Here is a 284,111-nt window from a genome sequence, read left to right on the forward strand (position 1 = left end):
TGGAAACAGAGGCTAAGGGCACCTTTCCTGCCCGGCCGGGCTAATAGTCCTTGGTCGACCTAACCTCCATAGATGTATCTAGCTCTGTTTTGAGCTCTGTTCTAATCTTGGCCTTCAACATCCCCTGGCAAGGAGTTCCATGGGTTGATATTGCATTTGGGACAATATGGTGCCCTAAATTTTGTAGTGCCCTTTGCAGTTGCGTACTTTGCCTGTTGGTAGGGATGGCCCTGGCTGGCTGTAGGTGCTTTGGACTGCCCTAGCTCAAAGACACAAACCAAAGTCCAGAGCACAGGAGGCGTGTAGCCTTTTGCAGACAAGGAAGGGCTGAGCAGTAAACACACTGCAATGCATCTTGATTTAAATTCTCGGCTCACTCTCACCTTTGTGTGTCCAGTCAAGCCAGTAGGGGCCAGCAGGATCCTGCAGGCTATGTTTGGAGAAGTGTCAGTGTATCCAGTACAGGTCACATGGCACAATTATTGTGCAAGCCCTAACTAGGTTAGTAATTACATAGGCTACTTGATTAATGCCCCAGAGCTACTGCCTTGTATGCTCCCAGCACTTGTCATTACACTCGGCCGACGGCACCCGTGCCTGAATGCAGGTATCACAAACGATCGCACATTTGCTGCATAACCAAGACGCTCTCCCAGTAAATCCACAGCACGTGCTGCCAAGCCCCTTGCGGCGCAGTTACCCTGCCAGCCTGAGCCACTTGCTCTGTGATTAAGTGGCCATCCCCTGGCACTTGCCTTACAAACACCCTGCCGCTCTTGTCCTGATAGAGTAGTTACTCCGCGGGTGCGGATGATTGACAGGTTGTTTGCCCTGAGGGTGGACCCTTCTCGTGAGGAGGGACAGTTCAGGACAGTCCCTACCTACAGCTTTCTGAAAGCTGCCAGTGCACAGTCAAAGCAACAGTGTTTCTGCCATGGAAACATTGGTGGAAAATGCGAATGAAGTTTATAGCATGGGCCAGGTCTGGCTCCCATTGGGATCAGTGGCAGACTCCCATTGACTTAGCTGGGGACAAGGCTGGGGACTGAATGATTGAGTGAGAAGGACGTGCAGTAAGGAGCAGAGAGAGCAGCTGGGAGAGGAGGGACCAGCAAGAGGGCCTCCGCAGAGGAAGATTTACTCGTGTAGGGAGCTGCACACGGCCTGTGACCTCTTGCAGCTCGGTCCCACAGGAGCGCTCTTCTCGCAACTGTGGGACTGAAGTGGCGCCTAGTGTGTGTCTCCTGCCCAATGAATTAAATGTGGACAAGTTTTGTCCCTCTGTGCAACACGGGGGCAAATGTGCGCTGCGTATCTGCAGGCCGGGGTGGCGTGCTTGCGGGAGGTGTACCGTGAAGGCATGCCGTCTGGTCCGTGTGGAGTCTGGCTGTAGCATGCTGAGGTTTTGCCTTTCCTTAATACCCCTTAGGCTGCGTCTAGACTGGCAAGTTTTTCCGCAAAAGCATCTGCCTCCCTGCTAGTTTCCTGCTGTGATGCTCTCACAGTCCTGAGGTTTAAAATTAACTTTACAGAATGATACACCCTGCAAGCTGGTGTTCTTGGTATACTCACACCCACCTCATCTCAGCCCAGCCCCAGTAGCAACGGGGCAGGACACAGGGAATATGGCGGAGGAACCCTCTTGGCCTCCTCTGCTCTAGTAACTTGCTGGACCAGTGGAGAGCAGAGCTCCCCATCACTGCCTTCCCTTGGCCAGCCACTGCTCCCAGACCTCGGGGTACATCTGGGCTTTGCAAGCTCCCCAAACCCTGTTTCCCCCTTCCTCGCACATGCTGCAAGGCTGCATGTGCGGCGCTTCGGGCCTGCTGTGAGAATGCCAAGCCCTAGTTCAGTGCGTCCCAACTCCATTCAGTTTGTGCCATGGCTGCCTGCTGCACATTCTGCATTGGCGGCTCATGCGGAGCCAACCTGGGTGAGAGCAGAACAGTGCGGTGGGTGGCAGGGAGCTGAGAGGACTATTCTGGCCCAAGCTGGTAATGAGGCAAATACCTCACTGCCCCCCCAAAGTGTGGGAAACAGCCTGCTTTGCAGCCCCCCCCCTGCAATTGTAGAGCCACTGAACATGGGCCTTGCCACGTGGGGCACAGAGCAGCAGGGTATTAAAAAATTGCTTCCTGCCTTGGGTGCGTGATTTCCCCAGGACAAGGGAGAACCTTTTGAAACAGGCCAGTTTTAAGCAACGTTTGTTTGCCTGACCTGCCTTTCCCTGACGTGGCAAAGGAATAATCGTGACTGCTTAGTCACCATTAACCACGTCCGCCACAGTGGCTTTATTTACTGAAATGGCATCGTATGGGTTTGAACGAGCCCCTGCCGCAACTCGGGATTCTTTTATTGCCTTTGAAGCAAAGGGGGGAGGAGGGGGAGGCGTGTTCTAATCACTGTGATCCGCACGCCCCCGTCAGCTCACGCGCTCACATCCCACATAGAATCAGAGAGCTGGAAGAGACCTCAGAAGGGCATCAAGGCCAGCCCCCTGCTCTAGGCAGGACCAATCCCAACTAAATCAACCCGGCCAGGGCTTTGTCAAGCCGAGACCTCTAGGGATGGAGACTCCACTACTTCCCTAGGTAACCCATTCACACTGCAGCCCTGCCGCCGCGCTCCCGTCCGCAAGGGAACCCACGCACGCCGGCCGGCTTCACCCTCCGTCTCCCCGATGCCTGGGTGCGGCCAGTGATGGGCTGCAGTGTCTTCGCCAGCATGAGAGCGTGTGGGGCTTGTCGGCACCAAGCACAGGCTGTAAACCAGCAGTTCTCAAACTGCGGGGTGGGAGGGACCCCAACGTGGGTTACGGCTCCATTTGAATGGGGTCGTCAGGGCTGGTGTTAGACTTGCTGGGGCCCGGCGCCGCTGCTGAAGCCTGAACCCCGCTGCATGGGACTGAAGCCCTTGCGGTTCTGCTTTGGCCCCTCACCGGGGCCGTGGGTCTCAGACAGGTTCAGGCTTCGGTTCCCCACCTTGGGATCATGTGGCAATTGCTGGTGTTAGGCCGGGGTTGAGGTGCGGTGAAGTGTGAGCAGGGCTGGGGTGGACGCTTGCTCCAGCAGCTGACGGGTTTTTTCCAGCTGTAGTTAATCCACCTTCCCCACCAGGCAGTAGCTAGGTCGATGTGACCCAGCAGTGGCTACGGTCCACTTACTGCATCTCTCAGGCCCCTGAACAATGGAGCTAGGCTGACCTAAGTGTTGAGCGTAAATCAGGCCACTGTCAGTCTCTGGGTCTTGCAAGCGGACATGGACAATTAGTTACTCATCCAGATCTCTGTAGCCAGAGCTACACGTGCCAGAATGTTGGTCCCATGGAGATCAAGACGAATTTGGCATCGACTGCTCTGGGCTGAGGCTGGGGCTACGGTCTCTGTTTACCTCACTGTTCCAATTCCACGAAGCTCGTCAGTTGCGAGCACACGAGGGCCTGGCTCCGGAGGCGTGACTACAGTCAAAGGCGTGAACGTTTTGCAGACTTGTCTCATCAGCCTGGCCTGACCCGTTGCCCTGCGTATTAAGCTGCAGGCACTACAATCTAGGTGTTCTGCCCACAAATACCCCAACAATAAAGCAACTACTGGGATCGTGAATGTCGGGCAGCAGGGCCTCAGCCTGTCTCCCAGCTCTGCACACACCCCCTTTGTGCATAGCGCTTCTGCCGCCAAGTGGTGGAATGTTCATGCAGTTTCACTTTCCGTGTATTCGTTGGGGTGTGAACGGTCAGGTTGCGATTGGTGCAATGTGTGGCACGGGGGCTGGTGCACAGGGAACTACACAAAGGGGGCTTGGTTAAGGGTTTTGCTCTTTTGTGTTTCAATTTTGCCAGACCTGATTGAGGTGGATAATTCCCTGCTGAAATGACTCTTACTAAGACCAGGTGTGATTTTACCCAGCTCTTGGCCAACTGACTCAGCCCTGTATCTCAAAGGCCCCATTCTGGGCCTGGTAGAGCTGGTCTCTATGGGTGAGCCATGAAGTGCCGCTGTCTGGAACAACTCCAGAGCACTAGCCATGAAGCCGGGCAAAAGTGGCGAATGAAACCTAAAAACAGGTGTCACTTGCCAGGTTTCTTATTTCATTAGAGGCAAAATGAGGACCTGCAGGTACCCGCAGAGCTTCACTGGTGTGTCTTAAGCTGCGTGACACGGGCGGAGTGCTCCGTGAGTCCAGTCGTGCTAGTCTTGCTGCTGGGGCAGATCTTGACTGCGGGGCGGTGACACCAGCTTGGAATAACCGCCTGCCTCTCAGCTCTGTGCACTGTGCACAGTGGTAACGCTCCTCCAGGGAGCCAGGCTGCAGCATGCACATCCCAGCAGGAGGAGCTAAAACAGCAGGAGGCCCACCAGCCAACTGGCCATGATGATAAAATGGGTGAAGGAGAGAGTGAGGGAGGGGGTCTGATTGGGAAGTAGGGTGCAGGAGTGAGGGGGCTGTCTGGTTGGGAGGGTGCAGGAGCAGGGGGGAGGGTGTGGGTGGAAGAGAGGGTGCACGAGCAGGGTGGGGGTGTGGGGTCTGGGTAGAAGGAGGATGCAGGAGTGGGCTGAGTGCAGGGTCTCAGCGTGAGGGGCATGTGGGTGTGGGGTCTGGGCATGAGAAGGAATGGGGGATGCTTACCTGGCTCTGAGCCTCCTGCCGCTCCCAGGCACTGCAATTCCAGCTGGGGGAAAGGGGGAGCAGCAGTGCACAGAGCGGCTTCCTTCCCTCACAAGCTGGATCTGGCCTGTGAGACTCCCCCACCCCACCCTTCCCGACCCCCAGCCCCAGCAGGAAGCCAGCACTGGTGGTCCAACCAGGCGGGGCGGGGGTTAGGCGAGCCTGGAGACTGCAGCCCACCTGTCAGATTGTCGTGGACCACTCACGGTCCACAGCCCACACTTTGAGAACCACTGCTCTAGAACAAAGCTGGTTTCACTGTTTCAGCCCGAATCCAGGCAAAAGATGCAGGTGGGTTGTTGGCGTGGGTGAGGAGAGGATCTGTTTCACAGGAACTGTAAACTCGGGGTAGCTCTGCCTGAGAAGGTGACGAGAGAGCGGTGAGTTGTCCTGCAGTTCATCACTCATTCCACAGGCTGGGGCAATTCTGATCTGTCAACTCTTTCCGCTGAGTGTTCGCCTCTTACAAAATCCCCCAGCCATGCTCTCCCCCACCCCCGGCTTGGAGCAGAAGGTGGGGTTTCTCTTCCTTTGTTCCTGACCAAGGCTCCTGGCTTGTGGCAGCCAGCGCAAGAGTAACTAACAGCCCAAAGAGTCAGCAGCCTTGTTGCAACATGGCTTCCTGTCTGCGGAGAAAGACACCAACCCCTGCTCTGTGCCGGGGTGGGTGTGCGATTGTAGTTGTAGCTTCTCTTGCCGTTGTTCTCACTTTGCATAGCCTACCCTGATTGCAACACCCGCTGGAAACACCGTGTTCCCTTTGGAGAGGCAGCCCAGCTGGGCCCTCCAACCCAGCTTGGCCGCTCTGGGACCCACACATCTTTCCCCTAAGAAGGGGGGATAACCCCAGTCTCCTGGTCAAACACCAATGGGGGCGATTACATTATCTCACCTTTAATTCCGAACAGAAATAGGGTTGTTGGTTCTTTTTGCTCCAAAACACCATGAACCTGCAGCTGCTTTCCACCCCAGAGGTGGCTGCATTGTGGTGGTGGGCTGTTATTCCTATGTAGAAATGCACACACTACAAGGAGCCTAATGTAAAGTTCACATCCAAATGGAGTGCCAACCTCCTCCTCCAACTGGACTTATGAAGAGAGGTTGAGGGATTTGGGCTTCTTAGACTGCAGAAGAGGAGAGTGAGGGGGGATTTGATAGCAGCCTTCAACTTCCTGAAGGGAGGTTCCAAAGAGGCTGGAGAAACGCTGTTCTCAGTAGTGACAGATGGCAGAACAAGGAGCAATGGTCCCAAGTTGCAGCAGGGGAGGTCTAGGTTGGATATTAGGAAAAACTATTTCCCTAGGAGGGTGGTGAAGCACTGGAATGGGTTACCTAGGGAGGGGGTGGAATCTCCATTCCTAGAGGTGTTTAAGTCTCAGCTTGACAAAGCCCTGGCTGGGATGATTGAGTCGGGGTTGGCCCTGTTTGGGCAGGGGGCTGGACTCGATGACTCCTGAGGTCTCTTCCAATCCTATGATTCTCTGATAATAGCAGTGGGGCAAGAGGCTCAGGAGCTCCACGCCCTCTGCATCTCCCTCCTTCAGCTCATTGTGAGCTCTGTGGGCAGGGCCTGCCTGCTACTGGGATCTCCAGCCCGCCCTGATCCTGGGCTCCTTCAGAAATCCACTAAGGCTGGGCCAGTCCCATTGTTCCACCCTCTGTGTCTCCATGTGATTGACAGCCCGAGTAGAGATTGGAGAAAAACCGGCTCAGAGTAACCAGAACAAACGGGTGGGCCCCACCCCGTCTGGCTCCCTGCTACCCTGCCCAGCCCAGAGGATTCCTAAGGCTGGGCATGAAGTGCGCTGCAGGGCTGCGTAGGAAGGGCTCCTCACTCACGGCTGCTGCAGAGCCACATTTGACAGTCTGTTCCCAGCCCCAGAGTATGGCTGGCAGTGGCTGCAAGGCCTCGCTGCTCTGTGTCTACGGGAACAATTCGTTGACAGGCTGTGGGGCTCCTTGGCCTCCCCAGCAGAGCTTCCAGCCACATGCTCGGCACTGGAGGGGTGCGTGGGATGGGGAGGGCGGGGGTTGTGCTAGTGCGATAGATGGGGGAGATTCAGGGGCCTGGGGTTTGTCTGGATGGTCTGGTGCCAAGTATGGTGAGTGTGAATGAGCACAGGTGAGTAGGGCATAGACAACTGGGCAGGCAGGCGGCTTCCAGGCCACTCAGCTCTTGGCCTCTCTTTGGAGCCCCCCATGGCTCCCTTATCTCTATGGCATCCAGGGGTGAAAGTAACTTACATTTCTTACAGGTATTGTCTTGGGGTGGGGCCCTCAGAACAGGGATGGTGCAATACAACTGTAGCCGTAAGAAATTCTAAGTATGGGGTGGAGTGTGGAAGGCTCAGAGCTGAGGGTAGAGGTGGGGGGGTGGGGGGCAGGGTTAGGGTTGGGGTGTATGAGGGGCTCAAGGCAGGAGATTGGGGTGAAGGGTGCAGGAGTCAGGGCAGCGGGCTGGGGATGTGGGGGGTGCAGGAGTCAGGGTTGGAGTGTATGGGGGGCTCAGGGCGGGGGTTAGGGTGGAGGGTGCAGGAGGCAGGGCAGGGGGCTGGGAGGGAGAGAGGTGGGGGGGTCTGGGGTTGGGTTAATTTCCCTGGCTAGGACCAGGGGGATTTCTGTTAGGAAAATGGTCCTGGCCGTCCTGTTGGAAATGATTTTGTTCCAATTTCTGTTGAAAGGTTTTGTAGCAGACTCTCCGATGCGGCTCTCCTAGCGCTAGGCTGCCTGGTGCTGGACACGCTTGGGAATCAGTCGTGCGCCTGAAGCTCCTTGCACAGGGGACTTACCTGTGAGAAGCCCAGAGCCAACAGCCCACTCTTTGGCTCACCGGGGGCGTAGAACTGTGGCAAGGAGGCCTGGGGACTTTGTGAGCCCCAGGACTGTCAGCTCTGGGGAGAGTTGGTTGCACAGAACCCAGAGAGGGGGGTGCCAGTAAGATGCAGGGAGGCCTCCCCTTTCCCGCGAGCCATTGAGAAGCTCCTGAAAGCTCCCTCCCGCCTCGACTAGCGTTGCCAAAGCTCTCGTTAAGGAACCGGAAGGAAGCTGCCAGATTTCCAAGTGCGCAAACCCGGCAGATCAGAAAAGTGAACGGCGCTGGGGCCTGCGCTGCTGAAAACCAGGCTTCTTAGCTAATTGCTGATTCTATTTCCTGGAAGGAAGGAAAAGCCGGGGCAGCTGTGGTTGCAGTAACACCCCCACTCCTGCCCCTCCCATAAACCGCCCAGCAAAACTTCCACAGGCTTCAGGCAGGGCTCCAGGAAGGGACTGAAGAGGCTGCCAGGGCAGTGGGGCGGAGGGCTCGTTCCCAGAGGAGTCCCAAAGCAGCAGGTGCTAAGTGAGTACAGGGGAGTAGGTGGGGAAAGCCCCATCCCGCCAGGGTATCCCCCTGAGCTCCAGCTGCACCTGCCTGTCATCACTGCAGTCCCCGGGGAGTGCTGGTTCTTCTGCGAAAGGCAAAGCACCTGCTGGCTTCGCTTTCCCCGCCCCCGCCCCGCAAGTGCTAAAAGGTCAAAGGCGTCTCAGCTTCCTCTTTCTCCGAAATCCACTGTTGTCACCGCGTGCGGAGCAGCAACAACTGAGTGTGACGCTGCAGCAGGCTCAGTTGGACAGAACGTGGCTCACCGTGCGCCCGCTGAATCACAGCGTAAACAATCACAGCCACAGCCGCACACGCCAGGCCCAGGCCCGGCCGGTGAGCAAACACATGGACACATGGGGATGGGTTTTGACCCCTGGAGCTTGGGGGCAGGTCCAGAGGATGCTGACGAATTGTTCTCAGAGCCACACAACCAGGAATTAGGGCTTGTCTACATGGAACAGTTGCACCAGCGTCACGTACCCTGATTTGTAACGTGCCATTGGTGAACTGGTGCCAAGGGCATTGTGGGTTCGGTCTGGAGAGGCTGATTTCAGTTTAGCTCAATGGCTCGGGAGCAGGTTAAACTGAACTAGTCCACACCCCTGTGGGTGTTCACTGGAGTGCCGTGTGAATTCCTACCCCCAGAGACATCAGTGCGGCTTTCCAAGGAAACAGGCCGAGTCAAACGCGCACACTCCTACTCCCAGCCACCTGCGCGTGCTCTCCTGCGCGCACACACTCCCACAGCCACAACGCGCACCCAACGTGGTCCACGTGCCCCCGGGCCCACTGACCACCACCCTTCAAAACACAACCAGCTTCCAGCTTACACTGAGCTGCCCCCACGCCGGCTCCTAAGTGGCCCCTTGACTCGGCTACTCCCATGTTCCCCCTCAGAGCCCCACTCCTGAAAACACCTCGCACCAATGCTCACTAATGCTCTGCCCTGCGCACACAGTAAATGCAGATCCCCGGCACAGGAGCTGCTCACCGCCAAGTATTCACCCAACCTCACGCCTGCCTCCCCCAAGCCTCGCGGGTGGCTACCCTCCTTCTGCCTCCGCAAGCGCCTCTCAGCCCCTCAGGGCTGCTCCGTGATGGGCCTGCTGGAGGGTGGCTGGGAAGCCATTCCCGGCGAGGGCTGGTGAGGCACGTCTGTGACGAGGGGATGGACTGGAGGGGAGGAGGGTCTTTTAGCAGCTGGGAAGCAAGCAGCTGTGGGGCCATGGCCCTGTGGCCGGAAGCCCCAGTTGAATGACGCTGGTGGGGCTCAGGTTTCTGTGCTGAGGCTGGGAGGGACCAACCCAGGCCGGTTTCATTTTCGTGTCTCTGGAGGCGGCTGGCACCATGCAGGGCAGTGACTTGGCAGGAGCCCCGAGCATGCGGAGGAGCAGCACTTCCTGCTGAGGCTCGGTCGCAGAACCTAGCGCAAGGGGGCTGGGTTTTCAATGTGTGGCCCAGGGGCAGCTCCTGCACCTGCCAGGAGACGCTGACAGGCCCTTCCTGGGGCCTCCCAGCTCTGCCGAAATGCAGGCGCCTCAAAGGTGGGGGGCAAAGGGCCACAGGAGCCAGTCTCAAGAGCCCCTCATGCAGAGAGCTCGGGAGGCTGGGGCAAGCCTGCGGCGGGGAGAGGTCACTTTCCAAGCTGAGGCTTGGCAGTGCCCATGGCGCCTGCTGCAGCCCTGGATTGCAAGGCCGCCAGGTTATTAGCAAACAGCGTGTTAAACCTCGCAGCCCCCCAGTGAGCCGGGTTCATAGCTGGGTTCCCCTCCCCCACAGCTAGCACTACGGAGCCTGCCAGAGTCATAGCAACACTCGTGGGCACAGAACCCGGGGCCCCGGCCCCCCCCGTCATGCTCTCATTCCCTGCTCAGGGACAATCTAAGGGAGTGTAGCCTGGCATTAGTCCCACTGCCTGGCTAGTATTCACACCCAGGTTTTCTCTTTCATACCCTTGCTCTGGCCTCCCCTAGCCTCTCTCCCCACCTCTTTCCTGCCTCTGCACCCTCCCCTGCTTTTGTAGTTCCCTGTCATCGGAAGGGCTGGTCCTATTGGCCTGTGGGATTGTGGGATGCTTTTGGCAGACTCCCAGAGCACGAGTCTACATGGAGAAGCAGCAGGACTTGACCCCTGGATCCCACCTTGACTCAGGCTCAGACCTGCCACCCCATGAGGTCGCGGGTCCTGAGTTAGCACAGTCTGTGTGGCGACAGCAGGGGGATTAGGCTTGAGCCTGAGTGCAAGGCCTAGATTTACACAGCAGTGTAGACACCCTGCTAACCTCAGCCCCTACTGCTGTACAAATAAATAATCCCATTTATCGCCCCTCCTTTTAAGGACCCCAGGCCAGGAGCTGTTCCCAGGATGGGAGTTCTTACGGGGGAGTGGGGCTGAGCGCTCTCTGAGGGCCCTGTATTGCCCGGCGGTGGGTCGGCGAGCCAGGCTCTCCTCCACCCTACAATAGGAACAGGACTGGCGAGGTCAGAGGAGCTCTGTGCACGGAGGGACAGGACGTCCGTACTCGGTCACAGAAGGGGTTTCTGACTCTCTTACTGGAGTGCCTGGGGTCAGCCACATCCTCGGGATTGAGTAAGAGGCTGCCAAAGCTGCAGGAAGCCAGGATGGGGGAACCAGCCTTGGGGAAGGGATGCTGAGCCATGTGACCAGGGCAGGAGCTAAAACCAGCATGGCCTCTCAGAACAGCCCAAGCTGCACCAAACTGATCGAGCAAGAGACGTGCCTCAGTACTCATTTCGAAATGCAGCCCTTCTGCCAGGAGGAGCCAGCAGCAGTCAGGGCTGGATTCAGTATCTAGGGGTTCCTCTCCATCCATCCAACACAGAACCGGCTCGAGCTCCCATCCCGTAATCTAGGAAATTCAGGCACCACCCCGGGCACCTCTGTGCCTGTGAGTGGGGAAGTATTGCCTTTCAGCGTCTGAGTGTCGAGAAGAAACTTTTAATGAAAAGGAGGAAGGAAGTTGGCATTCATTTGGGAAAACACCACAAACAGGTTTCATAACCCTAAACCCTGTGCCCAACCCTTCTCTGCATCCTGCTCACAGTCACTGACCTTGGTCAGGACAGATCAGAGTTCACAGGTGCCTCTGCAGAGTTCACCTCCCATCCTGAAGGGCGGGGAGAGGTAAAATAGCATCTTACTCTGCTGGTCACTCATCACTCGCCTGGTCACTGCTCTCCGCCACCGCCCTGTTGGCCATTCGTCTCACCTCTCCGCCACCGCCCTGCTGGCCATTCGTCTCACCTCTCCGCCGCCGCCCTGCTGGCCATTCGTCTCACCTCTCCGCCACTGCCCTGCTGGCCATTCGTCTCACCTCTCCGCCACCGCCCTGCTGGCTATTCATTGCACCTCTCCGCTGCCACCCTGCTGGCCATTCCTCTCACCTCTCCGCCACCGCCCTGCTGGCCATTCGTCTCACCTCTCCGCCGCCGCCCTGCTGGCCATTCGTCTCACCTCTCCGCCACCGCCCTGCTGGCCATTCCTCTCACCTCTCCACCGCCGCCCTGCTGGCCATTCGTCTCACCTCTCCACCACCGCCCTGCTGGCCATTCCTCTCACCTCTCCACCGCCGCCCTGCTGGCTGTCAGTCACAATCTGTTGCATCCACCTCTTGGCTGTGTCATCGGCCCATCCTTCTTAAATGATTTCAGCTCCTGGTGATTTCACTCTTTGCAGCCAGGGTAGTGGCAACACAACTTCAACACAATTATAAGAAGTGAGGCTCTTAATTATGCCTCTTTAGCTCAGTTCTTTGAACAGTGCGGGGGGAGGGGGGGGAGAAGCCAGGTGAGGCAAGGGAAGGTGTGCAGCTTCCTGACCCAAGAGCTCTGAAAGTCAAGTGAGCCTCTGCTTAGCAAAGCTCTTTCTGCTAACTGTGAGCCTTTCCCAGTAGCACAGAGTCCTACGTTCTCTAATCCAGTGGTCTCCAACTTTTTTAAGCACAAGATCATTTTTGAATCCAAGATCTATGTCAAACCCAAATACCCTTGTCCCACCTCCTTTGCACCACTTTCCCCAGGCTGGGGCAGCAGGTTGGGGTGCAGGCTCTAGTCTTGGATTAAGGGCTTTGGCATGTGAAAGGGGCTCTTAGCTGATCTTGGAGCAGGCAGTTGGGCTGCCTGAGGGCAGGGCCAGTCTGAGCCCTTTTGGCGCCCTGGGCATGGGCGTGTGGCGCCGCCCCCCGGGCGCAGGGCGCATGCGCTGCCCAGCTTGGCCCGTGCAGGGTCCCGCAGCCGTGGGGGCAAGGGCGCTGCTGTCCGGTGCTGCAGGGCCAGCGCTGCTGGAGCCGGGCGCGCGGCTCCTGATGGCAGCTGTAACGGTCACCGTGCGCCCCTTACAGCTGCTATCAGGCGTCCCCCATGGGTTGGCACCCTGGGCAACTGCCCAGTTCACCCATGCCTCCGTCCGGCCCTACCTGAGGGGATTCTGGGTGCAGGTTCTGGGAGGGCGTTTGGATGCAGGGGTGCTCGGGGCTAGGACAGGGGCTTGGAGTGCAGGAGGGGGTTAATGGCTGGGGTAGGGGTTCAGGATGTGGGCTCCAGCTGGGCCCTGCTTACCTCAGGTGGCTCCTGGGTGGTGGTGCAGTGGGGCTAAGGCAGGCTCAGCCCTGCCATGGCCTTGCATCACGCCATAAAGCAGCCAGAAAACTCCCTCCCAAGTTCTATTGTGCTCCTTCTCTGCTCTGGAGATAGGCTACAGGGTGGGAGAGGGGCACCTTAACATCAGCCCCCGCCTCTCCCTCCCCTGCACAGCACGCAGGAGGCTCCTGAGGGGACCACTCCAAGGCAAAGGGCAGGAGATGAGCAGCAGTCGGGGAAGGGGCAGTGAGGAGCTGGCACTTGATAGCCTCTTGGCCAAACCAGTCAGGATCACCTGCCAGAGGCTCCAAGATCTACCTGTAGATCCCGATCGACTGGTTGGTGCCCACTGCTCTAATCCCACAAAATGACAAACTTTGGCAGCCATATTTCAGCTCTCCCTGCAATGAATACAAACAGCTAGTGTTGGGTCACAAATTAAGTTGATTACACTGAGCAAAATACCACTCCATCTGCTGAATATCCAACACATCTAAGCAAAGCAGGAGCAAACTGTATTTACATACTCACGCCCCAGGGTCTCTTCCCCCTGCCAGCCAGCTGTAAGGGAAGCATTCCTACAGATCCTGCTTGCATAAGCGTGGGGGATGATTTTCAGCTTAGAGCCAACCCACTTGTGTCTTGGACCCAGGAATGCTTCTCCTGACATCAGTGGAGGCAGCCTGTTGGGTTCAATGGGAACGGGACCCTGTGCAGAGCCTAGCGCTCTATGGAGACACTCTCCTAAGGAATACCCATACTGGCCTCGCTTGCTGAGCATTTGTGGCACTTTCTATCGCCAGTTCTCCACATGCGTCACCTTTGACAGCCCGTCCTCGGCTCTGCGACCATGCAGGATCTCAGCATCCAGGCACAAACATCTTCACTGCTATTTTCAGCCCTGCAGCTCCAGCCGTGGGAGCCTGAGTCACCTGACCTGGGCTCAGACTCAGTGCTGCGGGTTTTTAACCACAGCATAGATGTAGCCTCAGTCTCCTGATCCTGATTCCTGCCGATTAGCCATCTTGGGTGTGTGGTCCCTGGACTCTCTGGAACCACAAGCTCAAATCCTCCCAGAACTTGATGCTGTTTACTTCAGCATCAAGTAAACAGAGCGGCAGTACAGGTTGAACCTTGCTAGTCCAGCATGCTCAGGACTTGACTGGTGCCAAAACAGAGAATTTGCTGAACCCCTGGAGGTCAATATTGACCAGCAACGTTACCAACACTTCCACTGCTTGCTGGGCTCTGAGAATATGTTCAGGGGTAAATTAGAGCTAAATAACAGCATAGAACACTGAGAGCCAGGACTGGTGGCTGTAAACAAACTTTCTGGGACAGCAGGCGACTTGGTCACACCCATGATAAGAGGCCACCTGGCCTAACTAAACTCATGCTGGACCACGGATGTTGCTGGACCAGAGGATGCCAGACTAGAGAGGTTCATAGCGTGTGATACCAGGCAGCTCACTGTTTGGGAGGGCGCTAAGCCGTAAGTGAAGGCAGACGTGATTAGCGGAGCCCGTCTGAATTCTGCCCAGTAGGGGCACAATGGAAACAGAGCACTTTGCAAAGCCCAGCCCTTAGTGAAGTGCCGGAACAAGAGCCTTTGAGAAAGCTAGCCCCACCTATGGGCATTTGAAAAGCTAACCCCAGAAATTGTCATCGTCCTCACTGCCCACTCTGAGCCAGCACAGGATTCCCTGCCACTAGCTATAATTTTCAAGGAGCCGTTCCCAATATGCTTGTCCTGGCGCCTGGCCCTTTAAAGGCACCTGAACCAGCTGCCGCCCCATGGAAGCCCTTCGGCTTCTGAGTGCTCCAGTTGGGACTCCAGCCTGTCTCGCTGGTGATTCAAGTTCTCTTGCCTACCCCCTTTATCTGGAAAGGCCTACAACAGCCAGCTGGGGAGTCTTTCAGCTGACACCGGTTCCCTTGTTGTCTCTGTGGGGCTCTTAAAGACCCCTTCTGTGTAAGCCAGAGGGCTGCAGCGATCTGCTCTTACTCATAGACTCATAGACTTTGTCAGAAGGGACCATTATGATCATCTAGTCTGACCCCCTGCACAGTGCAGGCCACAGAATCCCACCCACCCCTCCTAGAATAATCCTCTTACCTATATCTCAGATATTGAAGCCTTCAAATACTTTGAAGACCCCAAGATGCAGAGAATCCTCCAGCTGTGATCTGTGCCCCATGCTACAGAGGAAGGCGAAAAACCTCTGCCTCTGCCAATCTACCCTGGAGGAAAATTCCTTCCCGACCCCAAATATGGCGATCAGCTAAACCCTGAGCATGTGGGCAAGACTCATCAGCCAGACACCCAGAAAGTTCTCTATAGTAACTCCTATCATCCCTCCATTGACCTATTTCCCACTGATAATGAATGGTCAATTAGTTACCAAGATCATGTTATCTCATCAAACCATCCCCTTCATAAACCCATCTAGTTTAATCTTGAAACCAGATAGATCTTTTGCCCCCACTACTTCCCTTGGAAGGCCGTTCCAGAACCTCACTCCTCTAATGGTTAGAAACCTTCGTCTAATCTCAAGTCTAAACTTCCTACTAGCCATCTTATATAGTTCATAGTTTCTCTCTGACTTTGGATCCCCTTTTGGTTCCCGCTGGGCAATCTAGTTTCTGTTCCTGTTGGTATTTTAAGCAGCTCTTTGTGTTGCACCATTTTCCACATGTGGACTCGTGGATCGCTGTGTTTCTAATCCCAGCAATTAGCGATAAAGACGGACCTCCTGGGTCACTCAGCCTCGCTACCTCCCAGCGCAGGCTTGTCCCCACGTTCACCTCCTAGTGCTAGAGTCAACTACTTCTGAGGCCCGTCTACACTAGTACAGGCCACCAACTGGCGACTCCCAGAGACTGGCGCCCAGCTGTGGCGAGAGGTCTCCCTGCAGCCTGGATTTAGGCACCTAACCTCGTATCCATTTCGTTGGCTGGCTGAGATGGTTCCTGCTTGGCATGCTGGCGTGTGAGGGCTGCATTCTTAGGCCTCTCTCCCTCCCCTGGGCAGTGTAGAGGGAGCCCAAGCACCTAGCCCAGCTCTGCAAATCTCACTGTTGTGCTGTGGCTTATCGGGGCACCTAACCATTAGGTACTGCAGCACTCGGTGTTACAATACCCCAGCCTCGTTCTGGAGCTGGGCTCCTCACCCTCCACATTCTCGGGGTGCCAGCAGAAGGCCACCTTAGGTCACAGGCAAGACAGATGGTCAGACGCTGCCTTGGGTTGGAGCATGCTCAGTGCAGACAGAATCTTCCTTGGTCTGGGCTGCAAAGCTCTAGAAAGCGCATGTGTGATCTGTGGTCTCCAGAGCTGGCCAAATGGAGATGGATTTTCACAGTGATAGCAAAAGCCATATCCCCAACACAAAGCCCCCACCTCCTTCTCTAAGGGTGTGTCTAAACTACATGGCTCCGTCAATAGAGCCATGTAGATTAGGCTGATCGGCAGAGGGAAATGAAGCCGCGATTTAAATAATAGCAGTTTCATTTAAATTTAAATGGCTGCCGTGCTGAGCCGACAAACAGCTGATTAGCTGTTTGTCGGCTCAGCGCACTAGTCTGGATGCTCTGGCACCGACCTGAAAGCCCTTTATAGACCTCCCCGTTATGCCTCGTAGGATGAGGTTTACCGGGGAGGTCGATAAAGGGCTTTCATGTCGACAAGGGAGCGTCCAGACGGCCCCGATCTGCCGACAAACAGCTGATCGGCAGAGCAGGGCAGCCATTTAAATTTAAATGAAGCCACGATTATTTAAATCGCGGCTTCATTTCCCTTTGCCGAACAAACAAATCTACATGGCTCCCTCGACGGAGCCATGTAGTTTAGACGTACCCTAAGTGCTCCCAGCTGGGAATGGGGGTGCTGGAGCGTCTGAAAGAAAAGATCCCCAGATCTTTGGTTCCCTCTTTGCTGGTCCTTGGAAAGGACTGAGCCGTTTTGACCGAAGTTTTCCAGAAATTCTCAGCCTGAGGCAGAGGCCAAGAGTGGAACGGTCACAGTCTGGCAAAGTGACAAGCAACTGAAACCAAAGCCTTACAATGGGAAGAGCTGGACGCCCCTCGCGGGCCGCATGGCAGCCGTGGACTGGCGCTCTCGGAAGAGCCGAGCGAGGGGACGTGCAATGGTTAACGTGCTGTCCGGGCTCCCAGGCTTGTGAATGAACAGAGGAGCTCGATTTTCAGTGCCGCCGGCCCCTCCCACTGCCTGAACAGAGGCTGCATTGACAGGGCCTCAGTGTGCAGTGCAAACGCAGCTCTTGGAGCAGCCACGCACCACGCCGCCTTCCCGGGCTGAGTGCTGCTGGAGGGAAGCAGGGGAAATGGACCCCGCAGCCCTGCCAGAGAACTCTCCCCCAGCACCGTCAGGCTTCCTGCAGTGAGGCCAGCAAAACGTTCCCTACAGAGCCCTCTCCGCCGCCCCGCCTTAGCTCTGCCCAGCTCCATTTCCAGCTCCCAGGCTGAGGTGGGGAACAGGGAACCCGCCCCACCAAAAACTCCAGTGTATCCAGGGGAGCCGCAGCCTTGCCGGGCACCTGGGCAGGGTGGGAACACTGGCTTTGCGCTCCTGGAAGGGGCAGAGCCTTGGGCAAGAGGGGTGGGGCCAAGGCAGCTGGCCCTCTGTGCTGCTTGGAGCAAGGCACCCCCCCAGCCCTGGCAGCCCAACACATGGTGCTCCAGCAGCGATTTCAAGGGCCCAGGCCCAGGCTCAGGCACCACCACTACTGCAGTAGCAGCGTCTGGGAGCCCTGGGTCCTTTTGAATCGCAGGGCCCTGGGGCTATTGCCCCCCTCCCCCATCAGAGGGCCTGAGTGTATCTCCCGCACCATGAACAGTCTCACCACATCTTGCCACCCAGAGCCCTCTCCTGAGGGAGCCCTTCGTTCACTGGGTTCCAGTTCTGTCCCTGGCTCTACCAAAAAGCAAGGCGGCCTGGGGCACCTTCGGGGCTAACAGATTTAGTTGAGCAGGCGCTTCAGGGGGACCCCCCCTTTGTCAAACATCTGCCCTAATGAATCGGTGAGTCTGCAAGGTGCCGCCCGACTCCGCGTCGTTTGTGCAGATACAGACTAACCCGGCGGCCCGCTGAGACTGGCACGGCTGGCCTGGGTGTTAGCTTGTTGGGGTCAGGGCACAAGCTTTACTGTTTCCAGCGCGTTCTTTGTACCTCAGTAGCACTGGGTGACCCCAACCAAGAGCAAGGCCCCTTTGCGCTAGGTGCTGTACAAACCAACCGAGAGGCGCCACCCTGACGCACTGGTGATGTAACGAGGCGCGCTAAGCAAAGGGAGCGAGAGACCTTACAAGCAGAGTGAGACGTGCAGTCCCATTGTCCTTGGGCTAGGCTCACAGTGACACCTGCCGGGCTCCATTGCCATCAATGGCCTTGCACAGCTGTAACTGATTGACATGGAATACATCTCTGTGGCTGATGCCCCCCCAAGGAAGGGACCCCGTCTTGCATTCTCAGCTGGCTCCATACCCCAGCAGCAGCAGAAAGTAGCGAAAAAACCTCACCGTACGGGAGCCACCTGAGTCAGTGGCTGGGGCTCTGCTACACCCAGGGGGGATCTTTTCAGCTAAGGTGACTCTTCTTCGTGTTGTGTTACGATTTCACTTGTCAGAGCAACGCCACTTGTTGAAATGTGTCATTATCTCCACAGCAGCGAGGAGTCAGCCTGAAATTACACATCGAGCCCTTTATTTCTGTGAAAATCGTGCTGCTAGCAGTTACACAATTATTCCATCATCTCCATGGGCGGGGCTGGTAGCCAGTGCACTCCTGGCCCCAGACCCGGGGAGCCCCCAGCCACCTGGCGCTGCTGCCTCTGTATCAGTGCAGAGTGGCAGGCAGGAGCCAGTTCCTGTCTGCCGCCTCTGATACCGAGTGAGTAGTACGGGGCGGCGGCAGCCTTTGTCCATGGGGTGGCCGAGCTCCTAGCGGACAGAGGCTGCTCTAGCATCGCACGGAGCAGCCTCTGTCCACAGCGAGCCTGGGCCCACTGCAGCCTCCCCTGCCCTCCCCCCTTGCTGCTACTGATAGAGGCAGCAGCTCGGGGGGACAGGCGGCTCCATGGAGCTGGTGTCATAGGGAGCCAGCTCCCGCCAAGCATTGGCTCTTCCCCCCACTGCCTCAGTGGGAATCAGCAAAGGGAAGGGGAGGCAGCTCTGCGGAGCCAGCACACATGGAGAGCCAGCTTAAAAACTGGCTTCCCATGTGTACTGGCTCCCACCTGCCCCCCTCACCCTCTGCGCTGCTTCCTCTCCATCAGAGGCAGCAGCATGAGGATGAGGGAGCAGGTGGCTCCATGTAATCCAGTGCTCCCCATGGCCACTGGCTCCTGCCTCCCCCTCCCCCAGCTGTCTCTGATTCAGAGGCAGCAAGGGGGGATGTGTGTAGGCAATAGGATTAATAGATAAGCCCAGACTTATTGTGTAGTCAACTACACATTGACATCATAAGAACATAAGAACATAAGAAGGGCCGTACTGGGTCAGACCAAAGGTCCATCTAGCCCAGTAGCCTGTCTACTGACAGTGGCCAGCACCAGGTGCCTCAGAGAGGGTGGACCGAAGACAACAATCAAGCAATTTGTCTCCTGCCATCCCTCTCCAGCCTCTGACAGACAGAGGCCAAGGACACCATTTTATCCCCTGGCTAATAGCCTTTTATGGACCTAACCTCCATGAAATTATCCAGCTTCTCTTTAAACTCTATTATAGTCCTAGCCTTCACAGCCTCCTCTGGCAAGGAGTTCCACAGGTTGACTACACACTGTGGCTACGTCTACACTGGCCCCTTTTCCGGAAGGGGCATGTAAATTTCACTAGTCGTCGTAGGGAAATCCGCGGGGGATTTAAATATCCCCCGCGGCATTTAAATAAAAATGTCCGCCGCTTTTTTCCGGCTTTTAAAAAAGCCGGAAAAGAGCGTCTACACTGGCCCCGATCCTCCGGAAAAAGCGCCCTTTTCCGGAGGCTCTTATTCCTACTTTGAAGTAGGAATAAGAGCCTCCGGAAAAGGGTGCTTTTTCCGGAGGATCGGGGCCAGTGTAGACGCTCTTTTCCGGCTTTTTTAAAAGCCGGAAAAAAGCGGCGGACATTTTTATTTAAATGCCGCGGGGGATATTTAAATCCCCCGCGGATTTCCCTACGACGACTCGTGAAATTTACATGCCCCTTCCGGAAAAGGGGCCAGTGTAGACATAGCCTGTGTGAAGAACTTTCTTTTATTAGTTTTAAACCTGCTCCCCATTAATTTCATTTGGTGTCCTCTAGTTCTTCTATTTAGGGAACTAATAAATAACTTTTCTTTATTGGCCCTCTCCACACCACTCATGATTTTATATACCTCTATCATATCCCCCCCTCAGTCTCCTCTTTTCTAAACATCCCTACTCCAGAGGTGATCCTGACAATTACAGCCCAGTAAGCCTAATTTCAACAAGCATGTGGAAAGGGGGGATCCAGGGGATATAGTGTCCTTAGATTTCCAGAAAGCCTCTGTCAAAGTCGCTCACCCAAAGCTTCTAAGCAAAGGAGGGAAGTCCTCTCATGGATCAGTAACTGTTAAAAGGCAGGAAACAAAGGGCAGGAATAAATGGTCAGTTTGCTCAGTGAAGAGAAGTGATTAGCAATGATCTGTCCTGGGCCTGGGGTTGGTCAGCATATTCATAAATGATCTGGAAAAAGGGATGAATGGTGAGGTGACAAAATTTGCAGATGATACGGAATTGCTCAAGACAGTTGGAGTCAGAGCTGACAGTGAAGCGTTAATGGAATCTTTCAAAACTGGATGACTGGACAACAAAATGGCAGTTGAAATTCAGCGTGGGTGAGTGCAAAACAATGCCCGTTGGAACATATAACCCCAGCTACTTATGCAAAACGATGGGGTTTCACGTAGCCAGTACCATTCACTATAGATCTTGGAGTCATTGCAGAGTCCTTTGAAAACATCTGCTCAGTGCAGTCAGAAATACCTACCAGACTGGTAGGAAGAAACAGGAAAGGGACAATCAGGCTGATAGGGGGAGAGGGCTCGTTTGAGGGGGACCAACGCAATCCACGTGATGCTGAGGGCTGGCTGCCCTGGCTCCGCCCCTTCTGCCTGAGGCCCTGCCCCTTCCAGGAGCACAGAGCTAGCCCCTCCCGCACCCCCTTGCCCAGGGGCTCAGCAATTCTGTCAGCCCCACTGTAGCTAATAAAACAGAAAACATCATAAAGCTACTATCTAAACCCACTATCTAAATAATGTGTAGCTGCCCCATCTCAAAAAGAGCTATTCCATTGGAAAAGGAGCAGAGTAAGGCCACAGGATGAGTAGGCGTTTGGAACAACTTCCATACAGGGAGATATTACAAAGAGGCTGTGTCTAGACTGGCCAGTTTTTCCGGAAAAGCAGTTGCTTTTCCAGAAAAACTTGCCAGCTGTCTACACTGGCCGCTTGAATTTCCGCAAAAGCACTGACTTCCTACTGTAAGAAATCAGTGCTTCTTGCGGAAATACTATTCTGCTCCCATTCAGGCAAAAGGCCAGTGTAGACAGCTCAGATTTGTTTTCCGCAAAAAAGCCCCGATCGCGAAAATGGAGATCAGGGCTTTTTTGCGGAAAAGTGCATCTAGATTGGCACGGACGCTTTGCTGCAAAAAGTGATTTTTGCAGAAAAGCGTCCGTGCCAATCTAGATGCTCTGTTCCAAAAATGCTTTTAACAGAAAACTTTTCCGTTAAAAGCATTTCCGGAAAAATCATGCCAATCTAGACGCAGCCAGACTGTTAATCTTAGAACCCTTAAAGAGTGAGATGATCGAGATCTAGAAACCATGAATGGTGTGGCAAAAGTGAACAGAAGTATTTACCCTTCACACAACATAAGATCTGGGCATCATCCAATGAAATTAGGAGGCAACAGGTTTAAAACAAACATAAACAAACACACAACCAACCTGTGGAACTCATTGCCAGGGGATATTGTGAAGCCCAAAAGTATAACTAGGTTCAAAAAAGAATTAGGTCCATTTATGGGTGATAGATCCATCAATAGCCTTTAGCCAATGTGATTAGGGATGCACTCGCATGCTCTGGCTGTCCCTAAACCTCCTACTGTCGGCTGCTGGGACAGAACAACAGGGATAGCTGACCCAAACTTGCTGGTTGTGTCTAGACTGGCCAGTTTTTCTGGAAAATCAGCCGCTTTTCCGGAAAAACTTGCCAGCTGTCTACACTGGCCGCTTGAATTTCTGCAAAAGCACTGACTTCCTACTGTAAGAAATCAGTGCTTCTTGTGGAAATACTATGCTGCTCCCGTTCGGGCAAAACTTTCTTTTGCGCAAAACTTTTGTGCAAAAGGGCCAGTGTAGACAGCTCTGATTTGTTTTCTGCAAAAAAGCCCCGATCGTGAAAATGGCGATCGGGGCTTTTTTGCGCAAAAGCTCTTCTAGATTGGCCACGGACGCTTTTCCGCAAAAAGTGCTTTTGCGGAAAAGCATCCGTGCCAATCTAGACGCTCTGTGCCAATCTAGGCGCTCTGTAGACACCCAACAACCCTCTCCACCCTACAGGCGCCCATTGGAGGTCAGGGCATGTCGGGACAGCACTCTAGGGAGGGACCTGTAACTATGTTAGTGCTGGACTAGTCAGAGGGCTCAGCGCCCAGCACTGGAACCAGGTTTTCAAAGGCGCTCAGCACCCTGGGTGCAGGGCTCTCCGGAAAGCTTTGTTACTGCATGGCTCCAGGAATTCACCTCCCCAGGCTGTCACGCCAGCACCCCCACCGCCACCCAACTACGCACGTGCAAGTCAGTCTTGGGCTTCATGCCAGCAGGACCAGCTCCTAGGACACGTTCTTCTCTGGGGCGGGGGAGCTGACAGCTCTGGAGAGTTTGGAAATGGTCACGAGCAGGTGCAAAGACAGTTTGACAGCTCCCCCCCCACAGGGCACACATCAGCCATGGGTGAGCCAGGGTAGCAGGGCTGAACTAGCAGGCAGCAGGCCGAGCCACCACAATCCAAGCTGCTGAGCCCTTGCGGTGGACAGTGTCTTTAGCAATAGCAAGGAAGGGGTCGTGATCGGGCCTTCACCTCTCACCCCGCCAGGGCACCAGCTGCCTCACCCTCCACTACGTGCTGGCTGACATGCTGGAGGGCGAGCTCCAGCCTCCTTCCTTCCCCAAACGGATCTGCCATCTGCCTCCTCCTTCCCCTCACCAACGCCCTCAAAGACACTGCACCCCCAGCCATGGCTCTACCCATGTGGCCTGTCCCTGCTGACGGGTGACGATGCACATGGAGTTTTATCACAGTGCCAATGTGCCCCCAGGGTGTTGCGGTTGCACCGTGTCACGCTGGGGATTCAGAGGGGGACAGAGATCCAGGGACATGCAGAGCATCTAGGGACAGAGGGCAGGGAACATGATCTGGTGCAAGCACGTTCTAGGGCTGAGATGGCAGGTGCTCGCAATACGGAGGCAACAGACAGGACGTAGAGGATGTTCAGCGAGTCTGTGCTGCAGCGCACGGGGTGGGGGGGTTTGTGGCGAGCAATGTCTCGGGGTGCCAGGTTATGGGGAAGTGGGAATGGACCCTCAGCAAAGGGAACAGCGTTGTGTCAGTCGGGTAACTTGTAACATTGACCTTTTGCATGGATTTTAATAGTCTCAGGGCAGAAGGCTCTCCCGACTGTGACGGGGCAGGCTGGAGGACTACAGCTAAGAGGGAGAAAGGCAGCTCTAAGGCAGCAAGAGCCCTGGTCAATCAGGAGCAAAGGAGATAGGACGGCTGTTAATTAATCAGGGCCAGCTGATCTCACCTGAGACTGCCATGGAGCCGTTAAAAGGAAGCCCTCTTTGCAGGGAGGGGGGAGACCTGAGCAGACTGAGAAAGGGAACAGCAACATGGCCAGGGAGAGCACAGTGGGCGTAAGGCACTCCAAACAGAGAGTTTAGGCCTAGCTTCCCCGCGCAGCCTGAGACCCCAGCTGAGAGCTGGAAAGGGCTGTTTCGGCAGCCCAGGCTGGCTCCGGGGCACTGGCCCCAATGCCCTTGGTGGCTGAGGGACCAGAGCTTAGACCCTGCCAAGGGCTGGTAACGCAGTGCAGACCCTGCCCAACGAAGGACGGAGCAGGGTCCTGGGACCCAGGAGCGGGGTCACCCCTCCACACTACACACACGTAGGATGCCCAGCACAGTGGGGCGCCAGCCTGGGTGCGCCTGGACAACACAGGACGTTCGATGTGGGCAGGCCACAGGCCTTTGGGCTGGCGCTCTGCCCGGAGGCGGTGAGAATCCCCCTGGCACCCTTTCCCACTTGCTGGTGGAAGGGGCTTGCTGCGGGGAAAGCACAAGTCTCCGCATTCAGAGCGTACCAGTGGAGGAAAGAAGGGACTCGCTTCTCAGAGCCAGGGTCTGTCCTGGGAGCTTGCAGCCCCTCTACCCCCTGATGGAGCTCCCTTACCCCCAGCTTGCTGGCTGCTAAAGGCCTCAGCGAAAAGGCTTTTAGGATTTTGCCTACTGAAATAGCAGGGGCCGGGATTCAGGCGCCAAACTCCTGCAACACAAGAGCTGGCGCAGTCCCTTCCAGGGAGGGATTTCCCGGCAGCTTTCAGGAAATGTGAGTCTGTGATGTGGTTCCAGCAGTTGCTGCAGCTGGCTCTGGGCGCTCCACACTTCAGCTCAGGCGCCTGCTGGCCAGGGCAAGAGGCAGTAGCACTAATGGCCAGGCCCAGTGTCCTCACTTTGCCCCAGGCCTTGAAGAACCCCCTTGGCTAGGCTAGGCTCCCGGAAGGGCATAGAAGCCCTGAACTCAAGTCAGCTGCTGTAGGCCTGCTTGCAAAGAACCTTCCCCCAGTGAAACTGACCTAGTGGCAGCTTCCTGAGGCTGCTGGCAGCTTGCGTGCTGCTGCTCTAGCTAGAGGCGCGGAAGCTTCCCTGCGGCAAAGGGACAAGAACCTGGACTGGTGCTGGGACACCCAGGGAGAGGTGGAGTGGAGAACCCCTCCCCTTCACAGCAGCCAGGCACTGGGACAGAGGGAGAAGAGGGGTGGGGGAGAGTTGCTCTGCCAGCCCAAGGGGGAGATTTAACCTCTCTCCACTCTCCCACATGCCAAGGACAAACCCAAAAGCTGGATCCTCCGTAGGGCTGAGTTGGCCCCCGGGCGAGGCGCCTGGGCCCATCCCTGTTCCCAGCAGTGCATTATGCCAGGGTGTTGCCTTTCGTACCTGCCTCTGGCAAGCAGGCAGCTGGCAAGCTGTTCAAGCCCCGCCCGGAAGAGGCTCAGGACAATCCGTCACGGCCGGCAGCTACCGGGTAGCGGTTTTGTAGGCAGGCTCGCCCCCCTGCACTTGTCAGCCAGGGCGGGGAGGGAAGGGGGTTCACAGCCTCACCCATGGAAAGGCTGACAGCACTGCATCGGCCAGAGCCCCTCCCCCACTGACAAGCCTGCTACCCCTGGCTGGGGACAGTTGTGTCAGCCGGGGAGTGCTTGCCTGCTGACACAGCCACATGGGCAACTTCTGGCAGCCCGGCTGTGCCGCTGTAGGGATCAGTGTAGGCAGTGCCTGTGGTAAGGGAGGAGGAGAGGACGCGAGTGGGGCCGGATTCTCAGCCACCCTGTTCTTGTAGCTTTCTCCGTGGGTTAGAAACCCGCCTTGGGATGTGTCCCAAGCCCTGCTGGGCACGTGCTGCTGGCAGGAGGCACTGCTAGGCTGGCACAGCTCATTCCTGTCAACTAAAGGGACTCGGTGGGCCCACCCTCGGCCTTGCAGCTGTTTAACTATTTCAGCAGCAAAGGCAAAACCCTGCTCTGAGGAGACCCCGGGGGCACCTGGCACCAGCCAGCACACAGGGACCAGCTGGCCCTTTGTCGGACCCACTATGGCCACTCTGATGTTCTTGTTGGGTTGGCACAAAACTGCCTAGGCCAGTGGCCCCCAACATGGTGCCATTTGTGTGCGCTCGCCAAGTGCTCGGGGCTGGTGTGGCCCTGGGCACTTGGTGCATGCATGGTGCCGGAGCCGGCCCCGGGCGCATGGTGAGCGCCAGCCCCGGGAGCGCCGCGAATTGGCCGCTCGTGCTCTGGGCTTGCAGCGCTTGGGGTGGGGTGGGGGGCGCACTGGCTCTGGGCGCGTGGCATTTGGAGGGGGCGCTGGCCCCAAGCACGCAGCTATGGGGGGAAGCACGCAGCTATGGGGGGGCCGCCCCCAGGCGTGCATGTGTCCCCGCTCTCTGGTGCCCGGCCACGCCCCCTGGCACCCGGCAGCCTCTAATGGTTGGGGACCACTGGCCTAGGCCCAGCTGAACATGCCTTGGCCACACGGTGCAAAGGGGCATTAACTCAGCCAGCCACGCCACTGCCCCACTGGTGAGAGAGACTCCAGGCCTGAGTGCACAGGAAAGGAGGGGCTGTGGCTGCAGTCACTCTACACTGGGTGCTTGTGCGGCCGCTCAGAGTCGAGTGCAGCCCAGGGGATTAGCTGAGCGCTCACAGCTGGTTTTGTTTCTACGTGTGGTGCACATTCACCCCTGCTTTGGGGCGCATAAAAGTTATTCTGCACCTGGACAGAGAAGATTAAAGGGACCACTGGTGTGTGGGGAAGCACCCCTTGTTCTGCCTCCCTGCCCCCCCAGCGTGGAGTTCACCATTAGCGGGGCACCAGCACCGCAGAGAAAAGGCAGGGAGCCAGTAGGTTAAAAAAGTGATTTTTTTTTTTAAATTTTTAAATTAATAAAAAACCTTCAGCCTGTGTAAGCGAGATTCTGATTTGGAACCAAACCCCCAACGCCACCACTCGGCCCTGTTGCCCTGGCTGAAAGCAGGCCCCCGGCCCTGCTGCAGAGCCCGGCGGGGGTAGGGAGAAGAATGGTCCTTTCCATTTTGCACAACTGCCCTTCCAGCTTGGCCTCCCCCCAGGCGCACTGTCTGCTGCGGGAGCAGGGCCAGCGTCGGAGGATGGAGGAGATCAGCCTCTCCCCTGGACAAGGGGGGGCACGGGGAGATTCAACGCGCACGAATCCCAGCATGACGTGTTCTGCGGGGCACGTGCCCCAGACATGGATGATCTTCAGCAAAGCTGGAAGGGGGGCTCAGCCATGAGGTCCGGAAACTCAGATCCCCACCCCATCACTGACCCACCGGGGACTGGCCTCAGCCTCACCCTGCCGTTCGGGAGCTTCTCCAGCTGCTGGGGCAGGACGCCCATTCCCTAGGCCTGCCAAAATGCAGCCAACCGTGGAGACGTGTCGGCCACGGCCCCAGCTGCCCGGGCAGGGAAGATGAACGTGCGTCCATGCAGCTCCTTCCCCAAGCGCGATGCGCAGCACGGGAGCGCCGGGTTCCGGCGGCACGTTACAGCCCCACGCAGGACGCTTTCCGAAGCAGCCACAGTTCAGCGGAGGCCTCTCCCCCTCCTCCCTGATTCTGGAAGGGCAGGTTTCAAGCAAGCCCCGAGTCAGAGTCATGCAGCTGTGCGGGGAGCAGCCCGAGAACAAGGAAGGGGGGACGTGAACTCAAGAGCAGCAGCTCCTGACCCCTCCCACCCTCTGCCCGCAGGAAGATCCCGGTGTCCAGCAACGTCCTCTTCACCCAAGCGTTGGCGTCGCCAGCCTGTGATCGCCCACCTGGCTGCCAGGAGGGGAGGAGCAGCATGGCCCCATCTCTTTCCATTGCTCTCGTTCTCTCTGGATTTATATACATTAGATATTTATATATTATATAGTTATATATTAAAAAAAAAAAAAAAAAGAGAGAAGACCAGTTACTGACTCTCCTGAAGGGAAAACCCCCTGGGCTGAAGCCATTCCAGCAGAGTTGCAAAAAGAATTATAAAATATTCCAGTGCGATCTTCGGGAACCCCCTCCCCCACCGCCCGATCCCCTGCGCCTCTTCTCTGTTCTCCCCCCCCGCCCTTCCCCCCTCTTCAATGTTAACGAGTCTTATCTCTGCCCATCCATTGCAGCCATAGCTTTCTGCGGGGCGCCTCCTTGCTGAGACACGGGTGGCCACATGGGCTGCTGGTGGTGGAGATGATGGTGGAGGTTGTGGCTGGTTGGAGAGGAGGGTGGGATCCAGGCGGGCTGGTGGTTGGGAGGGGAGGAGGCCCAAAAAGGGCTGAAGTTACCCGGTGGGGAGCAGGCCATGGCTGTGATGGGGCTGTTGCTGCTCTGGAGGGTCTCTGAAGTCCGCAGCTTAGAAAACATCGCGAGCGCGTCCGGGAAGTTGGGAGGCGTGGCTGGAGTATTGCTGGGCGTGCACATCTGCAGGGAGGGAAAGGACAGAGCATCAGACACCAGCAGGCACCACAGCCCATGTCAGAGCTGGAAAGGCAGAACCTGTCTGCCTGCTAGGAACTGCCGGGACGGGGGCGTTTGCTTCCCCCGGAAGGACCGGACAACGCCTCGCAGCTTCGGCAGAGGCTGCTCGCCTGTGGTGAAGGTTGGAAGGCCACCAGAGAGCCACCTGACCACCCGAGCGTGGACCTGGCTCTGCTTAGCCCCGAGCAGAGCCGGTTCAATAGATGTGGTGGCCACAACAGTGGCTGGTGTAATCTAGGGCTCCCAAAGATGCCAGCACAGGTGGAGCTGATGTTAGCAACTAGCTGTGGAGACAGAGCAACAGACACTAGTTCCTGGCCCAAGGTCACCACCAATGCTAAGCATGACTCCTGCTCCATTGCCTGTCCCCTGGCAATACTGCCACAGTTTGATGGGAAGCCTGGGACCCAGGAACTCCTGGGCTCCAGTTCTACTGGTGACACCAACTGGATTTGGCCTTGGAAAAGTTACTTTACTCCTCTGCACCTCTACCGAGGATGCTGCTTCCTAACCAGGGAGGCGTAGTTTCAAGGCACTCGGAAGATAGCAAGTGCCAGGCTTTTTTTCCCTGGTGAATTGCTGCATCCTGTCACAGGTATCTTGCAAAAGCATCTGAAGAATAATAGTACCACGGCCGGCATCAGCACCACAAGCCTCCTCTTGGCTCCATAGAGGCCCCCCCCACCACCACCACTACAGAGGGAGTGCAAAGCCACTGACACCAGAGCTAGAGGAAAGCCACGTGGGCCATCCCACCCGAAGTGTGGCCTCTGCCCTATTCCAGTAGTAAAGGAACCCAGCCCTTGGATTCCCCAGCTGCTCCTCCACCTGCTACTCGTCCCCAGCTCCTGCTGGCCTTGGGCACCTGATGAACCTGACATTGGCACAGGGATCCCTTCAACGGCTGGTAGTCTGCGAGACGCTGCCCCCAGACAATGCCACCTCTGACCGCAAGGCACGGCGCATCCAGCCAAAGAACAGCAGAACGGTGGGCGTTGGAAGGAAAGCCCCATCTGATGAACGTTACCAGGTAAGCCCCACTTTTCTGTGGCTGAGCGACCTCCCTCAGCGCACCGGCGGAACCCACGTCTCTTCCACCTGCCTCCCAGACACACATCTGAACCTTCCCAGTATCTTCCTCTCCTGGTGCCGCTTCTCTGGCATGCAGCGCCCAGAGGACTCTCACCAAGCCAGCCCGGGGAGGAGGCCCAGCCTTTAAAAGGCTCAAGGCGACTGTGCAAGACTCTCCCCCATCACCTGCCTGGAGGTGAAATTCACCAGCACTGCCCTGGGCTCAGCCTCCTCTGCTAGCGTTTTCCTGCTCTTTGGATGCAGAACTTCAGTTCCTGATTCGACTGCTGTTTTGCCCGAAGATTTTAAAGGGGAGCCAGCAGGTTAAAACATTAAAGCTATTTTAAAGGGATGCATCGGAAAAGAAACTGAGTCAGTAATGGAGATTAGTAGCTAGGGATGTCAAGCCCAGGCTTATCAGTTAAACATCTAGTCAACTACTTGCATTTCCCCCTCCACTATCCACAGCCCTATGCATTTCCACTACTATCCACAGCTATTTTGGCTCTTAGTCTAACTGGCTGGCCACTGCTGGACTATAGAACAGTCCAGTGGTTCCCAACCATCGGTCCGCGGAGCCCTGCCAGCCGGGCCGCAGCACATTGATTGGCCACATCCCCAGCTCTTAGTTAGCCCCAGCTGCTGGGGTTCCCCATAAGAGAATTCCCTTCCCGCCCACCTTCTCATGCAGCAGCAGGGGGAGCGGGGCAGCTGGGTATGCTGTGGGCTGTCCCTAAGGGGGCAGCCTTATCATGGCCCCGGCTCCAGCTCAATCAGCTGCTACACAGCCCGGCTGTGTGAAGCGTGGCTGTGGCACGGGGACGGGTGACTGAGGCTGCGTGGCGGGGGAACCAGGGCCTGCTCCAGAGGCTGAAGCCAAGGCCACTCAGTGGGCAGCTACTCTGGAGGCCAGGGCTCAATAAAATAATTGGGAGGGGGGACACACACAGGGCTCAGGGCTGGAGTGTATGAGGGGGCTGGGGAACATATTTTGGCAAACTGGTAACATTTTATTTGCATATTTATTATTTGCGTAACAAATATGCAAATAAAATGTTTCCTGTCCACCAAAAGTTTCTGAAGGAGTTTGCTGGCCCCCAATATAAAAAAGGTTGGGAACCACTGGAATAATCTAACCATTAAGAATGCATGTGGCTAGTCAACTATTTTATTACCTGCTAGCTAGCATCCCTATTGGTAGCAGTATGATAGTACGTGGGAACCCCCATGTCAGGGCTCTGCTGCACTGGATATTGAGAGTTAGGAGTAGTTTTGGGTGCTCCAGTGGTCCCTGAAACCTCACCCCAGCCACCAATCTCTCTGGTCAGACAAGTCACTTTTTCCTATTTAAAACCTCTCCTACAACAGCAAAGGACAGACTCAGGCAAAGAGGGGAAACTGACTAACTGACTTCACAGGAAGTGCTGCCAAATGAGCAAACCAGCCCCAAAAGGAATGTTTCAAATAACTGTTCAGCTCTAGTATCCTCAGAGTTACTGTAATAGTAGGTGTAAAAAAAATGAAAAGTCCCCAGACAAATCTGATTTGCAGGTTGGGGTCCTATTAGCCAGCTACTACCAGCACTTTAAACTCTTGAAACCCAGTGTTTGGAAATCTAGTTCATTCTTCCCTGGGGGGGGAGGGAGGGGGAGGAAGGGCGGGAGGATTTATTCTTTTAAATGTGTGTTGTGACAGTAAAAATAAACTAGCCATTTCACTCCCTTTACACGCTCTAGCATACCTGCTTTAATTGCAAACCCTGCGGGGGAATTTTTGCTATAAAAGTTCAACCCTATGCAACAGAAGTTTGAAAGGCCACAGAAACATTTCCCCCTCCCCAGAATCAACCCTAAAGACTAGAAGACCGCCCCGAAAAAGATGACAAGCCAGTTCCTGGTACTCTTTGAAAGACGGTCTCAGTATTCCGATAAGGTACTTCCTAGTCTACCTTTGTGATCTGTTCTTCACAAGGCAGGTTATTTTCAAAAGTCACAACAATATATGACAAGAACGAGAATGGAAAACCCACAGATTGCCACACCCAGAGTTTTATAATAAATCCATCCTTGTGGCCAGCAGAGTTTACAAAGCGATCATAACCAAAATAGCTCTATGGTTAACAGCCTCATTTTCCGCCTCCTTTCTTCCCAAGGCAATTGGGCCTATGTTATGTCTTCCTCTGCTCCATGACCACTTTTTTTGCAAGGCATTACTAGTGCGACAGAAGCTGGATCTACCTGAGCTTTCAGCCTCTACTCCACAAATCACAGGCTCCCCTTGGGTAAGTCTGATAATGTAAGCTGCAGCTATCAGACCACTGCTATGTCTGCCTAAAGCCGGGGGCGGGGGGTGAAAAAAAAAAAAAAAGGTGAAAGTAAAATTTCAGCTCTGGCCGGAACAAAGGGTCTTGCAAACCACAGCCTCCTCCACCCAACTCTCCAAACAGTTTCTATCAAAAGCATGGAGTTCAAGGGCTCATTAGTTAACCAGTTAAATGTTATGTTTACTAGTTAAAAGACTGAACAGGTGTGGGAACCCGGGGGGCTGCTGGCTGGTCGGAGCAGCTCCATGGTTACTAGTTACCCATTCACATCCCTACTTCTAACCTGGCTGGACTAGGGCTCAGAAGCAAGCTAGTGCCATTCACTAGGAGTTAGAGCTTCCAGTGAAAGAGAGTGATTCAGAGACTATTTAGCAGACCCTAAACACATGGCAGTGCCTGGCTGCCTGATCAGCAGTCTCTGCAGGGAGCAAGATGCGAGTATCCGCAGTGCTGCTCCCGCTGCAGAACAAGTGTCCGGATTGTGGGTCCCCTCTCTGGAATCACCAGGGCCTCATGTTAACAATGTCCCAGTGACCCAGGGTAGCAACTAAGCCAGGAGCGTTACCACAACAAACAGAGGTAGCCCGATGAGCGGCTGCCCCTGCTGTCTTGTCTCGCCGAGGACTTTGCTCTGCTCAGGTTACAGCAACTCTGCTCCTCAGTCCCCAGGCTCGGCCCCCGCCCCGCTGCAACGAGGACCCTGGGAAGCGGCGAATGCCCCAGTGCAGCCTGTCTCATCTCAGTAATCCCTGAACCTTTCAAGGGGGGTTTAAGAGGTGGAGCAGAGGGGGTGGGTTGGGTTTAACAGCAAATGCAAAGAGGCCCCCCAAACCCATGTCTGACATTTCTACCCACTAGAGACAGACAGGGAGAAAAGTGTTCAAAAGGTCAGAACAAGCCATAGGTTTGGGAGGGCGAAGGGGAAGAAGCTGGACTAGAAGAAGCAGAAGGGCCCTCTAGGACTGGCAAGCCCCAGGCACAACTGAGAGCGAAAACAAAGGAGAAGTCAGATCGTGACCCACGCAGGCTGGCTGTGCAACACTTTGCACAGGTGAAGCAATCTTTGGACACCTAGGCCAGTGGCATCTTTCTGAGTTACATACTGAGGTGCTACTGGAGCAGGTGACACCAGAGAGACTGACGCGAGAGGTCTTTGCACCATTTGACACTATCTAAATTCTTTCAGGTCATTCTTGCAAAATTCTACCAGTCCCCAGGGAATAATGCTGGGCAGAGTAGATCTCCCTTGAGACCTCCCCCCTCCCCCCGGTGCTATTGTAAAACAAACTACATCCCCCCATTATAACCCAGGTGAAGGGCGGGTAAGTGAATTTTGTGCCAAGGTTCATAAGGGCTAGCATGCTCCCAACCCCGGCCAGAAATCACAATTTACTCAGCTCGAAGGGAGTGGGAAAGAAGGGGATTTAGATACACGAAAACACACACACACACACAACAGCCACTGTTAAAAACAACTTATCAGCTTTCTTTCGCTTCCTGGTAAGCCGGGACAGTTCTGTGCATTCATTCTAATTTTAGTCTCAAGTGCCCTCCCCACTCCTTTCTAGGCCTTCCCTTGGCTCGGGAGCAGTCTTGTGATTGGTCTGTTTAGTCTCGTAATCAGCATCACACCCTCTGTGGGCATCAGTGGTGAGAGAGAAATCCAATCCTTGGAGCCCAGCCCACAAGAGACAGAGCACGCTTGCTCAAGCTAGTGCACAGAGGGAGGGTGGGAGACAGACGCGCAACACCCTGTGGCGCAGCAGAATGGAAGTGAAAAGCGGAACCAGCAGCGGCAGAAAACAGCCTGCATTGGGAACAGGCAGCACCTTATGCCCAAGTAAATCAGTTGGTCTTTAAGGTGCCACCGGACTCCTAGTCCCCTGCCTGAGACTATTTAGACTTGGGCCTTGATTCAGCAAAACTCTCAGGCGCATGCTTAACTTGAAGCACCCCTGAGCAATTTACTGAATGGGGCCTGGAGCAGCATGTGAACTGTGTTAACAGAAGGTGGTTCCCCCTGGTGGCCTGGCTCCATAGAGAATAGCACACTGGTGCCTAGGTAGCCGCCCACACAGGTCACACCCTTACGTTTCAAAGCAAAAGCTCAGGAAATCACGAGTGGAGTCCATCCCTCCAGCTCCAAGGCAAAACACCCAGAGGGGGGAGACTGTCCCAGCTGCTCCCCTCTAGCGGCCCAGACCAGAACAGCAAGCACCAAACTTCCAAAATACCAACACTGGCCAAAACAACAAATGGGGGAGAATGCAGCCTAAGGGACTGCAACATATACCCCCTTTCTAATCTGCCCCATTCAATAAACAAGCAAAAGCAGCAGAATTAATATTGGAGCTCAGCAACCAGAGACAGAGTTGCTAGTTTTGTCTTGGGCATAGTCTGCAGGATCATTACACAGTGTGAGAATCCATTACTGATCTCTGGGAAAAATCCTTCTTTATAAACGCCCTTGTAGAACAAGCTCCTAGAGTCCACTTCACAGCTGTCTGGAAAGCATGTTTTTAAAAGGGGAGGGGTTTTAAAAAGGAAGATTCACACAGATCTTGTCCTAGCAAAGAAGAGCACTGCACCAAAACCTTGTCCACAATGGCAGTTGCACCATTTTAAAAATGGATTCAGTTCCTCTAGTACTGAGTGTGTGGACACAACTCACTTTATATCTACCAGCTGTAAGCTCAAGAGGTAAAAATCGGGATTAAACCAAACTAGGTGTACACACTGGGATCTGCATCGGCTTACAGAAATGAGATCACTTACTGTGCTACACATTGTGAGTAGATCAGACTTAAGTTAACTTCTAGAATTTGTTTATTCTCCAGGTACGTGCCAGAGAAGCAGAAATGCCACAATCCTCCACCAGGTCACTGGGGCTTGCGTATAGCTCAGTCCTTCAAAACCAACCCTAATTAAACCCACCTTATGTGAAATATTATATGCCAAGTTTCTAAGGAGCCTCTTTGTACCTTCAAAATTTGTGCTAGCAAACAGGCTCTTTCATACTGCGACTGTGTGTGTTGGGGGAATGGAGAGACGGGATTTTGTAACTGGCACCAAGTCTATGGCAGTGAGATTACATTACATTGGATCCATTCCCCCACCATACACAGTTGCCCAACTCAATCTGAGAAGAGTAAATGTGTTCAAGATCCTGAGATCCATGTCTAAAGTTTTTTGTTTTGCTTTTTAAGTGTTTGCCACACAACCTAACAGGCAAAATAACTGATTTCACATTATTTAGACTATGGAACTCATTGCCACAGGATGTCAGTGGTACTAAAAACTTACTCATCCGGTGTCCAATCTGACTCTTGACAATAATATCCAGGGTTGTTATAGGTAATGATAATTAATTTTAGAAGAGACTAAACGCAATCTCTCACAGTTGGAATACTGAAATAGATGGATTTTAGGAATAGCCAAACTGGATCATACTATGTAGTGAATACCAGGGGCGTAAGTGACTAATCGGGTCCCTCTGAATCAGAGGCAGCAAGGATGTGAGGGGGAGAGGGGAAAGAGAGCCAGCTCCCCCCAGCACCATCTCCAGAGGGGGTGGAGGGCAGAGGCGCAGTGGGGGACCCAGCGCAAGCCAGGACTCAGCAGTCCTAGCTCACACCATCCCCAGGAGCTAACCCCCTTATTGACTAATCAAGTAATTGATAGAAATTCCATTGACTACTCGATTAGCTTATTAACCACTACTTAACATCCCTAGTGAATACACAGAGTGTTCCAGGATTTACTGTCTCACATTAACCTTTACATCCCCTCTTGGTAATTTTTGGTGAGAGTTGGGATTATGCAAACTGCTCCAATAATGTTGCATCCCTAAATGCTGCAGCCACAAGGAATCCAAGTGGATTGTCCTCATCTCACCTTAATGGAAAGACAGTGGACCCGATTCTGCCACGTTACTAACACTGAGTGGTTCCTATGAAATGAATGAGGCTATTTGTGGAGAAAGGAGCTAGTCAATACAGAATGAGATCCTGGATTAGGGCAGTAAAATTACAGAACACAAACCAGGTCCTGTGCAAAGTGGCCCAAGTGCCTACATTTTCTGTCAAAGAGCAAGGCTGAGGAAACGATTGTTTTGGGGAAGCGACAGATAGCAGAAAGTGATTTGCAATACATAGCTACACACCAGACACTTAGTCAGGAGCAAAAGGAGAGCAATATTACAATTCGCAGGCACGGAAGTTTGTAAATGTCAAGAGATGGCATAAGGGGCTAGATTCCGATATTAGCTACAGTTAGGGAAGCAGGATCAGTCCGTCAGTTTCAGTGGCGTTATTCCAGGTATACAGCAGTGCAACATGGCTCTGCCTGAAAAGTGTAGGAAAAGAGGTGGGTTTTGAACATCGTCAATAACAAGAATGGCCTTTCATTCTCTGGCACTCCACTGACTGCAGGACAGGTCCACTTGATACATTGGAGATGAACTTTCCCTCTAGGGGCGGAGGAGACTTTTTTTTTTTTTAAACAAAGTGATCAGAACAAAAAAAGCAACACCAACAAACGGGCTCCTCTTTTCTGGCCAGTTTGCTTTATGGGACCCAAACCTCACAGGATATCAGCTCCTTGCCACAAGGGCACTTGCTGCTTAAAAGATGGACTTTTGTACTGCAAAGCATGTCAAATCTGACTCATGTGGAGCCTAATTAGAACAGCCCATGCTTGAGAAAACAGCCAGGAAACTAATATTTTACCTACATTCTGCAGGAGGATTTGTACTTCCACAATTTTTCCCAATGTGCCATAGGGTAGGTAGAGGAACAGAAACCAGACAGCAGCAACAGGTAGGAGAAGTCAAATAAGTATGATCACAGAGCATCTGTATGCAGATGAAAGGCCAGGAGTTTTATCAGGACACTGACACATCCCACACAGTTTATGTCAATATCAACATTCCCTACATTTTACTGCACCAAATCCAATCCAGCAGAGAAAGTAGGTTCCACTGGCAGATGATCCATCCCTGGATTTTTTTTTAAATCAATTCAACATCTTAGAGCCACTTTAGAATCTGGATACACACACTTCAGAGTTCCTCTATCCTTCAACGAGGGATGTTAAAATGCATTTATTCAAGTAAACGTGTAACCACTGACAATTTTAGTGGTTACACACGCAGGTGGGAAGGGGGGGGCTCCCCACACATACCGGCTCCTGCAGCACAGGGGTGGGAGGGCTGCATGTAACTATGTATACAGCTACACATTCACATCTCTACCTTAAACCAGTGAAATCTGCCCATTAGAAGTGTGTTTTGGAAAGGATTTGGAACCTTACATCACGAGGTAAAAGGTCCCAATCTAGCATGAATTTCAGGTAGCCACACACCAACTAAGCTCCGCTGGGTAGATGCCCATGCAGAGCAGTCGCCAGGACTGGACACTAGAAAACTTCCATTTATTTTCTCATATTTACAAAGAATACCCTGTGGTGTCCAAAGTTCTTTATTTAGAAGGTTCACATCCCGTTTCAGATTGGTGCATGGACATGATGGAAATAGCATAACACGAGCTCCTTATTTCTAAGGCTATTGGTGTAAGAAACCAGGATATGGGGAGCATCTCTTAGCTAAATAGAAACATCTCTGAGAGGTCCATGAGATAGAGAGGAGCTGCTGACTTTTGTTGTGGCTCCCTCATAGCTTTACTTGTACAACCGTGTTAAAGTTTCTAGACTTGTTCCAAAACACCTCTGGTTTTAATCTCCATTTTTTTTTTTTTTTTTTTTGGTAATCAGAAATGTTAGGGCATTTAACTTTCAGAAGCAAACGACACCGTCACTGGACCCAACAATATAAGCCACAACATCAGGGGCTCATACAGCTGCACATCCTCGAATGCAGGGGTGGAGAACCTTTTTTGGGTCGGGGGCCACTGACCCACAGAAAAATCAGTCGGGGGCCACACACAAGTGAGAAGCAAAAAAAAAAAACAAAAAAAAAAAAAAAAAAAAAAGAAAAAACCCAAACAAACCACCGCCACCCTCACCAACTGAGAATACTCCTCACATTCCCCATGCACACCAGAAGAGCCTAAGTAGACTTTGTGTCCTCTAGCTCTATGGTGGGGCAGCAGAGGGGCTGGAGTGCCAGTGCAGGCTCCCTAATGCAGGAGGCATCCTGAGCCACAGGGGCTGGATCCAAGCAAGCCAAGTGCTGCAAGCCCCCGGGCCTGAGGTTCCCCACCCGTACTCTGATGTGATATGTGTCATCAAGTGCCAGCAATGCCCCTCTGCCATGCACACTGGCCATACCAGACAGTTTCTGCGACAAAGGATAAACGAACACAAATCAGACATCAGAAATGAAACACATACAATGTAGCGGAACATTTTAACCTGCCTGGGCACTCAATCCCTGGATTTAAAAGTAGCCATTCTTCTACAAAGGAATGTCATTAGAGAGAGACTGGAGAACTGGAATTCATCTGTAAGTTTGACACTGTTACCCTGGGCTGAAATAGAGACATTAACTGGTTGGCACATTACAAAGCCAATTTCCCCTGCCCTTAACACCCGCATTTTCACATCAAAAGTTATGAATGGGACACATCCAGCACACTTAATTAACCTCATTATCACAGGTCCTACAATTGACAGGTATTTCTTTTGAAATAGACAGACAGATATCTTGGTTTCTGTTATTTCCACTCCAACTCATATGATGAAGTGGGTTTTACCCATGAAAAGTCTTGATTCTATATATTTTAGTTAGTCTCTAAGGTGCCACAGGAATACTCATTGTTTCTCAAAATTAGGGGCAGGGAAAAGACACACAATAGAAATGCCAAAAATGTAACACAAAAGTCAGATTGGTACCTGGGAAAGAGATGAATAACATTGGGGTGGGTGGGGGCACGGAGGGTCACATTGCAGATCATGACACGCACACCAGTTTCCATGATTAATGTGTAAACTGGTTTTAAAAAAGGGAGGGTGAAACTAGCCTACCAAGCAGTCAAGAATTCCTTTGTTTGGAAATACTATTCAAATGCTTTTAGAGAACCTGGAATTTGTAGGCTTGTAATGAAGAGGATGAACATTTGGCAGCACAGAGAGGCTATAAAGCATTCAGGAATAGGCTTCAGATGAAATAACCTCAGATGAAGATCTGTTCAGGTGTCAGAAATCATTTTATGAGTAATGGGGCAAGCACACTAATGTCACTGCTCTTGCATTAGAGTATCAGGGTTTGAACATTTTCAGAACACCAGAAATGAGTGTTCAGTGCTGAATTTTTCAAGTAATATGGCTATCAGCTAAAATTTTGGCCTCCCTCATTAAAAAAAAAACAAAAAACAAAAAAAACAACCAGCTGATAATCCAGTTTTTTTTTTGGGGGGGGGGGTGTGTGTTAAACTCTTGGGTAAACCAGCCTGATTAAAACATTGTAATCTTCCTATAGTAACCACGCAGAATGATTTAACTTCGTATGGAATCACTCCTGCTGTGTGGTAAGCATTTCAAACAGCTTGAATCATGTCTGCATCTTCAGAGTTTGATCAAGGTTTGTAAACGAATAACTGCACCCTCTAGCTTTAGTCAAAGCTTGTCCTCAATCAAGCCATCCAAGGATAGTGCCTCTGAATTTCCAAGCTCATTTACAAATACAAGATAGATGTAGCACTAGATTGATCCTAGGAGTAAAGGGACAATATAAATCTAGTTCCTTTGCAGAGGCTTTCCTAGTGTTCTAGGGAGAAAGGCACTGAACTGAGTCTCGAGATATCTGAATTCTATGTCCATCTCTCTGCCTGCTGCGAGACTGTGGGTAAAGTAAATTAATCCATGCCTCAGTTTCCCCTCTCCCATTCATTCTTGAGTATTTAGACTGGAAGCTCTTTAGGGCAAGGCTGTTTGTACAGTACCTAGCTCAATGGGGAGCGGTTTCTGCCAGAGCTTGTAAGTGCTGCCATGCTACTCTAATGCTGGGACAAAACTTTTGTGCCAGGAAGCAGGGGGGAAAGTATACAATAAGGAAATAAGAGCATTAATACAAAAGTTCCTGAGAGCCATTTTTCTAAAATATTTGGAATAAAACAGAACTGGCCACAGGCTTTAACAATGGAAAGTACAGGAAAAGAAAAATCTATGGCTTAGCCTACATCTGCTATTATCCTCACACACAGCACTGGTTTAGTTTCCAAAAAAAACTTCCCCTGTTTCGCTAAAGAGACTTGCCCTCAGCCAAGGTCAAGTAAAGTTTTGCTGGAAGTTCAGAGGAAACATACAAGAGAAAGGGCCTGCCCCCTTCCCCATCTCAATTCACTTGGCTCTTTTACTTGTTATAACTATCTAGATCTATGTGAAGACAAACTATTTCCTGGCAGACATTTTGGCTCTTGTTTACATTTGCAGTCTGTGTATTTCTCTTGTTGCAGAGCAATATGGCTGTCACAAGAGCCGACAGTTTTGAATGCACAACCACTTCTGCCTGCAGCCATGTGCGAAACAGGGAATCCCGCCCCTTAGTTGTTTTTTACATGGCTTTTCATAAGAAAAACTTTAACAACTGGTGTGGGGGGGAAGGGGGGGTTAAGAGTGGCCTCAGATGAAGCCTTTGTAGCTTCTTTCGTGAGGTTCTCCGAGATAAGAAATAACCCTTTCAGATTTCATTTTTTCATGAGATGAAGGACTCTGTAGGATGGGGAGGACATTCCTGTACATTTCTTGCCCACAGGAAGTGAAGATACTACAGGGGAACAGCACCGTGTCTGAAGTTTGGGTCACTTACCATCTGATGGTGGTGGTGATTGTTTGGAATGTTAGTTTCTTGAAAAAATGCACTCAAAGCAGTCTGCAAAAAAAACCAACAAATTAGTTAATTCCAGCAGCCAGCCAGAGGAAAAGCCAACACACAGGACTGGGGCAAGCAAAGACACTGGAAATGTTTTGTTTTGTGAAAAACTGTTTGGATCTCTTGCTCCCTTAAGTACATTTCAATTGTAAACAAATAATGTAAGACAACAAACAGGCTGTTGGCATTTCTCAACACTGGCTTTACTTTGAAATGCTAATTTTCTCTCCCCCTGCAAAAAGAGGAATGAAGCTACTAAGGAATCCAAAACAAGATCACAAGCAGGAGACCTTCCCCCACCTGGACTGAATTGATCCCCCACCCTATCTAACCCAGAAACACAAAACAGAATCCAGCTGAAGTACCATCAAAGCACTTGAGTAAAAACGGCCAAGGGACCCATGTTGGTTTCGTTACCATGAGTGGCATTAATCATGGAAGGAAAAGGGGCCAGTAGGGTAAAGTCTCTCCAGAAACATGCCAAAGAAAAAGCAAGCCTTCACCAGCAGGCCTGCAGGAAACTGACAAAGCCCCGTGTGTAATGATTTCCTTTTATGTGAACAGTGTATATTTTTTAAAACTCCATTTGTCATCTGCTTCCTCCCCATGGTCTTTATCCACGTGAAGGGAGTTAAAGCCCTTCTCATCTTACATAACATTCCCCCCCCTTTTTTCCCCCACTCACAAAAAAGACCCAAACCGACCACACCACATTTTACCACCCTGCCTCTCTCCATATGGGGCTGGGAAGGAGTTCACTCCCTAGACAATATTTCCCCCAGCTCTGGAGCAGCTTCCCCTATGAATCCACTCTCCCACCAGGTAAATCGGGGCAGAAAGAGACCAGACCACGTTTCTATGCCTCATTCCAGGGCCCTGGAGCTCAGAGGAGGCTACAGATTTGGTTACAGCGCAATATATAAATAGGAACCAGGAGAGCTGCAAGCCGGTTTCTCTTCCCCCTCCTCCCGGTAAGTTACATGAATAAAATTTATTCTCCCCTCCCATCCATAACAGCAGCAACAGACATTACGTGCGAGGCCTCGTGCATTGCTGGCCCCCGAAGGCACTTGCTGCAATAGGTAGTCGTAATGAAGTCCTAGTAATGATTGTTTATATGCAGCTCCCTAGCTTGCCATTCAGCGGCAGCGCCAGGGCCCCATGTTGCAGGGCCGGCCGTGTCCCCGCTCTGTTGTTATTTAAAGCCGCGTACACACACATTCCACCCCCACAACTGTTTCCAAGGCCAACTGTTTCAGCGAGAAAGGGAGAGCGATTAGGCGGAGGACGGGGTGGAAGTAGAAAAGGCAGGGGCTCCTGCGCGCGAGGCTCCCACGCTCCCCTGGGGGGTCCCCCCCCCAAGTCCGCCACGCACCTCGAACTGCCAATGCGCCGCCTGCAGCAGTTGCTTCGCCTGATCTGCCGCACAGCCCGCGGCCAGCACGAACTGGTTGATCATGACCTGGTGCCTCAGCTCCTCCATATTCACCGACATGGCGAGAGAAACGAAACCACAACAACGAGGGGAGCGGGGCAAAAGACACGCACGGTGCCCCTGCGGCGTATGGGGGTGAATCCACGAAGGCCCTTCCCTCCTTCTCCACCCCACACTCGGCTCCCCCTGGCCCTTCGGCTTGGCCAAGCCAACCCTGCTTCCTCCCAGCCTGTTTCAGGCGGCACCGAGCCGATTATGTTGTGCTCCCCCCGGCCCCAGTCCCAGTCCTTCCAGCTCTTCGGCTGCTTGAGCACCACAAACAACAGCACAGCAGCCAGGGGAGGAGCATGTGGGGAAAACTAGGGGGAGGGAGGCTGGAGGTGTCTCAACGTTCCGTTCCCGGCGTTCCGAGCCCGCTGATTGGCCACCGCCGTGCTCTTCACATGTATGAACGTTCGATTCGAATCTTCCAGCTTCCCTGGCTGTGGCTGTTTCTCTGGCTCCCTTCCCCCCAGCTCATGCTTCATTGGGGGAGAATGAGCCATCGGGCTCTTTCCCCATTGGATAGCTGCTGTGTTTTGGATCGGGGGAGGGCCACCATTGGCCTCTGTTTTTCCAGGGGCGGGGTGAGACTGTGCTGTTCTGCGAAATGAGCTGGAAAGCCCGGCCGGCTTGTTCATTGGCTGTTACCTCTTTCTGTTTTTCTCTTGTTGAAAAAAAATGTTTGTAAAGCCAAGTTCATTCAAGAGCTTCATTGAAACCAACATGCTCAGCTGGAAAAGCAGGACTCGACTGAGCAGCAGCAAAAATGGCTCTGACTCATTTCCTGTGAAAGAACTAGTGATCCTGAGAACCAAACTTATCACAATAGAGAGCACATTTGCAACTTCCGATTCTTACAGTTTATTTAATACTGGGAGTTGAGGGTTGCTATTTCTTTTCATCTATTTTTTATCAGTTTTGAGACATGGCAAACAACAGAAAAGTACACTGGTAAAAATCTGCAATTACACAATTCTGTACTTCTATGGTACCTCAATTCTAAGGGTACGTCTACACTGCAACACTATTTCAACATAACTAGCACTATTCTGAAATAACCTAATCCGCGTCTACACAGCAGGCAGTTATTTTGAAATAGTGTCAAAATACTGTCAAGCTAGAGGACTGCTTACTCCGACTCCCGTGAACCTCATTGTATGAGGAATAAGGGAAGTCAGAACAAGAGTGCTCTATTTCGAAATAAGTGTAGTGTGAATGCTTCCTATTTCAAAATAAGCTATTATGAAATAAGATGTGCAATTGACATAGCTAAATTTGCGTAGCTTATTTTGAGTTAAGCCCTGCAGTATAGCTATGCTCTAAGTGACTTTTGAGAATCAACCCCTTGGATGGATGTGTGTGAGAATCCCACTTCTAGTACAAAGTTAAATCTGGGGTGCAGGGACTTTCTATTGAGTCTTGCTATTCTGCCAGTTGAATTTTTGGAATTCCCACAGTCTCAACCCATAACTGCTAAGACTGTCAAGCCTAAGGTCTCTGTGGCTTCAAAGCTGTGTTCCTGCCTCAGCTACAGGCTCAAGATGGGATCTTGAGCAAGTAATGTTGCCACCCTGTGACTCCATTTACCTATCTGCAAAATGTAGCTAATGATACTTCCTTACCTTGTAGACTTTAAGTTTGTGAAGAGTGCAGATAGTGTGGTGCTGAGTGCCGTAGAAATAACAAACCAAATGCCGACTGAGGAACGTAAGGAGACATAAATGAATGAAGCTTCACATCATCCATGTGGACAGGTAAATGTCATACTTGTTTTACAGATGGGGAACTGAGTATAGAGAGATTAAGTAATTTGAGACCACACACAATGTATTGTGAGTGCTAATATTAGGGCTTAGGAGATCCTGACTCCCAGCCATTTGCTCAGACCACTCCACGCTGTTGGCTCTTTTGCTGAATTTGTGTGAGGATCAATTCATTTTTCTTTAATGAGTTTCCCACCAGGGCCATCCTTAAGGACGGGCAGGCACCCTACACACCAACATCTGGGGGGGGGGGCACTCGGATGTTCTGCTCGCATCCTCCTTTTTTCCCCCCTCTCCTGCTCAGAGGGCACCAGAAACATTCTCTGCCATGAGTGGCAGATTGGCTTGTGGGCCTTGCTTGTCACAGTCAGGTGAAGGTGACCTGCAGAGGCTTTTTGCCTGCCAAGATCTGAATTTAGGGCTCTCAATAAATGGTGTTTTCCCCAGAACTGACAATGTCAGGCACTTTTTAAACAGTTTATGAGAGCTGCTAACAGGGACAAATGCTGCTTCCAGCTGCACAGGAGTGGAGCCGAGAATATCTGCTTAGCCAGGAGTCTTTGTGGCTCTTTGCACACTGGTGGGATTTGGGGAAAGGGTAAGACATGGGAGGTCTCAGGGTAGACCTAGCAGTTCTATGACTGTGCAGATTCACCATGCTCCCCATAATGGCTACTGCATCTGTGACCAGCTCCATGGTCCTATCATGAGACTTTCTTCTACTCTCACAGAGATTCCCAGGATATAGTCTAATTACCCAGATTTTGTAGTCAGTGACAGGCTTTGCTTCCTCCTACATGACATTAGATCAGGGTGGGCAATAAAACGGTGGTGGTTCACCAGGATTAGCCCCGGTATTTATGCACAGCTCTGCAGGTATGGACAATTGCAGCTCCCATTGGCCCAGAATGGCGTTGCACAGACAACCGGAGCTGTGATCCCCTGTACCTGCAGAGGTGCAGGTAAACATGGTGGTGTGGAAGCCCACCAGTGCTAACCCTGACAGACTGGATCCAGTCCATGGTCTGGTATTTGTCCACCCCCACATTAAGTGTTAGTGAGGTGACTGACTTTTGAAGAAGAAACAGTCACCTCACCGGTTTCCCTCTTCTCATACTTTTAGGTGCCACAAAAGCTTATGCTCCTACACTTCAGTTAGTCTATAAGGTGCCACAGGACTCCTCGCCGCTTTTGCAGATTCAGACTAACACGGCTACCCCTCTGATACTTGATCTCATTTGCATATTTTCTGCCAATCCGTTTTTGCGCTAGGGTTTTTGTGCAAAAACAAGCAGTGTGGATGTTTTCTTTTTGCTCAAAAACCCATTTTTCTGCAAGATCAGTAAACCTCCTTTTTGGGGCATAAGGATCTTGTAGGAAAAGGGGGTTTTGCACAAAAAGAAAACATCCACACTGCTTGTTTTTGCACAAAAACCCTAGCGCAAAAACGGATTGGCAGAAAATATGCAAATGAGATCACGACTCATGCAAATTAGTCCCTCATTAGCATATCTTTTGCCCAGAAAACTCGTAGTGTAGACATAGCCTATGAGTACCCTTTCCTGCTGCTATTTTTAAAAATTGCTCCAAAGCATATAGCTAAACGGAGACACAAGTGTTGTCCGAAGCAGGGACTTTGCAAGAAGACAATTGATTTAATCAACTGATATCAGATTAAAAGAGCCTGAAGAGACTGAGATATTGTGGTTGATGACATTTGTAATAATTGTGGAAAGCAATATAAATACACAAATAGTTAGGAATGGATTTTATCATGATGTCACTACCAACAGGTAAATTCCATTGGAATTTCAGGTCTTTTTCAGGCTGTGGGAGATGTTATTCTTTGGAGAAACATTTTGATCCAAGTATTTCTAAATTGCACTTGTGTTACTTTTACTTTCTGTTATTTGGTAACCCCAGAAGTATGAAAATCCAAACTGAAGGACCTTGATGGCACTGAAAAATATTGTTTCTGTACAATCTGGAGTTTCCTGCTTTGCTAAAGTTTGCTGTGGTTTGAAATGTGACCATTTCTTCTACATCTTAAAGGTCAGACTCCTGTGAACAAATAGGCATAATTATTCTCTTTGGACTCTGATTCATCCCCTCCCCCGCCTCCTCCTATTCAGAGCAGAAACAGGCCTCGTACTTTCAGTCCCTGAGGCTCTAGTCTTCTGTCCAGCACATAACTCCTATTCATGTTGGAGCTGACAAGAAAAAACTCACATTCCAGATCAATAAAGGCCCTCCCCAAGCCTTTACACCACTGAGGTAACAGGCGTGGGTAAGGCATAGGACATGAACTGACCCTCTGAAGAGACGTGATCTCTATGGTTGGTTACATTAGTCATCCAATCTGGGAAAAGAAACCAGACCACATGGCTGATGAAACTAACCAACACAGTACAACTGATGAGTGTACACAATGAATTGTTAATGAAAAGTTTTTTTATTGAAGAAATGCAAATAACGAACAAGACAGAGAATTGTCTAATGTGTTCAAACTCACTAAAGAAAGGGAGGGGGGAGAGGGAATTTTAAAATAATGGTTGCTTCAGAGTCCAGGTAGCTAAATAAGGGTATGTCTAGACTGCACTCTAAATTTTGATTTTATTTTGAAAGAGACTATTTTGAAATTTGGCACATCTACATGGCACCAAATTTCGCAATAAAGTACTAGTTGGAGACATCCCATGTTCCTCATGGAAGGAGGTTTACAGGGATGCTGAAATAGCATGTCTGTTATTTTGAAAAAGGCTCCTTAGATGTAGAGTAGCTATTTCAGGATACTTTTGGTATCCTGAAAGAGCCTTGCAGTCTAGATGGGGCCTAACCAGTTGTTTGTGGGATGAGACTGGTTATGGAGCTATACCCATCTCCTAGGGCTAGACAGGACCTTGAGAGGTCATCAAGTCCAGTCTGCTGCCCTCACCACAAGACCAAGTACCATCCCTGACAGATTTGCCCTAGCTCCCTAAATGGCCCCCTCAAGGATTGCGCTCACAACCCTGGGTAGTGCAGGCTAATGCTCAAATCACTGAGCTATCCCTCAATCTGGGTAGATTATGCCCATCAGGCTGCATTTGATTAACAAAACCATGAAGCATGATGATAAAAGTTTATTAGCATGCTACTGTTTGCATTGCAGGAGCACCTAGAGGTAAGAGCTTTATTGAGCTGGGTGTTGTATGTATACAAAATAAAAGACAGTTCCTGCCTTGAGGAGCTCACACCCTAAATGTGGAAAACATACTAAATGTGGGAGTATTACTTCAATTTTAGCAATGGAGGTCTACAAGCACAGTGAGATTATATGGCTTGCCCAAACTCACACATTAAGTTTGTAGCAAAGCCAGGAATTGAACCCCATCCTCCTGAGCTACTCTCTGATACCTTAGTGAGAGAACCAGTGTGGCTGTCTGGGATCAGGGAGTCCTTCCCCCTGAGGGTAACAAGCTGTAGACAAAACTGGATTTTCCCCCCCTAGGAAGGTGGGGAAGCACTGGAATGAGTGACCTAGGAAAGTGGTGGAATCTCCATCCCTGGTGATTTTTAAGCCCTTGACTGGCTGGGATAGGGTTGCCAGATGGTTTCAACAAAAATACTGGACACCCTTGACATTACATCCCCATTTACATTACACATCCTATTTAGAAAATACCGGACATTTCTATTTTCTCGTTTATATTTTTGCCATTTGTTTCCCGAACAGAAAGCTTAAATACTGGACTGTCCGGTTCAAAACTGGATACTTGGCAACCCTAGGCTGGGATGCCCTTCTGAGGTCTCTCCAATCCCATGATTCTAGGTTTCCTCTACCAAAACCATACTTTGTTTTCCCAAATCTTCCTGTAAATTCTGGATTGCAACCTGATTTCCCCTGATAACAGTTAGAAGGCAAAGCAAAGAAGGGTGTTGTTGAGAAATATTAGGCCAGCTTCTGACCTCAGTTGCACCAGTAAGAATCCAGAATAACCACATGGTAGTCAGAGGGTTCTAGGTTTCCACCAGTGTGACTGAGATCAGAATCTGATCCCTGATCGCTAGGCTCCCCAGTGCTGCAAGGTGATTGTTGTGGATAGTCCTCTGCCCCAGGGACACCATTTTGAGAGGGTAGGGGAGACAGCAGCTATGCACTCCACAATGCGACTTGCTTTTCTTCCTGTTCCCCAGACTATCAGGAAGCGAGGGAAAAGTACTTGCATTCTGTGCATGCCTCTCACACCTGGCTGGTGAGCTCCTTTCTCCAGTCAGGCAAGAGAGCCATTCATAGAATACAGGCAGTCCCCGGGTTACGTACAAGATAGGGACTGTAGGTTTGTTCTTAAGTTGAATCTGTATGTAAGTCGGAACTGGCGTCCAGATTCAGCCGCTGCTGAAACTGACCGCCAGTTCTGACTTACATACAGAATCAACTTAAGAACCCCAGGCGTCCCCAAGTCAGCTGCTGCTGAAACTGATCAGCAGCTGATTCCAGGAAGCCCGGGACAGAGCAACTCTGCCTCGGGCTTCCTGTAGTCAGCGCTGCTCAGTTTCAGCAGAAGCTGGCTTGGGGATGCCTGGGGCAGAGCAGCTGGGGTGCTGCTGGGTTGCTCCAGTAGCGCCGCTCCTCGGTGCTACTGGACCAACCCAGCAGCACCCCATCTGCTCTGCCCCAGGCGTCCTGATTCAGCCGCTGCTGGTCAGTTTCAGCAGCGGCTGAATCAGGACCTGGGGCAGAGCAGCTGGGGTGCTGCCGGGTTGGTCCAGTAGTGCCCAGAGCGGCGCTGCAGGACCAATCGGCAGCGCCCCAGCTGCTCTGCCCCAGGGTCCAAAACAAAAGCCTGGTCTGCTGGGGGGGGGGGGGGGGGGGCACACTAGCTGCGCCCCCCCCCCCCCAGCAGACCAGGGCCACGGGGAGCAGAGCCGCAGTGGCAGCGGTCTCCAGCAGACCAGGGGCACCGGAGCAGCTTACGAACGGGGCTTTCTCACCCCGGAGCTCGCAGGTAGCAATCTGCCACCTCGACCTCCAGGGCGAGAAAGCCCCGTTCGTAAGTGCGGATCCGACATAAGTCGGGGACTGCCTGTACAAGTACTTTCCTCTCGCTCCCTGATAGTCCGGGGAACTGTCTGAAAAGCAAGCCGTGTCCCAGAGCACACGGCTGCAGCCCCCCACCCTCTGAAATGGCGCCCTTGCTATGCCCCTGTGCAAAAATCTCTCAGAAGTTTTTGCATGCCTATGTGAGCTGCTTGCGGGACTAGGATCTGGTATGGTGGCCCAACACCTATAAAAGTGGGTCAGAGCAAATGTTTAGTCCCGGACAAGTTTGTAACAAACTCCATCATCATCTGTTCCCATAATGGTAAAAGAATCACTTGCATTAGCCCAATGGGCAACTGAGAAGTAAGTTTTGTACACTGACACCATCAGGAACCCACCTATCTCTGAGCTCGCTTGCTTAGCAAACCCATTGGCTCAGCGGGATGCAGGAAACCCTTGGTATGGCCACGTCCACACTAAAAAGTGAGGTTGATGCAGCTATGCCTCCCAACCAGGTCTCTGGTTCCACACTCTGGTCCTGCTCTGACCACTAGGTCACAGTGCCTGCATCTTACTATGGCACAGATACATTTCACAGCCTTCCTTCCAACTACCCTTCTTCCACATATTGGGCCAGTAAAACAAAAACAAGAAGTTATTGCTGGTTATATCAATTTCCCTAAATTAAAACAAAATGTTGTACTGCCAGGCCATTGTGTTGATCTAGAAGGTCTGAGGCATATGGAATATACAGGCTCTGCCATGTTGGGATAGATATTGAATAACCTATCTTTTTTTCCTAGTAATTACCATTGGTCAGATTCTCCACTCACTCACACCAGTATAAATCAGAAGTAACTCTGCTGCGGTCAGTGATCTAATACTGTGCCAACCTGGTGTAAGAGGGAGGATAATTAGTTCTCTTGTCTTTTTATTGTTAACACCAGCTTTGATATTGCCCAAAACTGTTATTAAAACAAGAATGTGTAAAATAAGTATCTCAAGGCAACAGGACGAATGTCTGGTCATGTTGCACATCAATAAGTATATTGATTTCTGGCTGCCTAGTCAAGACTTTGGCTGCTGTGTCAGCCTTCCTGGGATAAAACGGTATCTCAAAGTCATACATATCTGCAGCAGTTCCATCCAGGCAGCCTGTCTCTGGGACAGATTTATCCGAGTTTCTAAACAATATAGGGAGGTGTGATCCATTTTGGCTATAGAATGCTTCACTTAAGACTTTTTGGCTTCCTTACATGCGTTACAGATGACTGCACAAGGGTCAATCATTCCTTTTCAGAAATTGCATAAATGTGTTCAGTCAGTGTAAGCTGTCCAAACTCCGAAACCAATGGCTGTTCTACCACAGCTGGACTTGATTCAGATCAGCTCTCTATGCCTTAGCAGACTCACCTGTCATAGCCACATAAGGCAAAGGTGGGGCATCATAAAGAAAAGTTTATTTTGGTCCATAGCAAAGCATTTGCTTTTTACCTGCTATACAAATATGCATTTATCTTTCCCTAGAGATGCAGGTCCAGATCTGTACCAGAACTTTCCTCAAGTTCAGTGGGGGTCAGCCCTTTGAGGTTCCATTTATAGAGATTGATTTAATCCATTCAGTCTGGATCTGACTGTCCTTAAAGTTTGAGGAGGTTTGTGTGGTGTATTGAGGAGGACTGCATGGGAAATACAAGCTCGCAATTTGGGAGTGGAGGGGTGGGGAGAGGTCCTGCTTGGCCAGATGGCTCTGTAGGGAAGTATGTGACCTAGGAGGTGCAGCAGTCTGTCTACTTTGCAGCCAGCCAGCCCGGAGGAAGGAGGGGTGAGTTGTGCCTCCCTCTTGGAGAGGGCAGCCTGCTTTGTCTGTCTCTTTGGTTTTCATTCTTGTGTGTTATTGTTCTGAATTCTAAGAAAGAATGCAGTGTAACACTGCACCTTTCCTTCTCACCTATCTGCTGTGTGTGTGTGTCATCTGAGAGGTTGGGTCAGGTGCACTGCTGCTTTCAAATACTTTCAGTAAGACAAAGGCAATTTAGGCAAAGTCTTGCAACACATTTCCTGTAGTAACTTGCAAGTGGAAATAAAGTTCTCACACCTACAACACAAGTTAAGTGTGGTCAATTCAAGGTGGATGTGACTTTGTTGGCTCCATACACCTCTACTAGACACAATAAACCTTAGGAATGGTACCAGGTTTTCTGCTGGCTGAAAATCTGTTTTGCTGTACTGATTGATCTCTAGAGAATATACAAGGCTGTCTTTAACTATTGATTATGAGCTGCCTATTTCTTACCTATAAACTGACTTTAAATGCTATTTTTAAGATGTTGTTTATGATCTGCCTGTGGATTACTAGCATTCCAACAGGTGAACTAAGTAGACAATATATTACCTGAGGGCCTCTTGAAGTAACCCATTCACTGCCTTAAGAAAAGCAGCTAGTGTCTGTTCAAAACAAAACACATGCACATAACCTAGATCTGGACTGAAAATCTCTTTTGACCGGAGTTCAGCACACAACACAACAACTTTGGAAAACATTTTAGCCCCGTGCAGCCAAACAATTCACACATCAGCGTGGGGCAGGGAATATTTGTCTTGAACAGCTCTGTAGGTCATACGTATTCAGAATGGCCCAACCTCCTCATTAATAGCAGACAAGAGTTGTGCAGCAAAATGGTGACCTTTTTCTAGAGAGGCCACTTAGCTGGCTTTTTAATTCATCTTATTCATGAACATTTTGTCAATAGAGTGTTGGTGATGCTGAGGGGCCTCAGCTGAGATTGGGATCTCCCCTGCCCAGGCGCTGTACAAACATGTAGTAAGAGACAGCCCTGACCTGAAGAGCTCACAGTCTAACTCAATGGGCAGGAGGAGATGAAACAGAGCAGATGTGATTTGTCCAACATCACAGTGCACCAGCTGAGGTAGGACTAGCTCTCAGCACCACAAGCTGAGTGCCACCTGCTAGATTAAACGGATAAACAGGATTAGTTTTGATGCGAGTTCTAGTTCAGACTATTGGTGACGGGTGGGGGAGTCTGCAGAGAGACATTTATGTTCAAACAGAATCTCACCAAACTGAGGTTTTGAGCCTTCACCACGTTCCCTGTGCCATGGAGCAGAGACAGTAGCACACTGATGAGCTGTTTGTAGCTTTTCCTTGCATAGTCAAAACTGTCTCTGGCTTGTTGGATGAGGGCACAGGTCATTGGTGTAACTAGTCTGAGGGGGGCACCTGGACAGCATTGGCCTGCTAGCCTGTGTTTGCTTGACATTGTATGAGCCAGAACTGATTAAGGGCTCCAGCATGGGCCAGTCTTTCTCCCATTAAAACAGTGGCAGAAGTCCCACTAGTCTCGCTGGATTTAGCATCAGACTCCATACATCCTCACCCAGCTCCACTACACTGCTTAGCCTGGATGAGTGCTGCTTTTACATGCCACAATAGGCTCCTTAGTCAATGTGGCTTGTTTACTTGTATTCACCATCTCCATTGTTAGATAAGGGAAGCCAGAAAAATCATCAGACATTAAGTGTTTTGTAGCTCCACTGTCCAAAAGAATCTGAGTTTCTCAGTCAGATTATTGACCTGTTTATCGATCCCTTAAAATCTCAGCTCTTCAGAGGCATGAGCGATATTACCGCACTCAGCAGTGAGTACAGTTTCCATCCGCAATTTTGACGGAGTGCATAGACTCTACACTTGGCCTGAGCAGGAAGAGATTGATTAGCAAATTTGTCCTGAATCCAAGGAATTTATTAAGACAACCATGCAACACCTGCCTCAGTGGTGGAAGAAGGACCTTCCACCTGTAATCCATAACCAGCAGACTGGTAATTAAAAGGGAGAGGTATGCATAACTATGGGCAGTTTCAGGCAGAGAGGAGACTGCCAAGCTCCAGCAGGGAGGATGGGGGGAGAGACTAAGCTGGGTTTACAAACTCGTTGTATGTCTTGGCTGAGTCTAGACTGGCCAGTTTTTCTCAGTCAATCTTACATGAGATCGTCAGTGTTCTTGCAGAAATTCAAGTGGCCAGTGTAGACAGCTGGCAAGTTTTTCCGCAAAAGCAGATGCTTTTGCGGAAAAACTTGCCAGCTGTCTATACTGGCCACTTGAATTTCTGCAAGAACACTGATGATCTCATGTTAGAGTGTCAGAGTTCTTGCGGAAATGCTATGCTGCTCCCATTTGGGCAAAAGCCCTCTTGCGCAAAAGCTTTTGCGCAAGAGGGCCAGTGTAGACAACGCGGTATTGTTTTGCACTAAAAAGCCCCGATCGCAAAAATGGCGATTGGGGCTTTCTTGCGCAAAACTGCGTCTAGATTGGCACGGACGCTTTTCCACAAAAAGTGCTTTTGCGGAAAAGCGTCCGTGCCAATCTAGACGCTCATTTCCATTAAAAGCATTTGCGGAAAATCATGCCAGTCTAGATGTAGCCATAGTGTGTGTTTCACGAATCACAACCTGGGTAATAGCATGAGAGGGCTCAATGCCTGTCTAGCTAAGCTGGCTGTTTATTAAGAGAACTCTTTACAGCAGCGCTGTAACTGTAGTGAATGCTCTAGCCACGTGCAGGCAGACTGAGTCCTGTGCCTTCTGGTGCCACCCCCCATGTTCCATGCAGATTGTTAGTGGGGACAAGGAAGGAACTGACTATTCAGGGACCTCTGGCTGCTCAGCACAAGGACTCTGCCGTTTTTTTGACTGTTGGCTGCTTGGTGAAAAGCTTTGATGAGACTAGATTGACCCCTTCCTGTTCCTCAGGTCTCACGCCTGTTGAGCTCTAGTGGTGGCTGGAATCTGGACTAGTTCCCTTTCTTCAGTGGGAGGTGAGCTGTAGTTATGAGTAGAGGCCTGGGTGGATACAAAACTTGTCAGCATCTGCAAAAATGAGCCAAATTTGCAAGGTTCTAGATACAAAATTTGTATCTGTATCCATGGCTGCAAATAGCCACATCCTTGGATGTGGATATAAAGCAGGGATCTGTAGATTTGCAGGGCTCTAGCTATGAGCAAAGCCCTAGATGTGATTCTTAATGGCTTCCACTCCCAGGGAAGAGAGCAGTGGCTGGGGAAGGGACGGGGAAGCAGTCAGAGAAGCAGATCAAGGGAGCTGCTAAACATGCTGCAGATCAGTGATCGCCAAACTTTTTGGCCACAGGATCTCTTTTTCAACCTGTTTCAATGTAAGATCTACCTCAAACCCAAGCCCCCTTGCCCCACCAAGCCCCCTTGCCCCACTTTCTTCCTGCCCCTTCTTTGGCTCCACCCCTTCTCCAAGGCCTCACTTGCTCACTCCATCCCCTTTCTTCTCCCATCCTCACTCCCACTTTCAGGGACCCCCTTCCAATGGTGCCAGTTCCATCCCTCAGGAAGCTGGTGACTGCCCAGGGTAGGCAGGACTAAGGCCCTCAGCCATCACCAGCTCCCCTGGCCTCAACCCCATTGTGCTACTGGAGGACCCACCCCACCTCCCGGCTTTCAGGGGCTCTGTTATCCTTTCTACATTCCAATGGTACCCGCTCCACCCCTCAGCCCCCTTATCCTTTCTACTGTCCAATGGTGCCAGCTCTGGTCCTTGAGAAGGGGGAGGTGACTGCTCCATGGGCAGGCAAAGCTGCAACCCTCAACCCCAGGCTCAAGAGGCAGATGCCTTGTCCATTGCACCACTGGAGGACCCACCCTACCTTGGCCCCCCCCTTATCTTGCAGATCTTCCGCTCCATCCCTCTGGAAGCTTGTGATGGCTGCTCCCACGACAGGTGAGTCTCCAGCCCTCAACCCCAGTCTCAGGAGTCCCAGGCCTTCTACATTAAGCCACTGGAGGAACCACCCACCCCTGTCTCCCTTATCCTCCCAGCCTTGGGCTGGTGCCAGCTCCAGACCTGGAGAATCTGGTGGCAGAACCTAGCTGCCCCCAGGAAGGGCAGGACTCAAACCCTCAACCTTTACTCAGGGGTGCAATGCCTTCTCCATTACAATCCTGGACACACCCCACCTCCCTAACTTCCCTAACTTCAGGGGCCCCTTATTCTTCTGGCCTTCCAATGATGCAAGCTGCATCTCTCTGGAAGGCAGTGGGTCCCTGCCAGGGTGGGCAGGTCTCAAACCCTAAACCCTGGGCTGTGGACACCTTACCCATTACACTGCTGGAGGACCCACCCCACTTTCAGAGGCCCCCTTATCCTTCTGACCTTCCAGTGTTGCCAACTTTGTCCCTTGTGAAGCTGGTGGTGGCTGCCTGCAGGGGGGCAGGACTCAAACCCTCAGCCACCACCAGCATCCCCCTTAATCACCACCAGCTTCTGAAGCCCTCAACCCCAGCCTTGCAGGGTGTGATGCCTTAGCCATTACGCCACCGGAGGACCTACATAGCTACCTTCAGGAGCTTCCTTATCCTCCCTATCTTCCAATAGTGTCAGTTACATCCTCTGGGCACACAGGACCCCAACCCTCAACCCTCCCCCCCTCCATTCCAATGGTGCCAGTTTCAGCACTCAGGAATCTGGTGTTGGACTCCATCCCTCAGCCACCACCAGCTTCCTGCTCAGCCACCACCAGCATCTGGAGCCTTCAACCCCGGGCTTTGAGTCAGGTGCCTTATCCATTGCACCACTGGACAAGCCACTCCACCTTCCTGTGCCCCCTTATCCTTCCCGCCTTCCAATGGTGTCAGCTCCATCCCCAAAGGAGCTCCTGGTGGCTGCCCCCACGATGGGTCGGACATGAACCCTCAACCCAGGGCTCTGGAGGCAGGTGCCTTCTCCCAGTGTTTCTCGAGTGGTACGAGAACCCGTAGGGGTACTCGAGAGAAGTCTGGAGGATACATCAACACAACTGAAATTTGGAGAAAATGCAACTTTGTTTTATAGTGCTTTATTATTTTTCCACTTTTTACACCCAACATTTCATTGCCTGCCTGGCTATGATTAAGTTGTTTAAACAAATGTGTTACAATGGTAGAAAAAACATTGTGGCTGTGTCTAGACTGGCCAGTTTTTCCGGAAAATCAGCCACTTTTCCGGAAAAACTTGCCAGCTGTCTACACTGGCCGCTTGAATTTCTGCAAAAGCACTGACGATCTCATGTAAGAGTGTTAGTGTTCTTGCGCAAATGCTATGCTGTTCCCGTTCAGGCAAAAGTCCTTTTGCGCGCAAAAGAGCCAGCGTAGACAGCTCAGATTTGTTTTCCGCAAAAAAGCCCCGATCGCGAAAATGGCGATCAGGGCTTTTTTGCGGAAAAGCGCGTCTAGATTGGCCACGGACGCTTTTCCGCAAAAAGTGCTTTTCCGGAAAAGCGTCCGTGCCAATCTAGATGCTCTGTTCTGAAAATGCTTTTAATGGGAAACTTTTCCGTTAAAAGCATTTCTGGAAAATCATGCCAGTCTAGACGTAGCCTGTGTGTCTGAAAACTGTAGGTACTGGGGGTACTTTATGAAAAGAGGTTGAGGAAGCACTGCCTAATCCATTATGCTACTGGAGGAGCTGCCCCAGCTCCCTAGCTTCCAGAGTGAAGGACAGTGCGTGTTTGTGAGAATAACCGACACACACACTGTGAGAGAGTGACAGAGATTTGCATTGCCAAGCTCCCTCCATCCCCTTCTCTCTGTGTGGAGACAGGGTACAGAAATGGGGGGAAGAGGGACACCCTGACATCATCCCTCTTCTCCCTCCCACATCCTGCATGGCAAGCAGGGGGCTGCAAGGGGGCGGCTGCAAGGCAGAGGGCAGGAGCAGCATGACGGTAAGGGGAGGGGCAACAGAAGTGCCAGTGTTTGATAGCTTCCCAGCCAAGCCAGTCAGGATCAGCTGTCAGAGCAGGGGCAGGCAATAATTTTTGGCCAGGGGCCACGTCAACATTTTTTGGCCAGGCCAGAAGGGGCGGGGCCTAATCTGGAAGCGGTGGGGCCAGAATGCTTCTGGGCTTCCCCACTCCCAGACCATGATTGGTCTGGGGGTGGGGAAGCCCCTTTGTCACCCCTTCCCACTAGGCACCCATGTGGGAAGAGGCTTCACACACTCCCCCACCCCCAGGCTCTGATTGGCCTGGGGGTGCAGGGAGTGCGCAAAGCCTCCTCCTGCCCTACCCCTGCCCTGTGAGGAGCCTTCAAAGTGCCACGTGCTGCTCGCAGGGTAGGAGGAGATGTCATGCGCTCCCTCGCCTGATTGGCCTGGGGGCAGGGGAGCAGCAGGGCCTCCGCAGGCTGGATCAACCCACTTGGCGGCCTGGGTCCGGCCCGCGGAGGCCCTTTTGCCCACCCCTGTGTCAGAGGCTCCAAGATCTCCTGGTAGACCCCGATCTACTGGTTGGTGACCACTGCTGTAGATGAAAGCAGGAAAGGTGAGAAGCTGGGGGCTTACAAGGAAGGTGGTTTGGTTGCTGCAGGTTAAAGGAACCCTGGTTCTTTCAGAGCGTGGAGAGGGAGGGGCAGGTTTTAGGAGTGTTATCAGACAGAATTTGGCAAGATCCTGGCTCAGGAGAAGGAAAGGAGAAGTCAAAAGATAAGCCTCAGTCTGAGTGACGGGGAGCAGACTGGAGCTGGCTCTGGTGAGAGGGGAGAGTAAAAGAGTAAAAACTTTGCTAAATCCCAGGACCCATTGAAAGCTGTGGTGTGATGTCCCCAAGAAGTTACCTTGAAAAGGCAGGAAGAGAAACTGAGCTGGGGTGGAGAGTGATACCAAGAGTCATTGACATGGAGATGATGAGAGAGATCCTGGGAGCACATGAGGTCCTGAGGAGAGAGGTGGGATAGGGCAGGAGAGGTCCAAGGACAGCTGCGGGGAGGAAAAATCAACACAGAAGTGGGCGGGGGGTGGGGGAAAAGTACGAGGATTTGCTGAAAGAGCAGTCAGGGTGGCAGGCAGAGGCCCAGGAAAGGACAGAGTCCTAGGAACCCAATGACAATTTCAATCAGCACAAGATAACAAGGAAGGTCATGGGACAAGCTCACAGTAGATAGAGATGGGAAAGAGCTACTGAACTAGATAGCTACGCCCATCCCCCTTGCGCAGCAGCAGACAGGCTCCTGGCAGAGGACATGTCAGAAGTGCTGCTGATAGGCAGACTGATCTTAGCCAAAAGGCCATCTGGAAAGCTTTATCTCCTATAGGAGAGAGCTCAGGCCAGAGACACTGAAGGGAAGGGTGCTCTGGATGCTGCCCGTGAAGGCAGTGTATGCCAATCACCATTAAAGGGGTAGTAGAGGAAACTGACCATCTATTAGATGTATGGAAACAGGGCCAAATTCTGACCATCTTACCCCTAGGAGTAATCCTGTTGATTTGCAGCAGGGTGTACTAGACTTGGGAGAGATTAATGGCTCCTTAGTTCTGCCACTGAACTGTTATGTGGTCTTGGGCAACTCACTGTCTCTGTGCCTCAGTTTCCCCATCAGTAAAATGACAGTAATGATATTTACCTTCCTGTGTGAAGTGGTTTGAGATCTTTGCATGAACATAACTAAGCATTAATCCACAAAGGAGAATTGCTTCATTGTCCAGCACTTCTCTCAAGCATTGGCATCAATGTTCCCTCTAATATTTTCCATCCATGTGTGGAATAAAATTTTATGTGCACTGAGGCACTAGTAGAAACAAAAACCTAGCTGTGGGCACTCTGCTAATCAGCTGGGCTGCATCTGAATCTCTCCTGAATGGCCGCACGAGTGTCCAGCATACTGCTTGAGCCTTGATGCAACGGGGGAATTTTATGTGGCTGAGGATGCAGGACTGGGTCTTAACAGAACATTCTGCACCGTCCCTTGAAACTCCATCCTTAGCAATTGTGAAATAATTACAGCCACACACTCACTAAAAAGAGTATTTTATTATGCAGCTAAGGACCTGTCATGTCATTAATAGAACTCGCTACTCACTCCAGTGACAGGTGCTGTTTGATACTGACAGCAGTTCCTTACAGCGTTCATCTATGGCTCTTGGCAGGCCAGATGCTGGGCTGTTTAGCCCTTTCGTGAATGCACTTCATGAACACAGAGCAGCCGCTGTAGCATGATTAAGCTGGGTGATGTCAGCACCTAATACTTTGTACTTACTGTTGCTTTTCTGCAATGAGTGCAGCTGAGTGAGGGTCAGATCAGATTTTAGAGCAGGAACTCCAGCAAGGGGGATGGATGCAAACAGTGCCAACAGGCTAGCAGGATTACAGTTCTTGGCAGTCTGTAGTAACAGCCTTTTTTCTCTTCCCTCTCGCCCCCTTTAATGAATACTCCAGCTTCCTAAGCTACTAGATGAATAGGCTTAATGCTTCAGCCCCCAGGTCTTGCACAACAGATGCAGAGTTAGTCTAAACACAGCCTGTCTCTCTTCCATTCTTTCCCCTCCCCCCAAGCTGGAGATGTTGGCCCAGTTCTATCTGCCTTGACTTTGTTTTGGCTGGCAGTATTTGGCCCAACGAGATACAGTAATTCAATTCTGCAAGCAACACTTTGAAGGGCGCGGGGGGGGGGGGGGGGGGGGGCAGACCTACAGATCCTCCTGTAGCAATATTGTTTAACCACAGTCCTCCACTGCAGCACTGCACCAGAAAATAATACGCTGCAGTATGACACTGTAAAATACCAACACTGAGCATAATGACTGGTGTTTTATGGCTCTTTGCTGGTGTAACTTTGACTGATTATCTGCTGTAAAATCCTGCCGTCTGTTTAATGGGATTCAGTCTAATGAAATTTGCTGGCTCTTTCTCCCTTCTGTCCATTTTTGTACTTCCCTTGGGTTTTCTCTATACAGAGGTGGAGATGGAAGCCAAACCTTGAATTTCAGACCCACTTTTGGGATTTGTACCTGCCAAAGTTGAGAGCTATGCAATTCCAGCATGCTTGGTTCACCCAGCTGTAAAATTTGTTTTCAGGTCTGAATTCTGACCTCCTCCCCAAAATTCAGGTAAGTCTGGATACAGCATTGTGGATCAGGCCATTTTTAGCCGCATGGGCCTGATGTTACAAGCTTCTCCTACCACTTGTGGAGATTGGGAGAGATCCTGGATGATTGGAATAAAGCAAATGTAGTGCCCATCTTTAAAAAAGTTTTCCAATCCAGCCACAGAACTGTCTAGTGTTTCTAAACTGAATGATGTTTACAAAGAGGAACAAAAGCAAAGTTCCGGTTAGACGGTGCAGTTTGTGTGTATCTCTGGCTCCAACAGCTTAACTTCACAGAATGTCAAGGGCCTTTGCTAGTAGTCTGTTATCTGCAGACCGTGTGGTACACAGAAAAGATAACCAACCATTTATTTTGGTGATGATGTCAATTGCCAATGTCGCAGTGGCTGTCAACCTTGGTTTTCTTTTATTCCCTAAAATCTATGAAGTTTTATTTTAGAAAAAAAAGACACATCATCTGTCTTAAGTTTAACATTTGCCTTTACTATGGAATTTATAGAATCATAGGGATAGAAGAGATCATCAAGTCCAGCCCCCTGCCCAAAGCAGGACCAACCCCAACTAAATCATCCCACCCAAGGCTTTGTCAAGCTGAGAACCTGAATTTCCATAGAAAAGGCAAATGTTAAACTTAAGACAGATGATGTGTCTTTTTTTTCTAAAATAAAATTTCATAGATTTCTAACCGGAACTTTGCTTTTGTTCCTCTTTGTAAACATCATTCAGTTTAGAAACACACTAGACAGTTCTGTGGCTGGGTTGGAAAACATAACAGAAGTTAAAGTCTCTTAACATAGGGCCCAATCCTGTAAACCACTAGTGAACAAAATAGGAGTTCAACACAATTTGTTCCACATCAGCAGATCCCTGTCTTTTAAGCTCCATTGAAGCCAATGAAGTCCAGCTATACAGAGCAAGTTGCAGGATCAGAATAATAGAATCCTAGAGCTGGAAGAGACCTCAGGAGGTCATCAAGTCCAGCCTCATGCCCAAGGCAGGACCAATCCTGACAAAATCATCCCAGCCAGGGCTTTCTCAAGCCGAGACTTAAAAACCTCTAGGGATGGAGACTCCACTACTTCCCTAGGTAACCCATTCCAGTGCTTCACCACCCTCCTAGTGAAATAGTTTTTCCTAATATCCAACCTAGACCTCTCCCACTGTAACTTGAGACCATTGTTCCTTGTTCTGCCATCCCTCACTACTGTGACCAGCCTTTCTCCATCCTCTTTGGAACCTCCCTTCAGGAAGTAGAAGGCTACTATCAAATCCCCCTTCCTCCCCCCGCTTCTCTTCTGCAGACTGAATAAGGCCAGATCCCTCAGCCTATCCTCATAGGTCATGTGCTCCAGCCCCATAATCATTTTGGTTGCCCTCCACTGAACCCTCTCCAATGTGTCCATATCCTTTCTAAAGTAGGGGGCCGAGAACTGGACACAGTACTCCAGATGTGGGTTCACCAGAGCTGAATAAAGGGGAATAATCACTTCTCTGGATCTGCTGGCAATGCTCCTCCTAATGCACCCTAACATGCCATTAGCCTTCTTGGCTACAAGGGCACACTGTTGACTCATATCCAGCTTCTCATCCACTGTAACCCCCAGGTCCTTTTCTGCAGAACTGCTACCTAACCAGTCGGTCCCCAGCCTGTAACTGTGCTTTGGAGTCTTCCATCTCATGTGCAGGACTCCACACTTGTCCTTGCTGAATCTCATCAGATTTCTTTTGTACCAATCATCTAATCTGTCCAGGTCACTCTGGACCCTATCCCTGCCCTCCCACATATCTACCTCTCCTCAAGCTTAGTGTCATTCGCAAACTTGCAATCCAACCCCTCATTTGGGTCATTAATTAAGATGTTGAATAAAACCGGGCCTAGAACCGATCTTTGGGGCACTCCACTTGAAATTGACCGCCAACCAGACATTGAGCCATTGATCACTACCTGTTGGACCTGACAAGCTAGCCAACTTTCTATCTACCTTACAGTCCATTTATCCAATTCATATTTCCTTAACTTGCTGGTAAGAATATTGTGGGAGACCGTATCAAAAGCTTTGCTAAAGACAAGGTATTTCACATCCACTGACTTCCCAATGTCTACAGAGCCAGTTACCTCATCATAGAAGCTAATCAGATTGGTCAGGCACAACTTGCCCTTAGTGAATCCATTTTGACTATTCCTGATCACTTTCCCCTCTTCCAAGTGCTTCAAAATGAATTCCTTGAGGATCTCCTTCCAGGTACTGAGGTAAGGCTGACTGGTCTGTAGTCCCCTGGATTGTCCTTCTTTCCTTTTTTAAAGATGGGCACTACATTTGTCGTTTTCCAGTCATCCAGGATCTCTCCCAATCTCCACAAGTTTTCAAAGATAATGGCCAAAAGCTCTGCAATGACATTTGCCAACTCCCTCAGCACCCTCAGATGCATTTAATCCAGACCCAATTTGCTCAACCCTAAAGTGGGCTGCCAGTTGTGTGCTCAGCATCAGGACCAGAGCTGAATGAATTGCTGCAAAGAATTTGAACATGCATGGGAAATCTGACTTGTGATCTGATCCATCCATGCTGTCTCCTTTTCTGCAGACTTTCACAGGACAGTCTTCTGTTTGCACTGATGTTGAAGGATGAGCTTATATGTATGCAGATATGAGCATTTGTGCCAGAAATTCTTGTCAATCATTCTCTATGTAAATGCAATTACTTGGTGTTCCAAGAGAATACATGTAATACAAAGATCAGTGGTAGTGTTTAGCCATCAGAAACACAAAAAAAAACATGTAACCCCATGTAACTGAGTGTATGCTCAGTGGCCTTGATCTTTTAGTTTTTATAGGGGAATCAAAAGAGAGGGTAGTTACCCTGTGAAATAATACTGGAGCTCAACAGATATGAAAAGAAGGAAGCATAGGGTTTCTGGAAAGGAAAATATAAGCTCTCATTTTTTCTGTTAGCTCTGTGGGCAGATTTCCACACTGATATCTCTGGGACTATATACGAGCACAGGAGGTCTGCTCATCCAGATCTCCTGCAGGATCAGGGCCTAAGGCTCTGTTTGACAAACTGAGATGCCACAGAGTGTCAACATGGGGAAAAGGGGGGGGGAGGGAGGAGAAACATGCAAGCTGCAGGGGAAAAAGAAAATGAATTAAAATTTAAAAAGTGCCCAAGAGGCCAGTCCTATAATCTGCATGGATGGCGGGGGGGGGGGGGGGGGGACACCTCTTGTGGCAGTTTCTGATCCCCACATATATCTTGTCTCTGCATGAACTCCAGCATTAGGCATTAAATCAGTGTTGGCAGCTCTTGGATGGGATTGCTAGTAAGGATGTAATAGTGTAGTCAATTAACCAATAAGCAAAAGCTTATGAGGAGAAGGGATCGCTCATTAGTTTGACCATTGGTGTCCCCCCTCCCGTCCCCCCCCCCCCAGGATTGTGAGTTCAATCCTTGAAGAGGCCATTTAGGGATATGGGGCAAATCTGTCAGGGATAATACTTGGTCCTGCTGTGAAGGCAGGGGACTGAACTAGATGATCTTTCAAGGTCCCTTCCAGCTCTATGAGATAGGTATATCTCCGTATTACAGAGACTACATGCATTTCTCCTTCCTCCCACCACTAAATTTTTTAGCAGCCTGGCTCAGTCCTGGCTTGCAATAGGTCCAGAACCTACCCCTGCTGCAACTCTGTGTTTAAAGTGTATTAAGAGCCAGGCAGTCAGGCAGCCTAGTTCAGTCCTGGCTCAGGCCAGGTCCAGGAGCTCAGACCTTCCTTGGACAGGGGCTGCTGCCATACTGTATCAGAGGCAGCAGTGCAGAGCGAAAAGCAGCTGGTTCATGAAGAGAGCTGGTTTTTAAACTGGTTCCCCTCATGGACCAGCTCCCACCAGGCACACCACGCTGCTGCCTCTGATACAGAGGAAGCAGTGCTAAGTGGCAGGGGGCTTCTCGGGAGTGAGGCTGGAGCACACTGGCTGCCGGTCCCACCCCCGGGTACTATAGAATAGTCGAGTAACCAATAAGAATTCATGAGGTTAATCGACTATTAAATTAACCGATATTTAACATCCCTAATTGCTAGTCTCATTTTTGGGGGTTTTCTTAACACCCCTGTTCCTGGAGTCCTGTGAATATGTGAGACTCTCTCAGGTTCCATTAAAAAAAAAGAGAAAATGGTAAGTTTCTAACTCCCAAAGCTTCAGAAAAAAATCTTGAAAATGAGACAAATGTATCCCAAAGTTTTAAAAAACAGAAGGCAAGTAAAAGGAACCTCAAAGTTCTTGCAAAATATCATTATCTGTGAAGGGCTGACTCATGATATTGCAGTTTTCCATGCTGCTTGTATTCTTTAAAAGCAACTGTTTGAAGTGAAACACACCCAACATTTAGCATATTTAGGCCATTGGATGTTTGCTCTAATTTCTTGATTTTTCAGAGAAATGGGAAGTTAAATGAAAGTAATGTGGAACTCGTGGAGCAGAGAAAAGCCACCAGTAGTTTCATTCATCACAGAATATACAACTTAGGGCAATGTGGCCATTTGTCTGATTTCACATATGCCTCTCTGCTTTAATCTGTGCAGCAACTCTGATATCAACTTAAACAAATTCATTCCTCCATTAATTTGCATTGCAAGATTAATTTATTGCTAGCATTTGTAAATAAGTTTCTGCTTTCCAACCTTTATATATGAAAATAGATCAAAACAAGTATATTTAAAATGTGGTATCATATCCCTAAGGAATCTTATTCTGGAGCAGATACTCAAGGGGCTCGTCTACACTGGCCCCTTTTCCGGAAGGGGCATGCAAATTTCACCAGTCGTCGTAGGGAAATCCGCGGGGGATTTAAATATCCCCCGCGGCATTTAAATAAAAATGTCCGCCGCTTTTTTCCGGCTTTTAAAAAAGCCGGAAAAGAGCGTCTACACTGGCCCCGATCCTCCGGAAAAGGGCACTTTTTTAAAAGCCGGAAAAAAGCGGCGGACATTTTTATTTAAATGCCGCGGGGGATATTTAAATCCCCCGCGGATTTCCCTACGACGACTGGTGAAATTTGCATGCCCCTTCCGGAAAAGGGGCCAGTGTAGACGAGCCCAAGTTGTTTAGAGAGTAGTGTGTAAACTGAATGAGAACTCCATGAAGCCGTAAGTGGGTATCTCAGGATAAATAATAATCTCACATTAGGGATGTAAAATCCCATTTAATTTTACGGTTTAAAGTTAACTTTATGTTTAACCAGTTAACTGATTAAATGGAACCGGCAGTGGGGGCTGCTCTCACCCAGGCAGGCTGGAGTGGAGCTGCTCTGACTAGGCTGGAGCACCTCCGCCTGCGGCAGACCCCGTGGGACATTGCAAAACTAAGGCTATGTCTACACTGGCGCGATCTTGCGCCAGAAAAATGCAAGTGAGGCTAAGTGTGGAATATCGCTGAGCCTCATTTGCATATCTAATGAGCTGCCATTTTTGCGGAAGAGGCTCTTGCACCAGAAGGAGCATCTACACTGCCCCTTCTTGCGCAAGAAAAACCCTCTTGCGCAATGCCGTTATTCCTGAAAATAATCAGCATAGCGGCATTGCGCAAGAGGGTTTTTCTTGCACAAGAAGGGGCAGTGTAGACAGCTCCTTCTGGCGCAAGAGCCTCTTCCACAAAAATAGCGGCTCATTAGATATGCAAATGAGAATCAGTGATATTCCACGCTTAGTCTCATTTGCATTTCTCTGGCACAAGATCGAGCCAGTGTAGACATAGCCTAAGGCTGTGTCTAGACTGGCAAGTTTTTCCGCAAAATCATCTGCCTTTGCGGAAAAACTTGCCGTCTACACTGGCCGCTTGAATTTCTGCAAGAACACTGACGATCTCATGTAAGATTGTCAGTGTCCTTGCGGAAATACTGTGCTGCTCCCGTTTGGGCAAAAGCCCTCTTGCGCAAATCATTTGCGCAAGAGGGCCAGTGTAGACAGTACAGTACTGTTTTGCGCAAAAGCGTGTCTAAATTGGCACGGACGCTTTTCCACAAAAAGTGCTTTTGCGGAAAAGCATCCATGCCAATCTAGATGCTCTTTTCCGAAAATGCTTTTAACGGAAAATCTTTCCGTTAAAAGCATTTCCGGAAAATCGTGCCAGTGTAGACGTAGCCTAAGGGTGTGTCTAAACTGCAGGGCTTAGCTCAATTTGCATAGCTTATTTCAAGTTATGTCAATTGTGTATCTTATTTCAAAATAGCTTATTTCAAAATTGGAGTGTCTACACAGCACTTATTTGAAACAGAGCACTCTTCCTCCAACCTCCCTTACTCCTCATACAATGAGCATTACAGGAGTTGGAGTAAGAAGTTCTCCAGCTTGACAGTATTTCGACATTATTTCAAAATAACTGCCTGCTGTGTAGACGCGGATTAAATTATATAATGTGGCTGTGTAGATGTACACAAAGCCTCATGGTGCCTAACTTTTAGACACAGGAACACACCGGGATCCCCTAAGTGGAATTAGGTGTCTAGCTCCTTACACAAGAAATGGGAAGAGAAAAGTGCCTGATAATGGGATGCACAAAAGTCAGCAGCTAAGTGAGGAGCCGCCCAAGTTCCCAATGGGCGATGCCAATGAGAATGGTACACACCAAGCCTGGCCACACTCTTGGATTTAGGTGCCCAAGTCTGGGCTGCAAGGAGATGCCTACTCTTGCTAGCAATCCACAAATGTCAAATCAAGTGTAAAAATGTAATAAGAAAAACAAAAAAAGATTTTGAGGAACAGCTAGCCAAAAACTCAAAAAGAAATAACAAAATGTTTTTTAAGTACATTAGAAGCAGGAAGCCTGCTAAAAAACCTGTGGGTCCCCTAGATGATCGAGCTATAAAAGGAGCAATCAAGGATGATAAAGCCATTGCAGAGAAACTAAATGATTTCTTTGCTTCAGTCTTCACAGCTGAGGACGTTGGGGAGATTCCCGAATCTACACCGTCCTTTAAGGGTGATGAATCTGAGGAACTGTCCCGGATTGAAGTGTCATTAGACGAGGTTTTGGAACAAATAGAAAAACTTAATGTTAACAAATCTCCGGGACCGGATGGCATTCATCCAAGGGTTCTAAAAGAACTCAAATGGGAAATTGCTGAGCTATTATCTGTGGTTTGTAACCTATTTAAATCGGCTTCCGTACCTAATGACTGGAAGGTAGCCAACGTGACACCGATATTTAAAAAGGGCTCTAGAGGCGATCCTGGCAATTACATACCGGTAAGTCTAACTTCAGTACCAGGAAAATTAGTTGAAACAATAGTAAAGAATAAAATTGTGAAGCATGTAGAAGAATATAATTTGTTGGACAAAAGTCAACATGGATTCTGTAAAGGGAAATCCTTACTAATCTATTAGTGTCTTACTAATCTATTAGAGTTCTTTGAAGGGGTTAACAAACATGCGGATAAGTATACTTGGATTTTCAGAAAGCCTTTGACAAGGTCCCTCACCAAAGACTCTTGTGTAAATTACATGGCCATGGGATAAGAGGGAAGGTCCTTTCTTGGACTGAGAACTGGTTAAAAGACAGGAAACAAAGGGTAGGAATAAATGATAAATTTTCAGATTGGAGAGGGGTAACTAGTGGTGTCCCCCAATGGTCAGTCCTGGGACCAATCCTCTTCAACTTAATTATAAATGATCTGGAGAAAGGGGTAAGCAGTGAGGTAGTAAAGTTTGCAGATGATACCAAACTGTTTAGGATAATCAAGACAGAAGCAGACTGTGAGGGACTCCAAGAAGATCTCACCAAACTGAGTGATTGGGCAACAAAATGGCAAATGAAATTTAATGTGGATAAGTGTAAAGTAATGCACATTGGGAAAAATAACCCCAACTATACGTACAGTATGATGGAGGCTAATTTTGCTACGACAAATCAGGAAAGAGATCTTGGAGTTATTGTGGACAGTTCTCTGAGAACTTCCCCGCAGTGTGCAGCGGCGGTCAAAAAGGCAAATAAGATGGTAGGAATTATTAGGAAAGGGATAGAAAATAAGACCCAGAATATCTTACTGCCCCTGTATAAAACTATGGTATGCCCACATCTTGAATACTGTGTACAGATGTGGTCTCCTCACCTCAAAAAAGATATTTTGGCCTTGGAAAGGGTTCAGGAAAGGGCAACTAAAATGATTAGGGGTTTGGAATGGGTCCCATATGAGGAGAGGTTAAAGCGACTGGGACTTTTCAGTTTAGAAAAGAGGCGACTGAGGGGGGATATGATAGAGGTCTATAAAATCATGAGTGGTGTGGAGAGGGCCGATAAAGAAAAGTTATTTATTAGTTCCCTAAATAGAAGAACTAAAGGACACCAAATGAAATTAATGGGTAGCAGGTTTAAAACTAATAAAAGAAAGTTCTTCTTCACACAGCGTGTAGTCAACCTGTGGAACTCCTTGCCAGAGGAGGCTGTGAAGGCTAGGACTATAATAGAGTTTAAAGAGAAGCTAGGTAATTTCATAGAGGTTAGGTCCATAAAAGGCTATTAGCTAGGGGATAAAATGGTGTCCTTGGCCTCTGTTTGTCAGAGGCTGGAGAGAGATGGCAGGAGACAAATCGCTTGATCATTGTCTTCGGTCCACCCTCTCTGGGGCACCTGGTGCTGGCCACTGTCGGCAGACAGGATACTGGGCTAGAAGGACCTTTGGTCTGACCCAGTACAGCCGTTCTTATGTTAAATGGGAATCAGCCACCTGGAATCAGGCAGCTTAGGGGCCTAAGCAAACAGAGGAGGCACTGCTGCTGCTGCTGCCAGCCTTATAAGCAGTGGCTAGGGCACCCACTCGGAAGATGGGAGAGCCTGGCTCCAGGTTCCCTGCTTTATTGCGGAACAGCCTAAAGAGCCAGGCGCTCGCTATCAGAATTTCCCATTGTTAGGTGGATGGAGCACTCTCCTGGGAGGTGGGAGACCACTGTTCAAATCCTGTCTTTCCCCCTCTGCCAAGGAGGCCTGCTCTAGCCACTGGACTGAAAGTTATAGGGTTGTAGCAGCAGCTTCTCCTCTAGCAGGATTCTGAATAGGCCCTGATCCCCATAGGCAGCCCCTGCTCACGTTGATCAGATTCCTGGACCCTGCATGTAATTTAGGCATGTGTCCGCCTATCTCCCCCTGGGGTTTGACTGGCTCTGGGCATAGAGGGGGACAGGAGCCTGGAGAGTGGCAGTGCACAGGCCCTGAGGAACTTTTGCCCTGATCACCTAGGAGCTGAGCATGTTTAGGTTTGGTGGGGGTTGTGTGGCTGGCAGTGGAGCCAAAACGGGGGCTCAGGCACCTAAACCCTAGAGGTAAGAGCCAAAGGCCTAGGTTTTAGAGTAAGGTCCTGGGGCTCCCCGGGGCTCTGCGGGGGGGGGGGGGGTTCCCCTGTGCAGTCCGTGAACACAGGGTCTGGTTTTGCCTGTGAAAAAAGCCCCGTGTGGCCCATTTAAAGGGAGTTCTCAGACCCGTCTAGACTCAGCGGAAAGAGCCCTCCGCCCGCTGTCTGGTAGTGAGCTCCCCCAGCCAGGCCGGAAGGCTGTAAGCCATGGGGTGGGGGAGCCGGGGGCTTAAGGGACAGGGGCCAGAGCCGGTGAAGAGACCCGGGCTGCCTGGCGCAGAGAGGGGGGAGCCGGGGTCCCTCTCGGCTTCTCATTGCACAAAAGGCACCTTCTGGGTCCAGCCCGCTGCTGCCTGTGAGAGGACCGTGGCGGCGGCTGCACCCAGGCCCCCGCCCCGGGCGCTGCCACTGCCAGGTGAGCCCGAGCCGCGGCCCGCGGGCGGCTCCAGCTGCCTCCTCCCCGCCCCCATTGGCTGCCGAGCCGCTGCCAACGTCAAGGCGGCGCCCGGCCCCCGTGCCAAGGCTCCGCGGCTGCCGGCGCTGGGGGGAGGATGCTGCTGCGGGCAGGGGCTGCCTCCCGGCCCCTCGGCAGCGGCGGCCGCAGCATCCTCCGCCCTGGCGGCGCAGGCCCCCTCCCCCGCTGAGCCGCAGTGCCCTAGGAGGGGCCCCCCTTGAGCTCCAGCCCAGCCCGGGCGCTCAGCTCCGGCGAGGAGGGGATGGGAGGGCGGGCAGCCGGCCCCGTGCCCCGCTCCGCGGCAGCGGGCGAGCCAATGCGGCAGCCTCCCCACTGACTGTGCGGTTGGCTGAGGACACTGCGAGGCTGCCCCCTCCTCTCTCGCGTGCAGCGCCTGCTCCTGCATCCCTCCCGCTAGGCACCCCCGGCCGGGATCCCTCGGCGCGGCGCGGCCATGGGGGCGCTGGCCAGCAGGCAGAACGCAGGGGTGGAAGAGGTGGACATCCCTTCTAATTCCGCCTACCGATATCCTCCTAAATCCGGTAAGGCTTCCGGAGCGGGGCCGGCACCGTGACTGCTGCCTGCCCCAGCCCCCGCCGGGCGATTCCGGGTGGCGAGGGACAGGGCTCGTCGGGTCCTTTTGCTGGGTGGGAGGCGAGGCTGTAGTTGCGGAAGTTGAGGAGTGTTCGTGGAGTTTGCTCCAGGAAGAATGAGCTTCCCAGCAAAGGTTCTCGCAGGTCTGGAGTCTGCCCTAAATCCTCTTGTCTCGCACTTGCCTGCTGCTACTTTGTCAGGCGGCAATATTTTTACCCGGCTCCTGAATTGCATTGAGGACATTCATAGCACTGTAAAGAAATGACCTTTCTAGCCTATTGGTTTTCTTACTTGTATTTACTGTGGACATAGCTATAGGGCTACATCCTGGGTTTTGATCATATCTTGTTTAGGCAAAATGCCCTTTGAAGTCACTAGTATAAACTGAATTGCAACCACAGCATCCCACAATGAATGGCTACATACCAGTCTTGGTGTGTGTGCACCTAATAATACACATTAACTATAGATGTGGTGTCCTGTGTATCTTCACACAGGTTGGAATATTTGGCTCATTGTTACTTGCCTTTGCAAAAATGAAATGCATAATAGCTGGGTAAAATTCTGGTTTATAACACAAAGCTGTGTTGTCAGTCGTTCTTGTTAGTGTGATGCATTCTTTGTGTGGCATGGAAAGGAATGGGTTACAAATATTGTAATGGCAAGAAAAGATCTTTGGGTTCTGATAAGGTTTGAGTCTGCCAGCTTAATGGTTCTCTTTTAAATAGCATATTGCATTGATAAGTTTTTGTTAAAAGGTGCAAACAATTGTCTGGCTTTAAAAAAATAAAACAGCATCATCTGAAGTGGACTTCATCCACAAAAGCTCATCATATAATATATTGGTTAGTCTCTAAGGTGCCACAGGATAGCTCATTGCTTTTAACTATATCATGTTCCACTTCATTTTCTCTTTTTTAATCATGTATTTTGAAGAGTAATTCCCAGGGTGACAATACCAGGGATTTGTACTCTTACAGATATTCACTGGTGTAGCATCTTATTTTTGAAACCATTGTTAAACTCCTGTCAGGTTCCCCATTGATCAGTCTGAGACCAACCCCTCTCCTGAGAATTTTGTAGTGCGGTTTCTTTGAAATTCTCGAAGCTGCCGAACCTGTGCTTGTGACATGATCATGCAGAGAGGATGCATGGGCTAGTTGTAACAACACAGCATTGAGAGAGCAGTTCTGGTCTTGGCTCTTCATGCAAGAGTGAGTGACCTTCAGGAATCATTGACCTCCGATATCCATAGAATCATAGAAGTTTAGGGTTGGAAGAGACCCCAGGAGGTCATTTAGTCCAGCCCCCTGCTCAAAGCAGGATCAACCCCAACTAAATCAACTGTCTTAGCTTAATTCAGTAATAATTATGAAGTGTTTTGTGATCCTGGGATGAAAGGTGTTACTGATATGCAAAGTGTTACATTATGGGGTGAATATTTTGAAAATGTCTTGATCCACTATGGAATTGTACTTGATATGCAAAATGAGTCTTGAGGCACTGAATGTTAATAAGTATTTTATTAATTAATAGGGTAAGGTAAAAGCTAAGGATCATTAATGCTTTAAGAAACCACTTGCTAATTACTAGCAAGGACCTTTTCAGAAAGAATTACTGACAACATAAACTGTGTTTCTGTACTGAAAATATGAGCTTGCTTTTGTAGCAGCCAGCACAGCTGGAATTGGTCTGCTGAAACATCTGTCTGGTTATTGGCATTTAATAACTTATTTTCCATCAATCACAATACAAGGTATGTTCTGGTGGCTCCATAATTTTAAACAGGTGTTGCCTGCTGGTTTTAATCCTATCTTGATGCACACATGGGCATCACACATTTTACAGCAAGGAGAGTTATGCAGCGTTCCTGAGTACTGCAATAGATACTGGGCACTTGGCATACACTGGGACTGCTGGAGATGCTTTTCTTTCCACTTTCCCCCTTTAAATGCTGTCATTGTGACATCCTTTTATTTTGCCTTACTGAGCTTTGCATTGTGAGCTGATGAAAAACCTGGGAGGGTGGGGGAAGAAGTAACATTCATAGCGGCTGTGTCTAGACTGGCAAGTTTTTCCGCAAAATCATCTGCTTTTGCAGAAAAACTTGCCAGCTGTCTACACTGGCCGCTTGAATTTCTGCAAAAGCACTGACGATCTCGTGTAATATTGTCAGTGCTTTTGCAGAAATACTATGCTGCTCCCATTCGGGCAAAAGTCTTTTTCCGAAAAACTTTTGCGCAAAGGGGCCAGCGTAGACAGCAGAGAGTTGTTTTCCGCAAAAAAGCCCTGATCGCGAAAATGGTGATTGGGGCTTTTTTTGCGGAAAAGCGTGTCTAGATTGGCCACGGACGCTTTTCCGTAAAAAGTGCTTTTGCGGAAAAGCGTCCTGCCAATCTAGACGCTCTTTTCCGAAAATGCTTTTAACGGAAAACTTTTCCGTTAAAAGCATTTCTGGAAAATCATGCCAGTGTAGACGTAACCAGCAGGTATCTGAAGCTCAAAAGGAAGGCTATGAAAAGGAGAAATGATAACTTGGCAGTTAAAGCATTGGACAAGTGCTTGGGAGATGTGAACTGCCACAGACTCCCTGAATCCGTGTGACCTTGGGAAAGTCACTTAGTCTCTGCCTCGGATCCCCATTAGGAACAGTGTAAGTTTCCTAAAAGTGTGGAGGAGCCCCACCAGCACCCTCATTGTGGCCCACCACGTGCCCCACCCCTTTCCCTGAGGCACCCAAGACTCTGCGCCCCCCACGTGCTCATGCCTGCCCCTCCCCCATCACTTACCATTACAACTGGCAAAAGTGGTGGGTTCATGGCAGTCCCTATTCCTGTACCTCAAACCCCATCTAGAACAAGGGAGAGTATGGTGTTAACAGCACCTTCCCACCTCTCAAGGGTGCAGCTCTGAGAATACATCCAGGAATGTTTGTGAGATGTTCAGACACTGTGGTAATGAGAGTGCCGTAGAAGACAAATGTCTTTATTTATGTGTGGGGAATAGCCAGGTTGGTGAAGTAATATTATTTATTGGCCTAGCTTGTTCTCTTGGGTCTAAAATACAGGACTGGGGATTGAGTTCAGGATTCTATTCCTGACTCTGCCACCCCAGGCAAATTACTTAAACATTCTGAGCCTCAGTTTCCCTACCTGTGAGATGGGGGTGACAGTATTTCCCCTTCTTACTTCACTGCAACTTGAGCGGCATAATTTAATGTCTATAAACTGCCTTACTTTGCTGAGGAAGGGAAATGGGTTATGTTAGAATTAGCATGATTTGAGGTACTTGGGTAACTCTGGCACTGCAGCCTCCAGTCTACTGTCTTTATCCTGCTCCTGATTAGAGAGCCCTTGGCAAGCATGAGAATGACTTTCTCACCTTCAGTTCAGTTGCTTGGGAACAAAGAGTTTTCCTGGTTGAGCACCCACAAAGCTCAGTTCAGCTGCTAGGCATTTTAGATTATTACTTTCATCCAAGTTAGCAGTGGAGCAGTCAGGACCTAGAGACGCTAACACACGTTCTGTCAAGTCGGTATTGGATCAGGCCAACTTCAGTGTTGTGCAATAGGGCGGGTCCCAGCACTGTCTGGGTTTCCCCGTGTGATTTCTCAGTGTGTTTCAGGTCCAAAGTTGGGAGACTGCACAGGGAAGTGAAGTAATAATCCACCACCTCAGTTATTTACCAGAAATTCTACTAGGAGCGGATACAACCATCTGCAGCTAAGATGAGCATGGACCCGGAGAGATTACAGTTGTCTTACTTGTGATTTAAATGGGATTTCCTTCCAGTTTTGTGGGACAATGATGCATTTAACATTTTCTAAAGGGCAAATGTTGTGAATGTAAAGCTACAAAGGGGTGTCTTATTAAAAGTAGGCTTCTTCAGAGGTAGGTGAACACACTGTCTATAGCAAGAGGGAGCAATGGGGCTCAGAGGAAGTTTTGCAGCTCCCATTGCTTTCTCTTATAGTTTTGGGGGTTCCAGGCCTAACTGACCAGTCTGTAGCATGGTGCTAGTCAGTTGCACTTGCCCTCACTACATAAATGCCTTATCCTCACCCATCATAGCCATTTCCTTGTTGAAAATCTAAGATGATGCTTTGGCCAAAGCCATGGTTCTGCTGACTCGGATGCTTTACTCCTGTGTGCAAGTCGTCTGACGTATGCAGCCGTATGAATGAAATATGGCCATGTCTTCTCGCTGCTTGTTAAGCTGGGCTGGGGCGGTTATGGGAAGCGCTGAAATGAACTATTATTCATTGTGTGGCAAAAGGGGACTCCTTTCTCTGTCCCATTTGCAGCTGGTCTCCTTTCTGCTGGCTGGAAGATGCAAATAAGTCAGTTTGCACACCAGCTTTCAGGGTGAAATGCACTTCAGCTTTCTAATTATGCTGGTGAAGCCTGCAAGAGGCTCGGATGGGGAGCCAGGGCTAGACTGCAGTTCAGCAACGCCTTCCCCTTGCTCTATGGGCTGGAAAAGTGGCTGTAGCTCCTCTTGCATCACTCATGTGAGTGAGCCACTGAATCTGTGGATACTGTGCTTGTCTCCTCTAATTCACTTCTGCCACTTAGACCAACACATTGCAAGAGCCTCGCCATGGGACATCAGTGGTGTGGAAACCAAGCTGAAGGCTGTCGGTCCTGGAGTAAGTGTATCCAGAACCTAAGTTTACCCAACTGGAAATAAGGTGCAGGCCATGAGGGTTACTTATTGCCAGAACAGATCACCAAGGGATGTTGCACATTCCCCATCACTTGGTGTCTTTACATGGAGTCTGGATGCCTTTGTAATGGATGTGTATCTCAGCCTCTGTGTGTCTACACTGCCCATGAAGACCGGTAGCTGGCTTAAGTCCACTGTTGTGGGCCAGCCATGGCCTTTTATTGCAGCATTGCTGTACTCCAGAGGCAGGAATCGTGTGGTGAGGTTCTCTGGCCTGTGTTATGTAAATCAGATCAGTGGTTCTCAGACTGTGGGTCAGGGTCCCCAAAGTGGGTCATGACCCTATTTTAAGGGCTGGCTTAGACAAGCTGAAGCCAGAGCCCCACTGCTTGGGGCCAAAGCCCGAGGGCTTCATCTGTGGGCAGTGGGGCTCAGGTTATAGGGCTGAAGCCCCTTGGCTTTGGGGCCCCCAGCCGAGGGTGGCAGGGCTAGGGCGGGCTAAGGCTTCAGGGATTGTGCAGTAATTTTTCTTGTTGGAAGGGGGATGTGGTGCAGCAAAGTCTGAGAACCCCTGGCCTAGATGATCCTAATGAAATGGAGGATCCATCCTTGAAATGGAGGAAAGCTGCCCCAAGCCATGCAGAGATCTGAGTTTGCATCAGAGCTGGTATTTGGTTGTTCCCCGTGGCACTGGGCCTTACCCACTATGGAATCTGTTTCAGAAACTATTTGTCTGTCAGGGAGGCTTGTTTTTCTTTCCAAGTGGATTTCCTCCCCGGGGGTCCAGCCTACAGTGGTGTACAGAGGTGGTTTCTATTGGAATGCAGGACTGAGTCCTAGAGGCTCTGAGCAGATGGGTGGCTCTTACCTGACAAGCAGTGAGGGACCTAATCTACCAGTGACATGCAGACAAAATACCAGGGCCTGATGCCTCGGGGAAGGTGCTGATGTGCTGAGCTCGCACTCTGGCCAAATTCAGCTGCAAGTCGAAAGAAGAAGTGTCATGGTATGGTCCAGAGGAGAGGGGATTGGAGCTGGGGTGCTGGGCTCTACTCCTGCCTTTACTCTTCTGTGTGACGTGGCCTTGGCCAATACATGTAACTTCTCTGTGCCTTTGCTTTGCCTTCCCCCACCCCATTGGCTACTGTCTCTGGGGCAGTAACTGTGTCTCGTGCACTTGTACAGCAGCTAGTCCAATGAAGCCCTGTACTTGGTCAGAGTCCAGGGGTGCTATTGGAATGCAAATAATATGAACAGATTCCACTGTTTGTATCAAAGGCCACCATAGGGACTCAGGCATCCCACTTGTTTGCATGTGGCTGCCTATTTATTTATTTATTTAGAAGAGGACAGGTCACACACAGTTCTGCTGTTTCAGCTTTATCTTCATTATGCTTCCTCCTGAGGGCTTCTGTCTGACGTACAGCACTTGTCTAAATAAGCAACTGGGGTGGCTTTGAACCACTTCAAGTAGGCAATGCAGAAGCGCACCAGGTCCAAGGCAGCTCTTAGGATAGGGATGATGCCTCTAACATCACCTGCCTCCACTTCTGCACCTTACAGTGGGGTGTATCAGGTGCTTAAGTTTCTGCGCAGAACAAAAGTGGGGGTGAAAAGATCCTAGTTCCTGAATTCTTCCCTCCTCCTTCCTCTGCTCTCCCACCATCTCTTCCTTGCATGCCTGCAAACGGTTGGGCATGATCTTTCCCTAAGTTTGCAGTTAAAACACTGCTGACATTCTTCTCTACAGGAAAACCCGCAGTCGTTGCTGGAGGGTGATTACACACAATGTATGCAGGGGTGTGTGTGTGTACCTGGAGTTGAGGGAGCAGAGGACTTGCAGGTGGCAGCTGGAGGTTCCCTGCTACACCCTAAGTTACTCTGGCTGGGAAATCTTACAGGGTCTGGGATTTTGCCAATGGTTAACACAAGTATGAAGAGCAGGTGGTCATAGGCAAAGGCTTCACTGTACATTTGGAGAAGAATCCCTTATGTGTGTCTCTAATAACATCTTAGATAATCCAATCTGCATTAAAAAGATCAAATTGACTTGTCGTCACTTATGCTATTTTCCCCACTTGGCTCAGTTTGGGCAGTAGCAGTGGCCTGGTCAGTTTCACATCTTTTTTTTTTTTTTTCAATCGGTTTCCCCTTAGGGCTGTAATGCACTTGCACAGCCCAGTTGTGATAAGTGCTTCCAGACAAAGTATGAGCCTGCCCACCAACACATTCTCCCATTTCATTGCTCTTTTCATATCAAACCCTCTTGTAAAAATTGTCACCCTCTCATACATCCTGTAACTCTGCCTTGTGGTGTACTTGTCAACTGTAAAGTGGTTTCAGCCTTTTGTTTCTAAGGTATGGGATGTAAAAAAAAAAAAAAAAAAAAAAGTGTAATCCAGAGTATGAAGTATAATGACTGGTGTGTCTTGCAAGGAATGTGGCACAGCAGATTTGGACCTGAAATTACACACAAAGCTACAGTCTCCAATGATTGCTAGCCATAGATTCTAGAAAACCTGCAAGACTGGCTCAAATTGCTTTACGTGCAGGGAAGTTTTCAAGATGTAACATTCCATTGTGCCTGTCTGCCCACTTGAGGAGGGAGCTGTGCAGGGTGTCAGGACCCTTATTTAAACTGCAGTGTTTTCCATAGAGCTGGATGGGGCATTATCTTCCTCTCCTTCCTTCCCCGCAAGCAAATTCTTCATGATCAGCAAAATGGAAACAGACTCACAGCACTGGCCACTTTCAAGAGAGCTTTATTTGTGCACTTAAGTTGATTAGCCCAGCTGCCATTAGCACATTAGCCTTGCCTCGCACTGTGATGTACAGTAACTGGAAAAAGCTGCCTGCTGCTTGCCAGCTTCTTAGCCTTGCACTTGTCTCTGTTCCACGGCAGAGTTCTTTGTCTCTGAGTATAGAATATTGCAGGTGGAGCCTTAATTAGATTTATTCCCAGAATAGGGCAAACCAAAGATTCCTTCCCTATAACAATTCGCCTGCTGGGTGCTTGGCACACACGTGAAAAGGAGACCAATAGCATCATTTGGATTAAATGATGCATTCTGGGCATCTGTGGCTTCTCTTTTATGAATACATTGGTGGGGGGGGGGGTGATGCTAATACATGAGGCTTGTCTTAATTTTCAGATGCCATCATGATGTCTTGTTCAAACTTCTGCTGATTTTTAAAAATAGCACAGTTCACTTATACTGTTTTCTTAATTTGTTCCTTGGGATCTTCTTTTAGATCTCATTAGAGCCTGGCTTTCCCTTAGTAATTTAACTGACCTTGACAGGGCTTTAATCCTCTTGAGGCAGGTGTGGTTTAAAGAATTATAATTAGCCAATAATAGGAAGCTTGTTGCTTGACAGAGGGCACTCCTCGCCCCCACCCTACCCAGCCATGTTCAGGCAGCTAAAGTGTTTGGCCCAAGGTCTGAGCTCTGAGAGACTGTTCAAAGCATGCTCTTCACCAGAGGGGGGAAGAGGGCAAGGTAGCCTGGCTTGCAAGTTTCCCTGCTCCTAAGCACCAGTGTAGCAAGAATCTCTAGTCTTGTTGCTGGTGATGGAGGCTGCAGCATGAGAGACAGTGTTTTGGGAGTCAGGTATCAGCTGATGTGCAACAGCAACCTAGTGCTAAGCTCCTACCCTGATGAAGCCATTCATTTTGCACTCACTACCGGCTGGTAGAGACAGTAAACTCCACACAACAATGGGTTTATTCTCTTCCTCCTCCCCCTTGGGCACCGAATTGGGAGGGGAGCATTGGACCAGCACAACCCATTTGCTTCCTCCCTCTCCTCTTTCATGTAGAGGAGAGAAAATTGTCAGTTCTCTCTTTAATCTCCTCTGCCGTGACTGACAGCTGTTCTGCTGGGCCTGGGGACAGTGTACAGGGCTTTCCTCTCAATTACTGCTTGAAAAGCAAAGGAATGCGCAGGTGGGCAGTAGCAGAGTTTTGGTATGAAAAAGGGGGTTCAAGCAGAGCTAGGAGCCTGGACGTCTTGCTGTCAGCCAGGTAAACAGGAGGAAAATCCAAAGGCGTGTGCTGAGCGAGAGCTTTAGTTGCTTGTGTCCAAATGATTTCATGGTAACTAGAGTGGAAGATACTCAGATTGACATTTTCCCCTTTAGTAAGGAGCTGCTTGTGGGTCTTTTTCCTGATAACAAAAGCGATCCCAGGGCTTGTTTGTTGCTTTTTATTTTTTTCCTTGTAATGCTTTTTCTTGTTCCAGTTGCCATCTTACCTTCCAAATCATGAGTTCTTGTGCAGCAGTCAGTGATCCTGTGTTAGTGATTGTAAATGGAGGGGTATTTTCACTCCGTTGTGAGCATAACAAAAACTACCCCCCACTACAGGTGGTATTTATCCTAACAGCATCCATGTGGGGTGGGTCCATGCCATCTCTCTCTCTCTGGCTCCTGGGCCAGGTTCAGCCCTGCTGCTGTAACTACACCATATTCCAGAGCGGGGCAATAACAATGGCAGCAGAGAGCCTGTTTCCCTCCAACCCTGGCAAAGCCATTAGCTTCAACGGTTTCATCTGGCCAATGGCTGTTATCCTCATTTTATAATTGGGAAACTGAGGCACAGAGAAACTAAGTGCACAAGGAAATTTGCAGCAGAGATGGGAATTGAACCTGCCTCTCCTAAGGCCTAGGCTAGCACCATTACCATTAGGCAACTCTTCCCCTTAATTTCTCTTAAACCGTTGCAATGGGGCAAGAGGCTGGGCACACACCCTGCAGCTCACATGACTGAGTTGGAATTGCAGTAGCGCCTAGATGCCCCAGCCTTGCTGTACTAGGTGCTATATAGATGCCCAGAGGAGTGTACAGTCTCACTAGATCAGAGAGACAAATCGTGTGTAACCCCTCTGCCAGGAGGTGTCAGCAGCAAGGACCTGGATCAATATTTAGGGGGGTTCTGCAAACTATAAGTCAAAAGAAGCTCAAACCCCCACCCAGAAACCTGGGAAATCTAAATTCCTTCCTTGGGCACCAGGAATGGGCAACATTTCCCCCCTCACAAGCAACTGAGTCTGTCTGAAAGGACACTGGTGTTTATGATGGGGGAGAGGGAACTGTGTGGATTTGACCAAGGTGCGAGTGAGAAGCCACGCCCCTACCCTCACACACCATATCCCCCTTTCACAGACAAGGAACTGAGGCCTAGGGAGATGGTTTGGTTTGCACCAGGTCCTGTGGGACATCTGGCAGATCTGGAAACAACCCAGAGCTGCTGAGTTCCAGTCGCCACAAGACAACCCTTTGCATGTTTGTGGCTCAGGAAAGCAAGAGGCTGCAGGGCCCTGTCTAGAAGCAGGCACTGAGGAGGCAGGTACAGAGCATCAAGTGCCACGCACAGGTGAGACTCGCCTCCTTTCTGATTGGCAGAGAGACCCCCTTCGCCTCTGTGCAGGGGGTGCTCACCGAGAAGTAACTGCAGGCCAGTGTTCTCCCTATGTGCCACTCCAGAGGTGGCCTTTCCAGAGTGCGATGGGGAGTAGATCTCGTGCTAGAGCAGGATTTGAACTAGAGATGTAAAATCTCATTTAATTGGTTAGCAGATTAAAGGGGGAGCAGGTGGGAGGGCCACTCCAGCCCAACCTGTCCTGCTTGCGTGCTCCTCTGCCCCCCTTCACAGATAGGGACTCTGGCCAGGCTGGAATGCCCCTGCCTGCGGTGGGTGAAGAGATGTTCCAGCCCCACTGGTTAACTGGAACTGGTCGGCTCATGGTTCACTGGTTAACCTTGAACCCAGAGCTTCAGGATTGTAGAACAGATACAATAAATGGTGCTTCTACTTACTGCAGGCTGCCCTCTTTTAAACTTTGTTAGGGGCCTAGGAAATTCCCTGAGAAGGTTTAATGTGCCCTTCTGTGTTTTACTCTTCTCACAACTTTCTTTTGTTGTTCTTATTTATACACATACACATCCCTGCCTCTGTAATTTCCACTCCAATTCATCTGATGATGTGGGTTTTACCCACGAAAGCCCTAATAAATCTCTTAGTCTCTAAAGTGCCACAGGACTCTTCCTTGATTCTGCCCAACTCACTTAATCTGCCCAAGTGAAACCAGGCGATGTATGTTCCCACCGCTCACCCCACCCTACCCACAGAGACACGTGCCCATATTGGTTTTAGTAGAGGTTGAGGGCAGCTCACAGTGAGGAATGTTCAGATGTCTGCTTTCTCTCTGTGAAACTATCTTACCTATAAATTATGCACGTGGAAAATGGGGCCAGAAAGCAGCAGGCATCAATAATTGATAGTTGAGCCTTCCTAAACTGTGAGCTGTGTCTTTGTATCCATTTAGGTCTGGTGGTTTTCTTCTTTTAAATTGCACAGTGTAACTTTTAGCTTCTGCTTGAAGCTGTCAGACATCACCTCCACCTTCATCCAGCATGTAACTCCATGTGTAACTCTGCATGGAGTCCATAGAAGCCAGAGGCTGCAAAACACTGAAATGTCAGAACATGAAAATTAAGGTTAATTAAACAATTGTATTATTATTTGAGATATGGTAGTGTCCTGAGAGGCCAGTTTCAGCTATGGCCCCATTGCATCAACAGTAAGAACTTGTCCTTGCACACACATGTGTATAAGCCTATAGACAAGGCAGATAAAGGGAAGCACAGGGGTGAAGTGACTTGCCTATTGTGTCACTGCAGGGCAGTGGCGGAGCTGGGCATAGAATGTTGGTCTGCTGGGTCCTAGGTCACTGACCGACACACTACATCATACAGTTATGCCTCATTGCACTTACGCTTCTGCTGTAGACTTTAATGATGTGTCCACATAGTATCTCTTAAAATGAGCTACTATTTGACAGCCCTAAGTATATTTGCATCTATGTAACCTCTGATCAAGACTGCAATGTCTACAAGAAAGAGCTTAAGAACAGACTTAAGGTTGCACATTCATCTTTACTGACTCTTTGCAGCTTAACTTTGCCCCCTGAGCATGGCATTACTCTCATCATTGACAGTTAATTTCCTAGATTTTGATTTGAGGTAAAAAAGAAAAGTCCAGTTAATAGTCCCAGCAAGTACCTGTTTGTGATGCTAGTAAACTTGTTTGCAGGCATAGGGAAGTAATTTCAAAGAACGTTCGGTGCCCAACTCTCATTGAAAGTTTCCCATTTGTATTCCTGAATGGGTGCTTCCCATTTGTATTCCTGAAAAATGTCTCCGTTCATCAAAATATTGATCATGTCCACCTATTACAGGGCAAGTGCTTATTCCTATGTCTGTGCCTCTGTTGGGGTGGGCAAATACCAGCCCATGGGCCAGATTCAGATCCCTAAGGCTAACCCCTGGTAGGCTGTCACTTTGTATTTACTGGTGCATCCACAGATACAGGCGATTGCAGCTCCTGTTGGCTGCAGATCACTGTTCCCAGCCAATGGGAGCTGCAGGAAGTGGTGTTCTGGTTCATGCCACTTCCCACAGCTCCCATTGGCTGGGAATGGCAATCTGCAGCCAATAGGAGCTGCAGTTGCCCATATTTGCATAGCACAGGTAAATGTAGCAACAGCAACTGCTGGGGCTAACCCTGGTAAATTGCTGCCATTTTGCTGCCCACGCCTGCTCTCTATTCTAAACAAGTAAGTGTAAGTTAAGGTGATTTCAGGGTTACTGAATTTTGGTGTTCAGAACTTTAAAACTACTGAACTGATGTTCTTCAAACTTGACTTGATTTGTAGGCCTCAGATCTACAAAACAAGCCACGTTGGGTGGAGGGAACAGTACAGCCATTCTAAATTTCTGATTGCTTAACGGTAGAAAATCAGCCTTGAAATGTGTGCATGTTTCTGACAGCCCATGTATACACACTGTAGTTATGTGTGTCTTCATGCTTAGGGGGAAAGTACAGTCTGTGCTCAAACCCATAGTCTTCAAGCACAAGCACAAGCACAAATCTGGTGAATTTATAAACATATTATTAAAGTAAAAGCATTAGTCCTTACTGAGAGTTCTTCCAGGGCAGGTGCCGGTATTGTCTTAGACTGCTGCATTCCCGCAACTTGTTCAGCACACATACACCCTCACGCCACTGTGTTGCTGAATCAGCCCTAGGGTTTGCCTGTCTGGAACTGGTTTCAGGATGGGTGCTGTAGATGCCTGGAAGAACACCTGTTGAGATCAATGAAAGTCAAACATTTGGATGAATAATATCACATTTAGCCATTCGTCTCTATCTACACTTGAACTTTACATACAGAATATAGCTGTCTGAGAACAGGCAAAACTCAGTTCAGGTGGATGCCCCCTGGCATATCATGTGTAAAGCTGGGAGTTGCAGGCAGTCAGGCTACGTCTAGACTGGCATGATTTTCCGCAAATGCTTTTAACGGAAAAGTTTTCTGTTAAAAGCATTTGCGGAAAAGAGCGTCTAGATTGGCACGGATGCTTTTCCGCAAAAGCACTTTTTGCAGAAAAGCGTCCGTGCCAATCTAGACGCGCTTTTGCGCAAAAAAGCCTCGATCGCCATTTTCGCAATTGGGGCTATTTTGCACAAAACAAATCTGAGCTGTCTACACTGGCCCTTTTGCGCAAAAGCTTTGCGCAAAAGGACTTTTGCCCGAACGGGAGCAGCATAGTATTTCCGCAAGAAGCACTGATTTCAGACAGTAGGAAGTCAGTGTTCTTGTGGAAATTCAAGCAGCCAGTGTAGACAGCTGGCAAGTTTTTCTGCAAAAGCACTTGCTTTTGCGGAAAAACTTACCAGTCTAGACACAGCCTCACTGTTTTAATGGAACAGATGTATTGAGACATACAGGGTCTGAGTCTGATCCCACACCAATTTGTAATTCCACACTGGCTACTCCAGAATTGTTCCTGATCTACCCTGAGTCAGTGAGACCAGAAATGGGCTGAGTGTCTTCTGGTGTGTTTCAGTATTTCAGAGGAAGACGGACTCAGCTTCTAACCTTAAGCTGCTCCCTTCCTCCAGTTTCTGAGGCTTTCGGAGACATGCCTTAATTCTGGCAGGACAGTACTGGGAGAGGAGGGGATGGGGAAGCAGGGCTGCTGCTGCAGTCTTCTCTAGCAACCCTAGAAATTAAATCAAGTCTACTACAAGGATTAGCACTTCTGTTTCTAATCCCCAGCTTTTATCTGGTTTCTCTCCATTTGTGACACTGAAGAATTGTTAGAGAACAATCTTCCTTCTTTTATCTCTTGCAAGTCAGAGGCTATCCATTCCCGCTGGCGTGGCTGGGATTAAGGCTCACTTGTTAAAAGTTGGTTAGACCTTTTACTGTGAAATCTGTGAGTTGTTTAGAGGGTGAAGGGGCAGGTGTCTGAGGTCTGGGAAATGTATGTGATGCATTAACTCATGTCCGGGATCTGCTCTGCCTAGAGGCAAGCAAAATAGCATGTGCTGAAGGAGAATGTGCTCAAGACCTGAGTGGTAATGAGGTAAACCTTAATTGTACTTTTCATTAAGGTACCTGAACAGGTGGTGCCAATGAAAACTGACCTCAAGACTTGGCCAACATGCTACATCCTTATGCAAGCAAATTTCCACTGTCTCCATGAGAAATTTGCCTGAGAAATAACTTGGGCTCTTCAAAAACTCCAAAGCGACTGAAAATGTTACCTCCGAAAATCGGCATAAGGATCTCAAGGTCTGGCCTGTGGAGAGGCTTTTCCGAATTAAAGAGCTACTGGGGTCACCCTAAGCAGTTGCAAAGAGAAGCAGCTCACTAGACAGAGAGGCACTTAAAAAATCAGGGGAATGATTGGACTGGAAGCTGCCAGAATGCTGCTCTGAGGAAGTAAATGGGACCAAAGGGATCAGCTTGGCCATGAGAGAGCCTCAACCATGGAGTTGCTAGGGTTGCCAGATGGTCTCCCAAAAAATACTGGACACCCAGTATTTTTTTGGTCGAGCAAAAAAAAAAGAACACGGGATAAGCAACGATCGCACCCCACCTCCCAGGCTGGGAGGCGGGGCCACGATCGGCACTGGCAGCCTGTGATTGTGCAGAAGCCTTGCAGGGGCGGACTCTCAGCCACTTCTCCCGCCCCCACCAGGCTTCTGCGCAATCACAGGCCCCCAGTGCTGATCGTGGCCCCGCCTCCCAGCCTGGGAGTCCCAGCTAGGCTTCTGAAGCACCCAGAGCAGCAATCCTGGCCCCACCTCCCAGCTAGGACTCCCAGGCTGGGAGCCTGTGATTGCGCAGAAGCCTGGCAGGGGCGGGGGGTGTCCCAGCCACTCCCTCCGCCCCCGCCAGGCTTCTGCGCAATCGCAGGCTCCTAGCGCCGGTCATGACCCCGCCTTCCAGCCGCTCCCCACGCACCCGCCAGGCTTCTGTCCGGTGCGCAGCCAGAAGAATCAGAGAATATCGGACATTGCACTTGTCCAGTATTCTCTGATTTTTTTTTACCGGACAAAGAGCGCAAATACCGGACTGTCCGGTAGAATACCGGACACCTGGTAACCCAACTGGCTCCATTTGTTTTTCTTTCATTTGAATCATTGCTGTGGGGTGGGGGTGGTAGTGAGGGGTTCAGTATGCAGGCCGCCTTGTGGGGACAGAGGACAACCCCAGACCTTTTATACTGCAGGGCTGTGTCTACACTGGCATGAATTTCCGGAACTGCTTAAAACGGAATACTATTCCGTTTTCAGTTTTTCCGGAAAAGGAGCATCTACATTGGCAGGCTGCTTTTCCGGAAAAGCATCTGTGGCCAATGTAGATGCGCTTTTCCGGAAAAGAGCCCCGATCATCATTTTCACGATCGGGGCTTTTTTCCAGAAAAGACTACTGGGCTGTCTACACTGGCCCTTTTCCGGAACAGTGTTCCAGAATAAGGACTTATGCCCGAGCGGGAGCAGAATAGTTTTTCTGGAATAGTGGCTGATTTTGTACAGTAGAGCATCGTTGCTTTTCCGGAAATTCAAGGGCCAGTGTAGACAGCTCACAGCTTATTCCGGAAAAGTGGCTGATTTTCCGGAATAAGTGGCCCAGTGTAGACACAGCCCAATAGTTTGGAGCCACGTGAGAAGTGTCTCGCCATGGCCAATGCAGCTCCAGCAGGCACAGCTGGGGGCGTGGTGCATGTCCCTCAGCTGGGGCAGGTCCAGGTTCATCTGCTGCCTGTGCTCCCCAGCCCGAGTGAGGAATGGAGCAAACTCTGCACTTTCCCCTTGCTTCCTGAGGGGCGGGAAGTGATAGAAGTGACTTTGTGGTCTCTTGGAGGCAGAGCTGAAGCAACACCCAGCAGGTGAAAGGAGCTGTCTGGGGCTGCTCACCTCCATCCAGGATTGCACCAGCCCCAAGCTTCCCATCCCCCACCCCAGCTGCAGCCCCTCTACCCTCCCTAAATGGCAGCTGGGGTGGGGGATGGGAAGCTTGGGGCTGGTGCAATCCTGGATGGAGGTGAGCAGCCCCAGACAGCTCCTTTCACCTGCTGGATGTTGCTACAGCTCTGCCTCCAAGAGACCACAAAGTCAATTCTATCACTTAACCCGCCCCCTTACATGATGGTGAGCCGGCTGGGGAATGTCCTGATGGAAAGACTCCCTAGGAACAGCTGTGCCTGGGGAAGACTTAGGCTGGGGTTTTGCACAGAATTATTTTGGAAGTGTCATTAACAAACTAGACTCCAGGATGGAGCGGCCTGTGACTCTGTGGGTTCCTGGTCTGAGTAGGCCGGGAGTACTACTCACTGACAGGTCTCTTTTGGGGAAGTACCATTAAAGTGGGCCCCCCTCTGAGCTAGGTAAGAGGCGATGCTGACATCAGGACGGGTCTCTCTTAAAAGCTGCCTTGAATTCTCCTGTCTTCTGTGAGTCTATCTAATCACCAAAATACAGGAATAGAACAATTCCCTGGAGTTTCCCTTTAAAAATAGGCCATCCCTGTTGACAGCGGTGCTAACCCCAAGCGGAAGGACTGGTGGGATGAGTGGGAGGTGTAGGAGACAGGGCATGTGGGGAGGCCTGGGGCCAGATTACTTGACCTGGTCAGGGCTGCTTGCTGCACCTGGGCAGTAGTGGCAGGACGAGGGGCCAGGCCAGGAACACTGCAGCCTCCCCTCCTATCCATGCCCTTCCTGTGGCCATATGTGTGCCAGACTGGGGCATGCCCCAGGATCGGGGTTGTGGACAGAATGCTGTGGGCAGATGGGGGCTGGGCCCCGATTGGGGCCTTGTTGGCCAGACTGCCACAGCCAGAGCCCAAGCTTGGCCACCGCAGCTGGGCTGTTGCAGTAGTCATGGGGCTGTTGGGGCTAGACCATGGGGTCTGCCCCAGGAGCATAGCGGCTGGGAACAGACCGCGGCAGTCAGATAGGGCCTGGGGCTGGGAGGCCACGACCAGTTGGAGGCATCTGCCACCACCAGCCCCTCTCACTATCCCGGCTGGGAGCGTGTACACGTCCCCTACAGCACATCCCCTCTTGCCACAGCGCAGCCGGTTCTTACTGGGGTGCACTGCCTTCCTTTCACCTCTGGGTAGAGATCAACTAGACAAAAAAGACCCTCTTGGCAGGGGTAATTACACAGTTTTTAAAAATTTGAATTAATTTGTCATTCCCAAAATACAGGCAACTTTTTAACTTAATGAAAAAAGAGTCATATTTGGTTCCATACTGAGCCATATTTGACTTGAGAGCCATAGGTTGCTGACCTCTGCCTTAGCTCAGTGGTGTGCAACCTTTTTCCTGATGCGACCCCGGGAAAATTTTAATTACGCCACAAAAAAGAAAGTGCGGCCCCTTTAAATGTCGCTTTGCTCATCTGCCACTCATGCATGCTGAGACAGGAAAAAAATGGCAGCCAGCCTGGTGCTGCGATTCCCCCCCTCCCCCCCGGAAGAAAGTCTTGACCCACAGGTTGCGCACCACTGCCTTAGATCCCCCCCCCCCCTCCGCCACCAGACACAATGTTACGTTTTTAACCTGTCTCTTGTCAGTGATGGCTCTTTCTGGTGGCTTTAGCCTGCGCGATTTATGTGAAGCATTTTCACAGACAAAGCAAAGTCTGAGTATGTAGACTAAATGTGTTTAATTTCAGTGGCTGCTGTGCTGCCCTTCTACCCACAGAATTGCCCCTCCTCCCCATGGCAGCAGGCATCTGAGTTGGAAATTACTGAAACCGTTTCATTGCTTGGCAGTTTATCACGTTCACTTTCCAGCACCATTCAGTGTTTCTAACAGCTTCTGTTTTTTTCTGCCCCTTTTTAGGGAGCTACTTTGCCAGCCATTTCATCATGGGAGGTGAGAAGTTCGACTCCACGCACCCAGAGGGATACCTCTTTGGAGAGAACAGCGACTTGAACTTCCTGGGAAACAGACCTGTGGTGGTAGAGTGGAATTAACTCAGCTGGGTTTGCAGTTGGGGTGGTGGAATCTGATACTGTGAGACATGGAGCGAGAATTGCCATTTGGACAGAAAAATCTGTGATGGGTGGGTTCTTCTCTCTCACCTGCCTGAGCTTCAAAACTCAGATCCCTGCATACAAGCAGGGATCCCTAAAATCGGTGGGAGTGGTTGGATCAGCCCATTGCAGAGATCTGCATTTTACATGCAGATCTGAACTTTCCCCCAGTTGGGTAGTTTCAGGCACATCCCTACAATTAGACAATGTCGAACTGATGCTCTGTTTTCTGACTGAGACCCCACTAACTTCAACAGGGCCTAGGATTTTGCCTTCTACATTTGCAGGTGACCCTAGAACTCTTGATATGGAGATGCCGACAGCACTGGTGCAGGCAGGTACTCATCAAGCATCTCAAGGCAGCTGTTCCAGTGCAGCTCAAAGCTGATATGCAATATCCCTACCATTACTGGTTCTCTGGAGAACACGCACTGCTGGTGGTGCTGAGCTGTGATGCACACAAATGAGACCCTTAACTGACTCCCAGAGCCCTTTGTGACATGAGCTTATGCCTGAGCCCAGCATCAAAGACAGGAGAGGCTGGTGCATGTCCCTGCTCCACTTACCACAACTTCTATTGCCTCACCTTTAACTCCTCTCCTGGCACATGTGATGAGGCCCAGAGGCATTCTTTGGTTTGTGCAAGGGGAGAGCTGACGGGCACAGACTAGATACCCCAGTCTGTGTTCTGTGCATGCGAGGTCCATTTCCAAACACATTTCCTAGCTAGGCCATTGAGGTTACACATCTCTGTACTCGAGATGGGTCACTGCCTGGAACCCTGCATTTCTCATGATTGTATGTCCTGGAAATGCCCATGCAGATGCAGGAGTTTTGATGTCCTCTCTGGCCCCCCGTATTCATAAACCGGACTCCTAGTGCATTGGGTGCAGGATATAAAGCAGACACCCTTTCCTGATGGCAAGAGTCTAATTGTTATCCGCCAGCATCTTTTGCTGATAACACCATTCATTCTTCAGTGGCAGCAAAGATGCTGATTTTTACAGTTTAATCACTTCTATTTATCTAAGTCAAATGTTTTAACTTGGGGTTTATGACTACCCTGCTCTTCCTGTACTGTTCAGAGAGAGGGAGTCTTGGCAAAGTGGTGGCAGCATGGGAAAAGTAGAGAACCACTCACACAGGTGTTGAATAGAAGTGCTGACATTAAAGACCATACCCAGAAGCCAGCTGCTGCTGTTTACACTGGAGTCGCACATGGTAATTGACCTTACCCATGAATTTTATCATTTGCATGGACACTTAGAAAATGTAGCCCATGAAAATCTGATTGCAGACTGACTGGCAAACTGCTGCCTTTCTGTGTTCCCTTTGTATTCTTCCTGGAGATGTACCAAAGTACTGGGGGGCACAAGGTACATAAAGGTACATAAAGGACCCACATGTTTGCATTAGGGTTGGAAAGGGTAGAGGAAAAGGATTAGTTTATATGATAACGTTGCTGTTATTTTTGAAAAGCAAATACTGTCTCATAACTTGTGAACTTCTGAAATTGACTTGGAAAAGAGAGAGAAAAATGTATTCCCAGTATATGTGGCTGAAGAAGAAGAATCTTAACCACATTCCACCATATTGGCTCTTATTGTAGGGACGTGTTAATTTCAGGCTGTAATATTAGTGAGTCACCCCTGCTGTCTTATTGCTTTAACAATTGGGGTGGAGAGTTCTGCAATCAGAGATTCCATCATCTCCTTTCTTGCTTTGTAAATTACCTTCACTTGCTGCCCACTTTTGACATGTGATGAGTTTCTGCATGTTGTGTAAATTCTGCCACCATAAGCTGCCATCTCTGTAATCCTAAAAACAGGAGCTTTTTTTCCCTAAATCCATGGTTCCGATTTTTTTCTTGCTCATTGTAACTCCTTTGGCTTCAGTGGCTTTGCTCTTGATTTCTATCCCATATCTACATAGTAACTTTATAAATTTGCTTGTATTCTCCAGAAATGCTACATTTAAGTTAGTTCCTGTCTTTTTCTGATTTCTCTCAGAGACTTGCAGGGAAAATCAGGATTTTATTAAGGCAATAGAGGTCTGAGCCCTCGACGTATGAACCAGATATGCTATAGACAAGTTCAAGCAGGAATCACACCAGGGAAGTCCTAAGGCCTCTGTTAAACCAGAAACAGTTTAACAGATGATCATGGTGGTTTCTTCCTGTCCTGGAACCAATGAAGTCTCTCTTCATTTGCATCCCAAAACACATACATCTGAGTCATCACATCCTGGCAAATCTCTTTGCCACCTTACTTATGTTTACTAAGAAGGGCAAGTTGTCACAATATAGCAATGACATCAGGCAGCTCAGGATAAAATCAGAAGTTTTTTCTTTTCCCTCCGTGCCCAAAACTTGAGATATTTCAGTCTGTCATTGTTCATTGTTCCTTATATTGAGTCCACACACCTGCCCTAGGGGGAGGGTGTAATTCAGCTGGTGTAGACTAAGGCTGCTCTGTGTGATTTCCGCTGCTTGCGTACAGGTATTTGTACTAGCACTCCTTGGGCAGAAACAGCAGGGTAGCTGCGGTAGTACGGGTAGCGGCAGCGAGCACCTCTACCCACTGCTTTCAGACAGGGTTGGCCCTCAGCACAGCTCGACTGTGCATCCGCTGCTACTGGGGCGCCCCTGTTCGTGCTAGCTCGACAGGAGTTAGTGTGAGCACATGCATGTGAGCAAGGGTATTGCACCCCTTGCTGTAGTGTGGACATAGCCTGAGCCATGTGGTTTACATAGACTATGGCTGGGAACCTGAAACAACTTTTTATTTGGGCTTCCTCTCCCTAAAGCTGCACTCCAGGCTGTCGGGCCCTTTGCAGCTCAGTTAATAATGAAGCCCCTAGGCCAGGGGCTCATGAAAGCTGATGGGGGAGAGGGGGAAAGGAGCGGGAGTCCTCACAATTCCATGTCAGAGGGGCTCTCTGAGGTAGGAATGGTTGAAGGGAGGCTGCAACCCCACAACAAGGCCCAGGAGAGAGAGGGCAGTTCTTTCTAAATGGCTTAGCTACGGCAGCAAGTGGGATGGGGAGGAGGTGGTGGCATTAGGAGTGAGCGGATAGGGCAAAGAGAAGGGACCTTGCATTAGGTGACCGTTTGCCTCAGGCAGATTTCCCTGGAGGCCCATGTTACCTGCTGCATGGAGCTGTTAGTCCACATGGAGCACGGCCACGTCCCCCGCCACCACCCAGCAGTGGAGCATAAACGTCACATGTCACATTTCAGCCTGCCCCTGCTGGAGTCCCCACTGCACCCGCAGGTGAGCTATGTGATCTGCCAGGCCCAGCATGCAGAATGCACCCGAGCAAGCTGGGCTGAAATGGACACTTGGTTTGCCCCTCTCATGCCAGATCTGTACACAGGAGGGCGGCTGGCTTTGTGAGAGAGAACAAGTCTGGTGGGCCGGAGATTTGGATGCTGCTATCAGCATTGCTATTGACTCAAGAGCCTGAGTCCTCTGCCCTGATCCAGCAGGGTTCTTTAGCACATGCCTCGTGTCAAACACAGGGGTGCTTAAAGTTCCAGTGTGTGCTGTGGGGCCTTGCAGAATGGACATGGACTGCAGTACATTAAGAACATAAGAACGGCCATACTTGGTCAGAACAATGGTCCCTCTAGCCAGTATCCTGTCTGCCGACAGTGGCCAATACCAAATGCCCCAGAGGGAGGGAACACAACAGGTAATCCTCACATAATCCCTCCCCTATCACCCATTTCCAGACAAACAGAGGTGAGGGGCACCATTCCTACCCATCCTGGCTAACAGCCACTGATGGACCTAACCTCCATGAATCTATTTAGTTCTTTTTTGAACCCTGTTGAAGTCCTATCCTTCACCACATCCTCTGGCAAGGAGTTCCACAAGTTGACTGTGCGCCTAGTGAAGAATAAATCCTTTTGTTTGTTTTAAACCTGCTGCCTAGTAATTTCATTTGGTGACCCCTAGTTTTTATATTGTAGGAATAAGTAAATAACTTTTTCTTTTTCACATTTTCCACACCAGTCATGATTGTATAGACCTCTATCATAACCCCCCTTAGTCTCCTCTTTTCTAAGCTGAAAAGTCCAAGTCTTTTTAATCTCTCTTCATATGGGACCCGTTCCAAACCCCTAATCATTTTTGTTGTCCTTTTCTGAACCTTTTCCAATGCCAATATATCTTTTTTGAGATGAGGCGACCACATCTGTACACAGTATTCAAGATGTGAGTGTACCATGTGTGACGGACTGGGCCGGGTCTGGGCACCGCTGAAAGCGTCCGCTCAGGATGAATTGCTCAAAATCAGGGCTCCTTACAGCCACAAACCAGTCATACTGAGCACTTCAGCTGCCAATCTGGCCAGCAGGAAACTTCATGAGCAAAAATCTGGCCAGCAGGAAACTTCAGACACCCCAGCTCTCCCTGTGCCACAATCAGCCCCAGGCCTAACACACAGGTGAGGGGTTATAGAATCCAATCTGACTTACCCCGAAAGGGGTTCTCCTGGCCCCAAAAGACCAGCCACAGTTCCCAGTCAATTTACACTTTGGATCTTACCCACAAGATCACGCTGGGCCAATCCTATAGAAACTAAAATCTAAACGTTTATTAATAAAAGAAAGAAAAGGCGGAGAGTAAGGTTGTTAAAGAAAATACATTACATGCACCAATCACCAAGTTCTTGATGCAGGCTCTTAGCAGAGATGTTACAAACTGCTATCTTAAAAGTCTCTGGTATACGTCCTATGTCAGGATGGGTCGACAGTCCTCCCTGGCTCGCTGGCCTTCACAAGGCTGCATCTGGGATTAGTGGCAGAATTGAAGGCAAGATGGAGACCGCCTCATGGCATTTTTATATCCATTCCTGGTCTCCCAAGTCAGAGCGATTCACGTGGTCAAGTCACCTGTTTGTGTTTCACATGCTGGCAGCCATTATGCCCTGGATGGTTTGCATGTTCCCAGATGCATTCCTCAGGTGTGTATTGGGCACCTTGAGAGTCATTGTCCTTAGGGCTGTGCTAATTAGCATAGTCATTTATTCTACAATCCTCCTTTACAACAGGCAGTGCAGGCCAGTATCAGCACAGAGTCCATATTCATAACTCCACATACAGACATCATACAAGAACATGAGTAGCATACACAGAATCAGTAGAACATAAGCTTTCATTTGACACCTCACATGGCCCCCTTTGTATAGACTTTGGGGCAACCCCTCCCCCTCATGGGTACAGCAGTGATCTGGCTGGTCCCCTTAAAAACCAGTTACGTGACACCATGGTTTTATATAGAGTCAATAAGATATTTTCTGTCTTATTCTCTATCCCTTCTTTAATGATTCCTACCATTCTTTTTGCTTTTTTGACTGCCGCTGCACACTGAGTGGATGTTTTCAGAGAACTATTCACATGACTCCAAGATCTCTTTCTTGAGTAGCTGTAGCCAAATTAGTCCCCATCATATTGTATGCATAGTCGGGATTATTTTTTCCACCGTGCATTACTTTACATTTATCAACATTAAATTTCATTTGCCATTTTGTTGCTCAATCACTTAGTTTGTTGAGATCTTTTTGAAACTCTTCAAAGTCTGCTTTGGTCTTAACTATCTTGAGCAGTTTCATATCATCTGCAGATTTTGCCACCTCTCTGTTTACCCCTTTCTCTTGATCATTTATAAATAAGTTGAATAGGTTTGGTCCCAGGACAGACCCTTGGGGGACCCCACTAGTTACCTCTCTCTAGTCGGAAAACTTACCATTTATTCCTACCCTTTGTATCTTGTCTTTTAACCAATTATCAATCCATTAAAGGGCCTTCCCTCTTACCCCATGACAACTTACTTTATTTACCAGCCTGTGGTGAAGAACCATATCAAAGGCTTTCTGGAAATCTAAGTATACTATATCCACAGGCTCTCCCTTGTCCACATGTTTGTTGACCCCCCTCAAAGAACTCTAGCAGATTAGTAAGGCATGATTTCCTTTTACAGAAACCATGTTGATTTTTTCTCCAACAAATTATGTTTATCTATGTGTCTGACAATTTTATTCTTTACTACAGTTTCAACTAATCTGCCCGGTACTGACGTTAGACTTACTGGTCTGTAATTGCCAGGATCACCTCTAAAGCCCTTTTTAAATATTGGCGTTACATTAGCTATCTTCCAGTCATTGGGTACAGAAGCTGATTTAAAGGATAGGTTACAAACCACAGTTAATAGTTCCACAATTTCACATTTGAGTTTTTTAAGAACTCTTGGGTGAATGCCAACAAGTCCTGGTGACTGGTTAGTTTTAAGTTTATCAATTTGTTCCAAAACCTCCTCTAATGACACCTCACATTCTTAAGTCTTTGCTGAATTGGGGCCTAAATGGTGTTGTAGTTACTACATGGTCAATGTACTGTAAAGCGGGGCAGGATGAAGAGACTGTAACTGCTGCTTGTCTGCATGGGAAAGCCAGACCATCTGATGATGTTGCCTTGTGAGTTTTATGAGCTAAACAGTTAAGTTTATCCATTATTTAATCAACAAAAAACAAATAAACTTGCCGTTTATCATGCTCAGAAATGGCAGCTATAGTCAGATTTATATCCTAACACCAGGCTGTCAAGATGTTACCTTCTTATACAATTATTTGTGTTCATTCTATTTAAGGCCATTGAAAGTGATGTTTAATATTATCACTACTCTTACTACAATAACAGCTGAGATCAGGGCCCCATTGTGCTGCTGGGCATATGAGAAGATAGTCCCTGCCTCCAAAGAATTTGCAATGGGAGACCTGAACATCACCCCACATTTACAGGCACAGTGTAGGGCAAGTGACTTGCCCAAGGTCTTATGGTCTGTGGCAGGGCAGGGAATTGAACCTGGATCTCTTGGGGCCTTAGCCAGAAACCACCCTTCCCATGATTAGTGTGTCTTATCTAGTAAACTCTGCTTCCCCTTTAAAATATTACATTTGTAATCCTTAGTGAATCTTAGTTAATCCTCAGTTGAGCAGCTTCTGGTGGCAGGATATGTATTTTTAATAAAAAGGAGAGCACACATTTTGGTGGGGCTCATGTACAGCTGTGTGCAGGATTCTTCCATGCCAGAAATTATTCTTCATGACAAAGTTGCTGGAGGGCTGTTGGCCTTCTGCTCACAAGACTCTCAGCGTGCCGTGCGCACAATCTGCTCTGTACAAGTGGATGCTCTGTGCTAAGATACTCTCTTAAAATATACTCAGAATTTATAGAGCTCAAAGTTTCCTCTTTGTAACTGTTTTGAATGCACAGAAATGAAATGTGGATCTGAGCCCTGAGATGTTTGGTGTTTTGTTCCATCATTTGCATGTTCTGTAAGTGAAAGAGAAACTCATCAATGACGGTCTGCTGCTGATGGGCTGTGGTGGGGCTTATTTGTGAATGCTGGGTATTTATTCCTTGTTTTTTATTACACTTGAAGCTTTTGATTTATAAGGATAAATATGCATTTAAGAGCTACAGGGCTCTAACAATTGGAATTCAAAAGGTTTGTCAAATAGTTTCTTTGCATTGGCTGACATTGTTGCAGAAAAAGCAAATGCCACTCTGGGATGTGTAAGCAAGACAGGAGAAGTCATTCTTCTGCTCTACTCCACACTGATTAGGCCTCAGCTGGTGTATTGTGACCAGTTCTGGGCACCACGTTTCAAGAAAGAGGTAGACAAATTGGAGCAGGTTCAGAGAAGAGTAATAAAAATTATTTAAGTTCTAGAAAACATGACCTATGAGGGAAGTCTGAAAGAATTAGGTTTGTTTAGTCTGGAAAAGAGAAAACTGAGGGGGGACATAACAGCTTTTAAGTATCTAAAAGGCTGTTACAAGCAGGAGGGAGAGAAATTATTCTCCTTAACCTCTGATAGGACAAGAAGCAATGGACTTAAACAGCAGTAAGGCAGGTGTAGGTTGGACATTGGAAAAACTTCCTAATTATCAGGGTGTGGTTAAGCACTGGAATAAATTGCCCGGGGAGGCTGTGGAATTTCCGTTATTGGAAAATTTTTAAAAGTAGGTTAGACAAACACCTGTTAGGGATAATCTAGATCAGGGGTGGTCAACCCATTAAACGAAGAGAGCCGAAACAGCGGTGGAAAAAATGCAAAGAGCCACACCAGAATTCTCTCCCCATCCACCACCCCGAGTTGTTGAGGGTGGGGGGGGGGGGAAGGAAGAGCTCCCCACCTGCCCCCCAGAGTTGTTGAGCATTTTGAATTGCCGCACTGGTTGGCTCCCCTACCCCGATGAGCACAGTGAACCGGGGACCATTTCTAGGGGCTCAGGGGCGGCTTCGCAAGCCGTAGTTTAAGGGGGGGAAGAACCACGTGAGGCTCGTGAGCTGCGGGTTGGCCACCCCTGGTCTGGATGGTGCTTGGTCCTGCTACGAGTGCAGGGGACTGGACTTGATGACCTCTTGAGGTCCCTTCCAGTTCTATGATTCTTACTGTACCATTATTATTTGCATTATCCATCGTCCAGGTGCCCACTGTCTAGGTACTGTTACGAACAGGGACAGCCCCTTCCCCCACAGTACTGTCTGTTTTCACACAAGCACTTAAATAGCTATGAATCAGGAAGACTTTGCTTGCCTTGTTGCTGAATGAATGTGTCAGGTAAGGGAGAGCACCCTATTGCTGCACCACATCACATTGAGCTTTCAGGACAGCAGTGCAATGCAGTGGTGAGGGAGGGAAGGGTTGCACAAGGGTTTAGCTGTGTCTTACAATCAGAGGGAGTCCCACAGCGAGCTCCCTCCCCCATTAGAATGGAAATTCAGCCTTAATCCCAATGCATTTTTTCTCTCCAGCAGGGATTGAAAGAAATCCCCCTGATTACAGTAAAAGCCTATAAACTGCCCACCGTGCATGGTTCCTTGAGGGAGGCACCCAGACGTCAGATGCAGGAGAGACTAAACAAAGGGCTTGGAAAGAATGAACGCCGCCTTTCCAACTCCAGAAATTACTTTGTGTGCTCTTCATTAACGATGGGCCTGAGTTGCAGAGCGTTGCTTTCGCGCCGTGTTTCCCAGGTTCAGGTGATGGGGGCTGGGGTTCTGGTTTGGCCCGTTCTACAAGCTAGTCACAAAGTCTGACTTCAGGAGTGAGGTTGTTTGGTTCTCTCCCTTCTCTGCTCCTAGGCTCAGGCAGTTGTTTTGTAGAACTGTCTCCGCTGGCAGAGTATTGTCTCCCCAAACTCTCTATTCACTCTTTGTCAGGGTTAGCCTCTGGCAGGCAGGCAGGAGCTCTATTTACCTGAGTGTCCGCAGGCACAGCTCTTGTTGGCGGCGGTTTGTCCATTGGCTGGGAACAGCAAACCAAGCGCAACAGGAGCTGCAAGTGGCCATGCCTGCAGACTCTTGGGTAAATAAAGCTCCTGCCAGCCTGCCAGGAGCTAACCCTTGCAAACCACGTCCAGCCCACAGGCTGCTTGTTGTGCACCTCTGAGTTACAGCCTGTGAGTGGGAGCAGAAGGAAAAGAGAGGCTCTGAAGTGGGGTTCTGAAATTGGATGGATGGCACTTCCTCATGGCAGGAGATTCAGAGAAGGCTCCTGCAGCGAGGGTCTGCCCACCTAGCAAAGGCAGTGCAAGTGCTGTGTGAGCTTGAGTCCAGCAAGTGTAGGAGAGTTGCCAGATATCTGGTTTTTGCCCCAACAGTCTGGTATTTGTGGCCCCTGTCTATTTTTCTCAGTTGGAAGGCCGACAAGGACAATCTTCCCTTGCCATATCTGGTGGGGACAAGGAGATTTAAAGGTGCAGTGTCTTTTTTTTTTTTTTTTTTTTTCTTTTCCTCCTCGACCGATTCTGAAGTACAGGCTTCAGAATAGGCTGGCAAGCCAAGTACATACCCAAGGCTTGTACTGCCCAGGCTGAGCTGTCTTTGTTGTTATTCTTACCCACACTAGCTGGATGCTAGCTCTGGTAGACTAGCCCATGGGTGCAGGCAGACCTATCGCCTGGCAAGACTGGGTGGTGGGAGAGAAGCAAGGCGTGTGAGAGGCAGGCCTCGTGTGTGGATCTTGGAACTGGGACTTTGGACACGTGGTTTTGATTCTGTGTCTTAACCACAAATTTCCAGTGTGATCTTGGGCAAGCCATTTAATCTGCCTGGTGCCCTAGTTCCCCACCTGCACCAGTGGGTCAATAATATTTTCCTGCTTCACAGCGCATCAGTAATTGGGAAGCACATGGAGGTTACAGCAATGATGCTCCTTAGACAGGTAGGATTAAACAAATTGCATGATGCATTTTAAAAGCAGGGAGGGTGGCTTTGAAATGGATCCTGAAATGACTAGGAGGCGGCAGTGCAGGGTTCCTCCATACACAAAACTCACTGTCCATCCGCTGACCCCAAGATCTGTTGCTTGTTCAGTTTGCGACAATGGCGCGTACACCCAATGATACTGCCGACTGTCACTGAACTTACTCCATGCCATCCAAGAAAGCCGGGCATGGGGTGCATTCCTTCAGTGTTCCCCTTATCACTTCCAAATGCTTTCCCTGAACCCTTGACTGGCTTATAATACAAGTCCTTATGCATCACGTCCCCACCCGTGCCCTGGCAGCACTGGGCTGTGGCTGACACCTAAAGCACAACCTATAGACTGAGGAGGCAGGTTTGTGCCAGCAGAAGCGAAGGTGTTCTGCAGTATTTACTGGATGCTCATGAACACTGATAGGATAAATATTCATCCTTAACATGGAAGCGGAAGGAGGCTCACAAAGAAGCCTGACAATTTGATGCAGATTAGTCTAGACAAGCTTTGGCTCTCCCCCTGCCGCCTCCTTCCCTTTGGTTCTGTGTGTCTGGATTGATTTATTTAAAGAACAGCCGTGCAGTGTCTCTGATCCTCTCCGAAGGCTCTCGGAAGCCGGAGTTTGCCGTGTTGCCAGAGAGCTCAGCAGAGCGTTAAATGTCAGAGACTGTTGGGAGCCTGCCGGACTTGCCAGACATTTGTGGCCAGTGCTGTTATTGGGGGGAGGAAGGGGGTGTTGTTCCTGGGTGGAGAATGTTGTGTGCTTTATGGATGGAGTAAACCAAAGGGGAATTGTAACGCTGGCCTACAGTGGGAGGAGCAGAAAGCACGGAAGAACCTTGAGATGGGATTTTAGTGGAGGCAAATCAATGTCAGGGCAGGAAATTGCTCTTTAAATGCTGCATGAATGCATGCAGAGTTCTTAGGGACATAACCAGGGCCATATCAAATGCCTACCTTGTGCATTGAGGCGGGGCATCTGGTGACTGTGGTCAATGTACCCTCTCATTTTTCTATCCATGGACACGGTAAATGTTATATGCCCTGAGGCACATGCAGAGGTGCACCACCAGTAGACACATGTTGCCAGCTGTGGGCACTCTTCTAATCAGTTGGACAGCATGTGAATTTCTCCTGGGTGGCCCCCCAAGTGCTTAACTGACAAGGAACACCGACTGTGGCCCTGTAGATTTACTGTAGGTCATAGGGAGGGGAGACCCTGGTGGTGAGAGAGGCCATGTGTGGATATGAACACGAATCACCAAGCCACCCACCGTGCCATTGACCAGATGAAACCATTGACACTAAAGGCTTTGCCAAGATTCATGTTGGCGAAAGGGATTGGAGGGAAAGGGGTTTTCTGCTGCCATTGTTATTGCCCCTCTCTAGAGTACAGTGTAGTTTCAGCCCTGCTGTTGTACCTGGCCCATGAGCCAGAGAGAGAGAGATTGATAGGGAAGAAGGCACCTTATCAGCAGCCTGCTCAGATTCATGGACTTGAAGCTCAGAAGGGATCATCTAGTCCTGTGGTTCTCTGACAATGGGCCACTTACAGTCCAATCAGCACATAGTTGTGGCCAATGTGACACTCTCAGGTAGTGCATATTTATATTGTGTGGATGTGGCCCACACAACACACAGAGAGCTGCATGTGTGGCTGACAATGGCAAATAGTTTGAGAACCACTGATCTAATCTGTCCCATGCACATCGCAGGCCACAGAACCTCAACACCCCCTTACTCATAGCTCCAGGACATCTGGCTGAGTCACTGAAGTCCTCAAATCTTGATTTGATTTAAAGATTCAAGTTACAGATAATCCACCATTTACTCTAGTTTAAACCTGAAGGTGACCATGCCCTCATGCTGCAGAAGTAGTTGAAAAAACCCCAGGGTCTCTGCCAACCTGACCTGGGGAAAAATTCCTTCCTTGCCCATGTAGCTGGTGCTTTGCTAGTGTTGTCATGAGTCATAGGATGATAAGGCATTCAGAGTCAATGGACACAGTCTTATCGTGATTAACTATTTTCTATGAAAGAGCTGAACTGGAAACCTAAGGAGGCAGATTAGGAAGTGTATTGTTAATGGAGATGTACAACATTTTTGCGGGAAAAATAAGAACGATCAGAATGTATGTTTCTCTGTGTTTCACTGTAAAATAAGAAACTGGTCTGTGTTTGCACACACAAAACATTTATTGAAGGCTTTGTATGCTTTTGTCTTTGACAGTTTGCATGTTTCAGGAAGCTATTTCTGGGACTGAAAAATAAAATAATGTATAAATAGGCAAATTTTTGAGTGAAGCTGTGGTCTTGTTAGAAGAAGTGACTTTAAAAAAAACCTGTGAAAAGCCCCCTTTTTGACATGCAAATGTAGAGTGTAAAATTTCATGAAAAGTCCAGTTATTGTGGGTGTGAAACTGTGAACACTTTCACAAAGCAACTCACCCAAAAAGCTTCCTCATTTCATTCACTCCTAAGCACTAGCATTTTCCTGTTATGAAGAGTGCCTCTGAAGCTCACAATTGCTGCACAAATCCCTGTCCAATTCTTGTTAGCATTAGTCCTTCCACTGGGAGAATAGTGGCTTGGTCTCATGATACATAGGAGAGAACAATCTCACAGAGATGGGCCTAAACCAAAGCCCAATCCAGATCTGAATTTTGCTGGCACCTGTCTCCTAAAGGCCCTGAAGTCGCAGAGATTACACACCTAATGCTGACTTTTGTGGCTCAGATCCAGCTCTGTTGAGATGGGACTTATCACAGCTCTCTATTCTGTGTATTCTCATGATGCATCACCAAGGGTTTGTGTCTATACTATAATCGGAAGTGTGACTGCAGCACTTGTAAACACACTGGATCTAGCTTCCATCTAGTTGGCTTGAATGATGACAGCAGTGAAAGGCAGCAGAGGGTAACTACTCAAATACATTCCCAGGGTTCTTTGTATAGTCCATAGTAGGGCAGCTCACTGCTGCTGTGATTTGAGCTGACTAATCAAAGCTAGCTTGGGTATGCCTACACAGGCTGCAGTTGCATCTTGGATGGCAGCAGAAACATGCTGATGCTGGAAAACAGCATTACAATACCTTTTTCTTGCTCCAGTTCTACACAGGACATTGGCTCCCATCTCCTCCTTTGTGATATTGATCATGATTGGCTGCACTGATCCATTTCATGTGATGACTCCTTGACCAGAGACAGAAGCTAATAGAGACTGAAAATATTCCACCCAGCATGGAGAATGTAGCTCTCTCTTTCTCTACGGACATTGACAAACCCTCCCTCCCCCCAGGATCTCTTTATCTCTTGCTAATAAGGAAGTTCATGCCAGCAGGAAATTTGGGCCCCATAATTGCTCACTCGCCTACACTTTTAAGCTCACTTAGTGTCATTTGTCTGCCCCTTGCTGGTTGCAGTGTTTTATCTTGGCATTGCCCGAGAGTTTCAGACGCTTGACTTTCTCTTCTCTGGCTCTGCATGGGCTGCATCAGCAGTGCTAACCATCCTCGCTTTGTCCTTCGAGCTGTACATGGGAGAGCCCACTTGGCATGGCAAGGTGTCACCTGTCCCAGCCCAGGATTTGTCAGTACTATGTATGTGTAACCCACACACCTATTGGGTGTGGTTCACTGTCCCAGGTAGTGGTACTTACACCACTTACAGAGAGAGAGAATGAGTTTGCTCACAGCCTTAGCTGAGAGCCAGCTGGCTTTTTGCTCAAGCAGTAGAGGCTCATACACTAAGCTCCAGCAGGCCCAGGTTCGATTCCACCTATTAGTGTTACAAACGTAGCATGGATCTTACTCTGTTTGGATCTGGTTCTGGTTTCTTAGATTTGTACTGCTCAGATGCAGTACAAACAGGACACATATCAGGGAGTGGATTTCAGTAGGTTGTCTCATTCCAGCAATGGAATATACAGCAGCCTCCTTTATAAAGTCTCAGAAAGATAAGGGTGGGTGACGACAGAAAACCCTGGCTTCAAATTCCTGCAAGTGCTGTGGACCTTTTCCAGAATCAAACCCTGACGTAAATGTTCTCAGTCCCCTCTTTCTACAATGGTAGCCTGGTTGGGCCCATCTCTGATGACTGCTAACTCAGTGTCTGTGATTGAATGTGACCGTGTCTGCCAGAGCTGGCGTGTTCACAGCATATCTCAGCAAGCCATGCTGAGCCTGTTTCAGTTTTGAGTCAATGAAGCGAGGGGTTTAAACCAGTTCTGTGGCTTGGAATCCTCCAACATGGGGCAGTTTTTCTGCTGTCCAATTGCAGGAGATGTTCTACGGACCATGTCCTGAATGGTGCTGAGCATGCTTGACTCCCACTGGAAGAAAAAAGTCACTGTAGAAGGAAGGGGATGGGGTGGTTGGTAAAGCTTTTAAATTGTTTCCATGTTAAACATCTCAGAAATAGATTGGGAACCTGTGTGATTGTCTCCAAAGACCAGATTCATCTTCTGTGAAGATGTTTCAACAGCCCTTTAAATACAATGGCTCCTGCAAGTCCATTTTTCCTACAGGAAGCTCCTGTGGATTTCCATGGGTACAAAGCCCCTTCAGTCAAAAGCTCCCGGCCAACTAAGCTAATGACTAATGAGTCTGAGAGGCAAAGAAACTGTGACAAAGGTCCTGTTGACACCAGCTAGTGGATCCAGAAGTGCATTCTGGGGCCTGAGCCCAACTCTACGGCTAGTAGGCCTTGGTGTTATTTCAGTAACTGTATCAGGCTGATGTAGCAGCTCCGATTGGTTTAGAAAGCTGTCTTTATGGGGTTCGAAATGCAACCGGCTGTCTTGGCTGTTGGTGAATCAGTAGTAACAAAAGACATGCTGTACAATGCAGGGATTGCAGTCCATGCAAAGCAATTGAAGTTGCTTGAGGATTTTCTCTATGGGCCATGCTAAAGTACCTGTCCTGAAACAAGGCTAGAGAGGAGTTTCCCCAGGACTGTTCATGAAGGCATTGAAACCAAGTATACAACCCCAGTCACATGCTTGTTTCCTGTCCCAAATCCCATGTGCTTGTTACAAGAAGGCTGTAATTAAACTGGGCCCTCAGAGTAAAACTGACAACTTCTTCCAGACTCTGAAAGTTCACATAGATGTGACAGACTTTGATATTTGACTTTAAGGTTATAGCTGTATTATTTCAATGTGCTGCCTCTTTATTATACCACATGGTATAATTTATTTCACTAGGAGGGTGGTGAATCACTGGAATGGGTTACCTAGGGAGGTGGTGGAATCTCCATCGCTAGAGGTTTTCAAGTCCCAGCTTGACAAAGCCCTGGCTGGGATGATTTAGTTGGGATTGGTCCTGCTTTTAGTAGGGGGTTGGACTCGATGCCTTCTGAGGTCTCTTCAACCCTAGGATTTTACGCAAGCAAACTAATTAAATAACCAAAGCTGCCTTTTCTTAGGACATGAGCCTCAGTGGATTTATGAGCACAGAGGAAATGTTCTTTATCGGAAAGGAGTGAGTCTAAGGTCTCCCCTCTCATTTGAAAAAAGGAATTGCTTTGTGTGACACATCCTGGGTCACTCAGATTTTCTCTGTTGTGCTGCACGTTGTAGCCACTTGGAACTTCATAGTGATGCAAGGGGTAGAACTGCAGGGTCACTCCCAGAGGACAGGCCCCTCCCACTTGAGCTAAAGGAGATCCTTCCCTAGCTGTTAGAAGTACGGGGCCTGTGAAACACAGTCAAGTGGCTCTGATAAAGGCTCGTCACAAACCTTCCTTGAAATTGGGTTTTTTTAATGGAAACTTGTGTTTTCAACTGAACGCATTTTTCTACATAACAATTGGGGCTTCTCATTGGTTTTTGATATTTCTCTGGAAAATCTAGGAATCTGGGGGCGGGGAGGAAAGGGCAGTTGACAAACTTGAAAAAAATGATCAAAATCTTCTGGAGGAAACCTCACAACTTTCCAACCAACTCTAGTTTCAGTTCAATTCGCCATGATAAACTGTCACAGCAAGTCATTCAGTGTTGTTTACAATGCGTGTGGCCTTTTTAAAAAACCTTTTTATAAACTTGGTTATAAGTAGAGCTGGTCAAAAAAAGTGGGACAGAACAGTTTTCTCTCAGAAAATGAGATGTTATCAAAATCAAAATGTTAGGAACCATGCTGGTAATTGTGGGCTAGCTACCCAGAGGTCCGTGTGGCTGTTGTACATAGTGTATGAGCATAGCTGTAGGTTACAAACTGCATTTGAAATAACATGCCAGTTCAGCCATATTGGGCTGACGTACACCAGTCCTATCCCACTGGTTCACTTGTCTAGTTTAGATACAGTTAATCTCTTGCTTCCTGGACCTGTGCTTTAACCACGCTAAGCAATACTGCTTCTAACGTGGGTTCTAACGCTCACTGCTGCTTCGAGAGATCACAGAGCATGTGCTTCAAGTGCAGTGTGGCTTTGGCACAGCTCTTGGGGTTTCCTTGAAGCTGAGCCGTGAGAGAATGGAGCAGCTGTCCAACAGCGCTGTTAAATTAGCTGCAGTGCCATTTCCATCCCGGGTGCCCAGAGACGTTTATATTAATAGCCGGGAAGACAGGGGCAGCAATCATGCGGCACAAATTTCTCTCTTCTCTGCCATTTGGTTCCAGATGAAATTAGCAATACTGCAGGGTTTCCATTTAGTTCTCATGACTCATTAAAAAGCTCATTAGCTTGAAGTTAATGACTCAGCAACCTTTTGCCTCCTTCAGGCTGTGGCGGAGGGGGTGGTGGAATGTAAAGATGTCTGAGAGCCAAAGGGGAAAACAAGTTTATGGGCATTGTCATTGGCTGGGAGCCTTGAGAGCTGATTGGCTCACGGGCTGTCTGCCCTAATGAGTTCTGATATTTTATCACCTCAGACTGGATCTGAAGTCTCCACTTCCCTGTGATCAGCAAAATGGAACAAGCTTCCAGTAGCAAATCACTTACTGGCCTACCAGGAAAAAATGTTCTTTAATACAATCACCTCAAGCTCTAGACATAGCTGTGTTAGCACAGAGCTGATTTAACGCAACAGAATAAAGGATTAGAGTCTGCTTGCTACAATGGGGAAAACCAGGAGCCACTCCAAGGAGATCAGCAGTGTTACAGTGGTGGGAATCTTCCGGAAGTGTGGCCAGAATCAGTCCAAAGTGTCGATGAGACTGTGGAATGATGCAAGCTGGGGAACTGTAGAACTTACTCTTGTGTAACCTTTCTGCTAGGTGGAGCCAGCAGCAGCCGGCCGGGTTCAAGATCTAAGGCAGGGCTGGGGAACCTTTTTTGGGTCAGGGGCTGCTGACCCATAGAAAATCAGTCAGGATCTGCACACAAGTGAGAAGCTAAAAAAACAAACAACCCTGAGAAGGAGAAAGATGCTCTCAATGTTCTCCACACACACCAGAGCCTAGAGGGGCCCAGGCTAGTAGAAATGTGTGCTCCAGCCCTGCAGTGGGAGGGGAGAAGGAGCACCAGTGGAGGCTCCTTAATGCTGGGGGAGGGCCTTGAGTCTTGGGGGACAGATTCAGACAAACTGGAGGGACCTCATCCAGCCCTTGGGCCTAAGGTTCCCCACCCCTGATCTAAGGGCTCCTTTCCATCCATCCAACACAGAATTGACTCAAGACCCCACCCAGTACTCTGAGAAATTCACACCCCACCCCTGGGTGCCTCGGAGAGGCAGTGCTTCCCTACTTGCAAGTGTAACCCACACACCTAGGCTATGTCTACACTGGCATGATTTTCCGCAAATGCTTTTAACGGAAAATGTTTCCGTTAAAAGCATTTGCGGAAAAGAGCGTCTAGATTGGCACGGATGCTTTTCCGCAAAATCACTTTTGTGCAAAAGCATCCATGGCCAATCTAGATGCGCTTTTGCGCAAAAAAGCCCCAATCGCCATTTTCGCAATCGGGGCTTTTTTGCACAAAACAAATCTGAGCTGTCTACACTGGCCCTTTTGTGCAAAAGCTTTGCGCAAAAGGACTTTTGCCCGAACGGGAGCAGCACAGTATTTCCACAAGCACTGATTTCAGACAGTAGGAAGTCAGTGTTCTTGCGGAAATTCAAGGGCCAGTGTAGACAGCTGGCAAGTTTTTCCGCAAAAGCAGCTGCCTTTGCAGAAAACTTGCCAGTCTAGACACAGCCCTAGTGTGGTTACTGAGCAATGCAAGTGGTACCTAGACCACAGCAACAGTTAAGACCAAGAGACCTCTACAGCACAGGCTGGGAGCCAGCTGGCTTTTAGCTCAGAGGGTAGAGGCTCCTATACCCCACTTCAGAGATCCCAGGTTTAAATCTGCCTGGTGGCAGTTACACAAGCAGAGAGTCTGAGTGTAGAAAAGAAGCATAGTAAAAGAGAGGGAAGAAAGTTGTCATTAATTTGGGAAAACACCACAAACATGGTTCATAAACCTAAAGCAGGAGCAAAAATCCCACCCAGCGAGGTTGGACAGTGTTCTTTCCTCTCGGGTTCTTAAGTCCAGCAATGTAAATGTCCCCTTCATGTGCCCAGCCCTTCTCTGCATCCCGCTCACAGTCACTGCCCTTGGTCAGGGCAGACCAGAGTTCAGCAGTGCCTCTTCAGAGTTCACCTCCCATCCTGGGGAGGGAGGAAGGTAAAGTGGCATCTTACTCAGCTGGTCACTCAACATCTGCCTGCTCACTGCTCTCCATGGCTGCCATGCTGGCCATTTGTCTCACCTCTCCGCTGCCGCCCTGCTGGCCATTCATTGCACCTCTCCGCTGCCACCCTGCTGGCCATTCCTCTCACCACTCCGCTGCCGCCCTGCTGGCCATGCTGCTGGCTACTTGTCGCATTGCTACAGTGCCCCCTGCTGGCTGTCAATCACAGTCTGCTGTCATCCATCTCTTGGCTGTGACTTCATTTCAGCCCATCCGCCTTCTGTGATTTCAACTCCCAGTGATTTCACTCTTTGCAGGAAGAGTAGCAGAAATACAACTCCCAACACAATTATCATAAGAAGAGACAATCTTCATGATAGCTATTTAGCTGTGTTCTTTGAACAGGGGTGAGAAACAGGGCAAACGAGTGTAGACAAAGGAGAGTATGCAGCCTCATAACCAGAAAGACCTTCCCCAAACTCTTATAGAGCTTTGAAAGTCAATCCCCTGCTTAGCAAAGCTCTTTCTGCTGAGTCCTTTCCTTTGGAATAATGTAGCATAGTCCTACTTTTCTCTGATCCCACAAAATTACAAACTTTGGTAGCCGTATTTCAGCTCTTCCTGCAATTAATACAAAGAGAGCTGGTGTTGGGTCACAAATTGAGTTGATTACACTGAGCAAAATACCTCTCTGTCTGCTGAATATCCAACAGATCTATGCAGAGCAGGAGCAAATTGTATTTACATATGCACACCCCAGGGTCTCTTCTCCTGCTAACTAGCTGTAAGGAAAGCATTCCTTCAGACCCTGCTTACATCTGTTTATTGCACCTTTAGATTTCCATGTCAGCCATCCTGTTCTGGAGTCCCTGTAGCCTACTAGAGGAGATGTGCATGTTATGCTTTCTCTCATGCGAGCTCTCTTGCCGTTCTTCGTTGATGCAGGTGCAATTGAAGAACTAACCTAGATGCAGTGTTGAATTTGTGCCAGGGCCAAGCCCAGCACCTCTAGGCTTGGCAATTTATAACTCCAGCACCTCTCGACTTGCAGTTACAAAAGTAAAACTATTGTTTCAGTGTCAGCATCTGATTGCTTAAGCCCCTGGCACTTCTTTCATTGCCAATTCAGCACTACCTAGATTAGTTGATTCTCTGCACAGATCTACCAGTGTATGAATCCAGCTTTGCAGAAGACAGTGGAATTGGAAAGTGTGAAACTGATGCCAGGCTGAGAGTCAAAGCAGGTGGGGAAAAAGCATGAGCTAAATAGGGATGCCTCATGGGCAAGTGGTGACCTGGCCACCAGAAGGCTTGGCCCCTGGCCCTCTCCTTGAGTCCAAAAGCCCTTCCACTCCTTTTCTGTCCCCCTCAGGAGCCCACAGCAGTTCTAGTGCTGCACTACCAGCCCTAGTGCTCCAGGCAGCCAGTCTCAGACAGTGCAGTGTGAGCACCTAGAGGGCAGTGCAGCCCCAGCACCAGCTGCCTACATTTCCCCTAAACTGCATGACCATGTGGTTTCCCATTAAGTCCCTCACAGAGGCAATTAAGCCCTGGCAGGGAGATGCCCAGATAGACCAGGCCCCAACACTCTGCCTCACCTTGAACCCTTCCCCAGTCATGAGCACCCTCCTGCACCCTCCAAAGCCCACACCTCCAACCTCAAGCCTGTAGTCCTTCCTGCACATTAGCCCTGAGCTCCATCACAAATCTGGAGCTGCCCCTTGCACACCCATCTCATCAGCCCCACCCCAGAGCATGCAACCCCCATTAGAGATTTTTGCACACCAACCCCCTGTTCCAGCCCTGAGTCCCTCAATACCAGCCCTTTGATAGGGTGTGATCACAGAAGACCTCTTGGGATTGTTCTTCGCAGCACCCAGGAGATCAAACCCCCGAATAAATCCATCTTTGTGTAAACATTTTACACAAGGAAAGTTCATAAGGATGTTTGCCCAATAGAAAATGAAAGTGTTTTTATAAGTGCAAGCAGCAGGATTTAAGTGATTGCAAGGGAAAACAGACAGATCAAAGTAAGTTTCTTAGTGAAAATGAAAAGAAAATGCATAGCTAGTGCTGTTTCACTAAAAAGCTTATTCCAAGCAAATTCTTACCCTAAAAGAACTGTTTTTGTTCTAGGCCAGTGGTTCTCAAACCTTTTGGCCTGTGGACCACCTAGCTAAATGCAAACATTTCTGTGGACCTCCAGTTGCTAATGGAAATTCACTGTTAATTACATAATTATTCCTGAGCCATTTTGCTAGTGCTGCAGCTAGAGTGAATGGTTAGATTAAGCATTTTAGCTTTCTCATGTTAGTTTATTAAACTTCATTGTAAATAAAGTAAAAAGTACAATATTAATTTATGTCCATCAAAAAAGGTTACAATGTTTTCTTTGTTTATGGCAGAGATGGGGAACCTTTTTTGGGTTGGAGGCCACTGACCCACAGAAAAATCAGTTGGGGACCACACTAGTGAGAAGCAAAAAAACTCCAAACACCCCCAACCCTCTCTGATATGGCCCTCAGCTGAGACACCTCACTTCACTGTGGTGCTCCAGCCCCACAGGATGAGGGGAAGGGACAGGGAGGACTGAAGCTCAGGGCTTCCCATAGGAGCTGCCCCCCTCCCCCAGCTGGCCAGAGGCACAGAACCATGGCAGCCTGGCCCTAAGGGTCCCAATGAGGGTAGGAGGAACCCCCATGGAAACATGCCGCTCCCTGGGGCCCAGAGCAACTGGACCCGGATGATATAGGGGAGAAGCAGGGAGCCAAGGCCTGTGCTCTGAGTTGCTGTGGGCCATGGAAGAGTCCCAGCCTGGAGCAATGAAGAAATAGTTCATTCCACGCCTCCCTCACCTCCCACTCTGGTGTTCACAATGCCTGCCTGTGGGCCCGGCTGCCACCGCGATGCACTTCCTGAGTCCGCTGTCATCCTCGGCATCACTTCCGCCTCCTCCACCCCCCACCCATCCCAGTCTTGTGAGGTCTCAAAGGGCCAGATGGGTGTGGGGTTCTATGCTGTGGTGTGAGCTGTAGCAGGTAACGAGGCATTGTTGGCAGGGGTGGGCTGCTATTGGGGGACACTGCATGTGCCCTGGGCTGACAGAGAGAGCAAGCAGCCAGACCTCGGGCCACAGAGCGGTGGTTAGAGAGATGCCATTTTGGGGTGCCCTTCAGGGCCAGCACACAACATTTTGGCACCTGAGGTGGGGAGCTCAAATGACGCCCCCATACCTCCTTGGTTGGGCTAAAACTTTGAAAGGTCTCAATTCTCTGGGTTCTAGTTGCGCCCCCGCACAGTCTGGCACCTGAGGTGGCCGCCTCAGTTTGCATCGTAGTAAGACCAGCCCTGGTGCCCTTCCTGCAGACCACCTGTAAGATGGCTGCGAACTACTAGTGGTCTGCAGACTGCACTTAGAGAACCACTGTTGTAGGCGTAATCTTCAGGTCAGAGACTTTTTTGCCCTGACCTGGGTCTCTAGCCCTTTGTATCTTTTCCAGGTTTTCCAGCCAAAGACGAGGGCTGATGGCTTCCCATTGCTTAAATAGTCTTTCCCCCAGGAACCTTTACACACACACGCTCCCTCCCTCCCTCCCTCTGTGGTACCAGGTGGAATGGACACACACACATGCGCGCGCACGCACGCACACACACACACACACACTCTCTACCTCCCTCCTTCCCTCCCTGCATGGTACCAGGTGGTATGATCACATGTCTTACTAGTCCAATCACCTTTGGACTTACAGGACAAACAAGGCTGTTTACCAGTCGCTAAGCTGATTGTCCAATCATTAAGGCTTGGGGGGTGTGAACCAGTAATGGTTCTCATTAGCACATTGAAAAGTATAAATAGTCTCATACTTCATATTTTTAACTTCTCAGACAGAAATGCTACATACACCAAAATGGGATATACAGATCCAACTGATTGTAACATCAAAATTGATAGGTTACATGAGGCATTTTATTTAAAGCATCACTGATTTATGCATATTAATATTCATAAACCAATTTTCATAAAAAATGGGGGGACCATCACAAGCCTCACCCTAAAGACCTTTCACCTTTCACCCTAACCTTCTGCCCCAGCCCTGAACCCTCTCTCACTCAGAACCCCTGGGCCCAACTCCCACATGTTGCACATCACTTCTACAGTGGTCCACATTAGAAAATTCATTCTGCTCAGGAGTGGGAAAAATTAGCAGGAACAGCATCAGCTGCCCTGAGACCCCCGTGGGCTGGCCAGTTCTGGGAACAGCTGGAGGGGGCTTGGCCAGGGGATGGAGTGTGGGTGGAACCACATTAGAGTGTTTGGGGAGGCACAGCCTCCCTCTCCACAAGAGACCCACGCATGATGGCGGGTTTCCGAGTGAGCCCATTGTTTCAGCAGTGAAGGAGGTAACTGGAGCAAAGCCATTTTAGATTTGATTCTCACCAAAAGGGAGGAATTGGTAATGAATAAAAAAGAGAAAGGCAATGTGGATGAAAGTGATTGGAAAATGATAGATTTCACGATTCTAAGGGGGAAAAAAGGAGAGCGTGGAGCAGAATAAGGAAAATAGACTTCAAAAAAAGCATAAGAACAGCCATGTTGGGTCTGAACATGGTCCATCTAGCCCAGTCCTGTCTTCCAACAGAGGCCAATGCCAGGTGCTTCAAAGTGCATAAACAGAACAGGTCAGTTATCAAATCCAGTTCCCTGTTGTCCACCCCAGCTTCTGGCATCCCTGCCCATTCTGCTTAATAGTCATTGATGGACCTATCCTCTAGGATCTTATCTAGTTCTTTTTTGAAGCCTGTTAGGCTATATCTACACCGCAGGCTTCTTGCGCAAGAACTGTTTTGCACAAGAGTTCTTGTGTAAAAGGTCTTGCACAAGAGTGCATCCACACTGCCATGTGCTTTTGTGGAAGAGATGTGCTTTTGCACAAGAGTGTCCATGGCAGTGTGGATGCTTTCTTGCGCAAGAAAGCTCTCATAGCCATTTTAGCCATAGGGCTTTCTTGCACAAGTCCACACTGCCTTCTTGTGGAAGAACTCTTGCGCAAGAAGGCTTATTCCTCGTGGGGAAAGGAATAACTCTTGCTCAAGAAGCCCTATTTTCCGACAATTTACTTTAAATTTACTTGTGCAAGAACACGTGTGCAGTGTAGACCCTCTGCAAGTTTTTGTGCAAAAACCCTGCAGTGTAGACGTAGCCTTATGGTTTTAGCCTTCACAACATCCACTGGCAAAGAGTTCCACAGGTTGACAGTGCGCTGTGTAAAGAAGTGCCTCCTTTTGTTTGTTTTAAACCTGCTGCCTATTATTTTTTCTTTTTTTGTGACTCTGGTTCTTGTGTTATGTGAAGGGGTAACTAACACTTCCTTATTCACTTTCTCTGCACTAGTTACGATTTTATAGATGTCTATCATATCCCCTCTGAGTCATCTCTTCTAACCTGAATATTCTCATTCTTTTTATACTCTCCTCATATGGAAACAGATCAATACTCCTAATAATTTTTGCTGTCCTGCTTTGCACTTTTTGAAATTGTAATGTATCTTTTAAAAACAGACTTTAACAAAGACAGAGAATTGGTAGGTAGGGTCCAATGGCAATAAAAACTAAGGGAAAAGGAATTGGCAGTTTCTTGAGGCGACCCCATTAAACTACAAATTTTTGTGATGTGAAAGAAAGATAAGAAGACATAACATGATTCAATAAGGAGATATATAATGACCTAAACATCAAAAAGGAATTCTACAAAAAGTAGAAACAAATTACTATGGAGAGGGCAAAAGAATACCTCAGGTGGGTAGGGACAAATTTAGAAAGGCTAAGGCACAAAATGAGTTGCACATAGCAAGGGACAGACAAAGCAATAAGATTATCTTTAAATATTTTAGGAATAAGAGAGAGAGGAAAGTGTAGGTCCACTATTTGGTGTTGAAGTAATGTAATGTACTAATAATTAATGTAAAGTAAATTAATATCTTTTACTTCTGTCTCCACTAAAAAGGTTAATGTTGACCAAATACTCTGTGTAATTAATATTAACAACAATGGAGAAGGAATGCAAGCCAAAACAGGGAAAGAGCAGGCTAAGGACCATTTAGATAAGTCTGATGTATTTAAGTGAGCAGGGCCTGATGATCTTAGGGATGCTTAAGGAACAAGCCAGCGCAGTTATCTGTGAGAAGTCCTGGAGAATGTGTGAGGTCCCAGAGGACCAGTGAAGGGCAAGCATAGGACCTCTCTTTCAAAAGGAGACCACAGAGGACCAGGGGAATTAGAGACTAGTCAGCTTCGCTTTGATACCTGGAAAGATAGTGGAACAAATTATTAACCAGTCAGTTTGTAAGGAGTTAAAGGGCATAATTTGTTTCAAGGGAGGTTTAGGTTTGATATTAGGAAAAATGTTCTAATCTGAAAGGAAATTAGGCTCTGGAACAGGCTCTCGAAGAGGGCTTTCAAATCCCCTGCTTTTAAGAACAGGTGGGATATGATGACAAGGAGGGGACTGGATATGATGACTTCCCAAAGTCCATTCCACTCGTCTACTTCCCTGATTTCATGAAACAAGAGGTGAAAGGAGCAGGACCCGAGTCCGCCATGTAAGACACTTTCCTTGCATTGGATTACAGCTATGGAGGATTCAAGGGCATGATGGTTTCTTTGGTAGCAGGAAACGGTTTTAAATAGGAAAGCATTTTGTGGGGAGAAGGTTTGTTTCAGTTCTGATTTGCCATCTCCCAGCTTTGAAAATGTTCCATGAACTGAAATGAGAGCAGAGTCTTTGGCCAGGCCTGACTCCTCATTAATGGGTCACAGCAGCCTGCTTATCCCATCTGGGTTTGCCAAACAGGTCTAATGTCCCTTCTAATCCATCCCCCTGGCTTCAGGCAAATTCTGCACGAAAAAACTTCTTGCAAGTGGAGAGTCAGAGACTTTAGCTAGTGAAACAGAGTGGAAGAAGGTGGAACTCCACTGCCTGGAGTTATGCCTGTTTCCAGTACGGCTGGCTCTGTTCAGTTGCCAGCCTGGTTAGGAGAGCCGTGCCTAATTGTGGTGGTTTAAGGTAACAATGCAATTTCTCCACTCGGTGGCGCCAAAACATTTCAAATAAAGAGGCTGTTGGCACAGATCTGCTGACCAGGGCCTGTGTGCACCTTGCTCTCTCCCCACTTAGGAGCATCATTAAGGGGTCCAGGTGTGGCTTGAGGAGCATGCCCTGCCCTGCCCTGCTGATTCCACTCATAACTTTAAACATTCCCAGAGGAGAGCGAGTCTGTGCAGAGGAAGGTATTTTGTGGCTCACAAGCTTGGGGTCCCACAGCTCTCTGGGAGCTTTGCCCGATTCCCACTGACTTACATTGAGGGTCGGGTGCCAGATTTATCGTGGGAAAAGTCTCCCTGGAGTTGGCAGTCTGGCACTCTCTGTTTGGAACTGGCAGCTGAATTAAACAAATGCAACTGTAAGTTCTCTGGGGCGGGGACTCTCTGTGGTGCGTGCAGTGCCTTGCACCGTGTATCTCTCCTCCCTCTGTGCTCTACCACAATGGAGCAGCAAAGGAGAAAGACAGCTCTGTTCCAGTGTGTTCACTCCTGTTTTCCCAAGTGTGTGTGCACCCTGCATATAGTACCTCCACGGCAGTGCAGGCAGCATCAAGCCCAGCTGGCGTGACAGCAGCCTCATCCGTGCATGTCTGAGGCATGTACCAGCCTGCTGCTGAGCGGTGCAGTCGCTGATGGAATCTGAAAGGTGAATGTGGAGCACGGGTCCCCAGTTTCCTTTTGAACAGCCTCACAGCCGGAACAAACAAAGCCTTGTAAAAGCCACTTGCAGTATGTGAGCTGGCATTGTCTGTCTTCTCGAACAAAGGAGGGACAGAAAGAGAGCAGCTAACAGAGCTAGTCTTTGAACTCTTCGGGGGCAGAGTTCTCTCTCCCTTACCCGAGTCTCACACAGGAACTACTCCTGATTTATACCAGCAACTGTGATCAGAATGGGCTCCATTTTTTCCAAGATTTTTTTAATCCATACATTTAAATAAACACAGAACAATTGGCCGCGATGGTATCAAAACCACCAAGAGCATCCCCGAGTCCAACTGTTCCCTGTGTGACTCCTGCCAGCATTTGTCTGCAGTGTTTTGATGCATGTCTGAGTCTACTCTACAGCCTTCGGTTGGTCTTCGCTGGAGAGAACAGGATACAATGGAAACTTGAAAAGAGCAAACACAAGCTGTTAGCCCCCAGGAAATGAGGCTGGAATGTGAAAGCTGCATGGCAACTGGCCTCGCACTGGGCAGGGCCTGGCTTTGCTCCCCTACAAGATATTAAATGGTGTAACTTACACTCCAGTTGCCCCCACTGTGTGCCATGTTGGTGCAGTTACACTGCTGTGCCCCCTTGCTCTGTTTTCTGGTTGCACCTCCTTGCTGACTTGGTCAGGGGAAGCTGTGGAAGGGATTGTGAGTCTTCTCCAGAGCTGCTGGGCTGTGCCAAGGCCACTTTGGATCCAGCCAGCCTTGCAGAGGGGCTGGACCATGGCCCTGTGGAACCTTGGCACCTTTAGAGGCTCATGCCCCCGGGTGGGCGAGAAGGAGCAGACCTCGAAGGGGAGTGTGTGGCGAAGTGATGCAATCGGCTGCCGAGACATGCGTCTCTGAGCCCGTCAGCATCCACCATCTTTTCCACCCCTGTGGCCACTCCCTGGTGATCTCAGACCTAGGGGAGCTGCTCTGACCCACTGTCGCCCCTGTGAGCAGCAGCCAGCCTGAGCATGCAGCTCTGGTGCTCAAGGTCACCTATGTGCGCGGTTGCAGAGTCTGCCATCCCCCAGGCATTAATTCTGTGTGGATCCAGGATGCCTTGGCCCCTCCCTTCCTGAGTCTGATGCCCTCCTGAGTGGGATTGCTCTTCATCGGCACCTCTCAGTGCGGCTAATGGGGATGCCATTTCTTCCCAGATGTCTTGGGGGAGCAGCTGGTTAAATGGGCAAATTGGTATTCATTCCATAGCAGCCAGGCAGAGAATATGCTCTGTCCCCTGATCCTCATCGGAGAGTGTGTTCTGCAGTATCAGCAGTCTAAAAATACCCACCATTAGCATGCTGGACACATTAGACTCCAGCAAAGGGTTGGTGGGGAAGAGAGCGGTGCGGGGGGGGGGGGGAAGGAGTGGGAATGGATCAGAATCTCAAAGATGCTTTATCTCCCTATGCAAAGGAGTGGGAAATCAAAGGCAGAAACCAACCCACTTCCCTAGAACTTTACAACCACACCTGCTCGCTGGTTTGCATGGAAAACCTGGCCCATGTGCAGGACAGCTGCTGGCACTTGCCATTGTGGTGGCTTGTGGCACTTGTGTGGTACTGTTCTTATAGCCCCGGGCTCTGGAACCAGGGAATTTGGTGAATCTGGGTTTCTGGGTAAAAGTGACAAAGTGGGTCTCTGGACCTTGTGGCTTGAGTGAAAACTGGAATATGTGACCATGGAAGTCTCAGCAAACAGGAAGACCCAATATGTGTTACCGTTCTTGTAAAAATCTCCTGGCTCCTAAGCCGACCTCATGACTTTCAGGGGGCCAGAATCCTGATTTTTTTTAAGCTGGGGCTGGTGGTACGGGGAAGGGGCTTTGTCCTGTTGCAGAGATAAGGTCTGTAGCCCCGGCATGGCAAGCGCTGGCAGCCAGGCCTGCTGCAGAATGAGTGATCTTGACTTAGGTGACCCGGTGCTACAAAAATCAACTTCTTTCAATTTTCTCTTTTCACCCTAGTTTCCTTATGCTGCCCCACCCCCCCAGGAGCCAGTGAAGACACTCAGGAGTTTAATCAACATCCGAAAGGACACTCTGCGCCTAGTCAAGTGAGTCCCAATTTGTGGAGGTGAGGGATTATATGGTTTGGCTGGGAATCCTGCTCCAACTTGCAGCCTCCCAGTGGCTTAACCAGTTACATGCCAGCATCAGCTGAACAGTGGCAAATCCACCCATGTGGTAGTGCCCCGAAACACCTCCAGAGGGAGCTCTGCGCCTGCCCATGTATCTGAGGTAAAGCAAGGCTTGTGGCACTGGGCTGGGAGGGGATTTAGGAAGGGATCTAGCAGGACTGGGCCTTGACCTACGTTTCCTGTAAGCTATGCAGCTGCCTAGTTAGCTGGAGGAGGCTGCCCCAACCTCAACCTAGTCCAGCCTCTGGCCTGCCATAGGGGGAGGGAACAGCCTGAACCCGTGCCTCTCAAGGTGCTGCTGCAAGGAAAAAGAGATGGGGGGAGTCTTCTCTCCTTGCAGAAGCCCCAGAGCACCCTCCTTTACCCCAAACCTCTTAACCCAGCCCCGCCCTAGAGTCTGCATCCCCAGCCAGAGGTCTTGCACCCCAACCCACTGTTCCAGCCCTGAGCCCCTTATCGCTGGCCCCAACCCAGAGCCCGCATCCCCAGACAGAACCCTCACACTTCTGCACCCCAACCTACTACTGCAGCCCTGGGCCCCCTCCCACACTCAGAACCCCTCAGCCCCATCCCTGCCACATGAACTTTATGTGCACCAATAAGAAGGTGATGTGTTGCCCAGCCCCTCCGTGTCACATCACCTCCACGCTGGTGCACAGAACATTCATTCCACTCAGGAGTGGCTCTGACTAGAAGGAATAAGGGCTGAATCCCCTTTACACTTGGTTGGTGAAGGGAAGCTCATGAGTGGAGGAGTCAGCTCCCCTCTGGCACAGAATCATAGACTCATAGAATCCCAGGGCTGGAAGAGACCTCAGGAGTCAGCGAGTCCAGCCCCTGCCCACAGCAGGACCAACCCCAACGAAATCATCCCAGCCAGGGCTTTGTCAAGCCAGGACTTAAAAACCTCTAGGGCTGGAGATTCCACCCCCTCCCTAGGGAACCCATCCCAGTGCTTCACCCTCCTAGGGAAATAGTTTTTCCTAATATCCACCCTAGACCTCCCCCATTGTAACTTGAGACCATTGCTCCTCTTCTGCCATCCAGTCACTACTGAGAACCGCCTCTCTCCAGCCTCTTTGGAACCTCCCTTCAGGAAGTTGAAGGCTGCTATCAAATCCCCCCTCGCTCTTCTCTTTTGCAGACTAAATAAGCCCAGATCCCTCATAGGTCATGTGCTCCAGCCCCCTAATCTTTTTGGTGTGCTTAGAGCCACCCATCTACCAGCCTGCCAAGAGGACTAACCGTGTTCTCAGTGGAGAACTGAAGGTGAATGGTGGTGCCATAGGACAAATCCCCCCACCCCATTATTAGCCTCTTGGATTTTCACCTTCCCACCTGCTTTGCAGGAGCAAGATGGAGCTGATCCTTCTCCCACTGCTAGGGCTGCAACCAGCGATGGGAACCAAATGAAAAGCAGCAGCGCAGAGTTCAGGCCTGGCGGGCAGACGTGACATAGTAAAAGCCGGGGGCCAGCAATGCCACAGGGCCACCATAGACCAGCTTCTCTCTAACCTGCCTTCCTTTCTGGGACACGCTGCAACCGTTATTTCTCTTTGCCCTTCTCTCCCTGTGTCTCCCCAGTTCTAATCAGCCAGGCGTGCGTCAGAGCAGGGAACTGGGCAGAGATGTGCCTATACCATTGCCCAGTGCAAACGGAGAGCTTGAGGCCCAAGCCCATTACACCGTCACGTGCACACGCAGTGGTCACACGTGACCTAGGCTTTCAGTGCCCCCCTTGCACGGAGGCTGGGTGACCGGGTGACAAGAGGTGGGCTTCGGGGAGGGGGCGACTGTTGTCCGGTTCTGTGTAGTAGAAACTGTCTCCAAGGTGCTGCTCTGGGCTCGCCATTCCCACCCCTAGATCGATGGCCAAGTAGCAGCTACCTTTGAGACTGACTTGAGGTGACCACAGGGTGAAGCTGGGGGCAGTAACGTGCCCAGGGGAGTCGCAGGCTGCATTGGGCAGAAGGGGGGGGGGGGCGGCTGGAGGCATCTGATGAAGCGGGGCTATGGCTGAATACCTGTTTTTTTTAAAACCTGAGGGAGAGAAAAGGGGGGAGTGAAACTTGGGGCTGGGTGGGAAGCAAAAGAGAAGAGGGGAGAGGGAGGGAATGGAAGTGATCAGGTGGCCCGTTAGCGTGAACACATGGATTTTTCTCTGCTGCCTGTGCTGCTGGTTAGGGGAGGATGTATCTGGGCCAGAAGTAAACATCTATCTGGGGGTGGCGCATGGAAAGAAAAGGCTGAGGAAGTGCGGCCGCGAGTGCGGACACAAGAGGGGATTGCCCATGGCAGTGGAGTGGAGGAACAGCGCTGCTGGTGACATTGGTGCATGGGCCAAACCAGAGCGGGCAGTCGGGTGGCCAGTGCTGCTCGTGCCCTTGCTACTGCCATGCTGGGGATTGTAGCTCCAGCTCCCTGCAGCCAAAGGGGGCCTGGGTAGAGAGGGCGGTTTGTATCCAGGAGGAGACAAAAGTCCTGGCAAAGCTGCTGCCCTTTCATCCTGAGCATCTCTAGGACTCGGCTGAAAGTTTAATGTGGCCAAGTTGGCATGGGAAATGATCTGCTTCCACCAGGCCGGGGTCGTGGGGTCAAAGTGGGACAGGCCTGGGAAACCCATGACTGTCGTGAGGTGCAAACCTGAGGCTTCTTAAAAGCAGGGTGGCGATGGCTTACAGGGGAAGCTGGCTCCTGCCAGCATCAGCTTTGTGTCTCTTCCAAGCCACTTTTGTTTTCTCTTTCATCTTCCAAATTCCCCGAGTGTGCAAGTCACTGGGACATGTCGCTGGCCTGTTGGGTAAACAAAGGGAGTTCTGTACCATTCTGCATCTGGTCCGTCATGTTCCTGACGTCGGCTGGATTATGTGGCGTTTACACCTCTCTTTGCAGTTACTTTCCAAATGGTGCTATTAGAAAGAAGGGCAGCAATGTGCTCTAGTGGTTAAAGCACTGGAGTAGGAGTAAGACGTGGTCTCTGTGCTCAGTTCTGCCACTGATTCATTGCAAGACCCGGGGCAAGTCATTTTTCCTCTGTGCACCTCAGTTTTGCTCTCTGTTCATTGGGGTCATGATATATAGCTACTGCACAGGGGCCTGGAGAGGCTTAGCCCATCAGGGCATGGCAGGTAGTTTGGGACCTGAGGGTGGAAGACATTATAACAGGCTCAGAAGGGTGCTGCAGTTTATATATTGAGTCTCAGCATGAGGACAGACAGTTAATATTCACATCTCAGGGTTTTATAGGGCGTAACTGATTGGGAGCCGTGGCAGCAGGGGACAGGTAAGCACACAGGAATGGTGGAGCTCTTTGTCCAGTGTGGCGTGTGGCACAGAACTGGGCTCTAACCGCCGCTCAGAATCTTAGGAAAACTGCCTCTCCCCTGCCATGCGCATTTGCCTAGTCAGCTGTTGGCTACGTCCTTGCTCTCCTCAGCTGGCCCAGCACCTCCCAGCAGCACGTGCGCCCTGGCACGGAGGCAGAGCCGTTCAGAATGAGCAGAGCCCTCACTTGCTCTGTGAGTGCAAATGGGGGTTCATTGCAGTGAGCAAAGCCAAGGTATAGCAGGGCTCCAGAGAGCGGCTCAACACCCGAGTGGGGAACCAGCCCGGAGCAATCCAGTGGGTCAGCGCTTTGCTCTTTTGCACAACACCAGCTGTTTGCTCTCCATGGGGCAGCCCTCTAGTCCTTGCATCCAGACCAAAGCTCAGAAGAATCTTTTGGATTTTAAGTTGACTCTCCCGGCCACACAAGCTTCTTGCTCTTGTTTGCTGGGTAGCGTCAGCCTCACACTGGATGCGGGATGGGGCGGAAGCGAGCTCTTGTTGGCAGGTGGTTGGATTTATACAATCTCTGGCAGTAACGCCCCAGTTGTTACACAGCACTGGGGCCCACTTCATTCCCCTCACAGCCCTTTGGTTGCTGGTGTCCCCTCTTCTTGCCCATGGCTGGGGTTTGTTGCTGGGCCAGTCCCTGGATGGATCCCATTGTGGCTCTGTCACTTACTGGCTTTCCCTGATCAGAGGGAAGGGGGTGGCAGCTCCAGTTTTCCCCAGAGTGGTTACTTTGTGCTCCAGAGCCTTTCACAGTGATCTGGGGGAATTCTGGGTGCCGGGTAAATTCTGACTCCCTCTGGGATTTGCCAGGTGTGCAGAGGAAGTGAAGACCCCTGGAGAGGAAGTCAGCAAAGCCAAGGTCCACTACAATGTGGAGTTCACCTTTGACACCGACGCCCGGGTGGCAATCACCATTTATTACCAAGCCACTGAAGAATTCCAGAATGGAGTAGCCAGGTGAGAAGGGCGTGGGCAGAGGCGTAGCGACAGTGTATGCGCCCAGGGACAAAAGTAAAATTTGCACCCTGCCACTGCCATGCAACAGGGCCTCGAACCTGGCTCACGGCTGAGCCCGACCCGCGGTGGGGAGCTAGTGCCATGTCTCCCCCCTTCCAGTCTGAGGCTGGGCCCCTGCATGCTCTAACTCGTGGGCGGAGATAGAGGAGAGTGGGGCTGGGGGCAGAGAGGTGGGGCGGAGGCTCCAGCCTGCGGTGGTGGGTGAAAGAGGAGCAGGCGTGCCAAGGGATGATGGAGGGAATGGAGGGGGACTAAATTGGTGCCCCCCTAGTGTGGCGCCCGGGTGGCACTGCCCCGCCCCCTGTCCCTCCCTCACTACGCCCCTGGGCATGAGAGGCCTGGGAGAGGCATTTCTTCCAAGAACCAGAGGGGCCCAGGTGCGTGGCTTTCCCCTGGCCCTTGGCTAGTACAGCTTCCCATAGAGCCAGGCCAGAGCACCTCCTGCGGCTTTATTTCCCTCCAGTGAGTTGAGAGTCCTAGACTGCCTGCATCTTATTTCCAGTCCTCCCTGCCCCCAGCTCTTGTCACCCCACCTCTGTGCTGAGGTGAGGGCACGCGAGAGGATGGAGTAAGGCCTCAGAGATGCTCCTTCGCTGGGCTTCCCCTGACACAAGGCTGAGGTGTGCTGAGCTGGTGGCCCCCTGTAGGACCATTAGGCCTTGACAAAGTGTCTCCATCTTGCCAATGGGAGTGACCACATGCTGATCTCTCCCCATCCTGGATGGTTGGTGGGATCTCAAAACACGCCTGAAATACCTTTGGCCCTCACTGGGCTCCCAGCCTTCAGCCACCCCAGATAGGGAGTGATGGGACCAAACCCAGATGGCCCACAGAAGACCTGGGAGGAGGTGGCTCGTGTCTGCCTTGTGTTGGGGAGCACTGGCTGGAGCGAACGGATGCACTGCGTAAGCATAGCGAGCATGCACAGCCAGGGACTAACTCTGTCGTCCTCTGCTTGGCAGCTACCTCCCCAAAGACACCAGCCTGCAGTCAGAGACGGTCCATTACAAACGAGGGGTGTGTCAGCAGTTCTGCGTCCCCTCCCACACCGTCGATCCGTCTGAGTGGGCAGAAGAGGAGGTAAGCCAGCCTGGCGTGAGGCCACAAGACCGTGGTTTGTCAGCTCTTCTTGGTCGGCCACGCTCCCTGAGCTCTGGGCTGTGGTTAACTCCCTGTCGCTCACCTGTGCTCTGCCGTTTGGAACCGCTCCTGGCCCGTGGACACAGGGTGCTCACAGCTGAGTGGGATGTGGGAGGCGGTGGCATGTGGGATCCAGCACAAGACTGGGAGAAGAGGAACCGGGAAAGCAAGTCACAAAGCTTGAGGGACCAGTGCTAGTGGTGAACCAGTGGCTGGGAATCGCTGAGCAGTAGCACTGATTTAAAATAGACATGCTAAAGCCGGCCACGTGGAGCCCTTCAGAGCTCCTGCTGTGAACCCGAGGGGAAAGGAGCGGGTTCTCCAAAGCCTGTCGAGCTGCATTAGTCTGGAACTGGGCTCACATGTCCTCCCTTTGTTTTCAGCATGGATATAATCTGGCTTTGTGGGGAGAGATGCATCACCCCGTGAGCTGCCCGAGTATCTTGCTGCTTGTGTGGCACTATCAGAGGTTTGCAACTATGGGAACCCATTGGGAAGGATCCTCTGCTAATCTCTTTACAGTCCTTTGATCCACCCTGGGTATCCCCTTGTCCCATACAAGGGTTTCTTTCTTCTGCCTCATATTCTTCCACCAGCCCCTTCCCCTTCCAGGCCCTGCAAATATGCATCACTAGAGGTGTGCCTACACAGCAAAGTGATTTCGGAATAATGGCCATTATTACAAAATAACTATGTATGCATCTACACAGCAATGCCATTATTCTGAAATAATTTTGAAATAATGGACAGCTTATTCTGACTTCTGTAAACCTCATTCTACGAAAAATAAAGCCTATTCTGAAATAGCTATTTTGAAATAAGGCGTGTGTAGAAGCTCCACTTCTGCTATTTTGAAATCGCCCCTCACAAGGGCCATTCTAAGTTAATCCTCCTGGGCTTCTAAATTGAGGAAGCTTCTACATTAGGGAAGCCTGCCTCGAACTAATTTTGAGGCTTCCCTGCAGGGTACACATGCTATTTTGAAATAAGCTATTTCAGAATAACTATTCCGGAATAGCTTATTCCGAAATAACTGTGCAGTGTAGATGTAGCCTAGCTGAGCCTCTTAAAATGTGGCCTGACATTTGCTGTGTTCTAAGTATATTTTTCATTGGTTATATGATCTAGCCAGATATTTAAAAAAATTCTATAATACCATGATTGGAAGGGTTGTAATTTCTTTCTTATTAATTGTTTGAATGTCCATGTTTTAGAGCCATAATTTAACACAGACTAAATGTAAGTTATTAAGAGTCAGAATTCAGTCTTCGGGTTTATGTTCCCCCTTATCTGATATTTATTCTTCCAGAATGCCTCTTCCACTCTTGTTGTTCTGGTGGGCTACGTCTAGACTGGCATGATTTTCCGAAAATGCTTTTAATGGAAAAGTTTTCCCTTAAAAGCATTTTCGGAACAGTATGTCTAGATTGGCAGGATGCTTTTTCCGCAAAAGCACTTTTTGCGGAAAAGCGTCCATGGCCAATCTAGACGTGGTTTTCCGCAAAAAAGCCCCGATCGCCATTTTTGTGATCGGGGCTTTTTTGCGGAAAACACTACTGTGCTGTTTACACTGGCCCTTTTGCGCAAAAGTCTTTCGGAAAAAGACTTTTGCCCAAATGGGAGCAGCATAGTATTTCCGGAAAAGCACTGACAATCTTACATGAGATCGTCAGTGCTTTTCTGGAAATTCAAGCGGCCAGTGTAGACAGCTGGCAAGTTTTTCCGCAAAATCACATGATTTTGCGGAAAAACTTGCCAGTCTAGACACAGCCGTGTAGATTTCAGTATCCAATCTTCCATCTTCTATAATGGTGCTTCCTAAGTAGCAATCATTTCTCACTTCCTGTACAACTGGAATTTTGTATGTGTTCCCAGGATCCTTGCATATGATCCTCATTTTTTATCTTGTCCACATTCACTCTAGATTATGTTCTCTGTCATATTCATATATAATCACCACTAACATCATAAGACTTTCTTCTGAATCAACTAACAGCTGTGTGTCATCTGCGTAACAAACGTTATTTACCTATTTTCTTTTCTTTCTTAGATTTACTTAATCAAATGCTATAAATGTTAAGTATACAACCTAGTCTCAACCCTCTCTTGATCTCTATTAGATTTTCATTTTCATCTCCTATTATAATTGCCTTCTGATTTCCCATATCATTGTCTTATTACTTGGAGTTCATAATAGTCAATCCCCACAAATCTTAGTAAGTTGAGCAATTTGTAGTAGCAGATGCTGTCACATGCTTTTTGGAAGTCAATAAAACAAAAGTATGCTGTTTTCCCCATTTCAACTGATCTTCCTAATGTCAGCCTCACATTTCTAATGGTATTTATTGTGCTCTTTCCACATTTCCATAATTCCTCCAATTATTTACTTATCAGTTATTCCTTGTAAAAGTATCTTAGGGTATGTCTACACTAGCCATCCTAGTTTGAACTAGGGTGGCTAATGTAGTCATTCGAACTTGCAAATGAAGCCCGGGATTAAAATATCCCGGGCTTTATTTGCATGTTCCTGGGCACCGCCATTTTTAAATGCCCGGTAGCTCGGACTCCCTGCCCGCGGCTACACGTGGCACGGGCTAGGTAGTTCGAACTAAAGCCCCTAATTCAGACTACCATTACTCCTCATTACATACCCTCAGTGCCTACATGCAACTGTGACTAGTGGTGTATGACTAAGAGAGGATTTTTAACTTCTTTGCTCTTACGCACCAGAAAAGTAGCCAGCGGCGCAATGTTCCCCCTAATAGTTTCCATCAATGTGTGGAATAAATTATGTGTACTGAGGCATGTACGAATATGCGCCACCACTGGAAACAAAACCTAGCTATGGGCGCTCTGTTAATCAGCTGGGCAGCATTCAAATCTCTCCCGAGTGGCCACCAAGTGCTCAGTTTACAGGGAACACGGCAAAGGTGCAATTTCAGAAGGGCTGGGATGGGCTACAGCCATGCCTACCAGGGCACTGCTTGCTCTTCTTGCCCTTCCCCTCGCTGTCAGGGAGCGAGAGCAAAGTACACAACTTGCATGCAGTTCTCTCACTCCCAGCTGGGGAGGGGAGGAGGCAGAGGAGTGAGTGATGCAAGCTGTGTACTTCCCTCTCACCCCCTGATAGTGAGGGGAAGGGGAAGAAGAGTAAGTGGTGTCCCGGTAGGAGAGGCTTCATCCCTCCTGTCCTGAAATGATGCCCTTGAAAGTAGCATGGTCTGGTTCGTTTTGTTCCCAGTGCTGTGTTAGAATACGATAGTGTGGGGGAGGGGGCTTTTGTTACGGGGTTAATTAAACTAGGTTGCATGGTTAAGCAGGGAGGGGTTTGTAGCAGCAGGGTATTTGCCTGGGGCTGCTGAGTAAGCTGCAGTGCTGTGCATGCAACTGAGGGTCATTGGCAGGCCGTGGGCTGGCAAGTCCTGAGATGTAATTGCACCATGGCAGTCTGACAGCTGGAGGAGCTGAGCCCACTGAGGAGCATATCTCTGTGCGTCAGCTTCTTACACCTTCACTGAACTCAAACTTCCCGGGTTTGCTTAAGGCTGCGTTTGCTGTTATGGACCAGATCCCTAGCTGGTGTAAGCTGACATCAGGCCATTTACATCACTGGGCCGGCTCCCCCAGCTAATGTCAGTTGGGTTGCTCCATTGAAGTCCACAGAGTTACGTTTATACCAGCTGAGAATCGGGTTCAGTGACGCTTCTGGTGATTCTTGTAAGTCGTTTCCTGTTCTCTCTCTCTTTCCAGCTGGGCTTTGACCTGGACCGAGAGGTGTATCCCATGGTGGTGCATGCAGTCGTGGACGAGGGAGATGGTAGGGACAGCCCCTTGAGAATTCAAGGCTTTGTTTCGTTATTTCAGCGGCGACATGGATGAGCTTTAAGGCTCTGGTGCCCCATGAGACTTGCCCTGCAGATGGCGTCTGTGTTCTTACAATGCAGCCTCCATTTGCGCCGTGAATTTTCAGCATCCGCAGAGTCGGCTCTTGCACGTGTGTGTTGCTCCAGTCCCCTGTGTTGGTACAAGAGAGCCCAGGTGATCTGATAAATGGATTTACTTTGCTCTTGTTGGAGAGAGAAAATAAAGGCTCATTATTGATCCCGAGGCAGCAGTTTTTCAGCCTTGTGCTTGAGGCCTTTTAGATTATCAGCTCTCTGTGGCAGGGCCTATCCTTTATAGCATGTGTGTACAGCACCTAGCACAATGGCCAGAGTCGTTGAATACATTACAGTGTAAACATTAAATAACAGCAAAAGGCTGTATCTGGCCAGACACACATCCGATGGCCTGGATGCTTTGGCAGAGCACATCCTACCACCTCTTTGTTTAAACTGAAAAAGGGAGCGGGCTTTAGTGACTGTAAATGAACAATATCCCCTGGCCAGGAGCCTTCCAGTCAGCGAGGCCAGTTCAGGACGAAGATCCCTGCTGGGAGCAAGAGCAATCTGTTAGAGGGCCCAGTGCACAGCTCCCTGACGTCACTGGGAAGTGTCCCTTTGGCACCCGTGGCTTCTCATCGGACCCCGGGCAAGGAAAGTGAGTCCAGATAGCTGCACGGTGTGCCTGACTGTGGCGCTGAGCGCCCTCTGCTCTTGCTGAGTGACCCGGATGCTCGGCACTCCACAGGAACAGGCCCTTGGTGGAGGCAGCTGGAGGTTTATAGGCCTTCCCCCAACTTGTCTTGCAGCGTTTATGCAGCACTGGAGGCTGCAGTCAGGAAGTTCATTCTGAGTCCAGAGTAGTTGGGGTTGGTCCTACTTTTAGCAGGGTCTGGACTCGATGACTCCTGAAGTCTCTTCCAGCCCTAAGATTCTAAGAGTCCATGAAATGCATTTCCCTTGCACTCCAGCTGGGACCCCCTTCAGGGATGTCAACTTGTAGTCAACGACACAATTAACCAATAAGTTTGGGCTTTTCGGTTAACCTGTTGACTACACACACCGCCCTCTTTTCTGCCTCTGTATCAGAAGCAGCAAAGGAGGTGGGGGAGTGGGAGGGGGAGGGAGGAGCTGGTACCAGTGAGGAACCAGCTTTTAAGTCAGCTCCCCACGAGCACCGAATCCCGTGGCGCCACCTCTCCCCCGACCCCCACCCCCGCGCTGCTACCTCTGATAGAGAGGCAGCAGCGCAGAAGGCAAGAGGGGACAGGTAGGAATTGGTACACGCAGGAAGGTGGCTTTCAAGCAAGCTGCCCACACATATCGGCTCCCATAAAGCTGCCGCCTCTCCGCCCCCCATGTTGCTGCCTCTCTATCAGAGGCAGCAGTGTGGGGTGGGGGCAAGCGTGAGCCAATATGCATGGGGAGCCGGCTTTTAAGCTGGCTCTCCTCGTGTGCCACACCCCCACTTTGCTGCCTCCCACAGAGGCAGCAGAGGGGGCAGGCAGGAGCCAGGGTTTGGGGAGAGCCAGTTTAATCAGAAGCAGCAGCGCAGGATGGAGGGGGGTTCAGAGGAGGCTGTCTGTGGTGGGCCCAGGCTCGCTGCAGACAGAGGCTGCTCTGTGGGATGCTGGGGCAGCCTCTGTCCTTTGGGAGCTCAGACCCACCATGGACAGGGACTGCTGCTGCCCCACACTGCTCCTCTGTGTCAAAGGCAGCAGTGTGGGATGGCAGATGGGAGCCAGTCAGCGTGGGGAGCCACTCCTTGGGAGTGAGGCCAGGAGCACACTGGCTGCTGGCCCCGCCCCGGGGCTATCTGATAGTTGTGTAATCACTAAAATTTGACGGGGTTACACAATAATTCCATGACATGGTATCTAACATCCCTCACCCCTTTATCCTGCCCTGTAAATCTTTCTCTTTGGCTTTGATAAAGGTCACTCATAAGGCCCTGACATTTTCTCTAGCCCAGATCAGGGGCCCGAGTGGAGCTCAGCTTTCCCCTGGGGCAGTTGATGGTTTGTGGTGTGTAACAGCAGCAGCTCTCACTGAGAGCACAGGCCGAGCCTGGGGCTCTTTGCAGAAACCCCTCGTCCATGGGAGATTTGTCTCGAGTGCCAAGTACCAAGCATGAGCCTTTGGCCTGAGCTCACTGGAATTGTCCAGGCTTCCAGAGTGCCTTGCTACAAGCCCTGGTCCTGCCCCCGGGGAGTGTCCTCAACCTGAGCTGTGTGTGGAGCGAGGGGACTGCCACATGCAGTGGAAGACTTGCTCTTTTGTAACCCACACCTTCCTGTTCTTGTGAACTTTCCCATTTGCAGCATGAAAAGGTTTGGCCCATCCCACAGACTGTTCTTGCCCAGGGGCCAGTATGGTCTAGGAAGAGTCAGCATGGGGACTGGGAGCCAGGGACTCCTGAATTCTAATTCCTACTCTGCCACTGTCCCACTGTGAGTCACGCAACTGCTTCGTGCCTCAGTTTCCCCATTGTACAGTAGGGATCCCATCCCCAGGGGAGCTATGAGCATTAGCCAGTTAAAGTCTGCATATGGCTTTAAAATGGTAAAGCCGTGTTGTTACTGTTTTTCCATCAGGTTTCTGGGGAATCCTGTCTCAGGAACATGGGAAATAGGCTGATTCTAAGAAGTCACAGGGCAAATGAATTGCAGTCAGTGAAGTTACTCCTAAGAGGAGGTTGGCCCATGGCTTTCCCAGTTCCCTACATCCTTGTGCCTTCTCCGTTTCCCTCCAGACAGAGTGAAAACCCTTCCCATAACAGCTGCACCTTCCACAGGTGGCTGGGGAGAGGGGCTAGGAGACTAGCCCACACACTTACTAAACCCAGAGCCAGCCCCCTGCCTCCAATCTGTAGGCTGGGACCTCCTCCCTGATCTTGGGATGGGTGGGGGCGGGGGCAAGTTTGTCACCTTCCTCGTATCCAAACATGGCAGCCTCCCCCATCTGCTTTTCCCATTACAGTGCCCAGCAGGCCGGGTCCTGCCCAGACCCACGGGATGTGGTGCTCCGCGTCCTTCTCCTGCAAAGGGGGCTGGGGCAGTGACCTGGATTCCCAGCTGCAGGGATTCCCTTTTGACCTCTTGGCCCTGCCCCGTTTGTGTCTTGCAGAGCACCTCGGCCATTGCCACGTCCTGCTGGCCACTTTCGAGAAGGTGAGTGAGGCTCCATCAGGGTCACGCCCCAAGAAGTCTGGCTGTCCTGTCCGGTGGAGCAGGGGCTTGTGGGAGGGGACAGACAATGGGGTGGCTCAGACAATGGTTATTGAAATACAGTGAGCGTTGCAATCAGAAAGTTTTACAGCCATTAAAGCACAAATTGTCAGCATCGCATCTCCAGATAGACAATGTCAATAGCCTCCAGTCAAACGCCAAGAAGTTCTCAAACAGCCTTTTCTTATTTTGCCTCTGGGAGTATTTCCAGTATTCTCAAAGGCAACATTTTTTCATCAGTTTGCATGTGTGCAGTGAAACTGACATTTAGTGACAACAATCTAACCCTTCGGAGCCTAGCTACAGGCGTCACAATGTGATAGATACACCACAGCTGCCTTCTCTTCTCCCAGCGTCTATGGTTGCTTTGGATTAACTTGGACTACACTTTCCTTGTTTCCAGCATGCAGATGGTAGCTTTTGTGTGAAGCCTCTCAAGCAGAAACAAGTGGTGAGTCTATGTGGGGTTGGGACCGGCTAACGTTGGCCTTGTCCTGGGGGATGAGGGCCACTTGCTCCTTGTCCGTGGACGTGAGCAGGGCTGGCCTGGATGGGAGCTGGAATCCAGGAAGGACTTCAGGCCTGTTAGTATTACTGGTGCAATGAGGCACCCCCTTTGCATAGAGAAGCCTCCTCCCAGCATAGGGCTCTGGGGGCTGGGGAGGGGGGGCCCTGCTCACATGGTGGGGAAACGGGGAGGCTTAGAAAGAGGCAGACCCAAGCACAGTATCTGAAATGCGCTTGTGGGGCAGCACCAGCGTGACTGCGTTGCTCATGTGACTCCCCCGTCTCGGCGGTTTCCAGGTGGATGGAGTCAGCTACCTCCTTCAGGAGATCTACGGGATCGAGAACAAATACAACACGCAGGACTCCAAGGTAAGGGGGTGTCCCCGGGGCGGAGGGCTGCAGAACCTGCGGGTGGGAGGTGCCCTTCTCAGTCGCTGTTCTCTCTGGCGCACACACCTCTCGTACTGATACTCTCTGAAATCCCCGTTTCTCTTCTCTTCCTCTTAACGCAGGGCCTCTTACTGCTCAGGGGAGCCCAGGGTTTATAGAACAGTGCAGGCGGCTTGGGCCCAGCACTGCTATTGCTCCACATTGGTGCCTGGGTTCCCCACTCAGTGTAGCCAGCACCCCTCAGGCCTGGTCAGCAGGGCCAGCTGCAGTCCCAGGCTTCTCTCATCTTCACAGGCCCTCCAGGCTCAGCCACCCTGCCCTTGGTCTGGTCCAGTCCTGGGCCCACCCTAATGCCTTTTCCACCCATGAGCACTAGGGTGGGACCTCCAAGCTCAGGATCACTGAGGAGTTGAACCAAGGCCCCTGGCAGTTAAAAGCCCAACTCCTGACCCTTTTTTCCATGGGCCTTCCTGTTAAATCCTTTCTCCACACAGGGCTGCAGGGACCCCACGGGGTGAGGCCTTGCCCTAGCTGCTGTGGAGATGCTGCAGGGCTGATGGGAGCTGCACAGGGATGCTCCAGGCATAGCTCCTCAGGAGCTCTCTGCATGTTTGGGCAGCAAGGGGTTAAAGGCTGCAGGAGAGGGGCAGTTGATCCACCCCTCTGCAGACCTGTGAGCCGCTGATCCCTGCAGCACAGGAGCAGCCAGGACCGCTGCAGGCTCGCATTAGCAACAGCAGCCACTCGATACACAGCCAGGCTGTGCCCACAGAGCCCCGTCCCGCCATGCTCTGGATGCAGCGGCTCCGCGCCCAGCGAGTCGTTCTCTCTCCTGGCAGGTGGCGGAGGACGAGGTGAGCGATAACAGCGCGGAGTGCGTGGTCTGCCTCTCCGACGTGCGGGACACTCTGATTCTACCCTGCCGCCATCTTTGCCTCTGTAACACCTGTGCAGACACCCTGCGCTACCAAGCCAACAACTGCCCCATCTGCAGGCTGCGTAAGCACAGGGCTCCTTTCATCTCCCAGGGTCGTTCCTATGGGGGGGGGGGGGACAAAGGGGCATTGTCCCAAGTTGTTTTATGTGTTAGCTTGGGAAGATCAATCTTGTTCATTCTACACATGGGCTTCAAGCAAGACACAACTCTTCGCTTCACCCAAACTACTCACATAGTGATTCTCAGTACAAGACATTGGGATTGGCTGGCACTGGCCTTTTCCCGACCTAGGGAATGAGGGCAGCTGCTTCTAGCTAGTGAATTAGAGCTGCCTGGCCTGGAATAAGGGCTTGAACCTAGGAAGAAGTGGAGTCTATGAGACTCGCTAGTGCACTGACAGACATCTTCATCTGGCTGGGGTTGGAAGTAGCTCCACGCAAAACCCTTTTCTATCATTCTTTCAACAGGGCTCCGAACTGCATTTTAAGCAATTTTGCACCTGCATTGTTCTTTCCTCCCCAAATTTTGTGAAATGAGGTTTTATCATTGATTTAAAAAATACACAAAGTAAACTCTTTTCGGGGGTAAATTCTGGGGTAAAAATCTTTGACCGAAATTTTGAAATTCAGAATTTTTAAAATGTCAGTAGTTCCTGCTTTGAAAATAGGTCTATTCTGAGTGATGGCCATGTCTTTTATTTTTCTCCAGCAAACCCAGCCATATTCCTGAGGTGGAAAAACCTGAAATTTTGCAGGTTTTACACTACATATGTGAAATTGCAGTACAGTGTAAAACCCTCCAACTCTGAATAAATGCAAAAACCTTCAGTTCCATCGTGAGGGTTTTGTGTGGCTTTGACTAGTGTGGAACAGAAGAACTAAAACAGCCTATGAAAACAAGTGGCATTCTTCTGTGAGTTTGGGTTTCCTGCACATTAGATTAGAAATTAACTGTTTTCCCCTCCCCCGTTCAGCATTCCGAGCCTTGCTTCAGATCCGAGCAATGAGGAAAAAACTTGGTCCTCTCTCTCCAGCCAACTTCAGCCCAATCATTGGGTCCCAAACGTCCGATTCTGAGGAGCACTCGGTGAGTGTTGACCATAGCAACCCACCCCTGGGCCCTACCACGTGTAGTCCTGATGCTGCTGTCCCCCCCCCCCCCCCCCCACATTGGTGCATGGTCATAGTTCCCAGGTTTCTAAACAAAGGGATAACATAGGAAGGAGAATTCATTCCACTTTCAGGCCTGATCTGGTGGTGTGCTGAACTCACATGACATCCAGGGTCAAAGTTCATGGCAGAGCTATGTGTGGTGAGGAATCGGGGGCTGGACAAGTTGGGGGTAGTGGGCTGCCAGAAATGGGAGGGGGCCTGGTTCTGCAATCCTGGAAGGGGCGGGGCCTCAGGCAGAAGAGGCGGGGCTGAGGCAGCCAGCCCTTAGCACTGCCCTCCCCCCCCCCGCCCGCCCTTAGTGCCACCCAGGGCTCTGACAGTGATTTAAAAAAGGGCCCAGGGATCCATCCACCACTGCTGCCACTAGGGTTGCCAAGTGTCCGGTATTGACCCGGTCAGTACGGTATTTTTGGCTCCTGTCTGGTAAAAAATAATTCAGAAAATACCGAACACTTAAAATGTCCGGTATTGTCTGATTTCTTTTCCCAGCCAGGGGGGCAAAAATACCAGACTGTCCAGGTCAATACCAGGCACCTGACAACCCTCTGACACACCCAGCAATCGGGCCCAGCTCCCCTCCCCCACGGCTCTTACCTGGTTTTGCAGGGGAGCTGTCTGGTCCGGAGCAGGGAGGGAGGCAAGGTTTTGCTTAATAACTCTCTGGGGCCTTTTTTTTTTGCTCAACAACTTTGGTCTCCCCGCCCCCTTTTTTTTCAACACATTTTTTTCACTTTTTTTGGGAGGGTGTTTGGTATTTTTGGTTAAACCATCTGGCAACCCTACCTGCCACTGTAGTGACAGCTGGGAGCTCCAGGCCCTTTTGAATCACCAGGCTCCAGAGCAGTTGTCTCCCCTCCCCCCCATTGCCAGGCCTAGTTGAGGAGGTGGTAACTTGGCAGAGCTGCCAAGTGGGAGGCGGAGGTAGCGGGAGGCTGAGTGTGGGGAGGACTGCTCAGCCCTGGCTTGCTCTGTACCTCCCCCAGGCAGCGGTCTCAGCTCTTTGCATTCCTGACTACCGAGTTCCATATCGAAAGGACGCTGCTTTGTTATGCATGGCCCGGCATGGAGGGTGCAGTTGTCAGTGAAATGTGGGCTGTTGAATGCTCATCCCCAGGCCTGTCTCTGCTTCCCGTAGTCTTCTGAGAACATCCCTCCTGGCTACGAGGTGGTGTCTCTGCTGGAAGCTCTCAATGGGCCTCTCACGCCATCCCCGGCCGCCCTTCCGCTGCACGGGCTTGGGGACAGCCGTGGGGCCGGGATGCTGCCATCGTATGGCAGCGACAGCCACCTGCCTCCCATCAGGACGCTCTCTCCCCTTGACCGCTTGTCGGACGGCGGCAGCCAAGGGCTCAAACTCAAGAAGAGCCTGTCACAGTAAGTTGCTCGCCACCTTTCCCATTGGCATGTTAGCGGCAGCCAACGAGAGAGGGACTCTGCCCTAAGTTTCCTCAGGGAGGCTCCAGACCCAGCCCTTGGCTTCCACACCCCTGCGGGAGAGGGCAGAGCAGGCCCATGCCTGTAGCCAGGACAGCCACATGCTTGTGAAGAGCCTGACCCAGCTCCCATTGGGGCCAGTGGGAATCCTTTCATTGACTTCAGCGGTCTCTGCATCAGGCCCAAGCAAGGGCGTCATTTCGGGAGGGTAGGGGGGCAGCAGCCGAGCGCACCAGACTGTGGCTTGCTTTTCATCCCGTTCCCAGATGGCGAGGGAGTGAGGGGAAAGTACTTGCATTCTGTGCATGCCTCTCATGCCTTGCTGGAGAAGGGAGCTCACCAGCCAGCTGAGAGAGGCATGCAGGGACTTTCCCCTCACTCCCTGATAGTCCGGGGAATGGGATGAAAAGCAAGCCACATTCCGGAGCGCAGGGCTGCTGCCCCCACCCTCCTGAAATGGCGCCCTTGGGCCCAAGGTCTCCTATCTGCACTGTATGGTCCTGCCTAGCAGGCCAGGAAGCAACATCCTCTCCCCTAGCCCCACTGGCTGCCCCAGGGACCTGTTGCATCCTGATGCTCCAGCAGACTGTTGGCCTGTGGTAAAAAGGCTGTGGTGGACAGGACCCTCCTTAGGCAGCACAGAATATGCAGCTATGGGCCACGCATGCCTGGGGCTGTTGCTACCAGTAAGCAAGGCACAGGCTTCCTGAGTTCTGGCAGCCAGCCCCATCCCCCAAAGCCCCCAGCCATTGTTCTTCTGCTCCACCTCGCTGAGGCCAGGAGCAGGGCCGTGTCTCTGGGAAGTAGAGACCGGGACAGGGCTGGGGGCTGAGGCTGGGGGAGACATGGGAGTAGAGCTCTGGGCAGCAGCCAGGCATAGCTGCGGGGATGGTGGTAGAGCCCCAGGCAGCAGCTGGAATCCCAGGAGTGGGGCTGGTGGCAAAGTGGCACAGCAGCTGGGACCCTGGGCGTGAGGCTATGGTGGGGACCCCAGGTAGCAGCTGGGAACCTGGCAGAACCCAGGTAGCAGTCAGGAAGCTACATAACATATGGGGGTGCTGCAGTACCCCCCTAGTTCCCATGCCTATGCCTCCTTGCCTTGCTCCTGCCCCAGCAGCCCTGAGCACAGCCCCCACCCCACGGAACGGCCAGTCCACCCCCCATGTGGGGCACCATAAACCATAAGGATGGACCTGGTGGTGGAGACTTGCAGCAGAGGGATTAATGTGGCCAAGCCAAGGAACCTTGGGGGTGGCTAAGGGCTGGGTCCAGTCAGGTGTCAAACACCCTCAGTTCCTATCTGGGCTTAGCTGGAGTAGAGGCAGCACCCCAGTGACTTCAGTGGGACAGCTTTGGATTTATCCCAGTAAAACTGGGGAGAGATTTTTGCTGCAGAAAGCAGAACAGATAAGGGAAGGGTCTGTACAGAGAACCGGGCAAAGGAATAGACTCATGGCTCTAAGAAAAAGACATTTATTTCACTGATCCGAGTAAATACCACTTTTCGCCTTTCCTGTCATAAATGCGCCCCAGAGTGCTAATAGGGGCCTGGGCTACAAAGGGTTAACGCCCCTAGCACGTGGCTGCAGCTGTTATTGTTACACCCGCCTCTGGTTGCCCTGTTTCTGGCCAGTGGAGGCAGATACTTATGGCTCCGGTAGCAATGGCTTTCAGTGGTGTTTACCGCTGTGGGTTCTGCTAGTGAAATCGTAGGTTAATAGAAAACTCCTGTCCCCTCCTTGCTAGGTCAGTGTCCCAGACCTCCTCTGTCCTGCATGAAGAAGAGGAGAAGTCCTGCAGCGAATCAGAAATCAGGATTGCCAGGAGGAAGTCTCCTCGTCAGCAGGAGGAGGTGATTGTGGAACAGGGTTCTGGTTCTGGCCCAACGTGGGCCCAGCCATCTGGAGCGAAGAGACTCCATAGAATTGACACTCTGGGCTTCCCTGTTTGTTTCATTCCTCAGTCGTTCTATATCAAGCAAAGCTCTGTTATATTTTTCTGTCAACCCAGCAAACTCAGCCTGGGATCTGAGAGTCAAGCTGGGCTCTTTCTTTCTCGTGCATGGTTACCAGCAATGAAGATTCTTCAGCCAGGTGCTGTCCTTTGTAAATGACCTCTGTGCAGCCCTGTTGCCCTCAGTGGACTTGCTCACATTTAACTGGGGACACTATATGAAGAGGCTGGGATGCACAGGTGACCTTGGAGTCGGAGTATAGTTAATCCTTCTGGGTATGTCTACACTACCACCCTAGTTCGAACTAGGGTGGTAGTGTAGTAAACCAGAGTTGCAAATGAAGCCCGGGATTTGAATTTCCCGGGCTTCATTTGCATGTTGCTAGGTGCCGCCATTTTTAAATGTCCTCTAGTTCGGACTCCATGCCCCACAGCTACACGCGGCACGAACTAGGTAGTTCAGACTAGGCTTCCTATTCCGAACTACCTAGTTTGTGCCGCGTGTAGCCGCGGGGCACGGAGTCCGAACTAGCGGACATTTAAAAATGGTGGCGCCCGGCAACATGCAAATGAAGCCCGGGAAATTCAAATCCCGGGTTCATTTGCAACTCCGGTTGACTACATTACCACCCTAGTTCGAACTAGGGTGGTAGTGTAGACATACCCTCTGATACTTGGGAGGCTGGAAAGCATCCTTCTGGCTGCCCACGAGCTGTGTTGGTCCTGCTGGGCTGACAACAGTAAAACATAGCAGAGACTGAGTAGACTGGGCTCTGAATTCCTGCACAGGGCAGATCTGTTAAATAAGAAGATGCTATTTTACAAAGTCATTTTCTGGGTAGAATTATTCATTGGCCTCTTGTTCCAAGCCCCTGTTATCTAATGCTTTGCACATTGACTCAGACCCCTTATGATTCCCATGTGATGTGGGTCCATATTGGCTCCCTTGTATACGTGAGTGACAGGTGAAGTAAGGTCACACAGTGAAAGCCTGGGCTTGGAATATTGCCTGAGAGCACCTGTCTCCCAGCCCTGCTGCCTGGCTGATGGGGGAGGCTGTCTCCACAAGGAGCTTTGTTGGGTGTTGGCTGTCCCTGTCCTGTCCTGTCCCTCCTGGGGTGGTGGGGGAGGGGGACGCGGGGGCTTGAGCCTGCCATCCTGCTCTATCTTCTAGGCCACACCGCCCACCACCTTGCTTGTCCCAGACAAATGCCCTATCCCCTAGGCTATGCCAGAACCCACTGCACTGCCTTACCTTCAGGGCATCCCTTATCCGGCCTTCCTAATGCGGGAACCAGCTCCATCCCTGGGGCAACTGGTTCTGGGTGCAAGAACAATGTCAGGGTGGATGGGGCTTCAACCCAAAACCTTAGGGTTCCCAGGCCAAGACCCTAATCACTAGGCCACTTGAGAACCCACCCCACTGCTCTACCTTCAGTGCGTCCCTTATCCGGCCTTCCTAAAGGGGCAGCTGGTGCTGTGCTGCCCCTCATATGCATGCTCCAATCCCACTGCTTCCACTGGCCACAGTTCTCCATTATTGATCAGTGGGAGCTGCAGGAGTGGATAAGGTACCTGTCTCCTGAAGCAGAAGCTGAGGGTTTGAGCTCCACCCACCCAACCTAGAGTCACCCTTGGGACATAGGATGGATAAGGGGGGCCTAGAATATAGGGAGATTGGGGAGCTCCTCCAGTGGAGCAGCGGGTAAGGTATCTGCTGCCAGAGGTCAAGGGTTCAAGCCGTACCCCCAGAGAACAGCCACCACCAGCTTGGTGATGGATGGCCCTGACAGCCCTGGAACAAAAGAAGGATAAGGGGGACCCAAAATGCAGGGAGGCTGGGTGGCTCCATTGGTGACCAGTCTGTCATGCATGGCCTAAAAGCTCCAGCTCACTCACTGGTAGGTTCCCACTGTCCAGTGCACTGGAAAAGGCATCCACATCAGTCCATTTCCAACTCAGATTGTGTTGGCTCATGTACAAGGCTTTGGGGAGTCTCATCCACCTGGCATTTGGCTCACCTGTTGGCAGCCACAGCAGCAAAGGCAGAATGAGCACCAAGAGTTATAAACCCTTCTCCCCCAGCAGTGGCCCTTGGAGAACAGGCATGTTGTGAAAACACCTGCTCTATTTACGTTAACCCCCCACAGCTGCCAATTCAGAATCTGCCATGAGCAATACAAGCCTTGAAAATACCAGATATGATCAGTTGCTTCCCCTGCAGGGACCTGTCTTCCTCTTACTCTGGTGTTTGCTCTCCTTCCAGGAATGTGGCGTGACCCCAGAGAGTGAAAACCTCACCTTGTCCTCCTCGGGAGCAATCGATCAGTCGTCATGCACAGGAACCCCTCTCTCCTCCACCATCTCCTCCCCAGAAGGTACGGTAAGAGAAGAGGGACAAGTAGGGTTACAGTGGTCACTGGGTTTCCCCATTGTTGCTGTATTTAGTGCCATAGGAGCAGGTGACACTTTGTGTTTGAAGAAGAGAGGACAAAGATCTTGTCCCAAGATGCTTCCAAAGGTCTGATCCTGCTTGCCTTAGCCCTGTCTGCACTTCATTGGGAGTAATGCATGAACTAGGTGAACAGGGTATGAGCTGGCATGGTAAGATCTTAATGGTCAAACCATATCAGCCGTAGATTAGGGATGTAAGGGAGTAATCAACTAGTTGACTCCCCAATAAGCCAAGGCTTATCCGATAGTTGAGTTGACTACTCACATTCCTCCCCTCTTGCTGCCTCTGATATAGAGGCAGCAAGGCAGGAGGGGGCAGCAGGAGTTGGTGCTGTGGGGAGCTGGCTTAAAAGCCAGTTGTCTCCAGCACAGTCTTTGCAGTGCCACCCGCAGCAGCGCTGGGGGGGAAGGAAGGGATTGCTGACGCAAAGTAGATGTCCCAACCCATGGACAGGGGTTGCTGTCCTGCTCCTACTGCCTTTTACATTACAGAGCTGCAGTGGGATTTGGTCCCGCACCTGGTGTAAGCCGGGACTAATTGAGTAGTTGATAAAAATTGTATTGACTACTTGATTAATAAATGAACCACATTTTAACATCCCTACTGTAGATTTCACAGGTGTTAAGGCCAGAAAGGGGCCATCGTGATCATCTAGTCTGACCTCCTGCATACAGAAGCAAATAGAATGTTAGGAATCATTAAAAAAGGGATAGAGAGTAAGACAGAGAATATCTTATTGCCTCTATATAAATCCATGGCACACTCACATCTTGAATACTGCTTCTCAGTGTGGTCCCCTTATCTCAAAAAAGATCTCTTGGCATTGGAAAATAGTTCAGAGAAGGGCAACAAAAATGATTAAGTATATGGAACAGCTGCCATATGAGGAGAGATTAATAAGGGTACGTCTAGACTACATGCCTCTGGTGACAGAGGCATGTAGATTAGGCTACCGGACATAGTAAAATGAAGCGGCGATTTAAATAATCGCCGCTTCATTTAAATTTACATGGCTGCCGCGCTGAGCCAACAAACAGCTGATCAGCTGTTTGTCGGCTCACCGCGGCAGCCATGTAAATTTAAATGAAGCGGCGATTATTTACATCGCCGCTTCATTTTACTATGTCCGGTAGCCTAATCTACATGCCTCTGTCGCCAGAGGCATGTAGTATAGACATACCCTAAGACAGGGACTGCTCAGCTTGGAAGAGAGACAACTAAGGGAGGATATAATAGAGGTTTATAAAATCATGACTAGTGTGGAAAAAGTGAATAAAGAAGAGTTATTTATTCCTTCTCAGAACACAAAGACTAGGGGTCACCAAATGAAATTAATAGGCAGCAAGTTTAAAACAAACAAAAGGAAGTATTTCTTCATTCAACACACAGTCAACCAATGGAACTCCTTGCCAGAGGATGTTGTGGAGGCCAGAACTTTAACAGGGTTCAAAAAGAACTGGATACATTCATGGAGGTTAGGCCCATCGATGGCTATTAACCAGGACGGATAGGAATGGTGTCCCAAACCTGTTTGTCAGAGGATGGGAGTGGGCAATGAGATGGATCACTTGATGAACACTTGTTCTGTTAATTCCCTCTGGGGCATCTATCATTAGCCACTGTTGGAAGACAGGATCCTGGGCTAGATGGACCTTTGGTCTGATCCAGTATGGCCATTCTTATGACACAGGCTAGAGCCTCACCTACTGATTCTTCCATCCAGCCCCAAAGTTGTAGGTCTGGTGTGGGCATTGCATGCAGCAGGAGCTTGTTCCCACTGGAAAGCAGTTTCTTTGCTAGGTGTTTGAAGGGAGGTTACCAATGGGAGTCTCCAGGCCATAGGACATGGAAGCAGGGGTCCAGCTCGTAGGCACCAGTGCCAGGGTCTGGAGAAGGGGAGCAGGGCAAATTGACACCCATAATCGTAGAATCTGCATTGCAAACGGTTTCCCTTGCAGTCAAACCTGCACAGCTGCGGTTGCTCTGCCCTTTCTGATGCTGCCCTGCCTTCTCCATGCTTCCTTTTCTCTCCAGATCCTGGCAGCAGCAGCCTGGCCCAGTCCATCATGTCCATGGCCTCCTCCCAAAGTCAGCACTCCCAGATCAGCACAGACACTGTGTCCTCCATGTCTGGCTCCTACGTCGCTCCGGGCACCGAGGAGGAGGGGGACATGCTCCCATCCCCTGCAGCTGCCAGCGGGATTCCTTCAGAAGGAGAGGTAGGCAGAGTGGACCAACAAGCACTTCATGCATTGGGAGAGAGGCTGATCGCCAGCAAGAAATTCCCCCCTTTGTAACACAGTATGATTGATTATTTGAGGGTAGGGCTGCGTGTATGTGGGTGTGGGGGGAGCCTGTAAACAACCCCCCTGAATATATCTTCATATAAAGCATCCAGCCTTGATCCCTGTTCAATATGGAATACCAGATTAGATGGACCAGCTCGTGGTTCCTTTGTTCACTCTGGTGGAACAATGCCAGAGACTCTCACGTTTGTTTTCACTGCTCTTCTGCTTTCAGATCTGGGGTCCAGTTTTCAAAAGGCCCGAATGACTTACAGCCTTTGTAACTAGTCCATTGAAACTTAGGCCCTTTGAAAGTCAGAGCCACTTAGACCACGAAGTGCCTAAGTCCCTTTTGAAAATGAGATTTAGCCTCCTATGTCACTTGAGCGCATTGAAAAAATTGATCTCAGCTCTTCCAGGCTATTAACCCAACTTTGGGTGTGATTGCCCCTCTAAATGGGACTGCTCCAGCACTCCGGTCACCAGAGAGTTAATGTCTTTGGAACAACATTGCAGTGAATGTTACACCCATTTGTCATTTCAGTTTGCACCAGCTAAGTTCCAGTCTTTTTAAAACCTTTTGCTCTCAAACAATTGAAAGAAAACTTTCTGGCGGAGGAGCCCTGAACCCTTTCTCCCTTCCTTTCCCTTTGCTCCTCCCCACCTGCACCCTGCTCCTGCCCCAGCCCCCACCAGTAGCCTTTCCTCTGCCCCCTCCCTCCTGGCCAGACACCTACCCCCAGCTTGCTCTTGTACCCTATTTTCCACCCAGATTCTGCACCCCCATCCCTATCCCACTCATTGGCAGCCCCGTCCTGCACACTGGATCCCTCATTTTTGGCCCCACCTCAGAGTGTAGAGGAGCCCACAAATTCCACTAACTCTGGAACCCTGTTGTATCATGCAAGCAAGGTAGTAACAAACTTCAACAGGCCTTTATTTACCAAAAGTGAAACCTCTTTACAAAGCTGCTGCTGCTCCCCTCCATAGCTCTCACTCAGCCCTGGCTCATCTCCTCCCCCCTCCTTCCTGTTTCCTGTGCTTCCAGATTCCCAACAGCCAGTGCTCCCAGTTCTAATTACAAGCAGCATCTAAAACACCACAAACCCCAGAAGAGTGAATCTGGTCTGAACCTCACTCAGGGGCCAGAGTGAGGTGTCTCAGTTGGGGCTACATCAGTGAGGCTTGGGAGGTTTTGGAGGGGTTGTATTTTTGCATCTTATTTGTGTAGTCCTGGACTGATTTTTTTGTGGGTCAGTGACACCTGACCCAAAACAGGTTCCCTACCCCTCTCATAAATAAAGACAACGCTGAAACGTTGTGTGTTTGACATAATATTTTTTTTAAAATGAAACCTGGCTAACAAACTCCCAATTGGGGCCAAGCCCCCATCTGGCCACAGCATCATAACACTCCTGCATCCACCGCAGACCGCAACCCTGAGTCCTTCATACACCAGAACCCCTTGTCCTGAGCCCCTCACATCCCCAAACTCCTGCACTCCCACAACACCAGTCTTCTGCCCCAACACTCCTGCACCACCCACACACTGCAAATCTGTGTCCTGAGCCCATCATACTCCCAGCCTCCCTGCCCTGAACCCCTCTTACACCCAACCTAAACTCCTGCAACCCCAACCTCCACAAGCCTGCAGCTTGCTCAGCACCCTAACCTTCCATCTGACCCCAACACTCCCCAGCCTAGAGCTCCCTCCCTGAGCCAGTAGCCCCTTCTCCACTTCCTCCGGCATCCAAATTCTCTCCCAGAGCTTGCATCTCTCACCCCTTCCCACATCCAAATCCCGCATTCCCACCCCAGAGCCCGCACCTCCTGTCTCAGCCCAGTGAGAGTGAGTAAGGGCTGGGGACACCAAGTGATGGAGAGGAGGGGAACAGAGAGGGCGGTCAAGGAAGGGGTGGGGTCTTAGGGAAGGGATGGGGTAGATCTTGGCTTGCCCTGACATTTAAAAAGTGATCTTGGGTGTAAAAACTTTGGAGATCACTGCTCTAGGTGCCACTGTCCTATAGAAAACTTCTACTCTTTGGTTGCCAGGGGGTTGTCTTAAACAGCAACTTGATGAAATTATTGTCAGAATTACAATTTTGAAGCTGTAAGTAAAACTCAGCAACATTATTTGGTTCAGGACCATGGATTGGAAGCTTTTTTGAAAACCATTTTTTTTCTTTTTTACTCTCTGTTGTACAGCACTAAATAGAGAGAATAAATCGGCTAATAAGCCTTGCTCAGCCTGCGCCTTTCTGGAAGAAGGCCCATCTCGCTGGGGGGCTATTATTCCAGCTCCATTGGGGCAGCCCTGGTGATGGAGAATGCTAGCGGCAAACTGCATTGATTCACAGCCACGCAGCGCGAGTAGAATCGTCTGACTTCTCTTGTCCCTGTTTTGCAGTCAACCCCTGTGGAATCTCCGGATACGAATTTTGTCAGTATCCCTGCAGAGGAGCAAGATGCGGAGGTAAAAACCCACGTTCATAGGAAGGAACTCGTCAGCAGCCTTTCCTGGTGATCAATGAGCTGCGTAATATACTGAGTTCACATGTGTGATTGCACTGGCTGCTAGCAGCTGGTCCCAGTGAAGTGCTTAACTGGTGCTAGGCCTCACCAGTGCTCAACCCTGGCACCTCTGGGCTTTCCACGTCCATTATGAATGAAAAACTATTGTTTGAGCCCCAGCAACTCTTTCGTTACAAATTAAGCACTGCCACAGTGAGGGTGAGACCTTGTGAGTTGCATGAAGGAGCTATTCTGTAGCTCAAGATTTAGAGGCATGCGCTTTTGGTTGAAAGTCCTGGTAGAATCATAGAATCATAGAACTCTAGAACTGGAAGGGACCTCGAGAGGTCATCGAGTCCAGTCCCCTGCCCTCATGGCAGGACCCAGTACTGTCCAGACCATTCCTGTGTGAATAAGGGAGCATTAGTACGGTTAGTTGGCAACACAGAATTAAAAAAAAAAATCACTTCAGGTCAAACCAAAAATGAAATTTTTGGCACATTGAAGAGTTTTTTTAAAAATCTGTCTCTGGGCCAACAAAATGCTCCATTCAGCCTGACAGGAATGCGAGGCTGCCTATCCACTAGGGCAGGCATGTCAAATTGGCATTTGGCAGGCCACATGCGGCCCAATCGAAATTTTTTGCGGCCTGCCACTACATTTTTATAAAGCAATAACGTGCAGCCCGCTGGGCACTTGGAGCACACGGCCGAGTGCAAATCACAGCCGGCCGGGCCGCTCTGCACCCCAGCGACTGCTCGCGGCCGGGGCCGCTCTGCACACGGCACCCAGGATGTGCTCACGGCCGGCTGGGCTGCTCTGTGCTGGGCGCTCTGCACACGCACTCACAGCCAGCCGGGCCACTCTGCGCCCAGCGCCCAGCACGCACTCACAGCTGGCCCCTGTGCTCACACCACCCCAGCACGCCTGAGGAAGAAATGTGTGGTGGTGGCAGCGGCAACTCTGGGACCCAGGTATTAGGTTAGGGGGCCTGGGAGCGCCTGGCTGTGAGGGTCGGGGAAGTCATTAGGTTGGGGGGCCTGGCTTTGGGGGAGGAGGGAGGCATTAGGTTGGGGGTGCCTGGCTCTGTGGGAGGGGGGAGTCATTAGGTTGTGGGGGACCTTGCTCTGGGAAAAGGGGGAGGCATTAGGTTGGGGGGGCCTAGTTCTGGGGGGGAGGAAGCATTAGGTTGGAGGGGCCTGGCTCTGCGGGAGTGGAGGGGATTTGGTTAGAACGGGGGTATGGGAGTGCCTGGCTCTGGGGGAGAGGAGGGAGTTATTTTGTTAATATTTTGTTTTTTATTTATTTATTCCCAAATAAAATTGCAAAATGTATATTCATTTTATATCAATAAATATGTCAATTTTTTGCAATTGCACGAATAATTATATGTTTATGCAAAATCTCAAACTTACAAAGTATCTGAGCTTTTCAGAGAAGCATGTTCTATTTGGTTAACCACGGTCTATACTTGTTTTTATTTCAACAAAGCAAGTTATGTATCATATAAAAAATTAAAAAGTACCTTAAATTTATATTTAAATTAAAAATTATTTTATATGAGCAAATAACATTTACACACATCAAATTATTGTATTATATTAAAATAAGACCTGAAAAAATATTATAAAATATACCTAAAACATAATCTATAATAATAAATAATTACAACTTTCTGATAAAGTACACTTTCTTTGATGGCCCTGAAACCTATCAGTTTTCGTTTGTGCGACCCTCAGTAGGCTTCGAGTTTGACATGCCTGCACTAGGGACATTGTTCAGCTTTTTAACAATAGAATGAAAGGAAAGGTTAAAGCAGGCGTTTCAGATTGGAAAATTGGATTGGGATTTTTTCAGAATTTCTTCTCGCTTCTTTATCAAAGGAAACAATTTGTGAAAATCTGCACGAGTTTGCAGAATGTTTCAGTGCTGCAGAATCTGCCTTTTTCACTGCCCCCCACCCAAAAAAGCTTCAGTTGAAAACTTGGGCTGAGCTCTAACCCCAGGTCCTCTCTTGGCTCATGTTGGTGGCCAGAGTATACGTACGTGGGTGTGCTAGCTTCTCCTGGGCTGGAGAAACTGGCATGTAAAGCTTGGGGAGGGGGTGAGATGAGCAAGGACTGCAAGCAGGAGAGCTGGCTTGTACCTTTGTGAGCTGAGGGGACTGCAGCAGTCCTGGCAGGACAGCAGTAGCTCTGGGAGGGGCAGCTCCTCTAGCAGTTGCAGATTGTCCCTGGGCTGGTAAGGGCATGTCAAGAGGTGCTGGGGGAGCTAGGTAAGTGCAGGAGGTAGAGGGTAGCCTGTGGAGAGGAGGTGGATGGTGTTTGAAGGACTCAGCTCCTGGTTCTTGGACAGAGTCCTTTGCCTTTCACTGCCTGTCTTCTGTGTCGCAGGGGAACGACGTTCTGGATGAAGAGGCCGGATCTCCCACCCAGGAAGACGGTAACCGACGTGGATCATTACTCCCTCCCCGCTAGCTTGGTCCTGTTTCCCCAGCAAGCACAGAGCATATCGTATGCTCAGGGTGTCACACCTAGTCAGAGGAGGAGAGTCGGCCCGCACCGGGACTAGCCTGCTTGGTGGTTGGGTGCAGAGTAGGAGGGGGTCATCTTCTCTTCCTTCACCATGAACTGGGGCTCAGAGAGTGGTACTGGGGAGCACAGGCGGCTTCGCGGAGGGTGAGTGCAAGACGGAGATAATCTGTGCCTGTGCAGTATGTTCTGGGAGGTGACTGAATCCCTTGATGTCAAGACTCAGGCTCCGAGGAGTGTCTCCATCTGTATCAGGTCCCACGGAAGGGCACAGACGTGGTGCTGTCTGCACAGTACATGGTGTATGGACAGTACAGTTCGCAGTGTCCTGGGATCCCCTTTCTTCTCCCTTTCGCCTTCCCCCGGCTGGTTATCTGAGCTGCACCTCAGGCTTTTAGAGGCAGCAGAAACCTGAGATGGGCTGGACCTGGAGCCAGGAATGGGAACATCCAAAAGCTGAGGGGGTTTGGCTCAGGTCACTCGAGCAGCAACCAAAGTGCCCTCTGTGCCCCTCGCAGCGATTGATTGCCTTCTCCAGGGAGCAGCTGAGAAACAGGCATGGTTAGGGTGAGCCGTTACGCAGGAGAGACGAGCAGGGAGCAGAGGGGTCTGTTCTCCCCCTCCCACCTCGCACAGTTCTAACAACAAGGGCCGGGATCTCTCAGAAAGGAGAAATGTAGCGGATCAGGCAGGGACCCCCAGCCGCTCCAGTGTTTCATTGCAGCCCCACTCGGCTAGTGCGCAGGAGCGAGTGGCGCAGCTCGAGAAGCAGAACACAGGGTGGTGTGCTGGGGTGGTGCAGAAGGAAGCTGTATTTCAGGGTCTGCTACAATAGGCCCCTTTTATTTTCTGCACCCGGCCCAGCAGCGTCTAAAGTGCTGTGCAGCAGTCAGGATCTTCACAGTCTGTCTGGGCAAAATCCAGTCCCAGGCCAGGCGCTGCTGATGAAAAGCCAACCATTGAAATTCAGTAGTGGCTTAAGCAAATGCAACTTCATTCACTTGGATGGAATCCCACCCACTTAGGCCAGCAGGGAATTAACCCCAGCATCTTCCTGCAACACGTGGGTCCTCTTTAAGCAGCTCCTGGGCCATTGGTTGTTAGGTGTCAAGGTGCTGGTGATTGGGTTTTCCATTGTCTTCTTGGATATGGGTCGGCCTCAGCCAATCGCTTTAATGACCCATTCAGACAGCCAGATGACATGCAGCCACCTATATCTCTCAGCCTACTCTAAAAGAAGACGACATGAAGACTACACCCATTTCCCCTACTGGGTAACAATGCAAAGACGGGGAAACCTGAGGCATACCCGGGATTCATAAAAACATTATGGAAAATTCCTATTTCCTCCCATAGGTGTAGACAGAAGAGTTCAGGGAGCAAACCCCCACTCCCCCCCACACACACCCGCCCTCTTTCTAACAGACTGTCCTCAGGGGCCAGCCAACATCTCTCCCCTTTGCTCCTTGTTCCCCAGGCCATAGCTCCTGTCTAGTGCCAGGTGCACTCTTGGCATTTCAGTGGCCATGCACACTTATCGCATACACAGCCCAGCAAACAGCCTGCCGGATCCCCCTCCCTTTGCCTGGAGACTTCCAGCTTGGAGTCCTGTGCTGCCACTGGCAATGGGATTGGACAGTCTCTGAAGAGAGGTTCCTTTGCTGGAATGGTGCCTGTCACCCCTCAGGTTTCAGTCTACTTGTCAATTAAGGGGAGTGTTCTCAAAGGCACAAATGGGAGGGAGGTGTCTGCTTCCCACTGGAGATCTCTCTCTTCCAGCTGCCCTTTGAAAATCTCCCCCTTCCAGGTTATTGTACATGGTGGTGGTGGTTTGTTTTTCAAGTAAGGGAACATCGAGCAGGTCTCTCGACTGGTTTAATTTCCCAATATGCTTTGGTGCGTGAGCAGACTCAGATTTCTCTCTTGCCCCTTTCTCGAGTTGTACCCCATCATTCCCCCTAGAAAAGGGGCTGCAATGAATTGCAGTTCTGAGGCTTCCACCTGTTTCCCTTGAAGTCAACAGGCCACACTCCCACTGCTTTCACTGGGAGTGTCAGCAAGGGTCCAAATCTCCCTTTTTCCTCCCCTTTCCATGTTTGTGTGTCTCTGGTTAGACAACAAGCAAAGAATAAGCCCTCAAGCCACTCCAAAAAGCCGTTTCTCCCTGCCCTTCTCCCGCCAGCTGTTGCATTTTCCCAGCAATTAAATCCAGGCTGGAAGTGGAGAGAGGTTGCTGGCAGGGTGTGTTTCGGGGGAAGTGGCAGTGAGTCTCTCCCTCTCTCCCTCCCTCCCCCCCCCCCCCCCCCCCCGCCCCTAGCAAAGTGAGAATTGCTGATATTCTACTGCTGGTTTTACTTTCTAGTAGCCTCACATTCCCACAGCCCTACTCATACCAGATGCAGACCAGAGGCAAACAAAAGCATGGACAGGGAGTAATCTCACTAGCTGCTTTTCCCAGCTACTCTCTTCTCAGCCTTTTCACCTGCATACGTATTGCTCTTTTAGATGTGTCTGTTAAGTGTCCTCCTGTGTTCCGCAGCCTCCCGTGGGTGACGTCAGTTGTCAGGGCACAAGAAAGGGGGCGGCTGGGAAAACAGCAGGATGGCTTGACACAAATGCATGCACACGGATCTGACTCCTTATTGTCCACTCTCTACCCATGTCGTTCTTCTTGTCATTTTTAGAGCTCTGTGATTACATTTGATTGTTGTCTCTCTTCCTGTATTTTACGAGGAGATGGGGGGACACCGCTGCCTCTCTAACTGCGTTAACTCCGTTGCAGGCCAGAGGACAGGTGCTTTCCTAGGTATGGAGTGTGACAATAACAATGACATTGACATCGTGAGCGTGAAAGCGCTGGACAATAAGCTGTGCTCTGAAGCCTGCTTCCCTGGTGAGTGGCAGTCTGCTGAACATGAACTTTGGGGGGAAGGGGCAGAATTTCCACTCTCCCTATCCCTCACTCCCCACTTCTGTCCCACTGCAACAGACGTGTGTGCCTAGCCAGGCAGCCGGGAGGCAGGAGATGTTCCGCTCTAGTGCCCACCTCCTTATGAGCACAGTCCCGGAGCAAAGCTGCGGGGCAGGGAAGGACTGACTGCAGGTCTCCAACTCCAGCAGGAGTAGGTCATGGAAGGCAGTGATGTGAATTCTTTGCCGCTTTTGGCCAGAAGGTCTTGGCCTTCTGTTGCTTGCTGGGTGAGCAAAACCATCTCCACCTCCTTTTCAAGCCATTCAGCCTTCAAGTGAGAGCTTAGGACAGGGAGCTGGGGCCTGTGGCCCTCTATTTTGTAGCCAAGGGAGAGATCAGTGGTCTCCCCTTTCCTGACTGCTCCCTGTTGGTCAGGGTCGCTAAGGAGAAGGGTCCAAAAGGGGACCTAGAGATACACGGTAGGACAGACCCCTTGGGAGGCGGAGGGGAGGGTTCCACAAGCAGCGTTGCTCTTCTCCCCATTTTGTCAGCACTGACCGTGCGTGAGTGAGGAATGGGGGGTTTCTACCTGCCTAGGCAGCTTTGCTAGTTTACAGAAGAGGGTCACTGGACAATTGTCCTTTTGGCTTTGGGTTCCATCTTCCCAGTGAAGAGCTACCGTATTGCAACATGCCGTGGCGTGGGCCTGCTCACACGGAGAGGAGCCAGGGTTTATCCACAGCTCTGAATCAAGCTGCAGTTCCGCAAGGTGGGAGCGTTTTTCAAACATGGTTCACGCCTGTGTCCGCTGCAAGGCCAGACTGGGCCTCAACTGGGACAGGGCTACTGTGGGGTTACTGGTTCTTCCCCCAGCACAGTGGCGTCTTGTAGCGCAGATGGCACCTATGGCACCGCAGCGGCAGGTCTGCTGGTTGGATGCTGGAAGGTGTGCTGCTTGTCGGTAGGAAATAGACCGTTTTAGTGATACAGGGCGGGGGTGGCTGCTAGGGTAAATGTATTGGTGCTGCTCTCTTAGCTTCATCGGAGCTGCACCAATTTGTACCAGGAGCTGATCAGACTCACAGTCGGTGGCCCCTGGTCGCTTTCAGACTTCGCAAAAAAACAGCACAAAATTTCACCAGGCGCACATCCTCCTCCCAACTGAAGACCTAGCAGCGGCCACTGGCCAGTTGTTTCCAGGTATCCTGTAGACCCGTTCTGATCCAAACATCAGTGCCTTGGAAAGTGCCATCCACAAAGCAAGTGAACGGGGGGTAGCCAGTGGCTGAGCGCAAGCACAGTCTAGTTACTGCTTGATTTGTTCTTCTTCCCGTGGGACACCCAAAAGACCCATCCCTCCTCCCCACTTAACTCTCTCTTTGTCCATTTCTTCCTTCCACATTGTTTTACTAACTCCGAGTCCGTCACTCCTGTATTTGTCTCTTGAGTTTGTTTTCACTGGACTCCATCTGTGTGAAAGTTCATGTTCACTCTGTCCCAACACAGTTTTCTCGATCCATGCTTCTGTCCTTCCCACGCTCAGGGTTGCTGAACGGTCACAAATTTATTGACGGTCCCTGAATGTATGTGGCTGGCAGTAGGTGCCTGGGGACAAAGGAAGGGAATTCCCAGCTGCTATATCAGAGTTGCTTTCTTACCTGGCATGGGGGCAAGATGGAGTTACCAGTTCTCTCAGCATGAGGGGAAAGAATGAGGGGGTTGATCCCAGCACTAGTTCAAATTCATCCTCTTGACACCACCAGACTGATTTTTGGCCCCGTATCAGTAAATTTGTGGACAAGTTGAATGCAACCCTGCACCTGCCTATCCCTTCCTGATCTGTAAATCAGGCTGCTCCCTGAGGGCTGTAGACCTGACATATTTGGAGAAACCTCCCTACCTCCTTCCAGGGGACCTAGTTTTTATCAGCTGTGGCGGGGAAGATCCTTTCTAACCCTGCCCAAAAACGCTTCCTCCTCTGCTGCTTCCTCTCCCATTGCAGCCATCCCATTTCCGTTACGATTTATTCCACTTGGGGAAATGCAGCCAAGAAGTCAAGATGATACAGGCTCCTGCCATAGAACAGAGCCCGCAGGGAATGCGGCAAACTGAATCTCCTTGTGTCATGAGTATGCCTTTCTGTGGGGAGGCAGTTGCTTCACAGCATCCATTTGCAGGGGTGATGGGAACGACTGGGCAGATCAGCCACTTGCCCCTTTCCCTGTGTGGTAAGGAGCAACTCCACATAATAGCCCAGGGCCAGGGGCATCCTAGTGGAATTCCTTGTTAACCACAGCTGTGTTTTGAATTCCCTTCCAGCCATTGTTACCTTTCCTTAGCCCCAGGCTTTGCTAGTGAATCTGCCATGTTGTGGCAGATGGGGGAGGTTGACAAAACGCTCGGGGCCAAATTCTGCCCTATTCCCCTGCTATGAATCCAGAGCAACTGCATTGGGTTCAGCCAAGTTGCTGCCATGGTTTGCATCCAGGTAACTAAGAGCCAAATCTGGCTCTGGCTCTGGCTCTGCAGAACACAGCTCCTGCTGCATTCAGTGGTGCTTGGAGAAGGCCAAAGCTAGGAGCCCTTGTGGAATAAATTAGGCACTAAATGCACAGCTGTGAGACGTGGCGTCCATCCTCCAGCCTGCATGGCTGCTTGGTGGCTTTGCTGCTTATGAGTCCATTGCAGAGCTCTCTTCTCTCTTGGGGGGGAGGGGGGAGAGAGCAGCACCTGTCTCTGAGCCCTGCACCTCTGCTTGTATCCACCTCTTCTGCAAAGCCAGCAGCACCATCACCTGGGGGAGACAGGGGCTGGGTGGTTGCGTATGTGAAGTGCAATGGAGCACAGCACTTCAAGGTTGCCTGTCCACAGATGCGCAGTCCCAGCCACCTCAGACGGGCCTGCACAGTGTCAGTGGATCAGCTAGGGGCAGAGGCTCTATGCATGTTCTGATCCTGAGTTTCCTCTTCTCAGCTTGTTCTCCAGTCACTGACCGACGTCCCTCCTTCCTCCTTCCCTGGAATGACTCCTGACCCCATTCCGTAGAGCTCTTCATGAAAGCCCTGATGGGGGCCAGGTTTTCATTTCACTCCAGGATCCAATCCTTTAACCTTCACTATCACCTTAGTGCTGGGTTTAATCTCCGGGGGTATGGTTACACTAGCCACCCTAGTTCGAACTAGGTGTAGCCATATCCTGGGTGTAGCCATATCCTGGGTGTCCTTCCTAGAGTGTTTCTTTGGTGAAAAGCTGCCTCAGAATAGATGCAGAGGATAGGTAGCTGGCTAGAAACACAGATCTCCAGAGGGGAAGTTAAGTGATGAGTCATGAGGTGAGTGCTTCAGGGGCTGATCCAGTCTTCAAAGGACATGGGCTCCTGTGTTCCCTGCAAGCTGAGTGCTTGGGCAGCCACCTAAGAGAGATTCAAATGCTGCCCAGCGTATTAGTAAAGTGCCCACTGCCAGCAGCTTGTATTTCTAGTGGTGGTGCACATCTACACATGCCTCGGTGCACATAACATTTTTTCCGCACATGGATGGAAAAAGTGAGAGGAAACATGAATCAGCTCTTGTCCTTATTGAATATGCTATTGAATCATCAGAGAAAAAGAGCAGCTTTTTGCAGTACAGTAGATGCCCATGCAGCCAGATCCTCAGCTCTTTTACATCCGCCAGTGTGCGTTTCCCCCCAGCTGAGGATCTGCCCCACGTAGACTCATGTGTCAATTGTGATGCTCAAAAGAAGGCAGAGACAATGAGAAAATATCCTGTTCCTTTAGCAGTTGCAGTTTCTGTGTTATAATATGCGATTGTGGTATGTTTAGTATGTTGTGGGGTTCACTCTGATGCCCCATCACAACCCTAGCTGTCTTCTCTGCCTTATGCACTGCCCACAGCAAAGAGCCTTGTGCGCATTTCATCGCAATGACTTACCTGTTCCAATGTACTTTGCTTTGAAGCCAAACTGGCTTAGCCCATAAATGCTACATGTTGTGGAAAGGGGGGTGTTTTCCAAAGTTTGCACGTCACCCATCTCCCTAAAAAGGGAGCGAGTGGATGCAGAAAGCACCACTCACAGCAAGACGCATCCAGCAGCTCGGAAGGGGGCAAACCTGAGCTTCTGTTCTGACAACTGAATGCACCCCACTGCTGTCATAATGGGCATGGTCCTGTGACAATTTCCGGAAAATGGCAGGGGCTGCTCTGATTGTATGTAGATTAAGGGAAGTAGCGGGGAGTGGTGACCACACAACTGTTGAACTGTGAGGTTTTGTGTGTTACAGTCATGCGGTTTGTGTCAAAAAAGCCCCTTGCAGTGTTTTCACAATGAAGCGTCTTTCCCTCTCCAGGCACATGGCTGAGCAACACTCAGCCAGTTCTCATCCAGGTGGATCTGTTCACATCCAGTGTTGTGCAGCACCCAAGAGTGACCCAGATTTTTTAGTGGTCTAATGTATCTTTTCAAGAGAAAGATTTTTGCCCAAAATGGTGTTGACCCAGGCCTCCCCCTCTCTGTGTTTTCTGTAATTTTGGGGGGGAAGTGCAGGGTCGGAGGAAGGCTGCCTTGTTAAACCGCTGGTTTTTTCTATGATAAATGGCCAGCCTTGCAAAATGATACATGCAAACAAAGACACTCCATCACTCTTTTTGCTACTGTCTATGGCTCTTTAGAGGAGAATTAGGCAGGAGCAGCCTTGGAAAGATTCAAGGAAGCATCCCTCTGGGCAATGTGATACAGCACAGGAGGGTCTCTGTGAGGCTGCAAGCCTCACAGCAGGCATAAGGTTTAAATAAACATGACAGGCTATTGAATCGGCTGCAGATTTAAAGCCAGAGCAGGGTCCTTGTTATAACAATGTAAATTACTAGAAGAGCAAGCAGTTATGCAGCAGGCTTATTTCAAATGGCTAAGCTTTCCCTTAATGCCGTTCTTCCAAGAGAACCAGTCTTTATGGCTCTGACCAAAAGGCCATTCAAGCAAGAGACAGATGGAGGAATGTGTAGGTCGTCTACTTAGAGAAGGAGAACTAGTGACTGGTGACCTCAAGCAGGCGGAGGCATTTGATTCCTGTTTTGCTTCAGTTTTCACTAAGGCTAATGGTGACTCAGCATAGTTAATATTAAGAACAAGGGTGTAGGAAGGGCAGCCAATGCAGGCAAAGAGCAGGCTAACGCAGGTAGAGATAAGTTAGAGAAAGTCAAGGCAGCAGGGCCTGGTCAAATCCATCTTAGGGGGCTTAAAGTAGCAGCTGAAGCAGTCTGGGAACCATTAGGTTGAGGTCCCAGCCAGTTCTACCTTCCTGTGAAGTGTGGGAGGAGGTGGGGGGAACGTATAGTTATGTTTATGGGTACCATAGACACCGACTTCCCCTCTAGCCAGGGGGTGCCTGACCTCCCCCCCCCCACCATGTCCCAGGCCCCCCAGTCCACCCCTTTCCTCAAATCCCTGCCTCGCCTCTTTCCCACCCTAGCCCACCCCCACCCCATTCCACCCCTTCCCCCAAGCCACGTCCTGCCCCTCCCCTACCCCCAAGCGTGCCCCGTCCCTGTTCCTCCCCATTCCTCTTGGAGCTTCCCAAACAGCGTGAACCTGCTGTGAATCCTCTGCTGTTCGCAGTGCTCCAGAAGCACTGGGAAGGGAGGAGAGGATTTCATCAGCAGGGCTGTGGGCGGGCAAGAGGCATGGGGGGGAAGGGCAGCAGCGGAGGAGCTTGACTACTAGTGGGTGCTTAGCACCCACCTATTTTCCCCTGCAGATGCTCCAGCGCCTATGATCTGTACCATGTGTCTCTGTATCAGGTCTCTCTGTGGAATGCTGCCCTCTAATCTTCCCGGGCCTCTCCTCACTCATCCAGCTCTCTGTAAAGAGGCATCTTAGTGCTGCAACATCTAGCTCTTGATGGAATTTCTCATCTTGTTTGTGTTGTCTCCGAGACCTGGAGATTCTCTTGTCACTCGTTAGCTCAACTTCGACATGAAAAATCAGCTGGTGTTAGGAATGTGGTTCCACAAAACAGCCAATAATCTTTGACATCGGCTTTTGGATGCCAGTGGAAAACAAGGGTCTGTGTCTTCATGGAGGTGTTAACCTAGGTGATGAGCACTGGTTAGCCCAGCTGATGAGGTGTGAGCAGTCTCAGTCCTCATGGTTCTGTGCTCCCCCATGTGTATCGCTAAACTAGGTGTTTCGGGGGTGTATCCCAGGGTTACAGCCCTGCAGATCCATGGCTATCCACTTCATAGCTGCAGGTATCCACATCTGCAGATGTGGATAGGATATCCCCGGCCCATTTTTGCAGATACAGATGTGGATGCAGATACAAAATTTTGTATCTGCGCCTGGCTCTATCTGTGGTGAAGCTTGATGCTTCAGTAACTGAATTGTTCTATATTCTTTTCCAAGGTAGTTCTGGGAGAACTTTCTGTCCTTCTGGGGCCCTGGGGGGAATTTGGCAGGACTGTCAGTGCTAGAGAGGTTTATCCTCCGTCCTCATTGAAAGCAAAACCTGGGCTCCAAAGTACATCTCCAGCTGAACCAGCTACTCTGGGTTGGAAGCACCTCTGATCTTAGAGGAGAGGGTTTTGTGCATGGACAGGATTGGGGTAGGACAACACCCAAGTAAGACAGGGCTAACTCTGCAGTGAAGACAGCCCCTCCTTAGGGTCTGATTTGTGTTTATACTCAGTCCCCTTGCATTGCCAGAGCATTGTAACATAGGTGTAAGCAATGTGATATAAAAGGGCATTAGTGTAAATCAGAATTAGGCCCCTAATGTCAGTTAGCAAAAGATAACTCTGCTATTGAGGAATGATTTGAAGGTATTACTGATCAAAGTCATCAGGCGGTTTAACTGTGTACACTTTGCAATATACTGTGTAGTTCTCAGTTAAAGTAGGATTTTATTTTTCAGTGTGGGTGGCAAGAGATGCATTAAGGGCTTGAATTTTCAAATCTGTTATAAACAGCAGCTTTCATTTACTCTGAAATGAGTGGGAATACACCAGTGTAAAACAGCACTGATGTGAATTCAGAGTCAAACTCATATTGGTTCATTTTGCTTATTTACTTTCCAAGTAATCCACTCCACTAGGCACACAGCACAGTCCTCCATAGAAAGCTGTGTGGTGGTAGCACATTACATTTACATGATGCTTATGTAAATTTACTTTCTGACATGACTATCTCTTTCTGCAAAGCACAGCTACATTAAAGGCCAAAAGAGTGTGTTTAGTAAATTGTCCAGTATCATCTTTGGATATTGCAATATAGAATGATCATCCAGCAGATCTCATATGGACAACTATTTCTTGGGTAAACAAGGCTGAATTATACTCTTTCTCTCCTGAAATATGTAGTATTGCAATTCACTGTTTTAAAGGCTGGTGTGTTTTATTCCAATCATAGCTGTCATAATATATGGAATCACTGTCTTAAGCAAGAGCCATTTGTTTAAAAGAAAAACTATTACAAACTACAGTTCAAAAGAAACAGGCGTTTACCCAGCTTGAGTTCTCACTTTGTCTTCGTTGTTTACCAGGATCACACCCCATTTGGAACACTATACAGCACAGAGACATATAGTGGCCATGCAGATAGCTGTGTGGTCATTGTTACCAGGAGGACAAACATAGATATAATAGGCGGTTGCCTGTGTGCTAAGTGATCTGATAGGGGAGAGACCCAGATTAGGTATTTTCCCAGAGTAATTCCAGTGGCAGAGGCTCTGTAAGAGGAGGTTCAAGGACATGTAATGTCAGAGTTTCACATAAGCAGGGTGCTGGCAACTCCCACTCAAACTCTACAGGATTTGGGCTTCTATCTACATCAGCTCCTTTGAAAACACCAGCTTAGCCCCTCCTTGGACCTGTGGATCCCCACCCCTTGTAGGCATCCCCCACAGAAAGCCTGTGGCATGTGAACTCCATGGGCCGAACCTTGTTCTCATTTATACTGGTTTAAATCAGGAGCGTCTCTACTGACATCAGTGAAGATAAATGGGTGCAAAACCAGGACAGATGTGATCAGAATCAGGCCCACTGGGTTTTGTGGCAGGATTTGGAGTAGTAAGCAACTAATCGACTAGTCGACTATCCGATAAACAAAACACCATGTGGAACTTCTTCCTTTGAAATGTAGCAACAGCCAGGTGGGCTCTTGCTATATTTCAAAGTGGAAGTGCCCTTATCGACTAATTGTATTCAATTAGTTAATTAATTTTAACATCCCTAGTTCAGAGTGCAGCTGTGTCCACACACTCCCAGACCAGGATGGAGCCCAAGTGCTGAAACCTTTTTTCATGAGGACACGTGTTTCCTTCTCTTTGGCAGTCAGAGGGCAGGGGTGAGGGAGTGGGGCAGATCCCTAGGAATGAAGGGAGTTTGGGAGGAAAAGCTCCCAGGGAAGTAGAGAAGTCTGGCTTCTAGAAGTAAGCTGTCCAGTCTCGGTCCTCAAGCCTGGCTTTTTGCTGTTTTCTCTTGCACTGAATTTAACCTTCCGCTCCTGTCTGTGTTAATAGGTGAAAACTCCATTGTAATCCTGGGTGTCCATAAACTGTGACCATGCAATCCAGCTTGTAATGCTGTGCTAGAACATGAGGTTTTGTGGGGCTTTGTTTCCCAGTCCGGCAGTTTTTATGGCATGACATGGAATACAGCACCTCCTGGGTTCAACATCTACCCCTTCCGCCCAATAGGTAGCCAGGATGGGTTCCTTCCGTTCCTCTCACCACGGCAGCTCAGGTGGTCTCTTAAAGAATGTCATCTGAGCTGGAGCACGGTGCCAGGGGCTGGTGTTAACCCAGCCAGGCAGGGCGGGGTTTGCATGGAGAACCTTCTGGATCACAGTGTGACAAAACTTCTGTGCATTGCTGCTTCTGTTTTGTGTGTGCCCGTGTGTGTCTTTTGTTCACCATTTGCTTTTGGTCTTTTCTGCTGAACAGCCGCGGTTCCGGAGTCGTGCCCCATAAACATTGACGACTAGGTATGAGATACGCAAAGTCTGAACAACCCTCACGCTTGTTTTACTGTTTGGGGTTTTTTTTTTTTTTTTTTTTTTGGACTCCTCTTGATGAGCAAAATTGCCCCCATGCCATGATTAATGGGAAAAAATCTTGCCCCATCCCATACGCCTTGATAGTAAGCGCATCTCCTTGGTAACATCAGAAGGGATTTCCATATCCAGCGAGCCTAAATCACCACTGCTCGGCCCGTTGGGTGTCAAACACTGCCGGAGCAGAATGGCAGCTGAGCACTGGCAGAGTTGATGCCGCAAAGTGCTGGGCAATGGAGCATGAGGCCCACTGCTTGGAATTGGTGCGAAAGACAGATTGTATTTTGGAGAAGCTGGGCTGCTCTCCTCCTGCCCCACCTCTGCAAGTGGTATAAAGACCCATGGTGAAGGCTTTGGACAGGTCTGTTGGCATGTGCTACCACCCTTATGCAAATGGGGAAAAGCCAGACCCCACTGCAGTGCACGAGCCCTTTGCAAAAAACCAACCAACCAGAAAGAATGCCCATGGGTGGCTTGTAGGGACTAAATTACTCCCCTGATGTAATGGAACTTTGCTTTGCATGGGGAGGGCAGGACAGCTTTGTCCTCAGCAGGGAGCTGCTCCTGCAGCTGAGAGAGAAGTACCCCGCCCCCAGCCAGGCAGCTCTGTGTGCAGCCACCCCGAGCCGGACTCATTAAGCAGCTGCAGGGCCATGTTGCCGTGCAGCTTAGAGGGAACCTTGGTTGTAGGTCTAAACAGAGCTCTCCTGGCCTTCGCCCCTTTTGAACATCCCCATTTTGTGTCCTGAGACTCCAGCTGGCCTCTGTGTGGGCATTAGGAGCGAAGGGCTTCTGCCTCCCTTCACCTGCTGGACCTGATTGATTTCCCTTGCCTTTATGTCATGAGAAAGTACATGCTGAGTCAGTGACTTTTAATCCTGAAAAAATCCCATGTGTGCCTGAGGGGCCGGCAGATCTCAGCGGAGCATCTCCTGCCCTAGCTTAGGCAGATGACCCAAGCCCTTTCCATCATGCACACAAAGTGGTGGGGGAAATACCGAGCCATGGCATCCTTCTTCAGCCTTCCAGTAGCCAGGAAGAAAGGGGCCAGCAGCTAATGGACCAAATTCATCCCGGGTGTAATTCCATGGCAGTCAGTGGAGCTACACCCTGGGTTTGCACGGCCCAGTATTTGCAGAGGCCTTGCTGGGAGCCAGTAAGCAATCCCAGGTGACATCCCAACGTTGCTTTTTCATGGTAACTCTTCAGCTGTGGCATCAGGACGGTAGAGGAACACTCTAGCAGACGCATTGCCCTTTCTGGATGTCACACCAAGATTAGTCTCAGATTAGTCTCACACCATGGTTAGCTTTGCCTCTTTGCAAGGCCTGCTAGTGCTAAAGTGGATTTCCAGGTCTCCAGGGCTGAGATGGGGAGAGCCTCTCGCTTGTGGGATGTTCCTTCATTCTTCCAGCAAATATGCAAACAATGGGGGTGGTGCCATTTTGATTCTGGAGCAAAACACTCCAAGGGTTGTAAATTCACAGGAGATGGCCTTGTTTAGCATTGTGTTGCAGGCTGGCTCAGCTCTATACATTTCCTAGGCAAAAATAACACATACACACTTCCTACGCTGAGCAAAAATCCCTCCTCAGCCCAGGGGGTATTTTTGCAGTTTATCAGCAGTTGCAGGCTCCGTTCAGAAGCCAGGTAATTGAGCTACACAATGGATTGTTGTTGCCATTGTACGTACTGATTGAATCAAGCACTAGTGTATCCCAGTCATTTCCACAGCAAGGAGCCTGTGAGCCATGAGCATGCCATACGTGGCCTGCTGCAATCAGTGCAATTTGAGTCAGTGGTCTCCTGTCTGAATGGTGCGGTGTGAGCCAGTGAGAGGGAAGTCATTTTCCCCAGCACAGGTTGCTGTAAGATGAGGTTCTCCTCTGGCTAGAAGCGCCACTGGTCCTCGGCAAAGCGCGGAAGCAATGTGGGATTCGCTCTGCTTCACTCTAGGTGGAGCATTGTTGTTTATGAACTCACGTGTTTCCCTGGAACTGTCCCAGGCTGTGAATTTCTAGTGGTTGGGATAAAATGGGGCCCAGCGAGGAGACCAGCCCGCTATAATTTTGCGAAAAGGAGTCTAAATCCCAGCTGCTGACAGTGGAGAGAGAGGATCCCCCCAGCTCCATGCTGCTGTCCCATCCTTTTCCAATTATAAGGCAATTCCACTCTGTGCCCAGATTTAAAATACCGAGTGGTATTTCTGAGATGCCCTACTCTCTGCTAACACTGGGCACCGCTGTGCATGTCTAATCACTGTCTTCTCTTCTTCAGGCATCCAGGGGTCAGATGACAATGCCCTGACCCGCAGGCGAGCCCAGAGGCACCATCTGTCTTCCAGCAGCATCAGCCTGGAAGACAAGGAAGATATGCAGGGCGTGATGGGCCCGCTGGCTGTCTGAAGAGACTCCACCCCCCAGGACTGCATGCTCATTCCAGCCTCACACAGAGTAGAGGGCAAAGCCCCCCACCCATCACTTCCCTGACACTAAAGAAACACAGAGCACCAGCTCTGTGGGCATTAACACTCAAATCCAGCAGATGTAGCGACACTGATTTTTACAGAATGTAGCCTGGACCTCTCATTGCTCCTCTGGGCAGACCCCTTCTCCATATTTATGCTAAGGCAAACTGAGCTCGCCGTGGTAACAGCAGAAGGGGTTTTGTTTGAATGAAGGCCGTATGACTCCTCAGTTCTGAGCCTTTCCAGTCTTCTCCTGGCATGTGTCCACCTTCTGTAGCTAAGGGATTGTCGGTCCTCTCCCTACCCATTCCTGTCTCCTTCAGCGTGGTGACCGGGGAGGAAAGAGCTGATGTTTTGCACCCTTCCTCCATGCCTGCCTCTTCTCTCCAGTCTCTGCTGATGGTTTAAGCCTCCACCTTCTCAGCTGGGCCCAAGGGAGCACTGAAAGGTCTGCCTGCTTGCCCCTGCAAGAGATGTTCCAGGGCGGGTGGTCTGCATGATACGGGGGGCCTCCACCTTGGGGGGCGAGGGAGGGGGATGAGTGTTAGTCTCTGGGTTAGAGAGGTGGCTGCCATCTGCACTTGGCAGCTGGTTAAGAGAAGAGCATGATTGGGAGCAAGCCATGGGCAGGCTCTCCCTCCCCTGTCCATCTGCACTCACTATTAGCTCACCTCCATCTACCTCACAAGTGTCTCCACCTCGCGCTCTCAGCTGCATGCGCCCGGCAGGTGTCCGTTCCCCAAGAGGTGAAGCTAAACCCTGATCTCATTAAAGTCAATGGGAACATGGCTCTGGCCTTCCGGGGGACCAGGATTCAGCTGCTAGTGTTCATGGTGAGCCTCCAAGGAGCAGGCATGCTGACAGATGAAGGCTGGCATACCTGAATAGGTGCACTTCAGTGTGCAAAAGACTGTGCATATGAGGGTTATGTGCATGCACCCTGAAGCACGTATGTGCACGCGGTTGTGGATGCCTATTCACGTTTGCGCAGCCCGCTCTTCCCTGTGGTGATGTTTTTACCCTGAGACCAATTTGTGAGGTTCAAGCCTGCAAATCTGTGCATTAAATGCTGCTGCTTTCCCATCTTCAAAACATCCTCTGGGGCCCCTTTGCCCTCTCCCTTCCACCATCCTGTGGCTCCCAGGCCTTTCTTCCTGCTGCAAAATAAAACCAAGCAATAAGCTAGGTGGAGGCCCTCCGTGTCATGCTTCCCTGCCCTCTGCTGTGACTCATCAAGAGAACAGATGAATGGCAATTATTGGCCGGGATGGGGACTCACTTCTTAACCCTCAACCCTTGCTTGTCTGGTATCTAACTAAAATATCTGGGGCAGGGAAGTAGTAACCGTTTCCTACAATGAAAGCCACAGCACGGGTCCAACAGCTGCTCTCAGCGATGACTAAGGCTCTTTTCCACATAGTCTTCCAAACTGCTGTCCTGCTGGTTCCATTTGTCGCAGCCGGAGGGGATTCAAAGCCTGCAGATGCCCCTCTCTCTGGCACAATTGCGAGGACAAACTCGGTATCTCTGTTCCTCCTCTCTAAAGCACCTTGCTGAATGTCAGCAACCAAGGACGCGTGAGCCGTGTCGTCCCCCATCTCCCACTGCTGTAACCAGTGCTTTTTTTGTGATGGTACTGCCCAGTACACAGTACTGGCACCTCCAGACACAGTGCTGGCACCGCCAGTCAGAGCCCCTGGAGTACCGGCACCTTTTTTTTTTTTTTTTTAACAAAAAAAGCATCGTCCTGCTCAACCCTCACTTTTCACTCCTTGATTTTCCTTTCGATTTCTGTGGGGAGAACTGGCCTGGCTTGTTAGTCTGGGATCAGCATAGCCAAGGGGGCAGCTTGACCCCAGACAGACAGGACACGTCCCCTTAAAGTAGAGCCCTGTGTGGATACAAAATAACGTATCTACAACAGCGAGCCGTGGATACCCACGTCCCTGGGTGTGGAGCCCTGCGGATAGCTGGGGATTTGCAGAGCTCTACCTCTCCAATAAGGCAGGGCAGTGCCTAGCAGACACAACAGGCTGTGGCGTGAAGGGCTCGCCCTGCCCTTGGGACAGAGGGAGGGCCTGAGTTTCTCCTATGGTTACCAAGGGCTCCTTTGAGAAGCCATGAGGGGATGCCAGCGAGTGTTGTATTCCTTCCCCGTGATACCCCCTCAATAAAAGCACGCCAGCGATTGAAATAGTAGCCACACTTATAGGGAACTGGAGCTCCTGGCTGTAGAATACAAGAGACAGAGGAACCAACAGCGGACAGAACCCCTCTTCCCTTCGTTTTCTCCATGCTCCAGCTGCGTGTCAGGTGTGGGCTGAGTGTGATGGGTCCCAGCTCCCAGGGGCCACTGCTCTTTGCACCAGGAGGGGAGAGGCGGCCAGACCCAACGAGGGGGCATGTCTGTGATTCTCAGCGCGATCCTGGGAGTGGAACGAAGGCGATGCAATCCCAACGGCAACTGCAGAGTGATTCTGTTCCCGCGGGTGCATACCCCATGGTGGGGAAGGTGCACCCCTGCACACAAACCAGGGCCCTTGGCAAAGGCAGCGATGCAACAGGTGCTCGTTGTGGTGTGAGTCTAACAGGGAATACTGTTTACAAGAGCAGCGCAGCCACTGGGTGGAACCAGGGGTTGTGTTTGCACACGGACGGGTCCATTTCCGGGGCTGTGTTCTGGTCCATTTTTGTCTTGTCTAATGCCCCAGGACTCAGCCAGTGCTACTGCTGCTTTCTCTGTGCAAAGAGCCCTGTTACCCCTCGCACTGGGAACTGTGTGGAACAGCGGCAAGTTCCCCTGAAGCCAATGGGAGCAGCCGGTGTTTGGAATCTGGGATGTTGTACCCCGGTGACTGAATTTCCCCTTGTCTTGAGTCACCAGCTAAGAGGGGTTTGGGGATCCCCCATCTCTCCGAATACCAAAGACTCAGGCAGGCAGGGGCACTCCGAAGCACACAGGTTGTAACCGGTAGTGCTCAGCAGCTGTCCTGTCAGGGCAGGTTAAGGACAAAACAGGCGGTAAAGGCCAGGCCTGGTTCTGTTGTAACGTGGACAGGGTGACCTAGTCAAGGATTTTCCACCTCATCTGCTCTCACACTCTGGTCTCCTGCCTTCCAGTGCTAGGGTGTGGCCCAGAGGGACTGGCGAGGGGCTACCGGGCCAGGTTCCCTGGCTCCAGCCTTCTCTCTAGGCCAGGAGTTCTCACACTGGTGGTCATGACTCCTCGGGGGGGAGAGGCACACGCTGTCAGCCTCCACCCCAAACCCTGCTTCACCTCCACCTTTTACAATGGTGTTCAATGTAAAAAAAGAAGTGTTTTCATTTATAAGGGGCTCAGCAATTCAAAGGGGGCTGGGGCTCTGGCCACTGCTGCTTCTTCGGCAGCAGCCGGAGCCCCAAGCCTCTTAAATCACAGCCACAATGCCGCATTGCGTGCTGCAGAGCCCCAAGCGGTCCCTTCCATCAGAGACCTGGCCCCTTCCGGGAGCCTGGAGCTGGGGCCTCCCCTACCTTCTCCAGGGTCAGCTCATCAGGTCGCCAGTACAAAAGTTTGAGAACAATTGCTCTAGGCAAAATATGGCCCACAGGCCGGATCCACCCTGCTGGGACCCACAGACACACAACGTCTGAGGTTTAGAGGGGGAGGCTTCGTGTGAACTCCCCACCCCCAGCCTAACCATCAGATCCCATTGGCAAGAAACAACCAGCCAATAGGAGCTGAGATTAGCCTGGGGGATGGACCAGCAGGAGCCTCTTCCCTCTCTGGGCTGAGAGTCATGTGGACTAGGGAGCAGCCTGCAGTATTAAGTGCTCTGAGTCTGTAGCAGGCAGAGAACCCAGCATGCATTGGGGGGTGCTGCAGGGCTGCTGGCTGGGGAACACTAAGCTAAGTGCCTTCCAGCTAGAGCCTGGCTCTGGCACCCCAGACCCTCCTGCATCCCAACTCCCCCAGGTCACCAGCTAAACCCTCTGCACCCCAACTCCCCCATGGTCACAACTCCCTCCCAGACCCTGTACTCCCTCCTACACTCCTCCCCCAAGCCAGAATCCACTCCTGCACCCAAACACCCTCCCAGACCCTGCACCCCAGTCCTCTGACCCAGGTCACCACCCAAACCCTCTGCAGTCTGTACCTTCTTTCCCCTTCTCCCAGGTCACAATTCCCTCCTAGTCTTTGCACCCCTTCCTCGTGTCCCTCCCCCAGGCCAGAATCCTCTCCTGAACCTATACTCCGTCCCTGACCCTACACCCCAATCCTCTGACCCAGGTCCCAAACCCTTCCTTTGCACAAACTCCCTCTCAGTTTCAAGGAACCACCTCAATTTCACACCACCTCCTGCACCCCAGTCCCTTACCCTGTGTGTCTTGCTGCACCCATCCTCCATCCTGGATCCTGCATCTCCTCCACAGAAAAGTGTGGCCCTTGACCACTTTCCAAAAGCTTGGAGTACCATCCCCCCCACCAAAAATTATTGCCCACCCCTGCTCTAGGCAGTGCATGGAGCAGGTTTAGCAGCTGTCATGTAGTTTGCTCTCCCCATCAAAACTGAAGTGCCACAAGGTAAAGACAAACTAATAATGGGAAGGAAGGAGGGTCCAGCCAGAAAGGAACCCAAAAGCGAGAAGTAAGGTTCTTCCTACCTCTGCTACATGGTCCCCAAATGCTACATGGTCATCTTTCACACTTGTTTACACCGGTGGAGTGATTCCACTTCACTTAGTGGTGTAACTCACTCCAGATTGGCCCTGGCGTAACTGAGAACACTCCATGGCCCACTGGGTAATGAAGCTTTTTTTGCTGCCAGCAAACATGCAGGTTTCTGCCTCCCAGTATTTTATGCTAGCACCAGGGTAAATGGAAGAACAACAAGGAGGCTGTGTCTAGATTGCACCTCTTTTCCATAAAAGGGTTGCAAATTAGACACAGCGCAATTGCAAATGAAGCGGGGATTTAAATCTTCCCCGCTTCATTTGCATAAACATGGCTGCCGCTTTTTTCCGGCTCGGGGCTTTGCTGGCAAAAAGCGCCAGTCTAGACGGGGATCTTTCGGAAAATAAAGCCTTTTCCGAAAGATCCCTTATTCCTGATTTTAAGAGGAATAGGGGATCTTTCGGAAAAGGCTTTATTTTCCGAAATATCCCCGTCTAGACTGGTGCTTTTTGCTGGCAAAGCCCCGAGCCGGAAAAAAGCAGCAGCCATGTTTATGCAAATGAAGCGGGGAAGATTTAAATCCCCGCTTCATTTGCAATTGCGCTGTGCCTAATTTGCATCCCTTTTACGGAAAAGGGGTGCAATCTAGACACAGCCGGAATGCTTTATGCAAACTTGTGATGGCGACTTGTCCACTGACCAAGGTGTTTGTTATCCTGGCTTCTAAGAGGACACAGAGCTCTTGGGGCATTTCACCACAGACATGGTGCATTGCGGGGGCAGTTCTGGCCTGGGGAGGAATGAAGGTGCCTTTGCCTTTTCTGACAACCAAGTGCTGGAAAGGAGTGTTCATAAAGTTTGACAGAGACATTTAAACCAGCTGTGCATTCATGAGTGTGTCTGAGCCACCCAGGGAGCTGCAGAACAGCAGTGAAGGGACAAGGAAATGGAAGCATTCCGTAAGGTAATCCTGTGAAGTGGTTGCATAAGCTAGTAGCAGTTATAGGGTGTCAGGTGCACTCACAGAAGTGCCCTTGAGATTGTTTCCTGGTGAGCTGATCATGCCACTGGTCCCACCTTCTTGCTCTCTGGGGCTTCCCAGCACCCTGTCCTGCTGGGCCAGATCCTCTCGTCTCCCCCAAACAAGGCACAGAGTTTGTGTAACTGTCCCCCTGCAAAACAATGCAGACACTGAGCCACTTCAGCTCTGGGAGGGCTCAATTCTAGAGCTCAGCGCTCAGGAAACCAACCCCCAAAAGGAATTCAAACCCCAAATACATCCGCCTTTCACTATGTAAAACATTTTTTTAAAAATAGTCCTAAAGCACTTTAAAGACTAACAAAACATGCAGATCAGTGTTTCTTATACTTTTTAAGACTGAAGAACACCAAACAATATTTTTTTTTATGGGGAACACCTAGGATTTTTTTGTTGAGGAAAAAAAAGCCCCCGGGGAAAAGTCGTTGAGAGGGGAAAAAAAAAGGAGGCTTGTCCCTTTAAGGGCAGCCATTTTGAATTCTGTTCTCTCCGCAGCACACCTCCGACTGCCTCACGGCACACAAACAGGCAGAGCACGTGGCAAGCCGTGTCTCGCACTCCCCGTACAGCGTGGGTGCTGGGGCATTCCTAGTGCGGGGCAACGGTGCCCTGTCACACACACACACCCCTCCAGATTCCCTCTTACCCCTGGTTTCTTGTCCTCCTCATTCAGGGGTGATCTCAAAAAGAAATCTGTGTTTCCATGGTCCCAGCCCGAGTGATGGGCCATTTCAAAACAGTACGGCTGCAAAGCCATGTACCACCTCATGATGTGTGCGTTCATATCCTTCATTGTTTGAAGCCATCGTAAAGGTGCATGATCGGTAATTACTCGGAAACGGTTTCCTAAAAGATAATAATGAAGCATGTCAATAGCCTACTTTATGGCCAAAGCCTCCTTTTCAATAGTGGAGTATTTAAGTTCCCAAGGGAATAATTTATGGCTTATGTAGAGGATAGGATGTTCTTCCCCTCCTCTTCTTGGGACAACACCGCCCCTAGTCCGACAGCCGAAGCAGCGGTATGTAAGATGAAGGGCTTTGTAAAATCAGGCTGTGGGGCATGGATCAGTTGGTCTTTCAACACGTGGAACGCCTGGTTGCACTCCGCGGTCCATTGCACCTTCTTGGGCAAGGCACTTCTGGTCAGGTCTGTCAGAGTTGCTGCCAGGGTCGCAAAGTTGGGGATGAAGTGACGGTAGCATCCGGCGAGCCCTAAAAATTGACGTACTTGCCTTTTGGTTGAGGGTGCCAGGTTGTCCCTCAAGGCTCTGACTGTGTCTACCAGTGGCTTCAGTTTACCCCTCCGTATGGTGTACCCCAGATATGATACCTCACTCTCTCTGAAGCGTCACTTGCTGGGGTTTGCGGTGAGGCCAGCTTCCTTTAGTGTTGTCAGAACAGCATCTAGCCATTGGAGGTGTTCGGACCACGATACACTGTACACTATGTTGTCTATATATGCTGAGGCATACTGCCTGTGGTCTTGTAGCACCTTGTCCATTAGTCTTTGGAAGGTCGTGGCTGCCCCATGTAAGCCGAATGACATCTTCATGAACTGGTACAGTCCAAATGATGTCGAGAATGCTGTTTTTTCTCGGGAGGCTGGGGTCAGAGGAATTTGCCAATATCTCTTAGTCAGATTGAGGGTAGATATGTATTCTGCCACTTTGAGTAGGTCTAATAACTCGTCAACCCAGGGCATTGGGTAGACATTGAACCGAGATACCGCATTCACCTTTTGAAAGTTGATGCAAAATTGAGTCGACCTGTCAGGCTTTGGGACCAGGACTATGGGGCTCCGCCATTCACTACGAGACTCCTCCACTACACCCCAGTGTAGCATCTGGTGGAGCTCTTCCCAAACTGTATCCCACATTGTCTGGGGAAGGGGTCACACGGGGTCTCACACCTTTTTACTGGGCTCAGTCGCGATGTGGTGATATGCCAAAGTCATATGTCCTGGTTGGTCAGTTAAGACCGATATGAATATCTGCAATAGTCGGCATAGTTCAGCCTGTTGACTCAGCCCCAGCTCACGTCCCAACTATAGGGGCAATGGGTTAGCGTCTTCCGCTCCCCAGGGTCCCAACTCGGGTTCGGCGGGCCCCGGGTCAATCATTAAACCCTCCCGATTCTTCCAGGTCTTCAAGAGGTGGATGTGATAAACTTTGGTATCTTTCCACCTTCCCGGCATTCTTATTTCATAGTCAACCTCTCCCACTTGTCAGACTACCTCGAAAGGTCCCTGCCATTTAGCCAACAGTTTGGAATCCTGAGTGGGTAGCAAAAGGAATACTCTATCCCCTGGCTCAAAGGTCCTTAGTCACGTCCCTTTGTCATAATACCTTGCTTGCCTCCCTTGGGCGGTTAATAGATCTACCCTTGCAAATTCCTCCAGGGTGTGCAGTTTTTCATGTAATTTAAGTATGTACTGCACCGAGCCTTGCACCCGGGTTGCTTGTTCTTCCCAGGCTTCCTTAATAACGTCCAGTATACCCCGGGGTTGTTGCCCATATAGAAGCTCGAACGACGAGAACCCTGTGGACACCTGGGCTACCTCCCGGACCGCAAACAACAGGGTTGGCAAAAGCCTGTCCCACTCCTTGGGGTCTTCATCCACCAATTTTTTTAACATACTTTTTAAGTGTTCTGTTAAACCTCTCTACCAATCTGTCTGTCTGGGGGTGGTAAACAGAGGTCTTTAGTGTCTTGATCCTCAATAACAGGCAACGCTCCCCCATCAATCATGATGTAACGTTAAAAAAGTTCTTCACTAGCTCCGCGGCAATGGTAGGTGCAGTGGTATTTCTCAATGGGATAGCCTCCAGGTACCTTGTTGCATAGTCTATTAGGACCATGATGTACTGGTATCCTGTTCGTGTCTTTTCGAGGGGGCCCACCAGGTCAAAGGCAACCCTCTTGAAGGGGCCCTCAATTACTGGTAAAGAGACTAGAGGTGCCCTGGGTACTCCTTTGGGGCTAGTCTTTTGACATTCAGGGCACGAGTCACAAAAATCCTTCACCTCTCAGTATATCCCTGGCTAATAAAAACCTCTGGATAGTTTTGTCATATCCCAAGTGGCTGTCATACCCAAGTCACAGTAGCTAAGTGGGCTAATCTAATATAGCAACCTCCCTCCATAAAAGACTTTGGTTTCACCTTCAGCTTAGTATCATAGTAGTAATCCTACTGGAACTCTGCCCAGCTGATGGTGCTCAGGAGAAATCCAGGTGCGGTCCTTCTGTGCAACCATCTGGGTGATCAGCATTACATGAGCAGGGTGGTTTGCAAGCATCGGACAGGTTGGCAGAGCTCTGCAGGGGAAGAGTACATGATCCCTTGCCGTAAGTGAAGAGACACTCCTCCCAGACATTTCTAGTAGAGTGGTTCTCCAGCTGTGAGCTATGACCTGGTAAAGAACAAAAATGGGCAACTGAGAGGTTTGGAGGAGATTTGGGTTCATAGGGGATCTAACATAAGAACAGTCAGACCAAAGGTCCATCTAGCCCAGTGTCCTATCTGCCAACAGTGGCCAATGCCAGATGCTCCAGAGGGAATGAACAGAACAGGGGATCATCAAGTGACCCCTCCCTTGTTTCCCATTTCCAGCTTCTGACAAACAGAGGCTAGGGATGGCTTTCCTCCCCATCTTGGCCAGTAGCCACTGATGGACCTATCTTCCATGTATTTATCTAGTTCATTTTTGAGTCCTGTTAAAGTCCTGGTCTTTATAACATCCTCTGGCAAGGAGTTCCACAGGTTGACTGTGTGCTGCATGAAGAAAAACTTTCTTTTGTCCGTTTTAAACTTGCTACATATTCATTTCATTTGGTGACAACTAGTTCTTGTGTGATAGGAACAAGTAAATAACTTTTCTTTATTCACTTTCTTCACACCAGTCATGATTTTATAGACCTCTAACATATCTCTCCTTAACGTTACGTCTAGACTGCAAGCCTCTTTCAAAAGAGGCTTTTTTGAAAGATGCTTTTGAAAAAGCCTCATTTGAAAAAGAGCGTCTAGTCTACAACCAGTACTTTCGAAAAAGCAAGCCACAGGCAGTCTGGATGCTCTCTTTCGAAAAAGCACAGTTTGCATTACATAACGCCTTTTTTTGAAAGAGCACTTTCGAAAAAAGGCATTATTCCTTGTAAAACAAGGTTTTCCACAGTTGAGAAAACTGATTTACTTTCGAAAGAACTCAGGAGCAGTCTAGACGCAGGGGAAGTTTTTTTTTTAAAAAAGGCCACTTTTTTCAAAAAAACCTAGACACACCCTCTGTGTCCTCTTTTCTAAGCTGAAAAGTCCCAGTCTTTTTAATCTCTCTTCATATGGAACCCGTTCAACCCCTAATCATGTTTGTTGCCAAAATGGTACTCTTATGAGTACTTAATAAAATGGGAAAAGACTGTCGTTGCCAGCCTTAGATCAACTCATTGGGATGTGCAGCACTGTTTTGTTAGAGCTAGAGTTTCCATGAGCAGGGTCCTTTTAGTGCTACCAGTCATTCACAGCCATGGAGCTAAATATCCAAGTTTTAAGGGCCCGCTCTGCTCACTGCTCAGCCTAATTAACCTACATCTTCATGAACTTGAGAAGAAAGGAAAGCAATGGACAATCTTGCTCAACCTTGGTTGTTAAAAGTACATTTCAAGACAGGCACTGCACATCTATTAAGGGCCAAAATTCTTCTCTCGGTTACACTGAAGGAAATTCAAAATAACTCTCCTGGGGTCAGCTGAGTTCTCCAGATTTACAGGAGTGAGGTTAAAAGCAAGCTTGGTCCCTTATCTCTCAGCAGTGTTGCCATTCAGCCAAAACCTGCCCCAGTCAATTTTTCAAGCCCATTTCTGGTGTGGGCAAAGACATTTGGTTTTATAAAAATACAGGCAGTCTGAGGAAGCATGAATAAGAATGTTTTGCTCGCCCATTTCTTAGCTGTGATGATTAGAAAGCTCAGACAGGGAACATGTTCCTTCCCCTCTGAGCTCAGAATGGCGATGAAATGGATCTAGAGGTTTCGGCTGGAACACTTGGTGCAAGGCTGTCCAGCAAGGCAGAATGCGGCTAATCCACAATGACTCAGCTGCAGGGTCCACCTATGGTCCAAGGCATTGACAGAATGTAGTGATGGGCTGCAGTCAGCAGGTGGCATGCACTTATCAGAAACATAGATGAGGCTCAGTCAGGCCACAAATTCTTGTACAAGGGGTTGAAATTATGCTACTTTTGTCATGTCTATTGGAGCCAGCAGAGAGAAAAGGAACACACAGAAAAAGGAGTTTTATAAGGGGTGGGAGGGAGAGCAAACAAGAGGTCAATAGTCCAGAACAAAGGCTGTGATCAACACTAAGGTACAACTGATGAGACTAATTCTGTGCGTTTAGGACAGGGAGAGCATCATGGTGATGATGACTAATTTATAAATCTTATTTTGCATGGCAAGAGCTCCTTCCATCCATGAATTGCAAAGTGCTGTAGGATGTTACTTAGGGTATGTCTACACTACCACCCTAGTTCGAACAAGGGTGGTTAATGTAGGCAACCGGAGTTGCAAATGAAGCCCGGGATTTGAATTTCCCGGGCTTCATTTGCATATTGCTGGGCGCTGCCATTTTTAAATCCCCGCTAGTTCGGACTCCGTGCCCGCGGCTACACGCGGCACGAACTAGGTAGTTCGGATTAGGTTTCCACAAGGAGTAATGGTAGTTCAGAATAGGAAGCCTAATCCAAACTACCTAGTTTGTGCCGCGTGTAGCCGCGGACATGGAGTCCGAACTAGCGGACATTTAAAAATGGCGGCGCCCGGCAATATGCAAATGAAGCCTGGGAAATTCAAATCCCAGGCTTCATTTGCAACTCCGGTTGCCTACATTAACCACTCTAGTTCAAACTAGGGTGGTAGTGTAGACATACCCTCAGAGTGTAAGCTCCTGGGGCAGTGCCCCGCAGGGATTGTGTTTGTACAGTGCCTAGCACAATGAGGCCCTGGTTCATAACTGGGATGCCTAGAGGCTACTGCAATAAAAATAATGATCATCCCAGTAGCCCTGTGATGCGGGTCTGCATTATTATCCCCCAGCTGGGGAAACTGAGGCACAGAGTGAGTAAGTGGCTCGCTTAAGGTCATCCAGAAAACCTGTGGTAGGTGAAAGAAAAGAGCCTAGTTCTCTTTGATGTCCAGTCTTGTCCTGTGGCTGGAATGCCATATCACTAGGGGGAGAGAGAGTGAGCCAGTTAGAGTGGCATCAACATTGTGTCTCTTTTTAAAGCTGGGCATCATCATATATATAGTAGCCTGAGACTCTGTAACTGAAATGCTGGCTGTTGCCTCTGGGCGGCGCTCTTGCCTCAGTCACGTCCTTCGCGTCCCGCCATGGTGCTCACCTGACTTCTGTGCCACTCAGCTGGGCTGCCACGGGGGAGCAAGTGGTGCAAGCAGCCATGTGGGCGCCGCGGTCCCTATGCAGCACCCCCGTGGGGGCGGGGCTTGGCCATCTACGTCACTGCCCCGCCCCCCTTCCCCTCCCGCCGTGGCACTTGGCTAACTTCTGCACCCCTCAGCCGGGCCGCCGCGGGGAATCCCAAACGGCCGCTTCCGCCGCTTGCTCCCCAGCGGCGGCCTGGCTGAGCAGCACAGAAGTCAGCAGAGCACCATGGCAGGAGGTGAAGGGGTGGGGCGGTGACATGCAATGTGACAACAGCTCCAGGCCCCGCTCCCGGCCGTGAACGTCACCGCCTCACCCCCCCTTCGCCCCCCACTGTGGTGCTCAGCTGACTTCTGTGCCACTCAACCGGGCCGCTGCGCGGGAGCAAGAGGCACAAGCGACCGTTTGGGTTCCGCGCTCCCCATGCAGCACAGGGAGCACGGTGCCCAAACGGCCATTTGGGCTTTGTGGTCCCCCGGATGAGAGGCAGGAGGGGGAGGAGAAGAGAAAGAGAGAGATAGAGAGAGAGGCAGGAGGCGGAGAAGAGCTGAGAGAGATGGGGGGAGGCAGTAGGAGGAGGAGAGAGAGAGAGAGAGAGAGAGAGAGAGACGGACGTGGAGGAGAGACCCGAAAATCCCGTCTTATGACGGGCTATTGGCTAGTTTTATATTAAAAGGGAAACACTCATTATCATGCCCCACAGGTGAGTTCCCATGAACTTCAGTGGAAGGCTTCCCTCACACGGATGGAGCTAATGCAGGGTAAGGGTGACAAATGTCACCTGTAATGACTGGCCAGGAATCCACAGGAGCCATTGCCTTTACTCAGGGCTTGTCTTCATGTACAGGGCTGCCAAAGCACTGAGCGAATTCACCTCCCCATGAGGTGGTAGCGAGTCAGGGTGGGAGGAGGAGTTCTTCGGAAGACAGAGCTGTCTGCGCAGGGGGGGTTAGGTGGGGGGGGAGGAGATTTACACATAGTCATAATGAGGTGTTTGTAGTGTAGACCTGGCCTAACAAACCCACGTGGTCTCTGGAAGTTTAATGGCCTCCCTGATTCCTAGTGAAGAATCACCAGGAATTAGGGATCTTTATGGGGGAGTAGGTTCATTCTGAGTGGCCTTTAGGGGAGCTGTGCTGGGAGCACAGAGGTGGCTGGAGACAAGCAACCCATGATTTAAGGAAAGCCTCAGTGGCTCTGTGAGCGACCCTGCTTGCTGACTATGAGGCAGCTGCTGTGTGGAAGCTCTTGGGTTGTCTCTGATGGAGCCGTAAAGGAAAATCATTTTCTGTAGCATTTGGATGAAGAATAAAACCGCCACTCGCAGGCTCTCTCCCTGTCCATGTGATGTCCCACTGCCACCAGAGGCAAATTTCCAGAGCAGCACAGGACACTTCCGCTAGTTATTATTAAAACCCCAGAGTGATTTTTCCCAGAGCATGCAAACCTCTATTCCAAACACTATGCAGACTTGAAAACTGTTAGCAGGACATGCGCTAAAAGCTACAAGATGCCACAAAATAGGACCAAGGGTTTGTGAGAGTTCCCTAACTCAACTCAGTAATGAAGTGCATAAGCAAAGAGCTTTATTGGTCAGGTCTGCATCGCTTCTTGTGTCTGTGTTCAGTCCCCTCCCCGCCAACACACACACACAAACACTGTCCCCCAGTGATGGCACCAGTAGGAATAACCACTATCTGGTCTAACGGAGCAGCTCTCTGGGGACACAGAGGTTAGAAGACCAGCAGCGGCCAATGCTTTGTTCACACAATAACTCCCCCTTTTTGCTAGATTGGTAGAACTGGATCATGGGAGCCCAGGGATGGGAAAAACAGGAAAGAGCTTAGGTGAAGGGGTGGAATCTCCATCTCTTGGGCTATGTCTACACGGGCAGGTTCTTGCGCAAGAATCCGCAGAGCGTCCACACTGCCCGCCCGCTCTTGTGCAAGAAGATTTACAGTACGGCGTGGTAAGAGAGGGCTCCTTGCGCAAGAGCTACACTCTTTTCTAACAGGTGTAAGCTCTCTTGAGCAGGAGCTCTTGCGCAAGAGGGCAGTGTGGACAATTGGCAGGAGTTTCTTGCACAAGAAAGCCCTATGGCTAAAACAGCCATCAGCGCTTTTTTGAGCAAGAGAGCATCCACACTGCCATAGATGCCGTTGCGCAAAAGCACATCTCTCACATGGCAGTGTGGACATGTTCTTGTGCAAGAAACAAGTTCTTGCACAAGACTTCTTGCACAAGAACCCTTGCACAAGAAGCCACCAGCGTAGACATAGCCTTGAGGTTTTTAAGAGCAGGTTAGACAAACACCTTTCAGGGATGGCCTAGATAATATCGAGTCCTGCCAGGAGTGCAGATGGGACTTGATCTCTTGAGGTGCCTTCCAGTCCTATGAGTCTAGGAGCATTGACATCCCACCCAAAGTTCTGCCCCAGCATGTGCTGTGCTCATTGTAAAACCTGAGATGGATTCTCTGCTGAATGGACTCCCCTTTGGTTGGTCCAAAGACCTGGGCATGAATCTGAAGTGGATGGTCCTAGGCAATCGCAAGGTGGTGTTTCAAGTCTTAGCTGCCACTCCAAGGTTGTTCCTGGGCTGCTCTGGAAGTCTGGGGCATCAGAGCTGGTTTCCCCCAGGGACACTTCATTTGACAAAATCAAAGGAGGAAAGGAAATTATGTTATTCTGATTTTCCTGACGGGGGCAGCAGCCTAGGTGGCTCCTGTGGCAACCCCTCCCCCTCGCCCCACGGCCACCGTGGCATATAGCAGTCTCCAAAGTTTGCCTGTGTCATCCAGTGAGCAGGGTGCATCAGGGCCCTCCTGTGCCAGCTCTGTGGATGGTATAAGTCTGTAACCATCAGTAGCAGCTCATAGTCAATCAGCAGGCTCCCTGTGGCTCAGCCAAGATAGCAGCCATCACCTTTGTCTTGGACCGTGTTGGGCCTGATCCATCCTTGGTGTGACTCTGTGTCACGTGGCTGGCGAGGACGCACGGTGTGGTGCTCTGGTATGGAAGCTGCTTTGCAAGCCCCAGTGGTACGGTGTTGGAGTGGTTGGCCTCTGGTTGCAGGAAGCGATTGGAAACAGGCCTGGTCCCTGTCACGTGGCAAGGGGTGGCCAGCAGGAAAGAGCAGCACTAACCAGCCTGCATCTCCACAGTGATTCAGGGAACTTCCTTGACACAGCTCTCCAGCTGAAGGAAAACCTGGGCTGCGGGCTGAGCTGGATGCTGTGCGGTCATGTTGCTGCCCCATGGGAGGCTGGGCCCAGGTGCAGAGGCAGAGCTATGGGCCTTTGCCGGACGCTGGCATACTAAAGTCCACCTCAGAGCTCCAGCTAACCGGGGGGCAGAGCTAGACTTCGGGGCACGTTCCCTCTGCACAGAAACCTCTCCTCTGACCCATGTTGGCTGTGCTGGGGGAATGTGCTGTGGAGAGCAACATGCTTTCCTCCATTGGGCGGGGGTACTTTTCATTAAGGACTTCTAATAACTGGCTTATGGGGGAAGGGGGCAAGGAGTCATTATAGGGGAATGTGACTGGAGCCATCTTAATTAAATCAAGGAAGAACCAAGCCATCCCTTTGATTGAGGGGTCTGTCAGCCTCTTCCCCCTCCCCCGCTTCAGCTCCCCGCTCCCCAAACTAATTATTTCAGGTTACACAGAGGTCACAGTTTCATGGTGCCTGGGCAGGTAAGAGGAAAAGGGCCCGTTTTCTCCCCGGTGTACACTCCACTGACTGCAACAGGGCTGCTGCAGGGGTGAATTGGGCCTCTGAATGCTTAGCCGCATGGCAGGTTTGCTATTAATTCCTCCCACAGCAAGGAGAGAGGGGGTCCTCTGCATAGGAATGCTGCCTCCCCCTCGCCTGCTCTCCCAGCTGCAGACAGAGTAGGCAGTGGGAAAGAAGCCCTCTTGCTCGGGCAGATAAATGGCATGTAACTGGGCAGAGGGATCCCAACATTTGTCCCCAGGGAGCAAAGAGCCGACGGTTTGAATCGTTCCCTTCTTTTCAGGGCAGCGATCATTCTGGTTGTCAAGTTGGGGCTTTTTTGGCAGCAGTTTCTTTAGCATCCAGATGAATAATGGGCGTCTGTGAGCTACTTCAACTGGACTTTAATTTGTCTTCATGAAACTCAGAGCAGCAATCCCACATGGCCCCTCTTTTGCTGCTACCCCACGTAAATCAGCGCCGAGCGATGCCCCACACGACAACTCTGTTCCCTTAAACAATACACCGGGCCCAGCCTTAGCTGGGTGTTCCTTCCTGGCCTCGAGAGGTTAAACATTCAGATTCGCAAACAACTTACCAGGAAAGAGGGGGAAGCCAAAAAAAGTTTGTGCAGAACTGCAGATGAAACTGGCAAGTGATTGAGCTCTCCATGGAGATCATTGGACCAATGGCAAGGATGGAAGCTGTTTATAGGGGAGGAGCATCTCCATGGCATCCAGTGAAGCCTTTTCGAGCAGCTACTTAATGACAGTCATTCTGCTGCTTACAAATCACTGCAGCTCTGCAATAAAGGAGCTCTGGCAGAGCTTTGGGTAATAATTTATCCAAGAGGGGAAAAGTAGAAATTCCCTTTTTTTTCCAGAACATTCCTGCTGAGCTGTGAACTTTGGAAGTTGTGGGACTTTGATAAGGATCAGGTAAGGAGCCCTGAAATATTTAGTGAGCTAGTTTTTTGTGGCAAGTGCATTTAGTGTTATTTCTACAGCACAGGGTACTGGAAAGTGCAGATGTTTTTTCTGCTGCTGATGGTGTCTTGCAGGCAACACTAAGTAAGTAGGAGAATGTATTCGAAAGTTAATGTATAACTAAGCCATAGTTTGGAGGATCTTTTACTTGCAGGTGTATTTAGACAGAACATTTCTTTTTTCCCACTGCACAAAAGTATTCTAAAATTGTAATGGTTTGGTTCAGTAACACCCCAGATTTTTGTTTAGTTTTGCACATTTTTGCATGTTTAAAGACAGGGTGACTGTTGCAAATCTTCATTTGCTGGAAGTTGCTGGATTGTTTCACTTCTTTTTATTTTGAATCTCCAGCATTTTATCTTAGCTATGTAATGGCTACATTATTCAAATGAGACACCAGCAGAATTTACAATTACATCTGGCTGTTAGCCTGGCATAGAAGCGATGCTACACACCTCTTTGGCATGAAATAACATTTGTATTCTAATTGTGATTGCATTTCTCTTTGGAAGAAATTCACGGCTATGACTGCCAAAGTAGTCAAAGGGGTTTAGACGCATCTCCTATTACATGAATAAATACTCTACCTCTAAATCTCCTAGGTTGCTAGAAATATATTTATACACCTTGTTTCAAAGATGGCAATGCCCTGCATAAAGAGAAAAAAGAAATTAATAGAAGAAATGGAATTTAGTTATCTAAGAAATACTCGGGGCACTTTAACAAATGCAGGAGACTATTATTTTGGGTTGTCATCCATGGAATTAAAGTCTACCAAGAAAAGGGTTAGCACCCAGAAGGAGGTACAAGTCTGGTCTGGTGCACTGTAGTTCGAAGATAGCGTAAATAGCAAAGCTGCTTGGATTCTTGGGATTCAGAAGACAGCTTGCTGTAAATGGCCCAGATGATCTCCAACTGGCTTGTGGAGGAGGCTGGATGGAGAAGGGGGGCTCCAGCATCTCTGGTGTGACTTCAGTGGTATCTGCAGGGGCACACCAGGGATCAGTGGAGCCAGGCTTATTGTGAGTGTCAGGTTGAAAGCCTGCTGACTGTTGTTAGCTGCCTGTTTGTTAGGGAACTTGATCTCTTCATGTTGTCCTTGCAGGATTGCCCCTTTCCCCCCCTTCCCTCACCTCGTTTCACCCAACACCTCCTGAATGTTGGACCTGCCCATTCTGGCCTCCCCAGACATGGCTGACAGCTGGTTGAACCTACAGTCAGAAGAAGAAAGAGGACAGGAGAGCAGCATGGGGGACTCTGCCAACCTGGATGACAGCCTGACTAGCCTACAGTGGCTGCAAGAGTTTTCCATCATCAATGCCAACATGGGCAAGTCTTCCTCTTCTCCAAGCAGCTCGGACCCTCATGGCTACCACAAGATCCCTGGCTCTGCTGCTCCTTGTTCCCCCTTGGCCGCTGACCCAGCTTGCATTGGGATGCCCCACACTCCCGGCAAACCCATTTCATCTTCCACCTCCAGGACTGCTCACCTGGGGATGGGCATACAGACCCAGCCTATGGAAGACATAGATTACAAGACCAACCCTCATGTGAAGCCACCTTACTCCTATGCGACGCTCATCTGCATGGCCATGGAAGCCAGCAAGAAAACCAAAATCACCCTTTCAGCCATTTACAAATGGATTACGGACAACTTCTGCTACTTCAGACATGCTGACCCCACCTGGCAGGTAAGGACCCCACCAAGCCATCCCCCCCCTTTGCATCCATCCCTAGAGATGGACATGTGCAGAATGCTGAAGGGGTTGGGAGAGATTTGCCCTAGGTGATCCAGTACTGCAGTAATGGTGCCAGTAGATGAAGTCAGATAGTCCTCAAGAGCTGATGGTGCTCCAGCCCCAGATTGGGCCAGAGCAGAACAAGAAGGAGTAATACGAATTGTGTTCCAACGTTGTGCGCCTAGCATCCACTGCACATGTGTTTAATGGAGCAACAGGAACTGTGCTGCCAGTTCTAAATGGTTGGCAGAAAGGGGAGTCTTCCTGTTGATGTCGTTTTAACATTGGTAGCTGACCTCTTAATGATGGCACTCTTAGAAGCAGTTCGTTCTTTCTTTCTCTCTTTCTCTCTCTCTTTCTTTAATTGCTTTTGGTATGTTTCCTGCCCAGGCCTTTTGCCTTGAGTGAGCATTCTGTAGCACACAGGAGCTGCTGTAAATGAGACCACAGCCCAATATAAAGAGGAATTTACCCTTGTAAAGCTAGTGATTGTCTATCACACCGCCGATGCTGGACAGAGGTTGAGATGGAAGACAAAAGGACAAAATCCTCCTCTGTTACATCAGCAGACTTTAGTGTGCTGCACGCATGTAAAGGAGAAGAGCTTTTGGCTCGGAGAGCACAGGGAGGAGAGACAGAGAGGGGAAAGAAGAAGTGGAGAGGAAAGGCTGAGAAGAACATGAGAGAAGGGGATGAGAGAAAAGACTGGGGGACAATGGCAAAGGGAGGATGGTAAAAATAGCTGAATGGATAAGGGCAGGGAGATATCTGTGAGGTGTTTAACTTCTGTATCGGGTTCAGACACATCGGCCAGGTTCCCCTGTTCTAGAGATTAGAAACCCAACAGTGCCTTGAAAGACAGCTTTGACCAGGCGAGCTCTTGGCTGCAGTAAGACATCCATTATCCTGCGATAGCCCACTGCCATTTTGAGGATACTGAAAGGTAAAAATTCTGCTCTAAGGACCTGAAACTCCTCCTGCCGTTGGATGGCACACCCGTTGGGAGGCATTTCCATCCCTGAGTACCAACGCCTTGTTCTCTTCAGATGTCAGACCCGGCAGCCCCCAGACTGAGGAGTCATTTCTTCACTCCCTTGCGGGGGGGGGGGGGGGATTAGTGAATTCATCAGATCTCTGAGCCAGCAATTTCTACAGCCACAAAGGAAAAGATCTAGGGGAAGGGTTAATACCTTCATGTAGAAAATCCCTGATCAGCAGTGCTTAGATCAGCAAACACCATCTTTTCCAACCTATAGCACAACGGAAAGCTGTGTCCCCATTCAGCACAGAGCCTTGTATCCTTCAGTGGCTTGTGGCATGAAGAAGGGGAAAGATTTCATCCCTGTGATGAGAGCCCTGAGCCTTAATGCTCCTTTGCAAACAGAAAAACCTGTCCAGGGCCAGCTTCTTTTGCCTCTGTTTGAAGGAGGAACAACTTCCCTAGATCGCTGGTGACCATTACGACACTGATAAATAATTCCCTGCACTCCTTTGCAGGCTGAACCATGCCTTAAACTAGCTGCAGCCCCAAGAGTTAACCTGAAGATGCTCCCCAAAGCTCATGGGGAGAATCACTGAACCAGGTTCATCTCTGGTCATACCCTAGGCCCTCTAGGGTACATACTCAACATGGGGCCTCCCCAGCTATACTGGCTCCATGCCCTCCCCTCCATGGAATTCCTGGCACAGGGGGCGTTCCAAAGATGCATCACGGGGAGGAGGAGGTGTGGCCAGGGTGTTCCCACCCCCTGGTTAATCCCAGGCTGCTGCAAGGACATATGGGCCATGGCAGGCAAGGTGCCAATTGAGCGCTGCCCTCTCCTGCGCTAGAAACTGAGCCAGCCGAGCAATCCCAGGGTCAGGGAGGCTCAAGCTCCTCTTGGAGTCAATGCTGGCTCTGCATCAGCACCTGGGTGCATCAGGCCCATCGAATTTGAGTTCTTGTGGCCATGGGCACTGGCCAGCCAGAGATTAAATGGTTGCAAATCCAACTGCCACGGTTCAGTTGTGTGCTTACCCCCTTAACGTGCCAGCTTGGTCTGGCTCTCGACCATTTTTTTAAGAACTTTGAGAACCTGAAGACCAAACCTGCACTGCTCAGGACTGACACCGGAATGGTTCTGGGTTTAAACCAAATAAATCCGACAAAACAAGGGAGTGGACTCAGATGGAGGTTTGCTAAGACTGAGGTCCCGAGCCGTGCAGCAGCCATGGGACCATGACTAGATCAACTAGTGCCCACCGCCTTCCATGCAACCACATCCACTCTAAACTAGGGTGAATCTTAGGCATCTTCAACTCCCACCTTGTGCTTGTGACAGCTCCCCAAGCTCCATTCCAGCTGGCATGTTCAAGCTGAAATGGGAGGGGGCAGCAGTCCCTGGTTCTGTAAATTGGGAGCGATTCCATGCCAGCGAGCAGGGTTGCACTACCCGTGTGTGGAGTATCAGTCCAAAAGGCTTTCAGCAATAGTGGTTGAGGGAAACTCCCCTACATAAAGAACCGTCACCAAAGAGAGTTCTCATCAGTCTGCATCCCCTAGCAGGCGCAAGTCAACCTGTTTGGGCACTGGGGAATATACAAGAACAGTCAGCCAGGAGGCAAGTGCTAGTATTTTGACTTCTCCAAATTCTGGATAATTACCATATTTTCAATTAAACAGGTTTAGTAAAAGAAAAAAAAAAGCTCTCAATCCCTCTCTGCAAAGATGCAGGTGGTTAGATTGCTTGTTGCAGGGAGGAATGATAAATATGCTAACTGGCTGGGTAATAATCAACTGCAAGCCAGCTAGGCTGAATGAAATTTGGGGCTGGGAGTGGAGAATTTGGCTTGGAATTGTCTGACCTTTGTAAGATTTCATTAAACAGTAAATTCTGAATCCCTGGAGTCTGGAATGTTTGCTGGGTTTTTTCCCTTTCTTTCCCATTATCCCACCACCTGTGCTCTCATCATTTTATTCCACTTCTAGTAAGCAGAGACAGACTCAAAAGGTCATGCCACCCATATGCAGGGGGAGAGGGATAGATTCCTGTGGGAGCTGCATGCTTTGGAAAAGAGCCAATTTGCCCAGGGAGTTTCAGCCTGGAGGAGGGGTGTTGGTTTTTTGTAGGGTGTGTGGGTTTGTTTTTTGTTTTTTGTGAGGGCTCCAGGCATTCAAGCTTTGTTTTTACTATCCAGCAATACGGATTATGGATGAATAAGCATAAAGATATCCAGGCAACATTTAAAAAAAAACCTCCACCATGTCCAATCTCTTAACACTCTCTTGGCTTTGTATAGTGTAACACAGCATTATTTACCCAATAACTGAGTTTCCTTTCTGATTATGCACATCACTCCAGACATTCATGTTTTTCAGAGGAGCTCGACGGGAAGCAGAAAGTTCCTTTTTTAGTTCTTTTTGCAGCTGTTTTGATTTGTGCTTAGGAAGATACAGACAGTGATTTCATACCAAGCTTTCCTACGTCTTGTGGACAAATTCACTAATGGTGCTCAAAATCGAGGTGCAAATCCATTGCATATAGGTGTTTGTGTCTAAGGCCCAACACCCCATGTGCAACCGGGTAACAATAATCAGCACATGGACACGTGCATTTCTGAGGAAGAGAGCACGCATACCTGAGTGGGATCTAGGTGCCAGGATAACACTAGAGATAGCAGGACTCATTCATTTACCAATTCATTCCCCCCTGTTGCTAACACTGGCACAGCTCACACCCCCCATCCTGTCTTTTCATGGGAGTGATCCACATTCAACAGAAAAGACTCCTATGAAACTCAGGGAGCTCTGGATCAGGCCCCTTGGCTCTGGCTATTTTGAATCTGCTTGGAATTGAGATGGCTGCCTTCCCTTTGGTACTCACACAGCTGCTGGCCAAGGAGGTTTCTGCTGTGCCGCACAACTCGGGATTCGGCCTGGGATGTGTTTTCCTCTTGTAGTCATTTCTGTCTCCCGATTGTCAGAAGGCCCCAGGTGGTCCTATGTATCTTCACCCCATGGGAGCAGTTTACATTTTGTAATGGATCGTTTACAATGTTGTACATGTCCAACCTTGCTGTTTTCTCTTGGGTTTAGAATTCCATCCGGCACAACCTATCCTTGAACAAGTGCTTCATCAAGGTGCCACGAGAGAAGGACGAACCGGGGAAAGGTGGATTCTGGAAGATCGACCCTCAGTACGCAGACAGGCTCATGAATGGGGCCTTCAAGAAGCGTAGGATGCCCCCTGTGCAGATCCACCCGGCCTTCACCAGCAGAGTCCAACAAGAAGCCGGGACGGCTGCTAACCAGGCAGTATCCTCTTGGTCCAACCACAGTGTCCTGAATGTCAACATGGAGTCACAGCAACTGCTCAAGGAGTTTGAGGAAGTCACAAGTGACCAGAATTGGAACCCAGCGGATGGGAAAATGGGCCACAAACGTAAGCAGCCATTGCCCAAACGTATGCACAAGACAGCTCGCCTCTCTAGCTCCCCCTTGCTCACCCAGGAGGAACAGACGGAGCTTGGCTCATTGAAAGGTGACTTTGACTGGGAAGCTATCTTTGATACCACCTTGAATGGCGACTTCTCCACTTTTGGGGATCTGGAACTCACACCTCCTATTAGCCCAATAACTAGAGATGTGGACTTGACAGTGCATGGAAGGCACATTGACTGTCCACAGGAATGGTGCCCAGTTGGACAAGATCAGGTCCTAACAGAATCCAACCAGAACAACTTGGACTTTGATGAAACCTTCATGGCCACCTCTTTCCTTCAACATCCCTGGGACGAAGAGAGAAATGATTACCTCTCAAATTCGGTCAACATGGACCAGTTGTTTGACCTCAACGACTCTTCTTTGCCAACAGACATGAGTGACTGGAGCAGTATGGGATCTTTTTTATAAGAGGCTGCTGCCAGCTAGAAGGATCAAGTTAAACCCAGATAGACTTTATCTATTAGCAAGATACTCCCATTGCTGCTGGAACTTACAAAGAACAAGATCCCTAGAAACATGTTGACTTTTATCAGCTGCAAAGTACGATCAGTGACAGTCACTCTAGAAGAAACCCAGAAAATTTGGCTGGATATATCTCTAAACAACATGCCAGGAGAAGTCTCTGCCCCTTGGGTTTCTCTAAGGGAAAAATAATTGCTTATTTTGGGACTCTGTTTTTTTTAAAAAAAGAAATGCAGATTATCCTACTTTTTGTGGGAATGGAAGGAGCATATGTTCACTCTAGGACAAAGGAGAACAGTTGCTGAGTTTCATGCAAGAGCTGAAATTTCCTGGTGACTTAGAAATTGCACATGGTCTACAATGTCCTTTCTCCTTCTCCATTTGCCGCTCTCTATTTGTTTGTTTGTTTTTTCTGTCCAGGGATATTCCCAGGTACAACATGAGATAATTAAGTAACAAGTAAATAAAAGTCCCTTCTGGATTCTATACATTCAATCTCCTTCCTGAATTGGGGCTGGAGAAGAAGATGAGATCTGTAAAATCAGATGTAAATCAGCAAGTTAGCCTCTTCAGATGTTTATAGTCTATTATATATATATAAATATATCTCTATTCAAAGATACCTATATTTTTAGCACAATCAGTAGAGTATCTCTTTGATGGGATGGCAGTGGAAATGTTTTTTTCTGTGCTGTATAAAGACTAATGTTAATTGTTCTACAAATTAAAAATGAAGCATGTCAAGTGTTTATTGTAACAAAATATGCAAAGGAAAATTCCTACATTTAAAGCAATTAATTTCTTGAAGAATCAAGAAAAGGATCAAGACAGGAGAGACGGAGAAGAGACTTGACCTTCTCCAGATTGTGCTCTTACTTATTTGTGTATCCTGAACTCCTGGTTTCGGATTATGTGCAGCTGTATTTGCTGTAAGGCCCAGAATTGTGTCACTGTGAACCTGCTACGTTTCTGAATGATGACTGACAAAACCATGTTCTCTTCGCTGATCAGAAACTGTGATCCGAAAGCATCCCCTTCATCCGCTTGCATGTCAGGCTCTGAACAGCCTTTGGGATGAGCCAAGAGACAAATCAAGCGATAAGTGATTAAGAACTGAGCTTTCTTCTCCCTCAGTGAAGCAGCTATGATCAAATGTTGCTTTCTTTTGGAATTGTTATATTGGGGGTTCCCATGCTCACACCAGCTGTTGATTATTTTGTTTATTTAAACAAATGTGCTTGTATGGGATGAACAAAAAATGAAATCTCTGTCCAGGACTCAGTCAGGGAGCAAGAGGCCAAAGACTCTGCTTGCAACAGACGTTAGTTATGAATGAAAGCAGAGTTTAGAATTCTCTTCTCTGCCTTCAAAATGTGTCCCCTTTACTCTGCTCCCCTCCTAAGGCAATAATTATTCTCAGCACTTACCACCTCTAGCCTGCTGCACAAGGTTAACCAGCTAATTCTCACTGCACCCCTGCAAGGTAAGTATTATTATCCCCATTTTACAGATGGGAATGACAAGGCAGCAATCAATTAATTGGTTTGACCACATCTAGTAGCAGCACTTCACTCCCAATCCTGTGATCATACTGCCTCCTAAAGGTATGAAGGGGATGCCAGCAGGCTAAAGGTTTCTCCAAAGCAGCTAGAAATTAACATGGTATTTTCAAATGCCTGGAAAGGCAAAGCAAGGAGAGGCAAAATGCCTGACTCCTTTCTTAAGACTTTTAACAACCCAGGATCAGAACCTCAGCTGGTGAAATTTGCCAGAGCTCGCTTAACTTCAAAAGAGCTATGCTGATTTACCTGCTGACGATCTGCCCCTAATTGGTTTGCTAATGGGAGTGTGGAAAGGTGTCTGTGAAATATGCATAGGCAGCAAAGAAATATTATGGTAGTTAAAAATAAAAAAACCTCACAAAAACTTGAATTCAAGCTCTAGAGAATCAGATTCTAAGCCTCTCTGTTGGTACAAGTAGTATAGTTAAGGTTAGGTAGCAGCTAGTTAGCAGAAATGAAGTTACTTTGGAGTGTGTTAGACTTGTTGAAAAAGTGGAAAACTATAAACTTTTTTGTTTGTTTAGAAACTATAGTAAGAATATAGGAATCTTGATATGAGCAAACTAACTTAGCTGGAGTCTAATTGTCATTTAAAAATAGCCTGATTTAATGCTGGAAAAGAAAACCCTTGTATTAACTAATGAATTAACTTGCATTCAAGGTCACAGAGGTCGGAAATGCAATGCATTCCATGTGGGTTTTCAGGTACATAGGGCTAGCTCCTCAGCTGGTGCGAATCAACCTAGTTCCACTGATGTCAATGGAGCTATTGAGGCTTACAGCAGTAGAGGATGCTGACCCACTGATCTCCATACTGGTGGCTGCTGGAGTGGAGTGGAACAATGAGGGTATGTCTACGCTTCAATAAAAGATGTGGGGCACAGCTGTGGCTGGCCCCAGTCCACTGGTTTGAGCTCAGGTTGTGGGGCTAAATATTGGTGGGAGCCTAGACTCTGAAACCCCATGAGAAGGAAGGGTGGGTAGAAGCCAGAACATACACACTGCGGTTTTTAGCCCCACATCAAGAGCCCTGCAAGCCCAAATCAATGAACCTGGGTTCTGAGACTCATTGGCATAAGATTATTCCGAGGGGCCATGGTTTACACAGGGCTCCCCTGGGTCTGGCACACATGCAGAGGATACAAGCTGCCATGGCTGCCAAATGACTCCAGAGGTTGGTCCCCGTTTTACGGAGGACTAATGGGAAGTAGGGTTGGAATTTTAACATCTCAAGTACTCAGAGAACAACCGCCAAACCGAGTGGGGGTGTCGTTGGCCAGCATGCACTGCTGTGACAGCTGGCTGTGTTGCCCAACGGTGAGACATAGCTGCAGACCTTCATCTCCATTCCAAGGCTACCTGTGCTCAGACTGGGCCTAGTCCAGTGTGGGGGTTTTATGCTTCATGTTTTTTGTTTTCTCCTGTTTTGGGGCCTGTTTCATACAGATGCTGGAAGAACTGCAAAGATAAGTGTGCAATTTAACCTTTTTCATGGAAAGCTATTTACAATTAAAAAAACATGGCAAATGGAAAAATGGGTTTTGCCTCCTTGTTTCCTAAGGCTTAGCATCGCCTTCTGTCTAGTACCTACGTGGCTCCCATTTGCCATGGCAGCCACTCCCCAACCTTTTAATGCGTTTATCCTCCCAGAACTCCTGGAGGTGAGGTGGCCGGTGTGGTTACCCTCAAGGTATAGCTGGGGAACGGTGGCTAAGGAACTCACCCAAGGTGAGACCAAACATCTGTAATGGAGCAGAGACTTCCGTTCAGGTCTCCCAAGTCTAGAGAGTGCCCTAACTGCTGGGCCATCGTTCTTCTCTTTTCATGGAGGTAAAAGGTGTTTAGGGATGGGAGAATGACATCCGTCTAAGGGATCAAGATGTAACATGCATTAACTAATTAATTGATTAATTATACTAGCAGACTTACCCAACATTGCACCGGGTCCTTCAGAGCAGGGTTTTGGGGATGTCAGAGAGGTGCAGGAGGCTGGGAGACAGGGGCATGTTCTCCACCCTTAGATTACCCCACCTGCCAGGGGTATGTTCTCTTTCCCTCCCTGCAGGTCCCCCCCGCCCGCAGGGGCCTGTTCTCTTCCCTCCCCCCAAACTCCCCAACTTCCAGGGGCCTTTTTCCTCCCCACCCCACTGAACTGGTATTGGCCACTGTCAGCAGACAGGATACTGAGCTAGATGAATCTTTAGTCTCACCAGCTGCGTCTAGACTGGCAGCTGCTTTTGCAGAAAAACTTGCCAGCTGTCTACACTGGCCGCTTGAATTTCTGCAAGAACACTGACGATCTCATGTAAGATTGTCAGTGTCCTTGTGGAAATGCTATGCTGCTCCCGTTCGGGCAAAAACCCACTTGTGCAAATGCTTTTGCGCAAGAGGGCCAGTGTAGACAACACAGTATTGTTTTGCGCGAAAAAGCCCCGATTGCGAAAATGGCGATTGGGGCTTTCTTGCGCAAAACCGCATCTAGATTGGCACGGACGCTTTTCCGCGAAAAGTGCTTTTGCAGAAAAGCATCCGTGCCAATCTAGACGCTCTTTTCTGCAAATGCTTTTAACGGAAAAACTTTTCCGTTAAAAGCATTTGCGAAAAATCATGCCAGTCTAGATGTAGCCATCCAGTTTGGCCATTCTTATGTTCTTAATGCCTAAAGGTCACCACTGAAAATTGGTTTCTCTTCTTCTAGTTGCTATGGTTGCTAAACCATAGTATAAGCCCAGTCCTAGTATCCCAGTTCCTAGAATCACATTACACCAGAATCTGTTTCTTTTTTTAAGTACGTTTCTAGCTCTCATAGGCCACAAAAAGCTTGGAAACATGACCTAAGTGTGCCTGACTCTCCAGACTGCCAGCAATAGTAGATCTATGGAATAGAATGTGGAGCATTAATCTTAATGGAGTGCTAATATGAAGGCTTATTGTGCTGAGAAGCCCAATCAACACTACCCTCAACAGACCACTGTGTGCATGTGCAAGGGGAACCAAAGAGGCAGCAGGTTCATCCCACTCAACCATGTATACCTCAGGGAGATGCCCCTGCTATTGCACCTGTCTGAGGGTGGGGACAGGGGATTCCTGCAGGGAGCAGAAATGCCTGGGAGGGAAAGTGGGACTCTATGCCACCACCAATCTCTCTGGACTTCCCCCGTGTCACTCAGGTCTGGGAACTTTCACTCTGGGGAGAGCAGAAGAGGCAACTTTCCAAACCAAAGAGCTAGAGCCCAACAGTTGTACCCAGGCAAAACTTCCATGAGGGCTTTTAACTGTCCTTCCTCTCTTGGAACAACCACTGACCCCAAGGAGACTTTTGCCTGAGTGATTTAGCTCACATTTTGTGCACACATATATTTGAGACACCCCCCACAATGCGCAGCATTGGAGACTCATCTCTCAATGGTAGTTGACAGAAGGACTTGCCTAACTGGCTGAAAGTACCATAGACACCTGGACAGCCTGGAATTTGTTAAACAGGCCCATGGAGCAGTGGGCTGGCTCAGTTTGGGCTGCTGTAATGATGTTTTTCCAGCTAGGCTTCTTACAGTACCGAGTTGTGCTACTGTTTATTGGCAGGGGAATAGGAAGACACTTGGGGAGTGATATGGCTAAAAAACACTTCTAACAAACAATAGTTCAGACCAGAAGATTTTATGCATCCTTATCAAGTTCAAGGCTGCCACCAGGGAGACCCTCAGATTCAACTTAATATGAGGGGCTCTCTCTGAGTTCTGCCCTCCTTTGTTTTGCCAGGGAAAGGAGCCCGTAGTTCCCCATGTCTTCAGAAATGAACGGGATGGAAGTGGGGTGCAGGGATGAGGTCTCCTCAAAAGCAATTAGCTTTGCAGAAGCACCTTCCAAGGGTGGTGGTGGTGGTGGAAAAACACTTCTTGTCACTCAAAGGCAGCCAGCCCTTCAGAGCAGAAGAAAAGCCCCAGCAATGCAGGGAAGGAGGCCATGAGCTGGGGCGGACAGGGGAAACTGCACAAAAGAGACGGTAGCAGATGAAACCACTTGAGGTTAATTATGCTCTGAAGCAATTAGGATGTTAGAGGCAGGGAGAAAAAAACTTGAAAGATCAGGGAGGGTGAACTCTTCCTGACCTTGGAGGTGTGCAGGAAGCTCAGCCCAGCACAGGGTGGAGATAGGGAAGGGGCAGAGGAATGGGACAATAGTGGGTGAGGGAGCACAGGTTGAATTGATTGAGGGCAACTCTTTTTGTCTCAGCTCAGGTTAATGTGTGCCTGCCGGGCGGTGGGAATAAGAGCGGGAGGAGAGTGAGACAAGCCCTGCTTGAGATGAGCAAAGTGCCTTGATTAAAAACAACACTGATCAGCTGCACCAGCCCAGAGACGGTGACCAGGGAAGGGTGAGGCCAAGCTGCTCAGTGCTGCTGTGCACATAGCCCAAATCCTCTTGTCTTGGACTGGTGGGGCCTGAGAGCACTGCTGGGTTTTCCGTTACTCAGCCTTATCCTGTGGTCCTGAGGGGGTTCCATAGGGACCCGGAGCAATCTACCCTGAGCAGAAAGCAGGTGTTTGTTACACAGGGCCCTCGAGAACGGAGGTATAAAAGTAGGCTGAGGGGATGTTAAGGGAGCCATGGAGCCTCCCCCCGCGCCCACAATACAATGAACGTCCAAAGTCAATAGTCTTTGTACTTCAGGCCTGGTCTACACTAGGACGTTAGGCTGAAGTTAGCCCCTCAATGTCAATTTTCTAAGCAATGCATCCACACTACCAAGCTCATTACTCTAGAATAAGAGGCATCAGAATTTGAACTCTGTAGTCCTGCTTTTCACGAGGAGTAATGCTATTCCTGAAACTTTAATGTAGCTGCTCTGGTGCTACTAATTCCAACTAATGGCCTGTGGGAGGCCTCTCACAGCTCCCCAGAGTGCTTCCTGGGGCTCTAAGTCCAAGGCAGGCTCCATTAATGTGGACACACTACTACCTTGGACTACGTTAGATTCTTCCCCGTAGTGAGGACACAGTAGTTCAAATCTGTAAAACCGAGTGCCAAGAAGTCAAACTTAGTAAATCTGAAATAATCTGCTCGTGTAGACATGGCCTGAATGCCTAAGGATCCCAGAATGTTTTCCAAACATCCAGTGCTGGCAGGCACAGCATGGCCTGTGTAATAAACAGCCAGTATGCCTCTAAATCTCCCTGCCGAGTTCTTTTTAAAAGTGTGTGGGGTGTGCAGATGCACCATAAAGGCCATTTACCAGAAAGGCTGAGAATTAGTCCCTTCTGCCACCCCCCTTGGTCTTTGGCACTGGCAGCACCCATCATGCACTGCACTGCAAGGCAGCTACTCCAGCTATTCCCTCCCCCCCCCCCCCCCCACACACACCCCAATCCCTGGCCCAGGGTTCTGTAGAATGGTAGCAGCTGTTACAGGCAGTACTCCTCTTACTGGGCAGGGTGGAGCCTCCTCACCACTCACAGCAGGGCTATGTCTACACTGGCGGGTTCTTGCGCAAGAACCCGCAGAGTGTCCACACGGCCTGCCTGCTCTTGCACAAGAAGAGTTACAGTAAAGCGTGGGAAGAGGGGGCTATGCTTTCTTCTAACAAGCGCAAGTCCTCTTGTTCAAGAGCTCTTGTGCAAGGAAGCAGTGTGGACGAGCGGCAAGGGTTTCTTGCGCAAGAAAGCCCTATGGCTAAAATGGCCATCAGAGCTTTCTTGCACAAGAGAGCATCCACACTGCCATGGATGCTCTTGTGCAAAAGCACATGGCTGTGTGGACATGCTCTTGTGCAAGAGTTCTTGCGCAGGAACTCTTGCGCAAGATGTTTTTGCGCAAGAACCCACCAGTGTAGACATAGCCCAGCAGGTTCAAAGCCAGCATCCACTGGGTGGGAGTGGGGAAGTTCAAAGCTGTGTATGTGCTGGACACTGGTAGGAGGGTACTGGAGGAGAGATGGTGAAAGAGTTTTTAACATGGTCTGGAGAGAGCGCAAGGCAGAGTTCACATGCCAGATCACTTTAACCTCAAATCTCAAATGGCACTGAAGCATGGATCATAGAACTGTGGGGTTGGACGGGACCTTGACAGGTCATTAAATCCAGCTCCCTGGACCAAGGCAGGAACAAATAAACCTAGACCAGCCCTGATTGGTAACTGCACACATTGGGGTCCCACTGAAAAGCAGCCACTGAAAAGTTATGCGTGAGGGCAGCAGCTAACTGCACACAGTGGCAAAAGGAGGTGTTTGGCTAAGACATGGCTGTGAAAAGAGCAAAGAGGACTATCATATTCATGCAGAGCAGACTGGAGCTTGGTTTATAACTCTCTCGATTCAATTGCACATCACATTTGGTGTGGGCTTTTTTTTTTCTTAACACCCCAAACTGTTCCCATGTAAGAATCTCAGCTTTCTTGTTGGTTTGTTTTTCACAGTGAGATTCTAATGTTCATTGTTGTGGAGAAAAGGTTGAAAGCATGACCCACAAAGCGTTAAAACCCAGACAGCAAATAAAAAGATTCCAGCTTGGACTGTTTCTTAAAAATCTCATGAGTTTGGGGGAGGGGTGAGCTGACTTCTGATTGTTGACTGCTCCATGTTGTCAACCATGCTGTTAGAAGCAGGGCCGTGTGAAGCAGCCTTTTAGAATCGCAAGAGGCAACCCACTTGCTTTTGTTCAAACCCCCTTGAAACAGACAAGTGTTTTGCATGGACGTGGAAAATTTAAAGGGATGACAAATATTTTGCCCCAGGAGAAGAGGTGGACCTTTAAAGGGGGGAAGGGGATATAAGGGGGAGCACCTGGCAAGATCTGAATCCACAACTAGTTCAGCTGTGAAGCCACCAAAACAAACTTCCAAGCAACATTTTTTCAATGGGTTGTGGGTTTTTTTACAACAGCCAGAAGATGTATGACTAATGTGTGTGTAGGGGGAGGCCTGGGCGGATGGGGACAATACTGTAGTAACCAGGGAGAGGGGAGGGCTTGGAGGTCTTTTCTTCCATCAAAGCTTGAAGCTTTCTTCCAGCCAAGGAGATTGAGAGAAAGAATGCAAGACAATAAACTTTCTCCCTGGGTTGTAAACTTTGCCCTCCAATGCAGGCTAAAGAGACTGGGCTGGCTTTTACAAAGCGCTGTGTGTACTCAGTGAGAAAGGGAGAGGGAGAGAAAGGAAGGTCAAGGCCTCTTCAGAGCTTGGCCTGTCCAGGCTTGCCTGGGAGAGCGTGATTTTCAAACACTGCAGCTGGTAGCCTGGCCTCTTTCTCTCCCATAGATCCCACTGCTTCGATACGTTCTCGGGAAGTGGTGCGCGCGTGCGCACGCACACACACACACACACACAGCTTCTCTCCACCCCCATTCACACACAAATTGCAAAACTAACTAGCCAACTGGCAGAGTGGGGAGTGTGTTTGTTTGCTGAGCCAGCCCGGCTTTCAGGGAGGCTTGGGACAGCTCAGCAGGGGCGAGAAGGCTGCTTGCCAGTTTGCAAGTGTATTGGCCTGGGCAGTAATTAGCCAAAGAAAACTGTATAACTCACATCCTGATGGGAGCAACACCATCTAGTGCAGAGGTTCCCAACCTTTTCCAGATGGGGACCCATTTTGACAATTCAGAAAGACTTGGTGACCCAAGCTAATTCAAAAACAGGGGGAGGAAAGGGGGAAGGCACTGGGGAGGCACTTGGCAACCCTTTTGAAATGTAATGGCAACCCATATTTGGGTCCTGACCCATAGGTTGGGAATCCCTGGTCTAGTGTAACCCAGACACCTACTGGTTGTGATTCACTGTCCCATGGAGCGGCACTTAGACCACTTACAGAGAGAGACTTAAAAAAACAACAAATGGTCTGGTAGCACTTGATAGACTAACAAAACATGTAGATGGTATCATGAGCTTTAGTGGGCACAGCCCACGTCTTCAGATGACAGAGAGACTGTGTTCGCTCTATAGTCTTCGCTGAGAGCCAGCTGGCTTTTAGTTTACGTGTAGCAGCTCATGCACTAGGTTCCAAAGGTACCAGATTTGGTTCCTCCTGTCAGCGTTCCTCTAGCACAACCTAGAGGTGCTGCCTGAAACAAGGCCAAACCTGGAGTCCCTCCTCAGCCTTCCCTACCCAGAGTCCTGCTGAAATCAATGGTATTACGCCATGTTTGGCTCTCTGACTCTACTATCTCTTAAGCTGTGCCCAGCTCCGTCATGGCTCCTCCCCCCCTCTCTTTTTATGGCTCTCCTTTACTCTCTTTCTGGCGGTTCTCTTCTTTCTCCTTTCTTTTACCTCTCAAAGCAAGTGGCAGTGTAAAGACAAGGACTTCTGTGCCTCCATGTCAACCCCCTTGTTCCCTGGTCAGAGGGGGCAAACCTCCACCTCTCCTCCGGGGAGAGTCTCCACCACTGCAATGAGAGACTGAAGGGAAACAAGGCAAAGCCCGGGAGTTCCCATCCTCCTGCATTGGTTCATCTCATGTCAAGGAGCATTGGCCCTGTCCCTCTGGGAGCTAGAAAACCCTCTTTACACAGAGGTCATTAAGGGCTCGTGAAGGCAGCATTAAAAGTGCATTTCAGCAGTACAACCAGCACCTCAGTGGTTACAGTTATGAGTGACTGAGGAGTATTTACTAGGGATGTGAACAACAAGTCAAGTAGTTGACTATCCGATAAGCAAATGCTTATCAGATGGTCAACACACTAATCAACTAGTCATTTTCCCCGCCCCTTGCTTTCTCTATCAGAAAGAGACAGCAAGGTGGGCGTAAAGAAGGGGGTGCTTCAAAGCAAAAGCACCGTGTGGAGCCCAGGGTCAGACTCTGGGTTCCATGCAGCACTGCCACTTTGAAATACCATGTAGAGCCCGGGGCCAGCTGGGGAGACCCCAGACTGCATGTGGCGTTTCAAAGCGGCAGCATCACATGGAGCACGGGATCAGCTGGGGACTCCTGGTGCTGGACTCCCTGCGGTGTTTCAAAGCGACAGAGTGGCACAAAGCCCAGGATCCCCCTCATTGACCCCTGGCTCCACCTGGCACAGCTGCTTTGAAATGCCATGGGAAGCACAGGCCCAGTGGGGAACTGCCCCGCTGACCCCATGCTCTCCACAGCACTTTCGCCTTTGAAGTGGAGTAACAGCCTCAGAGCTGTTTCTACACTTCAAAGGTGGAGGCGTCCTTATCAACTAATTGAATAGCTGATACAAATTGCATCGACTATTCGATTAGTCAGTTAATCGACATTTAACATCTCTAGTACATACACATGTTGGGGTGACCCCGTCTCCTCCCAGCCTTGGTATTATGATGCAACTACAAATATAATCAGCTGGACTGGTAGATTTCGAACCCAGACGTCCCTGTGCAGCTCCAGCTGAAATCAATAGGAATGGAGCATGTTGGCCCCGGGGCCTGATTCTGCACTCTGAACTAGGGGTAATCAATGTCACCAGTGCAAAGTGGGTGAGAAACACAACCCTTCGAATGGGGTTCTGTATGAATCACATCCTGTGTGCACTCGCTTGTCCGGCTGCAGCTGGCTACACAAGAGAACCAGAGCCTTAGGCTTGGATTCCATTGCACTGTCTTTCCGTAACACGTCCTGCGCCTGACAGTTATTCCCTGCTCCGCCAGGCCAAGAGTGGACATTGGTGTTTTAGACACCTAGTCATTGGGGCAGAGTTACACAGATCCATGGCCAGAACTCTGGCAGCTGAGCTCTGCCTGTCACTGGTGGCTCTGACCAGCAGTAGCAATGGCAGAAGATGTTAGAACTGCCCAGTCCAGGCATAGCCATGGGTGTTGGGTGGAATTATTTCAGTCCCCTGAACAATTCCCTGGGGTTCCCATGATTTTGCTGAAAAGATTAAAGAATCTCTTGCTCGCACTTGAAGAGATGGGGGATTAGCCAGATCCCTGGGCTGTTATGCTCTGAGCCAGGAGCAGCCCTAGACTAGCTGCCAGCAACTGGCACCTTAGGCGAACCATGCAATCGGCGCGCCCACCTCCAAACCCCTCAATGATACTGCGCCACCATGTAGCACCCCATTTAACTTGGCGCCCTAGGCGACCGCCTAGTTCGCCTATATGGATGGGCCGCCCCTGCTCTGAGTTAAATCCCCACTGCATGTCAATTGGAGATGGCACAATTCCTCCCTCCTATCATGTAGCATTCCTGTGGCATCTGATATCCTGATCCAGAAAATCACCGTGCATCTCACTTTAAGACCTCTGGGACCATCTGAAGGTGACTCAAGAGCTGGAGAGTTTTATTAGACTAAGGCTTAAAACCTGCCACACCATCCTAGAGGCGGCTGCATTTCACAGCTGCAGGAAGCGATGCTTCTTGGTCAGTGTGCAAGAGGAAGCTTGGCAAACCCTGAGCCCTGGATTCTGCTCTTACTAAGGTCAAAGCTCTGAAGCCAGGGAGCCAAATCTAGGTGATAATGCCTATGACTCCTGCTGGGAGCGGGGGATGCCTTGGCCGATTAAGGCGCTTCAGGGATTGCCACAGAGTTTGTGCAAAGTTTGTGGAGCCTCTAGGGATGAAAGGATACAGCTATCAATGCCAGTCATTAGGATCATCACAATCATCCCTTTATTATTTAGTTCCCGTATTCCCCCAGATGCCTCTTCATCTATCATCCTTTCTTAATAGGCAAACAACGACACCTCAAACCAATCTCCTGTTCGCAGAGGGAACATACACACATAAGCCCTTCTTTTCTCTCCTTTTCTTGCCTTCTCTTTCTTTCTCTTCCATTGAGCGGGGGGGCTGGCACGGAGCCATCCTGGCAACAACCTGCTTTCACTTGCTAATCATTCTAAATATTGAAAATCAACGCCTAGAATAAACAGCTCAGAGATTGGGGCTGTCTTGGGTCTGTTTGGAAATGCTAATCTACTCGGCTTTTGTTTTCCTTGTGTGGATTTGATGCCTTGTGTTCTGAGGAGGTCACAGCTGATGCTCCCCCCCCTCCACTCGCCTTATTTTTTCTCATCATGAAAATGGAGCCAGTTTTAACATACTAGACTGGGAGGGGAGCGGGGGTGGGATATAAAGGGAGGGAAGGGAATGAACACGCTTTGCATAGCAATGAACGAACCTCCAAAGTTTGGGGATTCGGGCTCCCAAATAAGCATCAAGAAGTTCAAGCCTTTTATCCAAACCTCCCTGAATCTGCACAACTGGCCAAGAAATGTTATGGGAACAGGTCTGAAGGTGTCTCTGGCATTTACTCTTTGAATGGCAAATCCCACAGGTAGGATTTTAGGTCCAGGGCTGAGAAGTAAACTGCTCCGATATTTGAGAGCATCCCGGTCCAGGAGACATACTGTCATGACCCCTCTGGCCTTAGCCTCTTTCAGTCTCTGTGAGTATGTCTATACTGCAGAGATTTTTCAGAAAAACATCTGTTTTTCTGAAAAAACTTCAGTTACATCCACACGTTAATCACATTTTCAAAAAAAATTAAAAGAACACAGGGTTTTTTTCAACAGAAGTACACCTCTTTCTACAAGGAAAAATGCCTTTTCCGAAAGATCGCTTTCAGACAAAGGCGTGTGTGGACAGAGAGGAGGGTTTTGTTTCAAAAGAAGAGGCCTCCAGGAAATAACACAGGTGCCCCGGTGGCCAGTCCATCCAAAGTAATCACAACTCTATAGTTCCTGTCTCCTGGCCCCTCTTAAAGCTGCAGGCACCCTGGACAAGCCTTGTGGCAGGAAGCCGGCCCTGAAGCAGCACCTGGCCATGTGGATGTTGTACTCCCCCATGTCAAGGTGGGTCATGAGGCACTTGTAACGCGCTTTGAGGCAGCCGAAGGCACACTCCACCTCAATCTTCGCCTTGACTCAGCTGGGTGTTTAATTGCTCCTTGCTGCAGTCCGGGTGGCCGGTGTACAGCTTCATCAGCCACGGCATCAGGGGGTAGGAAACACCTGCACAGTGGCATCTGCACGTCCCCAACCACAAAGTCATGCCAGGGGAAGAATGTGCCAGCCTCCAGTTTCCAGTAGAGGCTGGAGTTTCAAAATACACGTGCGCCCTGCCCAATCACCCAACACAAATACCAGTAAACTGTCCTGGTGGCTGACAAGGGCCTGCAGCATCATTGAAAAATAGCCCTTGCGGTTGATATACTGGGCCGCTTGATATTATGGTGCGCGGATTGGGATGTGGGTCCCAACCATGGCTCCACCACAGTCGGGAACCCCAGGGTGGAAGATCCGGCCACGATTGGGTCAAGGTCTCCCGGGCAGATGACCCTGTGCAGCTGGATGGAGTTGATGGCCCTCACCACCTGCAGAAGGAGACAAACAAGCACACAAAACAGAGAATGAGCAGGAGTGCCTGAGCCCTTGGGAGGTGCCTGCCCCCTCCACTCACTTCCCCTCCCCCCTCAAATACCCCAGGAGCCACTTCCTATGAGGCCGTCCCCCCAGCAGCAGGGCTGTGTGAGGGCGGGCTGGCACAACCCCCCAGGGACGGGGCTTCCTCCCCAGCCCCAGCCCTCCACTGCTCCCTTCAACCCCCCATTTCCTGAGGGTCCCCCTTTTCCAGGACTCCCTTCCCCCCCCCCCACAAGGACTGCAGCCCAAGAGTGCCTTAGCTCCATGAGGAGGGCCCTGATGGTGGACTGCCTCACGCCGAACTGGTTGCCCACCGACCAGTAACTGCCAAGGGTGGCAAGCTTCCAGACGGCAATTGCGCCCCGCTTTTCCAGGGGGATGGTGGGCCACAGGTGGGTGTCCCATCATCTGAGGACAGGGGCGAGCCAGTCACAGCTCCAAAAAGGTGGCCTTCTGCATGCGGAAGTTTTGGAGCCACTGCTGGTCATCCTGCCGCTCCATGACCAGCCAGTCCCACCAGTCAGAACTAGTGTCCAGCCTCCAAAACCATCTCTCCACTGTGGGATGTAGTTGCAAGTGTCTTGCTCCCGCACACAAGGGAGAGGGTCTCAAGAATGAGCTTGGAGTTGAGCTCATGTAGGGCCAGGAAGGCGGCCTGCAGAAACTGCAGCATGACCGGGTGGAGCAATCGCATGCCAAGGGGCAGCTCCAGCTCCATGACACAAAGACAAAAGCTGTGGCGTCCAAAAAAGCAGGGCAACCAAAGCAGGCACTGCGAGAGCTGTGCTGTGCCTCAAAGAAGTAGGCAAGCACGCAGCAGACGCAGAGAAATGGCTGTCATGGGGGGTCCCTTTAAGCGCGTATCTCAGCTAGGCTCTGGCACCAGCACTCAGAAGCAACTGGTCACCGAAAGCCCTGGCTGAACTGGTTCCAGGTGGACGCTCTCTTTCAAAAAAGCAGATCACTTTTTTGATGCGCTTGGGCAGTGTGGACACTCTCTTCCGGAAAAGCTTCTTCCGAAAGGAGCCTGCAGTCTAGACATACCCAGCTGCGTCTAGACTAGCAAGTTTTTCCACAAAAGCAGCTGCTTTTGCGGAAAACCTTGCCAGCTGTCTACACTGTCCGCTTTAATTTCCACAACAGAACTGACGATCTCATGTAAGATTGTCAGTGTTCTTGCGGAAATACTGTGCTGCTCCCGTTCGGGCAAAAGTCCTCTTGCACAAATGATTTTGAGCAAGAGGGCCAGTGTAGACAACACAGTATTGTTTTGCACTAAAAAGCCCCGATTGCAAAAATGGCGATTGGGGCTTTCTTGCGCAAAACCACGTCTAGATTGGAACGGACGCTTTTCCGCAAAAAGTGCTTTTGAGGAAAAGCGTCCGTGCCAATCTAGACGCTCTTTTCCGCAAATGCTTTTAATGGAAAAACTTTTCCGTTAAAAGCATTTGTGAAAAATCATGCCAGTCTAGACATAGCCAGCCTGTATGACGGGGGAAGCATCCTGAGGAGCTGCCAGTATTTTACTTCCCCACTCATGGAGGAAGGTATCTCAAGAGACATTAGAAGCCTAGCTAGTCTGCCTCCCTCTCCCCAGCTGCTTTGTCTGCCGGAGGGGTTTGCTGCCTTCTCTCAGCTGGAGAATTGGCCACTATTGTCCATGGTTATATCACCTCCAGTAACTCGCTCCACCTGAGGTTGGATGCAGCTGCTAGAGAAAGGCCGAAGAGGTCAGGTGGGCAGAAGCCACCCTACTTTACAGCAGAGTACTGTTAACACCTCACAGCTGGGCTTTTGCAACCGGCTCCCCATTTGCCTCCTAGGCCTGGGGACTGATTATTTGTTAACACTAACCTGCACTCAGGAGGAAGGGGAGGGAGCAAGAAAGATGGTTTAAACCTTTGCACAAGCAGAGTTCCATAAAGGAAACCTGAGCCCTCGAGGCCCATAATGGCCTGGCTCATGGGGGGACATGAGCTCCCACCTCTTCTGCCCAATGCCCTACCCCTACCGCCCCATTTCCTCTGCCAGAACCCCCAGGTGCACATGCCCACACACACCCATGGCCTGACGAGTCTTCGCCAAATTGTTCTGGGCTGCTTTCTGGCCCCTGCCCCATGCTTGCCTCTGGCTGGAACTGAGCCCCTGCCAACTTTGGGGGGAGAGGATGGAATGTGGGTTAGGGGAGGCTTAGCTTCCCCTGGCCTATTATATGCCCCCACCCAGGGCTTGAATCCTGGCTACTTTGCAGGGCCTTTCTACCCTCCATAAGACAACTGCATTCCTCCGGGGGGAGTCTCAGGTCCTAAGATGGGGCAAAGCATTCCCTGCTGTGGGCCGTAGTGTCTGGAACAACATGGCAGACTGTGCCCTAGTGGGGCTCAGCTCCCAGTGTAAAACACAACTGCTTGGGAACTCTGACACACGCTGCCCCATAGAAGAGAGCCAGAGCAGGCTTCTGGGCAGCTTCATTCCATGCCGTGTCCAGGAGCTATGGCAGCAGTTGAATGCTGAGTGCTTGAAAAGCTAATCTCTACGGGTGCATCTACACAGCACCCTAAATTCACAAACTTGCAATTTGCGTATCTGATCTCAAATCTATTTGGAAATATCTTATTTTGAAATTGGGGGGTAGGGAGCTCTGGGTAGAGGTAGTACCTTTATTTTCTGGTAGCTGCACTCAATTTTTGAGCAGACGGAAGCACTGGTCCTCATCCATCTCCTAAATCTCTCACGTCTGGCTCCTAGTGCCACACCCCGGTAAACCGCTTCAGCTGGCGGGCTAAACGACGTGAGGGGGTGATGTTTTCACTGCATCACTGGGCGAATGAACTCCCACGACGGAGTCACTGGCCAGGGCGGAAGGGTCTTGTTAGGACCCAATGGCCAAGTGTTCGGGACCAAGGCGCGCAACTTTGTTATAGTGGATTGCAGCTGTGGCCTACCAGCTATGGTTTGAAATAGCAGGGAAGGTGGATCTCTTCAGCCCTGGAAGGCCGTCTGCCTAGGAGAAGGCAACTCTGATGTAAAACCTACAGTCCGAGGACCTCGCTGTCACCGTCCCAGCTTGCTAGGCCATGGCAGCTGAACCCCGGGTTTAAAGGGTGGAGCCAGTTCTGCATACACTGCACTGCACTTGAAAGCTCCTTTGCGCAGGCAAGAAGGAAATACTCATGTCTACTCCCTCCGGTCTCACTAAGTCCTGTAGTGATGGGAAAGGGGCGAACTCGGCAGGTGTAAGATGACACTGGCAGCCACAGTCTCAATCCTGCATGCAGGCGGCTCAGGCGCTAGTGGTCGTCTGATGATGACCTGGAGACGACATCATCACTCGGCAGCACCCTGAGCGACCAAGCAGCCTTTTCTAGGGACAGCACTGCTTGCTCCATACGGAGAGGGGCCTAGAAAAGGTGGCCTAAACAAAGCTCGTCTCCTCCTCCCCCAGTTGGCTTACCGCGGTCAACGGGCATCTCCATATGCGGTCGAACTATATCAAAGAATCAACGGCGCATCCCACTTGCCTTAAAAGGTGGGAAAGGACTTAAACTCGCATGCTGGAACATCAGAACCATGTTAGACTCAGCCGACAGCACTCGACCTGAGCGACGATCCGCTTTAATTGCGCATGAACTCACTAGGCTGGATGTTGACATCGCTGCACTCAGCGAAATCCGCTTTTCAGAGGAAGGCAGTCTAAGAGAGCATGGCGCAGGTTACACCCTCTACTGGTCAGGCAAACCAGCGACAGAGAGACGCCTTTCAGGTGTTGGCTTCATGATCAGGGACTCCATCGCTATCAAGCTTGCAAGCCTGCCAACTGGCCACTCTGACCGCATCATCTCAATGCGTCTACCACTTCGTGACCAGCAACACACCACACAGTTTAGTGTGTATGCTCCAACTCTCCAGGCAGACCCTACTGACAAAGACAAGTTTTACTCCGACCTACACAGCCTTCTGCAGGATGTTCCAGCTGATGACAAGATTGTCATCCTGGGCGTCTTCAACGCCAGAGTGGGCAGAGACTCGGAAACCTGGAAAGGCGTACTTGGAAGGCATGGTGTGGGCAGCTGCAACGATAATGGACGCTTGTTACTTGAACTCTGCGTGGAACAGCAGCTTTCCATCACCAACACTATCTTCCAGCAGAAAGACAGTCTGAAGACAACCTGGATGCACCCTCGGTCAAAACACTGGCATCTCATAGACTACATCCTAGTGAGGCAGCTATGCAGTGAATTACGTCTTGTTTCGCAAAAACTGCTCAGATCTTCGGTCTTGAAGTCAGCCTGAAGAAGACTGAAGTTCTTCATCAGCCCGCACCCCACGAGGAGCACCCTCCACCAAGCATCTTCATTGAACAAACAGAACTGAAAGTTGTCCACCAGTTCAGCTACTTGGGGTGCGTGATCTCGTCTGACGCCATGATCGACAAAGAAGTCGATAACAGGCTGGCCAAGGCAAACAGTGCATTCGGCAGACTATACAAACGTGTCTGGAACAACAGCAACCTCAAAAGAGACACGAAGGTCAGCGTCTACAAAGCTGTTGTGCCGACCACTCTCTTGTATGGCGCTGAGTCCTGGGTCACGTACTGTTGTCACCTGAGTCTCCTCGAGCATTTCCATCAGCGCTGCCTCCGCACAATCCTCAATATTCATTGGAGTGACTTCGTCGCCAACACTGAAGTCCTCGAGTTAGCGGAGGTCACCAGCATCGAGGCCATGGTCCTCAAGATACAGCTTTACTGGGCAGGGCACATCGCCAGGATGGAGAACCACCGCCTACCCAAGATCGTGCTGTATGGGGAACTGTCCTCTGGCTACCGCGACATAGGGGCACCACAAAGCGGTACAAAGACTCCCTGAAGAAGTCCCTCACAGCTTGCTGTATCGATCACCGTCAGTGGGCAACACAAGCAGCTGATCGCAACTCCTGGCGGCACACGGTCCACCAGGCCACCTCCTTCTTTGAAGATACCCGCAGGGCCTGTATGGAGGACAAAAGGAGAAGGAAGAAGAACCGTGACCCCTCAGCACCTATCCCGGATCAGACCTATATTTGCAGCCGTTGTGGCAGGACCTGCCTGTCCCGCATAGGCCTCGTCAGCCACCAGCGTGCCTGCAGAAGACGTGGATTTCCTTCCTAGATCTTCGTTCGCGAAGCCAAGCCATGATGATGATTTTGAAATTGGGCATGTCTACACAGCACCAAATTTTGAAATAACACACTATTTCCAAGCCATCTCTTATCCCTCGTGCAACGTGGTTTACCGGGATGTTGAAATAGCACGCCCATTATTTTAAAAAATATTTTGAAATAACAGGCGGCTCGTGTAGATGTGCGGTAGCTATTTCAGGATACCTCTTGTATCCCGAAATAGCCATACAGTGTAAACATACCTTAAAAGGGGGGAGGGGAGAGAAACATTTTCCCTTCCTGCCCTTACCTTCCATCCCTCACACTGATTTACAGACCTCTCTGGAGCCTCATAATACCCTGTTGAGCTGGGGCTGGTGAGTGTCACTAGCCCTACGAAAGAGCTGGGGAAACTGAGGCACAACACAGGGCAATGACTCGCCCCTTGTCTGGAGTGGACCCAGAGCTCTCAAACTGTACACATTTTAAATGCAGAGGCAGATGAAGATGAAGCTCCCACTGATTCTCACACCTCAACTTTTTTCTAGCTGCATCCCCTCCCTGCTAATCCTATTCCCTCCGCCGCCACGTCTGCTCAAGTCCTATTTTCCAGTCCTCTGACTGTGACTATATTTCCCAGCATCACCCACTGTGTTGGGGGGCTCGGGCTTTTTCACTGATTTTGGCTGTTTCCAGCCAATGGTTCAAGATGAGCAGATGGGAGGGCTCTTCCCCATCCTTGTGCCATGCCACGATGGCACCTATGCCAGGCGCAGAATGTGTGTGTCTCCTACCAGGCACGGAGCCCCAGGGAGCCATCCACTGTTGTTATTACCTTTCCCTTCTCTCCTCTGGAGAGGCCAGAGAAGTAAACAAATATAAACAACATCCATGGCACCCAGCCGTTACAGGCTGACGTTCCTCTCAGCTGCAGCGGGGAATGCGAGACAATGGGCCGGCAGGTTGGGGCATGCCCATGAAAAGAGAAAGGAGCTTGGAGAATTAGGCCAGCATTGACCCGAACCAACAGGTGCAACCAGCCCCTTTCAGCTCTGCCTTGGACAATGTGTAAAGGCTGTCAGGAGAAGATTGCTGTGAATTCCTTCCAACCCTCCTCCTCCAGCACCCTAACCCTGGCTCGGGTGGTTCGCATTCTTCCTGCAAACCACAAACTCAGGATGGGAGAGAGCTGCGGGCTAAGAAGCTTGACTGGGGGGGAGGAAGAGACCTTGTGGAGAAGGAAATGCCACCAATGTCTCAGAAGTCCTGCAAGAGTTAGGGCTTCCTGGTACCGAGAAAGGGGGGGTTAGCCCCTCATTGCTGATGCTGTGTATGTGTGTCCTGAATAAGTCACTTTGCCTGATGCACCCGTTCAGTCAATGGGCCAGGGGGAATCTACTGAAAGTGCAGCTCAGGTCAGAAAAGTGCCCACACTCCTTATGAAACGGATCCAGGATTGACAGTCCCTAATGTTCAAACAGGAAGAGTCCGCCCCCCTAAAATCATGAGATTGCCTTAAAAATAATGAGGTTTTCAGTAATAAATGTTGGGGGAGGGGGGATTTTACTCCTGGATTTTGAATCTCTTAGGGGATCATATTTTCAAGCCTTTCTCGGCAGTATGTGGACTAGGAACTTTTACTTTTAAAAAGTGAAAGCAGAGTCTCATGTAGTCACTTGTCTCTGGGACACCTGCCCTGGGAGCCGGTGATTTAAAAGGACCCAGGCCCTCTGCTGCAGAGAGCACCACAGCAGCTGGTGCACCAAGCCCTTTCAAATCACTGCGGGAGCCCCTGGCCCCGCGACGTGGGCACCTCAAAAGGACTGGCAGGAGGAGGCTAGCTTTCCCCAGCTTTCCCAGGGGCCTGGCATCTCTGTCCTCAGTCCTGGTCATGTTCAAAATCCCTTTGCACTTTGGGGGGGGGATGGTATTCTTATTTTACAGGTGGGAAAATGGAAACTGAGGGACAGAGGTAGATGCTAAATATCATGCTCAGGAGCCCACAGCCAAGACATGAATAGATCCCAGACCTCCTGATTCCTAGTCTGGTGCCTGGTCTGCTGGACCATGACAAGCTAGCTTGGATTGGGTTTCATCAGTGCCATTGAGGTCCCAGTCTCAGCTTAAGTGCCCCACACAAGCAGCTAGCCCCAGGCCAGTATGAGAGTAAGTGTGGGAGACCTATTCCTGTAGCCGGAGACATCCAGGCACAGCAGGAAAAGTGCTCCTTGTGGCTGGATCTGCTATATCGTTCCACTCTCCAACATCAGAATGCTGTAGCCTTCCTGAGCCTGGGACTTTGGATAACCTTGGTGGCTTTCCAAATATTCCCAGCTCAGGACTTTTCCCTGAGTTCTGGTTGAGCCTGTTTTGGCCTAAGCAGGATGGGAGTAGTAAGGAGACAGAGTCAACATGCTGATTACAACTGCCAACGTCTGAACCATATCACCATATCACCGAGCCATATCACTCCCTTACACCAGAGTTAGAACCCATGCGCTGCATCGGTGAGGAATTATGGCTCTTTGCTTGTGTAGAAGCACTGTGTGTGTGTGTGCATAGCTGCTTGTGAATGGGAGCAAAGGAATCTGCGTGTGTGTGTGTGTGTATGCACGCATGCTCTTTTCTAGACTAGAAGGATGGTGTGGGGGAGGACGTGAGAGAAGGACACTGATGAACTGGCCAGAGGAATCTGAGGTGACCCCCATGGCCACGTGTGTGCAGTGTTTGCGGGAGGTAATGGTTTGCTCCAGTAGCTTTTGGTATGAGACAAATTAACAGGGAGGAATGTACAAATATCCAAAGGTCACTGAGCTCCACTAATGGGACGTGATTTGCAGTTACTTCCACCATGTTAAAGGAGCCTGACTTAGGCACTGTGGTGAGAGGCACAATAGAAAACCCCAGAGAGAGAAAGAGGAGGAGAATCCGGCCCTCATGGAGTCAATGGCAAAACTTCACTAGGGCCGCAATTTCACCCAGAGCCTTACATGCTCAAAAGCCAGGAGCACCCAATCCAAGCCTGCCTGTAATATAAAGACTGAGGATAAAACTGTAGCCCAGATTTCCAGCCTTTATTCTGCTGTTCCTCCTAACTCGCTTCACATTGGACCCTACTCCATTGGTGTCAGTGAGAGTCACACAGCTATGTCCTTGTACGTTGCTTCCAAAATGTCCCCTGCCTGGGCCCCGTACTTGCTCCTTGCCTCTAGGACCCATGCACAGCCATGGGGCTGTTTAAAAACGTAAGAACAATAGATCACTGCTGCTCTGATGTCTTTGCGCTATGATTGAACCAGAGTAAAAACTGAAGCAAGTGTAGGAGTCTGATTCTCAGTTATATGGTGGCAGCTGTACTGTCACTTTAAGGCGCCTTTTGCTGCCAGGGTGATGCAAAGCGGCCAGATTCAAGCCCTAGATGTTTATGGCATTGATTTTAACTTGTGAAGCCCCAAATGGCTGGGTCCTGGCTACCTCCCTGCTTTTCTGTCTCCAGGGCCTGTTCTAGGCACAAAAATTGCACTAATCTGTTGCTAAACTGGTGCCACCCTGTTGGATGGGTCCTCGTGACTCTGCAGATATCAACTTAGCTTCATTTGGGGATCATTAATAAACTGAATAAGCCAATGCAATTGGAGGAGGGGAGCATCAGTCCTGGGAACTAGGAACAACAATTTAATAAAAACCAAATAAATAGATAAGAACGACAGGGGAAATGTTAGAGGACTCACTGGTGGAGATGGAACATAATAATCCTTAGCACTTTTCCTCCAGAGATCTCGCAAATGTAAAGGAGGGGAAACTGAGGCACAGAAGGAAAAAAGGACTTGCTCAGAGTCATTCAATACAAATGATTTCCCCTCTAGTTCTGTCTCTACAGGCACCTACTCTCTTGTCAGTGAAATGGGATGTGTTCATCAGCCTTAGGACCGGGATGTAGCAGACAAGTTATGAGGAATGAGAGGAGCTGGCAGGTTGGACCTCTGTTTGCAGAGCAGTTTGTTTTAAACCAGCAGACACAGGAAAATAAAATACCCATCTCTATGGCTGTCCGAAATTGGATTGCCCTGACTGTGATGCCGAAGTCGGGGTGATCTAGAGATATCAGAGGTGGAAAGGTCATCGCAGGCCACCTTTCCTGCCCTCTGGGTCTCTGCAGGATGGTGCATAGATTTGCCCAGTGATGGACATTGTGATTCTGCATTTCACCTGACATGAAGTCCAGGCAGCACTGGGTGCAGTCGCTACTCTGCATGCGGGGCCAGCGCCTGTCCTCACTCACTCTGGTAATATCAGACTCTCTCTTCCAGGTCTGGCTGGGAATTTCCTTCCACAGCTTTTTGGATTGGAGACCTACAGACCTTTCTTGGCTTGTGCACATGAGATCTGGGCAGCCATTAGTATCTCATTCTTCTCCTGTATAGGTTGGCTTCCTGGTGGTCCCAGGACCCCTGGCAAAAACCCAGGGGAGAAAGAGAAGTGGGGGAGGGATTATCTCTAGCCTACCAAATCTCTTCATCTCTGCCTGCTGATGGGCTCTGTCTGTGCCCCTGGACCTTGGACAGAGTAAATGGAGGATTCAGAGTTGCAGGGGGCCCAATACTATGCAAACACTGTAACATGTAGGCTAGTTAATCCTGATCATTCATTTACAAATAGCCGTTTAGTGACTACTACTCAGGCCCTTATCCGTGCAGAGGGCCGGCTTTCCCAACAGGACCATACTTGCCTGGGCAAAAAGCACAGGGAAGGGAGGCCATAGCTTGTGCCTGCAATGTATTAGAAGGGGTTCATTCTGGGATATCAGCCTGGTGTCTTTCTCAGGGGCCAGCCAAGCATATTCTGTCACAGGGAACTAATCCACCTACAGGGCCCCATCTTGCCACTATCAGAGTTTTACCATTGACTTCAATGGGCACAGGAGCAGGGCCTTGGGTGACAGACTTTCAGCTTCTCCGGAGGGATCCTGTTGCTAATCGATCACTCAGACCCCATGGTATTGATGGTAACACTCTGGCTAAATATATTGTGTTCCCTTCTAGTGGCTGATCCACAAAGAGGCTAACAGCCTACTACTGCAGCCATGAAGCCACTCCTTTACCTCAAGTGGTGGAGACCTATGCATTTCAGCCAACGCTCTAAGTTTCAATTGCCACTGTGGCCCATGGAGAGGGCATCATGACACCAACAAATTGCAAAATGGAATTGCCCGGATCCAGAGTGCCAGACCCTGCTCTTCATTCCACCCAGGCACCCTTGTTCATCTGGGAGACTAATCGCTGTTTCAAAGCCCTGACTCTGAGAGCATTGAGGGTCTCTGTTTTGAATCATGCTGGGACAAAAGGGCCCCAGACAAATTTTAAAGAGAAGGAAAGTGAATCCCTTGCAAGTGCTGTGATCACTGGCCATGGCCTCTCATCAGTTCCAAACCAGACCAGGAGTGACCAAAAACCACTCCTCAGTCCTAGTCAGGTCTCCGGGTCAATGAGTTTGTGGTCTCAGCTCAGTTCCCAGGAGATGAAGGAGACGCTCAGAATTCAGTGGGAAATGGGTTGGTGGGAGTGCACTGCTGCCCATGCTGTACCTGCTTTGAGCATCACATTCTCCAGGGCTGCCTACCTAGTAAATCTCACCAGCACTAAACTGATTTATACACAGCCAATGAGACTGAAGAGAAAGTCTGGACCTAAGCAGCCATTACATACTGAGCACCTGGCCTGTGCAATTGCTCTGTCACCGTCCCAGCATGGTGCTGCCTTGCGACACCATTCTGTACCTGTCTGCTGTAACCCTGCTTCTTCCTTATGGCTGCTCTGGCTTGGCCCGTTGTCATCAGGGGCTGGTGGTGAGGGGACTCTTGGCTATAGCTCTGGCATGTGGAGCAGGGAGAGGAGGAGAGGTGCACTTGGCCATTTTGGCTACGCCTACACTGTAGCGCTATTTTGGGATACCGGAGGTATCTCCAAATAGCTATTCCGCATCTTCTGAAGACACCCGTTGCTTCAAAATATAACAGGCTCGCTATTCCGACGTCCCTGTAGAGTAAACCTCATTCCATGAGGAGCAAGGGATATCTTGGAATAGCGATTTATTTCAAAATAAGTGCTGTGTAGACAGCGCCAAATTTCTAAATAAGCGATTCCAAAATTGACTCAAAAGAAGCCATGCAATTTGCATAGCTTATTTCCAGCTATGAGTACAGTGTAGATGCACCTTTTCAGGCTGGATATGCCCTGAGTGATTCAGGGCTGAATCCTGATGTGCTGAGAACCTGGAATTCCCATTTCCCACCTTCCAGAGGTGCTTGGAGTTGCCGGAATTGAGCATCAAGCTTCCAGGGAGGTGCTGTTATAAACAATGACCCCTGAAGGGACTTTAACAAAAGGGAAAAGTTCTTTGATGGTTCCCTTCTAACATTTGGACCTCTCAATTCATGGATATTCCCCTTCGCGCGCTCTCTCTTGCTTCCGTACAAGCACCTGTGTGATCTCTCACATACACGCACACCCACCCTTATTATAACCCTGTCTGCAACTGAAATCTGGATGACCCAATGAAACGGATAATAGTTTCTGTGTCTGTAGGCACGGGGAGGGGGGCATGGGGATGGTAGTTGGTGGCTCCGGAGAGGTTGTTCCCATGCGTTTTATCATTCTAGGGCACTGGGAGGTCACGCGGGAAGGGGAGGAGGAATCTGGGGTGGGGGAGCGCTCCCAGTGTGGGATGTCCCTTCAAGCAATAATGAAGGTTTTGTAATTTTATGTTAATCCTGGGCTGCTCTGGACTCTGTTCTCTCTCTCTCCTCTCCCACAGCAAATGCAAAAAGCCTTTTGTGGATTTCTCACAGCCGTAATCTTTCCTCGTTGTAGCATACTGTGAAACCTGCAGTCTCAGGACTCAAAGGGGCATTGTCAAACTTCACAAATACCTCGCTATCCACACGTGCTCGTCTGCAGCCACAGCATGCTTACACTGCTATATGTGCAGGGCCTACAGCAACTGCAGCAGTTTTAGTAACACATTTAATTTTGCAGGAAAGAAGTTATCAGTTTTAAAGCAAGAATCTTTTTGTGACATTAAGGAGACATTTAACCACAGTAGAAGTGTAGGAAACCATTTACTTCTGGAACAGCTAATACTTGGCCTGTTTCGCCAGATTCTGATCAAAATCATATCCTTCGGGTGACAGTTCTTCGGAACATGAGAGGGAACACTAGGAATTCAAAAATCTGGTTTCTATTCCCAGCTCTCCCACTGAGTTACTGTGCAGCTCTAGGCTGATCATTTCAGTGTTCCATGCCTCAGTTTCTCCATCTGTAAATTGGGCTAGCTACTTCTTCCTACCTCCCAGGTGTGTTTTGGGGCTATGTCTCCCAAGTGCCTTCAGATCCTTGGATGGAAAACATTAGAGTAGTGCAAAATATTGTTATAATTTCCACCCGTTTCTCTATGCCTCTGACACTGGCTCTTGTAACCTACCTTTAAAAGTTGTATCTAAGCTACAGGGCTCTTTAAATAGCATGACAGCAGTAACTGTTTTGAACTGTACAGAAATCATAGTCAGAGCTGGAGAGCCCGGAGCTGACCACAGCCTCCCGTGCAATGACGTTCTCAGCATATCAAATCTATCTTTGTTCAACACACACTGCAAACAAAATCGTTAGCCTTGCGCAACGGGCGCCCCTGGCCAAACGATACCGAGGAACAGATTTCCATTCAGAGACTTTTTCTGTGTTTACTTCCTCTTGTTTCCAAATGTTGCTGCTGCTTCGGCTGCACGTGAGCACGGTCACCTGTCTCGCTGCTCTGCAAGTGACACTGGAAAAGCTCTACTCCCTGCACTGCAATCTAGCAACCGCAGGGACCCCAGGGTATTATTATTCAGCTTAATCGGACTAGTCTGTCCCAATGCCTGCAATAACAAGGGCTGCTCTTTCCCTCTCCTGCCTCATGCTGCCTGGTAATAAGGAGGCTTCCCGCACTGAGAATGGATCTGATGACCTGGCAGTTGGCCAAAGCCCCCTTGCCGACTTTCCCTGACCAGTGCTAAAGCTATATGTTCCCTGCTTTGCTTCACTCTGCAGAAAGGCTCCTCTTAAATCAGTTTCAGCTGGGGGAAGCTATTGCTGTACAGGACTAGAAGAGACACCTGGGGGAGTTCTGCCCCCTGCAAAAGGGCCAGACAGTTTTCTTGGAGACAGTAATAGCCTTGATGACTGTGGTGCATTATTGAGAAAGTTCTTGGTGGAAAAAAGCCATCTGGATGCCTGTGATCAGTCTTACACTGAAGATGGGAGTGGGTTCTAATTATGTTCCCAAACTAGAATGTCACAGCTGTTTGACACATGGAGTGGACTGGAAATCTATTTAGAGCAGCACTGGTACATCCATTGGTGGCCTAGGGTACTTATGTGGTCATGTAGGGTACTGCTCATAGGACCCTCAGCCTCCAAACAACTACCAGCTGCAATCCAAGCTATCAACCCCCTTGGGCTTCAAAGTGGGCATGGGGGTGATGCAGAAAGGCCATTTCTGGCTGATTGCCGCACACTGGTGTGTGTATCAAGGCCCCTGACCTCTAGACCTCTCTAGGGCACATCCTGCAATGCCCCCTCCTGTTGTGGGAGATCTGTGGTTTCTCCATGAGTCTTAGAGGGGCCAGCATGGGGGCACTCAATTTCCGCTAACTCTCCACCCCTGACCTCCCATTCCTACAACCTGCTGCAATTTCGTTGCTGGGGCACCAACAAGAATGTGGCCTTTATAGTTCAGTGTTTCCTCCTCCTTTAAGATTGGGGAAAGTTGCAGGCTTTGTGCGCCCCTCCCCTCCCATTTCCCTAGAGTAACCTCCCTGCATGTCTCTCCCCTGGAGACAATGGCTCTAAATCTGGCTCAGCTTCTCATAACTCCGTTCCTGGCCTTCCACTCCGCTCCCCTCAGCCAAGCAAACAGAAGCTTGTGGTCAAGAAGTTTCCCTCTTTTGGGTGGTTTGGCAGGTTGGTCCACACAAGCGGTTGGACGACAGAGCTGAGGAGCTGCAGAGAAAAGGAGACAGGCCACTGCAACGAGCCCTTCCACCTTTTCTAAATCCCTGCTCAGCAGTTGGACTCAGCCCTGCCACTGGCTGGAGAACAGCAGAGGCCAAATACTGAATGGGGCCCAGGGGCTGAGCTCTCCTTGCAAACCAGGGGGCCCCTCAGAAAAGGGGCCCGGTGGGAGCACAGCTTCCATTCCTCCGTTGGAAGTCTGGGGAGAGCAGTACATCCCCAGAGCTGCCCCTCCTCCTCGGCTGATGCAGGGCGAGTCTTCCTTCCTGTCTTTGTCTCCTTTAACCAAGCCAGCAGGAGGGAAGCTTGCCCCGCTGCTGCCCCGCGTTGCCTATCTAGGGGAAGGGGAGGGCTTCTTCTCCAGGTCTGGCTGCCAGTGCTCTTTCACCGGCACTAAATCCAGACAGAACCCTTAATCTGTCTGCATTTGCTGGGGACAACAGGAGGACCCATGAGTTATTGTCACCTTGCTGGGATCCTTACATTTAATCCCTCAAAATCTTTTCCCAAGAATTTCTTGCACAGCTCCAGCATCTCCACCCAACCACATGGTCATGCATCATCATTACCCCGCAGGGCTCATCGGGGGCTTGGTCCCCAGCCATGCAGTTCTTGCTCTCCCTGCTGAGTCAGATAAAAATTGATGACAGTTTGTTTTTTGGAGGGAGGGGGAGTCACCCTACAGAACAGGACTGGGACTCATTTCACATAGGCCACCCGACAGCCATCAGATGGTGACAGTTTTCAATCATTACCAGGATGGAAGAGAGTGGATCTGGAGGCAAAATCTCCTTAGCCACTCAGTGCCCCGGCCTTCCGTTTTTTATTTATTTTTTAAAGAAACAGCCACTGTTTTTATTGTCTCCTTAGCTGCTCCCTCGTCAGTGGTACCATGTTTTACCCACATTCAGTGTTTGAACTGAAGTCCCTTGTTAGATGTGGCGACATATCTGTGATTTGCGTTTGGACTGGTGATTTATTGGTGATTTGTGATTATCTGGTGATTGTACGTTTATTGACTATGCTTGCCTGACTAGGTGACTAATTGATTAGTGGCAGGTGCTTCCTAGGGTTCTGTGAAAACAAGGCCAGCTTGGAAACTTCAAACCCTCCACCCCAAATTCAGTTCCGTGGGTGAAAAGAGCAAACCTGCCGGGGGGAAACCAGGGGGCAGGATTGGTACCTGAGAGATGGCCCATACCATGTGGCTCTCCTCTGGCAATCTGACCCAGCTCTACCTCTTTTCCTTAATGGACCAAGTAATTCCATAGGGAGGGAGCAAAGCCTTTTCACTGGCCTTTCAGGGCAAACATAAAGCTGTGCTCAGAAGCACTTCAAACAAACGAATGTCAAGGGGGTCACAGTCTAGCCAGCACCTCTGGCATCCAAGCCCCTTAGTTGTGGGCAAGGGGAACAGTGGAAGGGAAGCAAACATACAGTAAGATCATTGCATGGTGTAGAAAAAGGCTGGAACTTGGAAAGCTCTCATCGGTGGCCCTTTCAGCTTAGGCTTTCCATTGACTGAGACTGCAAGCTCTGACGTAAAGGATCAGGAGGATGCTGCATATGCAGCCACAGCGGCAGAAGGACTTTTAGGGACAGCACACATTTGGGAGGAAAGGAACTAATCTGACATCTCTGTATTCCCATCAATGTCTCAAATATCTGTAGGATACTTCTGAATCATTATCTGGCCGTCAGACTCAGCCCTGAGGCATCTGAAAGGGGATGCAGGCACTGACCCAACATGGGAAGCGGGAGAGTGGGTCTGAAGTAAGGTTCTTTTCCCCCACACACATAGGGCCAAAGCCTTCAAACTAGAAACCTCCACTGAGCCTGCACGCCATGTCTGCATGATCACAGCCAGATAATTTCACATGCAAAACACACTGTTGAATGCACCCCCATTCGATGAGGCGGGCGCACAAACACAGCTGTCTGCTGCACGATAAGGTGCTCTGTAATTCACACTGAAGTTGTTGAACAAAGACAGCTCCTGGTTTAATTTCAGCTCCATCCAAAACACTGGGGTGGGGGAATCAATGTTTGCCAAATGGAGGAAAAAGGCGAGGGACTCTTCCCTTCTCCCTCAAGATTCTAGGAGGGTTTTACTAGCTGCAAATAAAATGAAAAAAGCAAACAACCAAAAACGACTGGATGGTATCCTGATGAAAGGACAACGCCCCATAACGGCAACATTCTTGGTTGCTGAGAGCAGTACGAGGGCAGCAAGTGAGTCTGGTGCCAACAGTGTGGCATCATCTGCAAATAAATCTAACTCCTCCACCCAGCTCCCTGTGGAACAGTAGAGATGGATGTTCATAGGGGACAAGGTGCCCTTTCTGTTTGGGAGGTAATACTTTCTAATGGTTGGAGCTGGGAGGGGGCTATTTTTTGAAGTCAGGACTCTTGGGGGGAGGGGTGTCTAGCCACATATCTGCAATTGACTTGATATGTGACCTTGGGTAAGTCACTTAATCTTTCTCCATCTCCATTTTTCCTTCAGTAGAATGGGGATGATAATTCCTACCCTCCAGATACTTGTGATACTCTGTTACTTATCTGCATAGCATTTTGAGATTAATTTTTGTTTTATTAAAAATGTGTATGGCCTAGAAGCCTCCCCTAAATTATAGTCTCATTGTGCTAGGTGCTGTATAACAAATAGTAAATTATAGTCCCTGAGCCAAAGAGCTGATATTCTGATTTAACAACAGACCACATCTCATTGTTTGTTTTAACCATTACAATACAGCTCCCTTCCCCAGTAATGGATTCAGGAAAACTGGGCAGTGAGTGATGTGCTGATTCATTTACAGGGGACCACGATGGGGAAATGTCCTGATTTATACTATGCTTCTAGCTGCCAATGGCTTCCCAGCCAGGTAACATAGTTCCCACTTCCCTGTATATTAACACAATTGTTTGCTAAATAGCTTACAACACAATATTTACCTTGACCTGTGGCATTAAGACTTTTTCCTCCACCCCCAAAGGATTGTCACAAATAAATTACATTGGAACACAAGAGGTGAAGGGTTTTGGAGGGTGAATTGGCTTGGATGAATTATCTAAAACAATATTCCCCTATGGCTGGTAGTTGGAAAATCCCTCGTGTGCCTTTTTTGGTTGGAGGCTAGCTGTAGAGACTCTGCCAAACAAATGCCTCTTCTCCCCAACTGAGTAGTAAAAGGAGGAAAGCTGGTGCTTGGGGACACCTGGCGGATGTGCTGCATTTCACATGTTCTGGGAATTCATTGCATGTTGCGGATCTTTTGTCTCACTGAAATTACTCTTCTCCTTGTCACAGCAACAGTATTCGATGTATGATTTTTTTGTGTGGCTTTCCTTTTGGAAGGCTCAGCAGGAATCAAGAACTGGTGGCTGCTACAGGCTATGAGTACTTTTGGGGGATGCCCTCTACCTGTCTTTATATGTGTACTCTCTCTAGGTACTTTTATAGCTCTCCTCAGTGTCCAAATGCCTCTGTATCCGCACCATGCAAGGCACTTGGAGAAGAAAATTATCAAGAGAAGGTGGGAGTGCTGATATGAATTTCAGAATGTCTAGAGACTTACTCTCATCTCCACTGGCAGGAAGCACAGGCTGTGTCTAGACTGGCAAGTTTTTCCTCAAAAGCAGCTGCTTTTGCGGAAAAACTTGCCAGCTGTCTACACTGGCCGCTTGAATTTCCACAAGAACACTGACTTCCTACTTTCTGAAAACAGTGCTTCTTGTGGAAATACTACACTGCTCCCGTTCGGGCAAAAGTCCTTTTGCACAAAAGGGCTGGTGTAGACAGCTCAGATTTGTTTTGCGCAAAAAAGCCCTGATCGCGAAAATGATGATCAGGGCTTTTTTGCGCAAAAGCACGTCTAGATTGGCATGGACGCTTTTCTGCAAAAAGTGCTTTTGCGGAAAAGCATCTGTGCCAATCTAGACGCTCTTTTCCACAAATGCTTTAACAGAAAACTTTTCCGTTAAAAGCATTTGCGGAAAATCATGCCAGTCTAGACGTAGACACATTGCGTAGCTCCCATTAATGCTAACTGGTATGGCACTGTTGGCCTCCACGGCAGTAGCCAAACACTAAGGCAGGGTTTGGGAACCTCAAGCTTGTAGCCCCCACCTTGCCTGGATCTAGCCCCTGAAGCTCAGCCACCTCCCCCCAGCATTGGGGAGTTCGCAGTGGCACTCCAGCCCCCCACCGTCCCATCACGGGGCTGGAGCACACAAAATCTACTAGGCTAGCCCTAGGCTCTGGTGTGCAAGGGGAATGTGGGGAGTATCTTTCTCCTAAGTTGGGGACCATGTCAGTGAGGGTTGGGGGGGGGGCTTTCCTTCTCACTTGTGGCCCAACTGATTTTTCTGTGAGTCAGTGGCCCCAGAAAAGGTCCAGAAAAGGTTCCCCAGCCCTACATTAATGGGAAGCCCCTGAGCCCTGGTCTTTAGCTACCCATTTTGTAACTGCAATGCCAAAGGCAAACTCACATATGATATCAATAATACTGGTTTGCACTTCAGTGGCACTCTCCAGCTACAGATTCTGAGAATTAGAGGATTAATGAATCTTTGTGACATGTCTGCAAGGGTGGTGGTATAATACCCATTTTTGCAATAAGGTAAACTGAAGAGCAAAGCAACAGGTTGAGTAAATAGAGCCAAAAGTGGATCAAGTGACTGCTCCCGATCAGTAGCCAAACTATAACAAGCAACCAGGAGCCCTAGCTCAGAGGCGGCAACCCCGACTAAAACTACTAGTCAACATTCCCCCTTCTTACACTCAGCTGGTATTTTAAAAGGGAAGTGTAGGCTCCCTTTACTAAAGGAGCCTCTAATTTTTACTGGGGGGATCCTTTGTGCTGCAGTCTAGCCCTAGAGACAACAACTCCTATGAGCCCTTGGGGAAAAGGAGGGAAAACTGTTGCTCTCTTGTAGGCAGTGCAGAAAGAGAGTTGGTGGGCTCCAATTTGGAAAGAGGAGCCAGACTGCTGCTGTGGAACCTTTTTCTAGTCCAGGAGCTGCTGCTCAAAGCTAGAGCCTGCTGCTGAAAGCCTGTTGGCTTGGATCTAGCAGGCCAGCAGTTCCTAGCCACTGGTGCAAGGACCAGTGCCTGTATATGGCCCCACCTTTCAACCAACCAGCAGGAGTGGGGGGGTCTCCTCCCAGACACAGAAGAGCAATTCGCTACGTGGCGGAAGAGCTGCACAGAGCCTTGCACAGCAGCCTTACAGCAGCTGTGACCTGGGCAGCAGCACTCAGCTTGTGGTTAAGAGGCACCTCAGGGCTAGGTGGGGGGAGGTGAGGCAGGCACTGAGGGCTCCCGGGGTGGGGCTAGTGCTGGGGGGCTCTAAAAAGTGGGAGGCTGGCACTGGGAGGGCTCTAGGGATGGGGCTAATATTGGGGACTGGCACTGGCGGAGGTCTGGGGGGATTGGGTGCAGTGGGGTTCTGGAAACAGGAAGTTGGCACTGGGGGGTCTGGTGGTGGTGGGCTCTAAGGGATGGGGCTGGCAATGAGGCTTTTGGGACGATGGATTGGCACTGCTGGGCTCTGAGGATAGGAGGCTGGCACTGGGTGCAGGGAACTCAGGTCAGTGGCTGGCACTGGGGGGTAGTGGAAGAGTTGGGATTCTAGGGGTTAGGGCTGGTGCTGGAAGTCTCAGGGGGCCAGGGTGTACCCCAATCCCAGCACCACTATGAACAGCTGGCTTCAGCTGCAACAGCCACCTGCCATGGGCTATGCCCATGGCTCTGAAAAGCCTGCATAGAAGGTACTTTTAGTAACTGTGGCTGTTTGGGAAAGTGCTGGGGAAGGGGAGTCGGAGTCCCAGGGTCTGGGAGGGAGTTGTGACCTGGGGGGGAGGGATGCATATGGTTTGGATGGTGACCTGGGGAAGGGAAATGGGGTGCAGGAGGGGCTGGGGTGCCAGAGGCAGGCTCTGGCCAGGAGGAGCTTACCTAAGCATCTCCCAGCCTGCAGCACCCCAAGACAGGCTGGGCTCCCTGACTGCGGCAGCCCCAAACCACTTAAAACTGCAAGAGGTTCCCTTCATGTGGGACTCAGGTCTGGGAGGGGGGAGAGGCTTATGCTGCCTCCATCCCCCAGGGCAATCTCTCAGCTCACATTGGATGTTTGGTTTTGGCCAATAAGCGCAGAGAGATTGGCTGGGGTGAGTTCCTATTGGTCGGTTGTTTCCAGCCAATAGGAGCTGAGTATTGGGCTGGAGGCAGGGTGATCACCTGAAGCCTCCACCTCCCCCAGGAGTAGAGGCGTAGAGAGCAGCCCTGCTCTTAAAACAGTTGCTGCTGTATGCTAGAGGGTCCTAGCAGGGTGTCCATGGGCTGGACTGGGCGGCTTAGCCGGATCTGGGCTGCAAGAGGTATCTTGCCCACCCCTGCTTTAGAAGCAAGAGACTGCCACAAGCGGGTGGATAGCAAGGAGATCCCTATCTACCCAGCATCACCATAGGGACACTCAGGATCTCCTTTAATGTTAAAAACATCTGGTGCTCAGACACACAGGCGAGAGAGTGGTCTGCTCCTGAGTACTCCAGTGAGGAAAGGGAGGGTTACAGAAGATTGCCTGATCCTAAAATGTCTTAATAGTTACATGGCTGTCTCCCTGAACATAATAGAATGTAAATTGTGTAACACCGTGGTTCTCAGACTTTTTGGTCTGTGTCCCACCCTGCTCAAAACAAACCTTTTGTGGACCACCAGCAACCACCCATGATGACCAAATGGGAGCAGGAGTGGACTGGGAAGATGGGGAGGAGGGTCTGGCAGGGAAGTCGGATGCAGGAGAGGGGTGGAGGTCTGGCTGGAATTCCAGGAAATGAGAGTAGAATCATAGAACCATAGAGCTAAAAGAGACCTGAGAAGGTCCCCTGCCCACGTAGTGGGGAAAGTCTCTGAGGCTATGTCTACACTGGTGGGTTATTGCGCAAGAACAGCCGTTCTTCAGGAAAGCATCCACTGCCCACCTGCTCTTGCACAAGAAGATTTACGGTACAGTGTGGTAAGAGAGGGCTTCTTGTGCAAGAGCTATGCTCTTTTTTAACAGGTGTAAGCCCTCTTGCACAGGAGCTCTTGCACAGAGGGCAGTGTGGACGCTCGGCAGGGATTTCTTGCGCAAGAAAGCCCTATGGCTAAAATGGTCATCAGAGGTTTCTTGCGCAAGACAACATCCACATTGCCATGGATGCTCTTGCGCAAAAGCACAGCTCACACATGGCGGTGTGGACATTTTCTTGCGCGAGAGTTCTTGCACAAGAACCCGCCAGTGTAGACATAGCCCATGTGAGCAGTTTCCTGCGCTGCAGTTTCCCCAGCCAAGTGAGAGGGGGAGTGGCAGCATATGGAACCACTTCCTCCCCCTATGAGCTAGATCTGACCCACAAGGCTTAGGGCTCTCCCATCCTGCAGCGGGAAGCCAACCTTGCAGGGAGAAAGGGCTATACAAGGCTGGAGTGCCAGTGAGGACTCTCTGCTTGCAACTAGAGGGAGGGGAGAGAGAGAGGGCAAGCCCACAGCCCACCTGCAAAGGCAATCACAGACCACACTTTGAGAACCACTGGTGTAACAGATGAGGAAACAATCTGTTAAAAATGGGCAATGGTTTTTGGGATCCATGGAAGACCTTTTGAGACTGATTGATTGCTCTCCTAATATACAGTAAGGGTTTGGAAATGTGGAAGGAGGACACTGAGTTGACAAAAAACACATACTTGTATATTTCTCCCAAGAAATACCAGACATCTGGTATTTTTTGGTGGAACAAAAAAAAAAAAAAAAAAAAAAAAAAAGGGACGCGGTATTTTTTTTTTGTAAAGTAGGACAAGAAGGACAATTTTTTTCAAAGGAGGACAAAAGGAGGACATAATTATTGTGGAGGACAAGCCCCTCAAAAGGAGGACTATCCTTCTCAAAGGAAGACGTCTGGTCACTTTAGGGGAAGTGGGAATTAGGTTACCTGGCTGGGAAACCCTTGACAGCTAGAAACATAGTGTAAAGCAGAATATTTCCCCACCATGCCCCCCCCCATAAAATTAGCACATCACTGACTACACTGCACAAGGTATGTGCAAGTCAGCGATCCCCACAGCCAATCACTGTTGGCAGAGGGATGAGGCCCAGGGAGTGTAACAGCAAGTGTGCTGTATTTAACTCATGCCTGCAATTCCCTCCCCAGGCACTACCGATACACCTCCCCTGCCCCCCACCAATCCAGTAGTGAACATGACAAGAGCGCGCTCCAGTGGACACGCCCAATATGGCGGTCTATGAACATCGTTCCAAGGGCCTGCCACTCTTTATATGGCGCGCATTGGAGACGCGCAAGCGTACTTCTGCTCGCAAGCCGAGCCCTAAAGTCTTGGATCTGCGCATGAGTACTGGTTCCAAGATGGTGGTGTGTGGCGGGGCGCAGGCGCATAGCCATCTGCCGCGCTCAACATGGCGGCTCGGCGCTGACGGCGGCGGGCGTGAGGCGGAAGTGGGGAGACTGACTGACAGTGGCGGGCACGGCCGGGCTGTGGGTGTTTGGCAGGCCGGTGCCCCTTGGCTGTGCCCAGCGGTTCCGCGGCAGGATGATCCCTCCGGATGAGGCCTCTGCCCGCAGGCGGGAGATAGAGGACAAGCTCAAGCAGGTAGCGGGGGGCGCTGCGCTGGGCCCGGGGAGACCCCGACACCCCCACATCGTTGCCTGCTCCACCCCCGCCCCCAGGACAGCGCCGCCCCTGTACAGCCCCTTAAAAGACTCCCTCCCTCACAGCTCCAGCATCCCCCCCCGGACAGCTCACCCCACTGCTGCTCCCCCACCTGCCCTAGGGAGACCCTCCCTGCTACCCACCCACACTGTAGGGCCCTCACTCCCTAGGCAGGGACACTGCCTCTAGTGAGAGGCCTTTCCCTGCAGTGCAGTCTGGGATCCGCCTTCCCTAAACCGCTCCATTTCCCCTGGAATTGGCCCCCAGAACGTTCCCACGATTTGGGGCTCAGGGGAGCCTCCTTGGAACCAGATTCCTGCCTGGACAGCTCCACTCCTCTGGAACTGAGCCTGCTAGGCAGACCTCCCTGGAACTGAGACCTCCTTGCTCCCCCTGAACCAGACCGTACAGCTCTGCTCCTGTGACATGCCCCCTCCAGAGAAAGACCCCCTGAGTCCTCCCCCATGCCCTTTCCCCAACTGGGGCCTAACCTGTAGATGACATCTACAGAATGACTCCAGCACTCCATAGGCTCCTGGAATTCTTCCCTTGCAAAGAGAAGACCATTTCTTGAGAGCTTTTGCATAATTTCCCATAATTTCTCCACCCCATAATATCATCCATATCCCATCATTTTAAAAATAGAACATTTACTTCTGAAATAAATCAAACACAAGAGAAAAAGAACATTCATGTCCATTTTGGTATACACACAGCAACCATGGGTCTCACAAGTCAGTATTTGTGAAGCTGTGGTTTTTCTTACTGACCTCTGGTGTGGAATGGCACAGGTAGGGATATGGCCCCTGAAGTCACATGGAATGATCAGATCTGGGGATAGGAATGTTAACATGTAACCTTAATTGGTGTTGCTTACTGGGTAATAGTTAATCGATACCCAGGGAGCAGCCCCCTGGCCCAACTCAATGCTGCTCTAGCACCACCGGGATCCCATGCAGGGCTGGAAGCTGCCAGGCTGGAGCAACTCTTGACTACGGCAGGGGCGCTACTTCAGCCCAGCCGGAAAGTGGCATTTATTACTTTGTCATAATAGGGCACTTACATCGGTGGAAGACAAGTTTGAGTGTAGTCAGATACACAGCTAGGTCAATGAAAGGTGACTCGCATTGTCCTAAATTTGTAGTGTAGTCCAGAGGCAAGACAGATTTAAATTGAATTGAGAGTGTTTGCTACACTGGGTTAATTGATTTTAAACAAATTAAACCTTTAGTTAAACTGGTGCTACTTTGTATGTAGATTATTAGTTGATTCTCACCTGCTAACATTGTTTTGTTGTGTTTAAATTCATAACACTAGAGAACAGTGTTTAAATCCAGATGCCTCTGTATTGAAATTTAAAAACAGGTATATCATTTTAATGTTTCTGTTCTAATTAAAAGTGTACGTGTTTTTAAACTCCTTCTCAATTATTTGATATTTCCTTTAATAGAACTTAGAAATGCAGTTTTCTTTCAATCTTGTGTAAAGTTTGAAATTCACCTGTCATATAAAACTGATAAATTCTTCTTTATTCCAATGTCAGGAAGAAGAAACACTGTCCTTTATAAGAGAGAGCCTTGAAAAAAGTGATCAGCTCACAAAAAACATGGTAAGCAGGGTCCCGTAAACTAAGTTTAAAAAGGTAGGATATGGTTTGCTTGGTCTCTGATTCTGGTGCTTTCTCTCCTGAGAGTTTCTTTGAAAGCTCTGATTTGCCAACTTGGGAAACTTATGAGTTCACTGGGTACTGTTTTTAGATTAGAATCTTGAGGATAGGTTATAAAGTGTGTTGGGGTGCAAGTTTGCCAGGACTGGAAACTTGAGTTCAAATGATCCTTCAATCTGGTTTAATTTATGTGCATTTATAGCATTGCTCATCTCAGTATTTCAGTACCTCCTGAGTATATGACAGTAGAAATAAATCCACTCCAGCCAGGGGGTAAAATAGCTAATATTAATTGTTCTGTGTGTCAGGGCACAGGGGTGAAGAGCTTTGGGAAAGCCAAGTAGAAGAGTAATTTCTGAATACAATTTACTTGGTGATCTTTCTGAACTCATCTGGTAGTGAATTCAGTAACCTGGATCTGAAGGATCTATTGTTGGTTGACAGTTTTGTATTGCCTGTGTATTGCCATGATCCACCACATCCGAACAGAAGCATAGAATTGGATTTGGTATTAATTAGGGAGTCCATTCCCAAGGAGAAGTGTGGCATTGATGTGCTCATGGGCACTTGTGTTGTGTAACAGGTGGGCTGCTGGATGCTCTGCCTAATGGATTCCCTCACCCCACCTCACCACTTCTTATTCTTACTTTTGAGTTTTAGTAACTGAGTCTCAGTCACTGTAGCTGGATCTGAATCTGACTGGATGGAATTGTGTACTTTTTGTTATTGTTGCAAGGAGACTAAAGTGACCTCTAGCATTGCAAATCTCTGCCCAGGAGCTGAGAGAGCATGTGGAACTCAGACAAGACAGAGATGATCTTGCTGGAGAGAAGGAAGGGCTTGGACGAACTTTGTTCCTCCATATCATCCATTTTCTGCTGAGGCCACTTACCCTCTTAATTAAGTTAGTTGCAAACTTGGAGTTCCTTGACAACCAAATTAGGGATGTGAATGGATGATCAGTTAACCGGTAAGCATCACCCTTACTGGGTGATACTTATCAGACATTGTTAAATGGCAGGGGCTGGAGCAGCCCCTGTCCATGGCAGGAGGGAGGCGGCGATCCAGCCAATCTGCAAACACCAGCCTTTGTTTAATTGTTAACCAGTTATGTTTAACTAGATAAACTAATTAAACGGGATTGTACGTGCCTAAACCAAATGGTCATGGCAGAACAGGGCTATGAACATCAGTCAAATGACTTCTCCATCGTAAACTTCATTCACTCAGTACAATTGAGTAAAGCAGGCATTTTCAAACTTCATTGCAATGAATGACAATTTTTTTCATTAATTTTTTGTCAATTTTTATTTTTTCTGACTAAAATTATCACCACAGGAGAAGGGACCAAAGCCTGAGTCTTCCTGAGCCCCTCTACCCTGAGCTTGGGAAGTTGGGGGACTTGTAACCTGAGCTCCAACTTGCAGGGCTGAAGCTCTCAGGCTTCAGCTTGGGCTTTGGCCCCATGCACCGGAGCTCTGACTTTAACTTCAATCTCGGAACCCAGCATTAAAATGGGGTTGCAACCCATTTTGGGATCCCAACCTACAACCTGAGAACCCCTGGAGTAAAAACTCTGCTTCAGCCTTTCCCCTCACCTGAGATAGCTACAGTTTATCTCCCTTTGGATACTTCCCTAGCACCTGTTGTATGATGATTTGAGTGCTATACCAATGCTAAATATAATACTAATAAGTATATGGTGATGTTTAATATTACTTCCATTTACACATTGGAAAGCAGAAGCATAGGTGGGTTAAGGGATCTGCTCAAGCAGACAAGCAATTCAGTGGTAGAGCCAGGAGTAGAAGCTGGGAATCTGGATTTCTATTACCCTCTTAACCGCTAGCTCACAATACAGTTGTGTTTTATGTGGAAGGAAATTCTCCATGCTGTTTGATTCTTTTGGGGGTTTTAGGTTTCCATCCTCTCCTCCTTTGAGAGTCGTTTGATGAAGCTGGAGAACTCTATCATCCCTGTGCATAAGCAGACAGAGAATCTACAACGTCTGCAAGAAAATGTTGAGAAGACCTTGTCCTGTCTGGATCATGTCATTAGCTACTACCACGTGGCTAAGGATACAGAGAAGATCATAAAGGAAGGGTGGGTCAAGTAGCAGAACCCTGCTTTCTTCTGCTGAATCTCTTTGTACCGGGTCTGTTTTGAATCAGGGTAGTTGATTGGGCAGGTTTCACAAAAATCTTGTTATTCTTTGATTTTTTTTTTTTTTTAATATATGGGAGTGGGATTGGTAGGCTGCACAGGCCTGGCACTCCCTGGGGGTGGAGAGGGTTTTGCAGGCCTTTTACCGCTCTCTGGGCTTGCCCAGTGGGGGGGTGGGGAGTGGGCAGTGGCCAGAAGCTGCTCCCCGGAGCAGGCTGACGTGTTGGCTGCTGCCATCCAGAGGCTTCCCACTGAGATGCTTTGCTGTCGCCCTGTGGTCATTCTACGGTATAACTTTCTGCTACCAGACCCCTCTCTTTCCATTTTATGAGAAACAATCAAATTCCAGGCACATCCCATTGTCCTGGTACAACCAAATTCTAACCTTGCTTTAAGTTAAGATAAGAGAAAGCTGCATACCACATTTGGTTGTTCTTATAGTTTAGGGGGTGTTCTTGAACAAATGGACTCATGAACAGCCAGACAAACAGATGCACGTTGCTAAAATACATAGATGTGTCTGCCTCAAGGGAAACTCCGCTTGAACTTACAACATTACCTCTGAGGGTAGAATCCTGTTCTGGGGTGCTTTAACACATTCTGCACCTGATCCCTATGTGGAACACCTAGCGATTGTATTCATTCCTTTCTTCCTTGCTGGGTGGACTGGCTGGGCACCCTTTCATGGAGCTTGGGTTGCCTGGAGGGGTTACGGTGGTAAAGCATGAAGTGTCCTGCCCCACCATGGGTTGAGTGTGTTGATAGGAATACTGAGGAAACAATTGCTGACATAAGCAATGAGAGGCTGCAGACTGAGCACTATGGAATACTGACCATAGGCTGCCATTTGGGCTGCTGTCTATACCTGAATTGGGTCTTTTTAAAGCCAGCCTTTCCAAGTTGCCTAGTGATTTGGCAAGTGGCAGGGGTGAAGTGGCAGTGAACCGAGGCAGTCAGAACATTCCCTTTAATCTCTGACTGAAGAAAGTGGAGTTGAGGTCTTCATGGATCTTCCATCCATTGCTGAGGTTTTTGGTGTCTTTCTCATGAATGCATTCTTTTCATTGCAGCCCGACAGGGAGACTGGAGGAGTATTTGGGCTGCATGGCCCGAATCCAAAAGGCCGTGGAGTATTTCCAGGACAACAACCCTGACAGCCCAGAACTAAACCGGGTGGTATGTAGTATGATTGAAAACCAAGAGCACTGTGTGGGCGATTGCTTCTTTGACATGTGCAGCATACTGGCAGGTTTGCAGAAGTGAGGGGTTTTTGTAGGAACTTTCTCTTAGAATCCAAATTAAATCTGTTACCTCCTGGCAGTTACCTTTCTTAGCATCCTGTACCAATAAGACCTATAGCCGAAAGCCTGTACCTTGCATGCTCCTAAATTATATCTTGCTCCTAGTAAAGATAGAAAATGCCATTAATCCAACTTCCAGGATTTGCTACACTTATTCCCTAATCATTATGGTGCTAGAGTGAGGTAATGTCGTTAAGGTCCAGTAGTCCATGTATCCCCAGGATAAGAAACAAGTGTTTGTGCACTTGGAAAACAGACTCCATGCTTTGCTAAATAGTGTAGGCTGACATTTGCAAAGGTGTTAGGTATTTTGATTTTCCAATAGGATTTGGGTGTCTACCAATGTTCCCTCTATTTTTTCCATCCACATGTGGAATTAATTTTATGTTCACTGAATCATGTGCAGATATGCACCACCAGTAGAAACTCATGCTGCTGGCGGTGGGCATTGGGGGGGCTCTGCTAGTCAGTTGGGCAGTACTTGAATCTCTTCTGGCCGGCTGCCCAAGTGCTCAGCTTACAGGGAACGTTGGTGTCTAGATCCCTTCAGGTTTCTGAAAATCCCAACCTTGACAGATTAGTCTCTAGTTCTGGTAATACTGAGAGGATGGCTAGGCCAGTGGTTAGGGTGCTATGCTGTGATCTGGGAGACTCACGTTCAGTTACCCTGCAACAGACTCCCTGTGTGACCGTGAACAAGTAATTTATCTTCTCTGTGCCTCAGTTCACATCTCTATGGCAGGGAGAATAGCACTGCCCTGCCTCACAGGAGGTTGTGTGAGGTTAAGTACATGAGATTATGAAGCATTCGTATACTGCCATAAGAGGCCGTATAAGTACTTAAAATAGATCAAATACTGTATCAATCTTTAAATTCATCCCATATGTCCATTGCCATTTTAAATTCTTTTACCATTAGCTATAACTCCTTCCCTACTCTGTACCAGCAATTAAGTTCTGACATTATTTTAACAGCTGCTATCTCAAGACCCAAGCTAGATGGTTTTACCTTTTGAAAGTAGCTTGGAATTTCAGCATTCATGTGGCATAAAGTATTAATTAGCTACCATTTTGAGATCTTGGCTGCTAAAACTGTCCCAACTAGAGCATTGTGGGGGAAACAAGAAAGGAATCAGAATGATTCATAAGATTTTACTTTTTAAAAAACTTGGCTTCTGTTAAGCTATCTAGGCTATGAACGCTTTGGTGTAGAGGCACAATGGTGCTGAAGCCATCCCAAGTTTTGTGTGTCCCAGTCCCGTGCCCCTGCAACCCAGGGTCTTGGCTGCCAGCCTTGTGTCCCTGCCACATGTGGTCCTGGTTGCTGGACACGCTGTTGTCCCAGGGCTCTGCTGCTAGCCCCGGATTCTGCTCCCTTGCTGGCTTCATGCTCTGCATGGCCCAGTTCTGACTGCCTGCCCTGCCTGCCTGGGGATTCTGCTACCAGGCCCCACCTGTGAGGTCCCAGCTCTAAGGGGCGGTGAGGGATGTGGACTGGGGAAAAAGAGGGTGCAACTCAGCACCCCTGCTCCAAAAACTGTTCCAGTGCCACTGCTTTGGTGAGGCAGCATTTTCAGAATTAGCTGTTCCAAGTATTAATCCTGGCTCATTGATCAGAAAGATACAGGATTCCAAAGATGAGATGGAAATTGTATCTTTGCTGCAGCCTTCTATGCATTATCCGTGCTGTAGTCTTCACCTTCTCTATTTAAATGACACTTTTTCCCTCTCTTTCAAAACATCCTGTTATAGGTAACATTGGCCAGATCTGATCTTATCCCAGTGTAAACCTGAAATAATTGCACTGAACTCTGTATGTTGGCAGCAGTGTAACTGAGAGCAGAATATGGCCGTATCTTTCCAGATCATTGGGGATGCTTAGAACTCCCTTTGGATAGTGTTCCCATAACAGCTAGAGAGATTGCAATTGAGCAACTTCATCCCCTGTGGAGTAATTCCTTGACTTTGCTTTTTCAAACCCCTTACGTTTTAAAACTCTCTTGACAGTAGGCTTCACTGCATTTGGTGGCAGATGTCAGTGGTACACAGCATTTGGGAATGCAAGAAATTAGGTGAAGTTTAAAGATATTGGGAGAAGTTGCAGAAACATCTTTGTTTCTCCTGTCTCTGCTCTGTCCTCCAGAAATCCCTGTTTGAGAAGGGAAAGGAATCTCTGGAGTCAGAATTCCGCAGTCTGATGACACGGCACACCAAACCAGTTCCTCCCATCCTTATTATGGATCTAATAAGCGGGGATGATGAGATTGAAGCACAAGAAGATCTGATTTTGGAACACCTCCCTGAGAGTGTCTTGCAAGACATTGTCCGTATCTCCCTTTGGTTGGTGGAGTATGGAAGAAACCAAGGTAAACTGAAGCAAACCCCTAAATGAGCCAGTCTTGGAGACAAACATATTGCATATCCCATACTTGCTCATCTTGATCACTACAATGGTCTCCATCAACCATTTTACTGCACACTGCTGAGAGCACAATCTGCTGAAGGTTGTCTGTGTCACTGTGGAGCTGAGCCAGTAAGCTCCCTCCTCTCAGCAGTGAGGTCTGTTTTCAGGGAGATCAAATTGCCTTTGGAAGTTGACAAAGAATGTTAGCAAAGTTTCTGACTGTCTTTCAGAGGCATTTCTAGGTGAGTACTGTAAATCGGATTCCTTGCATAACAGCCCCTTTTGTCATTCTTTTTAAATCCTACTTCTTTGTAGTGCCTATGGAAGACTCTTCCATGGTCATTTTCCCATCTGTTAAAGAGAACAGCTACAGAGGGATGCAAGGAAGCTGTTGTTGTTGTCTAGTAAATCTGTATACTTTTAGATAAACTTCTTTACAGTAGGTTTAGCACTGGTGTTTAGCAATGTAATTTGTTTAGGTTTCATTCCCAGTCTCCAGGTTTTTTTTATTGAACACACATTTGCAGGAGAGGCCAAGCAGTGAACTGGCTGCTCTACCAACATACAGCAATAATACTCCCTGCTCCAAAGCGTTTAAAATATAGGATCAAATTTATTCAAAGCAAAAGATCCCTGAGACAGATCTGTAGGTAGGAACTTGGCTGTGGGACCCCAGTCACAGCAGGTCAGTCTCTTTTGAGGAAAGGCCCAGCAACAGCATCCTCACTGTGCAAAGAATGCCTTGAGTTTGGTTCCAAGTCATACCTTCGTCTTATCTCCGTAGACTTCATGAATGTCTACTACCAAATCCGCTCCAGTCAGCTCGACCGCTCCATCAAAGGTCTGAAAGAGCACTTCCGTAAGAACAGCTCCTCCACAGGTGTTCCATACTCCCCTGCCATTCAGAACAAGAGGAAGGACACGCCAACCAAAAAGCCCATCAAGAGACCAGGTTAGTTCCAGAATTTAAGGATCAATTTCCTGCCCTGATGCTAAAGAACATCTGCTGTGCATGTTGTTCCACTTGTTGTATTAAATGTATCAGAGTTTTCTTTGTGCATCTCCATCTTAGGAGTTAGCATTCAGTCATAAAGAGTTGTTCTGAAGGTAGCTGGGTGGATGGGAGTTGAATGGCAAACACCTTTTCGCTTGTAAGGGATTTTCATGTTGGATTAAGCCCTTGATATAGCTCTTTCATCTCTTATTTTGTTGGTTCATCCAGTCCATGTTTCAGGGGGCATTTTTGAAAAGCTCTTATATGAATAGTTTGCAAAGATTGGGATTTTTTACCTTAGAAATGAGACAGATAGGAAAGGTCATAAGTCAATAAAATAGTGAATGATGCAGAGAAGGCAAATAGAGAGCTTCTGTTCTCTCTGACTCCTAATACGATAGAAAAGGGATATTCTATGAAGTTAGAAGGTGGGAAATTCAGAACAAGCAAAATGAAATACAGTGCCACATGAATTAAACTCTGGAACTCACTGCCACATGAAGTAACTGAAACTAAGAACTTAGCAAAAATCATAAAGGGATTAGACATGTACAGGCAGTCCCCGGGTTACGTACAAGATAGGGACTGTAGGTTTGTTCTTAAGTTGAAGCTGATCAGTTTCAACAGCGGCTGAATCTGGACACCAGTTCCGACTTACATACAGATTCAACTTAAGAACCCCAGGCGTCCCCAAGTCAGCTGCTGCTGAAACTGATCAGCAGCTGATTCCAGGAAGCCCGGGGCAGAGCAACTCTGCCTCAGGCTTCCTGTAGTCAGCCGCTGGTCAGTTTCAGCAGCGGCTGAATCAGGACTCCTGGGGCAGAGCAGCTGGGGTGCTGCTGGATTGGTCCAGTAGCGCCAAGGAGCGGTGCTGCGGGACCAACCGGCAGCGCCCCACCTGCTCTACCACAGGCCCCGGGCTTTGCTCCACGTCTCCCTGGTCTGCTGGGGGGGGCACTAGCTGCGTCCCCCCCCCAGCAGACCAGGGAGACGGGGAGCAAAGCGGCGGAGGAACCGGGGACTGCCTGTATATTGATATTATAACTCTCCAGGATTATCATAACAGTTTTGGAAACTTTGTAGTTCTTTGCCTAAACCAATCTGGAGGTCAAGAAGAGACCTCTTCTTGACATAGCTGTATGGATGGCAGATGATCTCACATCTGCCTACTGCAGTGTTTTTACATCTTCTTTGGAAACATTTGGTTCTGGTCACTGTCAGATGGATGGACATCTAGTCTGGCAAGTCCTGTGATTCTAAAACTTTACTCAAATACAGAAGCCAAGGATTTAGCAAGCTATGGAAACTGAACTGCCCACTGCTCCCAGCTCTCCAGGTCATGGCATGTCTGTGAGGCAACCTTCCCCCACTGCTGTCCTTGTTCTGTGGAGTGATGGCTACTCCCCAGCTCTGACGCTTTCAGCAGCACTAAAACGAAAGCTCTCACACATTCAGAATTGAATAGCAGATTCTCTGTCAGGATCAGCTTAGCATATGGGGCTTGCAAGGCTCTGGCACACCTGGTCCAATCTACTTAATATGCAGTTTGTTAGCCTGTACAGAAGCAATATTTTCAAATGTAGTTATTTCCAGTAGAGATCCCAGATTATTGCTCTTCCTATATGCTCAAAAAATGGAGAGGAGAGAAAGGGGTGGGAGTTGGTGGAGGGCCTAGAGAGGATGAAGAAAAGGATGCATTTTAATTGTATTATCTTTATTTTTATAATCCTTATGTGAATGGCAGTCTTCATTCCAGGTAAACTGTGTGTGCGTGTTCTCTGCAGCTTGCCACGTCTCTCTTGACATCCTAGTCAGTCTTCTTCCTGCTAATAGCAGAGGGTGTGGCTGGGATATTTAAAGGGGAAATCTGCTGCTAGGGCAGATCTTTAACACTGGTGACCACATTATTAGATATTAAAATGTGCGCTTGCTCGCTCGCTCACTCACTCACTCAATACCTGAAAGCTGTGGCTGTGTTTCTTTTTGTTTCTGGGTTACAGAAACCAGCTCAGAAGATGTGCAAATGGAAATGGCATTACATGTGTCAGAGAGATCCAGTGAAGTGATCATCTAGGGTACTGGGAATCCCAAGAAATAATAGTAGTTAATTCGTGTCTTCCATATTTTCAGGCAAGGAGAGAGTTTCTCTTTGAACCAGGCTCAAGTTCTTAGTGGCTTGTACACCAACCCTGTCTTGTAACTGCATAGTTAACCAGAAACAAGAGCTTTTTTTAATTTACTCTCCTGGCATTCATCTGTCTTATTTCCCACCAGTCCATCAGTTTTCAGGGACAGTCCCAGAGGTGAAGGCAGTGTTTTTAAAACTTTTTGTATTGGTGACTTGTTTCTCACACAAATCTCTTGAGTATGGACCCTCCCCCCCACCCCTTATAAATTAACACTCCCCTGTTTAATGGGAGCTTAGGCTGTCTGTCCCAGGAGCTGAGAGCTCCCAGCCCCCATGTAACCACCTTGTAACCCCCTGAGGGGTGACGACAACCCCAGTTGGAGATCTTTGAAGGGTTCTCAATCAGAACTGTGTTACTCCAGAACAAAATGTTTTTATTGGAATTTAATTGCACCATATTTTAATCTTCAGAGTTCAGAGTCTGGGCAAGGAAATCACTGATTTCTATGCCATCGATTCAGTAGTCAAAGCTAACTCCCTTCAAATACAATGTCATACAGCATTAAGAGGAGGGTATCTAGTCTAGCATTTCAAGCATGTAGGTTAAGAACTCCCCAGTCCCAATGGAAGAATATCCCAGCACAGACTCTGATACACATTTCAATCTGTTGCAAAGAATAAACTACCAAGTAAATCTGATGTGCTACAACTCTTTCACGTGCAAAGCAAAGTTCTAGGGTGCTAGTGTCTGAGAAAACCATGGCAAGGTATAAGAGGCAGGGCTGCATGCCGGGGAATCTACTGGGTACTAGGGATCTTATTATCAGTACCTATTAATTGTGTCAATGCATTCTTGTGTTACCATCAACAGTTCTTTTGCAGTTGTACCACTTACTTCTTCAGCACCTTCCTGAGGTCACATCACACATTTGTAATGCCTTCGTAGTCCTCCAAGGAAGACCTTTTTCACAGCTGTCTGTTTGACAAAATGAGCAAAATTTTTAAAGCATTGAGTGAAATTTTAATGATTCATTGAAATGCATTCCAGCATTCTTTATCATGAGACAGGTTAGCTTTAAGAGCCTCTCTAAAATGAAGGCATGTGCTGCCAAATTAATGAAACTTTACACAACATGTTTCCTTGTAGGCCTAATGCTTTATGATTCTTTTAACGCTGACCACTTTCCACTCCTAAATGTTAGCACCACATCTAAGAGGACAATAATAGTTGAGGCTCCAATGTAGCACTTGTCCTAAAATTGCTACAGCACAGTGAGAAAAATTGTCCTGTTCTAAATATCTTCCTTAAACATCTCCTGGCAAGAAGCTTTTAAAAAGCTACCATTTTTCTGTGGTACATCAAAACCTCACTGAGTTAACTGCTGCTCTAGAGCCAACAAGAGGAACTAACTTAAAAAAAAATCTGTTCCCAGAACAGTTGTGTATTCATAGACAATTAAGTCCAGAAGAGACCATTGTGATCATCATGTCTGAACCTTTTCATACAAACCTGTGTGAAATTCACACACTGTCCTGGTGACACCAAGGAAATATGGGGCAGAGCGACTTTCTGTTGCTTTTGAAAATTGCTTAGAGGATGGGAAACTGCCCCTATTGGAAAGGACAGCAGAGCAAGCTGGAAACTGGCACTTTATATTTGACCCAAGTGGAAGAGGGAGGGAAAAACTCATTAATTTTCTGGAGGTGGCCTTGATTGTTCTCCAGGAGTAAAAGGGCCTTTTCCCATGAGCATCACTTTATGCTCATGTCAATTAATTTCTTTCTGTTCCAGTTGGAGAAGAGGTACCATGAGGAAGCCAATATAATCTTTGAGCAGCAAGATGAATAGCCTGTTTCTGTGTCCCCTGTTAGATTACTGCTCAGCTCTTGAATTTGATGCCTTCATTAGTAACTGCTACACTATCCCATTTGATTTGAAAGCTGCCTAATCAAGGGAAATAATCATGGAACAAAGGCCTTTGGGTTCCAATAGAATCCATTAAGCCCTAATTGTGATACAAAGTACCAGGGATGCAACAGCATTGAAATAATCTCACACACACTTGCTATGTGTGAATGTAAATGCATTTGATTGTTTTTGGGCAGATGACAAAATGCACTGTGACAGGGCAGCTCTTATCTAAGACAACCATGTCAAGAGGGTGTGGGCCATGTTCCTAGGAATAGCTATTCCTACTGATGTGGACCGTGTGCATGCAAAGTGACTTCTGACTGACAGCATGCAGACATCCCTCCTGCTGAGCCGTCAATTTACATATCACCCCAGTTTTATAATATTCATATTTTTTTGCCCAAATGCTTACAAAAAACAGACCGCCAGAAATATTTTCAGGATTTGTATACATTTTAGTGCCATTGGAAACAATACAATAAGTTCTGTTATAAATAAGATTTCTGAAAATGTCTGTAACCAATTTGAAGTGTTAGTATGAAAATACCTCATATTTTAAAACTGCCCCAGATGAATCCATTAGGATCTGGGTAGAGGATTATATAAAACAAATACTGCAGAATACTTGTGGAATGAATGATGTAAATGTAGAAAGTGGACATGAACAGTGCCCCTCTAAGCTGTGGGGCAGTACAGCTTCACAGGTGATTAATCGGCCCTGCCCAGTCCGTCAGCTCCATGCAAAGAGCCCTGAGCCTCTGGCTAGGTGGGGCGGATTAATCACCTGTGTAGCTGTGCTGCTTAGAGGGAATACTGGACATGATCCTTTCCCAAGCACTTGGAATGTGTAGAAATAAGAAAGTTACCTACAATTTGATTTTGTTTTATCAGGATTTTTCAATAAGAGGTTAAGACCATTTTGTAAATTGGTGGGATATAGCAGAAATTGGGGGGAGGGATAGCTCAGTGGTTTGAGCATTGGCCTGCTAAACCCAGGGTTGTGAGTTCAATCCCTGCAGAGGCCATTTAGGGATTTGGGGCAAAAATTTGTTAGGGATGGTACTTGGTCCTGCTGTGAAGGCAGGGGACTGGACTTGATGACCTTTCAAGGTCCCTTCCAGCTCTAGGAGATAGGCAATCTTAATTAATTAATAGAAAAAGAAAATGTTGTAAGGAAAGTGTTTTACTCAAGGGTTAAATGTTTTAGAATTGGGAAGTGAACTTAACACAGTTTGAGACTTCAATCCATTCCCTTCATACCCAGTTGGGGAGCCTTGCCTTCCCAAAGACCTTCCCACTTATCCATGTACGTTCAAACCTTCCTTTGAACACCTGTGTAAGGAGAGTTGGAAGCTGCCTTTGGCCTTTGCGGAGCAGGTACCCTGTCATGCTCTCCTATAGTTTAAACTTTGACAGCCATCTACGATAAGACTTCTCAATTTTCAGACAATGTAAACCAGTTCTCTTAGCGCTGATTTCCAGACTAGCTAATAGCACCTGTGATGTGGCAGCCAGAGTTGCAGCTGGAAGTTGGAGTTGGTGCATGTTATGATTTTTTTTAAACCCAAAATGCTATTTTTGCTTAGTATTTTGGCCATGTTTTATTTTTGGTTAATTTATTTGCATGTCTTAACCCCCCAGAGAGTTGCCTATACCTTTCCAAAGTTTTCCATTCCACGTTCATGCAGCAGTGTGACAGCAGCATCTGTCCGTGTGTATGTGTCTGGCATTTTCTGATATGAACACTAACCTTTCCGGTTGTGAGCAGTGCTTAGTTTTCAGTTGACACTTTAACACTTTCTGTTTTGTGCTTGCAGCGCTTCCTAGCCATGGGGTCCAGCACCAGCTATTGTTTAATGCTGTCTGTTTTTTTTAATATATTCATTGTCTCTTTCTATGGCTCAATTGATTTGTGGCGCCTCCAAAGAATAGTGTCTCTACCTTCTTTAACACTAGAACTAGGGGTGGGGGGTAAACAAATTCTGTGTCCTAATCACTTTTTTGGCTACTGATGCCTGAGGCTGTCATTATTAGCCCTGTGCTGCAAGAGATTCTCCTTCACCTCTACTGTTAGTATCCTCATTGATCCACACTGAGCATGCTCACAAAACTTCTCCCAACAAGAGAATATATTTCTGTGGCATTATTGCCTCATCAGGTTTCTTGGTGTGTAATAAAGGTCAGTGGTTGCCCTTCGTTTGTGGCAGACTGGTGGTAGACAATATCAAGATTTGGGCTGATCACAAGTACTTGCTTTCATGCAGCAGGGATTGTTGTCTTAAACCGAACTTGGACACAAGATGCTTAACTCAAAGTATTCCTGAAGGAATGATTCCTGGTCTTCTTTCTCAGTTGATTTGACCTTCTCCCCCCACCTCCATTCCTTCCAAGGCTTATGAAAGCTGATCACACAGTGCTTGATTTGAGTTCTGCCTTCTCAAGTAAGAAGTAAGCCACAGATTTGGATAAGCCATTGCATTGGCACATCATCTGGAACCCTGTTTGGGGTTTCAGTGTGTATACTGAGCATGCTCACTGTTGCCCATTATAATCTCACGGGGTTGCAATGACTAGCACTGGTGGAGGGCTGCTGGTGGTTTTTTTTTCTCTCACTCATTTCCTAGGTCGTCTTGTTTCTTCTCTGTGTGGCTCTGGTGACAGGAACGATCCGGAAGGCTCAGAACCTTCTGAAACAATATTCTCAGCATGGTCTAGATGGGAAAAAGGGGGCCTCTAACCTCATTCCTATGGAAGGTAATCACATCTCTCACTCTTTCACCCTTGGATCTTCACTATGTATCAGATCTGTTTCCTCAGGCAGGGCTCCCATTAGCTCAGAGCTTCACTGTACAGATAGTGTTAGTCTTTATCCTGTGGAGGTCCTGGATAACTTGACAAAGGAGCTACACTGGTTAAAAAGTCTTAGGACTTCAAACGTGGTAGAAAATAAAAGAATGGAACATTAAAACCAGGGTAACAAGCCATTCTTCAGCTGGCTCTGTAAGGTCATGGGCCAGCTGATCTTAGACAAGTCAATCCGTTATACAGTCGGCTGGCTAAGGGAAGCTCTGCTCTGTCTTTTAGTGACATTCCCTTGGTATTTCTGTCTTTGTTTCACTTTGCCTGAACTTTAAGAAGGCTTTAAATTAGTATTGGCCCTTCCAACCCTGATAAGGATGTGTCAGACCAGATCCGGCCCAAGATCCAGTTTGCTGCCCTCCTTCTCACAAGAGGCCTGCTCAAAAGGGAGTGACAAGCAAATTTGCCCCTGCATCCTGAAATGTCACCCCAGGCTCTGCTATATGCTTGGAGATTTGAACAAGATGGGCAAGCAGAGAGATCACTTGCTGTAAAATATCTCTGGGATCTTTTAATTCCTGTAATGATAAAGAGATCCGCTTTAAGGAAATGATTGCAACTTCATCAGTCTATAGATATTTTCACCTACATTTTAGTTCACAAAACTATAAAGAGGATCTCAGTAACTACAATTATCCTTTCAAAAACACTCCCCAAATACACAATGGGAGAAGTGCCTGTCTGAGATCCGGTACCCAACAGCCTGCGTGCAAATTGGATTCCTCATGCCCACTGTCCCATCTAGTGCTTGTGCCAAGAGGTTTGAAGGGCATCTTGGGCTTGGCAAATGACATGTCTGGTTCACATTTCCTGTCAGGCTTCAAAGGGCTATGGTGCCCACAGAGGGTATGTGGGTGGGGCCTTCCAGGACAGCATGTGTGTATAGATTTCTGACAGACTGAATAAACCAGCCTTCCGGCCTGCGTGAGCATCCATGCTGTAACCACCCTGGATAAACCAAGCCTTCTGTTTGTGCCGGCTGACATCTCACTAGGTCATGAGCATGATTTACGAGTTAAACACCTTTCCGATACCCTGAACGACAAGCATGGGCCAGCTGCTGGTAAGTACCGCGTCGTAATAACAAGCTGACTAATGTTCCTCCTTTTCAGCTTGTTTTGCAGAGTCTCTTAGCCAGTGACTTTCCTTCCACATGGGCAGTCATGGAGCATGGCCTGTCTCTGATTATGAAGCTTTTGCTTTTGTGCATTCAATGGAACTTGTTCCTACTAGTCATGCATGTCCCCCCTAAAGTAGAGGTGCCCATACTTTGTCAAACCATAGATTATCAGCTGTCTGGATGACCTTTCCTGTCTCATAGCAAATGGAAGAGATTGCAGCTGCTGGCTTCCTCGGAGCCAACAGACTGTGTCTTAGCATGCAGCATTCCATTTCAGTCCTTTCTAATCTATAAACCAAAATTTTAGAATTGTGTGTCATGTTTGTGCCAGACTTTGAGCATGCTTGTTAAAGGCTAAACTAAGGAACTTCCATCAGTATGATGGAGCGATTCTGTTTCCATCACAAGCCACTGATATTGAATAGAAAAGGAGCAATGTATGGTAGAAACCAACCCCGCTCCAGTTTTCTTGCTGTGTAGCAGCTACAGGTAGACTCCTCAAATAACAAACGATTTAAGAGTTCCTGCTTGTTCTGTTTGCACATCTATCCTCCTGACAAATCTCATGCATGATTATTCTGACATTCCAAGACCATGAGATTTCAGTGTCCTCCTGCGCTCCAGTGCTAAGTTGTTCTCCATGGGGAATAGACGTCATGCAGGAAAGCGTTGTATTCCCAGAACTGCTGATTCAGAATGGCAGTAGTTCATCAGCACATTAGGGGGAAACCAGTAAACTAACTAAAATAAACTAGAGATGGTGTTGAATAATTCACTGCAACTTTCTCATCCCTTCCCAGTTTGTTCCAACCCCTAATACATTCAGTCACAAACCTGCAGTCCTGGTAGCAAACATTTCCCCTGCTAGCTTTGTTGTGGTGCTGGAGAGAGCAAGTGGCACCCCTCAGTTCTCATTTCCGGAGCTGGAGACCTCCATACACACTCATTACTGGGGTGTGTGCAACTTTCAGGAGTAAATCTTACAGGGCGGGATTTGTAGCAGCCTTGGGATCTGCGCTCAGACAGGTCACATTTTCACTTTAAAATCATATGCAATATCTGAACGGTCTGCTCCAGAGGAAAACCCAAAACCTGTATGTATGTAAACCAGAGTCTCAGAATGAGAAATGTCCTTGGTGAGATCAGTCCAGCCCTGGAGGGAACAGTTAAATCCTGGCTCTCATAAACTTGTGCTGTTCCCACAGGGAGGGATGACATGTTGGACATCGAGATTGATGCGTATATTCACTGTGTTAGCACCTTTGTGAAACTGGCCCAGAGCGAGTACCAGCTCCTTACAGAAATCATCCCAGAGCACCACCAGAAGAAGACCTTTGACTCCCTCATTCAGGTTTCTTAAGCTCATCATTTTGGTTTGATTTGTACTGTATTGTCTAGTTTGCAAAACCATTCCCTGCCTACTTCCCTCCACTAACCTAGTGCTTCCTGAGTTGAAGACACATCCCCCTGTTTCCGGTGGTTGTTTTGTAGGAATCCCTGGATAACCTGATGATAGAGGGAGATAACATTGTCTCAGCAGCCCGGAAGGCCATCATTCGGCATGACTATTCAGCTGTGCTCACCATCTTTCCCATCCTCAGGCACCTGAAGCAGATGAAGCCAGAGTTTGATCAAGTCTTGCAAGTAGGTGGTAACTGGAGAAGATCCTGCAGTTTTGCCTGTAGTGCTTCTTAAGGGACTTTACAATAGCCACAAATATTAAAACTTTAGAACAGGACCCAGCTAGCCATGTGGTTGTTCTCACTATCATGCAGTAGACCCATTCCGTGAGCCAGTACACTCTATCTTTGGAGAATCCTGCTCGGTAACAGATCTCTCCAGTTCAAGAAAAATTCCTCACTGTCAGGGTGGTTAAATGCTGGAATAAGTTGCCTAGGGAGATTGTGGAATCTCCTTCTCTGGAGATATTTAAGAGCAGGTTAGATAGACACCTATCAGGGATGGTCTAGACAGTGCTTGGTCCTGCCATGAGGGCAGAGGACTGGATTTGATGACCTCTTGAAGTCCCTTCCAGTTCTATGATTCTAAGTAATAATTTGGCACTTGGATACCAAGTGATTGGATACGTCCAAGTTCTTATACCAAGCCTGAGGTAGTTAATCTCCAGTACCACTGAATCTAGTTAAAAAAGTGCTCTTAAGGATGTCTTGTCATGTCATCCAATAGGTTAATTGTTCTGAAGAAGGGCCTAGCAGACGATGGTGTTAACCACGTGTTCTTTTAGGTCAGAGTTTAGTGGATTCATCTCATTTGTAACTGCTGTAATTGGGTTTAAAAACTCCAGTGGACTACTTTCCTGTAAAAAGGCTTTGCAGGCACCAGAAATGGTGTCCAGCTTTGGTGAGGTTCCTTTCCATTAGGTTCAGATGTTTGACTGGTCAGTTTCAGCAGAGTCCGTCTTTTCAAAGGATCTTCCTTTAGTCCTGCATGGTTGGAGGTTGGTGGCCACGATGTGCTGCCTTGTGGCTGCAAGTGTTTCAAGAGAGGAAATAATTTATTAGATGGGGATTCGGCTCTGGGCTCACTTGGGACTTTCTCCTCTGTTGCCAGCTGAACCAATCTGTGGCATTTCTGTGAGAATCTAGGGTTTTCACCCACTGTTAACTAGCCTGTAAATATTCTTCCAGCGAAGTCCAACCACTGAGAGAATTGAGATTGAAATGCTCTGAGGGATGTAGGAGAGGTCAACTAGTGGGTGAAAAGGCAGGTGGTGACAGCCAACTTCATTGTATCATCTTATGCTATGCACTGGGCCATTCCAGGGCACTGCAGCCAGCACAAAGAACAAGCTTCCAGGGCTGATCACCTCCATGGAGACCACAGGTGCAAAAGCGCTGGAGGACTTTGCAGACAACATTAAGGTAACTTCCCCTCTACTGCTCTCTTCTTCAGTAGCCCAAGAGACTTGCCCGGCTGAACTGTACAAATGTTATATTCATGAACAATGACCTGAGTTCAGCTTCCTGTTTTTTCTGCAAAGTGGCAATCATGTCAACATTTTAGTAGTGCAGGAGTGGCATTGTCTTCAGCATCAGTAGCAAAAGAAATGGAGAGTGCTGACTTGTTAGGAGGAATAGATATTTTCCATCCCTTATTTTGAAATGTATTTATAACTAGAAGATTTACCTGGCATTGCTGCGGTCCTTAACTCAGATAAGTTTTGTTTTTCTTCATTTAAATCATTGTTCTGGGATGGGGCAAGGGATGAGGGGTTCAATATGCAGGCTGCCCCAGAGAGAGGCAGGTGCTATCTCACTGCAGCAGCTTGGGGCCAGATGAAAAGCGCCTGGCCATGGCTGCTGCACCTGCAGCGAGCGCAGCTGGGGGAAGAGGTGCATGTTTCCCAGCTATGGCACAAATGGACACACACACAAACAGACAGACTCTGAACTATATAGTAGACAGTTGTCCCTTTCTCCATCCCTGCCCCCTGTTGGCCCAATGGGTTATAGCTGCCCCAGTCCCCATCTCTAGCCCCTTCGTGCCCCCCTTGTGGTCATTCTGCAGTGTGATGGACCCTCCTGCCAGACCGTTCCATTTTATGACAATCAATCAAATTCCAGGCACATCCCATTCTCCTGGCACAACCAAACCCTGACCTTGCCTTAAGTTATGATAAGAAGAAGCTGCATACCAAATTTGGTGGTCCTAGCTCTTACCACTTAGGAGGAGTTCTTGAACAAATGGATTCATGCATGGACAGACACACACATTTCTAAAATATATAGTAAAAGAAGATTAAGGCTGCACTTAATGCAGTTCTCTATTTAATGTCCCTAATGCACAATACTGCAATCCATTTTACAGGGAAAGGTAAAGCTGCACGTACTTCTTGAAAATGATCTGCGATCTAATCACCTTGTTTAAAAAAAATTGAATTAAATTTACATGCACCAAACTTAGAAACTGTCTCCAGCTAAAGGGAGATTTCTTGCTAAATTAATCCATAAGCTAGTGAGTGAACCTAACTTATGACCATAAGAGAATTTTAAATGTATGTGCATGTTTCAGAACAAGCAGGCTGTGCTTTAGTCTTTTTCTGCGTTAGCTATAAACTGCTTTGAAGTTGTATCCTGTGATCAGCATTAGATGGAGCTGTGAGCATTTGGGTTAGGACAGTACTGCGGGAGGTTTGAAAAACAACCTTGTAAATATACTTGCCTGAGGAGCAGTGTTTGATTTTTACTTGCATTAAATGTTCTATCTGTATCTTTTTCTCCTCCCTTAAAAGAATGATCCAGACAAGGAATATAACATGCCAAAAGATGGGACTGTTCACGAACTCACCAGCAATGTAAGTGGCAATGATTGAAAACATCTATTGGTAAAATCCATTCCTCTCTTCCTGCTAACATCAGTTCCCTAGGAGACCAATATCTGCTTCAATAGAAGCAACAGGGGACTTGTGTGTGGTTAAATTTGGCTATCTTTTGTTTCGGTAGAGCAATTACTTGTCTTCCTTTGGGAGATTAGGTTTTGTGCTTTCTACATTCCTGCCTTTGTTTCTTCCCCACAGCATTAGGATAGTGTGCTGCTTCCCTACAGCATTAGGTAGTGTGTGGGGGAGGGCTCAATTAAAAGTTTTTATGTATCCCACCAGACCTGGGGATCTGAACTTTTTTTTTTTTTTTAATATGGAGCTATACTTATCTCATGGAACTGGAAGGGACTTTTAGATGTCAAGTCCAATCCCCTGCCCTCGCGGCAGGGCCAAGTACCATCCCTGACAGATTTGCCCCAGATCCCTAAATGGTCCCCTCAAGGATTGAGCTCACAACTCTGGGTTTAGTAGGCCAATGCTCAAACCACTGAGCTATCCCTCCTCCCCTACAATATTTGGACACTGCACAGATACAACATATATTTATCCAGTAGTGTGGAAAATGCTGTTTTATTGCTAAAGAGGATGGTAACTGTTAGTATGTGGATGGGAGACTTCCAGGAAAAACGGAATTGTAGGATATAGTGATTCACTAGGTAGATCTCTTCCCTAAAAGTTGTTAGAGAACTAGTGTCTCTGCCTGATGTTAGAGGGCCCTGTGCTGCTGCTGTAGATGCAATGAAACCAACTCCCTGATCTCTTTTATGAAGTAATTATCAAATGGTAATAGAAGGGGAGGTGAACTGAAGTATTTTGGCCAAAATCCAGCTATAGCTACATACGTTTGCTAAAAATGAAATACACTTCACTTAAAATGAAATACTCTTTCTCTTCAGTTCCAGTACTAAACTGTGGTGTTGCTATGTACTGTTGGTCAGGTGCTGTCTTTCACCCTGGAGGTGACTGCATTTCCAGTGAGCTTTGTATAGTTGGTACCTGTGTAGGTTTATAAAGTGCTTTGAGATCCTGTTGGATGAAAGATACACAATATTATTAAATGCCACTTGAAATGAATGCACTGCTGCTTCTTGCAGGTTTGTAGGCACAGGCATCTTTGTTGCATATAGGAATGGAGGATAAGAAACCGAATGGGAATTATGTTTGACCTTTCCGCTCTATTCCTCCCTCTTTTGCAGGCCATTCTCTTCCTGCAACAGTTGCTGGATTTTCAGGAGACTGCAGGCGCCATGCTAGCATCCCAAGGTACATGCATGGGACTCTGTTTCCCACGCTGTTTGAGCCATTTTCCTTATGATTAAACCTCCTTAACAAGAACTCTCATTAGCATGCCAGCTTCCCCTCTGCCAGTGAGCTATTCCCTGTGCTCTGCCATGACACAGAGATGGCTGCCTGGAGATCTCAAGAAGATTTGCAGTTTGTTCCCTTTTTGCCTTCCAGATGTGCATGTGGGAGCACATCTAGATAACCTTTACTCTCTAGCTAACAGATGGCCTGTCCTAGAAAGCATAGGCAAGGCAGATCCATGAAGATCTAATCTACAGTGAATAATAGAATAGTAGTTTATCCAGGGGAGTTCCTGTTAATGAGGTTTGACTACGAGGAATCAGTTTTACCTGTCACGTTCACATTATACCCCATCATACAGTCATCTCTCATTAACAGCACTCAAACTGTTCACATCTGTGTCTAATCCATCTCAGCATCTGTTTCCTCAGCATACCATCATTTCCTCCTCCACTCTAACACTTGCCCTCTTTACCTGCTAAACTATATGCATGGCAAGATACACCTGTGGAGTTAACTCTTCCATTGACTAAGGGGATGGTGCAAATTCAGTTTTCTTGGGTGCTTTCCTAAAAATTGAGGCCCACAAAATTTACTAAATGGATGGAAAAACAGCGAGAAGTCCTCTGGCACCTTATAGGCTAACAGATGCATCTGACGAAGTGGGTCTTTGTCCACCAAAGCTTATGTTCCAATAAATCTTTTAGTCTATAAGGTGCCACAGGACTTCTCATTGTTTATGGAGATTCAGACTAACATGGCTACCCCCTAATACTTTTCACCATAAATGGATGGAAAGTACCTCTTTGCCACAGAGAAAACCTTTAACATGGTTCATTTATTGAAATGCCTGGAAAACCATCAAAATGTAGCTCATTCTATTTTTAAATATAATTGTCCATTGGGTGTAGAAAGATGGTGGTGGTGGCAGTCAACAGCAAAAAACGCTGCTTTGGCCAGTTCTCACCATCTCTCTTCCTGCACTGAGCAATATCCAGGCAGACTGTCTCACCCAGAAATGCCACTTGTGTCCTAGAAAAAGCATGTAGCTTGCTTTAAAGGGAGGGAGCCAGAGCCACTCAGTTCTATTCAGCAATGTCCAGTTTACTCGAGGGACCAAACCGACTGAAATAATTGACTTTAATGGGAGTTTGGTCAGGCCCTTTGCAACTTTTTTTTTAATCTTCTCAGGGTGATGGCAGCGTTGCGTTCTCCTTTACGCTAGTACTAAATATACATTTCCTCAATCTCCAGCACCATTTCTATGGGCTTGAAGTGAATCCTGCCTGCTCTGCCTTTAGCTCCTTGGCTGCTCTGTATTAATAACTGCTTTGTTCTTCTTGAAGAGATGGTGGTCTCTAACCTGTCTTTTTGCACTTTGCATTTCTTTCTCTCTCCTCCCTCCCCTTTTCTCTCTGCTCTGCTTTAAACCTTGTAGTTCTTGGGGACACATACAATATTCCTTTAGATCCCAGAGGTAAGCAGAGTTTGTGCATTACCCACTCAACCTGTTATATCACCTTTGACTATAGTTACATATTTCTGTTGATTCTTTGACCAATATTTAATTATTAAAAACTAGTTGTCTTTTTAAAATAACCCAGAAGCTCTGTGACTCAGTGGGAGAGGCAGTCAGTGTTGTCTTACAGTGAATATGTGGATGTAGCTGTTAACTTGCAAGGAGGATGCAATATTAGTTAAAATGGGATAAAGTCTGTATTGTTGCACTGAATTCTCTGTTATGCCTGATGGTGGACAGGCTTTTCCAGGGGGAGTTGACCCAGGTGGTCTGTCATACTGTCCTCTGCAGACCCAGCCCCTTTTCTGACAACTCCTCAGGGCAGCAAACACCCTCTTTGTTTTACTGATGGCACCATCAGACCTATCTCCAAAAGCAATTTGCGATTTTGTTACAAACTCCTAAGGCTCCCAACCTTTCAAGCAAACTTGGTCTGGCTTATGGCCATGCATAATTCTGTGGGCCAAATTATCTGATGGTGGCCTCTGTTGGATTTTGTGCTCTCACGTATGCTTCCTAATCATGTGGCCCTGAGAAGATTACTCGTATGCTTTTAAAATGTTTGCACATCCGGCAATAGAATTTATATAAGACAACCCTATCACCTGTGTGGGTGGGATATGGAACAGTTCCTGTGCAGAGCCTGGGCTGCTGTATCAGCCCAAGTGGTGTTAGCTGAAACTATCCAGAGTGGTACTGTTTGTTTGGATTAATGTTGCAGGTACAGTACATACACTAAGTGCTTTCTGTTAACAAAAATAACTTCTCTGTCCCTTGGTTGAGAACATCTGGTCCTAAAAAAGAGCTTTTCTTACATTTAATTGCTCAATTTCTGATAAATAAAGTGTCTTCTCTATCTCAGATCCTATTCCCTTAATCTGAAAATGATGGTAAAGAAGGAATAGGTCTATCGTGTAGCATGGCTTCCTAGCAGTTAGTGCAAATACAGGGGTCAAACTGAGTGCAGTCTGTCCCTTCTTCTGAATAATGTGATGCATCGCTGTGGTGAGGAGAGGGAGTAATTTTCACTGATAGCTTGAATCTGGCATTATAAATTCATAGCAACAACAAAATGGCTTGTTTGAGTCGAGGCAGACTAACCAAAGCAGTTCTGTGAGGGGCATGTTAACTGGTTTAAGGTCCTTTTCCTTACAGAGACCAGCTCTTCAGCTAGCAGCTACAGTTCTGAATTTAACAGACGGCTGCTCAGCACCTACATCTGTGAGTACCATGCACAGCTCTCCTTTCTCCACACGTCTGCTTGTGCTCCGCAAGGCATGTTCTCCGGCGTAGCGTTTGGACTGGTCAGATGGGTGGCATAAGTAGGGCAGTTGGAGTTGCAGTTAGTTATTTGACTGGTATTTCTGGCCTGGGACCAAAGAGCCAGACTATTACTGAATTCAGCGCACAACAGATGGGGCATGTTGGCATTAGACTTGGTTGAAGTCAAAGAGAACTCCTGGGTGCAATGGGAGCTGTAGCTGTTCATGTCAGGGCCGAATTCGAGCCTCTACTGCTAATGGAATCAGTGGTTGCATGCAATGCACGGAGATGCCACTATAGAAATGGTGCAGTAGGGGCATTAGCTCTTGAGGAGATCTCAGCTGCTCCTTGAAGGGAATGGTTGCATGAGAACTGGGAATTGTGTGCTGAAGCTATACATAGGACAGATGTGTGAAATGCACACAATTGCACACCTAATTTGTGTGCATGGTTATGATTATGCACACAAATTAAGCAGATTTGCATGTAGTAAATGTATGTTCAGTTGTGCACCTGAAGGTTTTGAAAATTGAACCCTGTATGTTGTTTTCTGTAATGACAAGATACTGTGGGTCATCATCTTCCAGTCTGGATTAAACAATGAGGTGTCCTGTGGCACCTTAGACTAACAACAAAAGCTCATGCCTAATAAATCTGTTAGTCTCCAAGATACCGCCGGACTCCTCATTGTTTTTGCAGATACAGACTAACACGGCTACCCCGTAGTCTTGATTAAAAATCCTTTGTCCTCGAGTAATGTGTTTTTTCTCATTAAGGCAAAGTATTGGGCAACTTGCAACTAAATCTTCTCAGTAAATCCAAGGTTTATGAGGACCCAGCTTTGAGTGCCATCTTCCTGCATAACAACTACAATTACATTCTTAAATCCCTTGAAAAGTAAGTGCCTCTCTGGACAAATTCCTGTGCATTCCAAGTGGTCTGAATTTCACTGGTGTGTGGGTTTTAGGTTGCGAGGGTGATTTTCCCCCTCCCCCTTCTTAAAACTCCAATATGTTGAATGCATTTCCTCACTTGCTTATCTTCTGTGGTATTCCTCCTGCCTTTGAAACCGCCCTTTGAAGTCTTCCTTGCATTGCAGAGGACAGAGAAAAGTGAAAGCAGCAGTCAGGCCTTTGAGTGCAACAGATTCTTTCATCTTCTCAGCAGTAGGGATCCAGCGCTGGAAAGCATCCAGCTTGGAACAATTTCTGTGCCTTGGGTTGTGCATTCTGACTGCTGTCTCCCAAAAATGGGGGACTGTTAATTGAAAAGGGCCAAGGAGCCTTGCTTGTTGAAACCTCATCATCCAATTAGCATCAGTGGATTGGCAGGAGATGAGCTAGTTCAGGGGTGGGCAAGACAGCCTCTGCGGGCTTGCCAAGCTGCTTGATCCAACCTGGGGCCGCCCTGCCACTCCACTGAGCCCAGGCCAGTCGAGACCCAGGGACTGGGGAGCGCGTGAAGTTTCCTCTCCCAGATAGGGGTGTGCAATTTAAAACAGCTGGCAGTTCTCTCTAGACACCTCGTGCCCTAGCAGGGTAGGGGCACGGGATGAGAGACTTTGTGCGCTCCCCCAGGTCAATCAGAGTCTGCAGGCAGGTGAGCATGCCCCTTCTGGGGCAGCCGAGGGCCACTTCAGACATTTGTGAAGGGGCTCCCTTTTAAAAATTATTGCCCACCCCTGAGCTAGTTTGTGGGTGTTTTGATAAGATCTTCTTCCTTCAACCAGGTCTGAGCTAATCCAGTTGGTGGCCGTGACTCAGAAAACAGCAGAGAGGTCTTACAGGGAGCACATTGAGCAGCAGATCCAGACCTACCAGCGCAGGTCAGCAGAGATCCTTTTTCTCTTTCCTTAGCCCTTATCATGGGTAGAGAGACAGTCAACTCCCTGAATAAACCTTAATGTCCAGGCCTAACTGAGTGGTGGGCGAGGACAGAATAAAAGGGAACCACAAACATCATGTGAACCTGTGGGTGTTCTGCATCAAAAAACTTAAAAATCTGTGCACAGTATTTTAAAATTCTGCAGTAAATTGTCAATAAATAAATGCAGAGGTCCCAACGTGGCAGTGAGGAGCACAGGCCACTGGCTACATGAAGGTGGAAGATCAGCCTACATGCACCCTGCACCCCTGGACGTGGAATCCGTGATGAGGCTACACCCACCCCTGGCAGAACAAGGCCTGGGCCTGCCCAAGAAGCTCCCTGGTCCCATGTCCCCTCTGTGCCAGTGCACCAGGTGTGGGATAGATAGGCCCAATCAGGCAGGTCTAAGTGTGGAGGGGGCTCAGTGTCAGGGGCTCCAGCAGTGAGATTGTGGGGGCAGTTCTAGAAGTGAAGGGGTCTGGATACACAGAGGCTCGTTATATGGGTTCCAGGTGCAGGGACAATGGCATTCTGCAGGCTTCCAGATGAAGGTTGCTGGGGCTCAGCACAGGGATCTGTGTCTTAGTGGGGGCATCTGTGTAGTAGGGGAGTGGAGGTTGGTAGGGTGAGGTTCTGGGTGGAGCCAGTTGGCAATCAGTGGTGTGAGGGTCTCAATGTGGTGCAGGGGGTTGGGTATGAGGATGGAGGTTTGAGTGCAGATCTGGGGGTCCTGAGGCAGCAGGTCTGGGTGCAGAGAGGTTCCAGATACAGAGATTGAGGTTCAGATGGGTGGGGTTAGGAATGGAGGGCTAGGTGGGATTGTGGATGTACCATGTAGGCTTAGCAGTGGAGTGTGGGTATGGGATGACCTGCATATATAGGGGTTGGGTGGATGGGGGAGCAGCTTCCCATACAATGAGCCCTCCTCTCAGAGCTGAGGAGCAGTGGGGATGGGCAGCAGAAGAGGATGCTGAGCTTCCTGCAGCTGAGGGAGGTTTCTGGGCATGGGTCTGACAAAGCCCCAGCCATTCCTTGCAGGGAAAAATGGAGCCCTGTCCTGTCCTGCCTTCAACCAGCTGGGACCAACAGCTGATCCCAGCTCAGGGTAGGAGCCACTGGCTGTTGTGTCCACAGCCCCATGATGATTAATCTCTCTGCATCCTGCTTCGGGTGCCTAAAACATACTTGCACTGCTGGAGTGTGGTGCATGACTTCTCTTGCAGCTTTCCTTTGCTTCCGCATCAGTCATTTTTCTGTGAGAAAACCAAGAAATCTGTGGGAAACATGAATTCTGTGCACATGCAGTGGTGCAGAATTCCTCCAGGAATAATCATGATTTGAAAGAGTTTAGCATAGCATGGGAAGGGTTCATCATGGAAAGACATCTGAATATGTGTTGTAAAAATTGCCCACTTTTTAGTCCTAAGGAGAGTGTGTACTAGACTATGAGATTCTTTGCTAGATAACCTATAGATGATGAGGGATAAACAATAAGAAAATATTGCAATACCTCTATATAAATCCATGGTACACCCATATCTTGAATACTGCATGTAGATCTAGTCACCTCATCTCAAAAAATATATCTTAGAATTGGAAAGGTACAGAGAAAGTCAAGAAAAGTGAGTAAGGGTGTGGGAAAGTTTCCACACAAGGAGAGATTAAAAAGATTGGGACTTTGCTGCTTGGAAGAGAAATGAACAAGATGGAATATGGTAGAAGTCTATAAAATCTCGACTGGTGTGGAGAAAGCAAGCAAGAAAGGCTACGTCTACACTGGCCCCTTTTCCGGAAGGGGCATGTTAATTTCACCTATCGTAGTAGGGAAATCCGCGGGGGATTTAAATATCCCCCGCGGCATTTAAATAAAAATGTCCGCCGCTTTTTTCCGGCTTTTAAAAAAGCCGGAAAAGAGCGTCTACACTGGCCCCGATCCTCCGGAAAAAGCACCCGGAATAAGAGCCTCCGGAAAAGGGTGCTTTTTCCGGAGGATCGGGGCCAGTGTAGACGCTCTTTTCCGGCTTTTTTAGAAGCCGGAAAAAAGCGGCGGACATTTTTATTTAAATGCCGCGGGGGATATTTAAATCCCCCGCGGATTTCCCTACTACGATAGGTGAAATTAACATGCCCCTTCCGGAAAAGGGGCCAGTGTAGACGAGCCCAAGGTGTTTACTCTTTCACATAACACGAGTCCTGAGGACATCTGAGAAAATTAATAGGCAGCAGATTTAAAACAATCAAAAGGAAGTACTTCTTCACATGATACGCACTCAACCTGTAAAACTCATTGCTAGGGGATGTTATGAAGGCCAAAACTATAATTGGGCTAGATAAGTTCATAGAGGATAGATTAGGGATCCAAGCCCATGCTCTGGGTGTCCCTCACTTGTTTGCCAGAAGCTGGGCATGAGTGACAGGAGATTGATGACTGAGTGAACTCTCAGCCTGTTCCGTTCATTTCCTCTGAAGCCCCTGGTGTTGGCCACTGTTGGAACCCAGGATAGTGGCCTAGGTGGACCATTGGTCTGACCCAGAATTGCTGTTATGTCTGTAATGCATCCACTTGTGTCAATTGCAGCTGGTTAAAAGTAACGGAATACATCTCAGAGAGAACCTTGCCTGTCTTTCAACCAGGAGTCAAGGTGAGGTGCTAAATAAGAATGAATTTTGGATAATGGAAATTGACCAAAGCATTTTGCCTACTCTGTGTAGATATATATTTTTAAAATCCAAGAGAACTTCTCTGGAAAGCAAAAGTACTACAAGAAGGCAGAGTTATATTGTGGAGAGTATACCGGATTGGGAATCAGGCTTGGGGCCCAGTCTCTGTTGTCATAGCTTTACAGTGTGACCTTGATCAAATTCCTTCACTGCTCAGTGCCTGAATATCTCTCTCTCAAACTGGGGCAGATGATGCTACTTCATCTTATGAAACTCTTGAGAGTCTGGCACAATAGCTGCTGTACATGCATAGTCAATTTTGTAACCTGTCTTGGCCAAAATTTCCCTATTAAATAATCTTTAGATGAGTGACATTCATTGAAACTGGGATTCTCTGCTCCCCGCCACGTTTACATCCCAGACTCCTAGCTAAAGCACGTAAGACAGACTTCCGGGAGAGAGTTGGGGTGGTAAGTGGGAGCCAGTGAATGAAAATAAAGATGGTGCCACAGATGTGGTAGGATTCCAAGGGTCTTGCAGAGACTGCTGAGGAATAGATCCTTTGGGTTTTCTCCTGAAAGCTGGTCAGTCCTGAAGGAGCGCTCATCTCTGTTGTTGGAGTAGGGTCCTGTAAGTTATGAGCTTCCAGGAATTTAGCAGAAATGTTGGCATTTATCCTGGGTGGGGTAAGTAACATCCCTCCTTCTCTCCTCACAGCTCAAGGATAAGGAGAGGCAGGTAATAAAGGAACGTTTTAAGGTAAGGAGACTCTGGGGGAGGGAGGGCAAGAGAACTCTCCCTGGATCAATGTAACCCTAAGCTGAGCTTGCCAGGCATAATGCACCATCTGAAACTTGGACACCGATGTGTCTAATTGTTTTCTCCTGCTTTAATGGAAAGGGTTTCAATGACGGCCTGGAGGAGCTATGTAAAATCCAGAAGGCCTGGGCCATCCCAGACACGGAGCAAAGGGACAAAATCCGCCAGGCCCAGAAAACCATTGTGAAAGAGACCTATGGTACCTTCTTAAACAGGTGACAATTCTTCTGCAGAAGCGGTGTCTCTCTCCAGGTTCCAGGGATACACTGAGTTTTCTTGGGCCCAGAGTAGACATGCAAAACTCAGGCAGCTCACTGCACTTTGGCTTTCCAAAGCCAGCTCCAGTATGAGCTTCTGTAAGCTGAGCTAGGCTGATATGGTTGTTCTTGGGTCACAGCATTCATGAATAGCCATGTTCTAGCTAATGCAAAACTGAGCTCCTTTGAGAAATCTCTTGATTTCAATGGAAATCCAGGAATGCCCGTTTGAACTAGCCCTGCTAGAATGGTATTCTTGCTATGAAGAGCTCTCCCCAGGTGTCTGTCATGCTCTCAAACAGAAGATGTGGGAGCTGGAATATTGTTTGGGAAGGGGCAGAAGAGGAGCAGCATCTGACTAGTGAAAAGGGAAGTCCCAGGGGCTGTGGCTTTGCAGTGTGTGCTGGGTGTCACACCAGAGTTGTTTTGCTTGCCCTCGGCAGGTATGGCAATGTGCCCTTCACCAAGAATCCTGAGAAATACATCAAATATCGAGTCGATCAGGTCGGCGAGATGATTGAGAAGCTGTTCGACACATCAGCATGAACCACTGACATTCTGGTATGCGCCCATCTGCAAGTCAGAACTTTCCTGGTCACTTCTACGCCTCCTTCCCTGCCCAATTTAGTGGGCTGGTGTTATTCTTGTATTTATCGGATTTATAAACATGAAAATACTCCTTCCTGTCTGCCTTTGCCTTTTTAAAGTGGATCACAGAGGAAGCTTTTAGATGACAGATGAAATATTCCAGAATGGTTTCTGTTATGCTTACGTGTCTACAGATGGGTACAGTTTCTCTCTCTGATGTGTGAGCTCTGTAAGTACTTATCTCCTCAGGGTGAAATCCTTGATCCTGCTGGAAAGTATATGCTATATTATGGCTTTGTCTGGCTCTTTAATGCACCTTTGATGTGATAAGAGACGTGTGCATGATATCTCAGTTCTCCCTGAGGGATGCTATTGGATCTCGAAGGATTTTTCCATCATTGCACTAAAGTCCATATGTTGCAGACATTCTGTATTAGTCGCTGAGGAGTGGAGAGTGTTCCTTTGAGCTCAGCAGTGTTTCTCTTTCACTGGTAAGCCAGTCATTGCTAAGTGACTGGAGAATAGGGATGTTAAATTGTGGGTAATCAGCTAATCGAGTACTTGATTAGTCAATAAGGGGTGAAACTGCAGAGCCACAGTGGGCTTAGCTCCCGGCCCGCTGCAGCTCTGCCATTTCCCCCCTTATCGACTAATCGGCTCTTAATAGACTGGTGGCTCTTAATACTCTTAAAAAGCAGATACCGTCTCCTCAGAGCACCGGCTCCTGCTCCCCACTACCTTGCTGCCTCTCTCGGATAGAGGCAGCAAGGGGGAGGGAAGCGACTAGTCGAGTCATACATACTTATCGGGTAGTCGTCAATCACTTACATTCCTACTAAAGAACCATGTGCTATGGGGAATGTGGGTATTCTAATGGCATTTGTTACATAGTGGGAAATATTACAGATTTTTGCCATGTAATTTTGGATCTCTTTTGAAATAGAAAGATCCAGATCAGGGTGAAAAAGGCTTAGAGAACTCTAATCTGTGTGCAAATTAATTTTACGGCACTATTGCTAAAAATACTAGATTGAAATCCTCTGTTTACAGAACAGTTGCAATAGGGATGTGCTGCTCCATGCAAACCTACTTCTCATGCCACCTAGCCCTGGAGTATTTTACCTACTAGAATGGAGCAGCCTCTGTCCGTGGGGAGCACAGGCACTCCGCAGTCAGGGGCTACTTTGGCAGGGGCTGGCAGGTGGCATGCTTTGGCATGGGGCTGGGAGCAGGAGCTATGCAGGCTGGGGGCTGCTCCAGCTGGGCTGGAGTGGTCCCCTGCCCAAATCCCACTCACTTAATCGATTAAACGTTGGGTTAACCTAACATTTAACTGGTTAACTGATTAACCAGGAGTTTATATCCCTAGTGTCAACCACTGATCACTTAGGCCCCTTTGACAAGTCCAGCCTAAAGAAATCAGGCCCCCAATTCCCATTGAAAGACTATGGGAGTTAGGCACCAGACTCCAATTTAATTTAGTGATTCTGGGAGCAGGGAATGAGTCACCTACTGTACAAGAGTTCAGATTGCTCAATCGGTGATGGTTTCCTCTTATGTAAACCCATAGTGACAGTTATATTGTGGAGTGTGAGGAAAGGCTGCAGCCCTCCGCATTTCTGTCCAATACGTTATTCCCACATAACATCTTTCTCCTTTCTTTCCAAATCCCCTGGCCAGTTCTGAGCCAACATGTCTTCTTCCTGGAGGAGCTGGTTGACACACACACACCCTTTCCATAGTGAGAGGCTGAAATGCTAGACATGGAAACTAAGTCAGTGGGTATTTGAGCTACAAGTGATGGTGCTAGTCTGCCTTTGAATGATCCTCATGTGCCCTGCTACAATTGCTCCTACAAGAAGTCTCCTTCTCCTCCAGCCAAGTCCTGTAAAAGCATCCTGATATGCGTGTACTTCTCCTTGAGTGTTAACCTTAACGTCCATAATCCTCCCCTGCCCCCCTGTACGTCCTCCCCCCCCCCCCCCCGCCGCATACTGAGCTGTAGGATATCCTGCATTATTTGCCCACAACTTTTTACAAGATTCCATACAGTTGGCAATGTTTGCAGTACCCAGTGCTTAATAGTTTAGAAATAATTTCATTATTCTGCCAGATCCATGTTTAGCAGGACTAGTATAAACCAATGCCTAATTAAGTAGTTCAACACAATAGCATTGTGTGAAGCCCAGAACAATGCATTGGTAATAGATGGGGGTGGGGAGTGAAATTGGAGCTAGGTATGAAATGGAGAGAGAACAATAAAGGGAACAAAGGAGGATTGTAGGGCAGTGGGAGGCCTGTGTTTTAACCCCTTCCTTGCTGCCATTTGTATGCCTCCAACATTCATGTCATGGAAAGTATCAGATGTGCCCAGTACAACCACCAGCTCAGGTTTCATAGATAAGGCAGGTTTTATAGATAAGTTCTATACTGGGACATGCTCAGTACTGGCAGTGGGGTTATTACCCACAGACCCGAACCAATATTGGGGCCTCTCTGTCTTCCTCAATGTACAAACACCAAATAAGAGAGAGTCCCTGTCCCAAAGAGGCTAGAGCAGGGTTCCCCAACCTATGGGTCGGGACCCAAACATGGGTCGCCATTACATTTCAAAAGGGTCACCAAGTGTCTCCTCAAGTGCCTCTTCCCCCCCCCTCCATTTTTTAATTGCCTTGGGTCACCAAGTCTTCCTGAATTGTCAAAATGGGTCCCCATCTGGAAAAGGCTGGGAACCACAGGGCTAGAGTCTTAGTAAGACAGAGTGGAAAGGTCAAGAAAGGCACAGAGGTGAAGTGTCATGCCATGGGTCACACAACATGTTGGTGTCAGAACCAGGATTAGAACCCAGGTCTCGTGACACTCAGTCCAATGCCCTCTGGTGTTAATATCCATAGGAGAGGGCACAACTTCCAAACTACTGGAAAATGCTCTTTAAGTTTAGATGCTTTGATTCGTTGCTTCTTGAATAGCTCTAACTAGTTCTGTTCCTGTGGCATTTGTATTGGGATGATACCAAGGAAATTTCAGCACAGTCAGAATTCAGTCGGCACAATATTGCTGCAAAGAATTTATTTTAAAAACTAGATTATAAATAATGGGCAAATTAGCTCTAAATGGAAATAATTGCTTAAAAATGCTCTGAAGGGCTGGTAAGAATGACATGGAAAGGAATAATTGTAGTAGTAGTTACCTAATGCATTTTGTCTGGAAATCATTGCTTTACAAAGGAGGGTAAATATAACTCCATTCCCTATATGGAGAAACTAGAGCCCAGAAAGGTGACCCAAGATCACTCCACAGGTCAGAGGCAGAGCTAGGAGTGGAACACAGGGTTACCTATTCCTAGCCTAGAGCCCTGTCTACTGAACCATGATTCTGTTGGCACAAAGGAAATGATGGCTGATGGCAAACAGATCTTCTAGAGGAGGCTCTCATCCACTTTTGCTCCTGTATATTTGTATGTCTAGCTTTGAGGTAGACTGAGAACATTTGAATTAGTATCATACGTGCTTCCACCTGCAGCTCTGAAGGAAACTAAATATAAAACATGACCGGGAACTGGTGCCATGGGGATGTTGGCCTTGGTTACCTATCTCATAGAGCTGGAAGAAACCTTGAGAGGTCATCAAGTCCAGTCCCCTGCCCTCATGGCAGGACCAAGTATCATCCCTGACAGATTTGCCCCAGATCCTTAAATGGCCCCCCTCAAGGACTAAACTCACAACCCTGAGTTTAGCAGGCCAGTGCTGAAACCACTGAGCTATCCCTCCCCTCAATTTGTGGTTGCAGGAGTTTGTTTTATAGTTCAGTAAAATTATCCTCAGTCTGCATTTGCCTCAGAATTGGGGAACTTCTTTGGGTGGCTGAACTGACTTGACTGCCAGAAGAATCCGGGGGCAATAAATAGGATGTTGAACATGAGTAAATGTATGAAAAACACAAGTCTCCGAGGAGCAGCTAAAGTGTCCCTTTTGAAAGCAGTCTCCTTTTCCAGTATCTGCAGGTTGTAGAAGAGCAGTGAAAATTTGTGTAGTGCTGGGTGTGATGCTTCACAAAGAGCACGTCTGCCCCAAGGAGCATTTAAATCACACCAAGATGATGGTGCAGGAAACAATGCAGAAGCAAACATGGCTAGAAACCACAATTCAGGAAGGTCACCAGTGAAGGGCTCTGCAAAGGAAGAGGGCTATATGGAGGAATGATCTCCACCTCTGGGGAAGGTTTATTAGATGGGAAAAACTGCCTTTTGGGACTGTGTTGAGTACTCTGTGAGCTGCATTTCAGATTAGAGTGGAGATTTCTACATGAGAGAGGTTAATGCATTAATCCATTGAACTCCCTGCCCGCTTGCTGCAGAGATGGGACTGTTCACTATTCCTGGGTGTTGCTTCCACCTTTTAACTCTGGATCTCTCTGTGTTGATGCTGGCACTGGTCTTTGGCTGACTGATACAGGCCTGAGAATTCTACCCCAAAATCTGCACCTCATCCATGGATAGAGATCCTGTGCAACCAGTCTGGTCATCAAGACTGTCACTATACTCCAGTTAAGTGCTACAACTTTTGCTCATATACTGCTGGGAGGTACGATAAGGCTTAGAAAGTGCATTATACCCATCAGCCTTTTGTCATTAGGCCACGCATGCCTTCTGCAGATCTTCTATTTTGCAAATATGAATGGAGCCCACTAAAAAAGAGCCTGTAAGGTTTATAGCATTAGCCAATCTCATATATAATAGCACAATATTTTATATAATTATTACTATTCATTTTAAGCTCTCCAAATTGCTTTTTACTTACCATATGCTGTTTTAGCCAAGGGGAGATGTGAAGTATTGCAATCTTAGTGTTAGGAGAGACAGAGGATAAGGACAGGAGTTACTATAGAGAACTTTCTGGGTGTCTGGCTGGTGAGTCTTGCCCACATGCTCAGGGTTTAGCTGATCGCCATATTTGGGGTCGGGAAGGAATTTTCCTCCAGGGTAGATTGGCAGAGGCCCTGGAGGTTTTTCGCCTTCCTCTGTAGCATGGGGCACAGATCACAGCTGGAGGATTCTCTGCATCTTGGGGTCTTCAAAGTATTTGAAGGCTTCAATATCTGAGATATAGGTGAGAGGATTATTCTAGGAGGGGTAGGTGAGATTCTGTGGCCTGCACTGTGCAGGGGGTCAGACTAGATGATCATAATGGTCCCTTCTGACCTTAAAGTCTATGAGTCTATGACAAGACAAATGATTTTGTTGGTGTTTAGCTAACATGCCCTGGTACCAAGTAGAGATGTTAATGGGTTACTCGTTAACCAGGTGATACTTACTGATAACTGGTTAACTGACAGTTCATCCAGGCTGAATTTACCCCTGTGAATTGTTAAATCAGGGGTGGCCAACCCGTTAAAGGCAAACAGCCACAATAGTTGGGGATATAGTGCAAAGGGCCGAGGAAAAAAGTTGTCGAGCCAAAAAAAAAAAAAAGCCCCAACTGCATTGATTGAGCAGAAAAAGGACACTGCCCCTTTAAACAAAACTCCGGGTGACCACATCAGGCTTCCGTCAGCCAGCGCCATCTTGTCGGAGACATTTTGCTTCGCTGCGCCGGACGGTGAGCACAGGGAACCGGGGGCAAGGGGGCCGTTTTTAGGGGCTCGGGGTGGCTTCACAAGCTGCAATTTAAAGGGGGGGGGAAAGCATGTGGCTCACGAGCTGTGAGTTGGCCAGCCCTGTGTTAAAGGAATCAAATTACATGTACTACATGCAGAGTTCTTGGTGTGGGCTTGAACCAGAGATTAAATAATCTTCTGTTTTATAAGTCTGTGGAATACATCGTTTGTTAGGATGGACCATCAGTCGTTTCAGGCTCAATTCATAGCAAAGATGCTTCAGAAGAAATGAGCTGGAATGAAGACAAAATGGAGGAGCCCTCATAGCCCTCTTTATACCTTTGCCCATGCGGAGGGAATTCCATTGTTCTCCTTGTGTGAAAGTGTCCTAGATGGAGTTTGTCCAATGCGCAAGTCACCTGTCCATGCACGACTCAGTCCTTTTCAGGCAGCATAAATGTTCTCTTGCTTGGTCCTGCCCTACCCGCATCAGGCTTAGTCCTGGCCCGAGGCATTTCCCAGATGCCCCCAAGATTGTGATCTTCCCAGAGCAAGTGTCTGATACATGTTTAAGGTGTGAGCAGCTTAATTCATTCATCCTTCCTGGCACCTACAGACCATCTACAGGCCTTGAGAAATAACCTGCTCTCCTCCCACGTCTGGCACTACCCACCTCAATTACAGGCATCATGAGCAGGGCTGGGGGAGTGTCCGGGAGCTGGAGGGTTTGTGAATCTCTCAGGCTGTTTCCCTGGGATGCGTTCACATTCACAAGCCCGCGAATTTTTGTCCTACAATAGCTGATGGCCATCCCATGATGGAGGAATTCAGAGGAGTGGACATCAGCTTGTAAGTGGTTTCCCATTGGTTTTCCTGCCAAGGGTCAGGTGAGTCAGCTGAAACCAGCAAGTAGCTCCAGGAGAGCTGGAGCTCAGGGGGTCAGGAATGAGGGTGTGCAGCTGCGCCTATCCAAGCTCTCAGTAGCCTCAGCACACCTGGGTCACAGCAGGGCTACCTGATTGGCAGAGGAAGTCCTCAAGGCTGCTGTAGCCCAGAAGCTACAGCAGACCCTGGGCTGCTCAAGTGCATGCCTACAGCTGTGATCTCTCTTGTGCCTGTCCTGCTCCCAGCCATTCTCCAGCCCGGATCTTATCTTGTCCCCAGCCTCCAAGATAATGTAAACCAGTGGTGGGCAACCTGCAGTTCACTGGGGTTCCACCTGCAGCCCACGGACCCCCTGTCTGCTCCCTTCTCCCACTCCCATCTCGCACACTGGGACACACACCCTGCACTACTTCGCCTCCCCTCCTTCCCAGCGCTTTTGGAAGGCCCTGAATCCGCTGATTTGTGCTCTGTCCCCGCTCCTCCCCATCCGTCCCAGAGCTGGAACACTGAATCAGCTGAGAGAGGGAGAGGAGTAGGCAGTGTGGGGCTCAAGTGCCCCAGTGTGCAAGAAAGGAATGGGATTGGGGGGCAAAAGGTGCACAGTCCCCATGCAGCCCACTGAGATGGAGGGCCACTCAGACAGCCCACTTACTAATCTTGCTTACCCATCGCTGCACTAAACCCAGATGAGAGTGAAAATCCTTCCCAGCCATGGAAAGAGGAGACCTGGCAGGATCCTCAGCACACCCTGGAACATGGAGATAGGAGGTCATGACTTACTGTCTCCAGAACGAGCAAAGGGGGGGAACGGGGGGACAGGCCTCGTGGCATTCTCTTTACGTGTAGTGAATAGAGCAGCGACTGAACTAACAAATAAGAGGCAAGGAATGTGGCCATGCTGAAGCATAACAGACTAAAGGATATTTTCTTCCTGGACTAAATCAAAAACCCTGAGCCTCTTTAATGCAATTGTGTATAGTGCAGCAGCAAGCGGGCTGCAGCCAGTATCAGATGGTGATTTGTTTCAGTGACCTCTTGGATTTGACAGTATTTACTCATAAATATTGTAATGAGCGCTAGAGATGGCAGTGATAATTCATGTTGTTATAGTTCCCAAAGTACTTTGCAAAGGGGCCACATTGTGCATGCTAAAAGCACCCTCTGACTTGAATCAAAGCCTGCATGTGCAAGGAGCACAAGATGAGACCACAGAGAAAAAGAACATGGCTGAAATGCAGCCGTTTCCAGTGTAACTCACAAGCATACATCTATTCAGGGAGGGAAAGTGGGGGAGAGAATTTCAGGACAATCCCCTTCTGAAAAGTACAGTGGGATCTTTTTTGGACCCACCAGACCTGCGCCCAGTACATCACACACAATTCTCTCTGGGCAGCTGTACGTTAAGGCTGAGATTTCAAACTTTTAATTTAATTTTTAGTTGTGTGAGTTGTAGCCTAGATTTTTACCTTACATCAATGCAAGGCAAAAGGTCGCATTTAGGTCATGCTTAGTCAGCACATGTTACCTAACCTTAATGTAGGGCACATCTACACTGCAATACAGTTTCAAAATAACTAGCGCCATTCCGGAATAACTTAGTCCGTGTCTACACAACAGGTAGTGATTTCGAAATAGTGTCAAAATACTGTCAAGCTGGAGGACTGCTTACTCAGAGTCCTGTAACCCAACTCAGGCCCAACAGGTAGTGATCAACGGCTCGATGTCAGGTGGCAGTCAGTTTCTAGCTGAGTGCTCCAAGGATCAGTTCTTGGACCAGTTTTGTTCAACATCTTTATTCATGAGGGGATGGATTGCACCCTTAGCAAGTTGGCAGATGACACTAAGCTAGGGGGAGAGATTACAGTGGATGAGACGCTGGGTATGAGTCAACAGTGTGCCCTTGTAGCCAAGAAGGCTAATGGCATATTAGGGTGCATTAAGAGGAGCTTTGCCAGCAGATCCAGAGAAGTGATTCCCCTTTATTCAGCTCTGGTGAGGCCACATCTGGAGTACTGTGTCCAGTTCTGGGCCCCCCACTATAAAAAGGATGTGGACACATCGGAGAGGGTTCAGCAGAGAGCGACCAAAATGATTAGGAGGTTGGAGCGCATGACCTATGAGGAGAGGCTGAGGGAGTTGGGTTTGTTTAGTCTGCAGAAGAGAAGAGTGAGAGGGGATTTGATAGCAGCCTTCAACTTCCTTAAGGGAGGTTCCAAAGAGGATGGAGAGAGGCTGTTCACAATAGTGATGGATGGCAGAACAAGGAGCAATGGTTTCAGTTACATTGGGAGAGGTTTAGGTTGGATATTAGGAAAAACTATTTCACTAGGAGGGTGGTGAAGCACTGGAATGGGTTACCTAGGGAGGTGATGGAATCTCCATCCCTAGAGGTGTTTAAGTCTCGGCTTGACAAAGCCCTGGCCGGGTTGATTTAGTTGGGATAGGTCCTGCCCTGGGCAGGGGGCTGGACTTGATGACCTGAGGTCTCTTCCAGCTCTGGTTCTATGATTCTAACCCTCATTGTATGAGGAATAAGGGGAGTTGGAGGAAGAGAGCTCTATTTCGAAATAAGTGCTGTGTAGATGCTCCTGCCTAACATTATGTGCTGAGCGCAAAGGAGTCAATTGGTGTAACCAACGTATTGAATAGGCAGAAGAAAGTGCAAGTTACTGTGGGGAGTGGGAGCTGTGTTAACAGATACATGATTGGCTGCTTTTCTGCCTTCCATTCTCTCCCCTGCTCCCCAGCTCAGACCCCCATTGGCTTGGTGGGCCAGATTCCAAGATGTGTGCCCCGATGGGGGCATGTTTCCTGTGGCTAAGACCTAGTGAGTGCAGAGTAGCTGGACAGGATCACATCGAAGTGGAAGTTCCAGAAAAAGGTGCAAGTCAAATCAGGTTAGGTGCCCTTAGCCTCACGTCTGACTTTAGCTCTCCTGGGCCAGTCCTGTTCCATTGGACTCCAAAGAAGCTGAAAACAATCAGCACATGGCTGGCTTAAGTCTTGTATTAGGCCTTGACTGCCGAGGCAAGCCCACAATGTATTGACAAAGTGAACGTCTCTCTTTTTCTTTTCTCTATACAAATGGGGAGCAAAGGTCATCTTGGCCGGCTCATGTTAACTACCCTGAGGGTCTCAAGGATAAGGTAGAAGCCTCCTGTGATGTGGGGGATATTCTCTAATCAACACAGCTGTTCTAGAGTTCCCGCATCAGCAAACTCCAGCTGTGTATGTTTCCAAAAACCTCAGGAAGCAGGGGTTTTGGAGAGGGCCTTGAAGGTTTGCTTTCAAGGCCGAGGAGGAAAGGAGGTTGTCAGCAGACAGAGTTCCTATTGAAATATCTGCAGAGGATATTTCATAATATTGTTAATGGTACAGCAGGACATTAGTGACTTAAATCTAAAGAAATAAATACCTTGAAGCTTGTTCCTGCCTTCAGAGACTTCTCATGGAAGGGGCTCCAGGACATGGGCGGGATGGTAAAGCCCTAGATGTGTGGAGTATGGTTGGTCTTGTGTGATGCTGATCACATGACAGGATTTGTCCTTTAGAACCCCCCAAGGTCATTAGAAAAATAGCCAGGAACAGGGTTTCCTCCTTGCAGTAGCAAGGGGGAAGAAATGAGCCATTATTCAATCACTGTCACGTGAAAACCTTGTTCTGGTGGTTGCCTAGTAAACAGACCCCATTGCACTGAGCTTGGTTACCTCTATCCTGCGAGAAGAAGGGTGTGCGGTACTGGTATTTGGACCTCCTGGTTTCTAGAAGTGAATCTAGTACCATGCCTGCTTCTGGAACACCAACGCCTCTTTCTTCAAGTCTCCCCACCTTTATATGGGGTTGGAACAGAAAAGACTCCAGATTGAAGCTGATTGACTCTGAGTGCCCAGATCCGATCAACCAGTGCACAGCGTTCAGGGAAAGAGCAACCGAAGTTCCTCGGCTTTTAAGGTAAGGAATGCCTTTTTGACGTGGCAAGGCATCTTCACGAACATTGGTCATTGACAAAGATCCAGGCTCTGAGCCGGAAATCACTTGCCCCACCTTTCATAAAACAGGATTTTTTCCAAGTGGTCTGCACGCCGTACATTCTGTAGTGCAGGAAGGAACATAAATATGGCAGCTGGAACCCTGCCATGTGAAGCAACTTAACAGAGAGATGAACCAGAAATGGAAGGGATGGACAGGAGCAGAAATCTGAATGGAGATTTTCTTGACTTCCTACAGGGAAAGCTTATGGTAAATGAAAGGCATTGTGCTCCTCCCTGTTTTCCCTGGTGAGTGTTTTCTTTTCCCTTGGGTTTAATCAGATTGCAATCCTGGAGAACCCCATGGGGCAGCAAAACGGTTTTGATCATCCTAACTGGGATATTTTAGAGATGTAATAGTCTAGTTAATTAACTGATAAGCAAAAGCTTATAGGTTAATGCTATAGACTACACGCATTCCCCCCGCACCCGCCGCCAATAAATTTTTTAGCAGACTGACCAACAGCCTGTCTCAGTCCTGGCTTGCGACGGGTCCAGGACCTACCCCCGCTGCAGCTCTGCATTTAAAGGGTTATTAGGAGGTAGGCGGGCAGGCTGCCCGGCTCACTTCCAGCTCACGCCAGATCCAGAAGCTCAGACCCTACCCCAAACAGACTGCTGCCACCCCTGTAACAGAGGCAGCAGCATGGGGTGATAGGCGGCCGGTCCCTGAGGGGATCTCTAGCTTGGCAACCCACCCTTCTGCCTCTGATACAGAGGCAGCAGCGCAGGGTGGCAGGGGGCTCCTTGGGAGTGAGGCGCACTGGCTGCCAGCCCCACCCCCGGGTACTATAGAATAGTCGAGTAACCAATAAGAATTCATGAGGTTACTCGACTATTCAGTTAACCGATATTTAAGATCCCTAGGATATTCCTGGGTCAAAACATAAATCGAACTTCTTTCTGCCCTACCTTAACAGGGAATGGAGGGGCCAAGGAGAAACTGAGGCATCTTTTGCTATGGGACAAAAGGAGCAGTGTCCCCTCCCATACCTTGGTTCACCTCAACTCTGCCTAAGATCTATATGCTCCTTTTCCTCCCTCCCCCCCCCACCCAACTTTGCAGGATAAAATATAACCACAAATAATGTTTTATATGAAGACAGAACTTTAGTAATTACTTTAAATACACCAAGCAGCTCTGTGGCACCTTAGAGGCTAACAGAGATAATATATCATGAGCTTTCGTAGGTAAAACCCACTTCATCAGCTGAGAGTACTGATCTGATGGAGTGGGTTTTACTCAGGAAAGCTCATGATGTATTATATGTGTTAACAAGCAGTCCTGTGGTACCTTAGAGGCTGTTTTTAAAGTTACAGACTAACACAGCTATGCCTTGGAGACTTTTGGGTAATGACTGACCGTTATTACCAGCTGCTGAGTGTTCAGGAGGCTGTGTGAAATAAACTAGATCCCTGTCCAGTTTGTAGCTGAAAAGTGTCCATATCATAGGTCACCCTTGCAGCCAGACTAGGCTCGTCCTATTACCAACAGCCCCAAGGGCACGAGGGACACAAACTGGGGGGTACTGCAGGAAAAAGCCCTAGAAATTGTCAAGCTCAGGAGAAAGTTTAGGTCAAGACTTACGCTTGTTGCTCTTATTAAAGTAAACAATAAAAAACAGGAAGGTGGTGGGAGAAGGTGGGGTTTGGGGGCTGGCATCAAGCTCTGTCAAGTTGTTCTCACCAAACTTCAGTCTCCACCACCAGAAATGCTGTGAGATATGGTCAGCTTGGCAGCCTTCTTGCAGCTGGCTGGTTTTCAGAGACTACCACAACATTCATAAAAGGCCTAGAAATGAGACCCCTTCTGGTTTGAGCTCTGGTAAAGAGCTAATCTCCTCAGGCAGGTTCAGATCCCATGATACTGATCCAGACACCTCACTGGGCTCTGCTTTCTGGATCTGACTTATCTCTAAATAGTTTCATTAGTTGTAAAGAACTCAGGAGTCCGGTTCCAAAATGTCTGACTAGAAACCAGTGATGAAATCAAGGAGTGAATCTGGTGCTATTAATACACAATGTCTATAGAATCTAATGATAGTAAGACTCTGTCCTTCAGAAGGCTCTCCATAAAGCAAGGTCCCAGTGTAAAGACGGTTCTCAGACTGAATTTCCCTGGGCTCTCATGGAAGCCTAATTTGTTCTATTTATTTTCTCTTCCCAATTGAAACTGCTTTTATTTAACTCCACATTGAACGATGATTAAACGTTCAGTGGGTCTCATTTAGAAAGCTTCTTGAATTAATTGAATTTGAGTTTCATTGCCACCCTTCAGTAGATAGATGCTTGAACATGAGTGGTGTCAATGGAACAGTGATAAGTGCACAACACTGATAAGTTTGTTTATGGTTCAGTTGTAACTTCTACAGTAACAGTTTTTCACCATTTTTTCTCAGGGCTCATGCGTGGCAGCTGTAGAAAGCAAAACCCTCTTTCTCCCCAGGACAGCTAGCAGATACTTAACTGAACCATTTTGCTGCAGACCTTTACAGATAGAAGGGGCTGTTGATGACTGGTGAGTTCACTCTGTAGCCCAAATTTTGTGTGTGGCCTCTTTGAAAATTCAGCCAAGAGCTAGTTGTGATGTTGATGGTTCTGGCTCCAAGGGCCAAAAATGGCTGCACACCTGCTTTGCAGTTCTCCTAAGCCTCAAGTCTGCTGAGGGTTGGTTTAGTCACTGGCACAGCAGGTAACAGCAAAGCAGTTGGGGATTATGAGAGCACAAAGGCACTCCAACTGGGCAAGATGCTATATCTGATGCTAAGTGTAACCTTGTAGGAAGTCCGTGGCAACCCTTACACTGGCACCAGAAGAATACCCTGTTACTCTCCATCAACCCCGGTGGCTTTATCCAGTGACCCTTTGTGGCTTTGGTCCATGAGGTAAGAGCTAGCTCTCTTCCATGGAGGAAAACAAAAACAACCTCCCTTTGTAATCGTCTTTAATCTAACGTTTTCTTGGGCTGCCATTCATAGCTTTGTCTCTCTTCTCTGCTTTGCCCATTTATTTTCTATTACTAAGAAAAAAAATCCTCACCTGTCCCTGGAGATGAATGGTTTCCTTGGAAAGTTTCAGATTCCCTGCATGGTCTGCTGCAGGCCCTTCTTAGCCTTTTTCCCAGCATGGTGCCCTGTGCCAGGCCCGCCGTGCAGGTAGGAGCTGGTCTGCAATCTGCTTGGTATGTAGCCAAAGGGGAGAGAGACCCTTGACAGTCCCCCAAACAATACGCTGCTCTGAGCCTTTTATCTTGCCAGAATTGAATTCCTTGTGCGGTGTGGCTCTTCGTCTGAAATGAATGGGAAAGCATCCTCTTTCTGAGCTGAGGAATGCAGGCAGACAAGCCAGCTTACACACACCAGTGGGCTGAGTGGGAGAGGGTAGCTCGTGAAGCTGAGCCCTAGAGAGGGCAATAGGAATTTCCTGTCAATTAGCAGTGGGTATGTACTCCAGCACCATCCCCAAAGACGGCTCCATTTCAGATTGGAGCAGCCTAGCCAGTTCAACCCCCTGCAGCACAGGAGCATCAAGAATCTCACTTCTAGGCCAAACCTGCTGGCGTCATTCCACATAACTCCCACTCTGGCTAAGTTAGAAGGGAAGGGACTAGCATCTGGGACCCACAGACATAGGGGAATCACTCTATGGTCTGGCAACTCAGACATGGAAGCTGCCTCTGTAGCATGTCCCCTGCCTGCCCCAACCCTATCGGAGAGGAGATGTAGGTCCAGGACTCCAGGATGTAGCATAAAGAGTGCTCATGAGGAATGTGTCCCAATGTAGGGTTGGGTCTCTGGGCAGCAGGGCTTACTTAAACACACTCTTACGTTGGCTTATCTCCATAGCTCACTAGGAAGCTGATGTGAGAGCCTGGCATCCGCCTCGGTAACCATAGGGGCAGTCAGCAGCAGCTAAACATCCTCTAGGGCCTGATGGGAGGTTGGCAGGAGAGGCCAGATTGCCAAGTGGTTAGAACACTAACCAAGGAATTGGGTTCAATTCCCTGCTCTGCCAAAGACTTCCTGTATGATCTTGGGCAAGTCACTTAGCCAGTTTGTGCCTCATCTATAAAATAGCACAGTCCTGCTCAGGTGTGGGGGGGTGAATCCATTGAGTCTATGTTCTCGTCCTGGGCTCCTCACAGATGCTACATGCTGAGAGCCAGGTAAGTACCTGAGGTAGGACCTGATGGTTTTGGACTCTTGTTCTAGGAAATGGAGTGAGGAGGATAAACAGGAAGACTGGGAGAGGAGCCCGCACAGGAAGCCCATAGAATGCATAAGGGCAAATGCTTTGCCTGGCACATTCTGGTTCTGACTCCAGCGGTGAGGCGGAGTAGCAGATGGGCCTCTGATTAGCAGCTTATCCTGTTACTCCTTTCCGTGTTCAAGGGAGACAGCCAGGTATTAAGTGCCGAATCTCTGGGGAAAGCGCTGTAATTTTGTAAGGAGCTGTGGCGGCTTGCCTCCCAGCCCTCTTTGATTTGCTGTTAAGTGAGTGACAATGCTGCTCCCAGGTGTTGATGGAGGATCAGTGAGCTGCATCCCAATTTCTGTTTTACTCCAGAGGCAATATCACCCATTCTCTCTCTCTCTGGTTTTTTGTGTCTCAGTTGTGGATGTTTACAGCAAGGTGGTGATGTTTGTCATGTTGACAGTGCCCAATTGCCTGGGATGCTGCTGGAACTTGGGGAGCATGAAGGCTTAGCTCCCCAACAGCTTCTTGACACCAGTTAATCATTTCCGTTGCCAATGAAACTCACCTTTAGAACATACCTGTGGAACTCACTGCCACAATTTATTAGTGAGGCCAAAAGCTTAACAGGATTCAAAAGGGGGTCTCTGTTTCTTTGGTTTAGGGCTAGATTTGTCCTTCCTTCAATGCAAGGTCCCTGAGGTGCAGACTCCAGCACTGGAGAAGGTTGCACCAGAAAGCATCTGCAATTGTCTCTCTGCCCCATGCCTGGTTCTGTCTGGGGGAAAGGGTGTGGCCAGAGTGGCTGACAGCGCCTGCCTCTGAGGACTGTCCCCCATGGAATCTGTTGTGTTCCTTCTTCTGGGGCATCTGGCACTGGCCACTGTCGGCAGTGGACCTTTGGTCTGACCCAGCCTGGCCGTTATGTCTATGTTTGCAGAGTGCTTTAAGAGCCTTGGATGGGGGCCAAGCCGTGGGGTTCGTCACTCAGAGTAATCTCTTGCTTTGTTTTATGGCCCAGCTCTGACTGAGGAGCAAATCAGGACCCTTTTTCCCAGCACGTAGCCTGTGGTTACCCTAAAATGCTCTCACTGGCCCTCTCCTTGCTCCATCAGGGAGGTGGGGCCCTGTGTTACTTTCCTGCCCCCAGAGGCTGAGGCATTGGATGACTAGAGGGCTCAGTGAGGCTGAAAAGTGCCATTACACACGAAGGGTGCGGTTGTCAAATCAGGCGGAGCCTTTTGCAGCCTGGCTCTCTTGCACTGCGCTGACATTTCAGCCAAGCTGCAGACTCAGTCAGGGGCCCCAGGCCTGGGAGAGCTGTGAGCGTCAAACCCAAGCCCTTCTCTAATGCCTGTGCAGGAGACTCTCCAAGGGCCGTGCACCCCCATGTGCACTGTCCATGGTCCTGAATTACATCTCACTCTGCTAGTAGCCTGTCCTGGGAGAGCCAGACTGGCAGTTCCGTGCCTCACCAGTCAGCACGTGCACCTGTACAAAATCTACTTTGTGCACTGAGTGACGTCAGAGGAACAGGAGGATTTAATTTCCAGCTCATTATTTGCCTCTCCTACCCCAAAACTACTCACCTGGATCCAAAGGGTAAGTCACCGGGAGAGCCCATCTCTCCATAGCATGTTTAACACAAGACTCATTAACAGACCAGGTGCCTCCATGCACATTGGCACACATGCAACCTGTCCAGTTCAAGCAGAGAGGCTGCTGGCTCCAGGAGCAGAGAAATCCCTGTTACTCCAGAGCTGGCCTGGATGGTCTCACCAACTCTGCTCCATTGCAAGATCCCAGTGGTTGGGGTATGTGCATGCAAACCTGCATTATTCTGTTTCCTCTGTTAGCACCTTGCAGGACCAGAGGAGAACTTCTTCCCCTAACGTAAGCTTTGCAGAGACCTTTTTCTCATGTCTTCCTCAAATCTCCTCAAACCAAAAAGGGGAAAGATCATGCCTGGATCACACAAGTTCTGCAAGGACCAATCATTCCTGGTCTAATGACACAAGGGCCATACCTCCTCAAGGATCCTCATTCATACTCTGTGATTAACCGTGCATGGGTGAGTCCTGTGCTTTTGGGATAAACTCACGTCCCATTTGTGTATGGCACATAGTTCAAAGGCCAACCCTCCCAACCTCTGGACCATGAGCTTGTTGTCAGGCAATGCCTAGTACCACGTTGGCAGCATATCCTGGAACTCCTATGGCACTGATCAGCCTTCAGGAAGCCAGACACCTTTTGGTCTGGTTTAATGTGAGGGCAGTAGCTGGTGTCTGTAGGGGAAACGGCAAAGAATCTCGCTCTCCTCTGTAGTAGGGTAAAGACCTGCTTCAGGGAGGGAAGTAGCCCAACTCTGTCGCTTCTCTTCAGGACTGTATGTTAGTGCAGTGCCCCAAGGTTCGGTTCTAGGACCAGTTTTGTTCAATATCTTTATTAATGACCTGGATGAGGGGATAGATTGCACCCTCAGCAAGTTTGCGGATGACACTAAGCTAGGGGGAGAGGTAGATACGCTTAAGGGCAGAGATAGGGTCCAGAGTGACTTAGACAAATTGGAGGATTGGGCCACTAGAAATCTCATGAGATTCAACAAAGACAAGTGTAGAGTCCTGCACTTGGGATGGAAGAATCCCAAGCATGGTTACAGGCTGGGGACCAACCAGTTAAGTAGTAGTTCTGCAGAAAAGGACCTGGGGGTTACAGTGGATGAGAAGCTAGATATGAGTCAACAGTGTGCCCTTGTAGCCAAGAAGGCTAATGGCATATTAGGATGCATTAAGAGGAGCATTGCCAGCAGATCCAGAGATGTCATTATTCCCCTTTATTCGGGTTTGGTGAGGCCACATCTGGAGTACTGTGTCCAGTTCTGGGCCCCCCACTACAAAAAGGATGCGGACGCATTGGAGAGGGTCCAGCAGAGGGCAACCAAAATGATTAGGGGTCTGGAGCATATGACCTACGAGGAGAGGCTGAGGGACTTGGGTCTGTTTAGTCTGCAGAAGCGAAGAGTGAGGGGGGACTTGATAGCAGCCTTCAACTTCCTGAAGGGAGGTTCCAAAGAGGATGGAGAGAGGCTGTTCTCAGTAGTGACAGATGGCAGAACAAGGAGCAATGGTCTCAAGTTGTGGTGGGAGAGGTCCAGATTGGATATTAGGAAAAACTATTTTACTAGGAGGGTAGTGAAGCATTGGAATGGGTTACCTAGGGAAGTAGTGGAGTCTCCATCCCTAGAGGTGTTTAAGTCTCGGCTTGACAAAGCCCTGGCCGGGTTGATTTAGATGGAATTGGTCCTGCCTGAGCGGAGAGCTGGACTTGACGACCTTCTGAGGTCTCTTCCAGTTCTATGATTCTATGATAAGGGGATGGTTGGATGAAATAACATGATCTTGGTAACTAATTGACCATTCATTATCAGTTGGAAATAGGTCAATGGAGGGATGATAGGAGTTGCTATAGGGAACTTCTGGGTGTCTGGCTGGTGAGTCTTGCCCACATGCTCAGGGTTTAGCTGATCGCCATATTTGGGGTCGGGAAGGAATTTTCCTCCAGGGTAAATTGGCAGAGGCCCTGGAGGTTTTTCGCCTTCCTCTGTAGCATTGGGCACAGATCACAGCTGAAGGACTCTCTGCATGTTGGGGCCTTCAAAGTATTTGAAGGCTTCAATATCTGAGACATAGGTGAGAGGATTATTCTAAGAGGGGTGGGTGAGATTCTGTGGCCTGCACTGTGCAGGGGGTCAGACTAGATGATCATAATGGTCCCTTCTGACCTTAAAGTCTATGAGTCTATGAGTTAGAGCTTCCAACAAACTATGGGCCAAATTTAGCCCTAGTGTAAGTGGTCTGTCTTGACCTCCATGGAGTGAAGTCTGCTTATACCCGGGCTGAACAGCCCTTCTCAACCTAATACTTGCCTGGTGAGCGGGACCATGGCAGTGGAAACAGGCCACGGCCATTGTCAGGGCTCTCTCCATGAGGTTGTTATGGCAATGTTGCTTTGGGGGCCTCCCGCTGCTTGGCAGGCGGCACGCAACAGGCTGGATTGTTGTTCTGCTTGCAGCAGGGCACCAACTGAGCTGCAGCCTTTAATAAAATTGAGCTGGGGAAGTGGTTCAGGAGAACTGAACAGCCTAGTGGCTTCCTGGAGGGCAATTGATCCCCACAGGCCTGTCGGCAGTCAGAGCTGCTCGGTAAACAGCTCTCTGTGGGGGGATGGACTCTGCAATGCACAAGCCTCAGCCATGGATCAGCTCTGACCCCTTCCCATTCCCAGGCAGATTTGAGAAGCCAACCCTCTTCTCCGTCTGTAAAGACACCTACGTGGTCAGCCTGACAGAGGGTGGACAAGAGTCTCTTCCCCTCTCGGTCACTGGAGGGCTTGCACAGCATCCCACAGGGCTGAGCATGCAGTCCAGAGATGTGGCTTCTGATGGGCATGTCTGACCCTCCTGCAGGCTGGCAAGGAGAGTGTTAGCCCTCCCCTCCTCCGGCAGTTGTGTCTGTCTCCCTAGCTGAGAAAGGAGCACAGGTGTATGCCCTCGGTTTAGATTCTCTCAGATCAGCAGGGCTAGGCCAGCTATGGTGAGTTCAGTCCCAGTAAAAGGCCTCTGTTCTCCTGGATGGGGTAGGCCAGATCAGTGTTTCTTAAATTTTTTGAGATCACAGAACACCAAACAATATTTTTTGAGGCAGAACACCTAAGGTTACCAGATAAACATTTGTTGAGCAGTCAGGCACCGGGAAAAGCAGAAAAAAATCTTGTCACACACAAAAAAACCCCAAAGAAGTGACAAAAACAAAGAAGAGGTCACAGCACAACTGCAAGTTGTTCACAGAACACCAGTGTTCCGTAGAACATAGTTTAAGAAACACTAGGCTAGATTAGGAGTCCATCCTTTTGTGGGTGTAAGGAGGAACATAGTCTCTAGAAAAATCATCAGGGTTGGACACTCAACTGAACTTCTAATGGTCAGTTATCTGCTGGGCAGGAGATAGAAAGCTGGGAGCTATTTGCAGGCTGGTGGTAGCCATGCGCTCTAACATGAGGCTCCTCTAGGCCTGAAGCATGTATTACGGAGCAGGATAGATCCCAGTTGGGCTCCTCAGTTGGTAGCTCTGGAAGAACAGAGGCAAGTTGCCTGTCACTAATCCACAATGATAAAGGCTTGGCTCCAGGATAAAGCTAAGACGCATCCCAGCCAGCTGAGTTAGTAGCATCTTTGTAGTTCACTGTGTTGTAGGCCTGCAGGTACCTCAGACAGGATGAGCAGAGATATTGGGTGGCTGTCCATAGCCATGAAATCAGCCCTGTGTGCTACCCAAACCTCTTCCATGATGTCACCTGATCTAAGGACTCCAGAATGTTGGCAGCAGCTGGATTGTATGGCTGTGCCCTATGCTTTTGCCTTGGGATTTGAGGTAGAGGATAGGGCAGTGGGTTTATGAGATTGGTGGCTGGTTTCCTAAGAACTGGCTGGATTTGGGGGGAGCTTGTCTAATGTCCCACTGATGATGGCAATGAAGGAAACTCTAGAGTAGTCAGAGAACTGGTCACTGCCAACATTAAAAACTACTAGATCATCTAGAGTTGCTCTAACCCCATTTAAATGCATATTCTAACTGCCCTTAAAGTGTGTATCTTTCACAGTGTGGTTAAATGGCCATTGGACTCGGTTATCAAGGGTGGTTTGTGGAGTCCTAGTGAAAGATCTGCTCTAAGAATAATTTTAGGGATGTTCTCTGACCTGTGCCGGAGAGGCAGTCAGAGAAGACAATCACAGTGGTTTCTTCTGGCTTTGGAATCTGTGAAGTGGGACAGCACAAAAACCCCAGCAGCTAGTCTGCGCTAACGTGCAATGGTGGGGAACTTCAGGAAGAGTCTAGTATGGATGGATCCTTGTCTGTTTCAGGTAAAGGAGTAGACAGTCTTCCATGGACCAGCCGTGACTGAACCTGTCAGGAGCTGGTCTTGGACAGATTTTCACACCAATGATGCACAGGGGCCTGACTCTCACATAGCGTCCCTGAGGGCTCTCAGCCCTTTGTGTAACTTGTTTGTAGGAGCACTCCTAGTTCTGTGGGGGTTAGATCCGGCACTTGTTGAGCCTGGGTGTCCTCCACCTGTAGGAGGCAGGAAGAGGGCTCTGTTCATCACCCTCAGGGCTTCGCTCTCCGTCTGACTGGGGGAAGGTGCACTAGTGCACGTCTTCGTCTTCAGAAGATTGCCTACGGTCTGTTCTGTGTTGCTGGGGTGAAAGCAGGTCTTGTGCTATGAGCGTTCAAACTGCTTCAGCAAGGATAACCGAGGAGGGAGACCTGGGCCAAGTGCCTCGCTGCCTTTCACTTCGTGCTTTAGCAGAGCTGTTTGTGGGAAGTGCCTTGTGATTAAAGCACGCTCACAGCACCCAGCTACCAGGAGCCTCCCTAGGAGGGTCCAGCAGAGGTCAACCAAAATGATTAGGGGGCTGGAGCATATGACTTATGAGGAGAGGCTGAGGGACTTGGGTCTGTTTAGTCTGCAGAAGCAAAGAGTGAGCAGGGATTTGATAGCAGCCTTCAGCTTCCTGAAGGGAGGTTCCAAAGAGGATGGAGAGAGGCTGTTCACAGTAGTGACAGATGGCAGAACAAGGAGCAATGGTCTCAAGTTGTGGTGGGAGAGATCCAGGTTGGATATTAGGAAAAACTATTTCACTAGGAGGGTGGTGAAGCACTGGGATGTGTTGCCTAGGGAAGTAGTGGAATCTCCATCCCTAGAGGTGTTTGTCTCGGCTTGACAAAGCCCTGACCTGGTTGATTTAGTTGGAATTGGTCCTGCCTAGAGCAGGGGGCTGGACTTGATGACCTTCTGAGGTCTCTTCCAGTTCTATGATTCTATAGCCCGAGCCAATAGCCCCTCTCTTGCATTAGCTGCAAATTACACTAAAGGTGAAAGGGAACAAAGGTGACCTCAGAGCTTGGAGAGATTGGAATAAACTCCAAGCAGAGCTTTTAAAAAGGCTGATGTAGACCAGGGCTTTTTCAAATGAATTCTGTGTCTGGTCTGCTGAGGGGGGGAAAGGGAAGGTACCTGGACAAAGCACAAGAAGTCTGAAGCAATCACAAGCCCCAGTGTGTTCAGAAGGAAGGTAAATTGTAGCTTCCTTTGAATGCAGCCCTTGGGGAATTATTGGAAATCTATAATTTTCCAGTTGTAACTTCTTATTTTCTCTTGTTATGGAGTGGGTTATTTAAAGTGCTTAATGTGTATCAAAAGGAGCTCTCAATCAGCATGGCACAGAGCATCCATCTCATCTGTGTTGATTGTGTGGAGACCTACCTGTCTGTGTTTGTTGTATCTTACCCTCTCTCCACCTCAAGATTCATGCATGCATCCTTCGAGTCTCTGAGCATCTTTGCTCTGGAAGGTAGAGCTTGTCTTTGAGAATTACACTAGAGGGCTTGATTCATTGACCGAGTAAAGGGTGAAACAAAATAGCAACAGGAGTATCCCCTAGGCAGCGGTTCTCAAACGTCTTCCAGGAGTACATCAGTGCATCTAGAGATTTGCCTGGTTTTACTACAGGCTGCAAAGAAAACACCAGTGAACTTAGTACAAACTAAAATTCCACCCAGACAATGGCTTGTTTATATTGCTCTATATCATATATCTTAAATGGTGAGAGAGTTCATTTTACTGGGGTCACTGGCACTCAGGGCAGAAAGTCAAAGCCCGAGTTTTTAACTGGGGATGTGCAAGACAAGTCAGACTCCTGAAAGGAGTGCAGCAGCCTGGCGAGGTTGATAACCACAGCCCTGTGGCGGGTGAAAGGGCTGGCGCATGTTTCTGGCGTGTATGCAGATGCAGCGGGGGATAAAGTGGTATAAGAGAAGTAGGTATTTGGTCTGTAAAGAAGCCCTTCCTGCTTCCAGGTAGAATGCAATGTCAGTGCCATTTGAAACAGCCAGACCTGCAGTGACAGGGACACAGGTCTCTCCAAAAGCCTTGACGAAGCATGACACAGCTTAGCCAAATGGGCTGGCTGCACATTGGATTTCAGGTCTGATGACCCAACGGCAGATGCAGCTGTGACTCCCCTGGTGGTGGCAACTATCCACCAGGAGGACCATTGGCAAAAAAATTCTTGTATCCTCTATAAATAAACTTCCTCCCCCGGGACTGGGTCACTGTCTCGGTTGGGCTGCATTACAGCTGCTGGTCGCCACCAATGAAGGCACTTTTGATAGGTAGGGGCCAGCAAATTAGGGCCCCTGTCTGCCGTGGATGCATCTAGCTACACCATACTACACCTAGTTGGCTTCACACTACCAGCATTCAAGTTACACCCCGTTGTGCAGGTCTAACTTGCCATGTAGACATGGTTTATGCACCAAAGGCCTGGTTCACTGTTGCTCCGCACCCCGTGTAGTTACAGCAGTGCAAACTGGGTCTAAAACACTACGGCTGTGTCTACACTGGCGCGATCTTGCGCAAAAGCAGTCGCTCTTGCGCAAAAACTTGCTGCCTGTCTACACTGGCCGCATGTTCTTGCGCAAGTAAACTGACGTTCTACTGTATGAAATCAGGGCTTCTTGTGCCAGAACTCTGACATTCCCGCTCAGTAATAAGCCCTTTTGCGCACTTGTTCTTGTGCAAGAGGCCAGTGTAGACAGGCAACATGAATTTCTTGTGCAAGAAAGCCTTATGGTTAAAATGGCCATCGGAGCTTTCTTGCACAAGAGAGCGTCTACACTGGCATGGATGCTCTTGTGCAAAAGCACATCTCTTGTGCAAAAGCACATCTCTTGCGCAAAAGCACATCTCTTGCGCAAAAGCACATGCCAGTGTAGACTCTGTCTTCTGGAAGAGTTTTTGCGTGAGAACGCACCAGTGTAGACGTAGCCTACCCGTCTGAGTTGGCAATGTAAAGTCAGGATCCAAGAATGGCAGAGAGCCCCTTGTACTCCACTGAAATAAAACCTGAGGGGAGAGTCCCATCCAAATCATCTAGGAATCCCTCCCCTACAGGTGGGGGACCCAGCCCCACCTCAGGAAGTTCACAATAGCCCCTTTCTATCGTCAGGGAAAAGCTTGTGTATGCTGGAGATGGAGCTCACCCTGGAGCTGGTCTGGGACTGGAACAAATTCCCTGAGGACCATCCCAAATCTCCGCATATCCTCAAGGCAAACTTCTCCAATATAAACCCTGAGCATTCAAAACCCAAAAGCCCCTTTGTTGCACACACAAATCTAGCAGGAGAGACTGACTCATGGGTGACAGGTTAGTCGTGTCACTCGCAGCGGTACGGAGAGTGCTCCAGGCTCGTATAGCCCTGCGAGGGAGGGGGCTGACAGCCAGTGTAGAATAGAACAATAGGAAGGGTCTGATTTCCCTGGCTCGTTGCAGCCAGGGGTTGCTGCAGAGGGGTGATGAAGGCGAAAGCAATTCCCTGGAAAAGCCACCTAGTGGGAAAGAGACCCGACAAAAACAAAACAGAGCTATTGCAGCAGCTCAATGCCGCAATCAAATCAGGGTGGGAATGAAATGAAATGGATCCTCGAAACCACACAAAGCATCTCCTGTTCTCAAGCCCCCTTCTAGTAATGAAACATGCTGCTGCCGCTGTCCATAAAGTGCCACTTGGGAGGGAAAACAAGAACAGTTACTCAGGTCCTACCAGGGGTTCCTTTGGAGAGCTGTTGACCCCATTTCTCTTGCTTTTTGTCTTCTACGTTCATCCTGTTTGTTATTCATCCATCTCACAGCTGCCTCCAGGTTTCCCACCTCTGACAGCATGGTAGCGATGCCAGCTGCAAGCTGGACAGATGAAAGTGCTCCATGTTGTATGCAGGCAATAAATGCTGCGGTCTGGTCGCATTCCTAGTTTGCTCCCAATTCTGCCACTGATTTGCTAGGTGACCTTGGGCAAGTCATTTAGCCTCTATTTGCCTCCATTTCCTCAGCTGTAAAATAGGGGTGATGCCTCAAGGGTATTGAGGCTTAATCAGTGTCTGAAAAAGCACTCCCAGGTGGCTAGATAAAAGGTGCTGTTTATAGGGGACAATGTTCATCACTGTCAGCATGCTCAGGACAGGTTATTACTCAGCTGGATGTGTGAGAGGGGTATACCAACCCCACCCTGGCTGAGAAAGGGTTAACAGAATGCTATGGGCTCACTTGGCCTCTCCCTACTATGCTCCCAGCAGGTGCTAGGCTTGGAGGATGGGCTAAAGAGCCCAGCTCAGTAGGGGCTGGCTGTGAAGCACAACAGCTTTGGGGCTAGGAACAGCCTGAGAGACTGAGGACAGTGGGCCTAGCACAAGGCTACATGATTTGCCACCAGTGGCCTGTCGCTTGGTGCAAAATAATCCTGCTTCAGTGGGTGCCCTGCCTGCATGGGGTTCCTCAGCCAGGGCTGAGAAGCTGATGGCAGTTTGTGGCGAGTCCTGGAACACCAAGGATTTTTGTTGAGCAAAAAAAAAAAAAAAAAAGGTGCCTGCCCCTTTAAAGGTTGCCATTTTGAACTCTGTTGTTCTCCACAGCACACCTCTGACTGCCTCAATTTAAGAAACACTGGTCTAGCCCATCCCTGATAGCTGTCTATCTAATCTGCTCTTAAAGATCTCCAGCGATAAAGATTCCACACACCCCCTACGCAATTTATTCCAGTGTTCAAGCACCCTGACAGGAAGTTTTTCCTAATATCCAACCTAAACCTCCCTTGCTGCAATTTATGCCCATTGCTACTTGTCCTGTCATCAGAGGCCAAGGAAAACCATTTTTCTCCCTTCTCCTTGTGACACCCTTTTAGATACTTGAAAATCGAAATGGAGCCACTTCTGAGAACCACTGTAACAGGCAGTTTCAGTGGAGGACACGTAACTCTGAAAGGTCTGCAGGAGAGAGCGCATTGTGATCAGCGCAGAGGCATCCAGGCAGTGCCAGGCCCTGACTTCCTGGGGGCCCATCTGTGGCTATTGCAATCATTCCAGGGATCTGTGTGTGGTTAGTGACCCCTGCAGGGGAGGGGAGCCCCTCATCTGTCTTTCTGCAGCTAACGCTGAGGGCTCCAATATGTTAAAATCACTTCTGTGAGCATCCCTGCTGAGGCTCCCTCTCCTCCCTGCTCAAACTGCACAGCGGGGTGACTGGCTAGCAGGGGAGGATTGGCCATACCTTGGAGGGAGAACAATGGTCAGTGCACAGATGGGAAACAAGTGGCGGCACCGGTGCCACAGACGATACACAATGTAACTGGTGATGGGGAATGCCAAACAAATGAGCCAGAACATCTGAGCAAAGCTCGACCCACTGGGTGCAGGAGAAGGGCCCCGGTAGCAGTGATTTCAGTGACGGCTACGGAGAGAAGGCAGAGAGGAAATCCAATAAAAACACGTCTGACCATTTCATCTCAAAGCTCCAGGCCTTTTGTCAGGCAGTTGTTCCCCTGGATACCGAGAATGTGGGAAGTAGCTGCCAGCAATTTGCCGCATCCTGTTTCATTTGCTCCCTTTATTACTCTCCACTTACTGGGGGAACTTCAATCAGCTGCCTCGGTTTAAGCAGCTGTGGCACAGAATGTGCCTCAGCGCTTTGGTTCCATCAGCTCTGTGTGACCAGCTCAGTCAGGGAGCTCTGAACACCCCAGTCTCCCTCTTGTCACCCCACAGCCCTGCTTTCCACCTGACCTTCTCCGCTGCTCTGGAGCCTCTGCAGGCAGAGCCCTGTGTGTTTGGAAAGGGAGCAGCCAGCACGAGGGGCTTGGCACAAGTACCTGTTTGGTGCAGTTGCATGGCTCACAAGGGGTTAGCCAGTTAGAGGCCTGAGCAGGGCAGGGAGGGGAAGGGGGTTGTCTCACTAGGGGTTAGCCCTCCCTCTTATGGGCCTGAGCAGGACTGGGAGGGGAAGGGGGCTTGTCTTGTTTCTGCTTGGAGGAGTGGAGCTTGCTAGATTTGGAGGCAAGTGGAAGGCAGTCACTGGATTTGGAGGGTGTGGCAGGGAAAAGGGGGTTCTCTGAGTTGGGAGTCTGGGAGGGAAGGAGGAGAGGGCTGCTGGGTTGGGGAGGAGGCAGGAATGTGGGGCTGGCTAGTGGAAGCTGCATGAATCCTCTGTCCAGGCAACCATGCACAGCTTAAGCCCCTGTGTCCCCTGGCTCCCCATCCTTCCAGAAACTGCTAGTCCCTCCCCCCTCAGCTCCTTTCACAGGGAGAGGAGATGCTCCTAGGCCTGCCGGGATGCCAGCTACCCACAATAGCTATTCAAAAGTGACCTGGCCAATGGAGCTTGTTGGCAGGTGGGGTGACCCGGGGCTGCTATTGCTCAGGGACATGTAGCTAAACAGCCTGTGCACAAGCCGTCAGTCTGGGAAACCCACTGCCTGGCCTAGGCTTGGCGAAGGTTGGCAGGGATGCTTGCTGGGGCCTGTGTGGGCAGAGGGGCACTTGGTATCCTAGAACTTACTCTGAGTCATCTGGAACCTGCCTCAAACAAAGCAAGGAATTCACAACTGCTTCCCACACCTGTCCTTTCACCCCATCAAAGTCATGCAGGTAAATTACCCCACACAAGCCACAATGAGGACCCTAGAGGGGCACTGTTGATTGGACAGAATGACTTATGTTGTCCTGACTCACACGAGTTTGTATGGCATACATGATGATGATATAGTCATGAAAAACCACAGAACCAAGCAGTATAGATCATCAAGCACCTTTGCCCATCTTATCTGGCCACTAATCTGTTGTGTGTCATAGATCCTATACTGCTAACATCTAGTGGAGATTCTCCTTTAGCTCAAGTTAGAGAGGCCTCTGGATTTCATCTGTTTGGAACAGAGAGAACCTGAATTCTATCCAGGCTGTCACCATGAAGTTATGAATGTGTGCCGTATGATCTATGTGATATGCTAGTTAAACTTTTAACCTAAGATCCCTTCTCACTACATCTTAATCTTGAAGCAGAAGCAAAACACATTTTTGTTGTCAGCAGCTGCTGGCTCCAGGAAGCCTGTGTTAACTCTTCCCCTTCCTAGGTCCTTTGGTGCAGAGACTGCACCAAACCTCTGTCTGCTTCTTAAGAGGCTTTTTTTTTAGTGGGTCAAAAGGTTCAGAGCCTCACTTCCCTGGCAGCTCATAAGGTTAAGCTGCATGGGTAAAGACCAGCCACTCTTCCTACCCCCAGGGAGGCAATCTGCTGCTTAGAGATCAGAAATCTCTGGGGCTGAGAGGGAGTTTATGACCCTTCTCCAAAGCTCAGGAAAAGACTCGGTTCACTTAGTAATCAGCTGGCCCCAGGAACAGTTTGACTTTCCTTAAGCCCCCTTACTTGCAGAATTGCTGGGGCTATTGCACACAAGGGGTTCAAAGCCAGGAACTTCCTATGTGGATTGATCAGAGCAGGTTCAGTAGCTCTCCAAGGGAACCCTTGCTAAGCTCCCTGTGGTCTCCACCGATGAGGAAGCCATCTCGTGAGTATGGAACTTTTTCCTTCATTTGCTCTTTTCCGCCCTGTGGGTTTTGTGAGGAGAGTTAACATGGCTTCACCTCTCCAGGGCGCTGGAATGGCAGGAGTTGATATCGAACAGCTCTTTGGCCCCTGTGCCTGGAGGCTGGTGGTCTCAATCCAGATCACAGTGGCTAGGTCATGATGCTAAAATCCATTCTTTGGCCCAGACTTCTTGTTAGCAACCCCAGCTCAGATGCCGACATTCGAATAAGCCACGTGTTGGGAATAATTCTTGGACACACTGGGTGCAGGTGAAAACAAGCAGAGGATTTATTGGTTCACACAGCTGGTGGAGTACTCATCAGGGGTTAACCCGGTGAGCACTAACTTAACCAAAACATACATTAGATTATATAGGTAGCAGATGGACAGAGGAGAAGTAATTTGATAGGTCTAGCAGCGTAAGTGAAATATGCACATAAGCCAATGGTCTACAACAGTCACACAGCATCTCCGCCCATTACCAATTTAACAGGTTATCACTAATACAAATAGTTATTCCTACAAGCTAAATAAGCCAACATAAATAAAGGCATTTTGTCGGCCGGAAATATAATGCGTCTCCCATGGGGGTGGTATTGCCTTGGATCTTTGGGATCCAAGCTTATTTTCTAGTAACAAAGCAGACAATGAAAAACAATCTTGCGTGGTTGTTTGGTATCGGCCTTATCAAAGTGAGGCCCTTTTGGAATGTGGTTGCCAGGGGAACCAGGGTCACAGTAACTGCTGTACTGTATGCTTCCCAGGGCTGGCCTAATGATTTGAGATCTGAGTTTGTCAGTTCTCAGCAAGATACCATGGACTGCCTCAATTTACCCTTCACCATGGAAACTTACCTGAGCCTCATTCAGAGTGGGGATTTGCTGCCACTGGTGCCCAGCCACCAATGTGACTGCAACCCTTTGGTGTAAACAGGCTAAGCCAGGACTTGCACAAGGGCAGCCCACCCTGGTTTCAGACAGGGGTTTCCACCAGTTCCTGTCTACAAGTGGCTGCTAACCCCAGAGCAGAAAAGGCCCTACTCTCCCTCTGCTAGAAGTAGTTCCACCAGCTCAGCCCTCTGCAGCCCACACCATACCTAGCATATGCATAGGCAGAGGACCATATTCTGCAGGGTTAGCAGCCTGGGCTCCTTTCACCAACTTTCCTAGAGGTAAGATATCCAAATAGAGCTACAGGCCTCAATATGGCTGGTCTTCAGGCTACTTCTTCAGGTGCCTGTGCCTGGGGTTAGGTGCTTACCTTTGGTAGCCAAGAAGAGCTAGGAGGGAATCTCCTGGCTATTATCATTTGGTGCCTCCTTGGCATGGTAAAGCTGCTCTGTTTCTCGCAAGCCTCATTATGGATGGTATCAGCCCCTGTGAGTGTTAACAGCACATCCTATTTCTTCCCACCGGCCCTTTCTGGCTATACCTGCATGAACTGATTTTTCAAAGCAAACTGTTGGGGGAGGGGATGGTTATGGGTCCCAAGGACCAAGTTCCTCCCAGTCCTGCTGCCCATCTGCCCACCCTCAGCCAGCCTCATTGAAAGCCTTGCTTCTGACTTGAGTGCTTGGGCTTACTCCTGCTGGTGCCACCTACCTGGCATTGTGCTGGCTTCCAACCAAGTGTAATTAAAAAGCAAAATGTGGCAGGAGAGCAAATGAGAAACTCTGCTAAGGATTCATTTTCCTCCAGCGCTCTGACTTCCCAGTTTGGCCCTGGCCACATTCAACATGGGCCAAGGTTTATCTGGGCGCTAACTTGATTTATCTGGGTTGTCTTGCATCTGAAGAGTGCTGTCCCTGGGCCCGTGGACAGGGGCCTAAAGTTCTGACAGCTGAAACAGCAACTGCTTTTACGGAAAAACTTGCCAACTGTCTACACTGGCCGCTTGAATTTCCGCAAGAACACTGACTTCCTACTGTCTGAAATCAGTGCTTGTGGAAATACTATGCTGCTCCCATTCGGGCAAAAGTCCTTTTGCGCTAAAGGGACAGTGTAGACAGCTCAGATTTGTTTTGCGCAAAAAAGCCCCGATTGCGAAAATGGTGATCGGGGCTTTCTTGTGCAAAAGTGCATCTAGATTGGCACAGATGCTTTTCCGCAAAAAGTGCTTTTGCGGAAAAGCGTCCGTGCCAATCTAGACGCTCTTTTCCGCAAATGCTTTTAACGGAAAACTTTTCCATTAAAAGCATTTGCAGAAAATAATGCCAGTCTAGATGTAGCCTCAGGGATTAAAGTGAACGAATAGCGTGGTACGGCTCTGGTCTCTAGTGGCACTCAGCTTTAATTCCTTTTTTGCTGGGCTGCAAGGCATGGCTTAACTGGGAGGTCCCATCCCTTTCATTGGGCTATCTGAGTGGGTGTCCCTTTGCTGAGCCAGTATGGTTCATCTGGTCTTGTGTGGCTCTTTGCTACACTCTGCCTTGGCTTGCAACCTAACACCAGGTGCCTGTTATCTCCAAGGCAGCTTCTTTCCTTTGAAAATGTCCAGATGCAATGAAGGAGAGAGGCTCTCAGCACCATCTTGAGCTTGGCCTAGCTTGGGGGGGCTTTGTGCACACCCCTCTGTTGTTTCAGTGCTGCAACTGAAACATTCCTCCCCTTGTGTGTAGGTTTGTGATTCCCATAAATTGGGGGCTTAGACCCAGAACCCTCCCAAGTCAGGATTGACCTCAGATGTCAAAGGCTAGTGCAGGCACCCTCTGAGTCCAGAGGATTCTCTCCGATCACTGTGTGTAGGAGAATCCAAGGGGCTGCTGGGAGAAGTGGCCTTGGATTCCCCAGCTCCCAGGGTTGACAAAAGCCTCTGTAATGTCCAACCACCTTGGCCCTATACTGCTGGGTGATGTTAGTATCCTGCCAGGGGAGTGTAAGGGGCAGGGAGTGGAGGAGGGGATTTGCCTGGATCAGCAAGCAATCTTGTGGCAGTAAGAAAAATAATGAAGGTAACTTTAAGGGCCCGAGCCTCAGCTGGAATCATTCAAGTCAGCTCAATGATGACAATTTACACCTGTTGAGGATTTGGCCCTACCATCCTGAAACTCCTGAATCTGATTCCCGTGAAGTCCCCCTCCCGAGCTGTCCCAGCCAAGGAGAACAAACACCCAGACATGAATGTGTCTCCTTTTCTTCCTCCATGAGGCAAGTAAAGTAAAGTCTCTCTCTAGAAGGATTTATGGCCCGTCCTTGGGCAGAAGACAGTTAATCCACTTGCATTATCCTGGCTTTCTTGTGAGTCTGCACTTCATTTAATTTAAAAAGAAAAAGGGAACTATGAAGAGATGAACTCAGAAACAACTCCCTCCCCCTCCCCCTCCCCCTGCCCGGATCTCAGCACTTTGCAGAGAGCAGTAGTCATGTGTTTCAGCTGTAAGTGAATGCACTTCCCTCCATCACCACCCCTCACAGGTGTTCAGCTGCCTGACTCCCCCTGAGAGCAGCTGCACTGCACCTTTTAAGGTGTGACGGCGTGATGGGGGCACCCTCACCCTGCACCCCTGTCCGCAGCAAGATGCAACTCCACCAGCCAGTAGATTAGAGAGGATTTATTGCTTCTCAGAGATACAGCACATGTGGACTCGGAGGAAGGGGCAGGCAGCCTTAGACCCCTTGGAGTAGGGGTACACAGGCCCCTGGTCCCCCAGTACCCGATTTAGTCCCTTCTGTCCATTTTTTCCCAGCCAAGACTGCCCCTTCTCAAAACCACAGAACACTCATCCCCCCAGGTAACCACACCCCTTCCTTTGTTTAAACCCCTTCCCCTGGTCAGGTGAGACGTCTTCATGGTTCTGATCAGGGCGACCTCCCGCCCCTCTTGGGCAGTGCTTACAGACGGAGGCCAGTAGGGGTCACCCACAGCCCAACCAGAGTGGACCCAGGGCCACAAGAGTAGACCCCAGAGTGTACAGCACCCCCCACTACCTCACATGAGGCTCTAGGCCAAGGAGCCCAGAGATGGTGGAGAATGAAGTGGGAATAGAACCGCATGGTTAGAAGGGACTGCAAGGGTCATCTAGTCTACCCCTCTGCCAAGACACAAGACTTGTGTCTAAGCCAGCCAGGCAGACGGCTAGCCAGCCTCCTCTGGGAATCCCTCAGTCAGGGAGCCTTCATGTAATTAGAAAGCAAAATGTGGCAGGGGGGCAAATGAGAAACTCTGTTAAGGCTTCATTTTCCTCCAGCACTCCGACTTCCCAGTTCAGTCCTGGCCACATTCAGCAAGAGCCAGGGTTTATCTGGGCCCTAACTTGGTTGTCTTGCAGCTGATGAGTGCTGTCCCTGCGTGCATCCCAAGGCTCAGGTATGGGGGCATGAAGTTCTGACCGGTCAGGGATTAAATAGAGTGGTAAGGCGGCACTCGGATTTAACTCCTTGTGGCTGCGATTGTTCCATTGGTCTGCTGTTCTTACAGAGCTTTAAGCTATATCTGCTCCGCCGTAGTTTGCCTCTTTTCCTGCCATCTGCGTCAAGACAGAACAATTTTTCTCCATCTCTTTTATGGCAGCCTCTCAAGTATTCTGAAGACTGCTATCCTGTCTCCCTTTAATCTCCTTTTTTCCAAACAAACCATCCCCGGTTCTTTCAGGTTTGCATCTCATCCCTTTGATCATCCTTGTCACTCCCCTCCGAATTCCTTTCCAGCGTCTTTACACCCTTCCTGTGCATCAGT

At 49.3% G+C, this 284,111-nt stretch overlaps 4 protein-coding genes and 3 long non-coding RNA genes across 25 annotated transcripts; 5 read left to right on the forward strand and 2 right to left on the reverse strand.

The window, feature by feature from the left end:
• Window positions 1-20,444: 20,444 nt before the first annotated feature.
• LOC142819097 (uncharacterized) lies at window positions 20,445-34,295 on the forward strand. Its single transcript, XR_012896806.1, has 3 exons — window positions 20,445-20,477; window positions 31,175-31,303; window positions 34,183-34,295. It is a non-coding gene; the product is annotated as an uncharacterized LOC142819097 (long non-coding RNA).
• Window positions 27,356-42,096, reverse strand: UBALD2 (UBA like domain containing 2). Of its 2 annotated transcripts, XM_006136473.3 has the most exons (3): window positions 41,548-42,084; window positions 40,110-40,172; window positions 27,356-27,894 (listed from the first exon to the last, which is right to left on the reverse strand). In XM_006136473.3, exons 1-3 carry the CDS (start codon window positions 41,665-41,667, stop codon window positions 27,574-27,576), a joined length of 504 nt encoding a protein of 167 aa, XP_006136535.2. In that variant the 5' UTR covers window positions 41,668-42,084; the 3' UTR covers window positions 27,356-27,573. The 2 variants fall into 2 exon arrangements, with proteins under 2 accessions (XP_006136535.2, XP_025033893.2); XM_025178108.2 differs by lacking the exon at window positions 40,110-40,172 and having other exon boundaries at window positions 41,548-42,096.
• Window positions 40,926-161,542, forward strand: RNF157 (ring finger protein 157). Of its 8 annotated transcripts, none has more exons than XM_075903616.1 (20): window positions 40,926-41,143; window positions 43,279-43,403; window positions 87,601-87,719; window positions 116,441-116,529; window positions 120,760-120,906; window positions 121,929-122,046; window positions 125,857-125,923; window positions 129,114-129,157; window positions 129,618-129,665; window positions 130,019-130,090; window positions 130,951-131,110; window positions 132,022-132,134; window positions 133,356-133,594; window positions 135,401-135,506; window positions 137,874-137,985; window positions 140,097-140,281; window positions 142,755-142,820; window positions 145,252-145,300; window positions 148,172-148,282; window positions 159,626-161,542. In XM_075903616.1, exons 2-20 carry the CDS (start codon window positions 43,394-43,396, stop codon window positions 159,751-159,753), a joined length of 1,983 nt encoding a protein of 660 aa, XP_075759731.1. In that variant the 5' UTR covers window positions 40,926-41,143; window positions 43,279-43,393; the 3' UTR covers window positions 159,754-161,542. The 8 variants fall into 8 exon arrangements, with proteins under 8 accessions (XP_075759731.1, XP_075759729.1, XP_075759732.1 ...); XM_075903617.1 differs by lacking the exons at window positions 40,926-41,143; window positions 43,279-43,403 and adding exons at window positions 69,136-69,678; window positions 157,239-157,279 and having other exon boundaries at window positions 159,626-159,765; XM_075903614.1 differs by lacking the exons at window positions 40,926-41,143; window positions 43,279-43,403; window positions 159,626-161,542 and adding exons at window positions 69,133-69,678; window positions 148,969-149,069.
• Window positions 161,543-165,502: 3,960 nt separating this feature from the next.
• On the reverse strand, window positions 165,503-176,391 carry LOC142819098 (uncharacterized). The gene is made up of 3 exons (XR_012896807.1): window positions 176,253-176,391; window positions 166,155-166,354; window positions 165,503-165,641 (listed from the first exon to the last, which is right to left on the reverse strand). It is a non-coding gene; the product is annotated as an uncharacterized LOC142819098 (long non-coding RNA).
• Window positions 176,392-176,445: 54 nt separating this feature from the next.
• On the forward strand, window positions 176,446-186,421 carry FOXJ1 (forkhead box J1). Of its 2 annotated transcripts, none has more exons than XM_006136471.4 (3): window positions 176,446-176,592; window positions 177,746-178,331; window positions 182,455-186,421. In XM_006136471.4, exons 2-3 carry the CDS (start codon window positions 177,798-177,800, stop codon window positions 183,268-183,270), a joined length of 1,350 nt encoding a protein of 449 aa, XP_006136533.1. In that variant the 5' UTR covers window positions 176,446-176,592; window positions 177,746-177,797; the 3' UTR covers window positions 183,271-186,421. The 2 variants fall into 2 exon arrangements, with proteins under 2 accessions (XP_006136533.1, XP_006136534.1); XM_006136472.4 differs by lacking the exon at window positions 176,446-176,592 and adding an exon at window positions 176,609-176,724.
• Window positions 186,422-219,845: 33,424 nt separating this feature from the next.
• Window positions 219,846-251,352, forward strand: EXOC7 (exocyst complex component 7). 10 transcript variants are annotated; one of them, XM_006136459.4, is made up of 22 exons: window positions 219,846-220,034; window positions 221,638-221,703; window positions 223,679-223,863; window positions 224,994-225,099; window positions 227,368-227,590; window positions 228,413-228,580; window positions 230,367-230,378; window positions 235,324-235,416; window positions 236,516-236,584; window positions 237,847-237,992; window positions 238,133-238,285; window positions 239,425-239,523; window positions 240,894-240,956; window positions 242,180-242,246; window positions 243,727-243,765; window positions 244,963-245,028; window positions 245,847-245,967; window positions 246,800-246,895; window positions 249,515-249,578; window positions 250,315-250,356; window positions 250,498-250,631; window positions 251,117-251,352. In XM_006136459.4, exons 1-22 carry the CDS (start codon window positions 219,975-219,977, stop codon window positions 251,217-251,219), a joined length of 2,175 nt encoding a protein of 724 aa, XP_006136521.1. In that variant the 5' UTR covers window positions 219,846-219,974; the 3' UTR covers window positions 251,220-251,352. The 10 variants fall into 10 exon arrangements, with proteins under 10 accessions (XP_006136521.1, XP_006136522.1, XP_006136526.1 ...); XM_006136460.4 differs by lacking the exon at window positions 230,367-230,378; XM_006136461.4 differs by lacking the exon at window positions 243,727-243,765 and having other exon boundaries at window positions 219,848-220,034.
• Window positions 251,353-264,113: 12,761 nt separating this feature from the next.
• LOC142819072 (uncharacterized) lies at window positions 264,114-265,381 on the forward strand. The gene is made up of 3 exons (XR_012896771.1): window positions 264,114-264,287; window positions 264,551-264,654; window positions 264,794-265,381. It is a non-coding gene; the product is annotated as an uncharacterized LOC142819072 (long non-coding RNA).
• Window positions 265,382-284,111: the final 18,730 nt, after the last annotated feature.

Source organism: Pelodiscus sinensis, chromosome 20 (genome assembly GCF_049634645.1).
Source record: "Pelodiscus sinensis isolate JC-2024 chromosome 20, ASM4963464v1, whole genome shotgun sequence".
NCBI lineage: Eukaryota > Metazoa > Chordata > Testudines > Trionychidae > Pelodiscus > Pelodiscus sinensis.

Excerpts from the sequence above, each read along its gene's own strand:
- UBALD2 (XM_006136473.3), bottom strand. The coding sequence starts at position 41,667 with ATGTCGGTGAATATGGAGGAGCTGAGGCACCAGGTCATGATCAACCAG. Across the intron at positions 40,173-41,547 it reads CGGCGCATTGGCAGTTCGAG|ACTGCTTTGAGTGCATTTTT; the intron begins GTGCGTGGCGGA and ends TTTTTTTTGCAG. Across the intron at positions 27,895-40,109 it reads ATCACCACCACCATCAGATG|ATGTGCACGCCCAGCAATAC; the intron begins GTAAGTGACCCA and ends CCCTCCCTGCAG.
- RNF157 (XM_075903613.1), top strand. The coding sequence starts at position 69,591 with ATGGGGGCGCTGGCCAGCAGGCAGAACGCAGGGGTGGAAGAGGTGGAC. Across the intron at positions 129,158-129,617 it reads TGCTGGCCACTTTCGAGAAG|CATGCAGATGGTAGCTTTTG; the intron begins GTGAGTGAGGCT and ends CCTTGTTTCCAG. Across the intron at positions 135,507-137,873 it reads CTCCTCGTCAGCAGGAGGAG|GAATGTGGCGTGACCCCAGA; the intron begins GTGATTGTGGAA and ends CTCTCCTTCCAG.
- FOXJ1 (XM_006136471.4), top strand. The coding sequence starts at position 177,798 with ATGTTGGACCTGCCCATTCTGGCCTCCCCAGACATGGCTGACAGCTGG. Across the intron at positions 178,332-182,454 it reads ATGCTGACCCCACCTGGCAG|AATTCCATCCGGCACAACCT; the intron begins GTAAGGACCCCA and ends TCTTGGGTTTAG.
- EXOC7 (XM_006136459.4), top strand. The coding sequence starts at position 219,975 with ATGATCCCTCCGGATGAGGCCTCTGCCCGCAGGCGGGAGATAGAGGAC. Across the intron at positions 225,100-227,367 it reads GCCCAGAACTAAACCGGGTG|AAATCCCTGTTTGAGAAGGG; the intron begins GTATGTAGTATG and ends TCTGTCCTCCAG. Across the intron at positions 240,957-242,179 it reads TTCACGAACTCACCAGCAAT|GCCATTCTCTTCCTGCAACA; the intron begins GTAAGTGGCAAT and ends CCTCTTTTGCAG.